At 45.1% G+C, this 239,410-nt stretch overlaps 2 protein-coding genes across 2 annotated transcripts; both read right to left on the reverse strand.

Moving 5' to 3' along the window:
• Positions 1-16,592: 16,592 nt before the first annotated feature.
• Positions 16,593-30,509, reverse strand: COPS8 (COP9 signalosome subunit 8). The gene is made up of 8 exons (XM_056856566.1): positions 30,387-30,509; positions 29,596-29,666; positions 28,321-28,369; positions 27,600-27,732; positions 24,116-24,223; positions 22,610-22,672; positions 20,291-20,332; positions 16,593-16,683 (listed from the first exon to the last, which is right to left on the reverse strand). Exons 1-8 carry the CDS (start codon positions 30,468-30,470, stop codon positions 16,604-16,606), a joined length of 630 nt encoding a protein of 209 aa, XP_056712544.1. The 5' UTR covers positions 30,471-30,509; the 3' UTR covers positions 16,593-16,603.
• A 447-nt stretch (positions 30,510-30,956) lies between these two features.
• On the reverse strand, positions 30,957-187,423 carry ACKR3 (atypical chemokine receptor 3). The gene is made up of 2 exons (XM_056856311.1): positions 186,282-187,423; positions 30,957-30,969 (listed from the first exon to the last, which is right to left on the reverse strand). Exon 1 carries the CDS (start codon positions 187,374-187,376, stop codon positions 186,288-186,290), a length of 1,089 nt encoding a protein of 362 aa, XP_056712289.1. The 5' UTR covers positions 187,377-187,423; the 3' UTR covers positions 30,957-30,969; positions 186,282-186,287.
• Positions 187,424-239,410: the final 51,987 nt, after the last annotated feature.

Raw genomic sequence — 239,410 nt, forward strand, 5'->3', positions numbered from 1 at the left:
AGAGTTTCCAATGCCAACGCCGCTTCTATGACTCAGTGAGAATGAGAAAGGTGCCGTTATAGACCAACCCAACCACACAGTTTGGATTTCATGCCCAAGTTTCTTTGAATAGCAGGAATTTCCTGTCTCTTTGCCAAAGTAAAATCTGCCTCCGCAACCGAATAGCCACATAAAGTTTTATTCACGTCTTCCTCATCAGATCTTAAGGGACAAACCACATGTTCTGCAGATCTATTTGTAGGTGGTAAAAATAAAACAGCTATCCCCACTAATTTCAACTTCATCATGGAGGGAACTGCAATCAAGTCACAGCTGACTTATGGTGATCCCACAGGTAAGGTTGCCAACCTCCAGGTAGTGGCTGGAGATCACCTGCTATTACAACTGATCTCCAGCCGATAGAGATCAGTCCACCTGGAGAAAATAGCCACTTTGGCAATTGGACTCCATGGCATTGAAGTCCCTCCCCAAACCCCGCCCTCCTCAGGCTCTGCCCTAAAAACCTCCCACAGGTGACAAAGAGAGACCTGTGTCAACCCTACCCATAGGGTTCTCAAGGCAAGAGACAAAAAGAAGTGGTTTGTCATTGCCTGCCTCTGCATGGCGACCCTGAACTTCCTTCGAAGTCTCCAATCCAAGTACAAATCTGGGCCGACCCAGCTTAGCTTCCAAGATCTCATAAGACTGGGCTAGCCTGGGCCATCCAGGTCAGGGCACAACTCCATCATGCCTGATAAAAAATCAGTGCTCAATTTATTACTTTATTTACTTCACTTATATCCTGCCTTTCTCCCCAAATGGGAACCCAAAGCAGCTTGCATCATTCTCCTCTCCTTTTTATCCTCACAACAACCCTTTGAGGTCGGTTAGGCTGACTGGCCAAAGTTTCCCCCCCCTAAGCTTTTCACGGCAAAGTGGGGATTCGAACCCAGGTCTCACGGATCCTAGTCTGACACTCTTCCAGCTGCTCCAGGTGTAACACCAGGACTAGGCGGAGCCTTCCACAAGGTAGACAGAACCCAGAAACCCTATACAGAAGAACCGGGCTGCCCACACTGAGAGAGCTTTCTAGCCTCAGACGGAAGGTTTCCAAACTACTCCTCCAAAGAATAATAAGCCACCACAATCCGTGGAACTACTTTTTGACTGGAAATGCATCGGCATTACTCAGCCAGTTGCAGTTGTGTTACCACGATCCTATAGTGAACTTAATGCGACTGAAGAAGCTGAAATAGGTTATTGGATCCTCCCTATCTCGCATTTTTCATCTTCATTTTTACCATTTTGGACCTTGGGTTGTACGCCCAAGCCGCATTCAGTGGTTACGTTTTTGCAAGCTCTGCTCCTTTAAAATCTGGGAAGTTGCAGCAACAACACATTGCATTCCCAGACAGAACTACTTCATGATATATCAATGGACATTGAACTAAACTGTCTTCATAAAGATGCCAAGCAGTGTCTCATCTTTGTGTTCCAGTCTTATGCACAAGAGAATATACTTATATATGCATGTTTTGTAATAGTTTCATAGTTATGGTAGATTATAGATAGATAGTTGATAGGTTTTGTATGCATTTTAGTGTGTTAAATAGCTTCACAATATGTAGGTTTAGCATCCAGGACCTTGTGTGAGATACCTATTTCATGTATCATTGGGTCATAGTGTGGTTTCTTTTTGTTATAGTACCTGGAGGTTGGCAACCCTACTGTCTGGTATGTTCTTCATTCCCCCCCCCCCCGCCCCCCAGCTTTTCATTGTCCATTCTGGACTAATATTAGTGGGAACGAGCTCCTCCAAGTCAGTTTGAGGATGATATTCTTTATTTCCTTTGGCAAAAAATTAAAATAATCCTCAGGTTCCTGTGTCATCACGACCACCACTCTTCTCTCTTGTTGGTTTTCATTAACAGATCCCATAATAACAGGCTAGTAGTTGCGGTTTGCAAATATTCTCTTCCAGTGGGTCATTTGATGGCATCTTTGGCAGGAGACGGTAATAATCCTTCCCACGCTGCTTTCTGCTTCAAATCAATATAATGAAAACTGTCCCTCTGCCAGAGGTGGACGGGAGTCTCCCTCCTCTCCCCTTTTATGGGAAACCTCTGTTTGCCATTTGTAGGAGACGTCGTTTGATCTGGGGAGAAGGGAAATATTCCTAAACAGCAGCCGGCATCGTTGACTTTCTAAGGCTGCTTCGGACAGTTTTAATACTCTGATGGTCCGAGGAAACAACGGATGTAAAAAGAAACCTTTTTAGACAACATTCTTGCTGGAAGCCTTCAGGTTAGGAGAGCTTGTAATTGAGCTGATGGGAAAGGTTTAGGTAGCCCGTTCTCGGGGAAGTTTAAACCAGAATGTTTCGGCGCATTCACCCCTCCCCCTCTACTTTGTGGAGTCTACAGAGGGGTGTAAGAGCAGTTTTAGCAGAGAATAATAGTGACATCTAGTGAATATAACAGGGAAGTCCAATAGCTGTTCTCCGGGCCCAGTGCCAGAGCGATCCTGGTATTGGGGATATGTACTTAATATAATACTCCTGGCCTAGATTAGCTTTATCCAGTCAGATCTCAGAGGCTAAGCAAGGTAAGCTAGGATTGCCAACCTCCAGGTAATTTGGCAAACTAAGGTTAGCATGCTGTAAGTTAATTAGTAAAAAAAGACAGCAGTATAGTGCATATAACAACAGTGGTATTTATATCTTAACCACTCAAAATAAATGAATGCAACAAATTATATACAGTGTATAAGGCAATACGCAATTTAGGCATACAAGTCCAATTAGGACACAATTGCTGAAATGTATGTACAATGACAACATGAATAAAATTAATTCATATTAATTCAGCATCTTGTGGTTCCGGTCTTTTCCAGAGGTGTACTTCTTTACAGAGTTCCAGGTAAATCTCTGTTTCGGCTTAGAAGCCTTCCTCAGGGACCAACGCTAGCGTTGGTCCCTGAGGAAGGCTTCTAAGCCGAAACAGAGATTTACCTGGAACTCTGTAAAGAAGTACACCTCTAGAAAAGACCGGAACCACAAGATGCTGAATTAATATGAATTAATTTTATTCATGTTGTCATTGTACATACATTTCAGCAACTGTGTCCTAATTGGACTTGTATGCCTAAATTGCGTATTGCCTTATACACTGTATATAATTTGTTGCATTCATTTATTTTGAGTGGTTAAGATATAAATACCACTGTTGATATATGCACTATACTGCTGTCTTTTTTCACTAACCTCCAGGTAATAGCAGAAGATCTCCTGCAATTACAACTGATCTCCAGCCGACAGAGATCAGTTCATCTGGAGAAAATGGCCACTTTGACAGTTGGACTCTATGGCATTAAATTCCCTCCCCTCCCCAAACCCTGCTCTCCTCAGGCTCCACCCCAAAAACCTCCCACCAATGGCAAAGAGGGACCTGGCAACCCTAGGGTCAGCCGTAATTAGCACTTGGATGGGAGACCACCCAGGAAGTCACATGAACACATTAACATATGAAGCTGCCTCCTACTGAATCAGACCCTTGGTCCATCAAAGTCAGTATTGTCTACTCAGACTGGCAGTGGCTCTCCAGGGTCTCAGGCAGAGGTCTTTCACATCACCTACTTGCCTGGTCCCTTGAACTGGAGATGCCGGGGATTGAACCTGGGACCTTCTGCATGCCAAGCAGATGCTCTACAAACTAAGCCACAGCCCCTCCACACAATGTGCCATGCAGAACTTCAGATAAGGAAAAACTTCCTACTCTGTCTACTGGCAAAAGGCAAGCAAAAGGAAATCCTAGCATTTTTCTTCTAGCACATTTCCCATATACAATACATTCTCCTATTTTCCTGTACCACGATCCCCTTTCCTTCTGCTGTGAAATGAGCCACTAGCAAGACAGGGGCCCGAAGGTGTGCCATGAGCCAATGAACCGCTGGTCATAGCAGGGACACAGCAGCTGTTTTTGATTGTGCTTATGTTGGTTTTGTTTTGTAAAGAAAAAAAATAAAGAAACAGAAAAAGCTTGCCTAATCCTTTTAACTGGAGATGCCGGGGATTGAACCTGGGACCTTCTGCTTGGGGAGGGGAAGGACATCCATGGTGTATAATGCCAGGGAGTCAGTCTTCCAAAGCAGCCCTTTTCTCCAGGGGAACTGATCTCTGTCGCCTGGAGATCAGTGGTAATAGGGGGAGATTTCCAGCCACCACCGGGAGCCTGGCAACCCTACTTTGGGCATGGGTCTATCCTTTCACCACCGATGCCGGGGGGGAAGGGGAAGAAGAGCTCCTGGGGCTGCTGGGCCATGCGCCTGTACTGGATCAGGGCCTCACAGCAAAAAAAGGTTGGTGTGTTCTTTCTAACACCACCGTTTTATAATGTCTGCAGCTCTAAACTGGAGATGGCCCCTAATTTTTCCAGTTAAGGTCAGTTAAACAAGCATCTGGTTTCCATTTGAGGAAGTGCCACATGTCTTGACAATCACGCATTTCCCAAAGGACTCCTTTAGCTTCTTCCCACATGCCCCGCAGTGTCTCTGGAAGCCAGAAGTAGTCACAGACGAGGTCCAACATCTCTTTTACTGCAGTGGTAACCATGGAGGGACACAGTGCTGCACACTCAACACAAACACACAGCTTCTGTTCAAAGCTGCCTCCTTCCAGGGCGGGTGACTAAGATGTTCTGCACCGACTGTACTGGCACATGTGCGCCGATCTGCACAGAACGTCCATCTTCACTTCATATGACCTCACAGTTAACTGAGTAAGCAAGACTCCTGTTTATGCGCTGTCCAGCTCCGGGACAACTTGTCAAACAAAACGGAATCAACTGGAAACACCCCGGGGAGCTTCCATGAGTGGCAAAGGCCCAACAGAGAGATTGCTCACTTTAAATATTTATGTAGATGTATACACTCCAAACAGCGTACCCCTCTTAGTACTGTGACACTGAACGCTCTTCAAGGGAAGTCCCTGCATAAAGCGCATTACAGTAGTCTAGCAGAATCCTCCCAGTCCCCAATGTACCTTTCAACTAGAGTTGCCGGTCTGAGGGTCTGACCTGCAGTTTCAGAGGGGTTTACATGCACTCACAATACGCCTATGTTTTCTCTACCACTAGGTTCACCTCTCTTCTCTTCCGCTACTTCAGCTACCTGCACATGAACTCTGTTCCAAGGAGGAGAGAAGAGGGAAGAAGCATTTAGCCTAGCAGTCTAGCTGAGCTGAGATCCCAGACGCTAGCAGTTATTTATTTAGACATATTTTTTTCCTCTGAGCAGAATTGCCAACCTCCAGGTGATGGCTGGAGATCTCCTGTTATTACAACTAGTCTCCGAGCAACGGACATCAGTTCACCTGGAGAAAAGGGCCGTTCTGGAAGGTGGACTCTATGGCATTATACCCCATTGAAGTCCTTTCCCTCCCCAAACCTCACACTCCTCAGGCTCCACCCCTAAATCTCCAGGCATTTCCCAACCTAGAGCTGGCACCCCTACCAAGTTTAGGCTGACAGTATGTGACTGGACCAAGGTCACCCTATTACAATTTGCAATAGGATTTCATAGGAGTGCAGTTCATTCTTCAAAGGATCCACCTAAACATACAAATGATTTTAATTGGGGATGTTTGTTATACCTAGGGGTGCCAACCTCCAGGTACTAACTGGAGATCTCCTGCTATTACAGCTAATCTCCAGCCAATAGAGATCAGATCGCCTGGAGAAAATGGCCACTTTGGCAATTAGACTCTATGGCATTGAAGTCCCTCCCCTCCCCAAACCCCACAATTAGACTCTATGGCAGTGGTTCCCAAACATTTTGGGCCACTGCCTCCTTGGTTCAACAAACTCAATCCCAGCATCCCCTACCCTATCCTATAAAAAGCATTATTCAAAATAGGGGGTTGCATGACTCACTAAAGAAGATAATAACAATACAATTTCAAAGCAGTAACAATTAATTGCACATCTATTAAAAAAAATCAACAAAACTGATGAGCTTGATCCAGTGGTACCAGCTCTTCAAAGTCTGAAAAATATTTTGATAGTTTCAACCAAATTTTCCAGCATGGTGCCATAGCTTGATCTATTGTAAATTAGTGAACAACACAGTTGAAGGGGCCCACCTCTAGCGCCCCCTTGCTGCCCCCTTGCCTCTTAGTGCCCCCTAGGTAATCCCACCCCCCCCAAGGGGTGGTAATGCCCACTTTGGAAACCTCTGCTCTATGGCATAGAAGTCCCTCCCCCTCCCCAAACCCTGCCCTCCTTAGGCTCTGCCCCAAAAACCTCCCAGTGGCGAAGAGGGACCTGCCAGCCCTAGTTATACCCATTTACGCTGCCTACTAACTACCCAGGCAGCACTAGTTCAAAAGAGCAGCTTAACTTCCCGCGCTTGCTTGTTAATGGTAGCCAAATTAAGCCATGTACAATTTATTTTCTGAGCAAATTAAGACCTGACATGTGGAGGATGAATGCAAGTGAGAAGCATATGTACACTTGGATGTTTATAAAGTCTCCCAAAATAGCCCTATGTTCCAGCCAAAGTGAATGTAGCTGGATTTTCCATGCAAGACTTCAGACTGAAAAGGGAGGTGGAGTTCAGTGCCCACATCTGTACAGCTGCGGGTGCTGCTGCCCTCTGGTGGCATTTTGGAGCAATGGCAGGTCCCTGGGTTTTTATTTGCCCTTTCAGTCTGAGTTCATATGCATAAATCCCTAATATTTAGATTACCCCCTCTTGTCTTAGTGCGCAAACCAGCTCTCTCACACTAGCTCAGAAATCTTTGCAACAACCCAATAAGGTTATCCAAAATAATTTTCCCTAAGTGATCTGGCTAACATCACCTACACACTTTTCAAAAATTGTACCTGCAATTTTCAGCTTTATAACTCATCTGACTGAGGTATCAGCATTCAGTTTTTTTCCAGACAGAATGTCAGACTCCTTGTTTTAAAAAATCATGATTTTTAGTAGTCTATAATATGGACTCTGTGACCACACAAGTCATTATTCCAGTGCTTAAGCAGTCTGAATGTCATCTGCTGCAAACTTCCATAAATTAAAATCTACGTGGAGGTTCGCTTTAGTCACTAGGGGTATCTAAAGGGAACTGCCACGTTCAGGTTTAAAACAAGACCCAGGCACTGACGTCGCCGATGTAATGACGTCACTTCCAGAAGCAACATCATCACTCTGGCGACATCGAGAGACACTCTGGTATTGGGGCAAAAACTCTATGGTAGAAGCTGTTTGTACCATACAGTTTTGCCCAAATATCAGAGCAACTCCCTCAGTGTCACTGAAGTGATGATGTCGGTTCCAGAAGTGATGTCATCGTGCCAGCAACGTTGAGACTAGGATTGCCAGCTCCCTCTTCGCCACCGGCAGGAGGTTTTTGGGGTGGAGCCTGAGGAGGGCGGGGTTTGAAAAGGGGAGGGACTTCAATGCCACAGAGTCCAATGGCCAAAGTGGCCATTTTCTCCAGGTGAACTGATCTTTATTGGCTGGAGATCAGTTGTAATAGCAGGAGATCTCCAGCTAGTACCTGGAGGTTGGCAACCCTACTCTCCCTCCCTCCTTAGTGGAGGCAGGGCCCTTTTACAAGGTCATTATTTCCCTCCCGGTCTGCATACACCCCTGCCAGTAGGATGGATGGGGGTACCTTGTTTAAGGGCTCGTAGAATTGGACCTCCGGTCCAATTTACTTGAAACCTGGTCTTTAGTAGACAGGCAGCACTCACACCTCTGCGGTTTTGGTGTCATTTGGTTGAAAAACTGCCACTCTGAACCCTCTGAAAAGGTCTCCTGTAGGAAATAATGGAATCCAAATAATTCCAGAATCCTGGAAGAATCCACAGCCAAATCCTGAAATGGTACTAGGGGACCTGAATACTACTGAATACCAGTATTTTGCACTTTCCAAAATCTGAATCCAGAAAATACTGTCAGAGAAAACAAAGCCCCTGTATAGCAAGCTCTGGAAATTCTTCCTAAATGCACAGCTTACATTGTGAAAAATACTCCAACCTCTCATCTCAAAATGAAACAGAGCAGCATCCGTTTTGGATGCCCGGTTTCACCTGGCATGAACGCCCCCCCCTTCCCTTAGGTTTATAGTAAATGGGTGAGTTGCTTCTTTGCTGCTACCACAGTTGTACACTTCGCTTAGTGGAAGAAGTAGAGCAAGGGGAGAATGACATTGAGTTAATATTATGAAAGATGAAACCAATTAGGAAACTGGGCATGGCGCATGGAAACTGGGTGACCGCTCTGCCATGGAATTTGGAAATTATGCTTTGGGGACAGAAGATTCCACCACCTCCAGTTTGAAGAAGCTGGCTGGGAAAAAATTGTCTTGTTCCAAATGACATTATCGCCTTGACCCAGAGTTAGAGAAGATCATTCCCTTCTATTCACTGGGCTACACATCCCTACGTGAGGAAGGAGTTAGATACGAAGATGGTGCGTTTCATACCGGGGTTGAGGGGGGAGGTCCCTTCACCTCATGGACAGCTGGATAGAACCAAGGAGGAGCTCCCAATTGGCTGGAAGAGGGGGAGGACCATACTTTTATAAAACAAACCAAACACGTCGTCCTGCTGTTTCCCAAACCACAATTGCAAAAAAAATCCCTGCACAAACGCATTGTTTTTCTCAAGTTGCTGGAGCAGAATATAATGTGTTTCAATCCACTAGAACAGGGGTGTCAAACATATGGCCTGTGGGCCAGATCTAGCCCCCTGAGAGCTCTTATCTGGCCCGTGAGCCAGCTGAGGCAGCCACCCACCCACCTTGAGTCCCGATCTGGGCTGGCGAGGCCTGGCCTGGCCTAACCAAGGGACATTTATGTCATATCTGGCCCTCATAACAAATGTGTGTGACACCCCTGCACTAGACATTTGCATCTTAGGGGTGGGGCCAGTTTTCAGCTGCCCTGGGCATTCAACTCTTAGCAGAACTGGGAATGGGGAATTATAATAAATAGCTGAACAAGAACAAAAGGACCCGTCAGGAATTGTGCGAAAATTCACTTCCAAGGCAAGTCAGAACAGAGCGAGGGCCCTGAACCGTTGAGATCCAGAGCGTCTTCAGGAATTTAATATCAGCCACATCTCTTGTAAACACAATTCCGAGAACATGGGAAATACCAACCGTGTCCAATAGAAATGGGCCAGTGTGCCTATTGAACAAATAAACTTTTATTGTCCTTTAAAGTAAGGGATACAAAATCTCTTAACAGGAAAAAAATAATCACATTGCGTTCTGTCCTCATAAACTCTGAGCTACAGGCATGTGTGATACAGATGTTCAAAGTTTCAGATTTAATATATCTGTCCTGCTATTCACATTTAGCTTTCTGCATGTGCCATCCTGGATGGGGTCTGATTAAGCGAGTCAGTCAACTGCACCAATATTATAGCCTACATGGAAGAGTTTTTCACACAAACAGTAAGACCGATTGCAGAAAATGAAGCTGGCTCAAAATCACTGTAACATATCTGAATCGGCTTGCTCCTGCTGAAAGATGAGCTGGCGTATTCTGTGCTAGCTGAATTTTCTGAGTTCACCATCGCTAAGGGCAGCCCCACGTAGAGCACATTGAAGAAGTCACGTCGTGATGTAAAACTGCGATTTTAAATTTCGTTTTCAGGTATTCTGTTTTATGTTATTTGATTTATATCATAAGCTGCCTTGAACTCCATAAGGAAGAAATGCTGCTAATAAACGTTTAAAATAAATAAATGAATTAGTAAATAAAATATATATTAAGATAAGTTTTTATAACAATAAAGAAAAGAAAATGCTTGAAGGATCGATCCCAAGAACATCTGTGGTTTCTGAGAACCAACATGGCAAAACCACCTTTAACTATGGTTGAGTTATTAGCCAGACAACTTTTTCTTTATGGGTATAGTGAGTCACCCTTACATTGCATTCCCTACCTCCTTGTAATATAAAGTTGCAGCCGTTGAGAATCCTTCTTTGTACACTGGAATGCAAAAGCAGTTAGTGGTTTCCAAACTTTTCCACTAATACGGTTCCCAAATCTAAATCATGTGGGTAAGACTTCCTGCCCTTTGCAAGCTCTGGTGATATAGAGAATTCCAGAAACGTAATCCGAAAATTCCTCTTGGCTCCTTACCAGCCACCCATGACGAATAAGCCAAATGAAAAGGTACTAACACCATTTCAGATTTGGAACGGGCAGTCAGAGACCTTGCCATTCCAGGCCTCGCTTGAAGAACAGCCATGTTGACTTAACTCCATTTCTGTTGCCCCAGAACGTTATTTTCTGTTGTTTTCTGTTGCCCCAGAAGGTCAGACCAGAACCAATGGGTTGAAATTAAATCAAAAGAGTTTCCGTCTTGACATTAGGAAGAATTTTCTAACAGAGTGGTTCCTCAGTGGAACAGGCTTCCTCGGGAGGTGGTAAGCTCTCCTTCCCTGGAGGTTTTTAAGAAAAGGTTAGATGGCCATCTGTCAGCAATGCTGATTCTAGGCAGATCATGAGAGGGAAGGCATCTTGGCCATCTTCTGGGCATGGAGTATGGGTCACTGGAGGTGTGGGGGGGAGGTAGTTGTGAATATCCTGTATTGTGCAGGGGGTTGGACTAGATGACCCTGGTGGTCCCTTCCAACTCTATGCTTCTCCTACTATTATCAGACCAGGGAATATAAGCTGCTTGAAGGCCGGATTGAAAGCTCTAGCAATAAGGCAGATATTGGCTCCAACTTTCACAAACGGTTCCTTAAGCTTTCCTAATGAGGATCTGTTTACAACAGATTGAAAGTTCAGCAATTCCCCCTCACACACGTTACACCACCTCTCTCAGCCACCTTGGACTATCAAATACAAAATCTGAAAATACTTTTTGTGTTGTCCCCGACAGGTGCAATTCTGAGCTTCAAAATATCTGCGGCATTCCTATTGACATAACTGGAACACTACAAAGTTTCTGAAAACCTCTTCACCCTTTTCCTGGCTATAGTGTGGTGACAGGCAGAATAAAAGATAGGGAAGATGCAGGGGGCTTCTACAGAATATATTCTAAGATTCCTACAAGAGATCAGATCCCTTCTCTGAGGCACTCAGGATCTAAAACGCTCTTCTCACTTTCTCACCTGGCATGGCATCAGGTGAAAACCTACTTGGTGAAGGATGTTTTCTGTTCTCAGTTAATTCTACCAGGCTTGCTTTAGTTGTGTGGCTCTGCTGTCTTCAACGGGATGCTGGGTTGCTTCTAACTGCTCTTTGTTTGCTATAGCTTTGATATTTATTTTTTCTTTGTGGGTTTTTGGGGGAGCCTCCCATAGAACCTCTGGGTTGAGGGGTGGGATCGAAATTTTCGAATAAATAAGAGATTCCCCCCCCCCCCCAAAAAAGACTGATGCAATATGGAGAGGGGGCCAAACAGAAAGTGTGGGCTTTCATTTTAGAAACGTGGGCTTCGGCTTCGCTTCGGCAGGGGAAGGGATTGTAACCAAACCCTTCAAGAAAAGACAGGTTCTGAGGAGGGATTAAGAACATAAGAAAGGCCCTGCTGGATCAGACCAAAGTCCATCAGGTCCAGCAGTCTGTTCACACAGTGGCCAACCAGGTGCCTCTAGGAAGCCCACAAACAAGACTTTGACTGCAGCAGCATTGTCCTGCCTGGGTTCCACAGCACCTAATATAACAGGCACGCTCCTCTGATCCTGGAGAGAATATGTATGCATCATGACTAGTATCCATTTTGACTAGCAGCCATGGATAGCCCTCTCCTCCATGAACATGTCCACATCCCCTCTTAAAGCCTTCCCTGCTTGATGGTCTTACCCCCACAACTTCGATCTTCCCAAGGTGCACCTCACTTCAAAAGAATCCAAAATGGTGGAGAAACACCTAGAATTATCACTCCTGCAAAGAGAGGTGGTTGGGGGTAGTGGTGGATTTCTTGCCACATTTGGTCCTGTCAACTTTGCAATGAATGCCTGCAGGTATTTGGGCAATGCCAGAGGTCAAAGAGGGGAGAAAAGAGGAGGCGCTGCTGGCCAAGTCAGGCCTATAGAATGATGATGGGGGGGGGGGCTGCATTTTCGTTTTATGTACTGGCTGAGAAAAATCTTCTGAATCTATTGCCTGTTGGTCCACCAAGCCCAGCATCGGCAGCAGCCGGTCCCTCAGATCCATAGCCCTGGGGATACCGAGGACCGCACCTGGGATCCAATACAGGTATGACCCTTCCTACAACACCTTGAGTTCCACAGAAAAAAGGCAGGCTTATATCTATAATATGTCCTCCTGAGACAAGCCCCTTCCTCCCTAAGCTAGATTCAACAGTGCATATGCAAAGTTATCCTTTTAGTGTTCAGTTTCAAAGGGTAGCCATGTTGGTCGGCAGTAGAAGAGCTAGATTTTAGTCTAGCAGCACCTTACAGTCTAGCAGCACCTTTTCGGGGTACAAGCTTTCGAGAATCAAAACTCCCTTCGCCAGATACAAGCGTTCACAGGTAGCTGCTTATCTTCTCTGTCAAACCTTTGTCGAAGTGTCCGCCATCTGTTATAAACTAGGAATTTCTTCACAAACTCCGCATCCCAGTCTGTTCATCATTGGAATAAACGTTCAGTTGTTAAAACGTGACTGAGATTCCCGTGTTTCAAGGTGGTTTTTCCAATGCCGTTTGCAGTCAGGGAAATGTTAACGTTTTTTAGATTGTTCTACTGCTCCCACCCCTTCCTGTCAAGCCAGACGCAAGACAGCCGAAAGTAAATCACACCCAGCAGGCATGACATCACAATAAAAGCAGGCAGAAAAATCCAGGCCAAACTCATTCTGTGTCAGCCAAGGCAGTTCATACAAACCAACTGTAAATGCTGCATTCAGAAGAATAGTTGGTTTTTATATGCCGATTTTCTCTACCTTTTAAGGAGAATAAAACCAGCTTGCATTCTCCTTCCCTTCCTTCTCCCCACAACAGACACCTTGTGAGGTAGGTGGACCTGAGAGAGCTGTCAGTGGTCTGTTTTGTGGTCTGTATTTTTATGCCAGGCTGGGTTTCTAAAGCTGGATTTTAATCAATAAATTTTAACGTTATGTATTATTTTTTTCCAAGGCACCTCAGGTAGGTTCCTGGAGAGGTGACATATTTTTCCCAAAATAAATGAGTAATAAAGACATAAATCACAGTGGGTAGCCGTGTTAGTCTGTTTGCAATAGTCAAAAAGGGCAAGAGTCCAGTAGCACCTTAAAGACTTAAAGTCCAGTAGCACCTTTAAGGTGCTACTGGACTCTTGCCCTTTTTGACTAAAGACATAAATGTACACAATGCTTTTGTCCACTAGCCCAAGGTCACCCATCAGGCTTCATGTGGAGAAGTGGGGAATCAAACCCGGTTCTCCAGATTAGAGTCTGCCGCTCTTAACCACTACACCACGCTGGCTGCATCAAGAGAAAGCAAACTGGAGTAATGTAGAAAAAGAGAGTGCGACAACTTCAGACCGCCCCTTGAAACAGGTGTGCTGCAGCACAGATTAGGAAAAGCTCACCAAGGCCCAAGGACAACTCTCAACAAACGGGCTGTGTCCTGGGATTTGTATCCTTACGATGATAGGGGTGATATGTTTCCTGACTAAACAGCTGCCTGAGGAACCTCTTGTTCCTCATAGCACTGCCAGGTCATCCAACGCAAAGCAAGGACTGCAGACCAAAGTAGGAGTGGCAGAAAAATGCCAGGGAGCAGACATTGTCCCACAGCGCTGCAGAACAGAATGTCGCATACTCAGGGTCTGCCTGAGACCCTAGAGAGCCGCTGCTGGTCTGAGTAGACAATACTGACTTTGATGGACCAAGGATCTGATTCAATATAAGGCAGCTTGGTGAGTTCATGTGTTTATTATTTTTCTGGAGGGGTTGTGGCTCAGTGATAGAGCATCAGCTTGATATGTAGAAGGTCCCAGGTTCAATCCCCGGCATCTCCAGTTAAAGGAACCAGGCAAGTAGGTGATGTGAAAGACCCTCTGCCTGAGAGCCGCTGCCGGTCTAAGTAGACAATACTGACTTTGATGGACCAAGGTCTGATTCAGTGTAAGGCAGCTTCATGTGTTCATGTGACAGAAGCTAGATTCGCCAGCTCTCTCGAATCGAGGGAGGGCATCCAGCTCGTGGCAAAGGTCCAACCAAAGACTCTGACCTTGTTTTGTAAGAGGGAACCATCATTCTAAGAGGCAAAGGGTATTGAAGCCTCAGGACTTGGCCAAGAAACCCTGGATTAATAACAAACCAACAACAAAAGGATGGCGGTGAGAGAACAGTGAAACGTTTTTATTACAGCAAGCTCCACAGCTCTCCCCTCCCCTTTCAACTCCTACTGTATGACAGACCCATAACCATATACAGCTATAAATTTCCTCAAGGCACGTTTATACTGTATATGGGCAACTGCTTTAGAACACGTAATAACCCGTAAAGCAAGCGGGACACCCCAGTACAATCAAAACACTTGTACAAAACAGTACAATCAAAACACTTGTAAGATGAACCATAAAGATTAGCAAGGGCTTACAAGACATTTTCTCTTCTTTCTTGGCCCCTACTCTCTGTATGTTCCTTGGCATACTGTCACTCTCAGCTCCATTTTTCTTTCAGTTGCCGCCATGGCTTTTTGCACACAATTCTACACTAGAGTTACCACAGGTCTCTTCCTTGTGAAACCCAATCCCCTCTGTAGTTTAAAAATCCCTCCTCAAGGAACTGACACTTCCTGCACCCTACCAGCTGGTGACAGAAAGTGATGGCAAACGACAGCCAATTGATGGCAACCCCATAGGTTTTCAAGGTAAGAGGCATTCAGGTGTGGTTTGCCATTTCCTGCCTCCACGTAGCAACCCTGGACTTCCTTAATGGTCTCCCATCAGCATGGTGTAATAATTAAGAGAGAAGGACTCTGATCTGGAGAACCGGGTTTGATTCCCCACTCCTCCACATGAGCGGCGGACTCTAATCTGGTGAACCAGGTTGATTTCCCCGCTCCTACACATGAAGCCTGATGGGTGACCTCGGGACAGTCAGTTCTCTCAGGACTCACACAGCCCCACCTACCTCACAAGGCGCCTGTTGTGAGGGGGGAAGGGAAGGTGATTGTAAGCCGCTTTGAGACTCAAGGTAGAGAAAATCAGGGTATAAAAACCAAATCTTCTTCTTCTACTAGGTTACAGTAGGAACGGCTAAGTTTTGTGCAGCGGCCTGTAGAATCCGCCAGACGCTGCTGAGAACACCGGTGTGTCAGTAATTTTAATGGGTAGTTTATACAGTTTGCAAAGAGTCCAAACAACTTTTTTTACTATTTGTATTAACCTGTGGGTAGAGCATAACACTAAGGGTTTTAATGGTAAATTGTGAAGAGCTGAGCTGGTCTATGACTGTTTTTAATAAAGATATTAATAAAGACTGTTTTTAATAGATATTAATAAAGACCTCTTTGGAGGTCTTTAAGCAGAGGCTAGATGGCCATCTGTCGGGAGTGCTTTGATTGTGGGATTCTGCATGGCGGGGGGAGGGTTGGGGTCACTGGGGATGTGAGGGGAGGTAGTTGTTAATTTCCTGCATTGTGCAGGGGGTTGGACTAGATGACCCTGGTGGTCACTTCCAACTTTATGATTCTATGATATTTAAATCTTCTTCTGCTAACCAAAGCTGACCCTGCTTAGCTTCAGATCGGGCTATCCTAGGCCATCCAGATCAGGGACTCTACCAGCTGCCCTCCTCCTAAATTTTTCCTGCTGCCCATTAAACTGCAATACTAGTGAAGCTTCCTTGGCAATACCCTCTCAATGAAGCAATGTGATTGATGTCCTAGTACAGTGGTCTGCAAAGCGCGGCTCCCGAGCCGCGTGCGGCTCTTTGGCCCCTTGAGTGGGGCTCTGCCACAAATGACCAAGATGCCTGTCGCGCTCATTGTTTTCGAAGCATCCATCGGACGATCCTGGCGAGGAGGAATATCCGCCCGAAGCCTGCGGCAAAAGAGCCTTTCTGGCGAGCGGGGCTGGAGCAGCAACAGATAGTTGCTGGGCGGGGAGGGGCACGGAAATCCCCCAGGATCCCCAGGAGGAATATCCGCCCGAAGCCTGCCTGGGCGGAAGAGCCTTTCTGGCGAGTGGGGCCGGAGCAGCAACAGATAGTTGCTGGGCGGGGAGGGGCATGGAAATCCCCCCAGGATCCCCTTAGCCGAGGCTGCTACAGAAGGCTGAGGGAGCCTCCGTCGCCTGGACTGGGGCGCTCAGGAACGCGGACAGAGGGAAGCGGTGTTGTGAGGGGGCAGGTACCTGGCTCTCAAAAGAAATCTCAATCATTGTACTGTTGATATTTGGCTCTTTTGACTAATGAGTTTGCCGACCACTGTCCTAGTAAACGCAGTCATTCTCGGTTGCCCCAAACAGGAGCCATTTGGCAGTGAGCGCCACGCACAACGCACCGCTGTTGCTACAGTACACAAACGTCTGGTTTGGCACATCAATTAACAAACACAAGATCTCCTAAAAACCAACAAGCTTTGACCACTGTACTTTTTGAAGAAAAGAAGACACCTAAGACAGCGTAAACGAAACTTTAATGCATGGCGGGACGACTGGAAATTATCAGTTTTCGAGGAAAGCCACGTAGTCGGTTAACCGGGCCAACTGCTGTTCGTTAGGGATGGGCGGCACCAGGGCAGGCTCTGGAAAGAAGGCACAAAACATGGGAGAGAATCAGGCAGACTCCAAACCAGGGTGGGTGGGAGAGAGAATCCAAGCAGCACTTAACTCTCTCATCGTTTAAAAAAAAAAAAAAGCACACGCAGAGGCTGCATTTTGGGTGGTCCAATCCATGTGTTATTATTGGACGCCGCTTTCCAACCCATTAGGTCATCAAATGCCATCAGTGGATGTTCCTAAAACACATGCTATTTCAAGCCACTTATCTAGCACGCCAGCCAGCTTTGCAAAGCTCAGAAAATTAGTAAATTTTTCATTTGCAAAAAAAAGTGTCTGCGCTTGCTCAGGGTCTGAATCTATCAACCCTTTAGCTCAGGAGTGTTGAACTCATTTGTTACGAGGGCTGGATATGATATGTCACTTGATTGGACCGGGCCATGCCTCGCCGGCCCAGATTGAGAGTGTGTGTCGGGGGGTGGCTGCCTCTCGGGCCGGATAAGAGCTCTCAAGGGGCCAGATCCGGCCCACGGGTCATATGTCTGACACCCCTGCTTTAGCTGGTGTATAGAGATATATACTCTGTCCTAGAATTTGTATTGATATTATTATCTCTACGAACCCTTACGTACAACACAGTTCTAAATGGAGATATACATCCTTTCAATTCTGAAGTCTGAGAACACATCTGGCTGGATCTGCCTAGGAAAGGTGTGAAACAGGGCCTCCGTCGGAAGGCAAGGGTTGGCTGTGCTACTGTGCACCCAGGCTGAGGGCTGGCTTGGGAAAGGAAGGCTGGAAGAGGATTCCATGGAGTCTTGAGGAGGGGACGTGCCCCCCCCCCCATATACACGGGCAATGGACAGCACTTCCAGTCCTTATATCCCTTTCTGCATCTGAGCGATTTCTGATGTCTTGAAGGAAGCCTGTGTTTAAAGTGGATTCTAACACAGCCACCTCCACACTTAAGAAGGCTGGCTTTTTCAGAATTTGGCTGCTAAAAAAAAAGGAAGCATGCGAGACGCTGCTAAACATTTGGGAAGCCGTCCCTCCCCTATTCCTACTGGCATAACTAACAAACAGCTCTAAGAGGGCCAAGTCCACAATTCCCAGACTTCCTTTGATTTTCTGAAAAGTCAAGTCACTGTTTAAAAAACCTGCTTAAGAGGAAAGTTAAGGGGGACAAAATGTTGACTCACGTACCAAAGCTGCTCTGAATCATCTTAGCATTCAGATACACTACTCCTAACCATGCAAGCTCCATTTAACTATCAGGGTGGATTTACAGTGAGGGAAAAAAGTATTTGATCCCCTGCTTAATTTGCCCGTTTGCCCTCTGACGAAGAAATGACCAGTCCATAATTTTAATGGTAGGTTTATTGTAGCTGTGAGAGACAGAATAACAACAGGAAAAACCCCAGAAACCCAGAAGACAAAAGTCAGAGATTGATGTGCGTTATAATGAGTGAAATAAGTATTTGATCCCTTTGCAAAAGATGACTTAGTACTTGGTGGCAAAACCCTTGTTGGCAATTACAGAGGTCAGACGTTTCTTGTAGGTGGCCACCAGGTTTGCACACATCTCAGGAGGTATTTTGTCCCACTCCTCTTTGCAGATCCTCTCCAAGTCAGTAAGATTTCGAGGCTGATGTGTAGCTACTCGAACCTTCAGCTCCCTCCACAGATTTTCGATGGGATTAAGGTCTGAAGACTGGCTAGGCCACTCCAGGACCTTAATGTGCTTCTTCTTGAGCCACTCCTTTGTTGCCTTGGCCACGTGTTTTGGGCCATTGTCATGCTGGAATACCCATCCTCGACCCATTTTCAATGCCCTGGCTGAGGGAAGGAGGTGCTCACCCAAGATTTGACGATACATTGTCCCGTCCATTGTCCCTTCGATGCGGTGAAGGTGTCCTGTCTCCTTAGCAGAAAAACACCCCCAAAGCATAATATGTCCCCCTCCATGTTTGACGGTGGGGATGGTGTTCTTGGGGTCGTAGGCAGCATTCCTCCTCCTCCAAACACGGCGAGTTGAGTTGATGCCAAAGAGCTCGATTTTGGTCTCATCTGACCACAACACTTTCACCCAGTTCTCCTCTGGGTCATTCAGATGTGCATTGGCAAACTGCAGATGGGCCTGTACATGTGCTGTCTTGAGCAAGGGGACCTTGCGGGCTCTGCAAGATCTCAGTCCTTCACGGTGTAGTGTGTTACCAACTGTTTTCATGGTGACTATGGTCCCAGCTGCCCTGAGATCATTGACAAGTTCCCCCCGGGTAGTTCTGGGCTGCTTCATCACCGTTCTCATGATCATTGCAACTCCACGAGATGAGATCTTGCATGGAACCTCAGACAGAGGGAGGTTGACAGTTAGGGTTAGGGTTGTCACCTTCTCACCAAGCTGCTTGGCAATAGTCTTGTAGCCCAGTCCAGCCTTGTGCAGGTCTACAATCTTGACCCTGACATCCTTGGACAGCTCTTTGGTCTTGGTCAAGGTGGCTAGTTTGGAATCTGATGGACTGATTGCTTCTATCGACAGCAGAACCCTAACCCTAATATGGCTGGTTGATAGGGGATCAAATACTTATTTCACTCATTATAATGCACATCAATCTCTGACTTTTGTCTTTTGGGTTTCTGGGGTTTTTCCTGTTGTTATTCTGTCTCTCACAGCTACAATAAACCTACCATTAAAATTATGGACTGGTCATTTCTTCGTCAGAGGGCAAACGGGCAAATTTAGCAGGGGATCAAATACTTTTTTCCCTCACTGTATCAGAAAGCCAACACACATTCAAAAGCAGCCAGCTATTGTAAAACAGTGTCCCTTAATATTAAGAAACGTTTGTGAAAAGGACAGGCTTTTGCCTGCCGTGCGCAGCGTCACAGCGATAGCACCAGGCAAATTTCCCCCGAGGAAGGCGCTCCAGAGTTGGGATGCCAGAATAAAGGCCTTCCCTTCAGTAGCCACTCACAGGGCCTCTCCAGCTAGTACCTGGCGGTTGGCAACCCTAGATATAACTAGCAGATGCATCTCTTCTGGTTCAGACTGCAAATTTTAAATCAGTTTCTTGATTTCCATATTAAGAAGTGGTTTTTTTCTAAAATGTAGTTTGTCTATGAATACATTATGAAAATGGAGCGTTTCATGTTCTAAAACAGTTTACGGGCAAATTGTATCCTTAGCTCCTAGACGTTGGAGGAAGCAGTTCTCTGTTTAAAGAGGTCAGATTTGATGGACAAGTACAATTGGAAAGCTGGAAAAAGTGCCCTGGCAAAATAGACTTCTTGCCCTAGGAGCAGAGCCTCAGAAGAGCAACATTCACAGACAGGGTCATGTGGGAGAAGCTGGCCCTTTAGATAACTTTACATTCAGTACCTCTAATTAGACTGGAACTTTATATTGGAATGCTGCGATCACTTTGACAAGCCTCGATCAATAGCCCAGCCACTACGTTTGGGACCCAACAAGGCAAGCTGTTTGCGGCCTTATACATTTAAGTCAGGCGTTTAAGCTTACAAGTTCCATGTTTTCTTTTGCGTGAATCAATTTCTGTTTATAAACCTCAGCTTTTCTCTCAAACTGATCTGGTTTTGGGCCCAGAATACACACAAACGGAAAAAAAAACATACCTGATAATGGGTGAAATCTGTTAAACGCAGGCTCTTGAGGACCTGAAAACCACACACACAAAAAGCCGTTGGTGACCTGTTCAAGTATACCCCATTGCACGGTTTCTAGATGTCAGCGTATCGACTGGTACCCAACCTCCGATGTGAAATTGTTTCCAACACTCACAATAGTGTATTCAACAATGTATTAGTATATACATACATATACATTTAATACTGGTTGCAAATTAATGGTATATTTTACATTTGTAATACAATTCTTACAAATAAACACCTTCTAATACAAAATAAATGGAAACTCTACTGCTTTTTTCTCTTTCATGAAACACTTCTCCATGTATCACAAGCAGCAAATTGCCTCCTTCGTATAGCAGCTTAACTTCCAGCGCTTTCCTGAGCCTCGATGGCAAAACCCCTTAGGAGGCCAGGAAGGTGCTGTACCAGCGTTCGGGCCCCCTGCGCTGGCACCCGGGCTACTTATGACGGCGTAGTAGCCCAAGGGTCAGTGTGGAGGCTTGGTTGCTGGGTGCCGCTGGGGCAGTGCCGCCCCAGAACATTCCAACAGTGTTCCCAGGGGGAGGAGCTGGTGGGTATGCCAGTGGCAAGAAGAGCGAGCTTTTCTCTATGGGGTGAAAAGGCCCCGTTTCACTCAAAAAAAGCCTCTAAAAGGCTTTTTGTTTTGTTTTTCGGCATGCAGGGAATGGCAGAAGCACCTCCTCCCCACCGTCCATAAGAACATAAGGTGCTGCTGTGTTCATGCACACAGCAGCACCTCCTCCCTGCTGTCCATGCACGCCGCATCTCAGGAACACACTGTTAGTGTTTCAGTTAACAACCTCCTAGGTTGCGCTTGTTTCATGGAGGTTAACTTCTTCAGAACATTCTTTCTACCAAGAATGTTTATGTATATACTAATAAATTTTTGAATACGCTACTGTGAGTGTTGGAAACAAGTTCATATCAGAGGCTGGGTACCAGCTAATACACGTGTCAGTTCTGCACATTTGCTACCTGACTCTCCCCATTATTGTCATTCAGTTTCTAGATGTAAGCAACAATCCTCGCCGTCAACGAGTGCTTACGGGCACCCCCAGATTTTTGCTTCCTTTTGCACTGCCAATTCTATATTCAGAGAGTAAATTTCAAATGTTGCCTTAATCACAAAAGTATTCCTGTGCCCGAACTCAAGGACGGCAATCGTCACAACCGCCCTGATGGCAGGAGAGTCAAATCAAAGGGAGGAATTCTGGAAAGATGAGAAAAATCTCCGGCGCCGTCTCACCCACGTGTTTGAAGTATTAATTTAGCACTATACAGCACCAGAGCCTAAGAAACGGAAGATATTTGTTCTGTGGTTCCCAGCTGTTAGGGCTCATTCACTGTGCGCCTCGGCCTCTTTTAAGGTGCACATCAAAAGCAGACATTTGCCACTCTTTTTATAATAATTTTGAAAGCAGAAATGAACACCAAAACTGGCATTCCTTTCGATCAAGAGCTATGTTAAGGAGTACAGACTTGCGCACACACCCAAAGCATTTTGCCCTCTGCCTCCTTTAATGCAATCTTTTCAGGACACCAAACTGTAATTTCTACCGTAGAACTGCCGTGCTTTTAACACCACACCAAACGGTTACAGGTTCCTTTGTTCCAGCACGAGGTTCACCAAAAGAAAACCCTGCTGATGATAAAAGTAGCTGAGACCAAAGGAAAATGCAGAAACAGCAGCACGCTGTACAAGAACAACGTCTCGTCTAGGATTACCCCTCTGTGCCAAAGAATAAATTGCCACCCAAACGTCAGAGTTGGCTGGAAGAAGACACCCCCACCTTTCCCAGGGCATTTGAGTTGGTCTGGCGGCACATGGGTTGTAGCATGCAGCCAAGCCACGGTCAGTTCTGAACCCCAGGAGAGGGGGAATGCTAATTTTGACGGCTGCAAAAAAATCACTGAACCTAGCTCCAGTCCGGGGGCATCTCAAAACAGCAACCACAATAGGTTCTGAGTACACTTTATTCAATTCAGGCATGCCGTTTAAGGTCACCGAAAAACATGTTCGGAGGAGCCTTCGCTGCCAAGAAGGGAGAGGTTAAAGCACATCCTGTTTACTTTTCGCCTAAAAGCTCGCATTCTCAACGGCCAGCTTAATTAAAGCTGCCTGTGCCCACAATGGAGAAGCACCGGCCCATGACTCCGACATTCTTGCTTTATGAGCTCCCCCTACCGTTTTTCAAAGCTGGAATGAAGCAAACACTAGAGAGAGGGGAGACACAACAAGAAGTCTCCAAAGCCCACCAGAAGAAAAGCAAGAGCACTCCCTACCTGGCTTCTTAGGCATAACCATGCGAGTCGAGGAGTCCGCTTGCCATCCCTGTTCAAGAACGCCTAAAACAATATAATAGGGCTGATTAGGAAAGAGAATAAAACACATGAACACATGAAGCTGCATTATACTGAATCAGACCCTTGGTCCATCAAAATCAGTATTGCCTACTCGGACCGGCAGTGGCTCTCCAGGGTCTCAGGCAGAGGTCTTTCACATCACCTACTTGTCTAGTCCCTTTTAACTGGAGATGCTGGGGATTGAACCTGGGACCTTCTGCATGCCGAGCAGATGCTCTACAAACTGAGCCACAGCCCCTCCACACAATGTGCCATGCAGAACTTCAGATAAGGAAAAGCTTCAATTCTTTAGGCTTTCATTTAAATGCTTTTAATCAGACAAGATAACATTAAATGTCGGTCTGAAATTTTTCTTTCTAAGCCCTTTGAGCATTTGGTATAAAGGCCCAAAGACAGATTACAGGTTGAGTATCCCTTATCCGGACTGCTTGGGACCGGAAGTGGTCTGTATTTTGGATCTTTTCTGTATATTTGAAAATTTTGGATTTTTTGCACATACATAACGAGATATCTAGGAGATGGGCCCCAAATTCATTTATGTTTTATATACACTTTACACACATTGCCTGAATGTAACTTTAAACAAAAATTTTAATAATTTTGTGTACACTGAACCATCAGACAGCAAAGGTGTAGCTATCTCACCAGAATATCTGTATCAGCTGTTAAACAAGAACAACAACAAAATAACAACGGCAGGCTTTCAGTCTCCACCTACAGTGCAGGGTACACTGTTATTTTATTTATTTTGTATTAGGTGAGAGGAAACATTAAAAAGCAGGTGGCACAGATCTGCCTGCATGCCAGCTCGAAGGGTCTTTCGGATCAGTCTGGATATGGGATGTCCGGATAAGGGATACTCTACCTGTACTAGGTTCTGAACCTGTGAAGTGAAAAAACTCCTCCCAAAATCTGAATTCCTCTGAGGGCATAAGAACACCCCCAAAGAAAGCGACATAAAAATAAGAAAATAATGATAGAGGCACACAGGCATGTGTACTCATATACCCGGATAAAATACTTGGGAAGCACAAATTAGAACTGTGCACAAAGAATGGATCGGACTTTGTTTTACGCTTCTACTAGCACATGAAGTGCCAGTCCACCGCACAGCCCAAACAACCATTCTACTGAGATACACTCAAAACCAATCTGGCTACTGAATGCTGTTGGCAAAATTCAGGCTGCTGCAATTCTACTACTTGGCCAGGATCATTTCCAGCCACATCTGCAAAACCACGGACATGAAGCTGAAGGGGAGGGGAGGGGAGGGACTCTTGGATCGCAGCCGCCAAAGATGTCATGGGTCCTACCGGGAAGGGCATCTCATGACAACTGGAAAATCTGAGCTACCCGGTGTCTCTAACGGGGCACTAGGTCAAACAAGACTCCACCAGCCTCCCTTTTGAGCATCGTTCACAGTACCTTTCACAGCTTCTTCCACAGGAAGCCCGACAAAGGCTGCGAAGTCATCTGCGCTTATGGAAGTGTAGGCCTGAGAGACCAGTCCGAATGCTCGCCGCCTGGTTGCGTCTGGTGAATTATGAAAAAAAAGGAGCAAAGGGCACATAAGATAACGATGTGTTGACACGCGGCAGGAGTCAAATCCTCAGAAGCTTAGAAGCATGTGACAAACACAGGGCCTTGCCCCGCTATGCCACAAAAGAGCATGTCAGAAAGCATGCTGGTTTAGGGGTCTACATCCCCAAACCTCTCAACCATCTTTCTCAGCACAGGACCCTGCCGGGTTCTCCCACCATCAGAAAGGGCTAAAGCCCTTGATGTGAAAGGCGTGCAGAAATGGTTTCATTATTAGGCAGGTTGTCACAGGGAGGGCAGGGAGGGATGAGTCAGTGCTCGGCTCTTGTGGCCTTCTTACACAACCAGGGTAATGCCAATCGCCACTTTGGGGTGAGGAAGGAATTCAATTCCAGGCCAGATTGGCTGGGGCTCCTGGAGGTTTTTTTGCCATCCTCCGGGCAAAAAGCAGGGGTCACTGGGGAAGTGGGGGGGGGGGAGTTGTTGTGAATTTCTTGTGTTGTACAGCGGGTTGGACTAGATGACCATTGAGGTCCCTTCAAGCGCAATGTTTCTATGTTCTGTATTTCTATAGTAGCGATGTTGTTTGATATTGTAATACAAAGACAGTGCATCCAAGAATCCAAATGACAAGCACAAAAGTATTATCCTGAAATAACATTTTCCCAAGATCAAGTAGCAGACAGTGACAGAAACCAATTGGTGGAGAAACAAAACAGTAAATGACTTTCACATGCCAAGTATGGGGGAGGGCAGTGGTGGAAGCAGAGATATAAGTCAGAGGGACTGATGAGACTGGCTAGAAGACTTTTATTGTTCTTTCTTGTCTGACTGGACACAAAGAGTTTCCATCAGAAGAGCGGAATCAGCGTGGTGGGCTGCATCCTGTGGCACTCCTCAGGGGTCCATTCTGTCACCCTGGCCCTTCACTATTTATCAGGCCACTGAATGAGAATTGCCTGGAGCTTTAGGGTTGGATATCATTGATGTGTAGTGACACTTAGCTCTGAATTTCGTTATCTAAGCCTCCAGGTGCATCCATCTTTGCTCAGAACCAATGCTTTAAGTCTGAGGTCACGTGGCTAAAACTGAACAAGTTGGCTTTTGCAGAGCAGGTTAAGAGAATGGGGGTGCTTAGGGCCCCAGCCTGGCTATTTGAAAAGCTGGTTGGTGGAGTGGCCAAGATAGCTTTCTATCAGACGTGTTTGGTTCACCAATCCTCTCATTTCTTAAGACTCAGGCCAACATATTTTGGTAGCCTTGTGGCTGGATTATTGTAATGCTTTCTACATTGGGCTGCCCTTGAAGACAATAAAGAAACTGGAGCAGGTCCAGAATACCACAGACAAGGTGTGGTCATGGGCTAGCCAATAGGAACCTATCTTGCCTGTATTAAAACAGCTACGCTGGCTGCCAGTTTGCTTCTGAGCTCAATACAGTGCGCTTGTTACGGCCTTTAAAGCTTCACAGCCTGAGGCCTATAGCTCCAGTATGGTGTAGTGGTTAAGAGCAGTGGTCTCTAATCTGGAGAACCGGGTTTGATTCTCCACTTCTGCACATGAAGCCTGCTGGGTCACATTGGGCTACTTAGAGATCTCTCTGAACTCTCTCCTCCCCACCTACCTTCCACATGCCCCAGTGTGCCAACTACAGTCCTCAGGCTGCCACCTACTGGCTGTTCCCTCAAATAGGGCAGCCCACCCAGCATCAACAAGCGCACATGCTTCTTCCAGCGTAGCTCCCACCCTAAGGAATAGGCTCCCGAGGTGATAAGAGGTGTTTAGGAACTGCCTCTAGGGGTGTTTAGGAAGTGCTGCAAGTCTACTCTACTTGCTAGGGCTTTTTATAGGGTGCAGGAATGTTGTTTGGTCACATCATGAGATGACAAGAGTCACTGGAAAAGACAGTCATGCTAGGAAAAGTTGAGGGCAGCAGGAAAAGAGGAAGACCCAACAAGAGATGGATTGACTCAATAAAGGAAGCCACAGCCTTCAATTTGCAAGATCTGAGCAAGGCTGTCAAAGACAGGACATTTTGGAGGACTTTCATTCATAGGGTCACCATGAGTCAGAAGCGACTTGACGGCACTTAACACACACACACAGGAATGTTGTTGCTTTTTTGCCATCAAGTTGCAGCTAACTCATGACGACCTCATGGGTTTTGAAGGCAAGAGACTAACAGAGGTGGTTCGCCATTGCCTTCCTCTGCAAAGCAACCCTGGTTTTCCTCGGTGGTCTCCCATCCAAATATTAACCAGGGCTGACCCTGCTTAGCTTTTGAGATCCGATGAGATCAGGCTAGCCTGGGCCACCCAGGTCAGGAAGTAGGCATGTTTTGGGTGGGGGGTTATTTGGGGTATTATTGTATTTTGTTTTACATTGTGATTTGTACGCTGCCTTGAGCCACAAGCAAAAGCAGAATATAAATATTTTAATAAATAAATAAATCTAATTCAGTGCTGCCGGACAGACCATCTGCAACCCAGAGTGCTGCCCGTCTATAAGGCTGTGATGCAACATGGGTGCCAGTTTGCCAGGCAAAGACAGACGCACCAAACAGTTATGGCAAAACCGCAGCCTCGACAACTGCCCTTCCTCCCCCTGCCCACTACCTCGGATGCAGCGCTCACCAGACCCCTCCATCACAGCCGGCCTTGAAATGTACCACCCCCAAACAGTGTCTCTGTGTGTGTTAAGTGCCATCAAGTTGCTTCCGACTCATGGCGACCCTATGAATCAATGTCCTCCAAAATGTCCTATCTTTGACAGCCTTGCTCAGATCTTGCAAACTGAGGGCCGTGGCTTCCTTTATAGAATCAATCCATCTCTTGTTGGGTCTTCTTCCTGCTGCCCTCAGTTTTCCTAGCATGACTGTCTTTTCCAGTGACTCTTGTCTTCTCATAATGTGACAAAATACCATAATTATGTCAGAGACCGTGACAGTCAGTTCAGGCTTGATTTGATCTAGAACCTACTGATTTGTTTTTCTGACAGTCCACGGTATCCGTAACACTCTCCTCCAACACCATATTTCAAAGGAGTCTACTTTCTTCCTACCCCACCATGAAATGCTGCCAGATCATCTACTGACTCTTATCCAACTCTATGCACGATGACTAGGAAAATGAGCTCAAAGTAACATTAACAGGTAAGAAGAGGAGCAGTAAATGTTTATTGCACGTTGCCAAAGACCATTACACAAACATTACACACTTATATAAATATTCTGCCTGGAACATCTCTCTACGACATCAAAGCAACTTCACCTCAACAATGTTGTTGTACTTGAGTGTGGTGGTCAGCAAACCCCCTCCCCATTTGTTGCCACAGAAAAGAATGTGACCGGAGCTCTGGGAAGACAGCGGTACCTCTCAATGCCTCCATGATTGGCTGAATCGTCTCAGACCACTGATGTGCACCAATTGTTGTATAAATCCCAGGGAAGTCTCTCTGCCAGATCCTCTGCCCTACAGACCAAATTGCGCCAAGTTCCGGATTTGCCTACAAAGGGGGAAAAAGAAGGGGGGGGGGAGAAGGGGAAAAAATCACAGCAGAGCTATGTACTCCTTTGTGGAAAATCAGAAAGATGAGATACAAAAGTGTAAAATAGGATCGAAAAGGAAACAACACATCCTAATCCTTACAAACCAATTCAAAAGGGACAATTTTTGGAAATACTACAAGTCTCCTATAAATAGGAGGAGCATTGAGGAGAAAACCTGAGCGCTAGTAAATGAACCCTGCATTCCGCAAACATAAAATTACCTCGAAGTTGCCCCTTCAGCTGTCCCCTTCCCTAATCCAAGGCTTAATCATCTATATGCTCTTTCAGAAATCATGAAGCACCAGTAATTTCCAAGTTCTCGGGAAAAAGTTCATTTAACTAAAAGTTCACCTAACAGAAATCCTTCTGGTGGCAATGAATTTCAGGGAGGTCCAAACCAGTATTGTATCCTAAGTAACCTTAGCAGCAAGGAAACTTCTGTTTAGACACCAGCTAATGCTTTTAAAGAGGAGGAAGAGTTTAGGTAGCAACTCTGGATAAGGATGGCGTCTTCCCCCCCACCCCCATTTTTACACTGTACTTACAGACTTAATAGCAGCAGGGATTCTTTTCCAGAGGTATCGTGCATTATTCCTAATAAAAAAGAAAATATCAATTTGAAACATTTTGAGAAATGACTGAACCAAACACTTACTACTGGAAGCCTATCAGGGTAGAAAGAGAGAGAGAGAACATCTGGTTAAAGAGGAAAACTCATCCTTACAGAAGAGCAATACTTTTATATGAACAGCAGATAGTTCAGCAACAGAATCAGGAAAGCTTTCTACCATAAAGATTTTCATAAGAAAATCAGTATTTGTTATCCAGTATGAGGCAGAAACAATATAAAGTCACAGTAAATTAACATAGATTTCTAAATATTGTCGCTTTCATAATCCAATACAATTATTTGGCAGACTTCCTCTGTGTTCCTAACGCAAATTCTCAGCCAGTGAACTGTGCCAAGCCCTTCAAGAAATCTATGTGTATTACAGGTGGTGGTGGAACCCCCACCCCCGGTACAGATTAGCTAAGAAGGAATGACAGCACAGAATGTTCACTTGTTCAGGTATCTAAACAGCATGTAATCCAGGTTTTATGAGGGAGGGAAAAGTTGTCCAGTTGGCTAGAACTTAAAGCTCCCATAGAGGATGGCTGAAGACAGAGCAGCTGTAACAGACAATGTCATACTGCCCCATCAACAAAAGTTGGGAGGGGAGGGCTTCAGAACTTTGGGAAGCAAAGGGGGACATTTTATACAACCCCTTCCCCACTTGCACTGGCTTCTGACAGAAAAACAGTTATCTTCCCACATGTCCTGAGGATACAATTCCTGATGCTCAAACTATCCCCCAGGAGGCACAGCAACCAGGAGTCAAACTAACATTAAGTAGTTGTCTCGCTGAATGTATGGCTGATATCTGTTTAGCATATGCATAAATATACACCATAAAGGTGTCTTGTCTGGAGTTGCTGTTTCAATGTCCTCACTTTTCATGGAGAGGCATTCGATGATAATGTTGCAGTCTTGGTGGACGGTAGTAGTTTAAAGCTAAAGGATTGGTGCTCTAAGTGTTTAACTGTAGAGGTGGTGTGTACCAACTCGATGGTTAAACCCTTTAAAGTACAAGATTCATTTTGTTCAACCCGCTACTGTCCAGCACGTCACCCAGGCAGCCTTTACGCATCTGTAGAATCTTCCGATTTCACACACATTACTTGAGTCACCACCATTTGTGATGGGATGATACTAAAAAAAAAAAAGAGCTAGCAAGCATGTTTCCTTATTTACAGGCATATCAAAAGGAACCCTTACTTACATGTCATTATGTAAAAGGTACAATGCCAGGAGCTGGGCATAGACGGGTGGCGTTGCTATCCCTCCTGGAGCCTGGGGTGGGATGAAATCAAGGGGGTTTGTTTATATTCTGATTCCATACAGAACCAAGAATCACATACATGAACACATAAAGCTGCCTTACGCTGAATCAGACCCTTGGTCCATCAAAGTCAGTATTGTCTACTTAGACCCGCAGCAGGTCTCCAGGGTCTCAGAGGTCTTTCACATCACCTACTTGCCTAGTCCCTTTAACTGGAGATGCCAAGGACTGAACCTGGGACCTTCTGCATGCCAAGCAGATGCTCTACCACTGAGCCAAGACCCCTTCCCGTAAGAAGCTGCCTTATACTGCATCAGAGCCTGGGTCCAGCAAAGTCAGTATTGTCTACTCAGACCGGCAGGGGCTCTCCAGGGTCTCAGGCAGGGGTCTCTCACATCACCTACCTGCCTAGTCCCTTTAACTGGAGATGGCGGGGATAGGACCTGGGACCTTCTGCATGTCAGGCAGATGTTCTGCCACACAGCCACGGCCCCTCCCCACTGACCCCCCCCCAATCGACGCACGCAAAGCCTGGTTCCCCCAAACTCCCCATTCTCTCATTTGGGCGGCTTATGTCTCGCCCAGCTGGCTGAACTTCAGGAGGGTGGCCTGGGTAGAGGAGCCCCGAAGGAGAGCAGCCCTTGCGGGACAGAGACACGGGTCTGGCCCATGCACACGAGACGGCCACGCGTCTGCCTCCCCCTTCCCCTCCCCTCGACCCCTGCCGGGACCTCCAGCTCCTGCGTCTCGCACTGCTCCAGCAGCTTCCGGTGTGCGAGGGCGCTGCTCCCCGCCGCCATCACGGCCACCGGCATCTTCGCCCCGCTCTCGCCTCCCCGGACCGGGCGGAGGGCTCCGGCGCAGGCTGCGGCGCGCGCGGTGACGCGCTTCCGGCGCCCGGCCGGGCCATAGAGAGGGACGCTCCCAGAGGGGTGCTTACGGACTGCGTTGGAGGCAGCGTCGCCCCGGCCGGGCCATAGAGAGGGACGCTCCCAGAGGGGTGCTGGCGGACTGCGTTGGAGGCAGCGTCGCCCCGGCCGGGCCATAGAGAGGGACGCTCCCAGAGGGGTGCTGGCGGACTGCGTTGGAGGCAGCAGGTTCCCTTTGCTGCCCCCAGCCCTGCAGTGTGGTCCAGGACAGTATCCTGAACCTCTGAGAAGTTCAGCCCCGATGCCTCCTCCCCTGGCTCGTCCTCTCTCCCTCCCTTCATGTATAAAATGCAAAACAACACCAGACTATTGCTGGTTACGTCCATACTGCACAATTTTAGGATGCATTCCTGGAGGTGGGATGCGATCAGGGCTTTGGGGGAAAGTAAAAGCACCGTCTTGACGGATCCTCTACCCCCCCACCCCCATTCATCATCAAATCACCAATCAATTCGTCCTGAAAATCAAGGATCCAATTCTGAGGGTTGCACTAAGAAATTTTGGGAGATGATATATAACGAAATAAGGTTGATTTTACAACAAAATAACCCTAAAACACCTGAAATGATGCAATTAAGTATGATGCCGGATACCATTTTTACTCACAGAACTTTTCTGATTTATGCCACCACGGCTGCACGATTGATATATGCAGCTAAATGGAAGACAGTCAAGGTGCCAGACAAAAAAAGACTGGATAAAAAAGATGCTGGAACTGACCGAGATGGCGAAGCTTACAGCTTTGATAAACCGGAATAATAATGTACAATTTTGGGGGGAATGGGAGGTGTGGAGAATCTACTGTGAAAATCAATTTTTAATGGGACCATTTAAAGGATACTCTTTGATCTAATCCTTTATTTATACTTTGTATTAATTTTATATTAGATTTTGATTTAACAATGTTGGATAAGATAAGAACAGGTTAATTAAAATAATATTGGGATTAGTTCTGTTAGCAAAGGTTTATACAATTTATTTTTAGATGGAAGAGGGAGAGGGGGAAGTCATTTTATTGTTAAATTAGTGATACTACTTGTTTTTTCTTTTTATTATTACTGGATATTGTTAATAATGTTAAATGAAGAAAATAAAAAAAATATTATAAAAAAACAATTCTGAGGGTTGCCAACCTCCAGGCATTAGCAGGAGATCTCCTACTATTACGACTGATCTCCAACCAATAGAGATCCGTTCACCTGGAGAAAATGGCCGCTTTGGCCATTGGACCCTATGGCATTGAAGTCCCTCCCCTCCCTAAATCCTGCCCTCCTCAGGCTCCGCCCCAAAAATCTCCTCCTCCCCTCCTCCGGTGGCGAAGAGGGTCCTGGCGACCCTTCCAATTCTCCATATTGTTGTTGTGTACTGCACCTATAAAAACAGGGATCCAGTGATAGGGTTGCGAACTCTGAGTTGGGAAATTCCTGGGGATTTGGGGGCGGAGCCTGGGGGATTTGGGGAGGGAACTCAGCAGGGATGTGATGCCATAGAATCCACCCTCTGAAGCTGCTGTTTTTTCCAGGGAAACTGATCTCTGTGGTTTGGAGATCAGTTGTAAGTTGGGGAAACAAAACTGAGAAGCACTCATACTGGATGGGGGATACATTTCTGGGTAGCAATGTGTGTGAACAAGATCTTCAGGTACAGGTGGACTGTAAGCTAAATATGAGCAGCCAGTGTGATGCAAGGTGTATCAACAAAGGTACAACATCCAGATTGCAAGATGTCATACACCTGCTGTCCACTTCCTTGGTCAGGCCAGCTGCACCTGCAATACCGTGTTCAGTTCTGGAGGCCTCACTTCAAAAAGGATGTGGACAGAATCGAGCGGGTGCAGAGGAGAGCGACGAGGATGATCAGGGGCCTGGAGACCAAGCCCTACGAGGAGAGGCTGAGAGAGCTGGGAATGTTTCGTCTGGAGAAGAGGAGGCTTAGGGGGGACATGATTGCTCTCTTTAAGTATTTGCAGGGCTGTCACTTAGAGGAGGGCAGGGAGATGTTCCTGTTGACAGCAGATAGGACTTGCGATAATGAGTTTAATGAGTCTTCTTCTTCTTCTATTAATACCTTTTTGCACTGCTGGAGCAATGCTTTTTCACACTCCGCTTAAAGCAGAATTAAATGGTGGTTGCACCTGATTTCAGTGCTATGTTCCACTGAAACGTTTCACACTGTCTATTCCCACAGGCAAGAGCTCACAACATATTTACTCAGAAGTAAGTCCCATTCAGCAAAAGTCCTCTTTGTATCTGCCATTGTCCCTTTCATTTCCTCTTTGCTCATTAAGAGGCTTCTGATTTCTGCCTTTAATTCCTGTTAACTGAATTGGCCAGTACATTCCTGAATTTATCCTCAATACCTGTTTCCTGTACAAGGGTGGGAATAGGTAGTTTTCATTCCATCATCTATTGTCTATATTATATTGTCTTATGGTGTTCTCCGCTTTTGTAATCCCATCACAGCCCATCACTGCATGTGACTTTATATTGCCGGGGGGAACCACTCTTCAATTCTGGCTGCCATGAGTTGCTGAGTATCTTCTCTTCCAAGACACCAATTTCCAACTTCATTGAAAGTCTGAAGTGAAACAAACAAACACCCCCCTGAGATAATAGCTGGTGTGTGGTCAGTGTAAAACATCAGTTTTATGGTTATGAACAGTAGTTTGGATATAAATGGTGGTGATACACAAAAAAACAGTATTTGAATAAAATTTGTGTGGTGAGGAATAAAAGGCAAGGTCCTTAATATATAGATTCAACATTATCCAAACTTCTAAAAATTGAGATAACAGCTTTTGCACTGAGATCTCAAATCTAGGACTCATGACCCCATTAAAACCTGTGCCTAATATCACATGTTACTCTGCATAACTATCAATGCTATCAAAGAAATCCCTATACAATAGTGCCTGTAACTTATGTGGCCCATATAAATAAATACCTGTATAGACTTCCTTTGTAATTAAACGCTTCAAAATAATCTCCCTTCCCTACTTTGTTCTGCTCCAGTGACAACTTCTTGTGCGGTCTGCAAATTATAATAGGGACATCTTGCTTTTTCATTAAACTAGATGCTGTAAAAACCCTTCCTAATCTCATATTTTCCTGAAATACTTTATCATGTCATTTGATAAGAGTTTGTTTATTTTACAAAAAATAACATCAACCAATCCTTGTTTAAGAAGTCTAGAAAACATTTTCTTTTATTAAGAGAGTTCAAACCCTTTACCTTCAATGTTACACCCTTGAAAAAGACACACCATCCCCACAAGGAAAGCCTGGAGAGTTTGGTTCTGTTTTAGTTTAGATTTTAAACAAATGGCTGGAGAAAGGACATGATACAGGCTTATAAAATTATGCATTGCATTTTGTAAAATAAATCTCCTTCATTAAAAAATGTACTTGTTGTACAGTATTTGAGCTTGTGTAAAAACAATTCATTTGTTGAAAAGAAAAATTAAGACTTTTAAAAAGCAAGCTATTCAAAGTTACAAAATTAATCACAGTTGTATAAGTAAAATTCATGTGTTCCTTACTTTAGAAGAGACTGTAGATTGCAAGCATAAAAGATAGTGGGTTCAATTCTTTTAAGATTAAAACTTCCTTTTATTAATAAAGTTAGCATAACATCTGATTATTGTTACAAGTAATGATGTGGTGGGATTGGTCTTGGCAGCTGGCTAGTAGAAAAGAAAAAGTGACTACCGAATCCAACAACAATTTGTGGATGCATGGGAATAACAAATATGGCACCATGCCACAATGTATACTTAACAGACTATAAAACGTAATGGCCATTTATGCAGGGGTATTTACTTCGCAGTCCCTGCTGGACTGCTTCGAGGCTTCTTTTGCATTATTCATGATTTTATCGAACTTCAGACGTGACTTCACTCTGGCCTCATTGTTCCCCCAAAGTTCTAGGATCCTGCGTTAGGACAAATTTAAATACTGCTTCGAGGCAAGAGCAATGCAAATTCCCCCTATTTCCATGCATACCTCGTAACTTCGGGTTTCTCTCCCCACACCCATTTTGGCTTCTCCCTCCCCCGTGTCTCTCCCTCCCATCCAACCCCTTCCCTCAAAGCAAAGCACAAAAGAGGGAGTTAAACCTTCATGAAATGTGCAGGAAGACATTGAAGAAGGCTGCAAAGGTTGGAAGGCAGCTCCCGGCAAAAAGAAAGTTGGGGAGGAATACCCAGCAAAAGCACACACATTCCCTTTAAAAGCTGACCTGCCCCTCCAAGTTAAGTGCAACAAGGCTGCGTTTTCAGGGGGAGGGACTCAAAAGCTCCGTGATTCACTGAGGATGCCTAATTAAACACAAGGTACTCCTAAAATTGGGCGGGGGGAATCCCTCATGCATATGATGTTTGAGAATTTGGAGCAGAAAACTGTACAGCAAACCAAATGCAAATTTCCCCTGTATAAATTACCAATGTGTAGATACGATTATAGTATGTTATTATTAGAGCAGGACTCTGGAGAAGTGGCATGTTAATCCCCTAAATAAACAAAATAAATAAGTAGTGGATTGTGAACTATTAATAAACATTAAGCCCCTCCCTAGAGGGTGAGCCCCCCCGCTCCAAGTTGCCAGCCTCATGCTGGCAAAGCTAAAGACCACCCTTCCTAAATATACATAGACCTTCAGCTGAAAGAAAATCTGAATTCCTGACAAATTTCTTGTCGTTTCCTACAAGAGAATCTGGGAACTTTTCTCACTCCTGCTTTTCCCCTTCCCTCCAGGCGATGGGGCTATTGCATTGCCAACGGTGGCCAACCGACTTCAGGAACTCTGGAAGCTTCTCTGTGTTCAAGGTGTCTTCCAGTGTTCTAAGAATATAAATCCAGAAAATTCTGTTTCTCACGAAACCGAAACAGTGGCTGTTACCGCACTAGGTATTCCCAGCGATGTATCAAGAGTTTGGAAATGTTATAAAAAACATCGCTTTAAAAGGGTTTTTGGATACTACGGCTAAAAAATGGTTGGAAGGGGCCAAACAAAGTGCGAACAGTATTTTTTATAACAGTTTCAAACTCTTAATACATCGGTGGTAATACATAGAAAGTGCGAACAGTGGGGGTTACCGCACTTTGTATTCCCAGCGATGTATTAAGAGTTTGAAAATGTTGTAAAAAACATCGCTTTAACAGGGTTTTTGGAAACCACGGCTTATAAATGGTTGGAAGACATCTTCACAACTAAAGGGGCCAAACAAAGTGCGAACAGTATTTTTTATAACAGTTTCAAACTCTTAATACATTGGTGGGAATACATAGAAAGTGCGAACAGTATTTTTTAAAACATTTTTAAACACTTAATACATTGCTGGGAATAGCTAGTGCGGTAACAGCCAGTATTTTTTATAACGTTTTCAAACTCTTATTACATTGCTGGGAATACCTAGTGCGGTAACAGCCACTTTGTCCTGTCTGTGAGAAATTTTGCGATGAGGATCTCCTCTGTGAGAGCTTCAGTCTGGTTAAATTTCAAAGAAATGACAATGGCATGGACCAGTGAAACCAATAGGGGTGTGGGGGGATATGATTAAATGGGTGTGTGAGAGAAGTGGGAATGCACATGAGTTGTGGAAGAGAGGTGTGGCGTGCGAGAAAGAAAGGGTGTGCTTGCTGTGAGAGCACTGTGTGCCTGTGACACAATGAGGGGGTGCAGCTGTGTGCGTTATGAGACATGCCACACCTTTCCATATACAAGGAGAGCTGCACATAAATTTTAACAGTAGAGTTGCCATGTCCCTCTTCTCAACCGGCGGGAGATTTTGGAAGCAGAGCCTAAAGAGGGCGGGGTTTGGGGAGGGCAGGGACTTCAATGTCATAGAGTTCAATTGCCAAAGTGGCCATTTTTCTCCAGGTGATCTGATCTCTATCGGCTGGAGATCAGTTGAATTAGCAGGAGATCTCCTGCTACTACTTGGCAGTTGGCAACCCTATTTAACAGCCATGGATGGGTTGGCCCGACTGTATAGCCAAACCAGGCAGTCACCTAGAGCACAAACTTTAAAGGGTGCCAAATTAGATGAAAGTGAAAGTCCTTTCTCCCCAGCAGTTGGAAAGAGCAACAATCCAGTAGCACACCTAATTCAATCACGCCTGCTAATGTCATTTACTTGCTTTTGACATTTACATTGCCATTGTGTGACTAATTCACTTCCTCTCTCTACATAAGGACAGATGGAGTCACATTCTAGCTGTATCTGAAGAAGTGAGCTGCGGCTCATGAAAGCTCATACCCTGCCAGAAATGTTGTTAGTCTTTAAGGTGCTGCTGGACTCTTGCTCTTTTCTACTGCTATTGACAGACTAACATAGCTACCCATCATGGTATTTTCTCTGTAACATACATATCTATATCTATGTGTGTGTTACATGCCATCAAGTTGCTTCTGACTCATGATGACCCTATGAATCAATGTCCTCCAAAACTTCCTATGTTAACGGCTTTGCTCAGGTCTTGCAAACTGATTTATATCTATATCCAAATCTGTCTGTCTGTCTGTCTATCTATCTAATCTCTTCAAACCAAAGTAAAACACTGTGTCATTGCCATGTTAGAAGCAGAGTTTTTTCACATTGAGGATCATGGCTGTGTATGCAAATACAGTTAAAATTTTATCATCACAATATATCTTTGTTGTAGACTTCTCACATTTCTCTGTTTTGAAGGAGTGGGGCTCCAAATTCATAGTTCAGCTAGAGCACTGAAAACCCTTGGGTCAATCCAGTTAACAGAGGTCTAAATATACCTGGGTTGTTGTCCTAGAAGACAAGGGTGTGTGTATGTCCAAAGGCTTTAAGAGTATTTTTTCAGATAAAGCTGAACACCCAGCAAGCATTAGACAGATCACGACAGAGTTTCTAAATAAGTCTGTAAGTAGCATGTTAAAACAGCACCGCTTTGCCACCAATAACAAAGTCAAAGCAGGGTGGGATCAGGGGCATACTAGGGAGCCTTTCCAGAAAAGGGGGATCTGAGATCATGAAGCCCAATGTAAAATCTGTGGCCCTAAATATCTCTAAAAGATGTATTGGGGCAGGTTTCTCAAGCTACTCTGAATATCTTCTACCCAGGTACCCTGGTTGCTGGACCACACCCATCCATCCCTATGCCTTATATTAATTTCTCTTGACTCGGGGCAACAAGGTATGAGTACCATTTTGCATTACTTATGTATTTGTGTTATTTAAAGTTTGTCTTGCAAAAACCATCCTACAAAAAAAAAACCCATGAAATTTCAATGATTCAGAACTGCTGTGTTTATTAATAGCATCTGTTTAACATTTATTAAAACTGTATGAAAGCCTGGATTTAGATGTGAGGAGAGCAAATATTCTAGTTTGGGGGGAAAGAACCTGAAATCTCCTCTTCCATTTACATACCCATAGAATCACAGGAGAAACTGATGGCCTAGTCAGAAGAGTTGATTGAAAAGGCCATACCCTCCCACCACAAGGTGCCATTGTATACAAGAAAATCAATGAAAGGTTTAATAATAATAAGTATCTTCGTATAGTAATTTGTCGGTCGAAATAGTTTTATAGATAAAAATAAACTACACAAATAGGTAAGGTTGCCAACCTCCAGGCTAGGGTTGCCAACCTCCAGGTGGTGGCTGGAGATCTCCTGCTATTATAACTGATGTCCAGCTGATAGGGATCAGTTCACCTGAAGAAAATGGCCGCTTTGGCAATTGGACTCTATGGCATTGAAGTCCCTCCCCTCCCCAAAGCCCGCCTTCCTCAGGCTCCATCCCAAAAACCTCCCACCGGTGGCAAAGAGGGACCTGGCAACCCTATCCATTTTCCACCCATATGACTATTAGCAAGAGCAGGGAAGACAATGTTCTCAAGTCTGTCTATAAGCCACCTTGGGGGATTTTCTGGTGAAAAGTGTGACGTGTCGATATTATACATTTAAAAAAAACCCTTAGTACATCCATTTGTGCTTCCTCTTGCAGGCCATGTTCTCTGTTCTGAGACATCAGACATTTAAAATATGGAGTCTTTTTCTCACGTATAAACTCCTTAAAAGCATTATGTGAGGGGGAGAAGCCATGCCGGAAAACCAAAATTAAATACCATCTACAACAATGGGGAAATTTAATTCAATGCACAAAGTAAACAGAGTATTGACACAAAGCCAAAGAAAAGATTCCTCACACCCTGCCATATCTCCCGAGAATCTGGCTTTTACATGGCTTGTGCCTGCTTTCAGGCAAGACATATCAATGATTTCCTTTCTGAAAATCAAAGTTCATTTTCTATAAGCCAGCTGAACTGTTCCAGCTTCTCCCAGGCAAGCCTTTTGTGCTCTAAAAGAAGCCACGAGACTTTCGCAAATGCTCTGAGGAGGGGGCTAAGCAGATCTGATTGCTCTGGGATCTCGTGTCCACGATGGAGCACAATTAATTGGATTCAGTATGAATCCCAAAGAAATAAATTATTCTCACATTTTCCCCTCCAGTGTAGGAAATAAGATATGATGAAATGTTACTGGCTCCCCTGTGCCGGGAACATTAAAGAAAACCCCTAGGCTTGCTCCAGAAATTAAGTAGTCAAGATGACACCGGGGCCTAACATATTGGCGGGTGAAAGAAGATTCTGGGAGGCCGCTGCTGTGCGATCGGAAGGGAGGCATTCATGTGCTCTATTTTGGCATGAGCAGCTTTCCGTGTGAGGTAAAAAAGCAGAGTGACACAACTTATGGGGCAATAGAATCAGAAAAAACACCCAAAAAAGGGGGGGAACCTGATGGAACTCAGCCAAAATGCTGATTATAAACCAAAGAGGTTGAGCTGAAAAATGCTAAAATTACAAATATATAAATTTTAATAAGGTGCACATATAGATTAAAAGCATAAAACTCCTAGTACAGACAAAAACTTACACATTCAATAAATACAAACATGAACAACTGCGATGTACATTCTTTCATTGACCAATATGAGATCCAAAAAGGACCAGACGCGTCCTCAGCGATCAGTATAAAATTCTAGCTCATCACACATCCTAATAATATAATCCTATCATAATGGGCAGTAAGAAATATCTAAAAGCCCGTCTAGTACAGTGAAGCTCCTTGTAAATTTCTTTACTTCTTATATGTTAAAACCTGGCTTCACTGTCTCACCTTCTGTTGTATGCCGGGCTCTTAAGGATGTGGATACATCAAGCAGTGTATTAGGTCAAAAAATCTATACGTGCACCTTATTAAAATGTATATATTTGTAATTTTAGCATTTTTCAGCTCAACCTCTTTGGTTTGCAATCAGAATCAGAGCAGTGGGGGATGCTCTAATACTCGTGGGGGGGACTCTATGGGAACATAACAGAACAAGCAATGAGGAAGCCAGACTCACTCACAGAAAATTCAGTTCCTGGCCTTATGGCAATACAGAAGTGGCTCATATACCCAACGAATACAGCTGAACTCTCATATTATGGCTCATCATGGAATTATGTGAGGGACCGTGGTTTCTCTCTGAAAATTGCTAATGGAATTTTGATGAAATAATGTAAAGGGACATTAATGTTCACTGAAGTGGTATGAAGGAGGATTACTCTTTGTAAGTGGCTTCAGTATGATCCCATCTCTCTCAAATTCTCTAGTACCTCGGGGACTTTGTCCTTTATACTGCCTCCAGTGAAGAGCTATTGCCTTTTTCCATTCAGGATTGTTTCACCAAGTCATGCTTTATTTTCCCATTTGTTGTGGAGCTGAGTCTTATTTAAGGGCAGACTGAATGTGAGAATTTGCTGCTAATGAATAAAAGTACACCAGTGTGGTGCACAGCTAGGTCTAGGTGCATAATCTCCTGCAGAGATTAACAATCATGGTACCCATCACTTGCCTCTTGGCATCAATTTACTTCTTTAACATGGCATCTACTACCGGAGGAGGAGGAGGAGGAGGAGGAGGAGGAGGAGGAGGAGGAGGAGGAGAAAGAGAAGAAGAAGAGGAGGAGTTGATTTTTATATGCCGACTTTCTCTGCCACTTAAGGCAGAATCAAACCGGCTTATAATCACCTTCCCTTCCCCTCCCCACAACAGACACCCTGTGAGGTAGGTGGGGCTGAGAGAGCATGACTTGCCCAAGGTGACCCAGCTGGCTTCGTGTGTAGGAGTGGGGAAATAAATCCAGTTCACCAGATTAGCCTCCGCCGCTCATGTGGAGGAGTGGGGAATCAAACCCAGTTCTCCAGCTCAAACTCCACCGCTCTTAACCACTACACCACGCTGGCTCTTCAGCATGGAAGAATCAAACCAGCTTACAGTCACCTTCCCTTTCCCTCCCCACAACAGACACCCTGTGAGGTAGGAGAGTCTGAGAGAGCTCTAAGAGAGCTGTGACTAGCCCAAGGTCATCCAGCTGGCTTCATGTGTAGGAGTGGGGAAACCAACCCGGTTCACCATATTAGCATCCACCGCTCATGTGGAGAAGTGGGGAATCAAACCCGGTTCTCCATCCTCCGCTCTTAAGCACTACACCACACTGGCTCTCTACACTACACTTCCCAATATTTTGTGACTGACCTCAGCCCCGTGGCAGCCATTTTATAGTGGTTCTTGACTCTGTGGGCATTCTCTGCATGGGTAACAATAGCCATATTTCACATGGAGAGTTCAGCATGAGTTGATCTACAAAATAAAATCTTCTGAATCTCTGAGCTAGACAGCTAATGTCGTGTATAGGGTTGCCAACCTCCAGGTGGTAGCTGGAGATCTCCCGCTATTACAACTGATCTCCAGACACCAGAGATCAGTTCACCTGGAAAAAAATCGCCACTTGGGAAGGTGGACTTTATGTAGGGTTTCCAGGTCCCTCTTCACCACCGGTGGGAGGTTTTGGTGGCAGAGCCTGAGGAGGGCAGGGTTTGGGGAGAGAAGGGACTTTAATGCCATAGAGTCCAATTGCCAAAGCGGCCATTTTCTCCAGTGGAACTGATCTCTATCGGCTGGAGATCAGTTGTAATTGCAAAAGATCTCCCGCTAGTACCTGGAGGTTGGCAACCCTATCTCTATGGGATTATAACCCATTGAGGTCCCTCCCCTCTCCAAACCGCACCTTCCTCAGGCTCCACCCCCAAAATCTCCAGGTATTTCTCAGCCTGGAGCTGGCAACCCTAATTCATGCCCTTTCCCAATTGATTAGAATGTCTTATGATATGCAAATTGCCCCAGCTCCCTCCAGTCTGAGGAGTGAAGATGCATTACTAGAGATTTATCTCCTAACAATTCTGAGTCATCAACATAATAAAATATTGTTTGATCATAGAACTAGAGGTGGGGGTGGTTATGGGGGGAAAAACCCTGAAAAATAAGTGTCCGTATTGACGAACTTACAGACTGTTCCGAATAACTGTAAAAGTATGTAGGATATGGCATGGGTGGGACTGCACCTGAAAAGGGGGATGGGCAGAGCAAGTGAAGTGCTTTACCCGATTCAGAGGGAGTTTTGATCAAGTCCATCATCTGTATGGATGTGCCGTCAAGTCACAGCCAACGTATGGCGACCCCAGCAAAGGGCTTTCAAGGCAAGTGAGAAGCAGAGGTGGTACTCCCATCCAAGTACTGACCTTGCTTAGCATGCAAGATCTGATGAGATCAGGCTATTCCATACCATTCTACATCCCAACCCCATCACAGACTTTGCTAAATTAGCATTTGATTCTAAGGCCAAAATCCAATGCAGATAGGGTTGCCAGGTCCCTTTTTGAAACCGGCAGGAGGTTTTTTGGGTGGAACCTGAGGAGGGCGGGGTTTGGGGAGGGGAGGGACTTCAATGCCATAGAGTCCAATTGCCAAAGCAGCCATTTTCTCCAGGGGAACTGATCTCTATCGGCTGGAGATCAGTTGTAATAGCGGGAGATCTCCAGCTACTGCCTGGAGGTTGGCAACTCTAAATGCAGAGTATCTTTGGGAACATATGAAGCCAATGTTTGGAGCATCCAGAAAGGATTGCCATCACTCAAGAGCACAGCCTTTAGACTGATCTGAAACAATAAAGAAAAGGCAGCGGTTAAAAAGAAACCCCATTAATCTGAACAAAAGGAGTGAGTTCAAATACAAAGGGGACACTGCTAGTGTTTGTGTTTCTGAGAGACCAGTCACTGAAGTCCTGTCACTGCCAAGACAGAAGTCCTCAAAGTAATGAATGCCAAACACAGCCGCTTAAAATGCTGAATGAGCAAAGAAAGCTTTCTATACAAAAACTTCAAAAAAGGGGGAGGGGAGTTTTACAAGACGCAAGATAGCCATGTCTACTGAAAGCTTTAATGAAAACAAAACTGTTTCCTTTAGCCGCTGAACAGACTGCAGAGACAACCACCAAGTTAAGCATGGCTGCTTTCACACATGTTGGATAATTGCGCCCTCAGTGCACTTTAGCAATCATTTACAACTGGATTTTCCTGCATGAAACAGGAAAATCCAGTTGCAGACAAGGTGGGTCTTTTGCATGTATTGCTGGTTGATTTCCCAGACTTGAATGAAGAAGACACAGGGCTTTCCCGCATTCTCGGTTTTCTTGCTTCTAAGTTCCTGTTTTTGTTGAGGCAGGGGGAGGTCAGTTCTGCATGTGTTTCGCTCCCTCTAAATGTCGATTCAACATAAAACAGCTTTAAATGCAGCATAAAGGCCTGGAGTTTATATCTGCAGGAAGATACCCTGCATTTAAAACTGTTTTATGGCAAATCGACCACTAGAGGGAGCAAATTATGTGCAGAGCTGACCCCTCCCCCCTCCATGCTGTAGAAACAGGAACTTAGAAGCAAGGAAACTGAAAATGCAGAAAAGCCCATAGCTACTCATAGGCCTGGATGTCACTCTGGCACAAGACCTAGAGTTGCCAACCTCCAGATGGGTCCTGGTGTCCTCCTGGAAATACAAGTGATCTCCAGACTACAGCTGTGTCTTTCACACAGGGATGAGATTTTGTGGTTTCCCCGTTGCTGGTGTGGCTGCAGATAAAATGCAGCAGTAACAGGGCTTCTAAGTGGCAGGTTTCCCCACCATTTCACTGCCCCAATCACCCATAAGTGGCCATCCCCCCAAAGGCCACTAAGGCTTTTGCCGTTTAAAAAATTGGCTAGAGACTTTATAAAAAAATGAAGCATGAGAATCCAGAGAACCTGCTATACCTATTGGTACAACAGTATATCAGTATAACAATATTGCAGTGCCAATTAAAAATAACAATAAGCCCTGTGATGAGATGAGACCGTGTGTGTGTGTGTGTGTGTGTGCAGAGATGCTGTGACAGTTGTGGTGATGGAAAGGGGGCCAGGCAGCTTTGTGGTTGGGAAGAAGAGGAGATGGAGAGCCAGTGTGGTGCAGTGGTTAAGAGCGGTGGTTGGGAGCAGTGGACTCTAATCTGTAGAACCAGGTTTGATTCCCCACTCCTCCACATGAAACCAGCTGGGTGACCTTGGGGCTAGTTACAGTTCTCTTAGAGTTCTCTCAGCTCCACCTACCTCACAGGGTGTCTGTTGTGGGGAGGGAAAGGGAAGGTGATTGTAAGCCGGTTTGATTCTTCCTTAAGTGGTATAAAAATTCAGCATATAAAAAACAACTGTTCTTCTTTTCCTGGATAGAGAGCATCCTTTTCCAACTGAGAGGGAAAACATGGAAACCACTGAGTTACAGTGGTAAAGTATCTGGATACATTGTATCTCTATGGAGGCGCAGGGTGAACTTTCCCACCGTTTAAAGCTCGTCTCCTCCATTGAGATACATTGCGAAGATCACACTAAAGAATCTGAACACAGCCACTTTGCCAATGCTTTTTAATGGAGGAGGATGGGGCGACCCCTTCCAGACCCCATAACCTTGGACCCCCTGACCCAATCTTTACCAAACTTGGGGGTTCTTGCAAGGAGAGTCCCTTCTAGCTATCCTGAAAATTTGGGACCTCTACCTGCAAAAATGCCTCCCAGGAGACACGTAAAGCCCTATAGGCTTTATTAGACCCGAATTTTTCGGGAAACCCAGAAAAAAGCCAAATTCCCATATTTACCAGTATGGGAAATTCAACTTTCCAGGTTCCCCCCCCCCCAAAATTGGGACCAATAAACCCGAACCGGAATGAGCTCATTATATTGGAATGACAGGGGTGAGGGGGCAATGATCAAGTTGGTCCAAGGGTGGAAACCTCTTCTTCAGCCCCATCTCCAAGTTCAAGTAGCTGTAACCAAGTCTCCTGCTAAAGCACACACTTTGCTTTTTAAGGGATAACCCCCAAGTTTACAAGATTCTGAAACAGCACAGCCTGCTAGTTTCTAACAAAAGGGAAGAACCCAAATCATTTTGGAATACAGGGCATGAGAAAACCATACTCTTGCAAGGGTGTGGAAAATTAACCTCAAGAGTCTCTTCCATCTTTCAGGGGAAAAGGCTCTTAAGCAGACAGCACTGCCAAAGGAAGTGTGGCACGTCTGGTTAATTGTCAGATAAGTGCCCGGTTAAGGTGGGTTCTAGAAAGGAAGCGCAGTGGACATAAAGCACGAGAAACGGGGACTACAGCTCTTTCATCCATCAGACGCCCCATATGGAAATAAAAACGCTATCTAGCTGTCAGGTCTACCCTCTGCCTGTGGCAAACACACCCTCACAATTCATTTTTCAGATTTCGCCTCCTATCTCTTGATCGCTTCCTCTGGACGGAAGCGTTTGTGTCATAAACAGAACGGGATCCTGACAAGCAATGCTTCATGGGCCGACCTTGGTGAAAGAGTGCCTTTTCCAAAGGGGAAAGGTTCAGCATTCCAGAGGAAACACCTTACCGTGGCTGGCTTGGACTCAATTCTCCACACGGAAGCTTTTTTCTGAAGCATGAAATTGCCACATCCCTTCATGAGTGTTGCCTCTTGCAGTGGGGTTAAAATAATACCACTTGAGATTCCACCTGTATGAAATGGGACCGGGGTAGGGGGGACCTCCTAAGAGCATATTTTACACCCTGCACTAGAAGAAGAAGAGTTGGTTTTTATATGCCGATTTCCTCTACTTTTAAGAAGTCTCAAAGCAGCTTACAATCATCTTCCTCTCCCCTCCCCACAACAGGCACCTTGTGAGGTGGGTGGGGCAGAGAGAGTTCAGAGAGAACTGTGACTGGCCCAAGGTCACCCAGCAGGCTGCATGTGTAGGAGTGGGAAACCAACCTGGTTCTCCAGAGTAGAGTCCGCTGCTCATGTGGAGGAGTGGGGAATCAAACCCGATTCTCTAGAATCCACTGCCTTAACCACTACACCACACTGGCTCTCTGGTGTAGCAGCCAAGGTTTCTTGAGAACTGAGCAATGAAGTGGCCATTTGAACACAAGGGTTTGTTCTCATGCTAACTCTGCCCTGTTGTGCATTTGTTTATATATTTTTTCAAAATGGAAAGTTCTGTACTACTACTAAGACACTGACAATATTTCACCCAGTGACTAAATGCCTTTGAGTCGAGACAGATCTGTTCCAATTATTGTTTTTCAAAATATTTCTTTAAATAGTAAAAGAAAAATCTATGCATGAGCACTTTCTTAGGCAAAAAGCTCAGCTCTTGTTGGGTTTCAGAAAGGTCTCACAAGCCTAGTTCTCTTCTGAAAACCTTGATTAGCTTCCATTAACCCACGCTCTCTTTTTCTCCACCCTCTTGAGAGTTGGGTCCTGACGAAAATGAAAACCCCTCCCCTTTCCTGTTCCTATGCCTATCAGGAAGGCCTGGGGTCACATCTATACCCCTCCTGGCCTCATTATGTGTATACGGGTTTGATGCGGCTTCATGAAACTTCCAGTTTCTCCCCAGCTCTTTGTGCAGGGTGAGATTTCTTTCCCCTTTCCCCCTCCTCCCGCTTTGAAACCCTATGCTAATCTTAACAGGTTTCAGACTGGCTCCTAGGCGTCGCCTTCATTTTCTTTCCGCATTTGGTTCTGCTCTACTGATGGCGCTGTTCTTGAACCAGGTTCAACATGTGCAGGAATGCAATAAAACGTTTCTTCTGGTTCCTTTCAATGTGCCCCCCCCCCGCTTTCATTCCGATGCTTGTTCAAGACTCTCACGCCAATTCCACTTAGAGGAGTGGACACGCTTCAAAGTGACATTTTTAATGGCTTACATTATATGTGAGATCCATATCTCCAAGTGCTTTTTTTATTTTCAATTAATCTCCCAAGAGGGGAACCAGAGTACTGAGGTACTGAATAAAACCTTGGGCTTTTATGGAGGACAATTTGTATGGGAACAGACTCCTCAACTCATGCAAAGACTTGGGACTGAGTGCATGAACATTTCAGTCTGTAGCCGCCACCAGTTTTTGCCAGGTTGGGCCAATGTTCATCTACACTGCCCACAGGCTGAGTAGTCATGATGTGACACCTGATGTCATGTGCTGAATTACTCAGGACAGCTTTTGGTGCTTCATGGCCTCTACTCAAAAACATTACCATTGGCTTCCTAAGCAAATCTAGTTGAGTTAGGGTTGCCAACCTCCAGGTGGTGGCTAAAGGTGTCCTGCTATTACAACTGATCTTCAGGCAACAGAGGTCAGTTCACCTGGAGAAAATGGCCGGAAGGTGGACTCCATGGCATTATACCCCATTGAAGTCCCTTCCCTCCCCAAACCCTGCCCTCTTCAGGTTCCACCCCCAAAATCTCCAGGTCTTTCCCAACCAGGAGCTGGCAACCCTAAGCTGAGAACAAAGTGCATATGTGTATTTGAAGCTGCCTTCTGTGTAGTCAGACCATTGGTCTATCAAAGACACTATTTGTCTGTTCGGATGGGCAGGGGTTCTCCAGGTTCTGAGCTCAAAGTCTTTCACATCATTGGCTATTGGATCCCTCTCCTGGAGATGCCGGAGATTGAACTGGGGACCTCCTTTGTGCAAAGAAAACGCTCCTCCACTGAGCCATGACTCCTCCATGCAGTGGTCAGCAGATGCAGAATTGCTTCATGGGCGAAAGACTTGTGAGGCTGATGAATATCTTTGGCATGGGCTCAGGTAGTTGTGTAGATAAGTTCTCAGGGCCATAAGAAAGCTGGAAGCTTTAACCTCCAGAGTGAACTATGTTGTGATCAACTTGATTACCAGTTTCTAACGGTTGATTCTAACGGTTATTCTAACGGTTGATTCTAATGGTTGAAAATGACTAAACTGAGACTATCTTACTTTGGTCACATTATGAGATGGCAAGAGTCACTGGAAAAGACAATCACGCTAGGAAAAGTTGAAGGCAGCAGGGAAAGAGGAAGACCCAGCAAGAGATGGATTGATTCTATAAAGGAAGCCACGGCCCTCAGTTTGCAAGAATTGAGCAAGGCTGTTAAAGATAGGATGTTTTGGAGGACATTGATTCATAGGGTTGCCATGAGTCAGAAGCAACTTGACAGCACTTAACACTCACATACACGCAACAGTTGTTTCACAACACCTTTTTTCTCCACATGCTGTTCTAATCTTCTCCATAACTCACACCACTGGAGAAATAAACCAGCATTCCATATGTATATATTCCTTGATGGATAGAAGATCTGGGATATTTTGGATGTAAAGGCTAAAGCCCCCACCTCGAATTAGGCTTTGAAACCTATGAGTAGACAGTGCAATCATTTCTGTAACCACGAAATTTATTTTGCCAACTAATGCCAGGTAAAATTGGTACAACATTTTTCTCCAGCTGAAGTTTCCAAATGACAGTAATGGGATCTTGGTATTCCAGCAAAGAATATTGCCGATGAATCAGGCAAAGCTGTAAGAAAGCACTTTGAGCTAGGGATGCCCTGAATTTCTTAGCAGTCAAACTTACCGTGTTCAAAACTCACGATCAGAATGTGAGCCGATCAGGGATATGTTCAGATTGTTCAGATCAAGCCAGTTGGGTATATCTGTCAAGCAACTTGAACTGCAGCTCGACAAGTCTGCAGCTGCCTGTTGGACAGAAGGCAACTCCCAGCTGATTGGGGGATCAGCTGGGAGTTGGGTTCTGAATCCACCCCTTCCCGCCATAGCAAAATAGTGACACAATGAAATTGCAAAAGGGGAGAGGAGAAAGAGTTCATTCCTCTTCCCTTCCCTCCAAGCTGGGCAAGGATAGACACAATGCTTTTGATCTCTGCCCTGCAAAAGGGTTGCCAGCTCTGGGTTGGGAAATACCTGGAGATTTTGGGGGCAGAGCCTGAGGAGGGGTTTCCACCGCTCCAAATCACCGCTCTGAAGAGAAGAGAAGAGAAGAGAAGAGAAGAGAAGAGAAGAGAAGAGAAGAGAAGAGAAGAGAAGAGAAGAGAAGAGAAGAGGAGGGTTTTTTATGTGCCGACTTTCTCTGCCACTTAAGGGAGAATCAAACCGGCTTACAATCACCTTCCCTTCCCTTCCCCTCCCCACAACAGACACCCTGTGAGGTAGGTGAGGCTGAGAGAGAGTGACTTGCCCAAGGTCACCCAGCTGGCTTTGTGTGTAGGAGTGGGGAAACCAACCCAGTTCACCAGATTACCCTCCGCCACTCATGTGGAGGAACGGGGAATCAAACCCGGTTCTCCAGATCAGACCCCACCGCTCCATACCACCGTTCTTAACCACTACACCACACTGGCTCTCAAGACCAAGAACATACCCAGAAAGATTAAACAGCTGCACCAAGGAAGCCATAAAGGGCAAGCAGACTTCCTTTAAAAAGTGGAAGGTTTGCATCTGCGATCTTTAAAAAGAGCACAAATCAATACCGGCAAGTAGAACTTTGCTTGGTTACTGTCTGTCAGAATTGTCCTTAACTGTTGCAAGCTGGAAATGGAAGACATTTGTCACACTTAAAATGGATGGGCTTTCAGTGATCACCAGAAGGCATGTAAAACTTTCATGAGAACACAGTGTCCTTGAGTGCCACACGAAACCCATGTTTTGACATATTGAGTACATTCTGTTATCATCTTCAATTCAGACCTCTTCGCTGAATTATTGCTGTGAATAATTTGTGTGACCTGTGTTAGGCACAACTAGGCAGACTAAGCAATACAGGTGAAGCAGGCGCTACTGAGGTAGGGTTGCCAGGTCCCTTTTTGACTCTGGCAGGAGGTTTTCGGGATGGAGCCTGAGGAGGGCAAGGTTTGGGGAGGGGAGGGCCATAGAGTCCAATTGCCGTAGTGGCCATTTTCTGCAGGTGAATCTCTATCGGCTGGAGATCAGTTGTAATGGTGGGAGACCTCCAGCTACTACCTGGAGGTTGGCAACCCTATACTCAGGAAGAGCAGCAGGCCAGGGCTCAGCAAAAATCATTGCTGGGGCACTTGCTAGGGTTGCCAACTCTGGGTTGCAAAATCCCTGGGGATTTTGGGGTGGAACCTAGGGAGGGTTTGGGTTTGGGAAGAGGAAGAGGAAGGACCTCAGTGGAGTATAATGCTAGAGAGTCTACCCTGCAACGTTGCCCTTTTCCTCCAGGGAAACTGATCTCTGCCGTCTGGAGATCAGTTGTAATTCCAGGAGATCTCCAGGCCCCACCTGGGGGTTGGCAACCCTAAAAGAGCACATGCATGTGCCCGCTGCAGCAAGTAAAAAAGAGAAAATGTAGATTTTGGTGGCAGGGCCGTGGCAAGAAAGAAGAGATGGCACTTGGTGCCTGCTCAGGAGTGGAAGGAGAAACAGAGGCAGGATTATAAACTTGGGTTGCCAACCTCCAAGTACTCAAAATATATATATATTAGGGGTCTCAAAGGGCTGTGCAGCAAAAAGTACTAAAAATGAATCATTTACTTATGAAACTTAACATAGTCTACCAGGTAATTTCATATACAGCTTTTGCCTGGAAAATAACAGAAAAAATACAACCAAAGTCTTAAGTTCTGTCTTCATTGATAACATCTCAATAATTCATAGACAGTGTAATGTTGACAATTTACAAGTTAATTTGGGGTTACAGACTTCTGAGACAAAAACAATTATGTTAACATCACAACTTCCGCCTACGCTTAACTCGGCGGTAACATCTCCTGGGGCTCCCCTCCGGCTTGTCCGTGGTGGTGTGACTGCCGCAATTTTTCTTTGAATCGGGATTCCAATTCCTGTGCGGTTCTTCAGTTTCATGAACATTTAGCAGCACTTAGATGCATGGTTATATTTGTGCAGTCAACAAATGAGCCTGTATTTCTGTTACATTGTGATGTTAACATAATTGTTTTTGTCTCAGAAGTCTGTAACCCCAAATTAACTTGTAAATTGTCAACATTACACTGTCTATGAATTATTGAGATGTTATCAATGAAGACAGAACTTAAGACTTTGGTTGTATTTTTTCTGTTATTTTCCAGGCAAAAGCTGTATATGAAATTACCTGGTAGACTATGTTAAGTTTCATAAGTAAATGATTCATTTTTAGTACTTTTTGCTGTACAGCCTAACCTCCAAGTACTGGCTTGAGATCTCCTGGAATTACAATTTATCTCCATGCGACAGTGATGTTCATCTGAATAAAAAGGCCACTTTGGAACATGGGCTCAATGTATGGTTGCCAGGTCCTCTTCGCCACCGGGGTTTTGGGCAGAGCCTGAGGATGGCAGGGTTTGGGGAGGGGAGGGACTTCAATGCCATAGATTCCAATCGCCAAAGCGGCCATTTCTCCAGGTGAACTGATCTCTATTGGCTGGAGATCAGATGTAATAGTGGGAGATTTCCAGCTTGTACCTGGAGGCTGGTAACCAGCCTCTATGGCATTATACCCCACTGAAGTCCCTTCCCTCACCAAACCCTGTCCTCCTCAGGCTCCAACCCCCAAATTTCCTTGTATTTCCCAACCCAAAGCTGGCAGCCTTAATTATAAATCCATAAAATGTGGAACAGCGTCTCTAGCAATGAAGAAACGTGTACAGGAGAAATATACTCAAATGTTGCAACTCCAGAGGGGCCTGACATGACATAATAGATTTCTCAGCACTTGTGCATCCCATTACACATGAATGTGGGTTGAAGAGGAGTTTGAGTGCAGCTTTAGAAATATGAGGTACTGGTCTCATGGTGATTGAATAAGTACAAACATGAGGCTGGTAAGCAAGTCCCTTAGCACTTTTCCAGGCGTAGTTCTGGGATTTACAGTGAGAAATCAAATGTGGAAAGCTAACACTTGGAAACACGGTGTTAGATGGTTGCTGAGAAAACCATCATCTATAGATGATGTTAACAATCTCCTGAGAAACTCTCAGTCTTGAGGATGAAAGCACACCACAGGTGTTGGTACAAACACCTCATATTTCTGGTTGCTGGCTGCTGAAATGGTGGAGAAACGTTTTCTGGCCTCCCCTGACCCTTCTTAAATTATCTGAGCTAAAGTTGGAGGAACCTGGTTTATAAAGCAACTGGTTCCTAATAGTTTTACAGGGAAATCTCCCTGAAGAGCAACATACAGAACGAAAAAGCTCACCTTCAAGTTATGTTTGTCCTTAAGTGGCCTTTAATACATCTATATTTGTTGGCTATGGAACTAAGGGCTTGTGTGCCTGACTGTTTACTCTGAAATCATACTCTTCTCTTCCTCTGGTCTCTGACTTGTATATGAGATCCATGAAATAATCTAAAACCAAATGTGACCTGAGAGTAAGCCAAAAGGAGGCTCTGGATTCTGAGGTCTTGGCCTGCCTGCCACTTTTAAACCTTGGGATTATGTAGGGTTGCCAAGTCCAGTTGGGAAATTCCTGGAGATTTATGGGCAGAGACTGAGGGGGGGGAGAAGACAACGATGAAGATGAAGAAGAGTTGGTTTTTATATGCTGATTTTCTCTACATTTTTTAAGGAGAAACAAACCGGCTTACAATCACCTTCCCTTTCTCTCCCCACAACAGACACCTTGTGAAGTAGGTGGGGCTGAGAGAACTTTGACTGGCCCAAGGTCACCCAGCTGGCTTCATGTGGAGGAGTGGGGAAACCAACCAGATTAGCCTCCGCCACTCATGTGGAGCAGTGGGGAATCAAACCCGGTTCTCCAGATCAGAGTCCACCGCTCCAAACCACCGCTCTTAACCACTACACCATGCTGGCTCACAATGAAGGCACCTTGTACTTCCACTGCAGTCTTTGTGTAGGTTTGACAACCAGCCTGGGGGGAATGTCCTGTCTCTTTAATAGGGGCTTAATATGGGGAAATGGGCAGCTGAAACTTTTCATGGCATGGAGGTAAATAATATCACCCAGTTAATACCAGCCTGACTAGCCCTGACTAGTATGATGTTCTTGGAAGCTAAGCAGGGTTGGCCCTGGTCAGTACTTGGATGGGACCAAGGAAGTCCAGAGTTGCCACACAGAAGCAGGCACTGACAAACCACCTCTGAATATCTCTTGCCTTGAAAACCCCATGGTCCTAGGGTAGGGTTGCCAGGTCCCTCTTCGCCACCAGCGGGAGGTTTTGGGGACAGAGTTTGGGGAGGTCAGGGTTTGGGGAGGGACTTCAATGCCATAGAGTCCAATTGACAAAGCAGCCATTTTCCCCAGGTGAACTGATCTTTATTGTCTGGAGATAAGTTGTAATAGTAGGAGATCTCCGGCCAGTACCTGGCGGTTAAGCAACAAAAAATAGGGCACCTCCGTGCCTGTACCGATAGGTTTGGAAATTAGCATGGGATTACAGTACACAAATGCACATAAACAGGTAGTAAATAACAAGTGTGTAATAAGTGCTGAAAAACAAGACAAGTGCTAATGTTCTACACTTGTCTTGTTTTTCAGCACTTATTACACACTTGTTATTTACTACCTGTTTATGTGCATTTGTGTACTATAATCCCGTGCTAAGTACCTGGAGGTTGGCACCCCTATCCTAGGGTTGCCCTATGTTGGTTGCCACATACAGTACAGTTAATAGCATCCCATTAAACCTCTATGAAAGGGTCAGGACTTTTTTTTTCTCCAGGCCAGTTGGTAACCCTATTCTTCTTTTGAGGTTTGACCTGCTCTCTTTAATTGAAAACACAGATGGCATTATGTTAAAAGGCATAACCCTTCAAGTACGCTTTATTGTTTTTTCTAATTAGGTCATTTTGTGGGTAGCCTCCATGGTGGGGGGGGGGAGGACCAACAAGAAATTCCAGACCAATAGATAGTAATCAGAACCATGCAAAGGGAGGACAGGAGCTGGGTTGTGGTTCTTGAGGAACCTGAAAAAAGCAATTTCTCACAGTCCAAATCAGGAACTTGCATGAGGCAGGTTAAGGCCTTGTGCTGATTTGCTGGGGATAGCTCAGGGTGAGGGGTGTAGGGAGCTTAATTTAAAGCACCCTTTTCTTTATTTAAAGCACCATCTAACCAGTGAGATCAGATACCACCCAAGAGCCCCCTTTGCCACCCACAAAGACGACTGGGTGGGTGTGTGGAAGCAGAGGAGGGAGGCAGCAGTGAGCTCAGTTACAGGAAGTATGGCAAGATTGGAAAGGGGAAACTGGTAGGGAGCACAAGAAAGAAATGTGTGGTAGAGCTGCATGGTCACATTTAGAGCTGAGAATTCGCTATCTTGGCATGGACAAAAAGTGAGCAAAAGGTTAAGGGGGAGAATTGCAGGAAGGGGGCAGAGGCATGAGCCAAAGGACGACAGCTAGAGGGCTCTTGGCCCTTAGCTCCTAGCCCATGACTGTGAGGCAGCCTGAATGTGGCAATCTCACGCAGGATTCCCTTTCCAGCTCAGTACAGCCGAAGGGCAAGAACTACCTTTGCCAGAGGCTATGAGGCTTCTGGCTGTCTCTGAACGTTTCCTATCTCTATTCTCCTTCTGCGTTTACAGAGGAATACCGACACCCATTTCATCACAGAGCTTGCTAAACACCTCTCCACCCAGATGTACCTGATGTGTAGTGAATTTACCTTTGCCAGTTACTGACGTGGAAGCAGGCGGATTAGCAGTTATCCAGGACACACCACCAGAACGCCTAGCTTTATAGAAAACAGTGTTGTTTAATTTACAGTGCACAGATAAAAGACAAACCGTCACATACACTTCTCTCCACCAAACTTCCCAACACAGAGTTACAGTTACATAGGCTTATATACATAACTCCACCTGAAACCAATAAGGCCACCTGCAGACCTGGCCACAGTATTACATCATCCTTACTGCTTCAAACCGGTTAGTTGCAGTTCACCCTAGAACCTGCAAGGCTATTGCTGCCTCTTGCATCATCTTAGATGCCTCTGATCTGACAGCTACCTGTCAGCTGTCTCTGTTAGATTATTATGGGCAACTTGTTACTCTGACAGTTACAATGAGAAAACTCCCTGCGGGCGTACTGGTGTTTACAAGCTTCCTTGGTGAGAATTTGGGGGAAGCCCATCTGTTTTCCCAGAATTCTCTCTCAGTTCACAATGCTTGTTTATTTAATTGATGTATGCTGCATTTCTCCCCAAAGGAACCCAAAGAAGCTCACAGAAAAGTACCAAAATGCAGTCTATCGATATAACCAAATAATTCAATCCTGGGATGGTACTGATCGACATGGCTGCCTAGGGCAGGCCACTAACTAAGAGCCCTTTGGCTTGCGTCTTTGTCTCTGCCCAGGTTTTCAATACCTTCAAGGAAAGGAGAACAAACTTAGCCCAGTTGTACCTCACCTGCTGCCAGCTTACATTAGGGTTGCCAGCTCTGGGTTGGGAAATACCTAGAGGTTTTGAGGGTGGAGCCTGAGGAGGGCAGGGTTTGGGGAACACGTGGGACTTCAATGGGGTATAATGCCATCGAGTCTACCTTCCAAAGCAGCCATTTTCTCCAGGTGAACTGATCTCTATCGCCTGGAGATCAGTTGTAACAACGGGAGATCTCCAGCCCCCATCTGGAGGTTGGCAAACTTAGCTTACATATTGGTACATGGGAGCTGATGATTCTACAGGCATGCACATGGATATTCCATTGCCCTCTGACAATTACCATTTGATGTCATTTGCCCTTAAGGGATGGTGAAGAGACCGGTGGAAATTTAACCACCCCTTTCCCAGCAAGGACATTCTGGAACAAGAGAGGGCCTTTGTTCTTACAAGGAGCGATCCAGAGGACTGATTTGACCCAAATGTTAATTCTGTATACTTCATTTATAGCTAGGCTTTTTCACTGAGACTCTAGGCAGATTATGAAGTGTGTTGCAATGCAAATTATGTTCTAGTGGCAAGATCCAAGCATTGAACACAGATTCTGGGGATGATCCAAACTAACACCTGCATATGCCTTTCTACCCACATTTTTGGAGGACATTGTTTCATAAGGTTGCCATGAGTTGGAAACGACTTGACAGCACTTAACACACACACAACCTCTTGCCTATCTGTCCTCTACAAGGGACCTAGGGTTGCCACGTCCCTCTTTGCCACCAGTGGGAGGTTTTGGGGGCAAAGCCTGAGGAGGGCAGGGTTTGGGGAGGGACTTCAATGCCATAGAGTCCAATTGCCAAAGCAGCCATTTTTTCCAGGTAAACTGATCTCTATTGGCTGGAGATCAGTTGTAATAGCAGATCTCCAGCTAGTACCTGGAGGTTGGCAACCCTAAAGGGACCGCATCACTTCCTTCCCCATTTTTGCTTCCTTTGACCCACCTGCTGCCCTCTCCTCAGGTAGCCTGAGTGTATTCTATCTGTCCAGGCCAGAAACCCTTTCTGGAATTTTCTCCTCCCCGCCCTCCCCCCAGCAAATTATACTCACCAAACAAATGGGTGCTTGGTTTGGATAGTTATGTAATTCACAGCATTCAGTGAGAGTTTTGTTGAAAGCATGGAAGCTAAGCAGGGTCAGCCATGGTTAGCACTTGGATGGGAGACCACCAAGGAAGACCAGGGTTGCTGTGCAGAGGAAGATAAAGGCAGAATCACCTCTGCTCATCTTTTGTCTTGAAAACTCCATGGTCCTGGGGTCGCCATGTGTCCGTCGCAACTTGATGGCACACAATAATAATAAGCTGCTACTATTAGCAAACCTCTGTGGGCTATATTTACAAAGCAGCTGGATTTGGGTACACTGTGCGCTTCTTGTGGACAGTGCCTTCCTTGGCTTTGTAATTCAGCTGTCCAAGATGGGATGGGCAAATTAATATGCTGAGCCAGCTGATTTCAAACATGGGTGATATCACATTTTGGCTATCCTCACCTCTTAGAAGGATGATGGATATAACTTGCCAAGTGGTCACTACAGCCCCATGGTAATTTGCAATCCCAATGGTTATCTCCAGGTGTCACCCTCCTTGGCCGTGCAGAAAACTGGACCTCCATGAAGAAGGGCTGAGAATACTCACAGCATTTGCAAATTCTGACAGGTAGTCGTCAAGAAAAGTCCCCCCCCCCCATTTTATAGTTGGACAGGAAGGGAGGAAACGATTACTAGGAAGTGGTTTGGGGTTTGTTTTTTTGGCAAGTGACAGATCAATGTAGGGAGATGTTGCTTGGGTCAGATGATGAACTCATCTTCATAAAGACCAATACAACGTCACGTCTCCATTTCTTACCAGATTGTTCCTTAGACATCTTAGAGAGACAGCTGCCTTTTGCGGATATTCAAACCAGACATCTAATATGCCAGAAGAGAGCGATGCTGGCTTCTCATCCTGCGGAAGCGCCTGGCCTCATGGTTTCTCATGCTTCTGCCCCATTTGCATCACCAGAAGGATTATCTGCAGGACTCTCGTTCCAGATATCTCCGCTGCCTTTCGGAATTCCTGTCGACATACATTTACACAGCCCAGATTTCTAATTGCTTTGATTCCCTCACCCTTTTAATAAAGAAACAGCTGTTGAGCCTTCACACGCACATCTTTCCCCATACACCTACAACCCAGCTTGAACCTTTCCACCTTAAACTGTTTGGACAGGCAAGGAAACGGGCCTACGGGACGAGTGAGATCATGGCTGAACCGCAAGGGAGAAAATGTGTTGGACAGAAAAGTAGTGTTCTCGGCACAGCTGAGATCTCTCCTTCTTCAGCAGGAGGATGGCCGGGGGGTTTGAACCCAAGTCTTCCGTACCACACATATCGAGCTAAAGGCACAGTTGTGATGGGAGAGGCTAGTTTAGGCCTTAAATCTGAATTTCCTGCCTAAGGTTAAGCCTGTGTTATTTTAAGGTCCTCCTATGTAAAACTTCGAAATGCAACCATTCAAATGCCATTTCTTTTCTTCTTCCGAGAAGTCAACCGCGTCTTATTACATTGTTAGGAAAATATTATGCTAACCTCTCCTATCTTTAACCTCTGAGCATTACACCAGTTCTGCATCCCCTTCTCCCGCCCCACACAGTCCCTTTCTAGGCTTCGCTGTTCTTCCTTCACATGGAGCAGATTTATTTATTTTCCTTTAGCTCATGGCAAAATTATATCAGAAGCCAGGAATGTCAGGAATTAGGGAGAAAAGGCTTTTCAAACTCACATGCCTGCAAATGACATATAAGAATCAAGGCCCACGCCCTTGTTCTGGTAAGTGAGGTGCCCTCTTGATAGATCGTCCCCACATAGATAATGCCCCCCCCCCACTGCACAAGTTAAATGAATTCAATCAGGTGCCTTATGCTGAATTCAGACTAGGGTTGCCAATCTCCAGGTGGCACCTGGCGATCTTTCACTATTATAATTGATCTCCAGACAACCAAGGTCAGTTCTCCTGGAGAAAATGGCTACACTGGAGGACTGATTCTGTGGCATTATACCCCACTGAGTCCTCGCCCCTCACCAATCGCCACCCACCCCAGGCTCCGCCTATGGTTTGCCAGCTCCGGGTTGGGAAATACCTGGAGATTTTGGGGGTGGAGCCTGAGAAAGTGGGGTTTTGGGAGAGGAGGGACTTTGGTTTATAATGCCATCGACTCCACCTTCCAAAGGCAGCCACTTTCTCCAGGGTGAACTGATCTCTGTCTCCTAGAGATCAGTTATAATCCCAAGAGAACTCCAACTACCACCTGGAGGTTAGCAACCATAGCTCCACCCCCAAAAACTCCAGAGATTTCCCAACCCAGAGCTGGCAACCCTAACTGGGACCCAGGTCTGCTAATTTGGTGGTGGATGCCTGGATTGTGCACAACCATTCTTATGACTTTTATGCATTCCTTTTTCCTTTGCCATCATCCCTCCGATAACTTTGGGTCTTTGTGTTGATTATGCATATGGTTTCCCCGCGTTTTAAAATTTGAGATAAAACAGGTCTCTGAAAACATAGGCACAACGCGGGGAAATGCAGGGGGAGAGCGATGCCACCTCTGACGGTCAGAAATGGCATGCATAATCAACACAAAGACCTGAAGTCATCGGAGGGGTGACGGCGAGGGAAACAGCCATGCACAGAAGACCTTAGTGTTCATGATGAAGACAGAAGATGGGAAGGAGTGTCACGTGCATCATCCTGGTATATGGATGGATAGGATTGAATGCCAAAGAAAGGGCCCAGACAGGCCTCTTTTCAAGTTAGGGATGCCAATTCCAGGTTGAGAAATTGCTGAAGATTTGGGGGCAGAATCTGGGGAGGGGACAGACCAGGGATGTGCATGCCATATAATGAAAAACATTAATACCACAGTGAAGCACTAACACAAAAATAAAAATAAACAAGGCACACTGCCTAGAATGCCATACACAATGAATAAAGACACTTGGTCTTAATATGCAGCAGCACCCCACCATAGGGGTTAGAGAACTCTAGAATGGAAAAGATCCAGAGGTGGGTATGCTCAGTCCATAAAGAGCCCGAAGGCAAAATCCGAGGAAGTAGAAGCTTGAGAACGTGTGGCTAGTCTTACATCCACGTTTCAAAGGGCTTCATCAGCTCAATATCTAACTGGCAGCAACTGAAGACGAATTGTAACAATGTTGCTGATATGGGACCGTCAGGCTGAAGTTAATGCTCGTTAATCCCAGTTACAATTACTGGGTGTTGTATAATTTTTTATCAATTGGTTCATTTCTGTTCTACTGTTGGCATGAAGTTAATGCTTTAAATTACATGGCATGAAGTTAATGCTTGTTAACAAACTGTTTAATATATCATTCCTCTTTATTGTTCCTGAGCCCTCGTGCTGCCAATTTCTTCAAGTGATCTTAACTCAGGCACAGGTGCATCGCATTTGTTGTAACACTACCTGGCAGTTGGCAACCCTAGTGTGGTGCGTCAGCCTAGTCCTCAACAAAAGCTTAGATTTATCAGCATCGTCTAGCCCAGGACAGCTCAGAAAGACACACTCTTCTTGTTTGCAATAGGTCTGCATATAAAGTGAAGTAAAATTTTCCTCAAAAAAGAGAAACTACGAATCAGCCTCTTGTGATCTTTTATATTCTGGCAAAGAGATTCCAGGCCAGAGCCTTCAGTCTGCCACATTATACGTGAATGTTCAGCGAAGCATTATGAAGCATTTCTGACTAACCATGGCCTACTTTTTAACTGTTGCGGAACTGTCCATTCCAAACCCCTAATGATTTCCCTGCGCCATTAAATTTTGGTTCTCGTCTGACCCCCAAATTCTAGGGCATACTCAAGACGACTATATCTTGCAAAGTATCACTGCTTCATAGCCTTCCTTCCCACACTACCAGAAAGCGAAACCCATTGTTAAAATTAAAGCGAAACGAGTTTTTAATATTAACAAGTATAACCTGTAAGATATGGAAGCGTTTCCTTGTGATAATGAACATATACCTTTAAACCCCAATGTCTGGAAATATATATATATATATCTACGGTTCATTTTTTTTCTTTATGGAACACAGGAATTTCCCTTTTGTATTCTTTCTCTTCCCCTGTCAGCGAGTTTTCATTTCCACACTGAAATATGCGCAAATGTATTTATTTATTTTATTTGCTTCATTTATACCTAGTGTTGCCAATCTGCAGGAGATCTTCTGCTATTATCTGGAGGTTGGCAACCATACGCAAGCAGCTTACATCGTTCTCCTCTCCTCCATTTTATCCTCACAATAACCCTGTGAGGTAGGTTATGTTGAGCATGTATGACTGGCCCAAGGCCACCCAGCAGGGTAGATATTAGAATCTGCGTCTCCCAGATTAGAATCTGCGTCTCCCAGATCCTAGTCCAACAAACGAAGGTTTACAAAATGAGTCCCATTCGTTTCGTGCCTCTTAACCATGCCCGCTGTACTCTTGGTGAGAGCTTCGTTTTTTCCTAACATTTGCCCATTCCTTTTTAAAAGGATGACCTTCTCAAAACCCTTCTAAGCAAAACCATGAAAACTCATGACATACGATGACATGAAGGATTAACTGGGGTGGATCAAATAAGGTGAAGAGAATCTGCATCAGGGAGACAGGGGTGACCTCAGCATACTTTCCCCATTCACTGCTGCTCAGGAAGGACAACTACAACTGCTTTTCTTCATCAAAAAGACCCCCTAATTTGACATTATTTACAGTTGTCTAGACAGCAGACCAGGCCCTTGTTTCATGTCACATAATCCATTCCCCATTTTCTTCAGCTCGGGGAGACATTTCCCAAGATTAGATAGAAGCTGGCAGGCCAAAACCTAGGTAGTGCCGATGCTCTCTGAAGAAAAAGAAGAGTTTTTATATGCCAGTTTTCTCTACCTTTTAAGGAGAATCACACCGGCTTACAATCTCCTTCCCTTCCTCTCCCCACAACAGACATCTTGTGAGGTAGGTGAGGCTTAGAGAGTTCAGAGAACTGTGACTAGCCCAAGGTCACCCAGCTGGCTTCATGTGTAGGAGTGAGGAAACCAACCCAGTTCACCAGATTAGAGTCCGCCGCCGCTCTTAACCATTACACCACGCTCGCCTCTACCTTTCTTTGTCCATCGGTTGGTCTCCTTGGTTGTTCCTGCCATCCCCTCCTTTTCCTCGCCCCACCTTCAGAAGCAGTTCTTTCCCCCTGTAGCAGGTAAAGGCTTAATTATGTTCTACTCAGGTGAGACAAAATGAAGATTTTCCTGAGATGAATGCTGGCTCATTATAGTGATCAGCAAGTATTATTTTGAGGGCCAGCATGGTATAGTTGTTAAGGTGTTGGACTAGGATCTGGGAAACCCATGTTCAAATCTCCACTCTGCCATGGAAACTTGCTGGTTGACCTTGGACCAGTCCCATACTCTCAGCCTCGACCCTGGCAAGTATTTGGATGAGAGACCTCCAAGGAATACCAGGGCGTGACATGGAGGCAGGCAATGGCAAACCACCTCTGAATGTCTCTTGCCTTGAAAACCCCACCAGGGGTCGCCATAAGTCAGCTGTGACTTGACTAGGGTTGCCAACCTCCAGGTACTAGCTGGAGATCTCTTGCTATTACAACTGTTCTCCAGCCGATAGAGATCAGTTCCCCTGGAGAAAATGGCTGCTTTGGCAATTGAACTCTATGGCATTGAAGTCCCTCCCCTCCCCAAACCCCGCCCTCCTCTGGCTCCAACCCAAAAATCTCCCACTGGTGTCGAAGAGGGTCCTGGCAGCCCTAGACTTGACGGACGGCAAAAAAAATGACCTTATAGGCCTGCAACAGTGTGAAATCAGTGTTCTTAGAAGGGTGTAATTCTACTTAGGACTACACTGTGTCTCGTTTTCTTCCCTTGAGGAGAATATGTAAGAAGGAGCATTTCCCTCCTCCTCATGTGATGGCTTCATGTAATAACATCACACAAGATGGGAAGGATGCCTGGATGTCTGGTTTCCATCCTTGCTCAACCAGGAGGGAATGAGCAATCCATTGGCTCCCAACCTGAGAAGGTTCTGGAGCTGACATTGATTATAAAATGTGTGACTTATTTTTTGGTAACACTTGACAGCCTTTTAATTTGGCATTTTGAAAGCAGTTCATGCAGCAAGCCAACAAATGTTTCTTTCTGCAGCCCCGTGCCCTTGGAAAAATGGGGCTCAAACAAGTAGAAGGAACGCATTTCCTGTTCAGCTCCAGTTGCTCCAGGTCTTTAAACTCGCACACCTACCTATACACATGTTATGAGCTATAGGCCTCCCATAGCTATATGGGAGGGAAGGGCTGTGGCTCAGTGGTAGAGCATCTACTTGGCATGTAGAAAGTCCCAGGTTCAATCCCTGGCATCTCCAGTTAAAGGGACTAGGCAAGTAGGTGATGTGAAAGACCTCTGCCTAAGACCCTGGAGAGCTGCTACCGGTCTGAGTGGACAATACTGACTTTGATGGACCAAGGGTCTGATTCAGTATAAGGCGGCTTCATGTGTTCATGTGATGGCCACTGTGGGTACAGCAAACTTGCCGGGAAGTCTTTCCTGTATTTCATTAACCTGTTTTCCTCGCTGTCCTTTCCTCATAATTTTATTATTTATTTACAAAATTTATATCCTGCCTTTCTGCCCTTAAAATTCTATTGCCAACATCCAGGTACTAGCTGGAGATCTCCTGCTATTACAACCAATCTCCAGCCAATAGAGATCAATTCACCTGGAGAAAATGGCCACATTGGCAATTGGACTCTATGGCATTGAAGTCCCTCCCCAAACCCCACCCTCCTCAGGCTCCGCTCCAAAAACCTCCCACTGGAGGTGAAGATGGACCTGGCAACCCTACTTTAAAAGGGCTGCCAAGGTGACCAACAAGTTAAAACATAGATGATAAAATTACATTATAAAACCAGTAAAATAACCCCCCTCTCAGACATACCTCATTAAACCAATTTTTAAAAGAGTTAAAAACAGAGTTAAAGTACATATAAAATAATTAAAATACATACGAAAACATAAAACATTGGTTGGGAAGGAGGGATCATTGAGAGAATGCCAAATGAAACAAAAAAGTCTTCACCCCTGGTGGAAGATGGCAACAGAAGAGGACAGATGAATCTCCCTGGGGAGAGAGTTCCAGAGCTTTGGTGCCATGACCAAGAAGGCCCTCTCCCAGTTTGCCACCCATCTAAACTCAGAAGGCAGGGGCACCCAAAATGTAGGGTTACCAACCTTCGGATACTAGCTGGAGATCTGGTATTACAACTGATCTCCAGCCAATAAACATCAGTTCACCTAGAGAAAATGGCCGCTTGGGCAATTGGACTCTATGGCACTGAAGCCCCTCCCTTTCCCAAACCCCTCCCTCCTCAGGCACCACCCCAAAAACCTCTCGCTGGTGGCAAAGAGGGACCTGGCAACCCTACCAAAGCAGGGCCTCCAAAGATGGTTGTAATGATTGGGCGAATTCATAAGGGATTAGGCAGTTTTTCAGGTATGTTGGTTCCAATCCATGCAGGCTTTGAAGGTCAAGACCAGCTCCTTAATTTGGGGAGGGGCTGTGGCTCAGTGGTAGAGCATCTGCTTGGCATGCAGGAGGTCCCAGGTTCAGTCCCTGGCATCTCCAGTTAAAGGGACCAGGCAAGTAGGTGATGTGAAAGACCTCTGCCTGAGACCCTGGAGAGCCGTTGCTGGTCTGAGTAGACAATACTGACTTGGATGGTCCTATTACAACTGATCTCCAGCCGATAGAGATCAGTTCACCTGGAGAAAACAGCCGCTTTGGCAATTGGACTCTATGGCAGTGAAGTCCCTCCCCTCCCCAAACCCCACCCTCCTCAGGTTGGACTAGATGGTCTGTATGCCCCCTTCCAACTCTGGTTCTATGATTCTATTATTAGGGTTGCCAGGTCCCTCTTCGCTACCAGCAGGAGGTTTTTGGGTTGGAGCCTAAGGAGGGTGGGGTTTGTGGAGGGGAGGGACTTCAATCCCATAGAGTCCAATGGCCAAAGCGGCCATTTTCTCCAGGTGAACTGATCTCTATTGGCTGGAGATCAATTGTAATAGCAGGACATCGCCAGTTAGTTCCTGCAGGTTGGTAGCCCTATGTATGATTCTGTATCTCATCCTACTCCTTATGCATCTGCTCTTGATTTAAGGGAACAGCCTCAAAGGGTTATCTGCTGGGTTTTGTTTTTTTTTTTTAAAAAAAAAAACTGGTTAAATGTTTCCTTTCTAAGCAACAGAGTTCAGTGTGTGGTGCCAATCCAAGACTGACCTCTCTTCTGTCCCATGTTTCTAAAGAAGAAGCTGTAGAAAAATTAATGGGATCCCCTCTATGGCAGATAGAAAGGGTTCAAAGGCATCATGGTGCGGCCCAAAGCAATTCTGAAGTTTCTTAAAGGCATAGTTACCTAGCAGATCCGCTGCAGGGTGTATTGCGAGGCTGAACGCCATCCCTTTCTCACACGGAGGAATCACGACTGTGAGATCCGGAGAAAAGCAAAGAGGCAAGGGCAAATGTTGAGCAAACACAGAAGAGCGAACATAGGTCCTTCCCTCTCCTGGGCCTACTTCTGTGTTTCCTTAGATTACGCTTGGAGCTATTATCTCTGGCTGGCCTCATTCCTCTCTCTGTCCTATATCTTCGCTCTCCATTTCAGCTGTGCAGGGGCAGGTTCGTCAAAAGTGGAATTGTACTTCTCGGCGTGACCCAGTTTTCCGCCAACGATCGCTTGAGGTTCATCCTTTCCCTTGACCCGACGGGGACCCGTTTCTCAGTTCTTTCTGCCCCTGCTCCCCCACCCCTGCTCGCCCTGGGTCTGACTCAGCAACATGGCCTTCTCTCCATACCACGCTGCAAAGAACAGTTGAGAAATTATTTCTAGTGCTTGGCTTTGACAGATGAAAAAACTGATGTGAGCTGTAGGAAAGCACTGGAAAAGAAATTCTGTCGGCTGCAAAGTCGTATAGAGCTGTATAGAGAAATGCCTCCTTTGAGACTCCTCCTTGCGGCCTGTATGCTTTATCCCACATATGTTTCTTCCAAACAGGTGTGGCAGGTTTTTCTCAAGCCTGGGTGGACATCATGAGAATAATTTGGGCCTAGATCACAAATACTTTGTTCAAGTATTTCCTGCATTTGCTTGTCTCCACCCACAATCTATCTGGCTGATGCACCTGACAGAGAAAACATGAAATATATTCAGTATTTTTAAATAAGGGGGGGGGTGCATTAGGCTTGCCAACCTCCAAGTAATAGCTGGATATCACCTGCTATTACAGCTGGGGAGGGGCTGTGGCTCAGTGGTAGAGCATCTGCTTGGCATGCAGAAGGTCCCAAGTTCAATCCCTGGCATTTCCAGTTAAAGGGACTAGGCAAGTAGGTGATGGGAAAGACCTCTGCCTGAGACCCCAGAGAGCCGCTGCCGGTCTGAGTAGACAATACGGACTTCGATGGGTCTGATTCAGTATAAAGCAGCTTCATGTGTTTATGTGTTCAACTGATCTCCAGCCAATAGAGATTAGTTCACCTGGAGAAAATGGACGCTTTGGCCATTGGACTCTATGGCACTGAAGTCCCTCCCCTCCCCAAATCCCCAACACAGCTACCCTCTGAAACTATCTCCAAAGCCAAAAGTTTTCCTTTTTATTTAATTGGATTCATACTGACTCTGCTGCCTGGGAACTGTCGTTCAACCAAGTGACGAATGCCACTAACTAATGAATGCCACCAGCTGCACACGGACAAAGGCAGCGCATACCTTCCAACGTCACTGATTTAAAAATACTGCCCCCTGGGAACTATTGTGTGGCACACTACGTTCTGTGCATGTGTCAGTTTGATTATTGCTGGCATGTTTTTATCTAGTTCTCCCTCCAAGGACCTCGAGGCTCAGAGACAACGACTAGCCCAGTAAGTTTCATGAGAAGTGGGGATTTGAATCGTCGGCTCTCCAGTGCTCTGATCACTGCACAACACTGCAGTGTGACTGCACAGGTTCAAAATCAGCTTATACACTGTGGTGGGGGAAAGTGCCATCCAGTTGCAGACAACTGTGGGTGACCCAAGTTTCATGCCCAAGTTTATTTGAAGAATAGGAATTTCCTAACTCTTGGCCAGAGTAACATCTGATTTCCTAAATGAACAGCCAGACAAAGTTTTGTTCACATAGAATCATAGAGTTGGAAGGGACCACCAGGGTCATCTAGTCCAACCCCCTGCACAATGCAGGAAATTCACAACTACCTCCCGACCCCACACCCCCAGTGATCCCTACTCCATGCCCAGAAGATGGCTAAGATGCCCTCCCTCTCATAGAATCAGCATTGCTAACAGATGGCCATCTAGCCTTTGCTTAAAAACCTCCAGGGAAGGAGGGCTCACCACCTCTCGGGGAAGTCTGTTCCACTGAGGAATCGCTCTAACTGTTAGAAAATTCTTCCTGATGTCTAGATGGAAACTGTTTTGATTTAATTTCAATCAGTTGGTTCTGGTCCGACCTTCTCAGGCGACAGGAAACAACTCGGCACCATCCTCTATATGACAGCCCTTCAAGTACTTGAAGATGGTTATCTTCCTCATCTTCCTCAGCAGATCTTAAGTGATGATTGACATATTCTGTGGACCTATTTGAAATTGGTGGGTTTTTTAAAAAAAAGCAACCACTGCTGATTGCAGCTTCATCATGGTGGAAAGTGCTGTCAAGTTGCAGCCGACTTATGGTGACCCCTCATGGAGTTTTCGAGGCAAGAGACATTCAGAGGTGTTTTTTTTGCCATTGCCTGCCTCTGCGTAGTGACTCTGGGTTTCCTTGGTGGTCTCCCATCCAAATAACTAGGGCTGGCCCTGCTTAGCAGCTGAGATCTGATGAGATCAGGCTAGCCTGGGCCATCCATGTCAGGAGTTATACACTATAATGTAGCTTATTTGAGATGGTTCATGCCCTAGCACATCATATTTTTGAGCTTATGTCAACCAAGCAGGCCACTAAATTCCAAGCATGTGTCCACAGAACGTGTCTGAGTAAGCCACTCAAATCCAAGCATGTGTCCAGAGCATGTGTCCGTGCAAGCCACTCAGTTCTGAGCATGTGTCAACAGCATGTGTCTGAGCATGTGACCACAGCATGCGTCTGAGCAAGCCACTCAGTTCCGAGCATGTGACCACAGCATGCATCTGAGCAAGCCACTCAGTTCCGAGCATGTATCCACAGCATGTGTTTGAGCAAGCCACTCAGTTCCGAGCATGTATCCACAGCATGTGTTTGAGCAAGCCACTCAGTTCCGAGCATGTATCCACAGCATGTGTTTGAGCAAGCCACTCAGTTCCGAGCATGTGTCAACAGCATGCGTCTGAGCAAGCCACTCAGTTCCAAGCATGTATCCACAGCATGTGTCTGAGCAAGCCACTCAGTTCCGAGCATGTGTCAACAGCATGCGTCTGAGCAAGCCACTCAGTTCCGAGCATGTATCCACAGCACCCATCCAAGGAAGCCTCTCAGTTCCGAGCATGTGTTCACAGCATGTGTCCGAGCAAGCCACTCAGTTCCGAGCATGTGTCCACAGCAGCTACTTGGCCCAATGCTATGCTGAATGCCACCGCTGTATGGATGCAGAGGTTGCTCAAATTCTGTTCATTCTGCATTGCAAGCAATCGGGGGGAGGATTAGATCACTGGGTAGGATGTGGAAGTCCAGGACTCCCAAGGCAGCATTTTCAGAAGTGCTGCCCAGCCCATGTTCCGGGTTTGCTGGTCAGGAAGACTTAAGAGGTCTTAATGCCTGGATCAATACTGCTGACACAAGGAAACGTTTAAGTTTGTTTAGCAATGAGAAACATTTTGGTTCCATGGAACTAAAATGTAACCAGAATACAGAATAGCTTTTCAACTAGGGGGGAAAAAAATCCAACAGGGCTCTGGAGCATCCAGTTCAACTCCTCATTCCTGTGGTATGAAGGGATAAATGGTCCAAGTCTTCTAAATGGGAACTGAGTAGAACTTAATAGTGAACACATGAAAGGAAATGACAGCTATTTAAGGAATCCTTGCAGGGAGGGGCTGTGGCTCAGTGGTACAGTAACTACTTTGCATGCAGAAGGTCCCAGGTTCGATCACCAGCATCTCCAGTTGAAAGGACCAAGTAATAGGTAAGAAAGACCTCTGCCTGAGACCCTGGAGAGCTGCTGCCAGTCTGAATAGACAATGCTGACCTTGATGGACCCATGGTCTGATTCGGTTTAAGGAAGCTTCACACATGTTCAAAGTACACATGCCGCAGAATTTCAGCCAGTCAAAAACCTGTTGAATGGAGATCATCAGTAGGGTCTGGTTTCCCTGAATATCAAGGACATTTAAAAGGATATGTAGGGTTGTTTTGTTTTCCAAAGAGGGCACAGAGAGCAATGAACAAGAGATTTAAGTGGCATCAAACCCACAGAATTTGTATGGGTGGAAATGCCAGACCTGAAAATGAAGTGAATATCAGGGACATGTTAGCACTTCTCTGATCAAAACAGGAAGCGATCCTGAGTGGAAGAAACCAATCAGGGAGACAGCTAAAGGAGAAGCTTTGTAGTAATGTGTGGCTTTACCTGCTCTCACACTGACTGGGTAAATTTCGTAGCCAAGCTGACCACATTGGTCCATGCTTCTGTACCTTCATGGTTAGATTACTGTAACACATTCTACATTGGGCTACCCTTGAAGACAACCCAGGAAGAAGAAGAAGAAGAAGAGTTGGTTTTTATACGCCGACTTTCTCTACCACTCAAGGGAGAATCAAACTGTCCTTCAATCACCTTCCCTCCCCCTCCCCACAACAGACACCCTGTGAGGTAGGTGGGGGCTGAGAGAATGTGACTAGCCCAAGGCCACCCAGCTGGCTTCATGTGTAGGAGTGGGGAAACCAACCCGGTTCACCAGATTAGCATCCACCACTCATGTGGAGGAGTGGGGAATCAAACCCGTTCTCCAGATCAGAGTCCACCTCTCCAAACCACCGCTTTTAACCACTACACCACCCTGGCTCTCATCACGCTGGAACCTCACCTGGTCCAGAATGCGGCAGCCCGAATATTATCAGGGACTAGCCGATGGGAAGAACTGTTGCTCATTTTGAAACAGCTACTTTGGTTGCCATTTTGTTTCCAAGTTCAGTTCCTGGTTATGACCTGAGAGCCCTTCACACCATGGGGCCCACGTATCTCAAGGACCATCTCCTTTCATATGTCCCTGTGTGCTGTTCCTGCTGCCTGCTGCTCCAGTTAGGGTGGCCTGCCTGGCATCATCCAGAGCCCAGGCCTTTTCCGTTGTGGCCCCCCACATTGTGGAATGTGAGGGGAGGAGAGACCCCTTGGTGGAGATCTTAAGGAAGCACTGTGAGGCTTGCCTGTTTACCAGGGCTTTGGATGGGCTACGAACAGCAGGCGTCTTTTGGAGGTGGAGAGAGAGATTTGGCCAGTTTGATATATTGTCTTGGTTTTAACTGGTAATGTTTTAATTCTATAAGCAAGAGGAAAGGGTGTGTGCGTGTAAAGAGTTAAGTAAATAAATAAGAATAGGCATCCTAAGTTTTTGAAAAAGAGATGGCATTTCTAGATGTCATAAATATCCATGCCGCAGTTAGCCATGCTAGAGGGAAGGTATCCTGGACTTTATCCTGACTGGTGACCAGGTTCAGATGTGACATGTGACATGTTGTGCACTCATGTTGTGCTGTTTGATTCAGTGTGCCTTTAAGTGGAAAGCTGATCTCAAAATAAGAAACCTTTCACAAGCTGCTCCAGTGTGAGATTCCTCTCAAAAATTCATCAAACTCTTCAAGATGTGGACCGTTTTGGAGCACATCTGGGTGTCCCGGGTCTAACCCAATGAGCAGCGTGCTGAAAGCCGCCATCTTCAGCTTTCCTCTCCCAAAAGCATGAAGGTGGGAGGGAAGGCAGCATGGTATAGTCTGATCTCGACAGATCGCAGAAGCTAAGCAGGGTCGATACTTGGAAGGGAGACTACTAAGGAAGACTCTGCAGAGGAAGGCAATGGCAAACCACCTCTGCTTCACTGGCCTTGAAAGCTCCTTGCTGGGGTTGCCATGTCGGCTGTGAGTTGACGGCACTTTACACACACGGTCCCTTCCTTTCAAACTCATTACTGAGGATAAGCATCTGCAGCCACCGGCAATATATCAGACCTCTGAATTTATTTCAAAACACACAGTTTTTTTCCTCCTTCTGCTGAGGGAATTAGCTCTCGCTTCATAAATCAACATCCTGCTGTCTTGTTTGTTCTGCAACCACACAATTTGACTTGAGACACTGAGCCAAAGGCAGGCGCTTCCTCTGTTAATCTTCATGGAAAAGTTCTCACTACAAAGCTGTGTTCTGCCTATTCAACGATATTTCTCCTACCCTGCTTTGGACAGGCAGGAATTCTCTGGATCATGTCTCACAACGTTGAAAAGAGTTTCCCAGTTGTACCCTACAGTGTAAAGCAGGGGTGGGGAACGTCAGGCCCAGGGGCCGTGTAAGGCAGTTGAAATCATTTGGTCTGGTCCTTCATGGGTCCTGGAAGATCTCTAGCTCAGAAGGATGCTGCCCTGTCTGAATCTCTTGGGCCCAGCTGGGGACGGCAGAGCTCAAAAGCGAGTCGCTCTACATGGCAGACACTCAGAGCCATCTCCAGTCATGCCTCTTGGCTAAATGTTTGACCAAATGTAGCAGGCTAATTTTTAAGTCGATAATTTTGTATGGCCCGCGAATGATGTTAGAAATATCCAAATGGCCCTTGGCAGAAAAAAGGTTCCCCACCCCTGGTGTAAAGCAAACCATAAAAGCATAGTCCTGGTTATCATATGGGGATATCTATATATCGTTGGTCTTGCAATGTCTCATTAGTCTTACAAAATAGGAGATTTAAATATCAGTGAAGGGCTAGCATTTAGTGCAAGGTCCATCAATACTTTTTCTGGCACTCGTCAACTGTTTTTAGAACGTGGGCGGGGTCAACCCTAACCCTAACCCTAGCAAGGCTTCTGATCGGCCACTGGAGATTTGATTGGCTGTGCAGATTTTTAAAAACAATGTGTTGGCAGCAAATGTCACCGCAGCACAAGGATCTTCGTTGTGTGACTGCAAGTAAGCCCCAGCAGCCATTTTGTGGCTGGCTCTGCCTCTTGCGGCAGCCATTTTGTGAATGTGCTAGGGTTGCCAGGTCCCTCTTTGCCACCAATGGAAGGTTTTTGGGGTGAAGCCTGAGGAGGGCAGGGTCTGGGGTGGGGAGGGGCTTCAATGCCATAGTGCCCAATGGCCAAAGCGGCCATTTTCTCCAGGTGATCGGATCTCTATCGGCTGGAGATCGGTTGTAATCGCAGGAGATCTCCAGCTAGTACCTGGGGGCAACCCTAGGGCTGTGCCCACCATGCTGTGCCACAATTCCAAAGGTGCCCATGGGCTCAAAAAGGTTGTGGACCCCTGATTTAGTGGAACCTCTTCCACTGAGTGGGGCACTATGCAAACATTTTGATTTACACAGAACTCTTCAGTAGAATTTGCACTCTGGATTGGACCCTTATTTAGGTTGGGAAATACCTGGAGATTTGGGGGTGGGGCCTGAGGAAAGCAGGGTTTGGAGAGGGGAGGGGCTTCAAGTCCAATTGCTAAAGTGGGCATTTTCTCCAGGGGAACTAATCTCTGTCGCCTAGAGATCGATTGTAATAGCAAGACATCTCCAGCCACCACCTGGAGGTTGGCAACCCTACCCTTAGTCAGTGTAAGCACAAGGTACTTCCAGAGATGGATCTTCCCAAGCCAATCTCCTGGGACTCCTTAGAAGGTGATACCAGAGGATGGAGGATTTTCATAGGTCAAACACCATGCAGCAGGGCAGGGGGTTACGGCAAGAGTGAAACTGAGAGAAGATCGCCTCCCTCTTCCCCCAATAGAGTTTCCTCTGCCAGATTCCTCTGTTGGTAGAAGGAGTGAATGGGCAATTTTGCCAGTTTCCCCCTCCTTAGTAACACCCCCATGTTACATGGTGTCCTGTCCACGAGGGTCCCCCATTCCTCAGCAAGACTTTTTCCAGGAGTGCCAAGTGGCTCTTGGGGAAAGAGGGAAGCTGAGGAGGAACCAACCTTCTGTTCACATATTCTCTGGTTCTTAGAACTAACAGAAGCGTCTCAATAAAAAGCAGTAATTTAGGTAATTTGTGTCTGTTAGAATAAAACATGCTCCTCTTTAAAAGTTAAACACCTTCTTAGATAGATCAGGGTCGAAAGAGAGTACAGGTCATATTTCACCTAGATTTTCTGACTGGCTATGTAGGTCTCGGACAGATAATAATAATAGTGTTGCTTACATTGCATAGCATACTTTACATTGAGTATTCCAGATGTTTCTTATTTGCATTCCTTAGCGATACCTCTATAAAGTCTAGCAAACACATGAAGAGCCTCGGCATCGGTACCTTTTATTCAGCTTTCTGCAAAATGCCCACAAGGTTTATGGGAAAGAAGTCTCTCTAGAATTTGCCAGGATTATATGCTGACCTGGCCAGAAACTAGAGCCACCCACACTACAACTGAAACACCGTGTCACAGTGCTTCTCCATTCAAATCAATGGGAGTCTTGCCTCAGAAAACGCTGGGATGGATTTTATCCCACGTAATCTCATCCAACACAGAATAAACAGAGGAGATGTGCTGAAAGATATTCAATGATTTATTCACTGGTGCCAGAAGACAGAAAGATGTTTTGAGCATCGAAACCAAAGAGAGATAGTGAGAAGAACAGAGAAACTGGGCCCCTTGTGACCTTTTCCCTAAGTGGTCATGAAGAATTCTACTGGGACATCGACAGTGCTACTACTAACTGTGAGTATTAACTCCCCCTCCCCACACACACACACACACACAAACACAAGCACTTCTCTACACATTTGTCTGGGATGCAGCTTATTGGGTTGTGATCTTTGGATATTCTCCAGGCCCCACCTGGAGGCTGGCAACCCTACATATAATGGGAAAATAGAACAGTAACAAGGTAAGAGCCCCGTGGCGCAGAGTGGTAAGCTGCAGTGCTGCAGTCCAAGCTCTGCTCACGACCTGAGTTCGATCCCGACGGAAGTCAGTTTCAGGTAGCCGGCTCAAGGTCGACTCAGCCTTCCATCCTTCCAAGGTCTGTCAAATGAGTACTCAGCTTGCTGGGGGGAAAGGGAAGATGACTGGGGAAGGCAGTGGCAAACCACCCCGTAAACACAGTCTGCCTAGTAAACGTCGGGATGTGACATCACCCCATGGGTCAGAAATGACCCGGTGCTTGCACAGGGGACCTTTACCTTTACCTTTTAACAAGATAATTGTTCAGTTTTAAGGCAAAGGAATTAGGAGAGGAGCTGTGGCTCAGTGGTAGAGCATCTGCTTGACATGCAGAAGGTGCCAGGTTGAATCCCCAGCATCTCCAGTTAAAAGGACCAGGCAGTAGGTCCTTTTATGTGATGTGAAAGACCTGACACCCTGTAGAGCTGTTGACCTTGATGGACCAATGGTCTGATTAAGTATAAGTAGGGTTGGCAGGTTCCTCTTCACCACCGGCGGAAGGTTGGTGCAGAGCATGAGGAGTCAGGGTTTGGGGAGGAGAGGGACTTCAATGCCAAAGCGGCCATTTTCTCCAGATGAACTGATCTCTATCAGCTGGAGATCGGTAGTAATTGCAGGAGATCTTCAGCTACTACCTGGAGGTTGTGAAATCCCTAAGGAAATTAATCTCAGTACACAGCCACTAACCTTTTCAAAATTATACAACTTTTTAGTTATGTTACAGTATGAACATCATGCATAACACTCTCTTCAGTCATAAGTTCTGAACAACAAAAAAAACTAAATGCGTTGGTAATATAAGGCTTCACAATTCAAGGTTCATACTTTAACATAACTAAAAAGTTGTATAATTTTGAAACGGTTAGTGGCTGTGTACTGAGATTAATTTCCTTAGGGATTTCACTACCGTACATCAGTAGGTTGGCAACCCTAAGTATAAGGCAGCTTAATGTGCAACCATGTGTGAATTTGCTGCACTGTTGGTTTAGTTTGCGGCCTTATTTTACTTGCATTTTCAGTGGAGACTTTTCTGTGCCTTTAGAAGCCACCTCTCAACCGTGTTTAGCTGCTTGTTCTTGATTCCTTCTCTCCCCTGATATCACCAGATTTGGGCCTTCCAAGAGTTGGCAACCCTTACACATAAGCTTTGCACGCTATTATCAAATCCCAACATATAATTTAATTATTCAGTGCTATTCCATTTCCATCTTGCTTAACTGAGTCAACGTTAAGGCAGTTTTTAGGGACAATCCTTTGTTGTGTTCATCAGAAATAAAGAACTGATCAAAAAGTAAGCAGCCGTGTCAAAAAACAGAAACAAACCATGTCTCTTCCGCTGCACATCTGGATACAAACTTGCTGCCATCCTGGAGTGATGAAATCCTTATGGTGTACGAAGTGAGATTTCTGAAACAGGATTTCATTATATCAAGTTTATAGCTAGATATAAACTTCATTATACAAAGTTTATATCTAGAGTTACAGTTGGTACAGAATGCCGCAACCAGAGTGTTGATTGGAGTGAGTCATAGGGACCATATTACTTAGGGTTGCCAACTCCAGGTTTGGAAATATCTGGAGATTTGAGGGTGGAGCATGAGAGAGCAGGGTTTAGGGAGGGGAAGGAACTTAGTAGAGTATAATGCCATGTAGTCTACCCTCCAAAGCAGTCATTTTCTCCAGGAAAAGTAGAATAAATATTTTAATTAATTAATACCTGATTTATGTAATGTGGAGATCAGTTGTAATTCCACGAGATCTCCAGCCCCGACCTGGAGGTTGGTAACCCTAATATCACTCCTGTCTTGTTTCATGTACTCTGGCTTCCAATTGGCTTCTGGGCTCAATTCAAGGTGCTGCTGGCACCGACCTTTAAAGCAGTGTATGCCATGGGACCAACATAGCTTAAGGACCGCCTTCTCCAATATGAACCTATCTGTACACTCTGGTCACCAGCGTGGTGTAGTGGTTAAGAGCTGTGGTTTGGAGCGGTGGACTCTGATCTGGAGAACCGGGTTTGATTCCCCACTCCTCCACATGAGCGGCGGAGTCTAATCTGATGATCTGGATTTGTATCCTCACTTCTACACACAAAGCCAGCTGGGTGACCTTGGGCTAGTCACAGCTCTCTTATTGCTCCCTCAGCCTCACCTACTTCACAGGGTGTCTGTTGTGGGGAGGGGAAGGGAAGGTGATTGTAAGCCAGTTTGATTCTCCCTTAAGTGGCAGAGAAAGTCGGCATATAAAAACCAACTCTTCTTCTTCTTCTTCTACCTTTGGAGGCCCTGCTTCGGTTGCTCCCACCATCTGAGGCTGGATGGATGGCGATCCAAGAAAGGACTTTCTTGGCTGTGGGACCAAAACTTTGGAACTCCCTCCCCAAGGAGGTTCATCTGTCTCCCTCTATCGTTATCTTCTGCCATCAGGTGAAGACTTTTTTGTTTGGTTTGGCATACCCCGATAACAATTACTGGTAGGGTTGCCAACCTCCAGGTACTAGCTGGAGATCTCCTGCTATTACAACTGATCTCCAGCTGATAGAGATCAGTTCTCCTGGAGAAAATGGTTTGGCAATTGGACTCTATGGCATTTAAGTTTGGCAATTGGACTCTATGGCATTTAAGTCCCTCCCCTCCCCAACCCCCCCCCCTCCACAGGCTCTGCCCCAAAAACCTGGCAACCCTAGTTACTGGCCCTCCTTTCTGATTCTGGTGTTGTTTGTTTATGTGTTTTTATTATTTCATAATTTTAAATGCATTTTAATCGTTCAGATGTTTTAATGTCTTTTTTATGTTTGCCAGGTTGAGGACCCTGATTGGGTGGAAAGGTGGCATAAAAATGTTTTAAATAAATAATCTCCTGTGATGTATTGGTTTTATGTTCAAGACCTTTGGTTATGTGAGCTTAATAATAAAAGGAAAGTCTTTAAATAAATAAATAATATAACCACAAGTGTTTTAATGAAGATATTGGCTTGGACCGCATGGGTTCATTCCTTTAATGATTCAAGACTCTTACATTAGGAGAAGCATCCATGCCCTGGCAGGGAGAAGATGCTGACAGAATGAGAACAAACCTGTGGTATCCAGTCTATTATTTGCATGTTTTCAGCGACACCAACATCACACATTTCAAAAATCCCATTTTGTCTGCATATATTCTTTTAGTGCCTCTTTCAGGCAAGAGACAAGGTACCTGCATACTCTCACGAGTGCTTCTTAAACTAAAAAATAGCCACATCAATGGGCAGGGCATTAAAATATCAATATACTGCTGGAGTATTGTGACAATAGGCTTAGGGGGGTTCTCTGAATTCCCAGCTTTCATTTTTAAAACGAGTGAGTCTCTAGCTCCTTCCATCACGGAGAATTGCCTTTTTCCTTATATCTGAGAAGACACTTCCTTTTTTCAAATGAAAGCTGGGAATTCAGAGAACCCCCTAAGCCTATCGTTATGATGATCCAGCAATATATTTTAGTGCCTTAATGAAAAGAAATCTCTCATCTTCAAGGTGAGGAGGAGGAGAGAGAGTGGTTTAACCACTCCAATCCAGTTATCAACCAGTGAGCTAGAGGGGGCCGGATGGGGGCGGGACAAATAAAACCAACATAAACTTTATGGACACGGAAAAAGCTGACTCAAAATCAGCTTCTAGAAAAACACTGGAGTAACAGTGGTCTCAAGAGAACTGGGGGGACGGGACGAGGAAAACCCAAAAAACCCAAAGTGAAAACCCAAGGCACAAAATGCATGCAGAAATCAGGGGATAAAGCAAAGCAGTATGGGGCCAGAGCCAACGGGGGGAAACCCATACGGAAAAACCCTTAGTGTCAGTTAAAGGGAAACGTGATGAGAGGAAAAACAATCCTGCCAGAGCCCTTGAATGTTTGGTGGAGCCTGGAGTGGGAAGGAGAGTTAGGGTGGGATTTCCAGATTGTTCATCCATCCATCTGCAGTTCTTCACGGCAACTAAACAGATGACGAGAGATTCATGGCAGAGATCAGGAAAGCACATCAGTCTTTGTGCGCGTTATCTTCCAAAGCACTCTCGCAAGAGCGAAATCACTCGACATCCTGTTTATTCACTTGTTATAAGTGAGTAAGACATACTACAAACTTCTGTTTCATTTGTATTATGTTCGAGACTCCACTTTCCCTGCTGCCTGGCGCTAACTCATTTGTCTTCCAGGGAACCTTCTGACTCCTGACCTCCCGGCGTGTCTCTCCCTTTTAATAAACAGACTTTTTTGCTTTTGGTTCAGCATGTCCAGCGAGGGCTTGCGGTATTAGTGAAGATGCTTCAACACTCACAGAAACTGGAGCTGGCCAGAGCCAAGGGCTGCCAAATATTCCTTTGGAGATTGAGGAGGTATCAATAATTGCTTATGGCAATGCAATCCATGTCTTCTACTGATCGACTGATTCTGTTTTCCTTAAACTCTATGTAGTGGATGTGCCCTTTAACCACAAAAGGCCCACAGCTCCCAAGTGTTATTATAGTCCCTGTGTTTTCACTACAAATTTCTTGGGAGAGCCAGTGTGGTGTAGTGGTTAAGAGCAGTGGTTAGGAGCAGTGGACTCTGATCTGGAGAACCGGGTTTGATTCCCCCACTCCTTCACATGTGCGGCGGAGGCTAATCTGGTGAACCGGGTTGGTTTCCCCACTCCTACATATGAAGCCAGCTGGGTGACCTTGGGCTAGTCAAAGTTCTCTTAGAGCTCTCTGTCCCCCTACCTCATCCCCACCACCTACCTGTTGTGGGGAGGGGAAGGGAAGGTGATTGTAAGCTGGTTTGATTCTTCCTTAAGTGGTAAAGTCAGCATATAAAAACCAACTCGTCGTCATCATCTTCTTCTTCTTCCATATAAAAATATGCCACTTATCATCATCATCGTCATTCCCCAGAGTTTATAATCCCACTATTATTTTATGCATACTCCTATCCAGCTGTGGCAAGGAAGTCCCATCGTAACTGCTGACTTGTCTCTTGAATGTGAAGACCACAATTAGGGACTTTAGCCCTGCATTGCTAAGTGTGTAAACAGACTAGAGTTTGTTTCCTCAGCTATTGCGGGGGTAACCCTGGGTTAAGCCAATTACCATGTTCAAAAACTGATTTGTTGTGCATGGGACAGCACCATCCCAATTTATTTTTTAAAAGGACATACATACTAAATGGGAAAAAAAAGTTTATTGCCTTTCAGGGGTGAAAGGTGCAGCCAAACAAAGGGTTTGCTTTATCCTAAGTTCTCACAGCAAGATTTGCAAGAGTCAATATTTGCGAAGAACTTCTGTAACCTTTTCCCATCTCAGGCAATAGGGCTGCCAACTTCAGGTTGGGAAATTGCTTGAGATTTGGGGGTAAAGCCTGAGAGTGGTGGACTTTGGGGAGGAGGGACCTCAGTGGAGTATAATGCCATCAAGCCCACCCGCCAAAGTGGCCGTTTTCTCCAAGGGAACTGATCTGTGTCATCTGGAGATCAGTTGTAATTCTGGACAGTCTCCAGGCCCCACCTGGAGGTTGGCACCCCAATCAGGCACTGTAATGAGAAGCCAAGCCTATATATTTGAAATGGAACTGAGAGCACCCAAAGGGCGGTAGGGCAAGCGGCTAACATTGACCACTAAAAGGGGAGCAGAGGAGGAGGGAAGAGAATATAATATTTCATATTGTCTGAAGGAGCTCTGTGGAACTTTTTCCATTTTCTTTGCCAGATGGGGAAAATACTAGTGGTTAATACTGGAGAAACTATACATTTCTGTGCTTATTGTCTTAAAATGTCTTTGGCGGTTTTAGGGTAGAAGGCTATATTGCACTCTTGATTGCGTTTGCTTCTTTACAAGTTCCTGTTTTATAATGGCTTTTCTTTTGTTCCCAACTAAGCTTCACAGCAATGTATTTGCTAGCCTAAAACAGCAGTTTTTGGTATGCATTCAGTAAAAAGCCTGTACAGGGGCTGTGCTTTGAATGACTCCTTAAGAGTGTGGTGTGCAGATATTGCTAGAATCCATCGGCAGGATCACTCTGCAGGCGTGTGGAATGAGCTTCACACGTATGCAGACCTCTGCATCGCTGGGGCATGTTCTCCGTAAGATTTGGCCGGGCGAGAAATGTGTCATCAAAGACTACACAGCTTCTGTTGAACGCTTTCCCTCGTGCCTTGCTTCCCTACAATTTTTACCTACTATTTGTCTGATAAAAATGGCACGAAACATGCTCTTCTGACCTCAAAAGGTTAGACTTTGAGGATGATCCCATTCCAAGTCTGCAATACCAACACCCTTGGATAAAGGGAAATGAAATCAGGCCAGTCTGTTATAACAAAATGCAGTTTCCATTTTCCTCCAGTTGCTTCCTAATTCCCTCTGCTTGCTCCATCCAAAAGGCAAACAAATCAGCAAGTGGAAAGTAAAACAAAGCTAAAGCGTATATGTGAATAAGTGCCAGGCCTTTAATCTTCTTAGGGTGGAAAATTCTGGTACATCCTCCTCTCAGACACTGAAGTTCCCTTTAAGTGAATGAGCATCTCCAGTAATTCCCCAAACAAATCTTCCTGAGGGTGTGACCCCAGTGAGGTATTCGCTGCCATTCTCGGAAGCCAAACTGCAGCCAGCCAGATTCCACTAGTTCTTTGGAAACGTCGCTCGCCTCGTGACATCAACCACACCCGCTGAAGTCTGGAATACCATAAAAAGCATATTGATGAGGACTTTAGGGACCACATCAGTAAGATAAGTTATAAGCATTTCTACTCTGTTATTGTGCCCGGTCCTGTTCTGTTGCCCCCTAAGAAATCAAACTTTTTGCTTCAGTTCCATATTCTGTGCAGTGCGTAGCACAAAGGGTTGTTGTTGCTGCTAAATGTGTCCTAAGTCTTTTATGCATGGCTGTTTCACTCACCGTCACCCCTCCGATGACTTCGAGTCTTTGTGTTGATTATGCATGCTGTTTCTGACCATCAGAGGCCGCCTTGCTCTCCCCCTGCGTTTCCCCGCATTTTGCTCGCGTTTTCAGAGACCTGTTTTATCTCAAATTTGAAAATGCAGGCAAAAAGCAGGGAAATGCAGGGGGAGAGCGAGGCGACCTCTGACGGTCAGAAACAGCATGGATAATCAACACAAAGGCCCAAAGTCGTCAAAGGGGTGATGGGAACTGAAATAGCCGTGCATAAAAGACCTTAGACTGCATTAGCCTATTAGCACATGAAAATGCTCTTGCAAATTATTCCTGCAAGCTATCAGGCATTCCATGTCAAATCAACAAGCAGGAGTTGCGCCATAGTACCTGGTTTTGTTTAAAGTTTGCAGAGTCACTTTGAATTGTATCGACAGCCACAATTAAAAAAAAAAACTATCCACACTCTTCCAAAAATTTGTTCAAGGTCATGTTTCCCCTAAGCCATATGCTTATTCCTGTTGTCATTAAATGATGTACACTTTACCTACAAAAGTCATTAAGGTCTCATTTTGGAGCTCAAAATCTCTTTCAAATGTAGGGACTGGCGTGCCAAATGGATCAGAGATGCCACAGTAATCGATGGCTAAACTCGTGGGACATGTTTAGAAACCTCTGCAGTCCTTATCTGCTGAGTGGATCCAGGAATGGTTTAGGAGACATAAATGCATCAGCACATTTCCTAATGATACTTTCATGCGCATTGTGGGGCCACCACATTTTTGAAAGATGAAAACAAATCCTCATTCCCCACCCCAAATATCTTTGCAGGATACCATACCATTCAAAGCCCTGACCTGGGTGACCCAGGCTAGCATCTCATCAGCTCTTGGAAGCTAAACAGGGTCAGCACTGGTTAGTACTTGGACGGGAGCTCAGGGTGGAGGTCCGGTGCACATTTTTGTTAGGAGATCAACACATTTGAGTTCCTTAGGGGCATCCAGGCCTAGTAACCTTTTCATTTTTAATTTATCCACGAGACCTGGAACATTGATTCCCATCGCCTCATTTGGAGTCAGTTCTTCAGACACACTTCCTGAAACAGCAACTCTGGTGTGGGTTGCTGGCAGGGGGGGAATCAAAGAGGAGGAGAAAAATGGCAGTCTCCATGATGCTTGCTAACTGTTACTTCCTCCCGGTTAGGGTTGTCAGCTCTGGGTTGGGAAATACCTGGAGATTTTTTGGGGGGTGGGGCCTGGAGAAGGTGGGGTTTGGGGAGGGGAGGTTCCTCAGCAGGGTATAGTGCCATAGAGTTCACCCTCCAAAGCAGCCATTTTCTCCAGGGGAACTGAACTTGGTCATTTGGAGATCAATTGTAATTAGGATCGCCAACCCCCAGGTAGTAGCTGGAGATCTCCTGCTATTACAATGGATCTCCAGCCGATAGAAATCAGTTCACCTGGAGAAAATGGCCGCGTTTGCAATTGGACTCTATGGCACTGAAGTCCCTCCCCAAACCCCGCCCTCAGGCTCCTCCCCAAAAACCTCCCGCCGGTGCCGAAGAGGGACCTGGCAACGCTAATTGTAATGGTGGGAGATCTTCAGGTGTTCCCCTGAAGGTTGGCAACCCTACCCCAGTCTCATTCCTCCCTCCCTGGGCCACTCGTTTCTTCTCTCCGCTCAGACAGACCAGCATCCTTCCGCCTACCTGCTGCATGTTTAGATCCCAGAATCCAGGGTGTCCTCACCCAGACTTCAGCCACGCAACCGCTTCCGTGCCCATTTCTCACCACACGTTTTAATCTCGTAGGCAAAATATGCATAATGTCTGGGCCATCTATTATTTTCCCATTTTCCCTTTCCTGGTTTTCCCCCCCTCTTCTTCCTTCCCCCCACTAGCCCCTGCCACCATCATTTAAAGAAAATGAATACAAATAAATCACTCTCTACTGCTTGGTGTGCTTTTAATCAAAGGGTTTCAGCATGGGAGACGTCGTTTGCAACCTCTCACCTTCATAAAAGGCGTTACCTTTTTAATCATTGCCGGGCTTAATGTCAATATAATGTGTTCCGTGTGTAGATCTAAGGCTCGCCTTTTTTGATACAAGTTTTATTTTGGCTGGAATAAAAAAAAAGTATCGCTTGACAGAAAGGATTTAGAGAAATCTGCAGGAGAGTATTTGTCAAAGAAGGAACTGCCTATTGGAGATTAGAGTCTAATGAAATTTGTCTTTGTTGCGCTCGGGGCTGTTTCTTTTTCACTTTTTGTACAAAGTCAGGCTTATTAAAATTCACGGTGAGCCCAACACAAAAGCTGTATCTTCGGATCCAAAGGCCTGCTTATTAATGCAGAATGTTTGATTCAAAATTGTACCGAGCATGTCTGTTTCAGAAGAGTCTCCTTTTTGTTTGGGGGGGAGAAAAAAAGAAAGACATGCTGATCATTGTCTTTCCCGGTTCTATAAGCAGGAGCCGAAGCAGGCAGATGCTGTGATTCGGAGGCAAATTCTAAAAGAGGCTTGGGTGGAGAAGGAACGGCAGAAGTAAGAGCCGGCCCTGGTTGGAGCATAACTATGATTAGTCACCATGTCATTGCAGAGGGAGGGGGGGGCTCCTAAATTCCACTGGCCCACAATTTCCGCTCCAAAACTCCCAATCCATGTTTGTTTTTCCCTGTTATTTTCCTCCCCATTTTTTGTTTCCTCTTACTGAATTTTTTCATATTAACTTTACACAACTGATAATGTTTTGGAGCCAGCTGCTTATAAATGGCATTGAAAATGCCATGAACGAAACAAGCAGGTTGCAAACACAAATATATGAAAAGAAAAGACTCCCAAAGCCAGCATTAAAAAAACAACACCAAAAGAAAAATAAGAAAGGGGATTTCTATAAATCCTTTGTTATACTGCAGTAGCAGCCCAAAGATAATAACTACAGGTTTTATAGTCCGGAAATTTCAGGCTGTTTGGACCACCCTTTAAGAACAATCCTAAAAACAATGTTGGGTGTGTGCCCATGCTCCAAGATGGATCAATGCCGGTCACAAGTTGGGTTGCCAGCTCTGGGTTGGGAAATACTTGGAGATTTTGGGGTTGGAACCAGAGGAGGGCGGGATTTGGGGAGAGGAGGGACTTCATTGCGGTTTAATACCATAGAGTCCACTCTCCAACGCAGCCATTTCTTCAAGGGAACTGATCTCTGAAGTCTGGGGATCAGTTGTAATTCTTGGCAATCTCCAGGCCCTACCTGGAAGTTGGCAACCCTACTCCCCGTGGATATTCTTTTGCCATTGTTATCCACTGGGGGAGAAGAATTTGTATCATCTGGCGTTCCCTCGATGATCCCTTCCTTCCTGCCTTATGTTTTAATTACTGGGTTATTATTTTTTTGTGCTTTTAAATGTGTACTTGAGTTTTGGCTTTAATTGTTTTTAGGATGTGTGTTTATAATGCTTGTGTTACGGTTTAGCCACCTTGGTGGCCCTGATGAAGCAGAAAAGCAGGGGGCAATTTTTGTAAATAAATAAATGAATCTCTGTAAGAGTGAAGAAAGGCCGTTTATCTTCTAATTAAAAAATTCTGTACTTTTCAGGCTTCGAGGCTTTGCACGGTCTACTTCCCTTGAGCCACCATGCCAAGACTCTGCTTCCAACTTTAGCACCCTGTGTGGGCAGCAGCCTTAAAATTACCTAACTGGAACCTGTAAGGCTCCTGAATACAATTGGGTGTGTGTGTGTTTTTTTAATGCGGCAACCTTTTAATGAAGCATCTTGATATCTAATTCTGAACATACTCCCATGGAGGAGATTAAAAAAAAACACAAAATGGGGCCCCGTACAGGCAGGGGGGCTTTTTCTACAAATGTGGGAGAATCCACAGATTTGAAGAAAAATCCCAAAAAAAATTCAAAACAAGAGAGTGATTTTTTAAAAACACACACTACAATTGCAAGTTAAAGAAATAAACAAGATCTCACTATGCTATGTTACGAGATCTCAGTGACCATTTTGGGAGTTGTTTAGCAGCTAGGATTGCCAGTTCCGGGTTGAAAAATACATGGAGTCTACTGGTCGCTTCTGTTCTACTATTCAGTCTAACATCGGATAGTGGAGGATTTTCCATCACCAGGCGTCTACTGTTCACGCAGTGGTTACAGGCTACCACTGCTCCTTTCGGAAGTCCTGTTCTTCACTTACCTGCTGTGGTCCATGACTGCTCCATGGTTTGGGGATGGTTGGACTTTTTGAACACCGATTGTGTTCATTGCTATTGTGTATCATATGACTTAGTGTGTATCATATGACTTATTGTGATATTGGTTGTTCACGTATTGTATTGATGGACTTAGAATTATAATAGTGATAGGCATTATTGTTTTCTTGTATATTGGTTGTTAGTAAACATATATAGAATAGCTGATTGTACTTTGAGCATTGGTGCTGTTATTTGTATCAACCTCCAGGTGGTGGCTGGAGATCTCCTGCTATTGCAACTGTCCTCCAAGCAAAAGAGGTCATGTCCCCTGGAGAAAATGGCCACCTTGGCAATTGGACTCTGTGGCATTGAAGTCTCTCCCCTCTCCAAACCCCACCCTCCTCAGGCTCCTCCCCCAAAATCTCCAGGTATTTCCCAACCCAAAGCTGGCAACCCCATTTGCCACCATTTGGGGGCAAACTGAAATGTTCCACAACATTTTGTCACCATTCCCTACTTTGTGTGTCATCCATTCCCTGCTTGTCAGATCCTGTTCCACATTAGTGCTAGGCTGCTGTGATCCATTCTGGCCACTTTCCCAGAAAGCAAAGTTTGAAAGGCACGTCACACATGCGGCACAAATGTGCAAAAATCTAGCCCTTTTAAGTCCTGTTAACTTCAATGGCAGAGTTGTGCATGCTTAAATCCCCCCCGCTAGAGTCAATGCATCATCAGAGTGCTTGCATTTGGCTGTAAACTGCTCACAACCTGAGATCAAAATAGTAACTATGGCTAGTGTTCAGCCAAGCGAAAGCTCTTTTAAATCACATTGCTTTCAGCAGAGGAGGAGGAGGAGGAGGAGAAGAAGAAGAAGAGTGGTTTTTATACAGCGCCTTTCTCTACCACTTAAGGGAGACCCAAACCGTCCTTCAATCACCTTCCCTTCCCCTCCCCACAACAGATACCGTGAGGTAGGTGGGGCTGAGAGAGCTCTAACAGAGCTGTGACTTGCCCAAGGTCACCCAGCTGGCTTCGTGTGTAGGAGTGGGGAAACAAATCCAGTTCACCAGATTAGCCCCCCCCCGCTCATGTGGAGGAGTGGGGACTCAAACCCGGTTCTCCAGATCAGAGTCCACCGCTCCAAACCACCCCTCTTAACCACTACATCACGCTGGCCTCATTCTCCTACCAAAAATCAGTGGTTCTAATGTGTACTTGAATGTGGTTGGATTGTGCCCTGTGAGAATGAGTCCACTCATTGTTCTAACTATAGAAAGCAGCTAAAGCAGCCTCCTTATTGACAAAATAGAAGACTACACAGTGGGCGAAAACGCACGGTCGCTTGAGCCTCCTTTCTTCCCTGTTCCAGCCAGGATTCAGCCAGGATCGAACGTCCGTGCGTTCGATCCTGGCTGAATCCTGGCTGGAACAGGGAAGAAAGGAGGCTCAAGCGACCATGCGTTTTCGCCCAGTATCTTTCTATTCCAGTAGATGGTGCTCTTTGTATTAACTATCAGAAAGCAATACAAGAGATAAAATTATTGTATGGAAATAATGCACACGCTGATTGGGGGGGGGGGCATCGTCAAGGCTAGGAGATCATTACTGTGATGCTCCAGTCCTTGTTGCTAGAGCTATATTAGTAGATCTATATTGGTCTGTATATCTTGCTGTTTGGTAGGCTGAAATGAATTTGCATTATGCACCAGGAATTTGGGGTTTTCAGCATTTCATCTTTTGAGCTTTGTTAAATAGTTCTGCCATAAAAATCAAATTCTAGAAGTAACAAAAGGGGGAATATAGGTTTGTGTTTTCTTTAGATAGTGCAGCATAACACTTGCCATTCTGGCTCTAAATTGAGCCAAAGGAACTTCACCCCATCACAGGACAGGTGACTTCTTTGAAAGCAAGAGGCCCTTTTGGAAAGGAATTGCAGCCCCCTACCTCTTGTTATGGGTCCCTTAGCTATTGTTGAGGAAAGCTCTGGGGCTTCCGGACACCATAAAACTGGACCCCCTGACCCAATCTTCACCAAACGTCCGTGTTCATGCAAGGAGAGTCCCTAGAAGCTACCCTGAAAATTTGGGAACTCTACCGCCAAAAATGCCACCACAGGAGCTTTTGGGGGAAATTCCATAGACTATAATGGACCCATTTTTTTTTTGGTGGGGGGAACCCGGAAATAAGCTGAATACCCATATTTACCGTTACGTTTGTTAATCAAACTGAAATTTCCCCTCCAGGATGGAGTACTAGCTACATGTTATGCAGGATCTGTGATCAGATCTCCCGGTGCATTTTTTTTAAAAGTGTGCATGCGGCCAACTATGTATTACAGCTGCAGCACTGAGGCTGGGGGGTTGGTGGGTTGGTGCAATCCCCCCCCCCGTGCCATTTTCAGATAAAAATCCTCTCCGTCTATTACCTCTAATGAGGAAAATGGCCAGCATCCGTATTGCGCCAGTCTTTCGTTCCCATCCAGGTTATCAGGAAACAGCTCCCTCCTCCGCTTTATTAATTAATTTTTAAAATCCCCTAGATCTCTAGATCCACCAGTCCCCAATTCCAATTGCGCTGCTAAGCAGCATGAATTAAACCAGAGTGCAAAAAGGAGGCCTGGTCTGTACATAGATTAAATCACAGAGGAAGAAAGGAATCTTAAATTAATGTGATCTTTTTTGTTGTTGTTCATAGACTTTTCCTTTTGCGTTGATTTAATCGGGCCGATATCTGCAAGGGATTAAAAAAAAAATCATCTTGAACAGTGTGGCAAACTGTGCATGTGGCCAGTTTTGAAATTAATCTTAGAAACCGCACAAGTAAAAGCAGGACGAGCAGAATGGCCAGCAGAATAAATTCCCAAAATAACAACAGTGGAACAGAATGGGAGGAAACTGGCTCCTTGTCAGAGCTATGGGCTACCTTACAAGCAGGACTCTCTCAGTAGGGTTGCCAGCCTCCACGTAGTAGCTGGAGATCTCCTGCTATTACAACTAATCTCCAGTCAATAGAGATCAGTTCACCTGAAGAAAATGGCTGCTTTGGCAATTGGACTCTATGGCATTGAAGTCCCTCCCCAAACCCCGCCCTCCTCTGGCTCTGCCCCAAAAACCTCCCGCTGGTGGCAAGGAGGGACCTGGCAACCCTATCTCTCAGGCCTTCACACTTATGTATTCAATGCAGATTCATCTTTTGCTAGGGTTGCCAAGTCCCTCTTCACCACTGGAGGGAGGTTTTTTGGGCAGGCCTGAGGAGGGCAAGGTTTGGGGAGGGGAGGGGAGGGGAGGGACTTCAATGCCATAGAGTCCAATTGCCAAAGCGGCCATTTTCTCCTGGTGATCTGATCTCTATCAGCTGGAGAGCAGGAGATCTCCAGCTAGTGCTTGGAGGTTGGCAACCCTATCTTTCGCTGAGAATTTTTGCTTGGGATTTGTAGATATCTGAAGCTATGACTCCCACATTTTGGTTGATGAATTACTATGGCATGAGCATATCTTTCCTTGGCGCATGCGGTCTCTGGCAGCAAACGGGAACCTTTCCAAAAATCACAATGAGAACTGGAGGAAAATTAATGGCACATATGCTCGGGTTATGCTTAAGCCGTTTATTTACAAGCGAGGGTGGACTGAGGTCCAGAAATCAGCCTTTGCCATGGTGGCCAGTAGGAGCCAATCTTGGTGGAGACGCAACGCTCTTCTCGTAGGGCTTTGTGTTGCTCCTTTGCTCGCTGGCTCTTAATGCTTCCCTCAGTCATAAATCTGACACAGCTGAAAGGGAAGGAACTGCTTTATAGAGAACACACCAAAAAAAAAGTTTATAAGCTTGAACCTATTTTCCGTTTTAGGATCTTAATAGTCACAGGGAAAAAATCCTGGAGACCATCCAAAATGAAAACCATTATTTGTATTAAAAGATGGAGCCAAACTAAACCACACATTGAATGCTGAGTGGGGAGTTCGCCTTTGAACAGCTGCACCTACATTTCAGTGATTTTACTGCTAAGCTGGGCCCAAAGAAATATCTTCTCACTAGTTACGATGGGGCATCTCAGAAACATCCTCCTCTTCCTCCCTTTGTTACAGATAATAAATTCCCTTGTGTTGATGGTGGAGTTGAGCAAGAGGGGTATGTGTGGGGTTGCCAGCCTCCAGGTGGTGGCTGGAGCTATCCTGCTATTACAACTGATCTCCAGGCAACAGAAATCAGTTCACCTGGAGAAAATGGCCGCTTTGGCAATTGGACGCTATGGCATTGAAGTCCCTCCCCTCTCCAAACCCCGCCCTCTCAGGCTCCACCTTCAAAATCTCCAGGTATTTCCCAACTTGGAGCTGGCAACCCTAGGTATGTGGGTGCCATTTCCTCCTACTCTTGCTGCACTTAATGCTGCCAAGGTGGCAAAGGCACATTTTTGCACCCCCATCTGGAAGCAGCCTTTTAGTCTGGGGATGGGGCGGGCAGGGGGGAGAGCTTGTCTACTAACATAGTTTCTCCAAAGTGTTGTGTTGTGTTCTCCAACTGTTGAGTGGTGATTATACTGTTGACTGGTTAAACCTGGTTGTGTTGTGAGCCACTGTTTGGGTTTGCTAATGTCTAACTTTTATTACCTTCAGCGAAGTAATCAACCACATGCCAACCTAGGGTTGCCAGTCCTGACCCGGCAACCCATGAGAGAGCTGGGGGCTGGGGACCTGGAGGGCTGTTGGCCAATAGTGTGATGTAGTTTCTGGAGAAGGTCCCAGGTTCAATCATTGGCATCTCCAGTTAAAGGGACTAGGCGAGTAGGTGATGTGAAAGACCTCTGCCTGAGACCCTAGAGAGCCACTGCTGGTCTGAGTAGACAGTACTTTGATGAACAAAGGGTCTAATTCAGTATAAGACAGCTTCATGTGTTCAACCTTAATAGATTGGGATTTAAAGTTGGGTGTAGTGAAAGGGATAGCAGGAAATATTTCAGGAATGGATCTGTTACTTCTCACTCCTTGAAGTCAACCATGCTGGCCTTTAACAGAAAGCATATGCAGAAATACTTTGTTTTCTGGGGGAAAGAAGTTGGCGTTTTGTTTGTTAGTTAAGTAAGAAAACCAATAATTTCATAAAATATGTTGCTTTTGTATTCCTGAAAATTTGCACAGTGTTTTGAGCTGGCCCCACAATGAGTGGTGATAGAACATGGCACCTCAATGGAACAGAGAATCCGTGAAGGAAAACAGGGCTGGAAAAGCCAATATTATACAATATGAGAGCCAGCGTGGTGTAGTGGTTAAGAGCGGTGGTTTGGAGCGGTGGAGTCTGTTCTGGAGAACTGGGTTCGATTCCCCACTCCTCCACATGAGCGGTGGAGGCTAATCTGGTGAACTGGAATTGTTTCCGCACTCTTACACACGAAGCCAGCTGGGTGAACTTGGGCAAGTCACACTCTCTCAGCCCCACCCACCTCACTGGGTGTCTGTTGTGGCAAGGGGAAGGGAAGGTGATTGAAGGACGGTTTGAGTCTCCCTTAAGTGGCAGAGAAAGTCGGCATAGAAAAACCAACTCTTCTTCATCATCTTTCTGTGGGTAGAAAGAACCTTAATATTTCAGTACAATTGTTGTGTGTTGGGGGATATTACAGAAAGGGCTCATAGTTGGTGTATCTGGGAATGAACAGGCCACTGATTGAACATTTCACCTCAGATGGCCTGGTCTCTGTCAGACAGCATATCAAACCCTGCACAGGCATTTGCGCTGGAATGTAATCATGTCTCTCAAATGAAATCCAATTAATTTCTCTCACATTTTCCTATTACTTCAGTTTCATGACTATCCGTTCCTGATAAAGTACAAATACATTTGTGGGTAAGTGGGAGAACAGCAATTTGCTAGGGCAGAGAGATAAGTCTGGACAAATGGAATGATTTTCTTTCTGTGGTAGATTAATTGACCTGTTTGAAAGATGGACACCTGGAATGGATTCCTGAGTAATATATCACTGTGTACAACTACAACAGTATGCAGGGCAGAGTAGCTGACAAACCCCATAAAACATGTCAAATTAAATAAATAATCTTCATACTTTGCTAAAGAATCCAAAACCCAGCAGTCAGAATACATTATGCAGATTAATAAAGTATGCCCTGACCTGGATGGCCCAGGCTAGCTTGATCCCACCAAATCTTGGAGGCGTGGGAGGGGTCACTAAAAGGGATCTGAAAGAGTCCCCCTGACGAAGCTGCACGTGAAACGCGTAGGGGGTTGCAAAAATTATTAAAGAATTCATTTCCCTTTGCACTGTTAGTTTCCTTGCACATCATGAGCAGACAAGGGTCACTGGAAAAGACAGTAATGTTAGGAAAAGTTGCAGGCAGCAGGAAAAGAGGAAGACCCAACATGAGATGGATTGACTCTATAAAGGAAGCCACGGCCCTCAGTCTGCAAGGCCTGAGCAAGGCTGTCAATGATAGGATGTTTTGGATGTAATTAATTAATAGGATTGGCATAAGTCAAAAGTGATTTGACAGCGCATCACACACACGTATCACAGACCCAGACTGTAGCTGAATATGCCATCATTTCACCTAGTTTTCAGAAGGCATGCTGAGGGGATTCTCATAGCCTGGTGCCACGTTGGAACTTTGGCATAACATATTCACCATGAGCCACCTACAATCTGAATATAAATAGGAGTCCCATTACATCTTTAGCAGTCATTTAGATCACAGAAGCTAAGCAGGGTCAGCCCTATATAGTACTTGGATGGGAGACCACCAAGGAAATCCAGGGATACTACACAGAGGCAGGCAATGGCAAACCACCTCCGAATGACCCTTGAAACCACTATGGGGTCACCACCATAAGTTGGCTGTGACTTGTCAGTACATACCACCACCAAACTGTGTAAAGTGCTGTCAAGTCGCAGCTGACTAATAGCAACCCAGTAGGGTTTTCAAGGCAAGAGACTAACAGAGGTGGTTTGCCATTGCCTTCCTCTGCATAATGACTCTGATATTCCTTGGTGGTCTCCCATCCAAGTACTAGCCAGGGCCAACCCTGCTTAGCTTGAGATCTGACAAGATCAGCCTAGCATGGGCTATCCAGGCCAAGGCACCACCAAATTAGAGGGGGGGGGAAATAACCGCAGTTAAATTAGGGTTGCCAACCTCCAGATAGTAGCTGGAGATCTCCCACTATTACAACTGATCTCCAGCTGATAGAGATCAGTTCCCCTGGAGAAAATGGCTGCTTTGGCAACTGGACTCTGGCAGTGAAGTCCCTCCCCTCCCAAACCCTGCCCTCCTCAGGCTAAGCCCCAAAAATCTCCAGGTATTTCCCAACCCAGAGCTGGCAACCCTAAGAGAAACAGCCAAAGTAGGAAATCATGAAAGCAGAGGGCACTAAGAGTGGGCTTCGCAACGGAGAAAACGTCAAATCTGGCATGCGTTTTTCCAGCACGAGCAATTATTGCATTTGCAATGGATATGTATTGCGCTGTGTACCAAAATAGTGATTCATATCTGGATCTGCAGAGAGTGAAGGAGGCATTCTCCAACGGCCTGATCTGCTTTGGCTGTGCATTAGCCTTCCGGCGGTTTCCCAATCACAAGAACCATTTGCATAATATAGCCGCACTTAATCCAGCACTGAGTAATTGTAACCATAGATCACAGGGATTCATTCTGACGGCACAGCTTGAGAACAGATAAAGAAATCATTTTCAGCTGGCAAATTGAAATTTCCCGTATTGATATTGAGTGTAATGGTGGTGAAAAATATGTTTATGAACATTCGAATGCACCGCAGATGGATTCTACGGCAACATGATTGCTCCACAGTATAGCACAATAAACCCAAGATGGAAAACATTCCTCTGGCAGTCAGGAATATTGTTGAGCATCACTCCCTGGGGTGATTCTACAGAATAACGCCCTTACCTAGTCATGGCGCTGCATTTCAAATGAGTACTGAAGAAATGGTTCCTTTTGGGGTTGTTGTTTTTTGTGTGTGTGTGAGAGGTTATTATTTTTGGCACCATCCTGAAGCTAGGGAGATATTTCAGCTTTGGAAGGAAGAAGTATATTTACCGTAAACGTTATGCAAATTTTGCAAGATAGAAATAGGAAAATACAAGGAAGAAGAAGAGCTGGTTTTTTATGCCAACTTTCTCTACCACTTAAGGGAGACTCAAGCCGGCTTATAATCACCTTCCCTTCCTCTCCCCACAACAGACACCCTATGAGGTAGGTGGGGCTGAGAGAGCTCTAACAGAGCTGAGGTGACTAGCCCAAGGTCACCCAGCTGGCTTCGCGTATAGGAGTGGGGAAACAAATCCAGTTCACCAGATTAGCCTCCGCCACTCATGGGGAGGAGTGGGGAATTGAAAATGGAAGAAGACTGAAAGTGCAATATTTATTTAACATCTTATGGTTTGTTTTCCATCCCTACAGCTAATTAGTAAAACAAAGGCAATCTGGCCTCATTTGGACAGAAACCAAACTCCTACAGAATTACTTATTTCACATCCTGTAGTTAGGGTTGCCAGCTCCGGGTTGGGAAATACCTGGAGATTTTGGGGTGGAGCCTGAGGAGGGCGGCGTTTGGGGAGGGCCTTCAATGCCATAGAGTGCAATTGCCAAAGCAGCCATTTTCTCCAGGGGAACAAATATCTATTGGCTGGAGATCTCCTGTAATAGCAGGAGATCTCCAGTTGGCAACCCTACCTGTAGTTGAAAGTGTGCACCTGAGTGGCACTTACTAGCCTGATCTCATCGGATCTCAGAAGCTAAGCAGGGTTGGCCTTGGTTAGTACTTGGATGGGGGACCACCAAGGAATACCAGGGTCTCTGTGCAGAGGAAGGCAATGGCAAACCACCTCTGTTAAGTCTCATGCCTTGAAGACTCTATTGGGTCACCAGAAGTTTGCTTGGACTTGCCAGCACTTTACACACACATATATAGTTGAAAGTGTGAGAAAACAAGGGGAAGGTGCCCCAGTGTTAGAGCTACACTAAAAAGACGTCCGTTTTCAAGCAGAGACGCAGTTTCACAGGGACACATTGTTCCCCCCAACACAGAGACTGTGCAAATCTTCGCCTTTTCCAAAGTCTCATTCCTCCCCCCATTGTTTCCCGCACCAGTACCCTTTATCCCCTCCTGAATGCTGTTTCTTTTCCATTCTTACCAAATGCATGGCTCATCCCACCCTATTAGGGATCACGGCAACTCGAATGACAGCCCGATGCTATTTTGCCAGTCAAAGTGGGTGCACAGTGATGTTTCAGCTAGTTAGGGTTAGCAATACAGCCATTTTGGGAAAGGAAAACAGAGTCCTTTTTTTGGCCGCCATTGAAAACGTTCACCAGAAACAGTGGGATGATTCAGTCCCTCTCTAAGTACACAACGTGTTCCTAGTTGCAGCTGGTGTTGCCTGTTCGAAATGAAGTTAAATGTCCGCTACAAAGTACTTTCTTTGCAAACCTTGTCCCAGCTTGTGGAAACAGTAGGGCTTCCAGCTCTGAGTTGGGAAATACCCGGAGATTTGGGGGGGCAGAGCCTGAGGAGGGCAGGGTTTGGAGAGGGGAGGGACCTGAGTGGGACATAATGCCATAGAGTCCACTGTCCAAAGCGGCCATTTGCTCCAGGTAAACTGATCTCTGTCACCTGGAGATCACTTGTAATAGCGGTAGGGTTGCCAGGTCCCCCTATCCTCCGGCAGGAGGTTTCGGGGGCAGACCTGGGGTGAGGATTGCGCGTGCACAGCTGCACCAACAGGATTACGTCACTTCTGGTTTATACTTGGAAGCGCCACATCACGTTTTGTGGGTTTGAGTGGTAAAGTGGCCCTTCACGACGCGGTGCTTCCGGGTGTAAACCGGGAATGACGTGATGGCAGCTGCACAGCCGTGCACGATCCCCACCCCTGAGCCAGCTGATGGCTATGCAGGGCCACAAAAGGTGCCTGCTAATTAGGGTCGCCAGCGTTGAGGTGGGGGTTGGAGATCTCCCGCTATTTAGGGTTGCCAGGTCAATTGCTATTTAGGGTTGCCAGGGCAATTGCCCGCCAATCCCAGTGACCTGGCAACCCTAAATAGCGGGCGATCTCCAACCCCCACCTCAAGGCTGGCGACCCTAATTGGCAGGCACCTTTTGTGGCCCTGCAGAGCAGAGCGAGGGAGAGGGTCAGCAGACAGGACTTTGGCATCACGGGCCCTTGAGGAGCTAGTCCTTTCTGAGGCACAGTACACAGCACAGGGCGTCCCACATTTGCAGCAGGATTAGTCCTCTTCAGGCTTCTGCCAGAGCAACACCCCGCCCCTGAGCCAGTCCCTGGCCCTAACAGTCCTTCTTGCCTGCAGACAGCCTGATTTCTCTTCTGAACAGCTCTCAACGTACCAAGCCCGCAGGAGCATTTTTCAGTCCTCATCAGGCTATTTGTTAAAAAAAAAAAAACCTTTTTAGTGAATTTTCAAAATCTTATTTTTCTCAATACCTGGAAAATCCCATGAGCATGTAGAGACCCATCCTTTTTCTATGGATGGCCTGGTTTTGTGGCTTTTGTTATCCACATAGGAGCTGCCAGTTTGCTATTAAGCGGATCGATGGTTCAAATTTCCTTCGGAAGAGGTCGGAAGCAGCTTATTGAAGTATCGTAGAATTGTCTACCCCCAAGTTCCTTAGAATGTCTGCTACCTTTTTTCCGCACCTGTTTTTTCATATCTTATTCTCCCTTCGGAACTGCCAAATACATCCCCAGGCCCACTTTAAGGCTATTGTAAATTGCAGAGTCAAGCTTTTAAAAAATTTTAAAATCGCGCCTCTTTTCCACCCCCATCTCTTTTGCTCAACATCCAGTAGGATGAAGAGTTCTGATAAACTTGAAAGCCTGCACACTTTTAGACGGCGCTTTATGGGATACCTTGACTGTCACCTGTGAACTCTGACATGGAATCAGTTCAGTAAACACAATAAGGTTTGCCGCAGCCTTTGTGTAAGCGAGCAAGATTGCCAGCTAAATTAAAGCTTTGGGGATTTTTTCCCCCAAGGAACCAATATGGCTGCCTAGAAACATGCGGTAATGGTTTGCTTGGAATTCTTTTTTTCTAAGACGACTACACCGCAACGATTGTATACCAAAGATCTTTTTTAAATCAAATGTTCCTTGTACCTTCACTTCTCCCATGGAACTTTGCTATGTCATTTCTATGGAAACAGAGGTTAGCTCACATACACAAGGCAGACCTTAAAAACCTATATTTCTTTAGTCACTTGGAGGGAAAGTGCTGCAAAAACGCCGAGCAAACCTTAGAAGCAAGTGCCAGCCTTAGTTTAAGGGAAGATCCTGCAGAGGTGTAGGGTCTGTTCTTAATTAGTTAAGCAAACTACTCAGGACTGGTTAGCAAAACAGAATCAGCAAAGAAGGGGTTTGCATCTGGGATTTTCAGATTTACATACCTGTTGTGAAATGTCTCTGCTTTGCAGCTGTGCTGTTTTTAAACTAATGAAGTCCTGATGTTACATATTTCCTTCTTGCAAGGTAAGGCATTTCCCTACAGGTGCACTTAGAGAAAGGAAGGCCTTCTTTTCCAAATATAATGTAAGTTTTCTTCGTTGATTTTTAAGTTCAGAGCTGACAGGTGAGAGATAGTAAAGGTGCACTGGTCGGCCGCCCCCTTAAAAGTCAGACAATGTTTTATGAGAACGGTTTTGTTGGCATATGAGAAAAACAACAAAGACCAATGAAATGTATGACAGATAGTGTTGCTGTCCTCCAGGTGAGGTCTGTAAATCCCTTGGAATTACAACTGATCTTCAGATGACAGCGATCATTTTCCCTGGAGAAAATAGCTGCTTGGAAGGTGGAATATGGCATATGACCTCAGCGAACTGAGGTCCCTCCTCTCCCCAAAACCTGCCCTCTCCAGGTTCCACCCCCAAATCTCCGGGAATTTCCCAACCCAGAGCTGGCAACCCTATCAGATGTAAGCAAGCTACAGACTAGGGTTGCCAGCCTCCAGGTTGTGGCTGGAGATTTCCCACTATTACAACTGGCCTCCAGCTAATAGAGATTAGTTCACCTGGAGAAAATGGCTACTTTGGCAATTGGACTCTATGGCATTGAAGTCCCTCCCCTCTCCAAACCCCGCCCTCCTCAGGCTCCACCCCAAAAATCTCCAGGTATTTCCCAACCCGGAGCTGGCAATCCTACTATAGACACCGTGCTTAGGCCATTTCCTAAAGATATCATTTATGTGCATAAACATATCATTTATGATATTGTCGAAGGCTTTCACGGTCAGAGTTCATTGGTTCTTGTAGGTTATCCGGGCTGTGTAACTGTGGTCTTGGTATTTTCTTTCCTGACGTTTCGCCAGCAGCTGTGGCAGGCATCTTCAGAGGAGTAACACTGAAGGACAGTGTCTCTCAGTGTCAAGTGTGTAGGAAGAGTAATATATAGTCAGAAAGGGGTTTGAGCTGAATCATTGTCCTGCAAAAAGTAACAAAGGTAATGTGCCAATCATTGTCCTGTAAGTATCAAGATAATGTGCTAATGAAGGTGCGGTATGTTAATATGGAACCATTGTATCCTGAAGTGATCTGTTAATGTGTGAAATCCAAAGCTAATCTGCATGGCTATTGTTGACTGTAGTCTTTGTTAGTCCGGAGGTTTTCAAGACAGGAAGCCAAGCCTTATTCATTCTTCAACTCTCTTCTTTTCTGTTAAAGTTGTGCTGATGTTTATGAATTTCAATGGCTTCTCTGTGCAATCTGACAAAATAGTTGGTAGAATTGTCCAGTCTTTCTGTGTCTTGGAATAAGACCCTGTGTCCTGCTTGTGTCAGTCCATGTTCAGCCACTGCTGATTTCATATTATTTATGTTTTGCATACAGAATCCAATTTTCAAGAGAAAGTCCCACATGGTGAAATAAAGTTGCCAACCTCCAGATGGGGCCTGGAGATTTCCCAGGATTGCAGCTGCTGTCCAGGCAACTCAGATCAGTTCTGCTGGAGAAAATGGCTGCTTTGAAGGGTGGATTTTATGGCATTATATTAAGGTTGTCAGCTCCAGGTTGGGAAAAACCTGGAGATCTTGTGGGTGGATACTGAGGAGGGCGGGAATTGGGGAAGGGAAGGGACTTCAAAGCTACCATTTTCTCCAGGAGAACTTATCTCTATTGCCTGGAGATCAGTTGTAACCTTGGGAGAAACCCAGCCACCACCTGGAGGTTGGCACTTCTACATTATAATATGCTGATTTCCCTCCCTTCCTCAAGTCCCACCTTCCCCAGGTTCCACCTGCAAAATGTCCAGGAATTTCCCAGCCCAGAGTTGGCAACCCTATGTTGAAGGGACGTAAGGGGGTGGGGTCACCCTTCATTTGCTGACCCTTCTCTGGTTGCATCTCTGGATCCAAGCGAGGAAGGCCCTTGCAGATCCTTTTAAGAACATAAGAAGGGCCATGCTGGATCAGACCAAGGCCCATCAAGTCCAGCAGTCTGTTTACACAGTGGCCAACCAGGTGCCTCTAGGAAGCCCACAGACTGCAGCAGCACCATCCTGCCTGTGTTCCACAGCACCTAATATATTCGACATGCTCCTCTGATCCTGGAATGAATATGTATGCAACATGACTAGTATCCATTTTAACTAGTAGCCATGAATAGCCCTCTCCTCCATGAACATGTCCACTCCACTCTTAAAGCCTTCCAAGTTGGCAGCCATCGCCACATCTTGGGCAGAGAGTTCCACAATTTAACTATGCGTTGTGTAAAAAAATATTTCCTTTTATCTGTTTTGAATCTCGCACCCTCCAGCTTCAACAGATGACCCCAAGAGGAAGAAAAGCTTCTCCCTGTCCACTGTCTCCAAACCATGCATAATTTTATAGACCTCTATCATGTCTCCCCTCAACCGCCTTCTTTCCAGGCTAAACAGCCCTAAGCATTTTAACCGCTCCTCGTAGGGCAGTTGCTCTAGCCACCTGATCATTTTGGTTGCTCTTTTCTGCACCTTTTTAGGTGCAGAAAATAGTTTTAGGTGCAGAAATAGTGTTAGAAAAACTATTTTTAAAACTATCATGTTGGGGATCTTGGAAGCATGGGGGTAAGAGAGGCTCTCTCCAGGCCCCTTTCAAGCTGAAACCGCCTTTAAAGAACATTGAAGTCAAATGTGGATTTGCTTTCTCTGGGGATGGTGCAGAAACTATTCTTAACCATGGCTTTAAAGAGTTATCCTGTTTGCATTCAAAGCAATGGAGAACCTATCCATTGCAGTCAGTATTTCAGAAGAATAATCAAGGGAATTGGATACTTTGCTGGAAAAGTGATGGTGGGGGGAGCCCCTCCAGGTGGTATCAGATTTGGAGTTTGCATACTCCAGTTCACCGGGAGGGGAGTAGGTCTTTCAGCCCTCTTTTAATGAATGCATTTTGGAAAATCAACACCGACATGTCCTGAATGTAATTAGGATCACACTGCCCTGTGAGTGTAGCTGCTGCTCCTTCTGGAAGATAAATCTTCGCTCGCTTGCAAGTCTGGGGCCTTGGGAACACAGGGATAATACCAGCTCTCTCCAGGCTCCTCTTCGAGCCGAACCTGCCTTTAAAGGGACGTTGAAGACGACGTGAATTGGCTTCCTCCAGGGATGGTGCAGAAACTCTTCTTGATCCGTGCCTTTAAAGAGTTGCGTTTGACGCAAACCTTTTTTGAGCACACCGTTTGCTTCATGTATCCTTTCCAGCGGGATTCAGATCGCTGGCAGTTCTGCAGCTCTGGAAGTGGTTCCTGGCCTTGGGATCATTGAAATTCCACCCTATGCTTATGCACCGCTGACACAGGCACAATGAGCCTTCTGTGAGCTTCAGTCACACGAACTGAAGGGGGCTGTTTTCCCTAATGAGCACATCTGGCCTTTATCAAACACTGACTGGTGGATCCGCGCTCCGATCGTTGGCTGTGCCATTACAAAGCTCCAGTCTGGATTTGGTCTGTATCTGATTTCCAAATTACCCTCTCCACCAAAGTGAATGAAACAACTTGGCCTGAAGAAGCTTTATAAAACTCAATGCCAAAAGTTATATACCAATAACAAATATAAACTTTTTAGAAGAAGAAGGAGAAGGAGAAGATGACTTCAGCCTCCAAAGCAGCCATTTTCTCCAGGGAAACTGTTGCCTGGAGAGCTATAGTTCCAGATTTCCAGGCCACACCTGGAGGTTGGCAGCCCTTGCACCAATCCAAACCATGGCACAACTTGCCTTTTACAGGTTGATGGAGACCTAAAATTTTCACCATGACAGAATTCTCCCAGGGAATACAAATTGTCTCAAACCCAGTTGCTGGGTTTGTCAGGTCCCTCTTCTCAACCTGCGGGAGATTTTGGGAGGCGGAGCCTGAAGAGGGTGGCTTTGGGGAGGTTTGAGGAGGGGAGGGACTTCAATGCCATAAAGTTCAATTGCCAAAGAGACCATTTTTCTCCAGGTGATCTGATCTCTATCGGCTGGAGATCAGTTGAATTATCAGGAGATCTCCTGCTACTACCTGGCAGTTGGCAGCCCTACCAGTTGCAAATATTCTGCAGGCCTTACATGGTGCAGGTTTAATTTAAATCATGAATGCGCTGACCACTGAGTATGTTTATTTCCTTCAGTGGTATCTGATAACAAAAGAAGAAGAAGAGTTGGTTTTTATATGCAGACTCTCTCTGCCACTTAAGGGAGAATCAAACCGGCTTACAATCACAACCCTCCCCACAACAGACACCCTGTGAGGTAGGTGGGGCTGAGAGAGTTGTGACTAGCCCAAGGTCACCAAGCTGGCTTTGTGTGTAGGAGCAGGGAAACAAATCCAGGAGCAGGGAAACAAATCCAGTTCACCAGATTAGCCTCCACTGCTCATGTGGAGGAGTGGAGAATCAAGCCCAGTTCTCCAGATCAGACTCCACTGCTCCAAAAGCACACAGAGACACCCTGTGTTAGTTCTCTCTTGGCATTCTGTTGTAGTGTTCCAGGGTAAATCACTTCTTAGCATGTCAGAAAGTGCTGCCAACAGTTGCTGCTTGGCCGGAGAAAGCATGAAGGCTGGGTGTGCCCAGAGTAACACCTGAGGATGGGTTTTGTGTTCTGTGGCTCTGGCTGGATTGTTTGTTACCCTGTTCCTCCCATTACTACAGCACAGGGCTACCAGTTCCCCCCGCTATTCCCGCAGCTGATGGGAGACAAATAATTGGGGTGGGGGGGTTAATGCCATCAGTGACAGTGTGAAGTAGAGTTGCCAACCTCCAGGTACTGGGAGAAGAAAAAAGACACCTCTGTACAAATATCTAGAGGATAGGAAAATCAGTACAGGAGCGAATATAATTGAAAATGCATTGCAACTATGCACAAAATGTACAAAAGTAGTCACATGACCATCAATGTACAAAAAGCAACTTCTATCCAACGTAAAGATACGTTGGATATAAGTTGCTTTTTGTACATTGATGGTCGTGACTACTTTTGTATATTTTGTGCATAGTTGCAATACATTTTCAATTATATTCGCTCCTGTACTGATTTTCTTAACCTCCAGGTACTAGCTGGAGATTTCCTGCTATTACTGATCTCCAGCAGATAGAGAAAATTGCCGCTTTGGCAATTGGACTCTGTGGCATTGAAATCCCTCCCCAACCCCCCCTCCTCAGGCTTCGCACCAAAAACCTCCCGCCAGTGGTGAAGAGGGACCTGGCAACCCTAGAGTGAAGTCACTTCCAGGGAAAACCTAGAAGTGATGTCAGGCCTCTCTAGGAATCGGCAGGAACTCTAAAGTTTTACCATAGAAGTTCCTGCAATTCCTAGGGAGGCCTGACATCACTTCCATGTTTTTCCCAGAAGAGATGTCATGCCATTGCTGTTGTCGCCTCCTATGTCCCCACCCACCCTAGATTCCCACCAGCTGGCAGCAGTTCTACCACAGCAGCCATCCCAAGTGCCTTCTGTTCATGCAAATCATCAAAACCAAAAAGGTTTTTTCATCCAACAAAACCCTGGTTGGATCCAGCCCAATGGCAAATGGATAATCATCTGTTGAAGCTATTTCCCCTCCCTCAATCTGGACATTTAGGGCTCAGATAAACTGACTGAAACTCAGATACCCAACTCTGACTGTCTCTCAAGCGAAGGCAAGAAGCCGTCATTCTTCCATCCCATCTCTGTTGATCTAGCATCCATGAATAATAATGAAATCAGAAAAACTGCTCCTTATTTTGAATTTTAATTACAGTTCCCCAGAGCAATTCATTAGAGAAGCACCTTGATATCCATTTTAACATGACAATGGGCGGCCCCCCTTCCACGTGCGCTATGCCCGACATCCTTTCAAAATGCCCCCTCTAAGCCTCCCTTTCATCCGGAGCCTAATGAGCAGCTGTAAAATGGGGGTGGGGGGTTGTGAAGAGGCTTTAATTTTTAGATCAAAACCGACTCGAATACAGTAGCTTTTCCCCAAAGACACAAGGGAAATCGGACGGGATTAAAGGGAGAAGAACAGCTGGATCGTTAGATGGCAAAGACTGAACAGATGGCACGAGGATGCCAGGCGGGCGAGAGCTTGTTTAACAACAAGAAATCAGCAGGGGGGGGTGTGGGAGGCGAAGCCAAAGCACCTGATGGCTCCAACATGGGCACGGCGAATGTGCATCTCTGGCCAGAGAGACCTGCGGGAAACAGATCGAAGGACTGCAAAAAGCGTGGAGGAGCTATAAACTTTGCTTTCTTGGCCTGTGCCACCAGGCTTTGCTTCCACTTAACATTTTTCCCCAGAGTAATTGCAGGCTTTTCAGCGCCAACCTCTCCTGTATCTGTTTTATTTCTGTTTTGCCCCACACAATTTAATTGGAGTGGCCGGATGCAGAGGAGGATTGCACTCCTGTGGCTTTAACAGACACAGTCACGAGGGGGTATAGGCAGGTGATCCTTGATTTACAGAGAGGAGAAAAACTGCCCACGTTGGGAATTCTCTCTTCTACACTCTGGATGGCGCAGGCTAGCCCGATCTTGGAAGCTAAGCAGGGTTGGCCCTGGTTAGCACTAGGATGAGAGACCGCCAAGGAAGTCCAGGGTTGCTACGCCGAGGCCAGCTATGAAAACCCTTGCCTTGGAAACCTCCCACTCCTTGCGTGTTTCTGTGCATTTTGCTCGCTTTTTCTGAATCCCTCTTTGCCACCAGCAAGAGGTTTTTGGGGCAGAGACCGGGGTGCGGCTGCGAACGAACACCTGAACAATTTGCACTTCTTCTAGTGTCATCCATAGCAACACAACCTCCCTATTCCAAACAGAAGTCTGTTCTAAAATATGGTAGCCAGCTTCCAGGTGGGGCCTGGAGATCTCCTGGAATTATAACTGGTCTCCACACTACAGAGGTAGGGTTGCCAGGTCCTTCTTTGCCACCGGCGGGAGGTTTTTGGGGCGGAGCCTGCAGAGGGCAGGTTTTGGGGAGGGGAGGGACTTCAGTGCCATAGAGTCCAATTGCCAAAGCGACCATGTTCTCCAGGGGAACTGATCTCTATCAGCTGGAGATCAGTTGTAATAGCAGGAGATCTCCAGCTAGTACCTGGAGATTGAAGGAAAATAACAAGCACTGATGGCTACTGGAAACATCAATAAGACTTTTTATAATTCAGTCATAAAAATCAAACCTTATACAGTGAAACAGAAGCAAACAAAGTCCCGTGGTGAAAATAATTTTCGCCAGGTGAGGTCTCCCGGTTGCCAAGTTCCAGGTAAAAGCTGGAGATCCGTTCACTGGGGCGGCACTAGCGGCATGCCAAGCCGCAAATGAAACAGGTACCGCAGGCAAAGGTAGTTGCAGATCGATATTGGCTGTATGTAGCCGAAGAATTTTGAGCCAAAACTTGATTTTAAAGTAAATTGTAACAAAAATTGGGGCTGAATTGCCCTTTACTTTGAGGAGAATTTCCTTAGAATATTTTAAGCCCGAAATAGGATTCCGGTATTTTCCTATTTCGCTGATGCTTTGTCCATCGGGCTTAAGGTGGCTTGAGCTAGTATATTTGACTCTATATAAGAAAAATAATACAAAAATGCGAGACTTGAATATGCTATACAATCTTAAGAATACTAATATTGCTAATATAATTATACAGAGGAGTCTTAACACATACATACCAAATGCCAGTGAATAATATCACATCTGTCATGAGGAAAGCTTGTAGCATTCTTAACAATGAGTACTCATAGCAATGCTTAAATGTGCTATATTGCCAACAGGTGCAACTAGCATTAAAGAAACAGTACATTTTAGAAACAAGAGAAGGCCTTGTGCCAATTACATGTTCAAAGCTACCAGGTCATTTTACAAAAAACAGGAATAATCATAGGCTGTGTTCAATCCATAAGGAGACATTGTGTTAAACATAAAAATAAAGCGATTTTCTTGTTGAGACAGAAGTCTGTCTATATTTTGTTTTGTGTGAGGTTTGGGTGCATATTGCCAGATCACAAAGAACTGAATGTCAGTGTCAGCATGTCTCATTTCATTGTAATGTGAAACTAAAGGGGCCTCTACCACATTATTGCGAATACGTGACCTGTGTTCACCCACACGTAATTTAATGGGTCTAGTTGTCTTTCCTACATAAAGTAGACCACATGGACATCTCAATAAATAAATAACATTTTTGCTATTACAGTTTGAGAAATGTTTTAATTTAAAACAAAAATTAGTAACAGGGTTGGTAAATTCTTTTACTGGCAAAGAAAATGGGCACATGTTACATTGTCCACATCTATAATGACCCAATGGGATAGTAGAAGATTTTTTAAGTAAGGCATCTGTATGAATTAATTGATCCCTTAAAGAGGAAGTCTTTCTATAGCCAAATCTGGGCTTTATAGTACAACCAGGAATTTCCTGTACTAGATGCCAATGCTTATATATGATATTTTGAATATCCCTGGTATGGGTAGAAAATTGTAAAGATGAGGTAATCCCTTGAAACACACTTTGCCTTCTTTGGTCACTAATTAATGTAGAACGATCCATGTTATCCACTTTAGCTCTAGCTTGAGAAATCACTTCATGTGGATAACCTCTAGAGAGAAGTACTTTGGTCAAATCATCAGCTGCTTGATTGTAAATAGCTTGTTCTGTAGCATTCCTACGAAGCCTGAGGAATTGACCATAGGGTAGGTTTTGCTTTAAATGTTTTGGGTGAAAAGAGTTGTAATGAAGGAGTGCTCCTTTGTCTGTGATTTTTTTAAATGGTTGCACTGATAAAGTTAAATCCGAGGTAACAGCCACAGTTAAGTCCAAAAAATTAATTTTGTTTTTGTGCATCTGTCCTGTCCACTGAATATGTGGATTTTTTGAATTAAGCCAGACTATTAATTCATCATAGTGTTGCTTATTATTTAGGACCATGAAAGCATCATCCAAAAAACGAAAATAAACCAAAATATTAGAAATAAAAGGACAATTACTGTACAAAAAGGATTTTTCATAATCTGCCATATATATATTGGCCAGAGAAGGTGCACACGAGCACCCCATTGCTACTCCCTTGACTTGTAAAAAAATATCATCCTGGAAACGAAAAAAATTATTCTCCAGTACTAAGTCAAGGAGATCCAACAAAAAATGAGAAGGAGGAATTTTTTCCATACGTGCCTCCAGCAAATCAGAGACAATAGCCCTAATATGATCTAAAGGAATATTTGTATAAAGGGCTATAACATCCAAAGTAACCAAAATTGAGTCCTTAGGGATGGAAATGCCTTCAATTTTATTTATAAAATCCTTACTGTCCTGTATGTAAGATGGGGTATTTTTTGAAAAATCCATTAAATAAAACTGCAAAAATTGAGCTAAAGGTTCAGTGATACTTTGATTCCCAGAAACTATAGGTCGGCCTGGTGGCTTGGAAAGATTTTTATGTATTTTAGGCAAGGAATAAAAAATAGCCATACGAGGATGTTGATTTAAAAGAAATTCAGCTTCCTTGCGTGTAATATAATCCATGGCTAAGCCTTCCTGAATTACTGTTCTGATAGATAACATTACTCTTGAGGTGGGATCATGATTTAATTGTTGATAATAATTAAGATTGCTGAGCTGGCTGCGATTTTCCTGAATATAATCCCGAGAGTTGAGTAGGACGATGGCCCCGCCCTTGTCAGCTTCCTTAATGGTTAAATCGGGATTATTGGCCAATTTAATTAAAGCCTCACGTTCATCTTTGGAAAAATTATTTCCTTGGAACCTGCGTCTTTTTTCCAGTTTAGTAAGGTCTTTAAGAACCTGATGGTGGAATGTCGTTATTAAATGACTGCAAGAGGAGGGAGTGTAAGTAGAACGTGGTCGAAATGTCCGAATTGGGGCGGCAGATTCGCCAAAATGTTCCCTTAATTTAATTAGTCGGACCAACTTAAATATGTCAATGCGGGTTTGAAAAGCTGAGTAGGTGGGTTTGGGAACGTACCCCAAACCCAAATTTAAAACCTGTTGTTCTGTAGGAGATAATACATAATCAGATATATTGACTATGAGATTGCTCTGCGCCGGCCGCGCCTGGGAAAATAATTATATCCCCGGCCTCTCCTGGGTCTTAAAGAGTATTCCCTGAATGAGGAGCGGCTGGAAAGGCTAGAGGAATCACTCTCAGTTTGATTTTGACGGGTATATCTTCTGCCTGTATTTTGAGGTTCTGTCCCTCCTTCCTGAATATTAAACCAAGGATAAACAGCATTTTTTGAATAATCCATTGTGTCCCTTTCAAATTTTTTAATTTTATAGGACCTTATGTTGTCAGTATAGGATTTCAAATCAGACTCCAATTTCTTAATTAAGCTAGCCAGTTCAGAAGTATCCAATTCATCTTTTAATTTGTCTTTCATCTCTTCAGTTTCTTTTTTAATTTTTATATTCTCAGCATTTGCCTGTTGTACAATAAGCAACATTAAATCATAAGAACATTTATTGAGGATTGCCATCCAACGTTTTTTGAAATCCTCATCCTGTCGGAATAAAGTTGGTGCCTTGCTTATTCTTAAACCTCTAGGTATCATTTTATTTTTTAAATAGTCAGCTAACGAAGAGGCATGCATATCGTTACGTACTCCTCGTTTAGATAGATTCAATAATTGCTCATAAGAATCTTTTCTAATAGAAACCTTTTCCTGTAATGGTGGAACAACACTGAGAACCCGTTCATGTTCTTCAGTGGTATAAGCAAAAGAGTCTGACCAATATGCCATGACTGGTTATACAATTCAAAAATCGTCCCTCGTGCTATAATAACAGAGTTGAAGGAAAATAACAAGCACTGATGGCTACTGGAAACATCAATAAGACTTTTTATAATTCAGTCATAAAAATCAAACCTTATACAGTGAAACAGAAGCAAACAAAGTCCCGTGGTGAAAATAATTTTCGCCAGGTGAGGTCTCCCGGTTGCCAAGTTCCAGGTAAAAGCTGGAGATCCGTTCACTGGGGCGGCACTAGCGGCATGCCAAGCCGCAAATGAAACAGGTACCGCAGGCAAAGGTAGTTGCAGATCGATATTGGCTGTATGTAGCCGAAGAATTTTGAGCCAAAACTTGATTTTAAAGTAAATTGTAACAAAAATTGGGGCTGAATTGCCCTTTACTTTGAGGAGAATTTCCTTAGAATATTTTAAGCCCGAAATAGGATTCCGGTATTTTCCTATTTCGCTGATGCTTTGTCCATCGGGCTTAAGGTGGCTTGAGCTAGTATATTTGACTCTATATAAGAAAAATAATACAAAAATGCGAGACTTGAATATGCTATACAATCTTAAGAATACTAATATTGCTAATATAATTATACAGAGGAGTCTTAACACATACATACCAAATGCCAGTGAATAATATCACATCTGTCATGAGGAAGGCTTGTAGCATTCTTAACAATGAGTACTCATAGCAATGCTTAAATGTGCTATATTGCCAACAGGTGCAACTAGCATTAAAGAAACAGTACATTTTAGAAACAAGAGAAGGCCTTGTGCCAATTACATGTTCAAAGCTACCAGGTCATTTTACAAAAAACAGGAATAATCATAGGCTGTGTTCAATCCATAAGGAGACATTGTGTTAAACATAAAAATAAAGCGATTTTCTTGTTGAGACAGAAGTCTGTCTATATTTTGTTTTGTGTGAGGTTTGGGTGCATATTGCCAGATCACAAAGAACTGAATGTCAGTGTCAGCATGTCTCATTTCATTGTAATGTGAAACTAAAGGGGCCTCTACCATGTTATTGCGAATACGTGACCTGTGTTCACCCACACGTAATTTAATGGGTCTAGTTGTCTTTCCTACATAAAGTAGACCACATGGACATCTCAATAAATAAATAACATTTTTGCTATTACAGTTTGAGAAATGTTTTAATTTAAAACAAAAATTAGTAACAGGGTTGGTAAATTCTTTTACTGGCAAAGAAAATGGGCACATGTTACATTGTCCACATCTATAATGACCCAATGGGATAGTAGAAGATTTTTTAAGTAAGGCATCTGTATGAATTAATTGATCCCTTAAAGAGGAAGTCTTTCTATAGCCAAATCTGGGCTTTATAGTACAACCAGGAATTTCCTGTACTAGATGCCAATGCTTATATATGATATTTTGAATATCCCTGGTATGGGTAGAAAATTGTAAAGATGAGGTAATCCCTTGAAACACACTTTGCCTTCTTTGGTCACTAATTAATGTAGAACGATCCATGTTATCCACTTTAGCTCTAGCTTGAGAAATCACTTCATGTGGATAACCTCTAGAGAGAAGTACTTTGGTCAAATCATCAGCTGCTTGATTGTAAATAGCTTGTTCTGTAGCATTCCTACGAAGCCTGAGGAATTGACCATAGGGTAGGTTTTGCTTTAAATGTTTTGGGTGAAAAGAGTTGTAATGAAGGAGTGCTCCTTTGTCTGTGATTTTTTTAAATGGTTGCACTGATAAAGTTAAATCCGAGGTAACAGCCACAGTTAAGTCCAAAAAATTAATTTTGTTTTTGTGCATCTGTCCTGTCCACTGAATATGTGGATTTTTTGAATTAAGCCAGACTATTAATTCATCATAGTGTTGCTTATTATTTAGGACCATGAAAGCATCATCCAAAAAACGAAAATAAACCAAAATATTAGAAATAAAAGGACAATTACTGTACAAAAAGGATTTTTCATAATCTGCCATATATATATTGGCCAGAGAAGGTGCACACGAGCACCCCATTGCTACTCCCTTGACTTGTAAAAAAATATCATCCTGGAAACGAAAAAAATTATTCTCCAGTACTAAGTCAAGGAGATCCAACAAAAAATGAGAAGGAGGAATTTTTTCCATACGTGCCTCCAGCAAATCAGAGACAATAGCCCTAATATGATCTAAAGGAATATTTGTATAAAGGGCTATAACATCCAAAGTAACCAAAATTGAGTCCTTAGGGATGGAAATGCCTTCAATTTTATTTATAAAATCCTTACTGTCCTGTATGTAAGATGGGGTATTTTTTGAAAAATCCATTAAATAAAACTGCAAAAATTGAGCTAAAGGTTCAGTGATACTTTGATTCCCAGAAACTATAGGTCGGCCTGGTGGCTTGGAAAGATTTTTATGTATTTTAGGCAAGGAATAAAAAATAGCCATACGAGGATGTTGATTTAAAAGAAATTCAGCTTCCTTGCGTGTAATATAATCCATGGCTAAGCCTTCCTGAATTACTGTTCTGATAGATAACATTACTCTTGAGGTGGGATCATGATTTAATTGTTGATAATAATTAAGATTGCTGAGCTGGCTGCGATTTTCCTGAATATAATCCCGAGAGTTGAGTAGGACGATGGCCCCGCCCTTGTCAGCTTCCTTAATGGTTAAATCGGGATTATTGGCCAATTTAATTAAAGCCTCACGTTCATCTTTGGAAAAATTATTTCCTTGGAACCTGCGTCTTTTTTCCAGTTTAGTAAGGTCTTTAAGAACCTGATGGTGGAATGTCGTTATTAAATGACTGCAAGAGGAGGGAGTGTAAGTAGAACGTGGTCGAAATGTCCGAATTGGGGCGGCAGATTCGCCAAAATGTTCCCTTAATTTAATTAGTCGGACCAACTTAAATATGTCAATGCGGGTTTGAAAAGCTGAGTAGGTGGGTTTGGGAACGTACCCCAAACCCAAATTTAAAACCTGTTGTTCTGTAGGAGATAATACATAATCAGATATATTGACTATGAGATTGCTCTGCGCCGGCCGCGCCTGGGAAAATAATTATATCCCCGGCCTCTCCTGGGTCTTAAAGAGTATTCCCTGAATGAGGAGCGGCTGGAAAGGCTAGAGGAATCACTCTCAGTTTGATTTTGACGGGTATATCTTCTGCCTGTATTTTGAGGTTCTGTCCCTCCTTCCTGAATATTAAACCAAGGATAAACAGCATTTTTTGAATAATCCATTGTGTCCCTTTCAAATTTGTGTCCCTTAAAAAATCTTCTACTATCCCATTGGGTCATTATAGATGTGGACAATGTAACATGTGCCCATTTTCTTTGCCAGTAAAAGAATTTACCAACCCTGTTACTAATTTTTGTTTTAAATTAAAACATTTCTCAAACTGTAATAGCAAAAATGTTATTTATTTATTGAGATGTCCATGTGGTCTACTTTATGTAGGAAAGACAACTAGACCCATTAAATTACGTGTGGGTGAACACAGGTCACGTATTCGCAATAATGTGGTAGAGGCCCCTTTAGTTTCACATTACAATGAAATGAGACATGCTGACACTGACATTCAGTTCTTTGTGATCTGGCAATATGCACCCAAACCTCACACAAAACAAAATATAGACAGACTTCTGTCTCAACAAGAAAATCGCTTTATTTTTATGTTTAACACAATGTCTCCTTATGGATTGAACACAGCCTATGATTATTCCTGTTTTTTGTAAAATGACCTGGTAGCTTTGAACATGTAATTGGCACAAGGCCTTCTCTTGTTTCTAAAATGTACTGTTTCTTTAATGCTAGTTGCACCTGTTGGCAATATAGCACATTTAAGCATTGCTATGAGTACTCATTGTTAAGAATGCTACAAGCCTTCCTCATGACAGATGTGATATTATTCACTGGCATTTGGTATGTATGTGTTAAGACTCCTCTGTATAATTATATTAGCAATATTAGTATTCTTAAGATTGTATAGCATATTCAAGTCTCGCATTTTTGTATTATTTTTCTTATATAGAGTCAAATATACTAGCTCAAGCCACCTTAAGCCCGATGGACAAAGCATCAGCGAAATAGGAAAATACCGGAATCCTATTTCGGGCTTAAAATATTCTAAGGAAATTCTCCTCAAAGTAAAGGGCAATTCAGCCCCAATTTTTGTTACAATTTACTTTAAAATCAAGTTTTGGCTCAAAATTCTTCGGCTACATACAGCCAATATCGATCTGCAACTACCTTTGACTGCGGTACCTGTTTCATTTGCGGCTTGGCATGCCGCTAGTGCCGCCCCAGTGAACGGATCTCCAGCTTTTACCTGGAACTTGGCAACCGGGAGACCTCACCTGGCGAAAATTATTTTCACCACAGGACTTTGTTTGCTTCTGTTTCACTGTATAAGGTTTGATTTTTATGACTGAATTATAAAAAGTCTTATTGATGTTTCCAGTAGCCATCAGTGCTTGTTATTTTCCTTCAACTCTGTTATTATAGCACGAGGGACGATTTTTGAATTGTAGTACCTGGAGATTGGCAACTCTACCAATCAGAAGGAACAAGATGAGCTTGCATGTCCATTACTTCATAGTAGGTTCCGATGGGGTAAGAGAAGGCTGGGAAAGTATGAATAGTTTTTAAACAGTATAACTTTTCACACTCCTCTAGTTTAAACTTATTTAAACATTGTGCTAATATATATTAGACTCTACACGCCTGGAACAGATTAATTTAAACTATACCTTGTCTGAAAATGTACATTTCCTTATATAGTACTTTTTAGTAAATACAGCGTAAATTTTGGCAAGCGTAGCTATGTCCTGGCTGCTACTGGAGATCCTTCTCTCCCAGTCCAGGGATTTCCATAGTCAGGGGACTGCCTTGGTTTCACATATACTTTCCCCCATAGTTGCTGCAAATTCTTCTCCCCAAATCTGGGGCTACTGGAAATCCCACAGGAAACACGTGTCAGGAGAATCCACACTTGCCAGCATTCTGTCCAAGTGTGACTTCGCTTGATCACTAGGGAAACTTTATGACAGCTGTTTTGGAAGTCAGACATAAAAAGCACCATTTTCTGGCTTTCTGAATAATAGGGGGAGATGAATGCAAAAAGAATGCATGCAGAAGAGTTGCAAGCTTGCAGAAAAAAGCTCACACGTGCTCAGGCCGTGTAAGAATATATTCAGTAAAGCACCATGTTCTATATATAGGGTTGTCAGCTCCCAGTTGGGAGATTTTGGGGTGGAGCCTGAGAAGGGCAGGGTTTGTGGAGGGGAGGGACTTCAATGCCATAGAGTCCAATTGCCAAAGTGGCCATTTTCTCCAGGTGAACTGAACTCTTTTGGCAGGAGATTAGTTGTAATAGCAGGAGATCTCCAGCTACTACCTAGAGGTAGGCAACCCCATTTGGGGAGGGGACGGACCTCAGTATGGTATAATGCCATATAGTTCACACTCTGAAGCAGCCTCCTTCTCCAGGGAAATGACCTCTGTATAGGCTTGCCAACCTCCCGGTACTAGCTGGAGATCTCCCGCTATTAGAACTGATCTCCAGCCGACAGAAATCAGTTCCCCTGAAGAAAATGGCCGCTTTGGCAATTGGACTTTATGGCACTGAAGTCCCTCCCCTCCCCAAACCCTGCCCTCCTCAGGATCCGCCCCAAAAACCTCCCGTGGTGGCAAAGAGGGACCTGGCAACCCTACCTCTGTAGTGTGGAGACCAGTTATAATTCCAGGAGATCTCCAGGCCCCACCTGGGAGCTGGCTACCCTATTTTAGAACAGACTTCTGTTTGGAATAGGGAGGTTGTGTTGCTATGGATGACACTGGAAGAAGTGTTGGACGCACCCCTTGCAAATTGTTCAGGCATTCGTTCGCAGCAGCATCCCGGTCTCCTGTGCTTCTTTCTCTTGGGTGTCAGTCCTGTAGACACTCAAATGGAGACCGTGTCCTGAAGTTAATTTGAATAATGCCACGAAGCAGATGTGTTCTGCGGTGCGCAGACAACTTTTAATTTCAATCCCAGCCCCGCCGGTGCCGCATCAGATCAGATCTTATTAATTACGTGGAGGGAGCTGACGCGGCATAACAAGGGTCTAACACAATCGTACATCACGGCAGTCACGGTCGTAACTTGCATCATGTTGCGAAGGGCAATCCTGCCACTCTTCATATGGAATCAGCTTTGATAGGGAGCAGAGGCTGTCGTCTTGACAGTCAAAAGTATTCTTGCGAGATTGCTGCAGTGCAGAAAGGCCAACGCAGTGCAGAACAGAGGCTGGCTGGCTCTTCATAGGGTGGCCAGGTCCCTCTTCACCACCGGCAGGACGTTTTTGGGGTGGAGCCTGAGGAGGGCGGGGTTTGGGGAGGGGAGGGACTTCAATGCCATAGAGTCCAATTGCCAATGCGGCCATTTCCTCCAGGGGAACTGATCTGGCAAAGAGGTACCTGGCAACCCTAGCTCAGTGGCACCTGGAAGACTAACAAAAGGTATTGCAATATAGGCTTTCATAAGTCAGACCTAAGGTTACCAGCTCAAGGATGGGAAATACCTGGAGATTTTTGGGGTGGAGCCTGAGGAGGGTGGAGTTTGGGGAAGGGAGGGACTTCAATGCCATAGAGTCCAATGGCCAAAGCTGCCATTTTCTCCAAGTGAACTGATCTCTATCAGCTGGAGATCAGTTGTAATAGCAGGGGATCTCAAGCTAGTACCTGAAGGTTGGCAACCCTAGCTCTTCAGCTAGCTGCACTGCAGGAGGTTAGGGCCAGGGTCATATGGGGAGTCAAACATCCTCTGCAGCAGTGGTAGCTTTGCAAGGGTCGCTCGGTAGGGTTGCCAGGTCCCCCCTGGCCACTGACTACAGTTGCTAGGTCTCTCTTCACTACCGGCAAGAGGTTTTGGGGGCGGAGCCTGAAAAGCATGGGGTCTGGGGAAGGGAGGGACTTCAGTGCCATAGAGTCCAATTGCCAAAGCAGTAAGAGTTGTTTGACAGTGGAATCGGCTACCTAGGGAGGTTGTGAGCTCCCTCTCACTGGCAGTCTTTAAGCAGAGGCTGGGCAATCACTTGTCAGGGATGCTCTAGGCTGATCCTGCATTGAGCAGGGGGTTGAATTAGACGGCCTGTTTGGCCCCTTCCAACTCTATGATTCTAGGAGATACCCAGGTTCGAATCCCCACTCGGCCATGCAAGCTTGCTGGCAACCCTATGCTGGCAACCCTCTTCCTGCCCCCTCCATTCCTAGTTCTGAAACGTTCACTCCTCTTCTACTGTGACACTTTCCTTTGTTGTGTTGCCTTCATACAAACAGATTGTTTCACCTGATGACAAATTTGCATTCCACAGTGTACTTTTTTGTTTGTTGTATATCTTCAATAGCATATACAGCAGAAAAGGGGAGAGGGACGTTAAAACTCCAAAGGATCTGGTGACAGGTTGAACGACTTCCAAAACAGTATAAAGCATGGAAAGGAAAAAAATAAATATGGGGAAAGGGCATATAATAATGAAGCTAAGGACAGGGCCCAGACAAACCCTGGAGTCAAAGTTAAGATCCGAGGTGAACAGTTGCTTATGAAATGAAGAGGTCTATAGGGATCAAGGCTGAGAGAATGTGTGGCTTTGGGATTGGTGTTTATTTGAGGGGGAAGCAATTTGGAAATATGCTACAGGGTAGCTTAGTCCTGCTTTTCCTGACGTGGAGGTGAACTGATGTCATAAAACACTCCTGGGATGCCAGATGTCCACACAGCATCAAGCAGCAGGAGATCCAGACGGGCCGCCTCATGAAATCATCCCAGGAATCTCGGGCCAAGCTGCGTCCTTTGAGCAAGCAAGGACGGACCTCAGTTCTTGAACGCCTGGGTCCTAAATTTCCCTAGTAGGCCAACGCTGACCAGCGAGGAACTCAGGCAGCCTCATTTGTTGATCAAAATAGATGGACGTGATTTACGAAGCATAACGTGTACGGCCAAGCAGTTTCAGCAACACCGATGCAATAAACCCTTCAAACCAACAAAAGATACAAAAAAGCACATAAAACAGAGTCAGGGGAAGAATGTATGTAATAGCCTAACCTCTCAATTAACTTCAGGCCATTCAGGGGAAAGCTAAGCTAAAGAGAAGATGAAACCAAAGAGAACAAAAGAAAAGAGGGCCGCGCCAAACCAAACGGAGACCAAAAAAAACAGTAATTGGTGCAAGAGAAAAATATTTAATAACTAAATTGCCCTACGCGTTTCGCTTACACTTCCTCGGGGGTGTGTGTCTAATGAATAAAACTTACAATAAAATGTGAACATGCGTATCCATATAAGTTTAAAACACATCTATAAAATATCTAACTCAGTAATATTAATATAGATCAGTTACCTTAACAAAATATATGTTGCTTATGCATTAAAAAAACAAAGAGAAGCAAGCGATAAGACAATACAGCAATGGGGGGAAGAAGGGGGAGAGAATAGGACTAAATTTGAGTCAGAACACAGCTTTAGAGCTTCAGAGAGAAAAGTCTGATTATTGGGTCTTCTTTTATATGCTTTTTCATTGATCAGTAGGGTTGCCAGGTCCCTCTTCGCCACCAGCGGGAGGTTTTTGGGGCAGAGCCTGAGGAGGGTGGGGTTGGGGGAGGAGAGAGACTTCAATGCCATATAGTTCAATTGCCAATGCAGCCATTTTCTCCAGGGGAACTGATCTGGCAAAGAGGTACCTGACAACCCTAGCTCAGTGGCACCTGGAAGACTAACAAAAGGTATTGCAATATAAGCTTTCATAAGTCAGACCTAAGGTTACCAGCTCCAGGATGGGAAATACCTGGAGATTTTTGGGGCAGAGCCTGAGGAGGGCAGGGTTTGGGGAAGGGAGGGACTTCAATGCCATAGAGTCAGATTGCCAAAGCGGACATTTTCCCCAGGTGAACTGATCTCTATCAGCTGGAGATAGTTGTAATAGCGTGAGATCTCAAGCTAGTACCTGGAGGTTGGCAACCCTAGTTAAACCTCACTTCTTCAGCTGCTTCTGGAGAGCACAATCATTTTACAAGCATCTTTAAAAGAAAAAGTTTGAAGGGGGAAGAGGGAGAAGTAGTTGAGGGAGTGGTTGTAGAGCATTCAGGTGTGAGTCCCTGTGAAAGGGACTGGAATGGATGCAGTTGGTGCTCATAACGCACCAGGAGAGAGGTCAGAGGTTATGACCTGTCATGGGGTACAGATACAGAAGGATCCAATCATAACAGTAGTAGGCTTGCCAACCTCCAGGTGGGGGCTGGAGATCACCTGTGATTACAACTGCTCTTGAGATGACAGAGATCAGTTCCCATGAAGAAAATGGCTGCTTTGTAGGGTGGGCTCTATGGAATTATACCCTGCTGAGGTCTCTTCCCCCACCCCAAACCTCACCATTCCAAGGCTCCACCCCCAAATATCCAGGAATTTCCCATCCTGGAGCTGGCAACCCTAAACAGTAGTAAAATCCATCCAGAGTGGGTGTAGAAAATGGGCAAACAAAAGACTAATCAAGGATGGCGAAGCGTAAAGCATAAGAAAAGCTAAACTTCTCTCAAGGACTACATGATGATGCCACAGCTAATATGGTTACAGCATGATAAGAAGAACCAATGAACCTCTCTTAAAAGGTGGGTCCTGCTGAGCTACTAATAACACTAGTGAGTGAGGAAATCCATGTCTCTGTTTAGGCCACGGAGAAAGATCAATAGATTGAATGCTCTCTCTTTAATCTTGAAAGCCCTGCAGGGCCTTAGTACGTCAAAGCAGGGAATGACTCCTACTATAGGAACCTCTTTGACTTCTAAGTTATTCTGATAGCCCCCAACCCTGCTATGCTCTTTTCTGAAAGCTCCACTCTGAGCCTAGGGAGGAAGGGAGTTGCCAGATTTATGGAACTCACTTCCTCAGGAAATGTGTTTGGCTTCCTCTGTGTTTTCTTTTCAAAAGTGAGTGGTTTTTTTTTTATTCCATGTTCATTTTGAATTTAATGGGCCTTAAATTATTTTGTTAGCTCGAAAGAGGTTTATACCGCTTAAGCGAGTGGCTTTTTATTGAAAAGCAGAGTGACGAAATGATTGCTCATCCCACAGGAAATATTTATAAATTTCACAGTTTGGTTGTGAAAATGCCTAAATTGTAGTCTACTTATGTGTAAAGTGGATGAAAACAAGCTCTTGCAGATGGAGCTGTGGCTGGGAACCAGCTGCCTAACAAGGAAAGATGTCAATTCCTCCAATTTGGGGACACAAAGGGGTATCCCTGAGAGATGGCAAAGAGTTCTGTAGACAGTGAGAACCGAGACAAAAGGCCTTGGAATTTACTGGAGTCGCCCAGAAAATTCTGGCAAGCAGAGAGGATGGGGTGGATAAAGAGTAACCTTTCTCCTTATATTGGAGAAAGAAGCAGAATGTTTTTGCTGAGGTCAGGGAGGCTAGACATGGGAGAGAGGTCATTAAAGAGCTTCTCAGGAAGGAGAAGCATTCCTCTCCATTGCAGGATGAGTTTAAAAGGCAGAATCTAGAACTCAAAGTCTGCTGCCTACTTCTTATCTTCTCATCTTTAGGAGTAAATTAATCCTTATAGGGGAACAATGCGTTTATTGTTTCTTTTATTTATTTATTTACTTACTTACTTATTTTTATATGAAGCTATGCCATAGCCATGAAGGCATGGTGGTTACTCAAATTGGGATGCCCAATGCTCAAAGCTTCCCCTTTGAGAGTCAGGCCAAATATGTCTCTGGGGCTGAACTGTCCAGTCTATCCCTGTGTCCCAACTAGGGCTGTTGAAAAAAAAAAACGGTTCGATTTGGATTCGGCTGAATTCAGCCCATTTTTATTCAGGAACTGCTGAATTCCGAACTCCCCCTATTCGGATTCAGAGAATTTGGCTTGAAATTCGGCGTTCACGAATAAATTCAGCCATTTAAAGCCATTAAAAACACATTCGCACCTTTCCGCGGCTCTGGGGAAGGCATTTTGGAGGTAGAGGTCCCAAACTTTCAGGGTAGCTTGGAGGGACCCTACTTGCAAGAACCCCCAAGTTTGGTCAGGGGGTCCCGAATTCATATCATATCATATCAAAACCTTTATTGGCATAAAATAAATAAATACATATTAGGATAAAAGGAGGTTTTAAAACTTGAGTAAGACTCTTCCTTAGAATCATATACGTGGTTTAGAGTAGTTTAAAAATAAGTCCCAGGAAGTTGGCAATTCCTGCAGTAACCTGAGAGTGACTATCACTTAGGAGAGATCTGACTAGCTCCTTATCGGTGCCGCCAAGGCAATCTTTCAGGAGGAGGGTCCCGAATTATGGGGTCTGGAAGGGCTCCCCCCCATCCACCCATTGGAATGAATAGGAGCCAGCAATCCTTAATGTACATCTAGAGAGTGGCAAATCCAAGGCAAAACCTCATTGTTTCTCGTTGGCTATTTATGCATGGGAGGTTTTGCTTTGGATTTGCTGCTCTCTATATGCACATTTTCCCCATCTGAATCCTCAAAACTCTGAAGGGGGGCTTATTGTTGAGATTTGGAAATTTGGCTGGGGGAAATGTGCATCTAGAGAGCAGCAAATCCAAGGCAAAACCTTTCATTGTTGCCAGAGGATCAGGACTGCCCGTCCTTTCCTCTACATTTTGCTTCCTCCTGTCACCGCTTCCTCAGCCCCGGGGATACCCAAAAACAAAGAAGACCCAGGGGGGCTGAGGGAGGAGACAACGTGGCTGAGCTGTTACTGTCAGGGGAAAGGAGAAATCCTGAGCAAGGACACCCGTGGGGGGCCGGGGAGGGGAGGAATAAGCAGGATGCTGCATTGTACGGCACACGACACCACTGGCGCATACACATATGCACGCCCACACGCCATTCCCTCCCCCCCCCCCAAGAAGGCAAAAGCTCAGATTCTACGGACACGGCCCACAGAGGCAATCAACCCCCCCCCAGAACAGCCCCCCCCCCTGCAACAAGAAGACACAAATTCCAAATGAAGGATAACAACGGGGCAGCCAGAGAGAGAGACTCGCCAACCCACATAGACCTCCAGGCAAAGGTGGCAACCAGTGAAAACAGCAAAAAAAACAAAACACTAGCGCAGAGGCAATCAACCGCCACCCCCAGCAGAACAGCCCCCCCTTTGGCTTCCCCCTCACACACACACAGAATCTCCCACACACACACACACACAGGAAAAAAGTTTTAGAGAAAAGCCCCAAAATGGGTCAAACTGTGGATGTCTTCTCTTGCAGCAGAAGCAGGGCTCAGGAGGAGTAATCCAATCTGATTCCAGCAACCAGCAGCAGGTCAGCTCAGCTCAGAATCTCTCACGATCGGCACAGGAGCAGCACAGGAACAGCAGCAATGGAAGGAATACAGACTCACACACAGAGACTCTCTGGCCATTTATGCAAGGGAGGTTTTGCCTTGGATTTGCCACTCTTTTTACATGCAATAGATATTTCACCGTTTTTAATCTGGTTTCTCAAATACGGCTTCTCTAGGGCAGGAAAAGATTTTTCTACTGTCCTCTTCTGAGGCTGAGATGGCTTCAGCCAAACATAGAGTGGAGCAGAGTTGTATTCAAGAGTCAAGAACATTTCTTCTGGGGAAGAAAGGTGGAGAATTTTTTGCCTTAGCCTGTGGTCAAGGTAGCCGTTGAGTCATCTGTGCTGGTGCCTTTAAAGAGGTGAACTTTACTTGAATATCTGGGTGAAGAGGATTTGAATTCAGCCTTTATATTTCCTTTTTCCAGTTCCATGTTTCAATGAACAAGCTCCTAACGGTCAGCAAATGTTCTTCAGAAACCATTTCTTTATTCTCCATGACTTGAATCAAATTTGAGAAAAGCTTTTAAAATCTGCATTGGGGGCCAATTCAGAAAAGAGAAATGCAAAGCAATTTGGTTTTTTTAAAAAAATGAAAATCACCCGGATGCCAGTCTGAAGGGCCCATCCAATTAGCATTTAAAAGCATTTTAATTTGCAGCCATTCTGGTTCTTCCTTAGTGCTGGGACATCTAATTTATGGCGTAACATTCCTTTAAGGTTGGCATTAAACCACACAAGTAACAACTGAAGGTTAAAAAGGTTAGGCATTATGTCCAGATTAGTTTTATCAGATGACCTGCAGCAGAGGTTATATAAAAATGCCTTTAAGTGCCTTAATTAAAACAGAGGCCAGAACCAGGCTAAAATCTCAACCTCCAGTTATATTTGCTAATTAGACGACCACATGCCAAATGAAATGACAAACGATTTTTATCAGCAGTATAACACTACGTGAAAAGAGAATCTTGTCTGTGCCTCTCTTAATACTCTGCCCGAGGAATGTGAACACGTCCAGCAGGATTTCAGCATTTTCTCCAGAGCTTTAATCTATTTCTAATTATTCTTGAAAATTAACACACTGGGGGCATTAGAGTGAGCTTGTCCTGACTAATAAAAATCCACACTCCCTTTTCCAGACGTTGCTTTACTGCTTTCAAAGGGTGATATTTTTCCAGTGTAGGGTTGCCAACCTCCAGGTAATAGCAGAAGATCTCCTGCTATTACAACTGATCTGAAATAAATCGGTTCACCTGGAGAAATGGCCGCTTTGGCAATTGGACTCCATGGCATTAAAGTCCCTCCCCTCCCCAAACCCTGCCCTCCTCATTCTCCGCCCCAAAAATCTCCCGCTGGTGGCGAAGAGGGGCCTGGCACCCTAACAAAAGTGTATATTTTCTAGACCATCTAGTTTAAATCTTGAAGAATAAATTTGTATTGTACTGCAATTTTTAGAATCCAGTTTCTATAACAGAATTCTGAGACTTTGGTCTTTTTGTGTCTTGTTTTTAAAAACAACATTTTAGGACCTGTGATTGCAGAGAATACCCCTTAAGATAAGGAGAGTTCTATTTTCTTATAGGCAATGATGTCCCCACCCCCAAAAAGTGTGAAATTCTAGGTAAGATGCTATATTATAATAATTTCCTAACCTGCCATTATTGCTCATCTACACAGTGAAAAGGAATAGGCTTCACAATCTATTCAGCCATGAGTATTTGTAGGGTTGCCAGGTCCCTCTTTGCCACCAGCGGGAGGTTTTTGGGGCAGAGCCTGAGGAGGGCGGGGTTTGGGGAGGGGAGGGACTTCAATGCCATAGAGTCCAATGGCCAAAGCGGCCATTTTCTCCAGGGGAACTGATTTCTATCGGCTGGAGATCAGTTGTAAAAGCAGGAGATCTCCAGCTAGTACCTGGAGGTTGGCAACCCTAAGTAATTTGTAATGCAACTTACTTGACTTTGACTACCCTGCAGATGGATTTAAAATATTTGTACTGTGCAGTCTCTGCTTAGAAAACTCCCAACAGGAAAACCATACGAATAAGATCTAACAAGCAGCTGCACACAAGGGACCTTCTTGTAGGATGGCTGACAACTGTTGGGGTTAGAGAGCAGAAAGTCCATTTGGACATTTATGCATGGGAGGTTTTGCCTTGGATTTGCCACTCTTTAGATGCATATTTTCCCATTCCTTATTCTCAAAACTCAACAATAAGCCCCCATGCAGAGTTTTGAGAATTCAGATGGGGAAAATGTGCATCTAGAGTGGCAAATCCAAGGCAAAACCTCCCATGCATACATGGCCTTCCTTGGTGGTCTCCCATCCAAGTACTGATCCTGCTTAGCTTCTGAGATATGATAAGATCAGGCTATACTATGCCATCTTCCCTCCTGAAACAATACAAAAGAAGCCTATAAAACTGACTGCTCTTTATGGGGGGCCATGATCCTTCTTTAAAAAAGCTTTCCCCTCTTTGAAGAAACTGTGGGCTTTTTCTGTGCTCTGGACTCCAATTCAGCATTGTTGTTGGGCATCATCCAGAAATATGCTTAAATGTTGTTTCCCGGCCGGGAGGCCCAGATCCATTTAAGGACCCCCCTGAAGGTGCGCAGGGGGGCTTGGAATAGATCTGTGCCTCCCGGCCGGGAGGCCCAGATCTGTTCCACCTCCCCCCCGTGCGCCTTCCGGGGCTCCCCTGAAGGCTCGCGGGGGGCCCTTTAAACAGATCTGCGCCTCCCAGCTGGAGGGGCCCTTTAAACAGATCTGCGCCTCCCATTTAAAGGGCCCCCTGCGCGCCTTCAGGGAAGCCCCCTGAAGGCGCGCAGGGGGCGAATTTCCCCCCGAACTCTGGATCTCGCCCGAATTTCTGGGATCCGAAGCAGGGGAGTTCGAATCAAAACGGGCCGAATTTTGCCGAATCTGAATTTTACCGATTTTTTTTCAACAGCCCTAGATCTTATTCAGAGGACCGAAATGCTCTCCAAGTCCAGTCCCTAGCCTTGTCTACACTGATGTCATGTGGTCCCTTCTGCAATTGTGAAAAGTTATTGCCAGGATTTGTTGCACTTCATAACAAGATATCGGGAAGGGCACAGCTGTACCCTCTCAGAGCTTAAGAAACACCATTTTTCCAGGCTCCTTTGGAATGGAATGTGATTCTCCTTCCAGGATGAGCAGAGGTTAACTGCTGGAGCCTCCGCTGATGCCAGACCAGAGCTAAAGTTCGAATTAGCAGCCTGGTACAAAAGAATGAAGCAAATGCACGCCTGCTGACCCTCTGCGGCGCTTTATTTTTATCCTTTTGTTAATACATGACTTGAGGCTAAATTGCCTTTTACAATTTACATTCCATTCGTTTGTGAACTTCGCCCATGGATTCCTATAATCTGGCGGATAGACTTTGCTGCTACAGAGCTAGCACGATTGGTTTCTCCTAGAGTAATTCACCAACAGTGGAATCCTATGCAGAATTTTTCCAGTTTAAGCCCCCTGAAATCAATGGGTTTAGATTGCCATAGACATAAGCCAATGGGTTGAAGTACTTAACATTGACCTTAGAATATGCTCTAATACCCATTTCATATGGCCTCAAAATGTCCCTGTAATTGGTCAAATTTCAAAATTTTCTTGGGGGCTTGCAGCGCCCAGCTGCATGGGCTCGCCGAGCTCGCCAGAATCTATTCATAGCCTGCATTTGGGCAGCTGAATACTCAAATCCTTCGTTGTTGCATGGCTTAATAGTTCTGTAGCTCAGCCCTTAGGCTAGAGCCAATCGAAACCATAAAAAGACATCTGAATTCTCAATTCAGGCTGAACTTGTCTCCCTTGTGCATTTTAACACCAAAAATCAGATTTTCACCTGTTTATCCTAACAAGCCCCCTCTGATGACCTTCTGCCTTTCTATTAGAGAATGAACCAATACATCTGCCATAGAACAACCCCACTGAAGAAGATAACAGCGGTTACCCAGACCTCGGTGCTGGTGGGAAGGGGTTCACTGTGTGGCCCATTTTCCAGGACTCCACCCCACCACCCTGTTCTCCGCCATTTGGGCCTCAAGGTCCTTACAAGGGCAACAAGGCCCTTTTGGACTTTGTTGGATGTTGCCCTATTGTTGTTGGTTGCGAAGGGGCCCCCATAACAGTTCAAGCTTCAGGGTCCCAAAAATGTAGGTCCACCACTAGTAGGGTCTGTGCTTTGCTCCGGGAAAGTCCATGGTCCCTCCCAACAGTGCTGAGACTATTGCTTGGGATCCAGTACAGCAAATATTACAGAGATACCATGCTCTCCCATCCAAAGGAAATCTAATCCTGTAGCCATGCTAATGGATACTTACATGGTTGAAGTCCGAGGAGGATTTATCCACTCACCACATTTTCTAGAGATCATCTGCAAACACTTACTAAGATATAAGATCTTGCACCACTCCAAAGTAGAATCATCTTGTCATTCTTCAAAGAGTTATAGATTGCTATTGAGGAGCACATAGAAAGGATTCTTTCCAAGACAAGAAAGATGACTCTTAGCATGTAGGCTGATTTATTCTTGCAGGTGCAACAAAATATTTCCTGTCTAAGAGGAGAAGGCAGTAAATGATTGTGATTTACAATAATCCAAGAGCTGTTTCAAGGTCAGAACCAAAGACTTTTTAAATTCTAGTTGAAGGTACTTTCTGAAGAGCCTTTTTTCAGGAAAAGTCCCACAAAACTGGTCTATCTGTAACGTTGATTGCCTGTTGATTCAGGAGCCATGGCTCAGTGGTAGAGCATTTGCTTGGTATGCAGAAGGTCCCAGGTTCAATCCCTGGCACCTCCAGTTAAAGGGAATAGGCAAGTAGGTGATGTGAAAGACCTCTACCTGAGACCCTGGAGATCCGCTGCTGGTCTGATTAGACAATGCTGACTTTGATGGACCAAGGATCTGATTCAGTATAAGGCAGCTTCATGTGTTCATGTGTACTTTGAGGAAGAAATAACCCAGTCAGAGATTAGAATCATAGAATTGTAGAGTTGGAAGGGGCCACACAGGTCATCCAGTCCAACCCCCTGCTCAATGCAGCATCAGCCTACAGCATCCCTGACAAGTGTTCTTCCAGCCGCTGCTTGAAGACTACCAGTGGGGGGAGCTCACCACTTCCCTAGGCATCCAATTCCACTGCTGAACTACTCTTACTGTAAAAAAGTTTCCTAATATCCAGCCTATACCTTTTCGCCCATAATTTAAACTAATTATTTGCAAGGCCTCTTGAACTGCACACAGTACTCCATGTGCAGATTGACCAACGTGATCTGTAGCTGGACTATGATATCTTGTGATTTGGATGTTATGTCTCTGCTGATACACCCCAAGGCCGCATTAGCCTTGTTTGCTGTTGCATCACACTGACTGTTCATATTTATCTTACCATCCATCCTTACCCCAAGATCTTGTTCACACACTTCTACCCAGAAGGGTATCACTGATCCAGTATGCGTCCTTCTCGTTTTTGTTACCCAGATGTAGAACTCTGCACTTATCCTTGTTGAATTGCATCCTGTTCCCATCCACCCCATTTCAGTGTGTTCAGATATCGTTGAATTCTATCTCTATCTTTCAGTGTGTTCGCTATTGCTCCCAATTTGGTGTCATCTGCAAATTTAATGCGTAGCCCCTCCACCCCTTCATCCAGATTATTTATAAAACTACCGGGGCCAGAACCAAGCTCTATGGCACCTCACTGGACACCTCTTTCCGATCAGATGAAATGCCATTGACAACTACTCTTTGAGTGTGTTTCTACAAATGTTATCCACCTAACTATCCTAGAGTCCAGTCCACAGTCCTCCAGTTTACCCATCAGAACATTGTGGGGAACCCTGTCGAAAGCTCTACTGAAATCCAGGTAAACAACATTGATGGCATTTCCACGATCTGGCAAGCCCGTCTCTCAATCAGAGAAGGAAACAAGTTTGTTCTGGCAGGACCTGTTATGGACAAATCTGAGCTGATGACCCCAGATCACCAAGTTGTCCTTCGCAGATTGACCCCTATAAAATCTGCTCCAGTATCTTTCCTGGGACAGAGATCAGACTGACTGGCCTGTTGTTTCCTTGGTCATCCTTCTCTCTTTTTTGAAGATTGGGATAACATTCACTCTTCTCCAGTCTTGTGGCACATCTCCCATCCTCCAAGAGGTCTTAAAGATGATGGACAAAGGCTCTGCAAGCTCTGAGCACGCTTGGGAGCACACCATCTGGCCTGAGGGATTTGTACTCATCCAGTGCATCCAGGTTCCTCTCAACATCCTCTCTGTCCGTGTCAACCAGCAGTCTGGACACCATGCCTTGCCGACTACCATCTCTAGATAGGCCTGTTCTCTTTAGGGGAAAAACTGAGGCAAAATAGGCACTGAGCCTTTCTGCTTTCTCTCTGTCAGAATTTATCCATTTTCATCCAACAGTGGGCCTATCACCTCTTTTTCCTTTGCTCCTCACATATCTGAAGAAGCTTTTCTTGTTGTAACATGCCTCCCTCACCAGCCTCAGCAAACTGTGAGTTTTGGCCTCTCTGATGTGCATACAGTGCCTAGCAACCCACAGATATTCTTCATTAGAGTCATGTCCTTTCCTCCATTTCTTGAACATTTCCTTTTTTTCTTCCTTAGCTTATCATGGAGTTCTCTATTCATCCACACTGGCCTCTTGGGTCCCCTACCATGTTTCCATCTTGCGGGAGTAGTGATGTCTTGAACTTGCAAGAGCTCTTGTTTTAAGAGAACCCACCCAGCACTTGCTTCTTTCCCTTCCAGCATTCTTGCCCATGGAATGACTCTCATCATGCTTCTGAGTTAATTAAAGTCTGCTCTACTAAAATCTAACATACACATCTGGCTATGAACTACATTGACTCCTCACAGCAATAGGAATTTTAGGAGGACATGGTCACTTCTCCCTATGGTCCTCACCACCTTCACCCCATCTACCAACTCTTGTCTGTTGGTTAATATTGAGTATGGCCAAGCCCCTCATAGCTTCCTCCATCATTTGAAAAAGGAAGATGTCAGCCAGGCAGGTCAGGAAGTTGCATGACTCCGGATGCTTTGCAAAGTTTGTATGCCAGCATGCAGTAGAGGCGCTGAAGTAACCCATAACTACAAGGTCATGTTGCTTGGATACACTGTCAAGCTGCTCAAGGAGGGCATCATCCACTTTCTCACCCTGGTCAGGCAGTCCAACCACAATACTGTTTGTCCTTTATCCTCACGCAGATAGTTTCCACTGGGCTGTCACCCACCTCCTCCAGTATTTCCTGATAAGCAAACCCTCTCCTCACATACAGCACTACTCTGCCTCCTCTTTGACCCTTTCAGTTTTACTTGAACAACTCATATCCATCCACTACTACATTCCAGTCATGGGAATCATCCCACCAAGTATCTGTAATGCCTACTATATCATATCCTTCTGACTGCATTAGAATCTCAAGCTCTTCCTTCTTATTGCCAAGCTTGGGCATTGCTACATAGACACCTGAAGCCCTGCACCTTCATCTCCTTTAGACCCAGCCCTCCCAGGTGGGCCTCTGCTGCTTGCTCTCCTTCATTTAAATCCCTATGTTGGTTGTCTCCTTCCCCTTGTGGTATTATTTTAAAGCCCTCCTGATTAATCTTTCCAGGTTTCTTCCAAAAACAATCTTCCCGAACCTTGAAAGGTGGATTCATCGTGTGCTAGTAGGTCTTCATCCAGAAAACCTAGCCCATGGATCCAGAATCCAAATCGCTCCTGCCAGCACTACCAACTCAGTCAGTGGTTCACCTCCCTTATGTTCCCATTGCATTCCCCATCCTCTGTCAGAAAAGACTGAAGAGAACACCACCTGTGCCCCATTCCATTCAGCTTCCTCCCGAGAGCTTCATAGTCATTCTTAATGTTTTTGATGGTGTTCATGGCCGTGTCGTTGGTTCCCACATGGACCATCACAAATGGGTAATGATCTTTAGGTTTGACCAGATTTGGTATCTGGTCTACAATATCTTTAATTTTTGCCCATAGAAAGCAACACAACTCTCGGGCCATGAGGTCAGGCATGGACACATGACGTTCCATACCCCTCAGCAGGAAGTCACCTACAACCAACACTTTCCTTTTCCTTCCATTGCCGTTTCTTCGTGTTCCCCTGTCCTCTTCCCTCTGTCTTCCTTGTGTTTGTGTTTCTTCCGCTGACATTATCTTCTGTTCCTGTCAGTTCTTTCATATCCTTTCCTCTACTTCTCCTCTTGCCGCTTATTGCAGTACAGTGAGAAAATAGACTGAGCTATGCTGCATTTGTTTGAATGCAGGGTCCATGGTTGGCTTTTCAATAAACATGTTTATGCCAGAGATGATAGACCATTTCTTAGTTTGGCTCCTTTGGAACTTGCTCAAAGAATAATAATTAGCAGTTCTTGGAAGGATCTGGTTTTAATTGTCTCAAACAATTTATGTGCTGTGAGTAGTTTTTCGGTGTCCGTTTCCTATCTTAAACCTACGGAAAAGAAAGACAAACATGTTGCAGGATTGATATAACTTACTTTCACAGCATACCCTCAGTCATGATAGTTATCTTGCTGGATTGGGTCAAATGCCTCCATTGTAAAACCACTTTGCTTCCCCTCTGAATACCTTGCAAGCTGCCAATCAGATAAGGATAATGAAAGGAAATAACGTAATAAGATTATTCTCCAAAGTCATCAACGAGAAATGCTAGAAGTTTCAAATAAACAAGTTTGATGGGGTAAGCCATGATTTCATTTAAAATATTATGCAGAGAATAATCGATCCTTGAATCAAGTAGGTTCTTCAGGATGGGGGAGAATAGCCTCGATTTCTCATTTAATTAGCAGGCATCCTTACACATGGAGAAGCAATCCTGTTCAGGAACTGGCAGCTAAAATGTTGGAGACAATCTGTCTTTGCTGGTGGCCATAATTCTGAGCAGTGAAGTCAATGGGTGTAAGCACACTTACCTCAGGTTGGAAAGCTGCCACCTGGAATAAACTCTCAAGACTAACTTTGGGAGAAAGTGGAATAGATGATATAATCACCATTTAACTTTAGTGGCTACTCCTTTCAATATATTTCCCTTAATGGTGCTTTACGATAAGAGCAGTTTAAAACAGAAGGTATGTATAACCAGTTTAAAAAAAGTAATTTTTTTACCGGAGAAAATAGCTAAACAACTGCATTTGAAAACTGCTGGTTTGCTATCGGTTTAGGGACAACCCAAATGCGTTCCTGTTGACAAACTGTGACGGTGTACCCTGTACAAGTAAACTTTTTTGGAAGCAAGTCTCTAAAATGTCGTGTCAACCAACTTTTCTTTGCCTTAACACCCATTCGTCACCTTAAGAAGGTATTGGTTCGCTGTGATATCAGGCTGGTTTTTCTGCTGTTCTTCCACTGCACAGGGGGTTTCTGCCTTCTCCTAAATAGTAGGAAGTTTGGCACATGAACATAAGAACATAAGAAAAGCCCTGCTGGATCAGACCAAGGCCCATCAAGTCCAACAGTCTGTTCACTTAGTGGCCAACCAGGTGCCTCTAGGAAGCCCACAAACAAGACGACTGCAGCAGCACCAACCTGCCTGTGCTCCACAGCACCTAAGATAATAGGCACGCTCCTCTGATCCTGGAGAGAATAGGTATGCAACATGACTAATATCCATTTTAACTAGTAGCCATGAATAGCCCTCTCCTCCATGAACATGTCCACTCCCTTCTTAAAGCCTTCCAAGCTGGCAGCCATCACCACATTTTGGGGCAGGGAGTTCCACAATTTAACTATATGTTGTGTGAAAAAAATACTTCCTTTTATCTGTTTTGAATCTCTCACCCTCCAGCTTCAGCAGATGACCCCGCATTCTAGTATTATGGGGGAGGGAGAAAAACTTCTCCCTTGCCATTCTCTCCAAACCATGCATAATTTTATAGACCTCTATCATGTCTCCCCTCAGCCGCCTTCTTTCTAAGATAAACAGCCCTTCAAAGAAATTGTAAGAGGTCTACTCCCTGCCACATTCATGCCTAGAGTACAGCTTTAAATACAACTGAGTGATTGGTACACAGTCTGTACTATTAGGAAACCCTAAGAAGCAAGGCTTGTTTTCCAGATCATCCTCTTGAGGAAAAGAAGCAGGAAGCTCTGAGGTGAGAGGTATTTGCAAACTCCTGGAGGATAAATAGCCAGAACTCATGCCAAGGAGTTCATCACAGATAAAGAATGCCATTACATTTTTCTTGCTTTTTGGAATCATCACAAAAGCCATATGGCTTGGAAGAAAGGAGGGCAAAGATTCTTCTTCTTCTTCTTTTTGGCACATGTTCACAGAAAACAGCTGTTATTTGATTTCCCCCCTCCAACTTTGCTGAGAACTCACCTGTATCAAGGTGGAGGCCAATGTTATATAATGGTTGGATCAGTTAGGGTGTTGGTCTAGCACTAAGGTCAAAGGATCACATCCTCCCTCAGCCATGAAGCTCATTGGATGACTTTGGGTGAATCTCTCAACCTATCCGCGCTGGTCCTCGTGAGGATAAAAAGGAGGCGGAAAATACCACATAAATTGTCCTGAGCTTCTTCAAGGAAGGGCAGGGTAAAAGTGTGATAGATATAAATATAACATCAGCAGCAACTAGGGTTGAAATCTGTGGCTTGTGAAGGGAGAGCTGGATATACAAGGGCTAGTCACAGGTCTGTTAGAGCTCTCTCAGCCCCACCTACCTCACAGGGTGTCTGTTTGGGGAGGGGAAAGGGAAGGTGATTGTAAGCCAGTTTGATTCTTCCTCAAGTGATAGAGAAAGTCAATATATAAAAACCAACTCTTCTTTTTCTTCTTCTTCCAAGATCTGATGAGATTGGTCTAAAATCATGCCACCTTCCCTTCCTGGTCTAAACCATGTCACCTTCCCTTCCCAGCAGGGCTTTTTCCCCCCTGGTCAAGTCAGAGCCGACTTATGGTGATCCCATAGGCTTTTAAAGACAAGAGACATTTAGAGATGGTTTGCCATTATCTGCCTCTTCATCTCAACCCTGGACTTCCTTGGTGGTCTCCCATCCAAGTACTAACCAGGGCTGACCCTTCTTAGCTTCCGAGGTCTGATGAGATTGGGCTAGCCTGGGCCATCCAGATCTCATTAAATGAAGTGGCAGAACTCATTAAATGACATGAATAGTCAAAGTCCCATCCCAATTAATATCTCCAGAATGATTAATGGAAGAGTGGCATTGACTTCAATGGACTTCGAAGGAAGTAATGATGAGCATCACAGTCATGTGATCAGTTTTATGCCCAACACATTTGACTTCCTCATGGCAATACATCTTGAGACCATCTGGAGCCATGATGAAGAAACGTCGGACAAAATGAGGCCTCCTGCAATCTCTAGGAATGTGGTTTAGTGCCCTTGGCTTGGCTGCCATTCTCCCTACACAGCTGAATTATATTGTTCCAAAATAAACATACATGTTTTATTGCTGGTGTTGTGGTTAAAATCCATAATGAAGTTTTGAGGTTTGGAGCAGATTTGTAAGAAAAGAATAAAGGAGAAAAGAAGTACACTGGAATGCAATACACAACACACACACACACGTTTAAAACCTGGTTTGGATCACTAATATAAAGTACAGAAACACCCAAGTATTTCCAAAAATGGGCATTCCTCCTATTTAAAGAGACCCAGTCAGAAACCATGGCTTAAGTTAAATACCCTCTGCATTGGGCGGAGTTTTTTTCCCCATAGAAGAAGGTGACTGCCAAAAGCAGAACTATCTATACACAGTGCACTTTCACACATACTGAATAATGTACTTGCAAGTTTGCAAGTGGATTTTGCTGTTTCACACACTAAAATCCATCTGCAAAGTGCATTGAAAGTGAATTAAAAGTGCAATATTCGGTATCTGTGAAAGCGCCCATACACGGGGAGAGAGAAATGATTTAAATTAATGTGAATTAGCATAAGCAACTGGCAAATATACATAATATCTAATTCTTCTATTATTTTTTCATATTATGGAAAGATTCCAAATTCCATACCTGCCTTTCCATGGTAATTTCTGCACTAATTATATGTAATAATTTAATAAAACGTCTTATTTGTGTTCGCACTATTTTTCCTCCGTTTGGTCGCAGAAACATTTGCCAATAGTTAGTTTCCATTTCTTCGACAAACGCTTATATGATGCTGTATGTACTTACTCCATTTCAAAGAAGACGATCACCTGCCTACCTCTTAATCCATCACCATAGGGGGCAACGTTTTGACCAAGCAGGAGAAGACTGGTGGTGGTATTATTCATTTTTCCCTCCCTTTGCTTAGTAGTAGAAGGATATCTTTTATTTGGCTACACTCTTTTCCTTTTTTATGGTCAATGACTGCAAATGGTGCTGTGTAGCTTTGCCAGCCTATTAAGTTAAATCTTGGGAACACTTTGCTGCTGTTTCAGTTTGTTACACTCTCTTTCCAAGAGACTCCATTTCTATTGTTTGTGCCAGACCAATACTCTTCTCACAGGTATATATAATGGAAAAAAATATGTGAAATCTTTTAAAAATATTTTTTGAAGAAAAAATGCTGTTGGCTCTCTTTGTAATCTACTTCATCGCCCTGCAACATATCCACAGAAAAGAAAGCCACGTGCTTCCATCTTGGCTATGGGGATGGTTCATATTATTCAAACCCTAGAGTCATAATCCTCTATAAATTATTTCTTTCATTTCTAGTTTGCAGAGCTGGGTTTCATGCTGATACAAATCAGCCTCGAAAATTTGAGCTAGTTTACACAGCTGAGTTTCTGTTCTTCTGACCCATTTTGGAAAATAAGAAAACCCCTCTAGGAAATTATACACTTTAGAGACAGCCCTGCCGTTTCTGTTTAACAAATGACTGGGAAAAGAAGAGTCTAGAATTTTTTTTCCCTGTAGCATATCCTACGGTTTTAAGAAGAGTGGTCTTTTGTACCCAGACTGGTGTAAGCTGCTCTATAGAAAGATCAATACTAGAACAACCTTTGCAGAGCAGAGCCATTTGCCATAAACTAAAGCATGAAGATGCAGACGTGTGTAGATTACAGCCAGCAATTATAATGCACGAACATCTTAAGAACATAAGGAAAGCCCTGCTGGATCAGACCAAGTCCAGTAGTCTGTTCACACAGTGGCCAACCAGGTGCCTCTAAAAAGCCCCCAAGCAAGACAACTGCAGCAGCCTTATTAGGGTTGCTAACCTCTAGATACTAGCTGGAGATCTCCTGCTATTACAACTGATCTCCAGCCAATAGAGATCAGTTCACCTGGAGAAAATGGCCACTTTGGCAATTGGACTCTTCTAATTGGACTTTTTGGCAACTGGACTCTTCTAGAGGAGGCATACAGACAGCGAAATTGTCCTGTGTCTCCATAACATTTCCAAGCCCCTGAATTGTTTTCATTCCGATTTTTCAGCTTTTCCTGCTGAGATAAATGCATTCAATCTATTCACCTTTCATATGCTCTTCCGGCTTTTGGCACAAGAAAAATGTCTGAGAAGTTTACGAGGTCTGCTTTTCTTAAAACAGCAGCATTTCAGTCAGGATAAATCTTTTGCCAGCACATGCCTCTTGATACCTTGTTACCAAGGAGTGTTAATGGGAATGATTGTAATGCTTCCTTGGGAAATGATAGCTTACATTTTCCATGCAAATAATAAATCTAGGTAGATGGTACCTCACAGGCTTTCCAGTGATTGGTTGGGATGTGAAATGTAACGCCTCAGTCTTGAGAAAGTGTGCATATGGACACTTTCTCCGAACTGAAGCCATTCCTCATTTTATTCTTAGGTCCACTTTGTCGTTCTCTATGGCATATCAATTTTGTTTTCACACCATTTCAAACTAGTCCAGCATCTCAGCTTGCATTCCTGTGACCTGCCTTGTGCATTTTCCCACCCTTTTCATAATCTCTGAATTAAATTATTTGGGGTAGATCTGGTGTGTACAAACATGGGAGGATTGTGGTGGGGGAGGTTTGTGGTGCCCCGTTTTCTCAGGGTTTGGATTTTGATACTCAAAGGGCATTGGGGTAGGAGTTACCCCAAAGCCACAACCACAAATCCCACCTTTTGGAACCAGTTCACTGCTTTTTGCAACCCCAATGGGTGCTGTTTGTTGTTGTTTTGTGTTGTGTTGTTTTTAAACAGCCTTCTTCCTCCAAAAAACAGTGAGGTTGTTGGTCGTTTATGCATGGGAGTTTTACCTGAGGTTCATTGCTCGCTGGACCCACACTTTCCTGTTGGGAATCTCTGAACCAGCGGTCTCCAGGCTCAAATCAAGACCCGCCCCTTTAAATGCTGCTTTGTAATTGGCTTACTTTGTAGAGCTTACTGTGAGAAAAAACCCATCCCCCCAAAAACCCAATTTTTGCATACAAAAGCATTCTAAGAACAAAAAATGGAGCAATCTGAAAGGCGGGGGGGGGGGCGGGTTGAAATCCAAGCCTCGGTTTTAAAAAGCCTTTCTTTGGCTCAGAAAGAGCTCTGAGGAAGCAGGAAGCTTTTGAATCCCCGCCTCTTTACACGCTGCTTTGCAATTGGCTGTGAGAGAAACCAAACTTATGTGTCCTGTGCTTTGCATTATGCATGGGGATTTCACCTGGGCTGAGCTCAAGGGAGATGGAAGAACTGGGTTAACAGAGGAACGGGAAGTCCCGGGATTTGTGAGGGCTGGCAGTGAGGTCATCTCTAATGGATAGAAAACTCATGCATAACTCCAAGGAACAACCGAGACAGACTGGGGGCAAACGTGAGTGAAAGTACCCATGGCACTACCCATAAGCATCATCTGCCCCAACCCATCCCAGTGATATTGTCCTCAATCAGAATCCAACTGGGTCCGGGATAACCTCACTCCTGTTTCTAGGATGGAAGCTGGTTTTATTTTTTAATGTAGCAACAAAACAGCAATCAAAAGGCACAGGGGAGTGAGTGCTGGAGGAGGGGGTATTCCTGGGGATGACTGGGGATGAGTTGCCAACTTTAGGTTGGGAATTTCCTGGAGATTTGGAGGTGGAGCCTGGGGAGGGCTGGGTTTGGGAAGGAGAGGGACCTCAGTGGGGCATAATACCACAACATCCACCCTCCAAAACCACCTGTAGTCTAGAGATCAGTTGTAATTCTGGGAGATCTCCAGGCCCTACCTGAAGGTTGGCAGCCCTATACAAGAGGTTTTTTGTGTGAGAGGGGGTATAATTCTTTCTTCCATTTTGTAAGTCCTCCTACAAATTCAAGGAAACTGGGTGGGGGGAGCTGCATTTTGTGGGGGAGAAAATATTTTGCAAAATGCTCCTCCATGTATGTACATCCTCGAGTATCCTGGTTGTAAAAGCATAGATACTGGCAACAGAGACTCAGTAGGTGGTGCATGATTTATTTCCCTTCTCATTTGCTGTGAAGGCCCGCTAACTTCTCAGAGTTTCATGCACAGATGAATTCACAGACTGTCATGCACACTGGGCACATTAGCTCCACTAGCACACCATGTGGGCACATTAGCTATGCTAGCACACCATGATCAGTGATACACAGATATTGGGGGAAGAAATCTGAATATGTGCCATTACCTCACATATGCTTGAGCAGTTGTGGGATGGGATGGCCAGTAGATATGCACAAGGATTTCAAGAGGGACTTTGACCCTACAATCATAGCTGACCTGTCCCTTCCCTACCCTCACGTCTTGATCAAATGGGATGCAATACAGGCAATTTTGCCAAGGAAACTCAGGTCTCATGGAAGTAGTGGGTAGTAGTACCATGCTAATTCCTAGCGTGAAGAAAGTTTCTGCTCTGAAAGCTCAAATCAAGTTTCCCTGTGCGGCATTTGTGTCAAATATTCTGTATCCCCCTCACACTCTTCTTTGACACATCGCTGCATTCTTTCTCCTCAGGAGGATTGGGCACGCAGCCACAACGGACAGGAAAGTCTATGATCGTTCTCCAACTATGAACTCTTGTCTTCACTGAGGTGTCTCCTCCTTTTCACCATGTGGCAACTTCCAAAGCCAGTGAATTAAGAGCTCACGAGCGATCAAACAATACGATACCATTTAAACATTTACCCTGACACCAAGACTATTGACACAGGAGGTTTTCAAAATACTTTTTCAAGACTGAATACATTTGGAAACACCAGTTATCTCAACAGTATAGGCTTTTATTCTTCCCTGGATTCTCTACACACAGTGCCACTTCTGCTCTTGGACAGATAAACACATTATTATTTAAAGTGTTTCTAACAGTTTGCAAAAATGGTTTACAGTGACTGTTTCAAATAAGCCTTTGGGAATTTCTTGTAATGCTCCCCTTTTTCAACATGAGGAACTGAGGCTGAGAGACAAAATGATTAATGCAGCATCTTCAAGATTTAAATTTACTTCCAACTGCTCATCCCTTATGCTCATTCACAGCTATGAGGGAGACAGGGGATTACCCCAGTCCATTCTAGCCAGCTAAGAGTTGAACCCAGAGCTTCCTGATTGGTTCAGTCTCTTAGCCAATCAGCATACCAAGAGATGTCCATCCAATTGTCTTACCTGATTCCACCATTTCTTAGGGCCACTTGTTTCATTTTGCAGTTGCATTCATTCTGGGAGCATTTCTCATGATCCAAGCTCAATGAGCATTGCCACACCTTGTCTTTCACTCCATGTTGAGACTATTCACATTTCTTTATGGGATATTCCTTCCAAGGGCTATTGTAGATGTCCCTCTTTTTTTAAAAAAACCTGAAGGCTATTTTGGACAGAAAACAGATGTGAATTTGCCACAGCCCATTTCAGAAGCTGGGTATATAAGAAAAGCAATCCAATATTGATTGTTTTTAATGGGGAATGGATTTACAGTTGTAATTTCCCCCTCTCTCATCTGGGATGAAATCCTTTGGAACTGCACAGCCAAGGAATCCTCTCTCTGGAACTGTGTGCAAAGAGGAAAATGCAATTATCTTTCTTTCTTTCTTTCTTTCTTTCTTTCTTTCTTTCTTTCTTTCTTTCTTTCTTTCTTTCTTTCTTTCTTTCTCTCTCTCTCTCTCTGTCTCTCTGTCTTTCTGACAAGTTGCAGCCGACTTATGGCGACCTCGTAGGGTTTTCAAGGCAAGAGACGTTCGGAGGTGGTTTGTCAGTGCCTGCCTCCGCATGGGCTGAGAGAGTTCTGAGAAAACTGTGACTGGCCCAAGGTCACCCAGCAGGCTTCATGTGGAGGAGTGGAGAATCGAACCCGGTTCCCCAGATTAGAATCCCACCACTCCTAACCACACTGGGTAGGGGAGGTAAAGTATCTCCTCTGTGACTCTTTTGCAACGCTCTGATTTAGGACTGGGCAATTCATCAGGAACTTCCCCGTGGGAGATTTTTCAAGCTCTTCTTGTTTCTGTTACAAAATCACCTAAAAACAACTGTAAAAATAAAATCTGTTGTTTTCAAAGGAGGCGTTTTGCAAGCACAGGTGCAGCCAGGCAAAAAAGTACCCACAAACTAGCATATAATCCAAGTGTGATTAAAAGCAGGCAATCTTGGCCATGAAAACATTTGACAAGGAGACTCGATGGCAGCTACAGCTTTGGCCCACCCCAGTTAAGTAACATTAGTAATCCCAATTAGTAATAAAAGACACACACACACACACACACACACACAAAAGCCTCATCCGTGAGAGTCATGCAGATGAAAACTTCTGGCCACAATCCAGACCAAAGGCCTAGCAGCAGATGAGGTGATAAACCTCTCTGTGACCTGTAGCATTTCGAAATGCTGCAGCTGGAGCCTCCCATGACAGAATGCTCATCCATACAAAAAAGGGGCCTCTGTACCCACAATACTGTGATGAAAGTAGTCTGACTTTCTGTGGGGAAACATATAGTCTTGTCAGCCTCCGCCTGCAGTCTCAGGACCTACAACCCAGACAAAGTTTAGTGAGCTCTGTCTTCCTAGTCGTTTCTGTACTCTGCCCTACTCATCACCATTTCGTGTTCCTGTCCCAGCGGCTTCTGCTCCGATCGCCTAGGCAGAGGCTCTATTGCCTTGGTTGCCAGGCAGCCTCTCTGTAGTGACTGTCATCTTGTGATATTTTGCAAGTTCTCAGTTGGCTCTGTCCAGAGTGGTGCAGTGACTAAGAGCGGTGGTTTGGAGCGTGGACTCTGATCTGGAGAACCGGGTTTGATTCCCCACTCCACCACATGAGCGGTGGACGCTAATCTTGTGAACTGGATTTGTTTCCCCACTCCTCCACATGAAGCCATCTGGGTGACCTTGGGCTAGTCACAGCTCTCTCAGCCTCACAGGGTGTCTGTGGTGGGGAGGAGAAGGGAAGGTGACTGTAAGCCGGTTTGATTCTTCCTCAAGTGGTAGAGAAAGTTGGCATATAAAATGTAACTCTTCTTCTTTTTCTTCAATGTGGGTAATATTCAACCACCACCACCTTTAAAAAAAACATTTTTTTTTATTTTTCTGCAAACCCCCAGCTCTGTAGCAACATGTTCCTTCTCTGTCCATGGCATAATTATGTGGATTTTTGTATCTGCATTTTCAGCTGGGTTCAGAATTAGATACAACTTTAGTTTTCTCTTTGGGAAAATTACTTTTAAAGATATTCTTCATATCACTTATATTCCAAATTTCAAATCAAACTTGGAGGAGTGAAAGGAACTTAAATTGCTTACTCTTCCTGCCCCTCTCAGGAGACTCATGTCCACATATATTGGCTCAAAGGACTTGCAGTAGATCAAGTTGTCATATGTCAAGCCAAGTGACGTGATTGGCTGCTTTCCAGTGCTTAAAATTGTATGACCAATTATGTAATCACAATGTTTTGAAATCTTTCCGTTTGGGGTACCCTTTCCCTTCCGATTTCTCCCTCTCTAGGGCACACTTTTAGAAACAAACAGAGCCTCCAGCTTGTGTTTGCAAGCTGCTCAGAAATGTCTCAGAGATCCCACTTGTCCCCTTACACACTATGTTGCACGCAACCCTGTTTCAGAGGTTGAAACAAATTAGCTGTATTTATTTTCTGGGTTATACAAAATCGGCCTCAACTGCATGTTCTCATCATTCATACCATCCTGCTCAGAACTCAACATATATCATACATATACAGCCAGATAAAAATCGTATTCTGCTGTGGTTAGTCTGCAGCAGGAATTACCATAGGAGTCAGTTAGTGCACTATTAGTAGTATATAATTATGCCACCACAGAATGAGAGCAAAAGAAGGGGTTCACCCCACACTTTCTGGCCATTTATGCATAGCTGTTTCTTCGCAGTCCCCCTGCTGACTACTTTGATTATGTTTGCATTTTCCGACCGTTATAGGTCGCCTCGCTCTCCCCACATGTTTTCCCTGCGTTTTCTGGATTCGTGTTTAGCCAGCATCCAGAAAACATGGGGAAAACACATGGAAATGTGCAGGGAGAGTGAGAGGACCTCTGATGGTCGGAAAATGCAAGCATAATCAAAGCAAAGCCCCAAAGTAGTCGGTGGGGTAACCGTGAGGAAATAGCCAGGCATAAATGGCCTCTCTTTTTTTCCTGTCCCTCCTCTTGTCTTATCCCTGTTTCACAAAACAACTTGTACTGGATAGGGCTGTAGTCCACTCACCCACTCCAATGGACCAAAGTGACACTTTGTGCATGCTCTGGAATCTGCCTGTTTTGAGCAAGGTTTGAGAGAAACTTTAGTAGCCTGAATAGCCCAACTTAGCCCAGGCTTGTCAGAGCTTACAAGCTAAGCAGGAGTTGACTGGCCACAGTCAGTACTTGGATCAAGAGAGTCCAGGATTCCTATGCAGAGGAAGGCAATGGCAAACCATCTCAGTTAGTCTCTTGCCTTGAAAACCCCGTGGTCCTGGCATCGCCGTTAGTTGGTTGCAACTTGAAGGCACACAGTTACTTATTATTTAGAGAAGCTGATGGCCAAGCAGCTCTTGGTATTTCTGAAGGAACTGACTATCTTGATCCCTTTCAATCTGGCTTTTGCCCAGGTCATGGCACAAAATCCTTGAGCCTGGATGCCCAGACATAGTGGTAGCCAGGACTACATTTTTCCAACTTAGGCTGGTTAGTCACCTGCAGCTCTTTCGGGAAGGCAAAGAGTAGCAAAATGTGGAGCAGGCCAGAGTCCAACTGGGACGCAAGCAATTTTTCTGCAGAAGTAACAAGCCTCATACAATTTGGAATAGCATTGGGGTCGACACAGCATTGCTGGTGGCAGAGGAGTGAGCCTTCTTTGCTGCCATGGCTACCACAACATAGATCCTAACATTGTTCTTACTTTTGCTTGGTTCAATTTGGCTCAGGTCTTCAGCTGCTGTCGCTATATTCATCAGCCCAGTTGCTTCACAGTACCAAGATCTGTTGGGACTGGGGCGCTTGATGATCCCAAGGGAGAGGTAGCTTAGAAGCAATTGTCTCTGCAGACTCCAAGGCACCCTGATTATCTTTTCTTACCCAGAAGACCCACTCTGTGTCCTGCTATGTGCATTGGACTCAGCGTGGTATAGTGGTTAAGAGCAGTGGTTTGGAGTGGTGGACTCTATAGAGAACCAGGTTTGATTCCCCACTCCTCCACATGAGGGGCGGAGGCTAATCCAGTGATCTGGATTTGTTTCCCCACTCCTACACATGAAGCCAGCTGGGTGACCTTGGACTAGTCACAGTTCTCTTAGAGCTCTCTCAGCCCCACCTACCTCACAGAGTGTCTGTTGTGGGGAGGGAAGGTGATTGTAAGCCGGTTTGATTCTTCCTTAAGTGATAGAAAAAGTCGGCAAATAAAAAACAACTCTTCTTCTTCTCAGTGTCAACTGAGACAGACTGTGGTTCTCACGGCAGCCATGAAATCCTGTGTTGCTCCAAGCAAGCAAGGTCTTACCCCCGACGCTGAAGTCCCGCAAGACCAGCAGTCTGGGGAATTCCAACACCGAGACCAGCTCAGTCAAATCAGGCAAGGAGACTACTAGGCAGAGGAGTGAGCAATACACCAACAGATTCCCCATTCTGCTTTGGAAGCCCAGCACCAGGAAGAGACAATGAAAATTCAATGAGCTTGGTAAAGGCTATGTGCAATCAAAATAGACCGAGGAAACACCTCCCTTGACCTCCACAGCATGTCTGCTGTTGTGGAGGGGCCGTGGCTTGGGGAGGGACCATGGCTCAGTGGTAGAGCATCTGTTTGGCATCCCAGGTACAATCCCCAGAATCTTCAGCTAAAAGGATCAGGAGGTAGGTGATGTGAAAGAACTCTATTTGAGACCCTGAAAAGCTACTGCCAGTCTGAGTAGACAATACTGACCTTGATGGACCAATGATCTGGTTCAGTATAAGGCAGCTTCATGCGTGTACCAAGAAGAACCCTAGCAGGCACAACTGGACTATTCCCATACCCACTTGTTTATACAACCACATGTTGGAAATACAGTATGGTCATCCAAGACTTTGATTGATGTCTTATTATTTACTGACTTGGCATTCTATGGCAGGACGGTTGGCACTGAAGGCCCACTGCTATGTCATTCCAGGTGGCCGGGAAGGGGACCTGAAGGGGGCACAGCGCCCAAATGTATGAACTTCTTTCTCCTCCTCTGGCCCATCTTCTCACCACCACACTTCTCTCGACCCATCATGCTCATAATGTTGCTAGAAACAGCTCTCCATTTATCACCCTGTCCCTGCATTCCTCGATAAACATTACAGAACCTGTTATCCAGCACACCTGCACTCAATCAACGAGCGGCAAAACTGGCCAGAAAGAATCAAACCAATCAATCATCTGTGTTCTTCCTACAAACCTATTCATTCCCATTTACCCACTAACTCCTGAATTCTCTGGTGGGTTTGGAATCTAGCTATGATATCATATCTATGACCCTTACATAGAAAACTAAGCCAGATGTGTTTGCCATACCTAGCCCAGAAATTCTCAACGACTATGCCCATGCAAAACAGAGAAAGTGGAAATAATAGAACATGTTCTGCTCCGATGCCCCTTCTACGACATAAGATCGCAGTACATTCTCCCCGTATTGTCATCCTTTCCTGGGAGATCGGAAGAAGCCAAAGTTTCCGTTATCTTAGGAGACTCCTCTCGGGAGATAACCATTCAAGTAGCCAAATTCTGCCTCCGGTCTAGTGGGATTCGTAAATGGCTAATTGAAAACCTTTCCCCGTAGAAGATCTTTCCTCCTCTTCTCCAAATCATCCCTCCCAGAATCATCAACTTTTATTATTTTATTTTATTTTATTATTTTAAGCTAACTTTGATTTTTATCCAGAGCTGATTCTGTATTGAAATAAAACTTGATTGATTGATACTTACTCAGATGTTTGTCATCTCACTGTCCTTTAAGAGAGAAGATGTACCCGCTGTTCTAGTTCTTCCCATACGTAATCACCAGCAAAAGGTTTTCTTTCGATACAAATAAACACAGAATTAGACCTCAGCATCAGTTTGTATAACCAGTTTTTCTTAAAAACTCTTTTCAAGTAATTAGTAATTCCATAAATGCCTTATTTCATGTCTACATCATGTCTAAAATTACCTTTTCCAAATATTTAGCTTTGTGTTTTTGGGGAAAAGGGCATATTTTTACTGTCAGAATTCATAATTATCAAGAGGCAAAATTTCCTTTGATGATATGAACTAGCCTATTTCTTAAAGATTAATCATAGCTCCAGTTTAAAAAATGATCATTCCGGTACTTTCTGTCAGCTATCAAAAGACCCCCAGGCTCTCATAATGCCAGACATTCTTGCCATGAGCTATGAGGTGATTTTGACGCTTGAATGAAGGCATATAAAGCACAGGCTAGAAAGATTATGGGAGCATATGAAGAAACACCAAAATCTCCATACTGATGATGCATGAATAGGAGAATAGTGATAGCGAAAAAATTACCAAAGGGAAGATAAATCATAATATATTGCTAGATTTAAGGGATAAAAATTAACCTGCCACAAATATGTTTCAGCCTCTGACTTCCGTGCAGGATGGGTTACTGGAGAAATATCATGCAAAGATTCATCCTTCAGAGAGCTAATAACAAGCACCTTGCTGGAACAGAACGTCGGAGGTCAAGTCACATTTTTCAAACATCAAAAGGGGATGGCGTGACTCAGAGGATTAATAATAGGCTAGGAAGCTTACAGCTGGTAGGTTTGAGTTGAGACTTGCTTTCACCTCCAGCCCTGTTCAGCCAGGGTCAGAGTAACTCAGCCTGCAACCCAATATGAAGAAGAAGAGTTGGTTTTTATACCCCACTTTCCTCTACCACAAGGAGTCTCAAAGCGGCTTACAATCGCCTTGCCTCCTCCACAACAGACACCTTGTGAGGTAGGTGGGTCTGAGAGAGTTCTGAGAGAACTGTGACTAGCCCAAGATCACCCAGCTGGCTTCATGTGGAGGTAGGATTGCCAGGTCCCTCTATGCCACCGGTTTTTGGGGCGGAGCCTGAGGAGGGCGGGGTTTGGGGAGGGGAGGGACTTCAGTGCCATGGAGTCCAATTGCCAAAGCGGCCATGTTCTCCAGATGAACTGATTTCTATCAGCTGGAGATCAGTTGTAATAGCAGGAGATCTCCAGCAAGTACCTGGAGGTTGGCAACCCTAGTCTCAAAGTGGTTTACAATCGTCTCCCCCCCCCCACAACAGACACCTTGTGAGGTAGGTGGGGCTGAGAGTAGGGTTGCCAGGTCCCTCTTTGCCACCGGCGGGAGGTTTTTTGGGTGGAGCCTGAGGAGGGCGGGGTTTGGGGAGGGGAGGGACTTCAATGCCAAAGAGTCCAAATGCCAAAGTGGCCCTTTTCTCCTGTTGAACTGATCTCTATCGGCTAGAGATCAGTTGTAATAGCAGGAGATCTCCTGCTAGTACCTGGAGGTTGGCAACCCTAGCTGAGAGAGTTCTGAGAGAACTGTGACTAGGCCAAGGTCACCCAGCTGGCTTCATGTGGAAGAGTGGGGAAACCAACCCAGTTCTCCAGATTAGAGTCTGCCATTCTTAACCAGTACACCATGCAAAATGTGAGGAGTCTTTTACACACTCTTTGTGCAGCGTATTAATCCACCGTTCTCAATAGTAGCGGCTAAGTCTGAGTCATTCTGGGTGGGCCAGAGGGGAACGTGATCTGGATTAGTAACATTGCATCTGGTTGCAAGGGTCATGCCTGTAATCCTCCCCCAACACACATATACACTTCGGATTGCCAGCCTCCGAGTGGGGCCTGGAGTTCTCCCATAATTGCAACTGAACTCCAGACTACAGAGATCAGTTCCCTAATAGCAGCTTTACAGGGCAGACTATGGCATCACATCCCCACTGAACTCCCTCCCCTCCCTAAACTCCACCTTTCCCAGGCTCTACCCCCCAAACCCCAGGAATTTTCAAAGAAAGAGCTGGCATCCCTACTATTATATAGCGTGGGCGATAATACGAACACGCAGCTCAGGAGCCTGGAAAAACTCCAAGCTCTGTATAGATGCTGCTTTCCACTGCATACGTGTGTGTGTGTTAAGTGCCATCAAGTCCCCTCCGACTCATGGCGATCCTATGAATGAAAGTCCTCCAAAATGTCCTGACTTTGACAGCCTTGCTCAGATCTTGCAAATTGAAGGCTGTGGCTTCCTTTATTGAGTCAATCCATCTCTTGTTGGGTCTTCCTCTTTTCCTGCTGCCCTCAACTTTTCCTAGCATGACTGTCTTTTCCAGTGACTCTTGTCGTCTCATGACGTGACCAAAATACGACAGCCTCAGTTTAGTTTTTTTAGTTTCTAGGGTCAGTTCAGGCTTGAACTGCATACATAACACCTATGATATACCCCAGCATTTTGCTGGAGATGATGTAACTTGACTCAAGTTTAAAAAGGTGATTTAAAAAGCCCAAACTCCAAAAGGATGCTATTAAGGTTAAGTAGAGATGTCAGAGCCTCCAGGTGGGACCTGGGGTTCCCCCGAATTACAGCTCATCTCCAGACTGCAGAGATCAGTTCCCCTGGAGAAATTGGATGCTTTGGAGGGTGGACTCTGTGGCACTTTATTCCACTGAGGTCCCTGTCTTCCCTAGGCCCCATCCCCAAATATCCAGGAGTTTCCCAACCTGGATCTGGCAACCCTACCCCCTATCCCCCACCGATGGCCAGGGGGAACCTGGCAACCCTAGATTTCCACCTTCAGGAAGATGAAACAGGGGCAGAAAGGGGGTGGGTGGGTTTCCAGCTTTGGGTTGGGAAATACCTGGAGATTTTGGGGGTGGAGCCTGGGGAGGGTGGAGTTTGAGGAGGGGAGGGACCTCAGCGGATTATAATGCCGTAGAGTTTACCCCCCCCCCAAACCAGCCATTTTCTTTAGGGGAACTGAACTTGATCGCTTGGAGATCAATTGTAATAGCGGGAGATCTCCAGGTGCCACCTGGAGGTTGGCAACCCTGGGTGTGCATCAAAGGGGTTCATGGCAAGTAGATTATAAATGGAAGAAAAAAAGAAGGGGAATAAAACCCCAAAATTTGGATTCGCTCAGAAATAGAGCTGCATTTATTGTGAGCCCTGTTAGAAGTTTGGGATGCTGCATAAGAGGTCACAAGGTGTTCTTAACTGCTGCCTTTCTCTCCGCAACCACACTTGCTTCTGCTACTGAGACATGACTACTCTTGGTGGTGCAGGCTGGCTGAGGGAGGATAAAGAAATTCCATGCCTGCCCATTAGGGTTGCCAGGTCCCTCTTCGCAACTGGCGGGAGGTTTTGGGGGTGGAGCCTGAGGAGGGCGGGGTTTGGGTAGGGAAGGGACTTAAATGCCACACAGTCCAATGGCCAAAGTGGCCATTTTCTCCAGGTGAACTGATCTATGTCACCTGGGGATCAGTTGTAATAGCAGGAGATCTCCAGCTAGTACCTGGAGGTTGGCAACCCTACTGCCCATCCACTGAGAGGGAGGGCTACAAGAGAAGCCACAGTTAGTGTTCCTGAGGGGAAGCAATAGGGGGGCTCTACTCTAGTTTGCAGATACAATCTGAGGCAAAGCAAAAATGGAGAGCATTGCCCAATGCAGGGAATGTCTGGCCAGCACCTTAGCCTAGATCTGTCATTTCAGCTTCTTTTTTTCATGCATGTGGTACAACATGTAGTACCTGATGCTATTTTCTTTGAGCATAAGGGCTGATTTCCACAGCATGGAGAACACAGGTTGAATCCAGGAGTCCTCACCCTGTATCTTGTGTAAAAATGCCACACATGAGTTCCTCAATTCTCACACGTACAGTGCCCGATACAGATCACAACTGTGGTGTGATTGGAGAAGGGACTTCAGCCTCCCTCCCCGCACCATCTTCCTAACCTGACATTTGAGGGGGGGAAATCTCTTGTCTGGACTAGGAAATTATCAGATGAGGCAGCAGCCTTGAACCAGATACTCAAGGAAATCAAACAGGCATGCAGACTAATCAGATACATTTCTATTTTGGGAACACTTAAACATAAGGCAAAAATAAAATGTACAGGTTTCATGAACGTACATACAAAAGCATCAGGTCTAAAATGAATATTCAGGATCCCCAAGTCTGTTTTTCTGGTTTCAATAGAGGAATTTATTTATTTTGTTTATTTGCTTCACTTATACCTCACTTTTCTCCCCAAAGGGAACCCAAAGTGGCTTACAACATTCTCCCCTTCTCCATTTTATCCTCACTAAGACACTGAGGTTAGTAGGGTTGCCAACCTCCAGGTACTAGCTGGCGATCTCCTGCTATTACAACTGATCTCCAGCCGATAGAGATCAGTTCACCTGGAGAAAATGTCCGCTTTGGCAATTGGACTCTATGGCTTTGAAGTCCCTCCCCTCTCCAAACCCCGCCCTCCTCGGGCTCCGCCCCAAAAACCTCCCGCCAGTGGCAAAAAAGGACCTGCCAACCCTAGAGGTTAGGCTGAAAGTGCGTGACCAGCCCAAAATCCCTCAGTGAGCTTCCACTGCAAAATGGGGGTTCAGACCTGGCTCTCCACCACTTTACTGGGCTGGCTCTCACTGGAATCCAGTGCTAAATTTCAGATTGACGTAAATATTGGGTTGCTGGGGGTTATTCTTTCGGGAATTGAATAAAAAGCCAATTCATTTAGAATTTTTGAAGTAAAAGAACATGATTAATATATGAACACTGGAAGGAATTGTCCTCAGATCCTCACTACCGCAACGTTAATTTTAAACATCCCTGACACACATTCATATTGATGTTTTGTCTCAAATTTGGTTGTAAGCATTACGTATGGTATTAGGAAAATAGTAACAACAGAGTATGGGAATTCAGTGACACAAATAGGTACTTCTTGACTCCTCTCGCAGCGTCTGTCTTTAACACTCTGTGTGATTTTTGTTGTAAAATTCTTGAAAACCATTTTTTCAGATGTTCGGATACATGACAGGGGAAAAAAATAGCAAATGCCTGTCAAGGGGCGACAAAGGGAGAGATGAAAAGGAAACAGCCAGTTATGGACCACCACGGGTGGACCCTTGAATAGGGGCCCTGTGCTTGACACAGCAGTGAATTGGAACAAAACTCAAGTCAAACGGCTATTTGTCAAGTGTAAAAATGCACAAAAGTTGTGAGAACGTGGGCCTTTCTGAAAAAATGTGCCAGTGACATTTCTGTAGCATTGGTTTCGGACCCCTGATGGATTGTTGTACTGTGAGAGCTGCATTGTACATCGTAATAAAGAGACATCTGGCCCACTCTCTTTCTAAAAGAATGGTCTGAGTCAAATTAAATCAGTTGATCAGTCCTGTGTAGCTTTTACAGATTGGCTTCTTGCCACAAGATTTGGAGTACTGTCTTTCTGCTCCTGGATTTATCAGTGGTAAATAGCATACACCTGCCTTTGCCCTCCAAACAAAATAACCCGTGCTTCCTGTCTCCCTCGGAAACTCCTGTTCCTGATATGCATTTTACTGAGGAATTGTTAACAAATGCCCAATTCATACACATTAAATGACTCAGAGTGGACCGGTCCCATGACCAGAGCTACTTGAAGGAAATACATACATACATACAGCAACAGGAACACAGTTCTCCCTGCCACAAACATGGCACTTATTTGCCCATTCTACTTGCACAAATTTCCTTGCAGGCATCAATGGTTTAAATTTATCAAGCTGACCAGATTAACTTTGTTTTAATCAGCAGTGACTCACAGGCTGGGATATTTCTGTATCATATCTGAACTATACAATGACAGCTCAAAAACAAAGCAGGATATTTTATGTTTGTAAGCCAGTTTGATTCTTCCTTAAGTGGTAGATAAAAGGTAAAGGTCCCCTGTGCAAGCACCGGGTCATTCCTGACCCGTGGGGTGATGTCACATCCCGACGTTTACTAGGCAGACTTTGCTTATGGGGTGGTTTGCCAGTGCCTTCCCCAGTCATCTTCCCTTTACCCCCCAGTAATCTGGGTAGATAAAAGCAGGGTATAAAAACCAACTCTTCTTCTTCTCCACCTGAAGGCCAGCAACCCTACTTAAACCTTATTAAGAAAAAAAATATTTTTTTTGCTTTATAAAGCTATTTGCTACAGTATGTAACAACCCACTCTAAACAAAATGTTGCAAATCAAACTGAAGAATCTGAGCATTTCTTTTATATCCCCACTCTTTTTGATGCTGTGTCTATGGTTCTACTTTATACAAGGGTTTTCACATCCGTTTTCTGAAGCCTTTTGCTGAAGATCTTATTCCTGCTTCTGTTGAGATCTGGTTATGACCTTTTTCAAACACTCATCAGACTATGACTTTATATTATAAAATCAAAATGCAATAATTTGGCCAATCTGCTTCAACATTTTGATTCCTGCTCCAATAGAGTCACCAAGAAAATAGTTCACTAACTTCGAAAGTCAGAGGTCTTTCTTTTCTTTTTTTAATATAAGAACTTTGATATTTGAGATTGTAATAAATGAGATATATGGATACTCCTCCAAGTTTGTATTATGTATTTTGTAATTTTTGTTACTTATTTTTTTTGTTATTGTTGTTACATGTATTGTTTTTTTGTTTGATATTTTTTTATTGTTAAAAAAATCTTAATAAAAATTTATTTAAAAAAAAAAAACGAAAGTCAGAGGTCTCCACGAAATGTAGAAGAACCAAGAACATAAAGAAACTGTCCAGATGTACAACAATCTCATATGCAGCTTTAATTTGTACCATCTATCGAACATTTGCCAAAGATTCCACAACTATACTGCATGGAAAGAAATCTTGCAGCATAAACAGCTGTACCCATTCACAAAAAAGGAGACCAGTAAACATCATTATGTTGGAATTTGCCTATATCTTTAGGGTATGATGACATATGACTCATTAGAAACTATTAATGCCATCTGTAAAAAAAGAAAATGTTCAAATATTGTGCACCTCATGGGCTCAAACTGATTACTTCTTCACAATTTGAAGCAAGCAGAAGTTTGAGTGATTTGTGTCTGTCAGCCATGGTCATTTTAAGCTGCACTGTTTGATACATTTGACTGACATTTGATTTTATTTTTGACTTGGTTATATTTTTATTAAGAAATTGTGGATTGTAGAAGAAGAAGAAGAAGAAGAAGAAGAAGAAGAAGAAGAAGAAGAAGAAGAAGAAGAAGAAGAAGAAGAAGAAGAAGAAGAAGAAGGTTTTATATCCCACTTTTCTCTACCTTTAAGGAGTCTCAAAGCAGCTTACAATCACCTTCCCTTCCTCTCCCCACAATAGGCACCTTGTGAGGTAGGTGGGGCTGAGCGAGTTCTGAGCGAGTTCTGTAATCCTGAAAAGTTCTGTAGTCCTGAAAAGGGGATGAGCATGGTTATCACGAGCTGCACAGGTCTGCTGAGGGGGAGCATTTGGTGTTCCCTATGACTTATTGGTCACTAAGGGATGTCTGGTATCATCATCTTCATCTTCTCCCTCAGCCCACTCTTCCGCCTTCAATTTAAAACAGAGGTTTGCCCCTATGCCTGGAATGACACAATGGTTGGGGAGGGCCACCGGGTGAGAGAAAAGTGGCTCAGGGGGCCCGCAAAGCTCATGTCCATTGTTGCCAACCTCCAGGTGCTAGCTGGAGCTCTCCTGGTATTAGAACTGATCTCCAGCCAATAGAGATCTGTTCACCTGGAGAAAATGGCCGCTTTGGCAATTGGACTCTATGGCACTGAAGTCCCTCCCCTCCTCAAACCCTACCCGCCTCAGGCTCCGCCCTAAAAATCTCCAGGTATTTCCCAACCTGGAGCTGGCAACCCTATCCATGTATCTGGTTCCACTCACCCTTGGGGCATTCACTTTTTTCACAGAGATTCCAAGACCCGTGTAATAAATAATTAAACACACGAGGCACAGCTTGTAGGCAGATTGTAACCATATTCTTCTGCTGGTACTCCATGAACCATCACCCCCCCCCATAAGAGCATTTTTTCACCTCGTGTATTTCTGCAGTCTGTCAGTCTCAAGCACATCCCTTCCTCACAGGCTTCCACTTGAGCAACTCCAGAGCTTCAGACTCAAGACTGACTTATCTCACTGGAGATGTATGTAAATGATACCCTTTGCACTTGTAAAAATTTCTGAAGACGCTTCAGGCTTCTCACAAACATACCTAGTCAGTACAGATTGTTATCCAGCCCTACTGTTATTTTATTCTATTTTGTGAGCCCACGCCTCCTTGAGACAGTGCAGAAATATTCCATTTATGGCCTCTTGCCCCAGTTTCTACATTAGCAATTGGAATGTCAAGCCCTCTTTGCTTAATTCATTACTAAAGCAACAGTTTAGCATCTCGTAAACCTCCATACGAAGAAAGGAAAGAAAGGTAGTAGATTAGAAACTTCATAGGATTTGGTAGGTTTTTAAAAATCAAATAAGCCATCATATCACCCTTGATGCTGACCCCTGCCTGATGCCAACTGCCTCATCTAAAGTCATGCTCACTCACTAGCCTAATATGATTCCCCATGCTCTCTAAACTTTTCCTTGCCATGGCCAGTCAGTTTAAGGATGCTGGTACTCATATTTAAGGGACTGGGTCTCATTACCCCCTCCCCAAACCCTACTTCCATTTTCCTTGTGCTTTGTTTGGCTTCTTGCTCTCTTCTCACTCTCCTTCCCATCAGTTCCTCTGCCCACACCCACATTCTCCCACTGCCGTATCTTTAGGGAGGGAAAGGATCAGTAGTGGAGGCAGTAATGATCCCAGGAACTGTGTTCATTGGAACACAACAGCCAACTAACCTCCAGGTACTAGCTGGAGATCTCCCGCTATTACAACTGACCTCCAGTCGATAGAGATCAGTTCCCCTGAAGAAAATGGCTGCTTTGGCGATTGGACTCTATGGCATTGAAGTCCCTCCCCTACTGAAATCACACCCTCCTCAGGCTCCACCCCAAAAACCTTCCACCAGTGGCAAAGAGGGACCTGGCCACCCTAGGTGGCCAGGTGGCCAGGTTCCTCCCCTGGCCACCAGCAGGGGATGGGGGAGTAGGGTAGCCAGATCCAGGTTGGGAAACTCCTGGAGCTTTGGGGATGGAGCCTGGGGAGGACAGGGGCCTCAGCGGAGTAGAATTCCATAGAGTCCACCCTCCAACGTGTCCATTTTCTCCAGGGGAACTGACTTTGCAGTCTGGAGATGAGTTGTAATTCCAGGGGATCCCCAGGTCCCACCTGGAGGCTGGCATCCCAACCAACAGAACAGGCCACAACTTGGCCATTAGGGTTGCCAGGTCCCCCTTCCCAATTGGCAGGAGGTTTTAGGGGGCGGGGCTGGAGTGGCTGCAGGCACATGCAGGCATGCGCACGAGATAACAGCACTTCCTAGGGTTGTCAGGTCCCTCTTCACCACTGGTGGGAGGTTTTTGGGGCAGAGCCTGAGGAGGGTGGGGTTTGGGGAGGAGAGGGACTTCAATGCCATAGAGCCCAATTGCCAAGGTGGCCATTTTCTCCAGGTGAGCTGGTCTCTATTGGCTGGAGATCAGTTGTAATAGCAGGCGATCTCCAGCTAGTACCTGGAAGTTGGCAACCCTAGCAATTCTGGTTTTAGTTCCAGAAGCGCTGCAGCTCCGTGGCCAATTTAACCCTCAACCTCCCACATCACCATGGCTCCAGAGCAGCTGGGTGGATTGGCAGGCACTTGCCCACCAATGCCACCCACCTGGCAACCCTCCTCCAGTTATGGTCACGAGACCTGAGCCTCTCCTTTCTAGAAAGCCTCTGGGAGTTGTTCTTAAAGCAACAGTATCACTATACCACATCCACCACACCCACTTCCCTTTTAGAGCAGTCTTCACCTCCCACAAGCCTCCTCCTTCTTCTCGGTAGAATCGGCAAAACGTTTCAGGAACCACTACAACCTCTAACCATTTTTAAGGCACTGCCTGTGATAAATTCATCATCCATGCCCACACGCTCACCAGTCTGCCCGTTAAATATCACTCCTCTGTCAAGCTTTCTATCTCACCCTTCACCTTGATCTTCTCCTTCGTATTTCAAGTTTCACAAACCTTGCTGAGAATTAGCATGATATCATGTCAATATTCCTCTTTAATATGGAAGCTTTGTGCTTTCCAAGCCGAGAAAAATTCCTTGGCGGGAGCAGCCTTGGAATAAAAGGCCAATAAAAAATTATAGAATCATAGAATCACACAGTTGGAAGGGACCACCAGGGTCATCTAGTCCAACCCCCTGCACAATGCAGGAAATTCACAACTACCTCTCTCTCACACACACAGTGACCCCTACTCCATGCTCAGAAGATGGCCAAGATGCCCTTCCTCTCATGAGCTGCTTAAGGAGTCAGCATTGCTGACAGATGACCATCTAACCTCTTCTTAAGAACCTCCAGGGAAGGAGAGCTTACCACCTCCAGAGGAAGCCTGTTCCACTAAGGAACCACTCTAATGGTTAGAAAATGCTCCCTATGTTATGTTTTGTTTCCTTTCCTGCTATACCCCCAGAAGCAGTAGCTGCTGAAACAATTCACTCTTTCAGTACTAACTAAGGGAATACTGAAAGTAGCCTTGCTGTGTGTGGCAACTGGCAGGAGGTTTGGGGCTGGGGACATGGGCATGACATCCTGGGTGTGTCGTTACATCACTTCCAGGGGAAATCCAGATATTACATAGGGTAGCTCTAGGGATTGCTGGAAACTCTAGGGTAATTGCCTAGATTCCTAAGGCTATGTTCTATTGCATGTACAGTTGGCAGGAGATCTCCCGCTATTACAACTGATCTCCAGGCGATATAAATCAGTTCCCCTGGAGAAAATGGCCGCTTTGGCGATTGGACTCTATGGCATTGAAGTCCCTCCCCTCCCCAAACCCCGCCCTCCTCAGGCTCTGCCCCCAACATCTCCCGGTATTTCCCAACCCGGAGCTGGAAACCCTAATTGCTCAGCACACATAACGTCACTGTGGTTTTTTTTCCTGCTGCTGTCACTTGGAGTGGCGACAGGCAATAGGATCTGGATGGTTTATGTATATTTGTGCTGAAATACGCAGAGCAGAAATTCACCCCAATCACTACCAGCCTTGGTTAGGCCGTGGTTTAAACTTTACACCGCACTTAGGGCTACATATACGTTTTTTTGTTTTTTGTTTTAAAGGCTATTGGCAGCTCTAAACAGGGATGAAAAACCCCTTGGCAACACAATGAAGAGAGATTCATGAAAATGACTCATTGCAATATTTTCAACTTGTCTTCACTTTAATCAATTGGGGCCACAGCCAAGGAATGGTAACGTTGATCCTGTCCTTCAAGGAAGCCAGAGCAAAATGGAGAGGGAAGAGGTAGAAGTTCACGAATAATGAAGTGCTGGTTTGCTGAACCGTGACTTATTTCACAGTTCTCTTGAAATGAGCATGTTTTACTTCAGTTCTTTAAGACTGTTGTGAATGGCTGGGGCCAGGAAAGACGTGAAATGGCAACGCTATATAGTATCTGCTTTCAAGTCTGTGAGGATCAGAATGAAAGCCAGTGTATATGTTTAAGGCAGCATTTTGCATTCCATAACTCTGCCTCTGTGCCTGTTTTTAAAGGGAAGAGCAAATATTTAAAACGCAAAGCGATAAAATTGTCTGTCCCCAGACAATTGTGTCAGAAGGAAAGCACATTCAAGGCAACATTCTCCATTTACAGGGTGCGCCGTGCGGTTGACCTCTGCACCTGCCTTCAAGGGAGCCAGTAAATGTATACAAAGAAGAAGGAGGAGGAGAAGGAGGAGTTGGTTTTTCTATGCCAACTTTCTCTACCACTTAAGGAAGAATCAAACCGGCTTACAATCTCATGCCCTTCCTCTCCCCACAACAGACACACTGTAAAGTAAGTGGGGCTGAGAGGGCCCTAAGAGGGCCCAAGGTCACCCAGCTGTCTTCATGTGGAAGAGTGGGGAATCCAACCCGGTTCACCAGATTGGCGTCATCCGCTCAAGTGAAGGAGTGGGGAATCAAACCCAGTTATCCAGATCAGAGTCCACCACTCCAAACCGCCACTCTTAACCACTACCCCATGCTAGCATACAGTTATTTGACCCTGGAAGACAGAGATATTTCACATTCAAGACATGTTGATATGCATTATGCTCACAGCCAAACTCCTTGCCTGCATCTGTGTTCAAGAGGGCCCAGAATTAGTAATGCCTCTGAGAGGCAGGGACCAGAAGTGGGTCATTGCAAGAGGGCAGCTGTGCCATTAGAAGGCTACCAAACAACAATTCCCCACCCCCTAGGACTGGGGTGGTGGTGGTGGTATACAGTTGCATTCATTTATTTCAAATATTTTAAAGCCCATCTTTCTCCCAACAAAGCTGGGATCCAAGTAGAGTTTGCAAGCAAGAGGATTGGGAGCAGGGACACGGGGGGAGGGGTTCAACATCGGCTGCATCCCTACATCACTTTAGGAAAAACGCAGATGTAGGGTAGCTCTAGGAATTGACAGAAGCTCTGTGGTTTTACCATAGAGTTTCCAGAGATCCCAAGAGCTGCCCTATATCATTTTCCTTTCCCCCCAGAAAAAAGTCTGAATCCTAGAGCATGACATCACTTGTAGGATTATCTGAATCCTAGAGCATCACATTGGCAATGTGACATTACTTCCAGTTATTGCTTTTCCAGCAATTTTCCACCTGTCACCTGACTGAATGACACTGGGCAGCAAAGAAGGCGGCTAGAAGATCTGCTGGCCCCAACCTAAACTGTGCTGGGCATTGAGTAAACTTCCCCTCCTCTTCCTTTTCTCTACTTCCCTCCTATAGAGCTTTTACCAATGTGGTGTAGTAGTTAAGAGTGGTGGTTTGGAGCGGTAGACCCTGATCTGGAGAACCAGGTTTGATTCCCCACTCCTCCACATGAGCGGCGGAGGCTAATTTGGTGAACTAGGTTGGTTTCTTCACTTCTGCACATGAAGCCAGCTGGGTGACCTTGGGCCAATCACACTCTCTCAGCCCCACCTATCTCACAGGGTGTTTGTTGTGGGGAGGGGAAGGGAAGGGGATTATAAACTGATTTGATTCTTCCTTAAGTGGTAGAGAAAGTCAGCATATAAAAGCCAACTTGGTCCCAAGAATCAGGGACTTTGTGGAATGTACTGGCTGATATTATGGAATCTCTCCTTTTTAGATACCCCAACTTCCAACTGATCCTAGAAAGTGACTTTAATGTGAGAATAGGTTTGAGTGTTATTGATGCAAGAGCAAATATGAAGGCGCAAATCACCACCTATGCTACCCTATTGGAACGATCATCTAAGGATAGGGTAATTAATAAGTTTGGGCTTAAATTGCTGGAACTGCTCTCCCAGTCTAACTTACATGTTTTAAATGGCTCTACCCTGGACAGTACTGGGGGTACCTTCACTTCATAATATCTGCTTCTTCTTCTTCTTCTTCCTTTTCCTCTTCCTCCTCCTCCTTCTTCTGTTGCACAGCTTGTGAGTTCACACAAGATATCTTTGCAAGTGGCTTGCAGACTGGGTTGGGTCTCTTGGAGAGCCAGCGTGGTGTAGTGGTTAAGAGCGGTGGACTCTAATCTGAAGAACCAGGTTTGATTCCCCACTCCTCCACATGAGCGGCGGACGCTAATCTGGTGAAGCGGATTGCTTTCCCCACTCCTACGTGTGAAGCCAGCTGGGTGACCTTGGGCCAGTCACAGCGCTCTTAGAGCTCTCTCAGCCCCACCTCCCTCACAGGGTGTCTGTTGTGGGGAGGGGAAGGGAAGAGGATTGTAAGCTGGTTTGATTCTCCCTTAAGTGGTAGAGAAAGTCGGCATAGAAAAACCAACTCTTCTTCTGCTTCTTCTTCTTACTGGAGACCTTTCTGCGAGGTGATGTTCCTGCTGCCTGAATACTTTGAGGAACAAAAGGAAGCAGGCCTTGTTCAACTTTAGAGAGGTCTCTTCCCAACAGGGGCTCTAGCTGACAGCAACTATAATCCTTCATCCATGACCGTAACAGCTCGGGGCTCATTCCACAGTAATGGTATCAGCATTCATCAGTTTCCTCTCTTGTCTAACTGGCATTGGCGGAGAGCCAAACATTATCCATCTTTTCTTTTCTTTTCTTTTTTGTAATTTTAACTCCCTACATCTGATTGAAAATCTATCCAAAGTCCCCCAGGACTTTACACAGGCCTTTTAATATTGCTTTAAACACCTAAACTTACGTTTGTGCCAAGTTTCATTCTTCAGCCCCCAGGGTGGATTTCATTTAAATCAAATCGATTTAAATCACAATTTAAATCACAATTTAAATCACTAGTCAGTAAGATTAGATTTAAATCGTGGTTTTCCTCACTCTTTTATGGCCTACTGCCATTATAGGCTTTCTCCTCCAGGGAGAGAATAATACGATAAACTTCAGGCTATACACACAAAGATCCCAAGACTTGTGGAGAATTCTGCTCAAAAGGTTACTGCTTGCCCCTCCCTCCTCACAAGCTAGGGTTGCCAACCTCCAGGTGGTGATGGAAGATCTTCTGCTATTACAACTGATCTCCAGCCGATAGAGATCAGTTCTCCTGGAGAAAATGGCTGCTTTGGCCATTGAACTCTATGGCATTGAAGTCTCTCCCCTCTAGGGATGCCAGGTCTGGGAGATTTTGGGGGCGGAGCCTGAGGAGGGTGGGGTCTGGGTAAGGGAGGGACTTCAATGCCATAGAGTCCAATGGCCAATGCTAACCAATGCTAAGACTCTAGTGTGCTGGTTAGCATTGGGAGCAATGACACACACCTGGGTTTTCATGATTTAGTTGGATTGACTTTTCAACCTTGTATGCTGCATTATGTGATGTACTTTCCTGACATCTTTTTGTAACCAGATTCATGCTTAACCTACGTGGGATGGTATCAAGTTTGTGTATGACAGCACACTTTTTGGAAGCAATATTTGTAAGTATATAATCTTGTATTTTTGTTATTGTGAATAGCTTTAATCTTTAATAGTATAATTGAGATGTACATTTTAACTAATAGGAAGGACTGAAGAAGGATTCCATATCATTGTGAATCTGAAACAGCCGTATCCTATGGAAGATTGTGGCTTCTTATGAAATTTTGTACACAGAAACTGGATTGCTACTGTTACTCTGCTGAGACTCTTGGAAAATCATTGTGGGTCCTTGCTATATATATTGTACATATTGATTGTTAGTTTGTTGCGTGGTTACCTTGTTGAGTACAATATTGTACATGTTTTCACTTCAGTAGCTTATATAAATTGCCCCTGTTTGTACATGACTGTTGCCCCTGTACTGTTTCATTACCTGGAGGTTGGCAACCCTACTCCCCTCCCCAAACCCCAGCCTCCTCAGGCACCGCCCCCAAAATCTCTTGCCGGTGGTGAAGAGGGACCTGGCAACCCTACACTTCGCTCCTTGTGTAGATCTATTCCACTCCAAACAATCTTCTATTCATTGAACATCTTGAAACCTAGCACTTAAGAGGTAAGGGGTTCATTCTGTGTACACAGATTTGCAAAGGAACAATGGGATTAAGGTATCTCAACTCTGTATACTTTATAACGTTTTTTCTATGAAGAAGAGGCACGTTATCTCTGCAGACACACATTTACAGTTCTGAGAACTGCAAAACCAAGCATCTGTGATAGTATCCTCTAGACAGAAATTTCCCCCCCAAAATAATCTTACAGAAACCTCTGGAAGAACATGACATTGTGAACAGATTAATGGAATTCGTTTACCCGAAAAAATTGAACATTGCATGAATATATAGCCACTTGCTACATAATTAAAACTAATTCTTATTTCATGATGAATAACCATTGCACTATCATGTATCTTAAATAGAAAACTATCTTTAGATAGATTTTTCCTCAAAAAGCGTTTTTTTAAAAAATTATTTAAATTTTAAAAATCTATTTTTTTATTTTTTTTAAATCATTTATTTTTATCCACCTTATCAGCCCAGTTATCAAGGGGAAAGGGGTGTCCCTCTTCACCACCAGTGGGAGGTTTTTGGGGCGGAGCCTGAGGAGGGTGGGGTTTGGGGAGGGACTTCAATGCCATAGAGTCCAATTGCCAAAGTGGCCATTTTCTCCATGTGAACTGATCTCTATCGGCTGGAGATCAGTTGTAATAGCAGGAGATCTTCTGCCACCACCTGGAGGTTGGCAACCCTAATCATAGTGCCTTGACAGCATACTGAGAAGGTGAGGCAGGCTTCCTTCTTATGAATCACCTGAGCCAAAGACTTTCACCTTTTCTCTTATGTCTCCATAAGTAAATCAACTAGAGACTATCTCTCTTCTCCCCCCCGCACCCGCCCCAGATGACAACTGAATATTTAGGGAAGAGGAGGATTTCCAGTTTACATGTGGGGTCTGTAGATCTCCCAGAATTATAACTGATCTCCAGACTATAAAGATCATTTCCTCTGGAGAAAAAGGCAGCTTTGGAAGGTGGACTCTATGGCATTATATCCCACTGAGATCCTTCCCCTCTCCAAATTCTACCCTCCCCAGCCTCTACCCCCAAATCTCCAAGAATTTCCCAACCTGGAATTGGGAACCATAGGGAAGAGGCCTTAAAAGTTTACATTTATGGGATTTCTTTGGAATTAGCATCTCAGCTAGAGAATAGTCTAAATAAAAAATGTTAGAAAATCATGCTTTAAAACAAAAAGTATTTGGTGGAGCAAAGGTGAATGTGTGAGTGGTGGGAGAAGGAGAAGAAGAAGAAGAAGCCCTTCCCCACAACAGACACCCTGTGAGGTAGGTGGGGCTGAGTGTGACTAGCCCAAGGTCACCCAACTGGCTTCGTGTGTAGGAGTAGGGAAACAAAACCAGTTCACCAGATTAGCCTCCGCCGCTCATGTGGAGGAGTGGGGAATCAAACCCGGTTCTCCAGATCAGAGTCCACCGCTCCAAACCACCGCTCTTAACCACTACACCATACTGGTATAGAATTTTACACAGATTGTATTTTGAAATTAAGTACCTTGTGTATCTTTAAACTAATCAGAATAAGAAGCCACTTGGCCTGTGCCAAAGAAATAGAGTTATCACTATATTTAAGGTTTGCACACATTGCTATGGCCTGCCGTTCACACCGTCTCACATCCAGTGCCAGACTCTGCTTCCTTCTACATTAAAACTGAATTAATCACGGCGAACCAGAAAACAGCCCCACAGCAGTTCTACAGGGCCCAGGAGAATTCAACACAAGCATAGTTAAACAATAATTAAACTCCAAATTCTCTGGGCATATCAAAGCTCTCTTTTTAGCAAGGAAAAAAAAATCTGTAGCATGGGATGGCTGAGCCAAGGGTATTAGAATAAGCAACCAGCCCAGGTTCCCTGCAGACTGATATTTGGTCTGGTCTTTGAAGAAAACAGAAAGAAAGCGGGCGACCGAGATAAGGCAGAGTGCTGAGTGTTAAACCAAGGCCCACCCAGACAAAATCCCCTGTTTATAAAGAAGGGATTAAACTCTACCCGAGTATGTCAGCATCTGAACAAATGGCCTCCTTTCTCAGTGACTAGTTTCTGCAGGCGTCAGGCAAATCTCTCTGCGCGGAGGCCCCAGCGTTAATGGGTTGTCACTCGGACACCTCCCCGGCAATTGGCGATCAGTAAAGTCTCTGTGACAACCGCGGTAGTTACTCGTGTGGAAAATTAATACCGGGACAGTGATGAATCTATTTCATCTTTCCTTTCACTTTTGCAGTTCGAAAGGGAAAACAAGAAACAGAAACAGCATGTAATTATGTATTGTCCACAGCTTGTGTGGCTGCTGGTACGGCGTCCAAAGTGTGAGAGAGGGATTCTGACAAAGCGATGCTTTCCAGGCATTGGGCCAGGGCCTTCCAAATTATTTGAGACCCCCTTGTGAATGAGTTGGCAGGATCCTGGCCAAGACTATATGGGGAACAACGCAGCACAGGAGGATTTGGTTGAGGAGCTTAGAATCCGGTAGTGGGGTTGGGGCCTTTTCTACCCAGGATGGTTACAACTGTAGATCTGTGGTTCGACCAGCCAGTCAGTGGCTAGGGTTGCCAACCTTCAGGTGGTGGCTGGAGAACTCCCGCTGTTACAACTGATCTCCAGGCAACAGAGATCAGTTCACCTGGAGAAAATGGCCGCTTTGGAAGGTGACATGGCTTATATGGCATTATACCTCATTAAAGTCCCTCCCCTATCCACACCCCACCCTCCTCAGGCTCCAGGTATTTGCCTGGTGGAGCTACAGCAGCATCTTGCCTGGTTTAGAACATAGCTGAATCAGACCAGGGGTCCATCTAGTCCAGCATACTGGTTCACACAGTAGCCAACCAGTCACCCTGGACAACCAAACAAACAGGCCGTAGAGGCCAAGGCCCTTCCTTGATGCTGCCTCCTAGCATTCAGAGGTATTCAGAAGTTTCTTGCATTTACATCTGGAGGTTCCCTTTAGTCACCATAGCTGGTAGCCATTGATGGATCTCCTATGAATCTATCTAACCCCCTTCTACACATTTTACAGATCTCATCAAAACCACTCGCTTACACAATGCCCAAGACAGAACACTCCTCACCTTACAAACCTAGATGCTGTTTTCTAATCACCATCTGAATGCCATATTGATCCCTATGTATAACACTTGATGCCATCTCTCTTTCCTTCTTGTGCCTAGGGTTGACAGCTCCAGGTTGGGAAATACCTGGAGATTTTGGAGGTGGAGCCTGAGGATGGGGGCTTGGGGAGGGGAGGGACTTCCATGGGGCACCATGCCATAGCACCCATTGTCCAAGGCGGCCATTTTCTCCAGGTGAACTGATCTCTGTTGCATGGAGATCAGTTGTAATCCTAGGAGATCTTCAGCCACCCCCTGGAGATTGATACAAATAAAACAGTAGTAGGCAAAAGTAATAAAGCAATAGGCAAAAGATAGCGAGCAGCACAAATCGCCTTTGCTACTTCTTCGCTTTGTAACCTTGGTTGCCTAGCTTGGTTTGCCTATTTATGTTTATTGCAATACAGTGACAGCTTTGCTGTTTGTGCTGCTTGCTATCTTTTGCCTATTGCTTTATTACTTTTGCCTACTACTGTTTTATTTGTATCAACACTACTTACAGTAGAGTGAGTTATTTGTACACCCCCTGGAGATTGGCAACCTTGTGTCCCCTCACTGCCACCCCTTGTCACTCACAATGCCAGTCTCCATACATTCAAATTTCTGTCTTCTTGCATTTTAAGGAGCCAATGACCCAGCACTAAGACATCAGCATGGACCAGCGACAGTACAGATATAGCACTGAGAGGTGTCTGATAAAAATCAGCCCAGTTGATGTAGTGAGCTAACACTAAGGAATTTACCAGTTTTTGCCAGTTTTTTTTCTCAAGACAGCAAGATTCACGTGGGGAAAACAATGAATTGTGATCTTTAAAAGGGTTTCCCAGTGCCTTTTCATTTTGTCAAATATGTTAATTTTATTCAAACTTCAAACCATGCCAAAACGTGAGAAACTGCTTTGCCTCAATTCCACGGTGGCTGGCGGCCAACAGGCCTTCAATGTATAGAGTAAACACTGCAGCCTTCCATGTGAATATGCAAATTCATTGTCCAAGCGCTGTGTCTCCCTCCAAGCACTTTCAAAAACCTGACAATTTTCAGCGGCCGCTGAATGTGATTCCAGATGACGTTGCTTGTGACTATTGCATCACTCCAATGGTTATTTGGTCAAGGCCAAAATAAAATTTGTGTTTGCTTCCTTTGTCTGGAAAACGTTCTTTTAAAAAAACCATATATGAATCGTAATCTGGACATTTCTAGCAAAATAAATGGAGCAAACGCTAAACATTGCTATATTTCCTCACGTGAAGTTCCAGGAATGCGCAGACACAGAAGGAAGCTGTACTCTCTACTGACTATTGCATCCGTTCCTCCCGCCACAAAAATTCAATCACTGAAATCCCCTCACTGTATGCCTGTTGGTAACCAGTCGGCCTGTCATGGCAGATAAGGAAATGATACTTCAAAAACAAAGAAGCCATAGAGGTACGTGGTTGGAGAGAGGTGAGGGGGGTCCATCTCTTTCAAAGAGGCTGCAGCTCAGAGCACCTGACTGCACGCAGGGGTCCCCAGTTCATGCCCCAGCATTTCCAGTTAGGGTAGATTTCATGTAGCAGGAAAAGATGCTCTCCCCCTCAGAGAGAGAAAGGGAAGACTTTTTTCTGCCAGAGAGCTTGCAGAACTATGCCCATAGATGCATTGACCCAACTGGATTAATGATTTGTCTAGTTGGGTTACCAGGGGGGACCTCCCACCGACAGTCCCCCAGCTCCCGCAGCAAAAATTGATGTCGCTGCTCTAAGATTCAGTGGAAACTCTAAACCACAGAGTTTCCACTGAATCCTTGAGCAGTGTGACGTCACTTCTGGGTTTGCCCTAGAAATGGCATCAAATGGCTCTCAGCCACTACACCAGTGTGGTGTAGTGGTTACAAGAGGTGGTTTGGAGCGGTGGACTCCAGTCTGGAGAACCGGGTTTGATTCCCCACTCCTACACACGAAGCCTACACACAAATGGCTCTCAACCACTACACCAGTGTGGTGTAGTGGTTAGAAGAGGTGGTTTGGAGCGGTGGACTCCAGTCTGGAGAACCGGGTTTGATTCCCCACTCCTCCACATGAATGGCGGACGCTAATCTGGTGAACCGGGTTGGTTTCCCCACTCCTACACACGAAGCCAGCTGCGTGACCTTGGACTAGTCCAGTGATGGCGAACCTTTTAGAGACCGAGTGCCCAAACTGCAGCCGAAAACCCACTTATTTATCGCAGAGTGCCAATGCGGCAATTTAACCTGAATACCACCCCCAGAAAGGGCCCAGAGGGAGAGGCTAGGGTTGCCAAGTTCCTCTTCGCCATGAGTGGGAGGTTTTTGGGGTGGCGCCTGAGGAGGGCAGGGTTTGGGGAAGGACTTCAGTGCCATAGAATCCAATTGCCAAAGTGGTAATTTTTTCCAGGGGAACTGATCTCTATTGGTTGGAGATCACCCGGGGCAGGGCAGAGCCGGAAAGGCCAGTGGCTTGGAGGAACCGCGTGTGCCGGCAGAGAGGGCTACGCGTGCCGGAAGTGGCACACGTGCCATAGGTTCGCCAACACGGGACTAGTCACACTCTCTCAGCCTCACTTCACAGGGTGTCTGTCCAGCGGGCCGGCATCCCTCTGAAGTAGGGTTGCCAACCTCCAGGTACTAGCTGGAGATCTCCTGCTACTACAACTGATCTGCAGCTGATCGAGATCAGTTCACCGGGAGAAAATGGCCGCTCTGGCAATTGGACTCTATGGCATTTAAGTCTCTCCCCTCCCAAACCCCACCCTCCTCAGGCTCTGCCCCAAACACCTTCCGCTGGTGGTAAAGAGGGAGCTGGCAACCCTACCCTGAAGTGAGGTGGGGCACAGGAAAACATGGAAAGGGCATAGACTATTGATTGGTCAACACTGGATTATGGGGGATTGTTCCTCCCCCCCCCCCAAGATCCCCTCCCCTTCTCCATTGAGGAAACCAGCCAAATTCACAGCATGTGGCTAAAAGGTGGGCCTTTTTCCAAGCTCACTCGTTGGGAATAACTGCATACTGTTAACATCCTTAATTCTTAGGGAACACGAAAATATCCCAGTCGTTTAGTTTAAGGCATTTGGAATTAATTTTTCCATTACTCTCGCTTGTACGTTTATCCTTTTTACAAGAGGTGTTTATTTAATGAACTTCTTCCCTTGCAGAGTTCTGAACTTAAAAACAGTGTTTTGTTTTTGTTACGCGTATATGTTTCTGAAATGAACTGTTCATAGAAGCTGAATCGACAATAACACTTGGGCTTGGTGACGGCTTGTCTATGAAGAAATCACTGCGGGGTTTTCAGTTATAATTCCAGGAGAACTCTGGGCCTCACCTGGAACCTGGCAGCCCGATTCAGAGGAGCTGAGCAAGGCATGGGACTGTTTTTTAGGGATGTTCTGAGGGTGGCGGGCTCTCCTTCTTTGTAAGTTTTAAGCAGAGGCTAGATAGCCATCTGACAGCAACGCTGATTCTGTGAACTTAGGCAGATCATGAGAGGGAGGGCAGGAAACAGGGTTGCCAGGTCCTTCTTCGCCACCAGCAGGAGGTTTTTGGGGAGGGGTTTGGGGAGGGGAGGGACTTCAATGCCATAGAGTCCAATTGCCAAAGCGCCCATTTTCTCCAGGTGAACTCATCTCTATCGGCTGGAGATCAGTTGTAATAACAGGAGATCTCCAGCTAGTACCTGGAGGTTGGTAACCCTAGCAGGAAGGGTTGTGTCAGTGCTTGGCTCCCGTGGCCCCTTCTTACATGCCCAGGGTAGTGCCGATTGCCACTTTGGGGTCAGGAAGCAATTTTCCTCTGGGCCATATTGGCCAGGGATCTTGGAGGGTTTTTTCCCCATATCTTCTGGGCATGGAGTAGGGGTCACTGGGGGTGTGGGGGTGAAGTAGTTGTGAATTTCCTGCATTGTGCAGGGGGTTGGACTAGATGACCCTGGAGGTCTCTTCCAACTCTATGATTCTATGGTTCTATGTGTACTCCTCCCCATCAGTATTGATGTTTGTCTTCAATGGGTGCAATTAAGTTTGGGGAAAGTGTTTGGGGAGAGTTGTTCACTCCCCCTTTTCCCCCAGCCTCTTGGCAAATCTTTCTGTGACAGCTTTTGAGCTTTTAAAAAATACGCAGGAGACCTAACCATTCCCTTTACACCATCTTGACTCCTCTGGTATCCAGACATCCCTTAGACTTTTCATATGCTCTCACCCTCTGATATATAAATGAAGACTATCCGCACTTGTTTGACAGAGACTAACATTTGTTTTATACCTTTCTTTAAAAACAAGGTGCTGCTTAAGAAGGGCAGGAAAAAATTGCTTTCTTACCCCCACCCATGTTTCAGACGCCACATGTTTATCTCTGAAAAAGACATAAGAACATAAGAAAGGCCCTGCTGGATCAGACCAAGGCCCATCAAGTCCAGCAGACGGTTCACACAGTGGCCAACCAGGTGCCTCTAGGAAGCCACAAACAAGATGACTGCAGCAGCACCATCCTGGCTGTGTTCCACCGCACCCAAAATAATAGGCATGCTCCTCTGATACTAGAGAGAATAGGTATACAGCATGACTAGTATCCATTCTAACTAATAGCCATGAATACCCCTCTCCTCCATGAACATGTCCACTCCCCTCTTAAAGCCCTCCAAGCTGGCAGCCATCACCACATCCTGGGGCAGGGAGTTCCACAATTTAACTATGCGTTGTGTGAAAAAATACTTCCTTTTATCTGTTCTGAATCTCTCGCCCTCCACCTTTAGCAGATGACCCCGTGTTCTAGTATTATGGGAGAGGGAAAAAAGCTTCTCCCTGTCCACTCTCTCCAAACCATGCAAAATTTTATAGACCTCTATCATGTCTCCCCTTAGCCGCCTTCTTTCCAAGCTAAACAGCCCTAAGCTTCCTAACCGCTCCCCATAGGACAGTTGCTCTAGTCCCCTAATCATTTTGGTTGCTCTTTTCTGTACCTTCTCAAGCTCTGTAATATCCTTTTTTAGGTGTGGTGACCAGAACTGTACACAGTATTCCAAGTGTGGTCTCACCATAGATTTGTACAAGGGCAGTAAGGCATTTATTTCTGACTATTATGAGCTGGCTCTGACCTGGGTAGCCCGTGCCGGATTTACGTATAAACTAAACAAGCTATAGCTTAGGGCCCCACTCTTTTGGGGCCCCCAAAAAAATTTAAAGGAAAAAAAAAAGTACATTTTAAAGGAAATGGATGTACATTTCCAAAATATAAGATAAAAAAACATAAAATGAAACCTACATACAGCAACAGTGTTTTGTGTTGTGTAGGCTCCTATGATGTAAGTAATGGGCCTCGCCTGCTAGCCTGCTCCCTAAAATATCACTGGTTTGCTCATTTCTATATATAAATTACCATATAGCATATATTCAACACAAAAAACAGTGACAATTTGTTGTTGACAAAGGACAGCTGGACATATAAAGGGCCCCATTACCTTCAATAGCTTAGGGCCTCATCAAACCTAAATCCGGCCCTGTGGGTAGCCCAAGCTAGCCTGATCTCCTCACATATTGGAAGCTAAGCAGATTTGGCCCTGGTTAGTACTTGGATGGGAGATAGGGTTGCCAGGTCCCTCTTTGCCACCGGTGGGAGGTATTTTGGGCAGAGCCTGAGGAGGGCAGGGTTTGGGGAGGGGAGGATACCTCAATGCCATAGAGTTAAATTGCCAAAGCGGCCATCTTTCTCCAGGGGAACAGATCTCTATTGGCTGGAGATCAGTTGTAATAGCAGGAGATCTCCAGCTAGAACCTGGAGGTTGGCAACCCTAATGGGAGACCACCAACCAAGACCAGGGTTTGCTACTCAGAGGAAGGCAATGGCAAACCTCCACCTCTCTTCATCTCTTGCCTTGAAAACCCCAGGAAGGGTCACCACAAGTCGGTTGCGACTTGACAGCACTTCCTACCACCATTATGAGTTCAGCCAATCATGGCAAATACTCCTCAAACACATTGGTTGAATGGAGCACGTCTTTGATTCTCACCACGATCCTTTGCTGCCCCTAGTTGGAAAATTGCATCGTAAGTTTCGAATGACTCCTGAATCTAGCAGCTCCTGTCCGTTACTGTGTGGGGGGGGTGCGTCTGTACAAATAATTACTTTAATATCTTACTTCTCTCGAAGTTAGTTCCATTGATTTCAATGGAACTTACTTCTGTCTAAAGTCTGTAGCACACTGTAACCTTTCGCGGGATTCCTGCCCTTAGATACACATGCAAGATTGCCGCCTTTGTTTGGATAAGCCCGCTGTCTGCCCTTCCAAATTGTGAAGAGCTCAGAATGAATGCTATACCTGTGTCCTGACCTATGAATCTGAGACGTGGAGATTTTTATTGTATAAAATGTTGTAATTAAATACCTGTTTACATTTCAGGCTGAACGTGTAGCTTCTGTCCCCTGAGGGACCTTGAGGAAATGAACCGGGGCATTTCATGAACTTCCCTGCAATGGAAAGTAAATAAAGAACATATTGTAGGGGCATTACAAATGGCCCCCACGTACAAAAATACATTTTTGCTCCTTGATAAAGTCAAGGAGCTGAAAAAGTTTCATTAGTAAAATGATATTAGCTTAGGAAGGACCAAATGTTTTTAAATGAAGTGGTCGCATTTGTACAAATATATAAAGTAACTCACAGGAAGGCATTAGATGGATTTTAATCCAGTTCTTTTCAGGTAATATTAATACCATTTTAGGATAAACTATTAAGATGGCAGAGGTTAGTGTTTCTATGTTCACTGGATAAAATAAGGCAGCCAGCGTGGTATATTGATTAAGAGCGGTGGTTTGGAGCGGTGGACTCTGATCTGGAGAAACGAGTTTGATTCCCCACTTCTCCACATGAAGCCAGCTGGGTGACCTTGGGCTACTCACAGCTCTCACAGCCCCACCTAGCTCACAGGGTGTCTGTTGTGGGGAGGGGAAGGTGACTGTAAGCCGGTTTGAGACTTCCTTAAGTGGTAGAAAAAAGTCTTCTCCTCCTCCTCCTCCTCCTATTCAGCTTTTCAGAGAGAAGGCGGCATGGTACAGCCCAATCTTGTCAGATCTCAGAAGCTAAGCAGGGCTGGCACTTGGAAGGGAGACCACCAAGGAAGGCTCTGCAGAGGACGCCAATGCCAAACCACCTCTGCTTCACACTTGCCTTGAAATCCCCTGCTGGGGATAACCACAAGTCAATTACGATTTGACAGCACTTGACACACACACAACCAGCTTTTCTCCACGCAAGGTGTACTCAAAGTGGCTTACAAAATAACAACCTAATAGAACAAGCAGCACTCACAGAGATGGCTCGCCAGGAAAGCAACAGCAGTGCATTTAGAGGAGGGACTTGAGAGCCGTAAGAAATCCAAGCAAGTGAAAGTCACATACAAGATAGAATGATGTCTCAGTGGCCAGCCCGGGAGGCAGTCATGGAAGGGTGAGTGACATTCACTCCATCTTGAAGGGCAGGTGGGAGAAATCTCACCACTGGCAGTTTGAGCATACTGAAGAATAGCTACTCTGTAGGGTTGCCAGACTCCAGGTGGGGCCTGGAGATCTCTCCGCATCACCACTGATCTCCAGACTACAAAGATAAGTTCCCTTGGAGAAAATGGCTGCTTGGGAAGGTGGACTCTGTGGCATTGTACCCCACCCCCCGTGGTCCCTCCCCTCCCCTGGCTCCAGGAATATCCTAATCCACGGAATTGGCAACCAGGTGCCAGTCTTGAATGCTCCGGGTTCATGAACCACACTGGCCAAGCTGTGTTACAACTGGCTTTCCTGTACCCAGTAAGTCAAACCTGAAGGCGAGCTCAAGGGGCTCAGCCAGATAGGATCACCTGGGTCTCAGCCCTGTCCAGCTTGCCTGGTTTGGGTACAGGCTGTGCTCCCAACCACTGGCCCAGTCTGGTAGCCCAGCAGCAACAGCTAGGAAAGCCATGGTACTGCTGCATGGCCTCTTCTTCCTCCACTGAAGAAGAAGAGTTGGTTTTTATATACTGACTTTGGTCGTTTATGCATGGGAGTTTTACCTGAGGTTCGTTGTTCGCTGGACCCACACTTTCCTGTTGGGAGTCTATGCACCAGGAGTTTCCAAGCTCAAATCAAGTCCCCACCCCTTTAAATGCTGCTTTGTAATTGGCTTACTTGTAGAGCTTACTGTGAGAGAAAATCCCCCCAACCCAATTGCCACATAAAAAAGCATTTTAAGAACAACCAAAAAAAAAAGAGCAATCTGAAAGGAAGGGGGGGAAAGAGAGAAATCCAAGCCTTCGTTCTAAAAAGCTTTTCTTCTGCTCAGAAAGAGCTCTGAGGAAGCAGGAAGCAGAAAGTATTTGAATCCATGCCTCTGGACATGCTGCTTTGTAATTGGCTGTGAAAGAAACCAAACGTGCGTGTCCTCCACTTTGTCTTATGCATGGGGATTTCACCCAGGGTTTGCTCAGGGAAGATGGAAGAGTTTGGTTAACAGAGGAATGGGAAGACCTGGACATTGCGAGGGCTGGGCACGAGGTCATCTCTAATGGAGGGAAAACTCATGCATAACTCCAAGGTACAACCGATTCAGACAGGGGGTGAATGTGAGTGAAAGTACCCATGCTTACAATCGCCTTCCCTTTCTCTCCCCACCACAGACACCTTGTGAGATAGGTGGGGTTGAGAGAATTCGGAGAGAGCTGTGACTGGCCCAAGGTCACCCAGCAGGCTTCATGTGTAGGAGGGGGGAAACCAACCTGGTTCTCCAGATTAGAGATTAGAGTACACTGCTCTTAACCACTACACCATGCTGGCACTGTATTTATTTATGCCAGATACAGTCTGCCTTTCTCAATGAGACTCAAGGCGGATTACAGAATTAACTGTGCCTTGGGTACCTTCTTCCTCAGTTGATCCTTCTGTTAACTGGGAGCGAGAAAGAATTCTGCCACACACCCTTTCACATATTGAAGTCTCCCAAACATCAGAACAGAATGAAGAATCTTAACAGGTATAATAACTATAGCTAAGAAAATGTTTAGAGAGCCAGTGTTGGATTCCCCACTCTTCCATATGAAGCCTGCTGGGTGACCTTGGGCCAGTCACAGTTATCTCAGAACTCTCTCAGCCCACATGGAGGCAGGCAGTGGCAAACCACCTCCAAATGTCTCTTGCCTTGAAAATCCTATGAGGTCGCCATAAATCAGCTGTGACTTGATAGCACTTTCCACCACCAAAGACATCCTCAGTCCATTTTAGTCTGTTAACTCTCCGTCTGTTATTTATTTAATCCATTTATACCCCACTTTTCCCTACAATGTGGACCCATGCTGGCTATATAATTCACCTCTCCTCCATTTTATCCTCGCAGCAACCCTGTGAGTTAGGTTATGCTGAGAGTGTGTGGCTGGCCCAGGGTCACCCAGCAAGCTTCTATGGCAGCGTGGGGATTCGAACCTAGTCCTACCAGACCCTAATCCAACATTCTAACCACTATACCACGCTGGGCTCTGGATTCTGACTCAGGACCTCACCTCTGCTCCTGGGCCTGATGTAAAATAAAGTTAGCACAGGAGGCCATCAGCGTATAAATGGCTCTGAATTCCAAATCCTCAGACGATCTCTAGCAAAATAATAAATCTTTTCTCGATGCTGTTACAAGCATTTCACCATATGTGAGTATTTTCTCCCATCTCCTGACCCATCTGCAGCAACAATTATTCCTTGACACCACAGAAGTGGTGGGTGATGATAGACAGAAGAGGAAGAAGGGAAGTTGCTCTTTGGATAAATCCATACCCCCACCCCAACACTATTTCCACCACTAACTTCCAACACCATTATGACTGTACTTTGAGGGAAGGGTTTAACGATTTCATTCCTGCTCCTAAGAGCAGCCATTAATTACAGAAAATAAGAGGCCTGGAGTCTGGACTGACTTTAATACATTATATTACCAATGCCAAAAAATGTATTCTCTCCATCAAGTTCCAAAATTTGTTTGCAAGGATAAGAAATCCGAACAGAAAATAAAACCCAGCTTTGAGAACTTTCCAGCTTCCACTCAATGGAAGTGCCGCTGGTCAATTGCAATCAGGCGCTGGAAAGTCCTTGGATAGGGTTTCAATTGGGCTTTTTGCAGGAGTGGACCACACGTACTAAAGATGAGGAGAGAACATATGTAGGGATCATGGACGTCTTGGAGCAAGTAAATGACTGCGAGCTGAAAATCCTTTGATTCTGAGATAGCCAGATGGCCACCCATGTGTTTCCAATTATAAAATTAAACAGGAATCATAAAAATGGGGTTTCCATTGCATTCCCTTTTTCCATTCTCAACACCTAACTATAAGCCACAGTTGGTTCTTGGAGGGAAACACCCGCCCCCATAAAATATGTTTATGAAGCACCTATAGCCCCCTTCCATCCTGGAATGGCTGGGAATACAGAAAGACGGTTCATTACAACGTCGCCGCCAATAGGGCAGCCCGATGTCGTAGCGGAGAAAGAATTTCGAATCTGCTTGGCTCTGAAGTTTCTCATTTAATCCTTAAAGCCTGCGAGCAAACATCCCGTTCTGTTTAATTGAGGGGGGGAAAGACCCTTTCATACTGAAGCAGAACAGTTGAGTCTTAAATCTGAGTTTAAATGCTAGCTGAACCGCGGAATCACTGGCTAAGTCGTAACTAAATCAATGACAGATCAATGACACTCAAGTTAGCCTTAATTTGCAGTTGCCATGCTAAGCAGAGCTTGTCTTCTAAGAGCATTGACTTCAGTGGAATTAGAAGTGAACGACTCTGCTTAGTATCCCACTGTTAAGTCCCATTCCGTGGTTTTCAGTGGGAAAATGTGTACAGACTAACTAAATATTTGCATTGGAAAATTGCAGAAGTTTGCTTTAATCCCACACTACAATTGACAGTGTCTACAGCATAATGCAAATGTATGCTTCCTGGTTACTAGTGATTCTGGGTTGGTTGAAACAAAATTTGAGTCCAGTAGCAACTCAGAGATCAACAAAATCTGGCAGGATATAAGCTTTTGCGGATCAAAGCTCACTTCATCAGATACAAATGAGAACGAAGAACCACCAACCCTTATATCCAGGTGAGACGTTGGGAGGGGTGTTACACACAAGGGACGGTTGGAGTCAGGATGCAGAGATACAATGCAAAGCATAATCAGCTTGATTAGGGCAAGGAGATATGCATAGAGATGGGAAGGGCAGAAAGTTAGCATCTATAGCAAGATAAGGAACCTGTTCAGCCCTGGGGCGTCCAGTATCCTGAAGTTGGGTTGGTTGGGTTGGCTAAATGAGCCAGGATAGAAAATGTGTACAGAATCATCCCTGGAGTTATAACAACACAGTACATTTTATATTTTACCTGTAAACTCCCTCAAGCAGTGTCTGAGAGCCTGCGTGGTGTAATGGTTCAGAGCGGTGGCTTGGAGCATTGGACTCTAATCTGGAGAACTGTGTTCAATTCTCCACTCCTCCACATGAGTGGCGGTTGCTAATCTGGTGAACTGGGTTGATTTCCCCCGCTCCTACACATGAAGCCAGTTGGGTGACCTTGGGCTAGTCTCATCTCTCTTAGAGCTGTCTCAGCCCCACCTACCTCACAGGGTGTCTGTTGTGGGGAGGGGAAGGGAAGGTGATTGATTGTATGCCAGTTTGATTCTTCCTTAAGTGGTAGAGAAAGTCGGCATATAAAAACCAGGTCATCTTCTTCTTCTAAATAGAATGAATGAATAAATAAATAAATATTATTACTGAACTTTTCTTATCACCTTCACTATTTTACTGAATGTGAATACTGAACCCAATTAAGTTCTGGACTTATTTTTCTAAGAAATAGCCACTCTTAAAAAGCTCTTATGACACTGTATACAATACAAGCAGAAAATCTACAAAGAGCACAGGTGGCATCAAAGGGCATGCCGTCAGTTTGGCAGGCATACAGAATAAGAAACCCATGGGACTGACATCCCTGCTATGCCTGCCTGTGTTTTCAGATTTTTCTGAAAACATTGGGGGTGCCCCATAATTAGTGTCTCTACATGGCCCCAATCTGCAGATTTAAGAATCCTTAGATAGGGCTGTGTTAAAATTAGATATATTGATATGTCTACAGTATACCCAGGAATTATCATTATATAAAGGAAGCCATAACTCTCAGTTTGCAAGTCCTGAGCAAGACTGTTAATGCCAGTACATTTTGGAGGACACTGATTCATAGGGTTGCCATAAGTCAGAAGCGACTTGCCGGCACTTAACACACACAGGTTGTCATGTAAAAATCTTCATACTACCCATTCCGAGTAGGTAAACCCTTGTATTAAAGACCATTTCTTCACTTCGAAAAAGAAATATTTCATAGGATTTTTCCAGTGTCCCTCCCCTCGCCAACATTTCCACTTTTACTAGCTGATGAAACAGGCCAAAATCTAAATTTTGAAAAATCACAAGACCCAACTGGAGTGAGAACCTGTTCCTGAAGCAGTGAAAACAAAGCAAAGAAAGGGTTGGGGAAGTACAGTGGAAATTCCTCTGCACATTCTTCCTTTCCAACTGATTGGCAAGCCAGAAGAAATATTCCTCTCAAAGGAATCTCTCGATTCTTTTCCTCCCAGCTCTTTTCCTCCCATCACCATTTGTGGCTGGAAATATTCATTGGGGCCTGGGAAACATCACTGCTGAACAAGGTCCCAGGTCCCATTTCCAGAAATGATACCAAGAAGTTTATATCAGTTCACAAGTTAATCCCACTGAAATCAGTGAGACATATAAATAAAGGAATGCTGCAGCCTCCAACCCAAAGACAAGGGCCCACGGATCTGTTGGAAAACTCTTTTATTTCTCTGCAGTTCTGCATAACTGGAATCCCATGTGGGTTCCAGGATCTGGTGCAGCATTGGAATTACAAGAGTCTGTGCAGTTTATTTTACCAAAGCAAGTTTTTAAGACTCTCAGTTTCAGGAAGAATAGATTCAAATAATGAACATACTCCAACTGCAAGAGACAAAGGCTATTTATGCTTGTTAATTAGCAGCGTGTTCCAGGCTGAAGGGCCCTGCATTTTTTTTGAGTTCTTCATGCTGAACCATCATTCCAGAAGTCCCTGCGAAGCCGGCATATACCGGCTTCGCATTTCTTAAGAGTCCCTTTAACACGACCTTTTTTATCTGCTCTGTCCCCACCTCGAAGTATCCACTCAAGGAAGCATGAAGAATCACAGTCGCAGGTTAGCTATGCAAACAACGATTGCTAATGGCTATGCAAACGAAGGAACGCAGGAGCAGGCTAGTGGGGGTGGAATTTGTTTGACTTTCTCCTCTTGCATCAGGACCATGACTAGGCATTTTAAAGGTCGGATTTAAAAAAGGAGCTTTGAGCAAGCGTCAAAATCAACCCTGCATAAATGGCCAAAGAGAGTTCAGAGATGTTCAGGTTTTTATTCCCACTTGGTCCACTAAGGAATGGCACAAGAGCAATACTTGCGTGATCGGCAGCCTACTCTCTGCTCCAGGATGCTCGTATCCAAAAACAAACCTCACTCTATATGGCAGTGATAAACAGGTTGATTTTTTTTTTTTTAAAGTGGAAACCATAAGGCCCGCTCTGTGGAGTTTTATGGGATAAGGCATGTTTTGGCAACACACCACATGTGTTATGAAAAAAGGGGATAGCCTTTAGAATAAAGAAGCTAAAAATCCTACGTAAAAGGAGACATTCCAGCTTCATCATGCACACTCTGTGGTTTGAACACATTCTGAATCAACCCACTTTGGTAGGACAGATTGGCAAAGGTCTGCCTGAAACTGGAGAAGACTGAAGGATACCATTCTTCTCCAGCTTAAAATGTGGAATACTGGCATGCAGCAGCCCCATTAAAATAAGAATGTAAGCAGTTACCACCACAGAGAAGCACAAGCCAATGCATTGTTCCCTCTCTGCCTCCCAACCCATTTACTACAAGGCCAAGTATGAACTTCAGAGAGAGCACTGCGAGGATAGGAGGTAGTTTCCACACATCACCATTTTAATATTTCGGTAACTCCTGTGCGGAGCAGGATCTTAGCTGCCCAACTGAGACTATCGTACTTTGGTCACATTATGAGAAGAGTCAACAGAAAAGACAATAACGCTAGGAAAAGATGAAGACCGCAGGAAAAGAGGAAGACCCAACATGAGGTGGTTTGACTCAATCAAGGAAGCCACGGCCCTCAGTTTACAAGACCTGAGTAAGGCTTTTAATGATACGACATTTTAGAGGTCATTATTTCATAGGGTCATCATAAGTCACAAGCAATTTGATGGCACCTAACACGCACACCTTGAGCCAATCTCTGGAAAGTCAGCATACACATTTTGTAATTAAATATTTTTTATATAAAAACAGCTGTTTCACATCGGGGTGTGTGTGGAATGTAACTTTTTTTTAATGTGAGAAGACAGCTGTGAATGGTTTAAGCTTTCTAAAGCCACTAAAACGAATGGGCCCTGGTCTGTAGATTCCCTATGCCCAATGAAACACTCTGTTGGCCAACAAGGAAGTCTGAGCACCTGATGGGGAGAAAGAAGATCCTGAACTAATTTCCAATAGATGATGAAACTATCGAAACTGAAAGTGAAAGCTAGGGTCGCCAAGTCCCCCACTAGTCATCGGTGGGGGATGGAGATGTAGGGTTGCCAGATCTAGGTTGGGAAACCCCTGGAGATTTGGAGATTGAGCCTGGGGAGGACAGAGACCTCAGCTTATTTATTTATTTGTTTGTTTTAATTTAATACCCTGCTCTCCCCGGCCGAGACCAGGCTCAGAGCGGCTTACAGGGGAATAATAACCCACTTAATCAATAAAACCATTTAAAACAGCATTTTAAAATAGCCCTAAAATTCTAAAATCAGTCCTAAAACTACTTAGGCGCCTCTAAATGTAAAAAAGTTGGGTACAATGCCGTAAAGTCCACCCTCCATTTTCTCCAGGGAAACTGATCTCTGTAGTTTGGAGATGTGCTGTAATTCTGGGGGATCCCCAGGTCCCACCTGGAGGTTGGCATCCCTACACTGCTGTCTGCTTGGCACTGTGCGCAAGGCCCAATATGGTAACTCAAACCGCACCAATAGCCTCAGATGCCACATGTGCTGATAAAGCAATCAAAATCATGCTTGTCATGTTCTTTGTTTTCAGCACAGGTTGCAATCCAGATGCAGAGGCGTGGACTGTTCATTCAGGAGTCTTCGAATAGCGCCTGTACTATGGCAACGTTTATATTGATTACTTGCTTGCAATAACGTAGACCTGTTCAAGAACTTAAAACAGTATGCTTCTTTCAATGGCAAAAGAAAGCACATTTTAAGATTAAATTAAATTGTGTTGTTTTTTTTGCAAGATTCCTCAAAAGCACAAACATAGTTACAAATATTACCAACACATAACAAAATCTGACCAGGCGGCGTTTTACAGGCCTTCCTAGAGTTGCCAACTTCCAGGTACTAGCTGGAGACCTCCTGCTATTACAACTGATCTCCAGCCGATAGAGAAGAGTTCGCATGGAGAAAATGGCCGCTTTGGCAATTGGACTCTATGGCATTGAAGTTCCTCCCCTCCCCAAACCCCGCCCTCCTCAGGCTCCACCCACCAAAATCTCCCACCGATGGCGAAGAGGAACCTGGCAACCCTAGTAAACGGCCTAAACGCATCTGGTTAGATTTTGGTTATTTTATGTACCAACATCAACTGTTATGTGTTGGTAATATTTGTAACTATGTTTGTGCTTTTAAGGAAGCCTGTGTTTTAGGCCTTGTGTTTTTAAATACAATTGTGCACAATATATAATAAAAATAGATTTATCGGTTGTTATATTAAATAGGGTTTAGCTCAACCCCTTTGGTTTCCCCTGACTTTTAGGTGGAGTTTCTTTGTTCCCCTTTTTTTCCCCAGTTGTTTTTGCAAGCCTCACAATTGAAAAAAACGTTTTAAAGTAATTTCAGCAATGCAGACAGACACTAAAATTGCACATTTTTTTAAAAAAATGCAAGAAGTAGCGAAGAAGTAATAGGAAAGGGAGGCATACAATAAACTGCGGAAAATAAGCAAAGAGATTCCAGTTATTATTTTATTATCCAGATGAATGAAATGAATGAAGGCATTATCTTCTGGAACAAAAGAGAGGTATTACTTTTTTATCCAATTCACTGATGAAAAAGATATAAATCTTAATGTGCAACCAATGCACCGAAACAAAAAACTTCAGGATCTTGATGTACTTACTAAGAACACTTAAAGGCAACAGTAGTCTGTGATCCAGAAAATTTGCCGAATTGATGTTTTTCATTGAGTGCCTTTCTAACTTACTTGTAGCTGAAAGTATCTCATTCTCGGCTGATTTTTAGAATCCTGAAAATAGGGATAAAGGCAGAATCAACATTCCAGGCATCTTCAGGATTTGTTACCATGATTTAAAGGATGGGAAAGGAGACATTTCACAAGCAGCTGGTTTTCTGGCATGAAACTGCGACTCTGAAAGCCGCTATGGCTTGCACAAGGCAGGCCTTGTGGGGGGGCCGACTACGGTGCCCATTTTGAATGCAAGGGCTTGCCCCTAAATCATAAGAGTGCCAGGATTTCGCCCTAATAGATTAGCAGAGTGCTCAAGGGCAGAGACGCACATCGGGGAGAAAGGTGGGTATAAATCACTGGTTCCCAACCAGGGGTTCGTGGACCCCCAAGGGGTCCGCGAGAACTAAATTAAGGTCCGCGAAACAAAGTTATAAACCCATAATAAATTAATATTTTCAATTAAAAGTTCTCTTATAAAAATATATATTCAAATATTATTCTAAGTTTAATGTTTAACAGTTATGATTAAAGTTTATTTTCAAATTCTCAGAATTTTTATTTTGAACCTTGGGGTCCCTGCACCGAACAAAAAAGTCCTAGTGGTCCCTGGTCAAAAAAAGGTTGGGAACCACTGGTATAAATGAAGGAAATAAATAAATAAATGTGTACTTTAATTTTCCAGGTTCCAAAAGTCCTCGAGCAGCCCATTTCAAAGTGGCTGCGTCTACACACAATGGGTAGCCGGGTTAGTTTGTCACCAGCAGTGGAAAAGAGCAAGAGACCAGAATCTGAAAAAGTGAGCTGTGGCTCACGAAAGCTCATGCCCTGATAGAAATTTTGTTAGTCTTTAAGGTGCTACTGGACTCTTGCTCTTTTCTACTACATCTACACAGTCTCTGGAGCAGCACCAGTGCAGCCGGCTGAATGTATCCAAAATAGGACACAGGATAGGCAGAAGAGAAGAAGTAGGAAAGAAAGCTCTTAACCCTGTCCTTTGGGGGGCAGCCCATTAGGATTGGGCAAAATTTGGCAAAAATGGATTTTACAGTAATAATTAACGAGTTATAGAAACTAGTTTTAGTAATATTATATTTTTGTGCTATTAAGTATAATAAATCTCGTTTAGACACTTCTTCGGAAGTCGGGTGAAGGGTCACTTTTTTAGGTGGGTGGAGGGGGAAGGGGTATCTTTTTTGAATTTTACAATCAAGCAATCATGAATGTAATAATTAAGATATATAGATATCCTTCTGTATTTTACTTTTGCTTTTTGTATTTTTTATGTTAATTTCATTTTATTTGTTTTTTATGTTTTGTTATAAAAATGAATAAAAATTTATAAAAAAAAAAAAGGATTGGGCAAAAGAGTTTCCCTGCAATCGCCCCGGGGATATAAATGAATCCACATTTTACAAAATAACACCACTTGTGACAGAATAATTATAGCTGGGAACGGCATGAAAGACATCATATACCAAAGCAGGGAAGACATCATATACCGAAGTCCTCCTCCGCTTGGTAACAGGCTTATTAGCATCTGAATAAAGAAATCAGGAGAGCTGTTTTGCGTTGCCAAGTTGACATATCGAATTCAAAAGCAATGATGCACCTATAACCAAGCGCCCAAAATGGAGTTCAGGCACCACAAAACGGCAGCTGATCATGTCAAACAGGACCCTGCAAGTCAAGCAAAAATACCCAAATACTCAGGGCCAGTCCAGAATCCCTGTACCAGATGTGGACTTAGCATCTGTGCCTCGCGAAAACCATTTGCTGATTAGGTAGCAATTCAAAATGCCGGTTCGTCAAGCCCAGTCGAAACATAGCAAGAATATTGAATGAAGGCCATGACTTCCAGACATAGTCAGTGCAGACTAACAGATAAACAACAGTAGTTTTCTTCGTCCTTGTATGCGGAAGTACACCGATGAAGGTCATTTCCTAGGTAGGCGCGAACTCGTCTTTAACAATTTAAGAGTGGGAAAGGGACAAAGAAAGAGGGGCGGGGGAGACAGAGAAATGCCATTATTGCGCAAACATTATATCTGCTTGGATGGCTCAGAATATAAGTTGGCAAGGCAACATATCTCGGCTTGAACAATAAACCTGTTATGTCAGTAGCTCTGCCATGTATGAAAGAAACAGGTTTCAATATATCATGCTGAATTTACTTCCTTTCAGCCTTTCATGGCCCAGCATTTGATGTTAATCCTTTCACTGCTGCAATCGATACGGTGACCTTACTTAAAAAGTCCCCTGACCTTTCGTGTTACCGGTGTTGTGCTTTTAAAGTGTAATTTAATGCTTTTTCTTTATTCTGAAAATAGTACAGTACCAGGGCATCAATGTGTTTTTTGTGGCCTGAAAGGTAAAAGAAAACTTACCAGTCATCAAGTTTTTTTTTTTCTTTAAAGGACTGGATTGAAACGTTCAGTGGGGGGAAAACATTTGCAGGTCATGGGGGCACGTTCTCAGCTGTTGTGAATCATCCTTGCTCCATTAATTGTATTGTTTTCTTCAGAAAAAGACCCAGCCAGCTCACCGAATCCAGCCTATTTGAACTTATAAGAAACTCTGAATCTTGAACTTAGGGTTTGTTCACACATTTATCAACATCACATTTATTTATTTATATACAATTATGCCCCCTCCTTTCTCTCCAATGAGTACTCAGAGTGGCTTAGATCATTCTCCTCTCTATTTTATGCTCACAACAACCCTGTGAAGTAGATCAGGCCGCGAGAGACAGTGACTGGCCCAAGATCATCCAGAGAACTTCCAAGGCAGAGTGGGGATTTGAACCTGGGTCTCCCAGATCCTAATCCAACACTCTTAACTAACCACTACAACTCACTGACTGTCATATGTGAAATGGCCTTCACCCATAATAATTATAATTGCACCATCAAGACACAACCAACTCATGACAACCCCAGGACACATGAACACATGAAGCTGCCTTATACTGAATTAGACCCTTATACTGAATCAGACCCTTGGTCCATCTAAGTCATTATTGTCTACTCAGACCGGCACCAGTTCTCCAGGGTGTCAGGTAGAGGTCTTTCACATCACCTGCTTGCCTAGTCCCTTTAACTGGAGATGCCGGGGATTGAACGTGGGACCTTCTGCATGCCAAGCAGATGCTCTACCACTGAGCCACAGCCCCTCCATGGGGTTTTCAAGGCAAGAGATGAGCAGAAGTGGTTTGCCATTGCCTTCCTCTGCACAGCAGACCATTTTTGTTGGTGGTCTCCCATCCAAGTACTAACCATGGTTGACCCTGCTAAGCTTCTGAGATCTGATAGGATTGGGCTGGGCTATTAATAGAAATGGGACAAAAAGGCCAATTCACACACTTCATTCATCACAGTACTTTCTGCTCCTCCTTCCTGGTTTGTTTTATTTATGTGTGCTGTTTATAACATTGGTGTTTTTTTTAACGTGGAGGGCCTTAACTGGGTGGAAAGGCAGGATAAAGCTATTTTAAACCAACAAACAAATGAAATATGGAGCCAGTGTGGTGTAGTGTAGTAGTGTAGTGTAAACGTCGGGATGTGACATCACCACATGGGTCAGGAATGACCCGGTGCTTGCACAGGGGACCTTTACCTTTTTACACATGAGGCCAGCTGGGTGACCTTGGGCTAGTCACAGTTCTCTTCAAACTCTGTCAGCCTCACCTACCTTCCGAGGTGTCTGTTGTAGGGAGAGGAAGGGAAGGAGATTGTAAGCCGGTTTGATTCTCCTTAAAGGGTAGAGAAAATCGGCATATAAAAACCAACTCTTCTTCTTCTCCATTGTTCAGGTATGTGTCCATCAGCCCTGGGACATCACTTCGTTTCTTTGCACTTGACTGTACACTGGGTGGTAGGTAGCAGAATACTTGGACTGCACTGGAAAGCATTGTGTGTAGTGATATGAAAGTTCTCACGTGTGACTTAAGATCTGTAGTGGTGTCACGCATGCATGCCATGCCAGTCACAATCAAGTTGCTGTTCTCAGGGGAGGGGCAGGCATATGTGAACTAGCACACGCATGATAGCATGATAGACTTTGGCATGAAGTCTAATATCTTAATTCTCCGTTTCTACAGTGTTACTTCTGGTTACATTGCAACATGACAAAATGAACCCAGTACACTAAAAGGGATGTTGGTCTCAAAAAAAAAAGTTGCAGAATAGTGTTCACTGCATTCAGTCTGTGATACAACCTTTAACAATGATAGGGAAATAAATGTTTGTTATTTTTATTCTGTGAACATACAAACCACAATTAAATGCTATGACTTACACACACAAAGGGAAATATAAAGGCTCATAAAGTCATAACATCCTCTCCCTACAGAGATAAAACTATCGAAACAATAACTAATTAGCTAATCTAAAAATTAAACACATTCAAATCCTTCTTGATATTATCCAGTGGGTTGTAGATGCCAGATTTTTTACCCAGATTAGGTTCTTGCATATTTGTTGTAGATCCAAATTTTTCTTGTCCAAATATATTTATAGATTGTGATCTTATTCACAAACATTAAGTGCCACTTTCTATGTTGAGGTTAGTCAAAAAGAGCAATCACTATGGCTATTTACAAAAACCAATGAGACCAATGTTGAGCCTGACCTGGTCTGGGGGGTAAAGGTAAAGGTAGTCCCCAGTGTAAGCACTGGGTCATAAGCACCCATGGTGTAAGCACCCATGGGTGTAAGCACTCATGGTGTAAGCATGGTGTAAGCACCCATGGGTGTAAGCACTCATGGTGTAAGCATGGTGTAAGCACCCATGGGTGTAAGCACCCATGGGGTGACATCACATTCCGACGTTTACTAGGCAGACTGTTTATGGGGTGGTTTGCCATTGCTTTCCCCAGTCATCTACACTTTACCCCCAGCAAGCTGGGTACTCATTTTATCAACCTTGGAAGGATGGAAGGCTGAGTCAACCTTGAGCAGGCTACCGACTTCCGTCGGGGTCAAGCTCAGGTCTTGAGCAGAGCTTTTGACTGCAGTACTGCAGCTTATCACTCTGCATCACAGGGCTGCTCAGGGAAGGCAGCCTAAAAATCTAATGAAATAAATCAATCTCTCCCCCCGCCCCCGGATTATTTGCTGTTTCCAAATGAGGCATCACATGCACAGGAATTATTGAGAACCTACAATGCACGTTTGACTGGTACCCAGGACACAAGGTGGGGGACTCCTAATCCAACCTGTGTGCACTCTGTATTGTATGAACAGGCTGATTGGTCTGCACATTTTTTTAAATTAAATTTTTATTTCATAACTATAAAAATACAAACAACCATAAAACACATAAAAAGAAACACGGACAACACAATACACGCACAACATCTAAAGTATACAAAAACAAAATTTGACGAGTGAACATATCGTTTTGTTACCCTCGTTAGTTTTCCCTATGATACTCTATTATTGCTTTATACAATTGAATTTGCTACTTTTTATTCAATCTTTCAGGGCTCATTCCTGAGGCTGGGGTGCAATTAGACTTAGGAGGCGGTGTGACCCCACTGCCAGCGTAAGTGCCTCTTATTCCAGGCACTTACGCTGGCGGCGGGGGCAGTTCCGTTGGTGCCTGAGTGCCGCGGAGCTACACACTACTCCCCCAGTGCCGCAGTCTCTCCAGGATGTAAATCCCGGAAGAGACATGCACCACCGCCATGGGGGGGGGGGCATTCCCGGGGGTGGAGCTGACATTACCACAGCCACTCCAGGCCAGGAATGCCCCCTCTAGGAGCAGCGTTGCTGCACTAGGTTTTTCCTGGCGCAGCCTCACTGTTCACAATGGGGGGAAATGCCCGTTTTTTTCTTTTTAAAAATTTAATAAGGCTTTTTGAAGCCTTTCGGAGGTAGGGGGACCTCTTTGGAGGCGCCGTGGCACCTCAGCCATGCTGTCCCCAGCCACTGAAAGACTCAAGAATGGGCTGCCTGTCTCATAGTATAAGTACTTTAAACTTGCATAATAAACTGACTATTATTAAATCTTTGTTGCTGCTATATAATCTTATATGAACTTGTTCATATTCGCTAGATTCTGTTATATGCTTTTCCAACATAGCATTATAGCTAAACGTTTTCATTTATAATTATACATCATTTATGAGACATACGCATAATATAGTTTCCAATTTTTTTAGAACTCTTCACTGGATCTTTTATTTACAAAGTTTTTCTACTTGTTGTCTGAAAACTTTGAGGTTCCTCTGGATTTATGCTGTGGCTGGTCCTATTAAGCAGATTTCCCTGACCAAACAAAGGCTCGTCCCTGGCTATTAGAGATGAGATGGGTGGGTCATAAGGACAAGGGATGCTCCAACACCTGCCTATATGGCTCATATTCTGCTCACCAGTTGCAAGCATGGGCCAGTTTTTCATCCAGCTGCTTGGCAGCAGCATGAGCCTCTTTGATCAGTTGCTTTCTTCAAATTCAAATGGAACAGCAGAGTGTTATGAGCAGCTTTCTTCACTCGCACACTCTCACATATCCTCATGGGTGTCCTAGAGTCAAAATGGATGTTACAGCAGCCATGGGTCCAACGCATGGCCATTAACACCATATTAGAGAAGCTTTTGGCTATTTAAAGAAATGTCATGAGGGCCCAGGCTGGAAAAGTCCTGGCTCTTGTCAAGGATAGCCACACACTCCTGTGGCCAGGGACCACCAACAAGTTATTATCCTTAGATCGTAATGTCCTTTGGGGGTATACCAAGTGCTGACTGACTCTTATGCCAGTGTAAGAGCCAGGGCTCTATGCTGGCGTTGTTGATACGATGACCTAAAATACAGACACACGCATCCTATTAAATCTTGGAATATAGCAATGTCTTGCATTCAGAACATTGAGCCAGTGCGGTGTAGTGGTTAAGAGAGGTGGATTCTAATCTAGAGAACCAGATTTGATTTCCCACTCTTCCACATGAAGCCTGCTGGGTGACCTTGGGCCAGTCGCAGTCCTCTCAGAACTCTCTCAGCCCCGTCTACCTCACAAGGTGTCTGTTGTTGGGGAGGGGAAAGGAAGGCGATTGTAAGCCGCTTTGAGACTCCTTAGAGAAAAGTGGGGTATAAAAACCAACTCTTCTTCTTCAAAGGATGAGGTACTTATCAGAGAACTAAGAGCTTCATTATAATTATGAAGAGAGATGCAGGGAAGAGGGGGGAAAGGCCAAAAGGAAGGCAGTAAATCTTTCGACATTCCCTGAATCCCCCGCCAGCACATCTAAGAGGCCCAGTTAACATGTGGCATTGATTGTGAGTGGGCTACAGCACCACTCTGTTTCTGTCAGGGTTCGCTGAGCAACAGGATCCCAAGGGGTTAATAAGGTCAGAGTCCCGAGGTCAGCGGCGAGCAGCCAGGGAGGCAAGCGGCTCAGTCTGGAGGTCAGCATTCAGTGGTGGAGCGCGAGGCAGGGGGAAGACCGGAGGGCTCAGTCCAGCAGCTCCTTCAGCCGGGGAGGCCAGTCGGGCTGAAGAGCAGGCCCTGGCTCTGAAGCTCGGCAGAGCTGCAAGGGACCCAACGTCAGCTAGTGGGCCTCGTCATATCACCTAAGGGGCACAGCTCTAGTTAGCCCAGTTCAACCTGCACCACATTCTGCAGCCTGGCTAGCACAAGAAATACGGCACCAGGACCCACCTCGCCCATACCTTCCAACCTTCTGGTCTAGTTATGGTCAATGCAAAAAAGGGGACTAGGACACCTTGGGGCCCTGTGGCACAGAGTGGTAAACTGCAGTACTGCAGTCCAAGCTCTGCTCACGACCGGAGTTCGATCCCAACAGAAGTTGGTTTCAGGTAGCCGGCTCAAGGTTGTCTCAGCCTTCCATCCTTCCCAGGTTGGTCAAATGAGTACCCAGCTTGCTGGGGGTAAAGGGAAGATGACTGGGGAAGGCACTGGCAAACCACGCCATAAAAAAGTCTGCCTAGGAAACGTCGGGATGTGACATCACCCCATGGGTCAGGAATGACCCGGTACTTGCACAGGGGACCTTTACCTCTAGGACACCTTGGAGCGTGACTCATCTCTCTCTCTCTTGCAGCTTCAGGGATCTCTTTTTAGGAGTGTTTTAAATATAAGCATACTTAAGGTTTTCCCGTGGCATTTCATTGCTGAGCTAAGGCATACTGTGGAAATGACCTTCTATGACCTTAGGCTGACCATGAGAGGGAGGGCATCTTGTGGAAATGACCTTCTATGACCTTAGGCAGACCATGAGAGGGAGGGCATCTTGGCCATCTTCTGGGCATGGAGTAGGGGTCACTGAGGATGTGGGGGTGGGGAGGTAGTTGTGAATGTCCTGCATTGTGCAGGGGGTTGGACTAGATGACCCTGGTGGTCCCTTCTAACGCTATGATTTTATGAAATGGCAAAACAACAACAAAGTTCTTGTAAAAATTCTCAGTGGCTTTTCTGCTATGAACAAACAGCAGCTTCCACCTGTTCAAGCGGTTTGGGATTCAAGAACATAACCTCAAGAGCTGATTCATGTCCACTGAATCCAGCATTTTGTTTCCCATCACACCTGACCAGGTACCCTCAAGGAAGCTTGCTGCCAAGAGGCCATTTGAATGAGCTTCCCTCCATGCTTTTTGGCACCCAGCATCTGGCTTCTGCCACTGACCCTCTGAAAAGAATATCCGACTAGTCCTGCCCTACAAGAGAAAACTATTAAAGGTAAAGTGTGCTGCTGATTCACGGCAACCCCATGAAGTTCCACCTCTTGCTTCTGTCAGATAAGGTCCGACAAGAAAAAAATAGATCAGAAGAGAAATGTAGCAAGCCGGAGAAGAAAAAAGGTATATCTGAGAGATGGAGGACTATAGGAATAGAAGTAGAAAAAAAAAATAAAGGGTAAGTTTCATAAGAGAAGACCTAACACAGCAGAGAGCTGCACAGAAGCTGATCTCCCTTTGCGAGGCAATGAACTGGGGAAGGGGCGATTCCAGCCCAAGAGACAGGAAGTTGAAATTTGATCCTGCCTCCCTGAGCAACTAGTGGAAATCACTCAGTGTTGCAAGATGCCCTCCTCAGAGCGAGAACAGCAGAGGTGGTTTGCCATTGACTTCTTCTGCATACCAGCCCCAGTCTTCCTTGGTGGTCTTCCATCCAGCTACTGACCATGGTAAATGCTGCTTAGTTTCCAAGCTCAGATAAGACCGGGCTAGTCTGGGCTAATAGGGCTGCTACGTATCTATCGCAACAGCACTTAAAAAAAGTAAACAGTATTTTGCTCCTGCTTTGATTTCAAAAACTTTTATTTTCAAAAATAACTTACAAATAAAGAGGCGATGAGACCCTCTGAAGGAAATGCATAAGACAGGATTATGTTTCACATCATAACATACTGACATTATAATAAAACTATATCGCAACTATTTTGTCATAGGATTTCAGCCAAGACCAACTCTGAAGAACATAAAATTCTCATGTAGCAAATTAACAGTTCTACTCTTACAGAATCACACTGAATGGAAATCTAATATTAAAACTACGGTATTATATATCCACCAACAATATGCTTCCCATATATGATAAAAATATATTTAACTTTCCAATACCAATGCAAAAAAGGTACAGCAATAAAATAGAGTTCTGGCATCTTTAAATACACACTGTAAAAAGTATACAGCGACACCAATACGTCCAGCTAGGATGGGCTGTCCTAAGCCAGGGCAGAATGCAATGAAAAATTATCAATATCAGTAATACAAGATCCTTTGTTTACATGCATTTTCTCTACTAGCATAGCTGGAAAAAGTAGGGATTAGCTGGCAGTAAATAACACCAGAAAACATTCAAAACGCAACATTTTTGATAGTATATGTTTTGCTCTGCATTTCGGAATTGATTGTTTCATTGGTATTTTATTAAGCCAAATTTATTGTCCAAAGACGGAACACGAAAGAAAGTGCTTTGGGAAGCTGCAATCATTTTGCATTTTGCTCCAGCGCAGAGTACTCCGTTTCTGACACCCTGGAAGTGTCAATCAGTTTCGTAAGGCCGGTTTTAGCCGAATATTTAAAGATGAAGGCCTTCATAAGTTCGTACTTGTAGTTTCGGTTGATGAAGCTGTACAGTATGGGGTTGACGCAGCAGTGAACTAAAGATAAGCACTGCGTCACGTGAAGAGCTGCGAAAAGGAAGTTCTCCATTTGGCAGCTGAAGGATATGAAATGGAGGGCCGCGAAGATGTCAAGCAGGACAGTCACATGGTACGGCAGCCAGCAGATGAGGAATACCATGACGTAGGAGAAGATTATTCTCCCGTTGCTCTTCTTCTCTTGGTCACTAGAAGCACAGATGGTCCTTGATAGAAGGCAATAGAAAACGGCAATGACAGGAAAGGGAATGACAAAGCCTAGAACAACCGAGCTCAGCTCCATTCCCACCAGCCATTCTTTGGCGTTCTCCTCTGGATAGAGGGGGCGGCAGTAGGTTTCACCATTGGAAGAAACTGTCTTAAGGTAATAGGCGTCAGGAAGAGACACAAAAAAGGCAAAAAGCCACACAAAGACGCAGATGCAACGGCGGATTGTTTTCTTTTTAGTGTTGTTGGAGGCAGTGAAGTAGACAACCGAGAGATAGCGATCTACACTCATGCATGCCAGGAAAAAGATGCTCCCGTACAAATTTATGGAGAACACAAGGAGGGTGATCTTGCACATGACTTCCCCCATGTGCCACTGGCCATGGTGCACAAGGGAGATGACCCAGACGGGCACGGTGATGATCACACACAGGTCAGCAATGGCTAGGTTGAAGATGTAGAGGTGAGTTTCATAGCCGGTTGTTTTGGCTTGGAAGTTCATCCAGACAACGACAAAATTGGCCACCAGCCCTATCATGAATATAAAGATGTAGAAAACAGCAAGGGTGTAGAGCAGAGCGCTCTTGTTGAGTGTGTTCGAGCACGATACTGAATCCACGGTGATACAGTCTCCATGGCAGGTCAAGTTGGATTCAGTAAGGTTCCCCACGTCCACATCAAATATCGAATGCAAATCAATGCCACTCATAGCTGGCCAATACAGAACAGAACGAGTCTAAAAGAGAAGAGGAAGGAAGCAGAAACATCAGAGTTAGAGATCATCCATTATGACAGAACTGCTTTGGTTCCAAATCACCTTATCACCACTTCAAGAACATTTTGGTCAGGAAACAGTTTACACAGCGAAGATAATGCACAATAAAATATTTCAAACTTGATGGAAGGAAAAAAACACATTAGATCTATGAAAAAAAGAAAATAATAACCAGCAGAGTCATAAAATTAATCTAGTGTACAATGGAGAGACAACATCTAGTTTCTGCACAGTTTTCAGAAGTAACAAATCTTCCCGGACGTTTTGCTGGCTGTGGTTCCTGGCTGTGAAATCCACAAAGTCATCAGGTCAAAACAACTGTTGGGTTGCTGTCTGCTATCGATTAAACCGAGCAGCTGTCCCCACAATCAAGGGAATCTTGTCCCCCTGCCCACATTTCAAAATTACAATTCTAGGCTAAAGGGTTAGTCTAAAAGCCCCTTATACAGCAAAAGCTTTTACTGGCACCCGCAGGGAATTTGAGGTTGCCAGTTAATCAAATATGCCGGATAACAAACCTTTTTACCCAGCTGCAGCTGAACAGGTTGTGCGGCTCCCACCCAAGTCGCTTAGCATGCCACTTAACCACGTTTTCCAGTTATCTGGGTGCCCGATAAACCTTTGACTGCATTTGAGATTTGCACATGCATAACTCTTCTGTAGCAAGAAATTGCAGACAAACACTCTCATCCCTTTGGTTAAGAAGCACCGGTATAAACTCTCATTAGAGTTTGTTTCAAGGTTTTTAAAAAAACATCTGTTGTTTCAAGGTTTTTAAAAAAAAATCACTGGGGCAACCAAAGCTGACCAAGAGCACAGCAATTGATCAGTGCAAGGCAGGCGCCAGGCGAGTCTCAAAGGGGAGGGCATTCCAATCCGTCATGGACTGCCCAGAAGCATTTTGGAGAGAAAGGCAGCTGCTGGAGTCACTGGGGGGTGATTGGCAAATTTGGGGGGGGGGGCACTGAAAACAACCCAGAATTTTTTTTCATTGTAACGAGTGAAATGTTTCCACTCAAAGCGTACTGCATGAAAAAGTCTACGGATTTCCCCGCCCCCCCAATTTTTCTATTCAAAAACCTGGGACATTCAGGAATAAAACTTCTATGAAATTGATTTTTTCTCTTTTTTTAATGTCTGAAATGTGCTAAGACAGCATAGGATGCTGCAGTTTGCAACTCTCTCACTTTGATGTATTTGTAATTTTGTCTGTAGAACACCAAGGCATTTATATACTTTCAAATTCCATAAATATGCCAATTAATACAATTTTGTATGCTAAGTTTTAAGTGATGTATTTTAAAGAAGCAAAATATGTCCAGGTTTGATAGGAATGTATTACATATATTTCCATTATCCCCCCCCTCCCCCCAAAAAAAACCCCAGAGAAAGACTGTTTTTCCACAGCTTCAAAATTTCTGGAAAGTTTACATCTCTAGATAATGTTAATTATTAATTTAGTCTTCTTGCTTCCGTTGCCTAAAAAGATTGGCAAAATGGTGTTTCTAGGACAAATGTGAAATGCATAGTTCTCTCTTCTCCAAAATATATGACAGGTAGGTAACACTTTCAGGTGAAATGGAAAAAAAATGTAAGAATTCCAGGATGGATTATTCATCAGGTTCTGCCCCCTTTCTGAGTATGCCCAAAGGTGATAAACAGAAGGTGATGATAGTCACCTTCCCTACCATTTGTTCTTGGTTTTTAGAGGTACAGTGCCTTTGTAGCTGGAGGTTCCATTCACAGATATTGTGGCTAAAAGCTATTAATAAAATCCACATGAGCTTTAAAACAAAAACTATTTATACCAGCACATATCACAGCTTGTTTTGGCAGTTCATTCTGTAGGTGAATTATGCATTCAGTGGAAAAAAAATAGGTCCTTCTAATCAATATCACTGCATGACTCAGAGTGCAAATGCTCTGAGATGTAATAATTAAATTAAAGCAAATACAGTTCTACATGTGGTTTAAGTGTTCCACAGTCTAAACAAAATCTCCCTTTTCCTTACATCTTTTGAGTCAGAACTAAAAATGGAAAATGTCCAGAAATTTTGAGGGGGAGGTGAGGAATTCCCAATTTTTAATGTTGTTAAATCAGTAAGTTCAGGTTTGATAGGAAAGTAAATATTATATATATTTTAATTCCCCACCCCCACCCCAATTTCTGTTGTTTTTCCCTCCCTGGGGAAAAACTTACTTAATTTTCCTCCAGAAAATAAAATTATATTTATAACTTTCCTTTCAAACCTAAACTTCTTTTACTGATTTAACATAAAATGGATCATTTATAAAGTTGGCATATAAAACTGTACTATTTGGCATATTTATGGAATCATAAGTATAAAGTCTTCATTTCTTGACCCATGGAGTGATGTCACATCCCGACATTTTCTAGGCAGACTTTGTTTACGGGGTGGTTTGTTATAGCATGATAAAATTTGTTTGAGGATTTCTTCAATTTCCCAATGGAAAGCTTGGGAAATTTTAAGGAGTACTAAAAAAAACCCATCTTGTATTTTTTTACCCTTTGAGAATGAATAACATTATTCCAAATGTATAGTACAAAAATTTTCATCTAAGACAATCTACAGCATTAGAAAACAACGGTTCCTACGTATACTGTAGACATGTACAACACTTTCAAGAATGTTTTTGTTTAAATGTAAATAATTTTGGCAACAATTAATATGTTAATGTGTTTGATGGTAATACATTATTTAAGAGTTCTGCAGGCAGAGGACGCACTTCGGAATTAGATATATAGATATGCCACGTCTCTTGATACCTGCTCAAGGTGGCTTACATGTGAAAACGTGGTGGTGGAAAATGCCATAAAGTAGTAGCCAACTTATGGTGAAAATACCATGAAGTAATATATCTATATCTATAAATACTATGAAGTAATTAAAAAGAACACAAATTATCAATATTAAAAACAAGCCAGGGGCACAAAATTAGCATAAACCAAACACTGAACAGCATTTTAAAAAATCTATGAACAATTCTTGGCTAGAAACGGATAAAACAAATTGAAAAATATAAAACCCTTTAGTTAAAACCCTGGGTAAAAAGAAGTGCTTGGGCCTGGCACCTAAAGGACCGCACCAGGCAAGACTCAAGCAGTAGAGCATTCAAGAGTAATCTCAGTTTAGATGTAACATGAAGTCATGGTTTATTTTAAATACGGTTTGTTTCGAAACCAGGACTCTGACCCTGATTTGCCTTGACACACGCTGGTTTTATCACCTTCGCTCTGGTCCAGCATCTCCATAGTGAAGTGTGCAACAGTTTCAATGGAGTTAAGCCAAGATGTCAGTATTTCTAACACCATACAAAACCGTAGTAAAAACATGGCTAATAAACCAACTTCAAACCACAGTTTCACAACCTGGCTTGTGAAGTCCTAATTAACAACAATGAGCAGAATAAGCTGCATTCAAACACCCATACTGTTCGCGTTACTTTTTTAACTTGTTCTTTCTGCTAGCAAACATAAGCACGCCCACCTCATCTGGATACTTTTAATGCAAACATTTTCCCCTTGAGGGTATACCAACTTCCCAACACCCCATCCCTATGACAGGACTGTTGCCAGGCACGGCTTATGCAAATCTCGCCTTATGAAACTAGCTAAAACTCCGTTTGCTCTTGCCTTAGGGTCGATGTTAACTTTATTTAGAAAACGGGTACTTTTCTAAGCCAAAAAAGTACTTATCCGCCAGCCTGTATTTATGAACATCTCTGAACTCCCTCTTTCCCCATTAAGCATCAGCCATCATGATGGAAAATTGTGCAAGATTGCAGAGGACTTATTTTGTAAGCACTTGAAGCGCTGCAGCACTAGATAAAACATTTCACACTTGAGAGACTGTGTACGGACCAAAACTCCTACCATTATGAGAGCTTTTGAGGAATGCACAGAACAGCAGGATCTACTAGTCCTTTGAGGAATGCACAGAACAGCAGGATCTACTAGACAAAATGGGGTATTCTATGCTTTTTCTGTTTCTTGCTTCCAGATGACTTACGTTTGCAGATTTTGGAGAGGCAAAGCCCACAGAGACTACTTTTTAATTTTCTGCTGCAATTTGGAAAGTAATAAGGAAAAACGAAATGCATGTTTATAGCCTATGGCAGAAGCTGATGGTCAATTGGCTACCCTGCCTTTGGAACTCCTGCCACCTTCCTCCTGGGGATGACCCAACTTCACTACCATCCTCCTCAATAAGGATTCGGCTGTGGCTGCCACAACAGAGAAAATAAAAGGGATCACCCTCAATGAATACAAAAATGAAGGACATGAGTACACAAGAAAGTGTATCCAAAATAGGAGTGCATTGTCGACAACAAACTGGAAAACCACCTGATCCTACAATATGAAAAGATGTGTCTGAGAGACTTTTCCCTTTCGGTTTCAGAATACTTAAATGTGTTGGGGGGGTTGTCTTTTTTTTTTTTTAATGGAAATTGAGCATGTGATTGAGGGGAGAGAAACCCCAAGGGGCGGGGCCGTGGTTCAGTGGTAGAGCATCTGCTTGGCATGCAGAATGTCCCAGGTTCAATCCCCAGCATCTCCAGTTAAAGGGACCAGGCAAGTAGGTGATGTGAAAGACCCCTGCCTGAGACCCTGGAGAGCCGCTGCTGGTCTGAGTAGGCAATGCTGACTTTGATGGACCAAGGGTCTGTTCAGTAAAAGGCAGCTTCATGTGTACCTTACTCCCAACCATTCTTTCCATATTTTTCTCAACCCAGCTACAAAATAGGGGCGGGGGGCAGGATTAGCTCTCCTAGCCTGCATCTACCTGTCCTGTTTTTAAAAGATCCCCCGCCCGCTTGGTACATGAACCAGAGGACTCTGACATATTTGGGTACGCTCAGGGCTGCTGAGCTTTTTAAATGCAAGAAAGATATCGCAGAAACCTCCGTTCATGAATCAGAAGTTCTGTTTCTGTTAGAGAGAATCTGATCCCATGTTCTCACTGATGTCTCTTGTTATCTAGTTTTGTGTGAATGTGGGTTTTCACACTCAGGTGTTTGCTCTTTACGGCTGGAGGAAGGACGTTTCCATCTACTGCTTTTCTCTGTTCACCTCCCCTGTTCCGCAAGGCGGGGCCGGCTGCAGACAGCAAAAGTCTGAGCCTCCGGATTCTGTTTTCCTCCCATCTCTGAGGCTGCAAGCTTAGCAGTTGCCTCTCCTCCTACTCTTGTTTTTCTGTCAAGTCACAGCTTGACTGGAGAGCAAGCCCTGCGAGGAAAAGTCCGAGAGAGGTGGGAATGTTCATTCCCCAGAAGAGGAGGTTGAGGGGGGACAAGATTGCTCTCTTTAAATATTTGAAAGGCTGTCACTTAGAGGGTAAGGAGCTGTTCCAAATGGCAGCAGAGGACAGGACTCACAATAATGGGTTTAAATTACGGGTGGAAAGGTATCAGCTGGGTATGGGGGGATTTACAGTAAGAATAGTTCAGCAGTGAAAGCAGCTGCCTAGGGAGGTGGTGAGCTCCCCCTCACTAGCAGTCTTCAAGCAGCGGCTGGACGAACACTTGTCAGGGATGTTTTAGGCCAGGGGTGTCAAACTCAATTGTTAGGAGGGCTGGCATGACATAAATGTCACTTGGTTGGGCCAGGCCAGGCCTCGCCAGCCCAGATTGAGAGTGGGGTGGTGGTGGCTGCCTCAGCGGCCGGATTAAGAGCTCTCAAGGGGCCGAATGCGGCCCCTGGGCCTTGTGTTTGACATTCCTGCTTTAGGATGACCCTGCATTGAGCAGAGAATTGGATTAGATGGCATATATGGCCCTTTCCAATTCTATGAATCTATGATGATACCAAGGGATTTTCAAGGCGTCACTGTTCCCCAAAGTGGACTGCAACATTGGGTGTTATTTTAGCTGGGAGAAAAGCAGTTAATTTTACCTAGGAGAAAAGGGAAGGGATGTAAAAAGGAATGGGGTGTGTATGTGAGTGTGTGGGGGGGTGCTTCACATTCATTCCCCCCCTGCCATGACCCTCTTTTGTTAAGACCACCCGCCTCACTCACACATACACACTTCTGGTTTCTATATGACTGCAGGAGAAACACACCAAGTTATGTCGCCATCCTATCCAGTTTTAACCAATCCTCCCATGCCCAGGTCTGCGGCGAGAGGGGCAACTGACCTCCCAGCATCCCGGCTCACTCAGTACCCTGGACAGATACCACAGAGTTCTTGCAACATTGTTGATAATTAATACATCCAGTTCTCTCAGTTAGGTAACTCTTTGTATGTTCATGTCATCCACACACATTCTAATGTTTCAAGACTGCTCTCCCTAGCGACCTTTGCTCTGTTTCTCAAGGAGTGTAAATTATGGGTGTGCAAACATAACTCGAGATTCTCCAATGCAAGAAATTATCTTTGCATCATCCGAGCCCAGAGGTTTTGATCATACGTCACAGAGGCACACTGCCCTCTGCTGAAACATATCAGGAATTAGCAGGGTTGTTGTTTTTAAGTTAGCAGATATCAGCAATAAACTCAGAAGCAGCCAAGAACTCCTTCCTCCAAAGGCTAAACACACTTTGGTTGTAATGTGCCTGTATCACGTTAGCCTGAGGAAGCCTCAAATTCAAACAGAATAGTTTAGGTAGCAATATACATCTTGGAGAGTAAAAAAGAGAGCCAATGGTGAAAACCACGAGAATATTTGTATCAGCTCTGCGGCAGAGCATCTAAGTGCTTCCAAGCAGAAAGTAAAATATTAATGTTCACACTGCTTTGCTGATCCGTGGGATTCAGAAAGGGATGCTTTGATTTGCATTAATCCATTCACTGCAGCTGACAGGACTGGCTTGAAGCCACCATAGAAACTGGGGCTGAAAAAAGAATCTCAGCTTCAGCAGGCCCATTAAAACTTCGCTGGGTTTAATGTTGTGGAATCAACATCTCATTACAACTTTAACTGTCTTGCGAAAAAGCATATTATTCCTCGCTAATGTGATTAGACTTTCCAGTGTGAATTTTAAGCTGATGTATTCCAAAGGAGCGGGAGCACAACGACGAAATCAACAACCCAGTGAGTTACGATTCCCTGGCAAAATACACCCCCCTCCTCTCGCCAATGGGATAGAATAACATCCAGTGAAAGAAAAGGACTTAAGCGGAGGGTGGGCTTTGCGGCCCCCTGCCAGCGCTTGCCCCAGAAGACCAAGGGAGTCGAGTCCAGCACGCTGGCTTAAGCAGAAAACAATACGATCGGTTAATGAACAACTTGGGAATGGGAGTTCTTTCCACAGGGTGGTAAGACTCATCCCAGGACAGGCTTGGAAATCCTGGAAAACCAGCCACCTTTATTCCGCAATCACCTTCCTATTGGCAAACGTCAATTCATGACTGTGCAGCAGCAGCAAAGTGGAGACGCAGCCAGGAAAGTGATAGGCTCAACTCTCCCTGGGGATGAGCTGTTGATACAGAAGATCGGGGACAGCCTCAGGCAGCGATTAGTCCACTGAAAGGCCAGACTGGCTATTGTTAGAGACTGCCTGTATAACCAGAACTTCACACCCAGATTAAGGGGAGGGGGATATTAACCTCCCCCCCCAACCAGTAAAGACGACAGCCGATGAAGTCGGCCTTTACATGCCCTCCTTTGGTGACAGACACAGCAGGCTTGATTGTACTCTAGGAACAACCTGAGGCTTCAGTGACCAAGAAATCAGGCCGCTGAAATGAGTCAGATCTCGGAATCATCCAGCTGCCATTACTGCATGCCGTCAGTTTCGTTTGAAGCCCGGCTCACAAAAATCACACAAGGTTGGAAGAGACCACAAGGGCCATCCAGTCCAACCCCCTGCCATGCAGGATCCCACAATCAAAGCGCTCCTGACAGATGGCCATCCAACGTCGGCTTAAAGACCTCCAAAGACGGGGACTCCCCCTCCCCTTGTGACAGAGCATTCCACCGTCGAACCGCCCTCACCATCAGAAAGTTCTTCCTAATGTTTAGGTGGGATCGCTTTTCTCTTAGTTTAAATCCATTACTCCATGTCCTAGTCTCTGAAGCAACCGAGAATAAGCTAGTTCCCTCATCAATGGCATCCCTTCAAATATTTAAACATGGCTATCATGTCACCCCTTAACCTTCTCTTCTCCAGACTAAACAAACCCAACTCCCTAAATCTCTCCTCATAGGGCATGGAATTCCAGACCTTTGACCATTCTGGTCGCTCTCCTTTGGACACGCTCCAACTTGTCAACATCCGTCTCAAATTGTGGAGCCCAAAACTGGACACACTATTCCAAGTGAGGTCTGACCAATGCAGAATACAGTGGTAGTATTACTTCCCTTGGTCTAGACACAATGCTCCTATTGATGCAGCCCAGAATTGCATTGGCCTTCTTAGCCGCCATATCACATTGTTGACTCATGTTCAGTTTGTGGCTCCTGAAGTTGTCTCTCAAGTTCCAAAACAAAGAACTTAATCCTGCAAACTCAGAGCTATTCTGCACCTTGCCTGCAGAACTCTGGATCCCCAAACCCACTTCAGAGGTAAAAGGCCACATTTTTAAATCTTCAACTAACAGAACATCAAGGGGAGAGTGAGAGCCCCTTACTCTTCATCTCTTGATGGGGATGTTTCATACATACAAAACACATGAAGCTGCCTTATACTGAACCAGACCCTTGGTCCATCAAAGTCAGAATTGTCTACTCAGACTGGCAGCGGCTCTCCAGGGTCTCAGGCAGAGGTCTTGCACATCACCTACTTCCCTAGTCCCTGTAACTGGAGAAGCCGGGGATTGAACCTGGGACCTTCTGCATGCCAAGCAGATGCTCTGTCACTGAGCCACAGCTCCTCCTCCAATTTCTTAATGGTAACTTCCCATCCAGAATGAAAAGATACAGTCCAGAATCCTGGCATCCACTAATAGGACTCTCAGTATACCGAAAATCAATTTATGCTCAAGAGCCTGCCATGGTCCCCCCAAAAAACATTTCTTAGGGAAGATGCCAGATGCGACGTCATTTGTTATAGTTCATTATTGCCATATGTAAAACATCGCTAAAATGACATGTTTCCCTGGGACAACTCGTGGCAGGCCAAAGAATAAAAAGTGCGCACACAATTAATGGGAAGAATAAAGGGCTAACTCTACTTATCACAATAACCAATATCTGCGAGAACAATAGTTCCTCCAATGATGTTCTACTCCACAGTAGGCTTTCATAAGAGCTTAGCCTCCTGTCTAGGCTCAGAGCTACGAACAGCCAAATGCATGCACTGTCCAGGCACCGTGGTCGAAGACCGGCTTGGCATGCAGAAGGTCCTAGGTTCAATCCCTGGTATCTGCAGCTTTAAAAAAAGACCAGGCGATAGGTGATGTGAAAGACTTCCTGCCTGAGACCCGGGAGAGGCGCTGCCAGTCTGAGTAAGAGCAACTGCCCTATGAGGAGCGGTTAAAATGCTTAGGGCTGTTTAGCTTGGAAAGAAGGCGGTTAAGGGGAGACATGACAGAAGTCTATAAAATTATGCATAGTATGGAGAGAGTGGACAGGGAGGAGCATTTCTACCTCTCCCATACTACTAGAACGCGGGGTTATCTGCTGAAGCTGGAGGGTGAGAGATTCAAAACAGATAAAAGGAAGTATTTCTTCACACAACGCATAGTTAAATTGTGGAACTCCCTGCCCCAGGATGTGGCAATGGCTGCCAACTTGGAAGGCTTTAAGAGGGGAGTGGACATGTTCATGGAGGAGAAGGCTATTCATGGCTACTAGTCAAAATGGATACTAGTCATGATGCAGACCTCTTCTCTCCAGGATCAGAGGAGCATGCCTATTACATTAGGTGCTGTGCAACACAGGCAGGATGGTGCTGCTGCAGTCGTCTTGTTTGTGGACTTCCTAGAGGCACCCAGTTGGCCACTGTGTGAACAGACTGCTGGACTGGATGGGCCTTGGTCTGATCCATTGTGGCCTTTCTTATGTTCTTATGAGTAGACAATACTGACTGTGATGGACCAAGGGTCTCATTCAGTAGAAGGCAGCTTCAATATGTACATATGCTTAAAGGGAGGTGTGCCATATCTCTCCTCCTCAGCCAGGAAGTGTTTGAGAGAAGGACAATGGCTCTCCCAAGGTGGTCCCTGTCTCAGTTCCTCAAAGCCACAGTAGCCCTAAGGTCCTGGTCCAAGACATTCCTTCCTCATTCAGTTGATGCCTCAGGACGATCACCTCAAATTTCTGCGTACAAATTAAATTGCTCCCCCCACCCCGATATCACCAGCTAGCATTTATTAAGTCGTTACCTTGTTCTCCCCCCAACAGGGACCCAAAGCACCTTACAAAAACACCTAACGATCGATTGATCGATAGTATATTTGCGGCACTTGGCCAGATAAAACAAGATACATGGACTAAAGTGGTCTTACCGACAAAGGTTTACAGTCCGAGTCTTAAATCACTTTAAAAATAAAAATAAAATAAATAACATCTAAGTTACATTTGCCATTTGGACTAAGAGATTACCCTGTGGCAACGAATTTTCATTGCAGCCATACACAATTTTGCAACCTGAGAGGTGATTGAGGGATTATCTCCTTGTAGGAGCTTTTCTGTCTTTTCTCTTTCCCTGGTCCCATTCTCACCTAGCTTCAGTTTGAATCAAGGAAAAGATAAATAAAACTGCCTTTGAGTCCAGCAGTCAGCTCATTCCACATCCACAGGCCACGAACTCCGACACAGCTACGACCCATGACACCTAAGCAAAGCAGCCAAACCAAGAAGCCCTCAGAGTGCTACAGGGGCAGGAGAACTGGAAAAGTACACATTTCCTCCCAAGCCCACAACAGTGACCAGTTCATGCCTGCTCTGAATCACTGAGAGAGAATGCCACAACTTCCAAAAGAAACAGAGGCCAGGGCAGCACTACAGTACCTGAAGGAGGATGCTCGCCCCTCCTACACCCCACCCTTGACCCCTCTGAGCACCAGCATTTTGCACCCTGCCAACATCATGAACATAACAACATAAGAAAAGCCTTCCTGGATCAGATCAAGGCCCATCAAGCCCAGCAGTCTGTTCACACAGTGGCCAACCAGGTGCCTCTAGGAAGCCCCCAAACTGCAGCAGCATTATCCTGCCTGTGTTCCAAAGCACCTAATATAATAGGCCTGCTCCTCTGATCCTGCAGAGAATAGGTATGCATCATGACTAGCATCTATTTTGACTAGTAGCCATTAATAGCCCTCTCCTCCATGAACAAATGCTGCTCTCTTCCAAGGGGCAAAGCCCTCCCCCTTTCCCAACCCATTCAGGGAGGGCAGGAGCGGCATTTGGTGAGCCTAAGAAGAGTATGCGACTTCTGAAGTTACCCAGAACTTTTTCCACTGGCAGAAAGGAAAGAGAACACAAGACAAAAATACAGCGAACTAGTCATTTTAGGCAGCAGCTTACTCACAAAAGGGTATCATCGTGTCACTGTTGAGCACTCAAGAGCCAGCGTGGTGTAGTGGTTAAGAGCGGTGGACTCTAATCTAGAGAAACGGGTTTCATTCCCCACTCCTCCACATGGGCGGCGGACGTTAATCTGGTGAACCAGGATTGCTTTCCCCACTCCTACACATAAGGCCAACTGGAGGACCTTGGGCTAGTCACAGCTCTCTTAGAGCCCTCTCAGTCTCACCTACCTCACAGGGAGTCTATTGTGGGGAGGGGAAGGGAAGGTGATTGTAAGCTGGTTTGATTCTCCCTTAAGTGGCAGAGAAAATCTGTTTATTTACTTACTTCATTTATATCCTGCCTTTTTCCTCAGCAGGGACCAAAAATGGCTTACATCGCTCTCCCTACATCCATTATACCCTCACAACAACCCTGTGAGGTAGGCTAGGCTAAGAGTGTGTGACTGGCCCAAGGTCCTCCAGCAAGCTTCCATGGCAGAGTAGGGTTCTGAACCTGGGTCACCCACATCCAACCCCGCCCATGCTCTAACCACTATACCACACTGATCTTCCAAGAAGGGATCCTGCCATGATCCCAGAAAGCCAAAGAGCTTGAGATCTGCCCAGGACAGAGATTAACTTTTAGCAAAGAGAACGAAGAATAACTATGGGGGTCTGGTGCCATCAAGCAAAGTCTTGCGTGTGGTTTGGAGCAATCCTTGGGGATTTTATGCACCAATAGAAGCAGTTTACTAGTAGGGTCTGATCCAAAATTTGCCCATTGCATTCCAACTCATGCAGCAAAGGATCTCAGCTAGCTACAACACTCCAAAGCTGCTGTTCTCTGCAACTATCCTCACTCATCTTCCCCAAAACAGCTGGGCAACAGCATTGAACTTTTTTTGCTTGCCTGACTGGGAACAGAAGAACCAAATTGGGACTGTGCCAACTTCGGTCTATTTTACACCTTAAAAAAAAAAAAACCCAGACAGACAATACTATTTTGCACCTTAAAAAAGAACAGACAGACATTTCGAGGCAGTGCCACTAGCTATTAATAGAAGACATTCGGCATGCTCAAATAATACCAGGGTTTCTTTCCTCTGGATATTCCCCAGGGCTCATATGCCCTTAGTTTGAAACCACAGGTTGCTGTGTCCAAGGAAGAGGATACATTGCTTCTCTCCAAGAGGGCATTCCCCCCTACTCCCAGCCCAGTTAGAAGGTTGTCACTTGGTGGGGCTGGGCCATGCCTCACCAGCCCAGATTGAGAGTGGGGAGGAGGTGCCTGCCTCAGCTGGCTCACGGGCTGGATAAGAGCTCTCAAGGGGCCAGATCTGGGCCATGGGCCGTATGTTTAACATCCCTGCTCTACAGCAAACTGTAGATGAGCATGCCCACTATATTAGGTGGAACACAGGCAGGGTTATGTTGCTGCAGTTGTTTTGTTTGTGGGCTTCCTAGAGGTTCCTGGTTGGCCACTGTGTGAACAGACTGCTGGACTTGATGGGCCTTGGTCTGATCCAGCATGGCCTTTCTTATGTTCTTATGTTCTAAACTCTGGGCGCTCTCACACATGCCGAGAATTGCGCTTTCGTTCCACTTTCAACGCACTTTAACGATCGTTTGCAAGCGGATTTTGCCATTTCACAGTAAAATCCAGCTGCAAAGTGCGTTGAAAGTGGATTGAAAGTGCATTATTCGGTATGCGTGAAGGCGCCCTCCGATGGGCCAGCTAAAGAAAGAGCCCCTCCCTGCCCCCCACCGGCTTCCCTCCGCCAGTGGAAAGTGCAGAGCCGCCCCGCTGCACAACTTTCTTCCCTGCACAAAGTCAGAGACGCTCAGCGGCAACCGAGGGAAGCCTTAACTCTTTGCACGTTTTTTTTTTAAAAAAACCCTCAAACTTTTGCAAAGGAAAGTCCCCAGATCCTCTCAAAAGGTCATAAAGCCCCTAATGAGGTCTTTGCAAAGGCCTCTCTGCTTTCTGCTTTTAGCGACCCGTTTACAACCCCCCAGCACGCCTCCACGGTCCTCGGCGACTGTTTTATTGCCCCAGTCGGGGAGAAGGAGGAGGCGGCGGCGGCTCCCCGGGACGGCGGCCTGGCCCCAGGGAAGGACCAGAGCAAATAAGGTCTCGTCTGTCGCCGAGGTGGATTCGCTTCATATAAACAGGGAAGCTTCAGCTCGGAGGTAAAAAGGGGAGGTGGGGGGCAGAAAGCGTGACAGGTTGGGCGAAACCCGCGCCGCATCCTGAGCCTCTGCTTTTTGCGCTCTGCGGGAAACAATAGGCCATTTATGCATGGGAGGCTTTGCGCTCTTAGGTGCACGTTTTCCCCATCCAAATTCTCAAAACCAAGCCCCCAGGCAGAGTTTTGAGCATTAGGATGGGGAAACGGTGCATCTAAGCAGCAGCAAATCCAAGGCCAACCCTTCCATGCACAAATGGCCAAAGATCTCCGTGCGTTTTGCTAGGGACGGGGGAATTGCGAGCCGCGACGTGCTTTCTCCGCATTGCTAAATAATAGCCCGCCAGGGACTCGACTCGAACGGAGGGTCAAACGCAAGAACGGGCGAGGGAGGAGGCCGCGTTCCTGGAGGCTTTCCCGCCGGAGCCCCCGGATTGCAAACGCACGCAGAGCCGCCCGCGATCAGTCAAGGGAGTCACCTGCAAAAAAACCCCGACGGGACCGACTCGCGGGTGTGCGTGCGTGCGATCACGGCTGCAACCAGGCAGCCTACGCACGCTTACTCAATCGGAGGTTCAGGGGACCTTTCCTCCCAGGTAAAGCATGCACAGGGTTGCATTCACAGCCCAATCAACCAAGCTCCTAGGTTGCAAACCTAGGGCCATTGATGCCTGGGAGGTTTTGCCTCGGATTTGCCGCTCTCTAGATGCACACTGTCCCCATCCAGGTTCTCAAAACTCACCAGTAAGCCCCCATGCAGAGTTTTGAATGGGGAAAACGCGCGTCTGGAGAGCGGCAAATCCAAGGCAAAACCTCCCGTGCGGAAATGGCCCTACACACAGGAGCTTTCTTCGCAGTAAAGGCGCCCCCAGAGCGCACGTCCGGATCCAAGGAGCACCAAGTTGTCTAGCGAGTCGCAAACCGCTCTTCCTTACGGAGGAAACAAACCCACCCAATCTTGCATCGCCCTGCCCGCAACCCAAGGTCTTGCATTGGATTTGCCGCTTTCCAGGTGCACATTTCCCCCATCTGAATTCTCAAGACTCTGCACGGCGGCTTTATGGTTGAGTTTTGAGAAGATGGATGGGGGGGGGGGAAGAGCATCTAGAGAGCGGCACATCCCACGCAAAACCTTCCATGAATACATGGCCACAAGCGCCGATCCCAGCGCGTCTCCTCGGGAGAGCGCTCGGGGGCTTGCCAAGCCCGGGCGCGTGTCCGGTCCCCCCCTTCCCCCCGGGCTGCGGAGGCGCTTCTGTCCCCGCGCCCAGCCGGAGAGGAGCTCCGGCCCCGCAACAAAGAGACGCCGAGCCTGGAGAGGGGCGAGCAGGACAAAGGCGCGCGCGGGGGAGGGGGGGGCGCCCCGCACCGACCCCGCACCCTTTCCCCCAGGCGTCGGGGCTTTAGCCTTACCGCAGCCTCGCCGGGTCCTGCCTCCTGCGCGCGGGGAGCCGTGTCGTGGCGAGCCCGGGGTCCGGCGAGAGACTGGCGGGGCTGGCCGGCTGGCGCGGCGCTTTAAGGAGGCTGCCGGGAGGAGCGGCGCCTCTAGAGGGCGGCTCCGCCCTCCGGCCCCGAGAACCAGCCGCCCCCCCCCCCCGCCGCCGCCCCCCAGCCAGCCGCGTGCGGCGCTCTCGCCCGGCCCGGGCAGCTGTCCGGTGGGAGGGCGCGCCCGGCCGAGGATGGGTGCCGCGGGGCAGGCAGAGCCGCGCTTGGGCAGCTGCTGCTTGGGCAGGGCGGCGCCTTCCAAGCTGGCGGCCCCTTCCGAGCCCCCTCCACCGTCCAGGCTGGTTGCTCCCGGTCGGAGATGCCCTGGGCTGGGCGCCCCCCTCTGCCCGGGCTTGCCGGCGCCCGGCCGACACCGCCTGTTTGATCGTCTGAAGCTTTGCCGTGCGGGGCGGGCCCTGTGCCAGATCATGCACTTTCATGGGTTCTGGTAGGTTATCCGGGCTGCGTGACCGTGGTCTTGGTCTTTTCTTTCCTGACGTTTCGCCGGCAGCTGTGGCTGGCAGGCAGCTTCGGAACTCTGACCGTGAAAGCCTTCAACAATATAATGCACTTTCAGTCCACTTTCAATGCGCTTTGCAGCTGTGTTCTGCATTGACCGAAGGTCGTTTATGCATGGGGGCCATTTATGCATGGGTGGTTTGGCCTTGGATTTGCCGCTTTCTAGGTGCACATTCCCCCCCTCTGAATTCTCGAAACTCTGCGTGGGGGTTTATTTTTGAGTTTTGAGAATTCAGAGGGGGAAAATATCCATCTATAGAGCAGCAAATCCCAGGCAAAACCTCCCATGTATAAACGGCTTGGGAGTTTTTGCCTTGCTCTCTAGATGCACACATTCCCTATCCGAATTCTCAAAATTCTGCATGGGCTTTTTTGGTTTTTTTGAGTTCTGAAAATTTGGATGGGGAAAATGTGCATCTAGAAAGGGGCAAATCCAAGGCAAAACCTGCCATGTTCCTAGACTGTGAAATGGCAAAATCCACTTGTAAACCATAATGAAAGTACCCCGTCTTCAGAATTTCGTCTTCCAAGTGAAGTTACAGTGCTCTCTAAGCAGGTCTACTCAGAATCCTACACAGGTCTATTCAATGGAGATTACTTCCAGGGAAGTAGGCTAGGGTGGCCAGGTGCCCCTTCGCCACCAGTGGGAGATTTTTGAGGTGGAGCCTGAGGAGGGTGGGGTTTGGGGAGGGGAGGGACTTCAGTGCCATAGAGTCCAATAGCCAAAGCAGCCATGTTCTCCAGGTGAACTGATCTCTTATCGCCTGGCGATCCGTTGTAATAGCAGGAGATCTCCAGCTAGTACCTGGAGATTGGCAACCCTATCTTAGGATCACACTGTTTTTTGAACTGATACTATTCCACCTGCCCATATATGATGTGGCATCAGGATTGAAGCGTTTACCAGCCAGATTTGCGGATTACACTTAATTCTTTAGGTCAGCTGAATTCCAATAAGACGGAAGGGGCTTCAAAAAGATCCCTCCATGTTATACGACTGAACTGCAAAACAACTGATAAGACACATGAGGCTGGAGATCAATAAAAAAAGACACCAGTTGAGGAGATCTACATATGGCTGGGGTCACAGTTGTGGTTGAGAGGACATGTCTATCTAGATACAGGTCAGTGGGAATGGACCTGTTTCTATTATTATTTAATTATGTCCATGTTGCTTGCTCATGGCGAATTACAAGGTAGAACACAACCAAAACAGGAAACGCCATAAAAGTCATTAAAAGTTAATACATCATTCAAAACCCAGCAAGAGCTGTAAAATTACTTAAAATGTTCAGCAGCTTTGAATAAGTCCCTAGCAACTACAAGCCAGCTGAAATCTTGGCCAGGTGGCAATGCCAAAAGATATTCAGTGATGGTGCCACTCACAGGGAGATGGGAAGGCATTGGAGAGCTATAGGGGGCTGTATAATGTTGTGTAGTGGTTAGAGCATGGGGGCTAGCATCTGGTGACCCAGCTTCAAATCCCCACTCTGCAGGTTGACAGCCTCCAGGTACTAGCTGGAGATCTCCCGTTGTTACAACTGATCTCCAGGCGATAGAGATCAGTTCCTCTGGAGAAAATGGCCGCTTTGGCAATTGGACTCTATGGCATTGAAGTCCCTCCCCTCTCTAAACGCTGCCCTCCTCAGACTCCTCCCCCAAAATCTCCCAGTGTTTCCCAACCTGGAGCTGGCAACCCTAGCCATCCAGGTCAGGGCTGGACAATAAAGAAGGAGGCAGTCCTTCAAGTACCCCAAGCCAATATGGACCCAAACGCCAATTATTTTGTTTATTTGTTTATTTTATTTCAATCCCACCTTTCTTTCCAATGGGGACTCAAAGTGGCTTACATCATTCTCCTCTCCTCCGTTTTATCCTCATGACAACCCTATGAGGTAGGTCAGGCTGAGAGTGTGTGACTGGCCCAAGCTCACCCAACAAATTTCCATGGCAGAGTAAGGATTCAGACCTGAGTTTCCCAGATCCTAGTCTGACATTTGAACTACTACACCACACTACATTACACATTAGGCAGTCTGAGCATAAGGAAGACCACTTTCTCACTACAGCCACGCATTCCTGGGAGCTGCTGGCTTTGGTTTTACACCTGGCGTAAGGGAGCAGGCCCAATTTGAGAAATGGCACTCACAAGCGGAAACAAAGGGTTGCTGACAAGGAGACAAATTAGTTTGTGCACGTTTGGAGTGAAAGCAAAGTTAAGTTGATTGAATAGCTCTTAACCTCTATTGGCTGCAGAGGATAGGACTTGCAATAATGGGTTTAAATTGCGGGCGGAAAGGTACCAGCTGGATATTAGGAAAACATTTTTTACAGTAAGAGTTGTTCGACAGTGGAATCAGCTACCTAGGGCAGGGGTCGACAAACTCATTAGTCAGAAGAGCCAAATATCAACAGTACAACGATTGAGATTTCTTTTTGAGAGCCAAATTTCTTTAACTTTAACTATATAGGTAGGTACACTGTTTATTAACTTAATAAACTTTAATTAAAGTTTTAAGTCTTAATTAAACTATAGGTACACTAAATAAAACTTGATATCATACTTAATAGTGATCTTATTTATTGATAAAAATTAAATTGTAAGTCCCTGCCATTTCCCCGTCCGGAGTCCTCGTCTGGAGGCCTGGTCTACCGCCATAAAAGCCTATTGGTAGACCTGGCCTCCGGCTGAGTCCCATTGGGAGGCCAGGTCTTTCTTGGCAGTAGACCTGGCCTCCAGAGGCCCATAGAAGCCAATTGGTAGACCTGGCCTCTGAAAGGGGACTTTTCCGCCTCCTCGGAGTCCAGGTCTACCGCCAAGAAAGCCAGTGGGTAGACATGGCCTCCCAATAGGACTCAGCCGGAGGCCAGGTCTACCAAAGGAAGCCCGCCCTGCCCAACAGCTGATAGGCGGGGGGGCAGGAACCGCCGAGCCGCCCACCCAGCAATCGCGCGGCTAGAGGGGAGGGGAGGCTTTAGCCTCCCAACCATTGAGGGCAAGGGAAAGGGGGACCCGGCCATTCTCCATGGCGGGGGTGGGAGGGGAGAGACAGCACGCCCGCTCTCAGGCACGCTGGCTCCGCAGCCCAGCTGCCAGCGCGAGCGGGTGCAAGAGCAGGGGCTCCGAAGTTCGCAGAGCCGCACTCAACACGCCAAAGAGCCGCATGCGGCTCTGGAGCCGCAGTTTTGAGACCCCTGACCTAGGGAGGTGGTGAGAGCTCCCCCTCACTGGCAGTCTTCAAGCAGCGGCTGGACAAGCACTTTTAGGGATGCCCCAGGCTGATCCTGCATTGAGCAGGGGGTTGGATTAGGTGGCCTGTATGGCCCCTTCCAACTCTATGATTCTATTATTCCCCTGATGTGACAGATTTCTTTCTTTCTTTCTTTCTTTCTTTCTTTCTTTCTTTCTTTCTTTCTTTCTTTCTTTCTTTCTTTCTTTCTTTCTTTCTTTCTTTCTTTCTTTCTTTCTTTCTGGGGGTGTTTCATTTTGCAAGCATTGCTCAGTAATCTAAAGCAGTACAGCTTCACTTCAATCAGAACTTGGTCTAGAAACTGTAACTCCCCCCCCAACTGAAATAAAGGAAAATGTATTTTTTTTAAAAAACTGGGAAGGGAGGGAGGAGAAAGGACAGAGAGCACAAAAGAGAAACGCATCTTCATTTGATTTGTTTTTCACTTTTTAAATGCTGAAGTACACAAACCCCTTACTCTCCGAGGGATGAAACGTCTCCAGATGCACGTTGGAATATATTCCATGCCTTCCAATTCCAAAGATGAAAATATTCATTCACCGCTGATACAGAGAGAAAGGCATTTAGTGCCAAATTCATGGCCCTGCCCCCAAACCAGGAAGCACCCCACGAGGAGGGCTTGTGTGTTTTGCAAATAGCATTGGGGATCACTTAACCCAATTTGTAGTCATGATAGCAAGAAGGATCAGTAAATAACAGCTAGTGTTTCCTGGCAGTCTTATTTGCAACAAGAGAAGTTTCCATTAGTGTAACTAATTCCTTCAGAATTTGACTATGCCTTATATATAGCCAGTCCTTCTTACCACCTTTCAGGGTAGAAGAAGGGTTGCCAAAAAGCTTGAAGTTGTTAGTTCCAGACCAATGAAGTCATCCGTTCCTCAAAATCACATGATAAATTATGCAATTTGAAAAAAAACTTACATTTGGGATTGTAAGCATTTCAAATGCATCACATTCACACTTTTAGTTTTACCAGATGCATAAATTAGATTATAGCTTATCACCAACGTATTTAAAATTGAGGGCCAAACTAGACATGATGGTGCTGAATCTGATTCTATGACCTTAAGCAGATGATGAGAGGGAGGGCATCTTGGCTATCTTCTGGGCATGGAGTAGGGATCTCTGGGGGTGTGGGGGGGAGGTAGTTGTGAACGTCCTGCATTTTGCAGGGGGTTGGGCTAGATGACCCTGGTGGTCCCTTCCAAATCTATGATTCCTTGAGTACTGTGGTATGACCACAGCGATCCCAGGTGTTGCCCCCTCCAGGCTTGACTACTGTAATGCACTCTTCAAGGGGGCTGCCCTTGAAGAATAGCCCAGAATGCAAAAGCAAGACTGCTAGCCCAGGTGATCATCAGGCAGTCTGCAACACCTATGCTTAAGATCTCTCCTGGCTGCCTGCTTGTTTTTGGTTCCAGTTCAAGGTACTGGAAGTGGGGCACCTAGACACAGCAGTCTCCATCTCAGGCTGTTCTTTCCATTCTCCCACCTTCAGAAGTGAAGTGAGGGGCCACAAGGGAAAAGGCCACCTCAGTGTCTACTCCCCACCCCCCGACAGCTCTGCAATGCCTTCCCACCTCCCTGTGTGTGGCCCCATCCCTGAATATCTTTTGGCACTAGGCCAGGACTGTTCAGTTTCAGCTGGCTTGTAGTTAAATTTTGATTTACAGTTTCTCCCCTTCATAGCTGTATTTTCTGTCTTGTTAGTTTTACTGTTTGCCTTAAGTAGCTGTTCCTGTTTTAGCTGGGGATGGGGGAGTGTTGTTTTCAGTTGCTTTCATATTATTGATGGCAGCTTTGTACTACTTTCATTGCTTTTTATTGTTTTATTGTGGACGACTGCTTTGAAATATTTGAAAACAACTGAGATTATTTTTTTTTAATGTGATGTATTATTTTCTGTGGAAAGTTTTTTAAAAAAATGAGATTTCCACCCTACGAATATGCAGTGGCTCTCCTTAACCCTGAGAATTCAGTGAGACTTTGGTGAGTCTAATACATGCTTTGAGGTCCACATTTATTATATCTGCCCCGGGTGGAGAATTAACACAGACATACAATGACTTGCTCAAACCAAGTGGGATATTAAAGCCAGCGCTCACACATCAATCACCCTTTTTCATTAAGACGACACTCTGTGCGTATTTACTTAGAAGCAAGGCCCAACAGGTTCAGTAGGATTTATTTCGTAGTAGGTGTTCTTGGGGATTATAGCCTTTAAAACATTAACTTGCTCAAAGTGGAGGCCTCACCTCTTGATTCCAACTAACATTCTGCAGGATTTTTGAAACGGTCGTCTAGTCTATTTGAGTCATTTGAACTTTCTGTCGTAATGCCTCACCGTTCTACATTACCTTTCAAGTTCTAAAATATATTCACCTTTGAATGAATGGGCACACCCGTCTTTTCACACCTCCGAGGAAGGTAATGCCACAGGACGGATGGCTCAGTCTAAAATGGAGAGAAGGCTTCTGTCGTAAGAGACCAACAATAGAAAGGAAAATAGGATTATCATCAAGGGGGAAGAAACATTTTCCCCAGTGCCAGAAACCTGTGAACTGATTCTCTTATAGAAGACAGTAAATATACCTGTTCTCTTGAAAGAAAAGGCAATAAATAAGAATTGCCACTTGTGTTCAGTTCAATACTCTTCTTCCTATTAAAGAAATGAAACAAGAGCTTTAAAATGTCCTGTTTGACAACAAAGAATTTGCAACGGTACCAGTGTATTTTTAAAACACCAGTGTTTTGCTTCTTAGGCAATCGAAAAAAATATTTAACGATATTTTTCCTTCTAGGAAATGGGAATGCCACCAAAACAGTGTTCCCTTTAGTCACAATATAAATTGAGTGTCTGACAAACAAATATATGAGGTGTGGGGAGTGGGGTTTAAAACCTCCAGATGACAGACACCAGTTCCCCTCTCCAAACCTTGCTGTCCTCAGGCTCTGCCCCAAAAATCTCCAGGTATTTTCCAACCTGTAGCTGGCAACCTTGGATATAAGAAACAAGGTTGAATAGCTGGTAGACACAGAAACTGCCTGAATAGATGACTAACTTAGGATAAAGTATGGCATATTTGGTAATATGATATGTTGTGTTATGTTAAGTGTTATTTAGGTAGGTGTTATGTCTTAGTCTGTTTGAATGTATTTGTAAGTGTAAGTTTAGGGCTGTCGATTCGGTTCTATCCAAACTGAAAAACAGCCGAATTTAGCCCGATTCGGCGATTTCTAGTTCGGATAGAACCAAAGTCAAAAAAGGCAGGAAAAAGACGAGCCAAACTCGGTGAGTTTGGGCGGACGTCGGATAAATTCGTACAAATTCGGCAACCCCAAATCAGCATTCTCCCGCTGCCAATAGGTGGCCAAGCTGGGTCTTCTTCTGGCCAATCAGTGTATGGGGGGGAGCCAAAAGGGGGGCTGTTCTTCTGGGGGGGTTGACTGCCTCTGCGCTAATGTTTTTTTGGCTGTTTTCACTGGTTGCCACCTTCTCCTGGAGGTCAGTGTGGGTTGGTGAGTCTCTCTCTCTCTCTCTCTCTGGCTGCTCCGTTCTCCTCCGTTTGAAATTTGTGTCTTCTTGTTGCGGGGGGGGGGCTGTTCTGCTTGGGGGGGGGGTTGATTGTCTCTGTGGGCCGTGTCCATAGAATCCGAGTTTTTGCCTTCTTTTGCGCGATGGGGGGAGGGAATGGCATGTAGCGGGTGTGCATGGGGAAAATGTGCATTTTGTAATGCCTAGTGCACTATTATATTGGGTCTATATTGACCAGTTTGTAAATTTTCTATTTTCTTCTCAACTGCAATTGTGTTTGTGAGATTTCAACCTGTAATATATTTTTCTAAACAGCGATATTGCATTACAGTAGCTTACTTTGGGTTCACCTTTGCTTGTGCTCTGCCCTTGAATCCAGAACTCCCGAGTAGCACTTGTAGCCGTTTTTGACTACAACCTTCAGGTGGTGGCTGAAGATCTCCTGGGGTTCCAACTGATCTCTAGGAAACAGAGATCAGTTCTCCTGGGGGAAATGACCGCTTTGGAAAGAACTCTATGGCATTCTACCCCATGGAAGCCCCTCCCCTCCCCCAAATCCCATCCTCCTCAGGCTCCTCCCCTAAACTCTCCAGGTATTTCCCAACTCAGAGCTGGCAACCCTAGTTGACACCAGGAATAGTGGCTAAAAAGAGTTGAGAGTCCAGTAGACACCCACGGGTAATAGATACAGCCTCCCTTAGCTTTGCCAGGCCTCAAAAGATTTCCAGATTGACCTTTGACAGACTAAATTTCAGCCTACAGCTCAATTCAGCCTGGTGAACTATGACTGCAGCTTTTGAAGAACAGATCTCTGTGTAATGTGTAGGTCTAGGATGCCCTTTTTGTGAGAACTGACCTTGCAGCTCTAAATTGTTTTGCCAGTTCAGAAGACACAACACATTTTGCTCTTACTTAGAGCAGACTGTTTTTCAGAGGGAGACAGAAATTATGCCAAAGAGACTGCGCTACTTTTTAATCCATGCCTGTTCCTTAATCTGCTATCTATTCTTTTATATATTCCTTTATAATTAAAAAAAACACACAGAAAGAATGCAATGCTTCAGATCCTCATTATTATTCTGTAGGAGAATAATTCTATTTATGGATTCCCCCCCTTTTCTGGTAGACCAAGACTGGCAGGCTAAGGTGACTGGATAGATTTGATGGCTTCCTAGATCCTTAGGGTTGCCAATCTCCAGTTATTAGCTGGAGATCTCCTGCTATTACAACTGATCTCCAGGTGATAAGAGATCAGTTCACCTGGAGAAAATGGCCACTTTGGCAATTGGACTCTATGGCATTGAAGTCCCTCCCCTCTACAAACCTCGCCCTCCACAAGCTCCGCCCCAAAAACCTCCAGGTGGGGCTTGGAGATCTCCCAGAATTACAACTGATCTTCGGTTCCCTTGGAGAAAATTGATGCTTTGGAGGGTGGACTCTATGGCATTATACCCTGCCGAGGTCTGTCTCCTCCCCAAATGCTGCCCTCTCCAGGCTTCACCCCAAAAATATTCAGGAATTTCCCAGCCCGGAGTTGGCAACCTTAGGCCCCTTCAATCTTGACTGCACTTCTTGAAAAGGGAGAAAGGACAGAAATGGACAAACCGTTTTCCTTAACTGTTAAGCCTTTTGCACAGTTACAAATCGTCTCTGTGTAACTAATGGCTGCCCATGACCCCACTTGGCAATCCATCCTTACCATCTAACCCTTTGCCCTCTAAATAAAAGTGGCCTTCTACAGATGTCACTGGATGGGTCAAAATCTGCTGTCACTACATAATTTACTTGATGAAGGCAGCGGGCTGTGACAGCGGAGAATGAAGGAGGAAACCTAGTGAGCGTGGAATTCTGTCATCAGCACTTATTACACTTAGCTAAGAAAACCGTTAGGGCAACCGGTCTGATTATGATCATTACTTCTAAAAGGTTTCACTGCCACTCAAAATTACCTTAGAAAGAGGCTAAATGAGCAGCAGAAAATGAAAGAAGGGATCCACTGGATCAACTGGCCCAAAACCCTGGGACAGAATCATGCCCATGTAAAAAGAGTGCCGGAGGAAACATCCCAGGGCATAACAAAAGTTTTTAACAGAGGAGAGAGCAGCAAGCAAAAAATGGAGAAGTATGTTAGAAAAGCATGGAAATGCAACAGTCTCCAGAAGCAGCATTTCCTTCCTTCCTTCTTTCCTAGCCAGCGTGGTGTAGTGGTTAAGAGCGGTGGTTTGGAGCGGTGGACTCTGATCTGGAGAACTGGGTTTGATTTCCCCACTCCTCCACATGAGCGGCGGAGGCTAATCTGGTGAACTGGAATTGTTTCCCCGCTCCTACACATGAAGCCAGTTGGGTGACCTTGGGCTAGTCACAGCTCTCAGAACACTCTCAGCCCCACCTACCTCACAAGGTGTCTGTTGTTGGGAGCGGAAGGGAAGGTGATTGTAAGCTGGTTTGAGTCTCCCTTAAGTGGTAGAGAAAGTCGGCAGATAAAAACTAACAACTGGAAGGGCAGATGTTCCAAAAGGGTGCATTGATTTCCCTTCGAAGAGTGCATTGGTTTTTCTTCAAAGAGAAATTAAAGAGAAAAGAAAGAGAAATCCCTCCTTTGAAAGAGAAAAAAGAGAATAAGAGGAATCAATGGACATATCTAAAAAGTGAATTCAAGAAAAAGAAATTTCCCTCCATATGGCAACATTACTGTTGGGTCAGATAAAATGACTGGGACTCATGTAATTACTTTGCTTTAAATCAGTGGATGTTATTATCATATTGGGGTGGATCCAAGCATCCTCTAAGTAGCAGTCCTCCAACTTAAGAGGCTCTTCCTCCAATGAAAGAGCCACTTAAGAAGGAGGAAGACTTCGTGAGCCAAAAGGAAAGGTGGGGTATAAATATTTCAATAAATAGGATAGGGGTAGGGATACTCCAGTATTAGTCTGTTAAAAGTGTAACCAATTTTTTCAATAAAAGGATAAAATAGAGGGACAGTCCTCTCATAATATTTTTACTTGTGCACTGTACCCAAAACAGATAGATACAGAAATGGAGAAAACTTTAGATTGGGGTACCCAGCATCATGTACATGGGTACCATGGCACCCACTGACACCTTTTCTGGGCCCCACCAAGTGTTTCTAGGAAGTGGGTGGGGTCAGGTAAGGCTTTTCCCGAGCAAGGCTTCTAATTGATTTGTCAAGTTTTGATTGGCTGCGGCACAGATTTTTTTCCAATGTTGCCTTGGCAGCAGTTACCACTGCAGCACAAGGATCTGCACTGTGTTACTGAAGTTAAGCTGTGGCCATCACTTTGTGGCTGGCTCCGCCTTAGGGTTGCCAGCCTCCAGGAACTAGCTGGAGATCTCTTGCTATTACAACTGATCTCCAGCCGATAGAGATCGGTTCACCTGGAGAAAATGGCCGCTTTGGCAATTGGACTCTGTGGCATTGAAGTCCCTCCCCTCTCCAAACCCTGCCCTCCTCAGGCTCCGCCCCAAAATCCTCCTGCCGGTGGTGAAGAAGGACCTGGCAACCCCACTCCGTCTCCTGTGGCAGCCATTTTGTTGCTGTGCCCACCACACCATGTCAGAAATCCAAATGTGCCCACAGGCTCAAAAAGGTTGGGGACCCCTGCCTTAAACCAATACGCAAAACCACTTTTACAAACAAAAATGTCGGGTATCAAACAACCTAAATCATTGTTGTGTATGGCTGATGCATCACCTGCCTGGCAGTGAGACATAGCACTACGGGGCTATTATGCATTAAGTCCATAATCTCTACACAGCACTAAAGAGTAGGGTTGCCAACCTCTGGGTAGTAGCTGGAGATCTCCTGCTATTACAACTGATCTCCAGCTGATAGAGATAAGTTCACCTGGAGAAAATGGCCGCTTTGTCAATGTGACTTTATGCATTGAAGTCCGTCCCCTCCTTAAACCCCGCCCTCCTCAGGCTCAGCTCCAAAAAGCTCCCACCAGTGGCGAAGAGGGACCTGGCAACGCTACTAAAGAGGCAGGCTTTATGCTCAGCTGAGGACATAAAGGGTTAATCACCAGCTGCAATCTTATCCATTGCTCAGAGTGGGAGTGGAGCCGTTTCATTTCAAATCTGGTCAGACTCAGTCTAGCCTGTGGTTCGTTCACCATCTTTAGGAATGTAAATGCTGTGCTAACAAGCTTAAATTACATAGACACGCTTGCATTACAATCCGTTATCAATTTTTCCTAAGTGTACAGTTACTATAAAAAAAGGCAAAAGCCATCAATGAATGTAGCTTAAGATCAGATATGGCATACCTTCAAAAAGTTTCTTGTTGTTTAATTGCGCTGCAAAAGGCCTATTTCCATCTTCAAACTTTGTCCAGACAAGAGCTGTGCAGCTGGGAAAGCAGGGTTGCCAGCTCAGAGTTGGGAAATTCCTGGAGATTTGGGGCTGCAGCCAGAAGAGGCCACAGTTTATGGGAAGGGAGGGACCTCAGTGGGGTACAATACCATAGAGTCTACCTACCAAACCCACCATTTTCTCCAGGTGAACTGATCTTTGTAATATGGAGATCAGTTGTCATTCTGGGAGATCTCCAGAACACACCTGGAAGTGGCTACCTGAAAGACAGGCAAGAGTTTGGAGAGGCCATTTATGGAGATTTCGCTTTGGGGGGGGAGAAGGAAGTTGTCTCTCCATCCTTGCCTCTGCCATGCCTGCCTCTCCCAGGCCAAGCATCTTAAACAGCTCTGTTTTAGGCAAATCTTAACAGAACAGGACATACCCAGAGATAGTGTCTTTCTCTGAAGCTCCAGAGCTTGTTTCCAGCTGCTGTTGCCCAGACAAATGAGAGAAGGCTGCCAACCTCCCGGTAGTAGCTGGAGATCTCCCGCTATTACAACTGATCTCCAGCCGATAGAGATCAGTTCCCCTGAAAAAAATGGCTGCTTTGGCCATTGGACTCTATGGCATTGAAGTCCCTCCCCTCACCAAACTCCACCCTCCTCAGGCTCCGCCCCCAAAACCTGGCAAAGAGGGACCTGGCAACCCTAAGGTGAGAGCATGAAGTATTTCTGAGCGACTTGTTGCTATGCTTGTGTTCCATCCCAGAATAGTTTCCATCCATTCAGGAAAAAAGTGGGATGGTTTTTGGTCCATCTGAAAAGAAGCTGGACAGCATCCCATCCCACTTCAAGAACTGGTCTTGTGCATGTGTAAAGTGCCGTCAAGTCACAGCCAACTTATAGAGAGCCCTGATGGGGTTTTCAAGGTAGGTCATTAAGCAGAGGTGGTTTGCCATTGCCTTCCTTAGTGGTCTCCCTTCCAAGTACCAACCCTGCTTAGCTTCCGAGATCTGATGGAATCGGGCTATACCATGCCACCTTCCCTCCTAAGAACTGGTCTTATCAGTAGTTAAAAGAAAGGCCCAAGTGAAGTACTTAGGCCAGCAGATTCAGACACATTTAAAAAGTTAACAAGGAGGAAGGTTCTGTATTCCAAAGCCAGGCCATGATCTTTTGTTCAGTGGTTGTAGGCAGGCAAATTAAGAAGCTGATTCATGGCTGCTTCACGAAATGCTGAAGGTCACGCTTCACTTTGTTAATTAAAGTATTTAATATTCATAGTCATATTAATCAAGCAGCAAAACTCCAAAGGCCAAAATGTCATTTTGGTGCTGATCTTCCGTTGGGAAGTGATGGGAACGAGGGGATATATTTCCAACCTCCCTTTTTAAAAATACCCACAATCCCCCTGATCAAAGTAGATCCATATGCATAAGTAGGCTTTGGGCTGCATCAGGAGCCATTTCCACAAATCTAACAACATATGAAAGGCTCTGCTGGATCAGACCAAGGCCCTTCAAGTCCACCAGTCTGTTCACACAATCAAGTGCCTCTAGGAAGCCCACAAACAAGACCACTACAGCAGCATTGTCCTGCCTATGTTCCACAGCACCTAATATAATAGGCATGCTCCTCTGATCCTGGAGATAATAGGTATGCATCATGACTAGTATCCATTTTTACTAGTAGCCATGAATACCCCTCTCCTCCATGAACATGTCCACTCCCCTCTTAAAGCCTTCCAACTTGGCAGCCATCACCACCTCCTGGGGCAGGGAGTTCCGCAATTTAACTATGGGTTGTGTAAAGAAATACTTCCTTTTGTCTGTTTTGAATTTCTCACCCTCCAGTTTCAGCAGATGACCCCGCGTTCTAGTATTATGAGAGAGGGAGAAAATCTTCTCCCTGTCCACTCTATGCATAATTTTATAGTCCTCTATCATGTCTCCCCTTAACCGCCTTCTTTCCAAACCTGCCACTCAATCTCAGACAACAGAATAAAGAATTGACATAGAAGAGGCACGTTCATTAAGCATTCAAAATTGTGTTGAGGTGTGCTATGGCCTCCCCCCCGCCCGCCCCCGCCCCCCGCGGCAAGTTTCAGCCTCACACTAATCCTTGCATCTGTTTCTAACTTTAGACATTCAATTCAGGCTCCATGTAAAAGGCAAGTTAATGTCTGAAGTATACAACTTTAAACACTCAGCAGTACTACAAACTGTGCAACTTTATAATACAATGTGAAGTTTTTAAAATGTCCAGACTGAGTTATGAAACAAACCAAACACACCAAACCATTTGGAAAACTTCTCACTCAATAATGTTTGAAGTAAACATTCGATCCAACCTAAATTTTAAACATATCTGCGTATTTCGCAGTGCTCAGACTTGACAACTGAACATGTCGAATCATAGAGTTGCAAGGGGCCATACAGGCCATCTTGTCCAGGGGTTAAACATAAGGCCCGCGGGCAGGATCCGGCCCCTTGAGAGCTCTTATCCGGCCCGCGAGCCAGCTGAGGCAGCCCTCGCCCCCCGCACTCTCAGTCTGGGCTGGCAAGGCATGGCCCAGCCCGACCAAGTGACACTTGTGTCATATCTGGCCCTCGTAACAATTGAGTTTGACACCCCTGTTCTAGTCCAACCCCCTGCTCAATGCAGGATCAGCCTAAAGCATTCCTGTCAAGCATTCGTCCAGCTGCTGCTTGAAGACTGACTGTCAGGGGGAATCTCACACCCTCTCTGGGCAGCCAATTCCACTGCTGAACTACTCTTCCTGGGGGGGGGGGGATTCCTAATGTCCAGCCAGTACCTTTCCACCCATGATTTATACCTATTACTGCTAGTCGTATCCTCTGCTGCCAACAGAAACAGCTCCCTGCCCTCCTCGAAGTGACAGCCTTCCAAATACTTCAAGAGAGCAATCATGTCCCACCTCAACCTCCTCTTCTCCAGACTGAACATTCCCAAGTCCCTCGGCCTTTCCTCGTAGGGCTTGGCCTCCAGGCAACATGCAGTTGCCTTACACCAGCTCATCAGGACAAAGCAGCCTGATTAGACACCTTTCATGGGCCGACATTGCACATTTTAAGCACTTGGCATCCGGAAAGGATGCCTACTCTTGCTTTAACGTCGGGATGCCTTGAACACAGCAATGTGTTCCAAGCATAGGGTTGCCAGGTCCCTCTTTGCCACCAGCAGGAGGTTTTGAGGTGCAGCCTGAGAAGGGCAGGGTTTGGGGAAGAGAGGGACTTCAATGCCATAGAGTCCAATTGCCAAAGCGGAAATTTTCTCCAGGTGAACTGATCTCTATTGGCTGGAGATCAGTTGTAATAGCAGGAGATTTCCAGCTAGCACCTGGAGGTTGGCAACCCTATCCAAGCAGTTAGAAGTGTAGGTTGGTAATGGAAGCAGCCCTAAATGACAGATTGCATGATGGTGGGGGCGAGGAGTTTCTCAGTTAAACTGAATTTAAGTTGAACTTTCTTGCTTACTAGCATTCTTTATATCTTTGTGCATTGTTTGTTTTGCACAAAATAAGCCTTTCAGAATGTTCCAAACTCCTTTCAGGCAGAGCTTGGCATTTTCCTGGAAGTACAACTGATCACCATGCTTCAGAGATTAGTTCCTCTGAAGAAAATGGCAGCTCTGGAAGGTAGACTCTGTGGAATCACACCCCTGATGAGCTCCCTCCCCAGGCTGTGGAGAAGGGTCTGTGGTCTTCAGCTTGGCATGCAGAAGGTCCCAGGTTCAATCCCTGGCATCTCCAGTTAAAGGACCATGTGATGTGAAAGACCTCAAGTCCCTGGAGAGCTGCTGCCAGTCAGAGTAGACAATACTGACCTTGATGGACCAAGGGTCTGATTCAGTATAAGGCAGCTTCATGTGTTCATGTGTTCAGGCTCCGACACCCCAAAACTCCAGGCATATTCCAAACTGGAAGAAACCTGGGGTCTTCGAAATCTCCATTGTGTGTGTGAAGTGCCTTCAAGTCACAGCTGACGTATGGCGACCCCTTTTGGGGGGTTTTCATGGCAAGAGACTAACAGAGGTGGTTTGCCAGTGCCTTCCTGTGCACAGCAACCCTGGTATTCCTTGGTGGTCTCCTATCCAAATACTAACCAGGGCCGACCCTGCTTAGCTTCTGAGATGTGACCAGATCAGGCTAACCTGGGCCATCCAGATCAGGGCTCGAAATCTCCATTGCCATTGTGAAAATGCAGACTCTCCATGCCTCTGTTTCTATCTCTCTTCAAATGTTATTCCCATGCAACAATTTTCCTTCTGGCATATAAGTAAAATTAATCAAAACAAAGAGGAATTTTTCCTGGTATCTCACGGAAACAGAAATGGAATTCCTTGGTAAGATTGACACCTAAGATCTTTCCATCATAGTTGGACCCCATCTTCCTCCAAGAATTTAGTCCCATGGGCTCTCCAGTTCAAGGCCAGAATTTTCACCACTTTGCCCTGCTGACTTGTTCTATGGTAAGGGCAGCGAGGTCATCTCTAATGGAGGGAAAATTCATGCATAACTCCAAGGAACAACCGAGACGGGGGGTGGGGGCAGTGAACATGAGTGAAAGTACCCATGCATAAATGACTTTGGTCATCCAAGCCTTTCACATTTTCCCTTGGTGATGTCTCAGTCTGAGAGATCTACTGGTAGAAAAGTGGGTTTGGGTCAAAAGGCAAAGGCAAAAAAACAACAACCCTGAAAGAACTCCGCAGGGATAGCAGGTAGGGTTGCCAAGTCCCTCCTTGCTACTGGCGGGAGGTTTTGGAGTGGAGCCTCAGGAGGCCAGGGTTTGGGGAGGGGCTTCAATGCCATAGAGTCCATTTGCCAAAGCAGCCATTTTCTCCAGGTGAACTGATCTCTATCGGCTGTAGTTCAGTTGTAATAGCGGGAGATTTCTAGCTAGTACCTGGAGGTTGGCAACCCTAAAAGCAGGTGATAAAGGCAAGCAAGAGCCAGGAATGAAAGCTGCTAGGGAAACAAACACAGCTTTAAAAAAGAAATAAATCCTCTTCGCTTCACAGGGATCATCATTTTCTTCAAGAGTTAGGGCTAAACTTTTATTGGCATCAATGTGCGCTTAACTTGCAGAGATAGTCTTAAGATGACGGCTGCTCTTGAGGGTCGCCTAAACATCTGGAGTGAATAAATGCTCAGGTTCCTTTCAAACACAGTGATGTGGTTTGAAAGGCCCTGGGACATGGCTTCCAGCTCTCATCCAAAGCATGGCTTCGTCTGTTTATGCAGAGGAAAAGCCACCGCTCACCGTGTTTATACTGTATCTCGGGAATGAGATGCACACTCCGTAATGTATTTTGATTTCTTGCAAGTTCAAGACAGGTCAACGTGTCATAAACGATAACCTCCAGATGGAGCTAATATTTCCTTGGTGCCATCCAGAATGTAACTTTGGCTAAGGGAGCATAAACAGGCTGCAGTGTGCTGATGAATTGAAGCTAGGATTGCCAGGTCCCCCCTCTCCTCCCATGGGAGGTTTTTGAGGTGAGGCAATGATCGCGTGCGTGCGGCCATACTGACACGATCGCATCACTTCTGGTTTACACATGGAAGTGACGCATCGCAAGGGGCCTTTTACCACTCAAACTGGTAAAAGGCCCGTTGTGATGCGGGGCTTCCAGGTGTAAACCGGAAGTGACGTGGCGTGGTGGGCAGGCACACATGCGCATCCTTGCCTGCCGACCCTCAGCTGCCCGCTGACCCTAACTGAAGCCCCAGCAAGATGATCTGTCAAAAGGGCAGTGCTTTGGTATTTATTTATTTTTAATTGCAGAGGTAGGATAGCAAGAGCACTGCAGTAGAAGTTTGGCGGAGGGGCTGCAGGGTGTGGAGGCAGGGCGTGTCTGCCTTGTATTCTCCTGGGCTTTTGATTATGCATGCCTTTCCCACCCATCAGAGGTCGCCTCGCTCTCCCTGTGCATTTTGCCCATGTTTTCCAGATGCTGTTTGAGCCAGAATCCGGGAAATGAACTCAAGGTTGACTCAGCCTTCTATCCTTCCGAGGTCGGTTAAATGAATACCCAGCTTGCTGGGGGTAAAGGGAAGATGACTGGGGAAGGCAATGGCAAACCACCCCATATACATGGTCTGCCTAGTAAACGTGGGGATGTGGTGTCAGTCACATGGGTCAGTAATGACCTGGTGCTTTACCTTTAAGAAAAAAACAGGAGTTGGAGGAATGGCTAGGTACTCAAGCACAAGTACTCTTAAGTGTTACTTATAGAAAGGTAGATGAAGGGAGATGGCTCGAGAGAACTTTCCCAGGAAGCTGTGAGGTGACTCAGATGGGGTTGGCTGTCCCTAATTTGCAGCTTTGAAGATGTTAGCTGGACACTTGGCTCTGATAAGGGAGTTTTCCCAGGCTTATCAACTGCAGGGAAAAATGACTTTAACAAGTGTCGATGAACTCAGGATCCTTCCATTGTCCTTTGGAAGGCACCTAGCATGAGCCTGGGGGAAAACGATTAGACATGCTTGGGCTTGCCTAATCAGCTTCCAGAGCTCTCCAAAAATGGGTGCCAGCATTTTCCCATTTTGTTCCTGGCAGCACAGCAGAGCCCTGCTATAGTGTCGTCACTCTGGTCCTGCTCACCTCACCAAGGTGTGCCAGGGAGCCTAGGGCTGGCAGGTGTCCCCAACAATTGTGCCTTAAACAAATTATTTGTTAAATTATGTTTTCATCCCACTCCTTACCTAAAAAGCCCAGGGCTATGCCCATGGCCATTTATTTTATCCTCACAACAACCCAGTGAGTAGGCTGAGAGATGTTAACTGGCCCGACGTCACTGAGTGAGTGAGCTTCATGGCGCAACAGGATCTCAAATCCCAGCTTCCACGATCCATTCCCAGCACTCTTCCCACTGCAATACTCTGGCTCACAGGCATATGGTGTCAAGTGGCCAATACAACTTGTGTGGATTTTGGGTTGCCAACTCAGAGAGAGATCAGCCGAGAGAGATCAGTTCACCTGAAGAAAATGACCTCTTTGGCAATTGGACTCTATGGCATTGAAGTCCCTCCCCAAACCCTGCCCTCCTCAGGCTCCGCCCCCAAAACCTCCCGCTAGTGGCGAAGAGGGACCTGGCAACCCTAATCTGGAAGTCAGTTGTAATTCCAAGGAATCTCCTGGCCCCACCTTGGTAGGCAACCCTATATGGGTTTGTTTCCCAAAGCCACATCATTTGTAAACTCTGCTTTCTCCATCCTGACTACTGATGTATTGCACAGCATGCAGTGACGGACAGCCTCTGGTTCCGCCCTCCAGGCATTCCAGCAAATCCCTGCCTTCAGGGAGATGCAGATACTAAGCAGCATGAGCCAGTGCAAGACTATGGAACATTTGGGGAACGGGGAGTAGAATAAAGTGGAGGGAAAGTCGGTTATAGGGTTTGGGGAAGCAACAGAGAGGGGGAAATACCAGGAGAATAGTTAGTAGGTAGGCTTCGCCTGGTGAAGAAAAAGATCTCAACAGGGTTGCCAGCTCCAGGTAGGAAAATACCTGGAGAATCTGGGGGTGGAGCCTGAGGATGGCAGGGTTTGGGGAGGGGAGGGACTTCAATGGGGTATAATGCCATAGGGTCCACCTTCCAAAGCGGCCATTTTCTCCAGGTGAACTGATCTCGGTCGCCTCAGTTGTAATAGTGGGAGATCTCCAGTCACCACCTGGAGGTTGGCAACCCTAGATCTCAAACATCTACCATATAGTTTCAGTATATAGAGCTCCAGGGCCTGTTGAGAGGCAGGAACAGAGCAGATATCCTGTGTTGTGTGTGTAAAGTGTGGTCAAGTCGCAGCCAACTTACGTCAACCCAGTAGGGCTTTCAAGGCAAGAGACTAACAGAGGTGGTTTGCCATTGCCTTCCTCTGCATAGCAGGCCTGGTATTCCTTGGTGGTCTCCCATCCAAATACTAACCAGGGCTCACCCTGCTTCGCTTCTGAGCTCTGACGAGATTAGGCTAGCCTGGGCCATCCAGATCAGGATATCCTGTGTTACCTTTGGGAAATACCTTTGTTAGTGACTAGTGATGGGATTGAGGGAAACATCCCAAGAAACAAGCTAACACTGTGTCAAGATTCTGGGATTCTTGGGTTTAGTAGGAAGTTTTTATCTCTCTCTCCATCACTGGAACAGCCTGTCATTAATGTAAAGCATGTGTGTGGAACTGTAACTTTTCTAGAGCAGAACAACTGCTCACCCTTATCATAAATAGCGGATACCTTATTACACCCCTTGATTTCTCCATTAAGTCACTAAGCATAAGCCCTTCTAAAGAAGAGACAATAAAGTTATTTTTTGTGTGTGTTGTGAAAAGAAGGTGTTGGTGTGAATCACTCCTGGAGAAGGGAAAGGGGAAAGCAATGGAAATTTCTTCAGGTTCCTATTTTGTCTCCCAAGTCTTCTTCTGGAATAGCAGCACATAGTCCAGCACAGGTATATGTTAACATTGCCTTATTGACCACTCACAGTTAGGGTTGCCAGCCCTGGGTTGGAAAATACCTGGAGATTTTTGGGGTGGAGCCTGAGGAGGGCAAGGTTTGGGGAAGGGAGGGACTTCGATGGGTATAATACCATAGAGTCCACCTTCCAAAGTGGCTATTTTCTCCAGGTGACCTGTTCTTTGTCACCTGGGGGTTGGCAACCCTACTCACAGTCCAGGCCATAACTAAAAACAATTGGTCATTGCTATGGGAAGGTATGACAGGAGAAGCTGGGGAACTGAGGAAAATGCCTGGCCTTCACACATGCCCACTCCGCTGATGCAAAAGAAAGCTTCCAACCCAGCAGCCTGTTTCCTCCGTCTTTTAGCTAATCCTCGCTTACTGTATGTTGAGCTGCAGAGGTCTCATGTACTGTTGCTGGCTGAGGTGAGGATGAAGCTAGCTTAAAAAAAAAAAAATCCGGGCCGCATCCTGTGGGTATTGACATTTGTTGGGACGCATGTGCGGGGACGTTTACAAATGTGTTCACGGTGCTATTTAAACAGAAGTAGTAGTAAATTATGGACCTTCTAAAGTGGTTCTCCACTCCCCTGGTGCACTTAAAAGGGTTTACAAGAATAATGTAGAGCTATTTTAATAAATCTCCAGAACCTTTAAAGAAAAATGCTTTTTTCTTTTTCCCAGAGAAATGCGAGCAAATATAAATCAACATAAGAGGATTGTTACATGCAGTAATAGGTGTCTGGAGAACTAAAGCCTGTGAAACACACTTTTATCAGTTGGAAGGCATTTTTTTTTAGCTCTAGTTGTTTGTATATGAATGCAGCTGAAAGCAGAGGGCGGCATGTAAAGATTTGAATCTCACAGAGGATTCCCACTGATGGAAAGGGGTGGGTTTTTTCCGATGAGGTGAGAAAGTCTTGCTCCACTGATGGAAATATGCATTAGGATCCAAGCCAAAGTTAGAGCCAGGTATGCAGTTCTACAAAGCTGTCCCACCTCTAGCACCCACACAAGAAACAGAAGTCTTTGTAGTCTCTAATTCTTGCCGCTTTCTGTGACAGTGAGCTACTAGAAGTAGGAAACCAATTATCTTTTCAAATTGTCATACATGAACTCATTATTGGTAGCGCTTAAACGTTCAGCCACGATGCCCTCATCAATTAATGCCATAAATGAAGAAATAAATGAAATGTGAAAGCGGGGAGGGATTGTCTGTTCCATTTGTCACCTAAGCAGGAAAGTATGAAAATGGAAAAGGAGGACAAAGAGTGAACATAAGAACATAAGAAAAGCCATGCTGGATCAGACCAAGGCCCATCAAGTCCAGCAGTCTGTTCACACTGGCCTACCAGGTGCCTCTAGGAAGCCCACAAACAAGACAACTGCAGCAGCACCATCCTGCCTGTGTTTTACATCACCTAATATATTTGGCATGCTCCTCTGATCCTGGAGAGAATAGGTATGCATCATGACTAGTATCCATTTTTACTAGTAGCCATGAATACTCCTCTCTTCCATGAACATGTCTACTTCCCTCTTAAAGCCTTCCAGGTTGGCAGCCATCGCCACATCCTGGGGCAGGGAGTTCCACAATTTAACTATGGGGATTACCGCATTATGTATTCCCACCAATGAATTAAGAGTTTGAAACTTATAAAAAATACTGTTTGCACTTTGTTTGGCCCCTTTAGCTGTGAAGACGTCTTCCAACCATTTTTTAGCCGTGGCATCCAAAAACCCTTTTAAAGCGATGTTTTGTATAACATTTTCAAACTCTTAATACATCACTGGGAATACATAATGCGGTAACCTATGTGTTGTGTAAAGAAACATTTCCTTTAATCAGTTTTGAATCTTTCACTCTCCAGCTTCAGCAGATGACCCCGCGTTCTAGTATTATGAGAGAGGGAGAAAATCTTCTCCCTGTCCACTCTCTCCAAACTGTGCATAATTTTATAGACTTCTATCATGTCTCCCCTTAATTGCCTTCTTTCCAGGCTAAACAGCCCTAAGCATTTTAACTGGTCCTCATAGAGCAGTTGCTTTAATCCCCTGATCATTTTGGTTGCTCTTTTCTGCACCTTCTCAAGCTCTGCAATATCCTTTTTTAGGTGTGGTGACCAGAACTGTACACAGTATTCCTAGTGTGGTCGCACCATAGATTTGTACAAGGGCAGTATGACTCCCGGTTGTTACTCTTTTCGTAAGATACATGTAGTACCAGTACATGTAGAGAGGCCTACCGTTAAGTTTGTCTTCCCGCTGCCACCACTCCCACCAAGGCCTTCTCAACTCCATCCGGGCACACCTTGTGAGAATGCTACATTTTGTACCTTGGTTACACGGACGTGATCCAGAAGCCATTCGCCATAATCTTGGCAATGCTTCAGTCACGGAATAGGCTGTACTACAGAAGAGAGAACACTAAGCGTAGTCCAGTTCAAAGAGAACTGTGACTAGCCCAAGGTCACACAGCTGGCTTCATGTGGAGGAATGGGGAAACCAACCCGGGTCAACAGATTAGAGTCTGCTGCTCTTAACCACTACACCATGCTGGTCTATTCAATGGGACTTATTCTCAGGAAAGCCTTTTTACGGATTGCCCTGTCAGTAATGTTTAAGTGTGCTAATTTTAACCGAGTTTAGGTATCAGTACAGTTATACTAAGTAAAGAAAAGGCATCCCACCCAGGGGGAGTGTTATTTTCATCACAGATTTCCACTATTAATAATCGGACTAATCATCACTAAGTGGGGCCTGCCGGACAGCTGTGGTACGCAATGTTGGAGAGATTTAAGTTGATCTTCTTTGGTGGGTCCTTCCAGAGGGTAATCTTTGCCCCCTCTGTCAAAGCTGGGTTGGCTTCTTGACGGATGTGTGGCCGGGGTAATCCTTGAAGTGGCTCTTCAGTTCTGAAGACCTGTCGGGGAGCCAGCCCCATGTTATATTCACGTAACGTTTTGCACGTGTTGGCGTGACTGAATATTTTTTTCAGACCGCAAGTCAGCTCGAGGTGTTTATTCTCCTTTTATTTTTGTTGTGAGAATGGAATGACCTTGCGACTGAAAGACACCCAGCAATGCACGTCAGACCAGGTCACAGGTTCAAATCCTGATGATAGCAGAGAGAACAAATGATGACGGTTCACGGGACATTATTTAGTCACAAATGTAGTCAGGGTGTCGACCGTGGAAACAGGCAGTGCGGCAACGTGGATCCCAACTGTAGTGCTAGATTTGGATGCTAATTTGTGGAAAGCAGAATATGATCCAAAACATGTTTTGTCAATACTTACTTTCATATTAGGAGCCCCATGGCACAGAGTGTTAAGCTGCAGTACTGCAGTCAAAAGCTCTGCTCACGACCTGAGTTCGATCCCAACGGAAGTCGGTTTCAGGTAGCTGGCTCAAGGTTGACTCAGCCTTCCATCCTTCTGAGGTCGGTCAAATGAGTACCCAGCTTGCTGGGGGTAAAGGGAAGATGACTGGGGATGGCACTGGCAAACCACCCTGCAAACAAAGTCTGCCTAGAAAACGTTGGGATGTGACGTCACCCCATCAGTCAGGAATGACCCGGTGCTTGCACAGGGGACCTTTACCTTTATACTTTCATATTAATTCAAATTAATCATAATTAAAATATGGTTTATTCTTTATTAAAATATTTATACCCCATAGGGTTGCCAAGTCCCTCTTTTCTATCGGCGGGAGGTTTTGGGGGCGGAGCCTGAGGAGGGCGGGGTTTAGGGAGGGACTTCAATGCTATAGGGTCCAATGGCTAAAGCGGCCATTCTCTCCAGGTGAGCTGATCTCTATCAGCTGGAGATCAGTTGTAATAGCAGGAGATCTCCAGCTACTACCTGGAGATTGGCAATCCTAATACCCCACCTTTCCTCATAGCTCAAGGGAGCAATTATGCGGTAACTGTTCCCCACAAGATATCAAGACTGAGTATTGAATGTGCCATTTGCTGTCAGGCTGGTTTCTGAATATCACTGGAAATTACCGTCCTCCCCTACGAAGCAGGATTGCTTAAATGATACATGGGAGTTATTCATGTTAGTTAAACTATTGGCCTATTAAAGATTTAAGAATGTAAAAATGTTGAATGAAATTTGGTCCGTCCTACAGAGCGAATGAATTGTCCGTTTTTTCTGGTAGTTTCATTTAAGGATATTTAAGTAACATGTAGATGGTGATAAGAGTGTCGGAATAGCAACTGGAAGGTTCAGATCCTCACACTGTCATTAAGCTTGCTGGGTAACCATAACCATGACCCAGTTACTCTCTCTTGGCCTAACCTACCTGGCAGGTTTGTTGTGAGGATGAAATGGAGGAGGAGAGAATAAAATATACCACCCTGAATTCTTCGGAGGAAAGAACCTGCTGTCAAGTCGTAACTGACTCATGCAAATCCTATTCACAGGGAGTTCCAGGCAAGAAGAAGAAGAGTTGGAGGAAAGCAAGGGGAAAGTTTTTACAAGTATTTTTCAGTTACTTTATTTAACTTGTAAAGTATATCTAAAGCCAATAATAATTGTAATAAAATATACAATTATATTTTATTATACAATAAAATATACAATTATACTCTTAGCATGTATTAATTGTTTAGAGAGTATTCCAATCAATGGCAATATTTTACCTTGTAATATTTAATCTTGTAATCCTCACGATAACCCTGCAAGGTAGGTCCCAATTACCACCATGGAGGAGGGAGCTGACTTTCCTAAGGCTTCCTGTTGATTTGAAGACAGACATTAAATTCAAACAAGGACTTCCATGATTTTTTTTAGTTCTGTCACTTAACCACTATAAGAAGGAGGAGGAGGAGTTGGTTTTTATATGCTGACTTTCTCTACCACTTAAGGAAGAATCAAACCAGCTTGCAATCACCTTCCCTTCCCCTCCCCACAACAGACACCCTGTGAGGTAGGTGGGGCTGAGAGAGCTGTGACTAGCCCAAGGTCACCCAGCTGACTTAATGTGGAGGAGTGGGGAAACAAATCCAGTTCACCAGATTATGTCTGCCACTCATGTAGAGGAGTGGGGAATCAAATCCGGTTCTCCAGATCAAAGTCCACCACTCCAAACCAACACTTCTTCTACATCCTGATCTCGTCAGATCTTGGAAGCTAAACAGGATCAGTACTTGGAAGGGAGACCACCAAGGAAGTCTCTGCAGAGGAAAGCAATGGCAAACCACCTCTGCTTCATCACTTGCCTTGAAAGCCCCTTGCTAGGGTTGCCGTAAGTCAGCTGTGACTAAACATGTAGGTATTATTTTTTTTCCTCAGCCCAGTCCAGTTAGGCTGAAGCAGTACTTGGAAGTAAGTTGCTTGAAATCCATTTAACTTCACAGTGTATGTGTGTGTGTGTGTATATATCTATATACATCTATATATATCTATATCTATAGATAGATAGATAGATAGATAGATAGATAGATAGATAGATAGATAGATAGATAGATAGATAGATAGATACAGAGAGAGAGAGAGAGAGAGAGAGAAGGACTGAAGTGCAAATATCCTTGGGATCATAGCCAAATTCCCACTGAAGGCAATATAAGAAGAGGCTTAAATCCTAGTACTTTGAAGGCGTGCTGTGAATCCAATTGCCTACCTCTGAAAGAGGTTTATTACTGCTGATTAGTCCTTGCAATTTTCTGACATGCAAAGTGCAAGAGGATGCCTAAAAAGAGAGGAGACAAACGTACAAAAGGCACGCTTGGCAGGAATACGCTTTAGGCAGCTGTGAGAACAATAGTGTCGGAAGAGGATAATTACCATTAGCGTCAGAACCGTGCAAAGTAAAACTGAGGTGGGATTCCAATCGAATGCATTCTAAGGACGGTCTGGGTTCCTGGCTCTTCTGGGCCTCTTCCATTCCCAAACGGAATCATGTTGTCACCCTTCGAGTCTTTAGACACAAGAATGCAACACTTGGCTCCAGCTGGTGCTATCACGGTGGAAGGGCATAAATTAAGGTCTTAACAGGGGCCTACAGTCTGAAGCCAGATGCTTTTGTTTAAGTATTAGTGTCATCTTTTCCTTCGTTAGTGTTTAAATCACATGGATGCAAAGATTAGAAGGAATATACACAAAAGTGCTCGGCCATCTCCAGTGGGAGTTGTCTGCTCCCTCCTCCCCCGCAGCAGCCAGCCGATCCTTCTCATCGCAGACCTTTCTGCCTCTTCATGTAAGTGCTGGGGATGGACGCTGGTAATAACTGGACCAGCACGAAGTCACTACTCTGTAATGTTACATTTGGAACACGCTGGGGAGGGGCCGTGGCTCAGTGGTAAAGAACATCTGCTTGGCATGCAGAAGGTCCCAGGTTCAATCCCTGGCATCTCCAGTTAACAGGACCAGGCAGTAGGTGATGTGAAAGACCTTAGCCTGAGACCCCGGAGAGCTGCCACCAGTCTGAGCCAAGGTTGCCAGGTCCCCCCTGGCCACAGGCAGGGACTTGGGGGGTAGGATTACCAGATCCAGGTTGGGAAACTCCTGGAGCTTTGGGGATGGAGCTTGGGGAGGACAGGGACCTCCGTGGGGTAGAATTCCATAGCGTTCACCCTCCAAAGCATCCATTTTCTCCTGGGGAACTGATCTCTGTAGTCTGGAGATGAGCTGTAATTCCAGAGGATTCCCAGGTCCCGCCTGGTGGCTGGCATCCCTAATAGGGCGATGCCAGTGAAAGTGAGGTGCCTCTCACAAGTCCTTGGACTGGCAGCAGGCCCCGCACAACTGGGCCACAGTTCTCTCAGGGCTGTAGCTGACAGCGATGTTTATGATGGGTTCCCCATCACACAGCCGGGCCGGGGGGCCTACACCATACAACAGGGCCAAAGTTTTCCTGGGTAGAAGCTGCTAGGAGGAGGGTTGGAGGAAAAACTGAAGGATGGGGGAGGACAGGTAAGCTGGGTTGGCTGTTGGGTGAGAAGAAGAGAAGGATGCAGGAAAAGGAAAGAATCATAGAGTTGGAAGGGACCATCAGGTTCATCTAGTCCAACCCCCTGCACAATGCAAGAAACTCACAACTACCTCCCCACACACACAAACCCAGTGACCCCTACTCCACGCCCAGAAGATGGCCAAGATGCCCTCCCTCTCATCATCTTAAGGTCATAGAATCAGCATTGCTGACAGATGGCCATCCAGCCTCTGCTTGAAAACTTCCAGGGAAGGAGAGCTTACCACCTCCAGAGGAAGCCTGTTCCACTGAGGAACCCCTCTAACTGTTAGAAAATTCTTCCTAATCTCTAGACGGAAACTCTTTTGATTTAATTTCAACCCGTTGGTTCTGGTCCGACCTGAGGCAACAGAAAACAACTCAGCACCATTCTCTACTTGAAGATGGTTATCATATACCCTCTCAGTCTTCTCCTCTTCAGGCTAAACATACCCAGCTCCTTCAACCTTTCCTCATAGGACTTGGTCTCCAGACCCCTCACCATCTTTGTTTCCCTCCTCTGGACCCGTTCCAGCTTGTCTACATCCTTCTTAAATTGCAGTGCCCAAAACTGAACACAGTGCTCCAGGTGAGGTCTAACCAGAAAGAGGCTATGGGGGCTTTTAGGGAAAAGAAAGAGGAAATAATGGGGGAGGGAAAATTAGATGCCACCTCCGGGTCCCCCACTTGTCAAAACATCAAACATTAAAACTGTCCAAGCATTAACAAGCCTTTCAAATACAAACATGTAGAAAATATTTAAAACCGTTAAATGAAACACAGAAACACATAAATTGCAAGTTGACAGCTCTCCCTTGGCATTGCAGAGATACTTGTCACATACTGTCAACTGTCAAGGTCACAGTGCCAGCGGCATTTCATTTCCAAGGCAGGACATGCGCCCCTCACCTCCATCTTTTTCTGGCCGCTGAAATGGAAAGAAGGATCTTCAAATGATTTTTTAAAATAGAAGAAGAGGAGGAGGAGGAGAGTTGGTTTTTATATGCCGACTTTCTACCACTTAAGGCAGAATCAAACCGGCTTACAATCACCTTCCCCTTCCCACAACAGACCCCTGTGAGGTAGGTGGGGCTTAAAGAGTGTGACTAGACCAAGGTCACCCAGCTGGCTTCATGTGGAAGAGCGGGGAAACAAATCCAGTTCACCAGATTAGCCTCCACTGCTCATGTGGAGGAGTGGGGAATCAAACCCGGTTCTCCAGATCAGACTCCACCGCTCCAAACCACCGCTCTTAACCACTACACCACACTGGCTATGCTATTGATTTATCAGTATTAGAATGAGTGAGCTAGTCTTATGAGAAAGCCTTGCAATTGTGTGTGTGTGTAAGGGGGAAGGTTAGAAAAAAAGTTTCTATAAAATTTGCTGATCTTCTCTGTATCATGCAAATTTTAGTATATGTGCTGCTGAAGCCAGCACATCATTTCTATAAAATTTGTCATCTCCTTATAGGAAAAAAAAGTGTTAGGTTCAGCATCTTTCGTTCCTCTGTCGCTTCCAAAGGGAACGCTTCGGAAACATTGGCTGGTCGACAGCAATACGTCATTTTGTCTACAAAGCGCTGAAGAAAAATAGATCCCGATCACAAACACGGGTAAACACATGTACGTCCTGTAGGCTCGTGAGATGTTTTGGACTGGGGCCTTAAGACTTACACAGAGCGTATTTATAGATTTTACTATGTGGCTTTTATTCGGTGTAATCTATTACAGTGTTTACATAGATGATACAGATGGTGAATTAATGGATTCGTTTTGCTTATGATAATGCCTGTATCTTCTGGGAGGTTTTCGCTTTTGAGGAAAAGGAGAGGGAGGAGGGAAGACAAGCACGCAGACTGTAACATTACAAGTAGGAAAAGAGTTGGCCCTTTGGTACTGCTTCGACTTCATATTAATCACTTCCTGTTGCTGTATTCCAATCCAGGAACGAGTTAGGCAGCCAATGGCCATAACCCAAATGTTTCCACTCAATAGGGTTGCCAGGTCCCTCTTCGCAACCAGCGGGAAATTTTGGGGGCGGAGCCTGATGAGGGCGGGGTTTGGGGAGGGGAGGGACTGCAATGCCATAGAGTTCAATGGCCAAAGCGGTCATTTTTTTCTCCAGGTGATCTGATCTCTATCGGCTGGAGATCAGTTGAATTAGCAGGAGATCTCTTGCTACTACCCGGCAGTTGGCAACCCTACCACTCAAGTCCCGAGGATTGGCTTTGCATCATTTGTAGAAATAACTGAATTGCCCCACAAGTACACATCCTCATGGTTAGCAAGGAACCTGCTGTAAATTTCTGTCTTCCAAGAGAAGCTGCTAAGCCGCTTTGCCTCTTTTGTGCAATCTGGCATGGAAAATTGAAGATAGTTCAAGGAGAAACACACACCAAGCCAAATTTCAAGGTACTCCAGAAACTAACCCCTATCTTTGCTCAGTTTCCGCACAGAGTTTCAGCAATGTGTATTTGTGTGTTTTTGGAATGTGCTGTGAGTTATTAGAAGGAACATTTGCATGGAAGTTTCTCCCAATTCCGTGCTTTAACATTAAACTAGAAGCCCCTTCCAAATAAAGAACAACATGGGTGAGTTGACATTTTGCTTTGCATCCTGTACTTTTTTCTTTTTCTTTTTTTTTGAATTTTTTAATTGTTTTTAATAATATGTACTTTTTTCATCCTGCTATTACAACTGATCTCCAGTCGATAGAGATCAGTTCACCTGGAGAAAATGGCCACTTTGGCAATTGGACTCTATGGCATTGAAGTCCCTCCCCTCTCCAAACCCCGCCCTTCTCAAGCTCCACCCCAAAAACCGCTGGTGGCGAAGAGGGACCTGGCAACCCTAGGGAACAGCCTGGGGGACATGGGCCCTGCCTAGTTCCATTAAAGCACAGGGGTAGCGTACAGTGCAGTCTGAAAATAAAACGGCTAATATGGTAATGCCCTTGTATAGAGCTATGTTGTGGCCTCCTTTGGATACTGCGTGAAGTTCTGTTCACTGTGTCTCAAAACGGATATAGTACAGCTGGAAACAGTATAGAAGAGGGCAACCAAGATTTTTCCTGTGAGGAAAGGTTGAAAAGTGTGGGACTTTTCAGTCTAGAAAAAAGGCAACGGGGGAGGACAAGATAGAGATTTGCTGTGGTCTCATTCGATGTATGTAACCTTGTGGTCCTGTCGATTCCCCCTTATTTCCTTGGGGTACAGCTACAGATGTCCGGTTATCGCCCTGTTTCGACCCAATCGGTCTTCCTCAGAAGCCAGTTAGCTGTTAAGTAACATGCTCTTGTGCATGTTACTTAATAGGTTCAGGACAGACCCCCCAGCCAGTGCAAGAGCATGGTACTTAACAGGACTTCCAATGAACTGGGAATGCTACTCAATATGCCATTATTGCATAGCTCTTAAATACACGTTCTTGTTTTGATTTCTTTAATACTGGAGCATTTTCAGGCCAACTCAGATTCCAGCTTTCATTTCCTTTATAAATACAGCTATTTAAAAAAAACAATCCAATATTGTACCTTTTTTCTTACACTCAGCCACTTTGGACATTGAAACTATTGTTCTGTATAATTATTATAAGGGAGGAAATCTCCTTCCAATAAAATATAAGGAAAACCTGACAGGTGCTAGCTTCTCAATGGTTTTACCAAATTACCCGCCAGGGGTGTTCTGCGGGATACATTTCGGAGTCTGTGTTTTGTCAATGACTTATGGAAACGGTGTCCAAGTTAAAGGGCAGCAGGTGTTAGAACAATGAGTGGCCGCCTCCTTTACATCTGGGCTACAAAACCTGCCTCAGTGTTTACAAGAAATAACATCATAAAAAACATCCTGCCACTAGAACACACACAGTTGTTATTCTTTTTTTTTTCTCACACTGTACGTTTTATTTATAGCCTGTAAATAGAAGAAAAGCTGTTTGGAAAGGGGGGAAACCATATTCACTTCCAGGTGGAAGTGACGCAAAAGCAACCCAAAGGGAACTTGTGTTCTTTTTTTCATTGTCCAGTCAGCTCAAGTTAATTGTTAACCCTTTGACAGTTCATATGAGTCCTGGGGCACGATCCAAACCCCAAGTAGGCAGTTTTGAGCCCCATTAATTTCCAAGCGGAAGTTCAGCCTGTGCTTAGGGTTGTCAGGTCCCTCTTCATCACTGGCGGGAGGTCTTGGGGGCAGAGCCTGAGAAGGGAGGGGTTTGGGGAGGGGAGGGACTTTAATGCCATAGTGTCCAATTGTGAAAGTGGCCATTTTCTCCAGGTGAACTGATCTCTATTGGCTGGAGATAAGTTGTAATACAAGATCTCCAGCTAATACCTGGAGGTTGGCAACCCTACATGTGATTAAATCTCCCACTGAGAATCTAGAGGGTTTTCAACAGGGCAGGATCTACATTATTTTTTGAAGGGGGACAAAAGTACAAAACCATGCCTCCATATGTTATATACATATTTTTCTTTATATATACGTATATAATCAAAGTATGTAATATACATATAAAAATAACTCTTTTAAACGATAGAACAAATTGTGTTGACTTCTATGTTTTATTTCTTTTAGTGTAAATAATTAGTGCATAATTAAGATATATTAATGGTCTGTCAAGAACATATACACACACAAGTCCCCCCCCCCCCCACAATCCCACATAGAAATTAGGGGAGCAAAACATGTGAATGCATTAACATGTTAAGTTTGTGGCAGGATTCTGCCCCACCTCATTCCTTCTGTGAATGAATGGCTTGCAGAAAGGAAGGGGATACGCAACATCTCAGTCTCCTGGGCATCTAGCAGCAATTGCATGTGTAGGGTTGCCAACCTCCAGGTGGTGGCAAGAGATCTCCTGCTATTACAACTGATCTCTAGCTGATAGAGATCAGTTCACCTGAAGAAAATGGCCTCTGTCGCAATTGGACTCTATGGCATTAAAGTCCCTCCCCTCCCCAAACCCCGCCCTCCTCAGGCTCCACCCCAAAACCTCCCACCGGTTGCGAAGAGGGACCTGGCAACCCTATGTATTTTACATTTCACATATGCCTAATTTTGATTACGGAAATGGCATGAGAAAAAGACAAAACAGCTACCCAGTACCAAGGCTCCAGCCCATTCTGGACCCCACCCCCAGCTGTATAAGACAAAAAGACCAGGTGATCCAATCAAATAACATGTATTGACCCTTTAGGGGTACAACTTCTTCCATATGGAAGCTTTCCGCCTAGGATTAAAGAAGTTTGCTTGCTTTGTGCTTGCCATACTGAGGCTCTCACAATTTGTAAGAGACTCCTAGACAATTAAAAGCTGTATTTGACAGCCCCATTAGGCCGCTATTGGAGAATAAGAGAATCCTGATTTCATAAGCAGGCGCAAGAGTAATAGTGCCTGTATCACAGGCTGATCCTTTAAAAATAAATAAATAGACTAACCACTCTGTTCCTAACTGTTATAGAGATAATACCAACATTGACTGCTCCCTGAAACTGAAAAACCGAGAACCATGAAACTTAACGGATGACCTTGGGCCAATAATCCACGCCCCCCCCCCCAGCCTAACATCTCTCTAGAGTTGCCAACCTCCAGGTACTAGCTGGAGATCTCCTGCTATTACAACTGATCTCCAGCCGATAGAGATCAGTCCCCCCGGAGAAAATGGTCGCTTTGGCAATTGGACTCTCTGGCATTGAAGTCCCTCGCCTCCCCAAACCACGGCCTTCTCAGGCTCCGCCCCAAAAACCTCCTTCCGGTGGTGAAGAGGGACGTGGCAACCCTATCTCTCTCTCAGTGGTGCTACCAGGATAAAATGGAGGAGGGAAGACCCATGAATGTTTCTCCGGGAACCCCTTCCAGGATGGGAGGGATAAAAATGCACTAGAACAAATAAATAAATTATGCTGCAGCATTGTATAGTGGTTAGAACACTTTACTTAAACCAGAGGGATGGAAGCTTACAGGATGACCTTGGACTACCCATAACAGTGAGCCTAAATTACTCTTCAAGGCTCTTGTAAGAAAAAACCTTGCATGGAACAACAGAATAATTAAACAAAATAGATGCATAATTTAGAGGGAAAGCAAACGCAGCCTGTGCTTCCCGGGAGCTTCTCTCCCCCACATCCCATTGCTTCTCCCACATTTTAAATTAAAATAAATTTCCTTTCCTGTCATACTGATATTACCTCCACACACCCCAAGGCCCTGCACGCAGGAACCCCCAAATTCAGCCTCTGCCTCCAAACCTTGAGGAAGGCTATGGCAGCCAACATCTTAGAACACTCATGGATAGGGTTGCCAACCTCCAGGTACTAGCTGGAGATCTCCCACTATTACAAGTGATCGCCAGCTGATAGAGATCAGCTCACCTGGAGAAAATGGCCACTTTGGCAATTGGACTCTATGGCACTGAAGTCCCTCTCCTCCCCAAACCCTGCCCTCCTCAGGCTCCACCTTAAAAACCTCCCACCGGTGGTGAAGAGGGACCTGGCAACCCTATTTATGGAACAAACAGCACCCCTCTCTAAGCCACGAGATTGGGCCTGCAGGGAAGCAATCCCAAATAGCTTTCTAGGGCTTCCCACATCATTAAGGTTGCCAGGTCCCTCTTTGCCACCGGCCACTGCTCCAACAACTGCATTGGCTTCAGCTGGAATATTGGATCAGGTTCAAGGTGCATTTAACCTGCTTGAACAATATTTGCATGGCACACAAACTGAGTGAAAGAAGCACAGAAGTACTGTTGTTGTTTTTAAATGTCTTGTGAAGATGATGTAAATAAGGGTCCAACACTATTTAAGTTAAGGTCCCTCTTCGCTACTGGCGGGAGGTTTTTTGGGCGGAGCCTGAAAAGGGCGGGGTTTGTGGGGGGACTTCAATGCTATAGGTTGGCAACCCTAATGTAAGTGATAGGTAGGAGCAGAAACTGCAGCGTCATGCATCCCACCAGTCTCTCTCTGCTGCTATCCTCAATGTTCAGGTTATATCCACTAAATGAGAATTCACATTTTCTATGTGACTGAGTGGGTTCTGGCCCAGAAAAGCAAATGGATCTACTCCCTGCTCCCCTCAAGTTATTCCACTATTCCAGTGAAATGTCTAATGGCCTTATCATCACTATTGTTTGTATGAAAATCTGGCCATCACTAGGTTCTCGCTGTCCGGTGCCTACCACACACTATGCTTCCCATGCTTTCTAAACAGCTGTGGGACAGAAGTTTTCATGCACCACCTACACAGAAAGTGGTCCTTTGTTTCCATTCTGGATTCGGCACATGCAGGAAACCAGGCAGGCAAACATCCTTTGGCCGTGTTTTAACCCTATTTACAGCAAAGAGGCAGTTATACCTCCATTTCTATTCAACAGCATTAAAACTTGACAGACTGCAGGTCCCAAAAAATATTAAACATTGCACATGTTAGAGCTATCGCTGTTTAGTTTCTAATTTCCTGATATTCGTATTTTACTACGCTGCAGAAATGACCCCTAACCTCCAAACTGATTAAACTTTGACACTGTTCTGGTGTTGATTTATTGTGAATATATACACTGACCCTTGGCAAAATGTTAAGCCAAATAGTTTTCTAAATCATCTGCTAATAAATGGCTTGGCAAATACCCAGAGGTCGGGGTTCAGTATTTGTTTCTTGCTCCAAACAGCTGGTACATGTTAATAGCAATTTGCGTAGATTATAAGATTAATGACATTATCTGTTTGTGCAGTGACATTTTATATAAATATACAGGTGGCAAAAGCAATGAAGAAAGCTGACACTTTCCCCACAGAGATATTTTCAAATGCAGCCTACAATTCAAGGCTCAGTTAGATTTTTAAAACAACCCAAACCCCCTTCGTTCTACTGAAACAAATGCGTTGGGAAAGATCATGGTTTGGTTTGGTTTTTTAAAAAACTTTTTAACAAAATGAAGTGGCTTGTGGCATGCTATTAAATATCCAGCTGCATTAAAAAAACATGCCTCTTATGATGCATGACATCTAACACTTATTATTATTATCATTATCATCATTATTATTAACATGTCACTAAAAACACCAATCCAATAGCAGCATAACAAAACTATATCCTTGAAGGTTCATAGTAGAGGCAGAGAAGACTGGGGCGGGGATAGACCAGCTAGATGGAATACCATCCCTGTCCTCAACCATATGCCTGGTTGCCACCCCGGGAAGACTTTCTCCACATTTAGGTGCAGAATGGAATTTTTCAACTTAAATTTGAACTTTCATGTCTTGTAACTTTCCTCCAGGCTTGTTGCTGGGCCTGATGAACATGCTGCTATTGTATCACAATCACACTGACAAACCAGCACTTGGACTGAGCATCAGGGCAACCCCCCCCCCACACCATCCAGACAACAGTAGCCTACAGATTCATTACAAGACAACATGAACTTGTCAGCACAAAGCGGTTGCCTCAGAGTAACAGGGTAGTCAGGAACCCTAAATCAAAACATGTGTGTATGCTGCACAACGGATTTAAGTGTCAGTCCTATAATTCCAGGTGGAGAGGCGTGTCTTTTGCAACAAAACCACACAAGGTCTTTTGGGACTTTCAAAACAAACAGATTTATTGCGGGGTAAGCTTCTGAGGTCGGTGAAATGAGTTCCCAGCTTGCTGGGGGTAAAGGGAAGATGACTGGGGAAGGCACTGGCAAACCACCCTGCAAACAAAGTCTGCCTTGGAAACTTCGGGATGTGACGTCACCCCATGGGTCAGGAATGACCTGGTGCTTGCACAGAGGAGGAAGCTTCTGAGGCTTGAAGCTCACTTCATGCTCAAAGAGGTGTGCCACAATAAATTAAATTAAGTGGTTGGCCGCTGTGTGAAACAGGCAAACAGGATGCTGGACTAGATAGACCACTTGTCTGATCCAGCTGGGCTCTTATGTTCTTAAGGAGCACCCCCCAATCCTGTAGTTTTAATCATGTAAGTGGGGTTTGAACTATTTTTTTTTCAAATTCTGCTCCAAGGACATTCTGTTTTCAAAATAACTTATATGACAAAGAAATCTGCATAGTTTAGGATGAAGACTAACTATACTCTTAAGTAGTTTGACAGAGTCTCTGCTCTGAAAACTACTTTCTTGGAATGAATGGAGCATTGTTTACTCACCGTGAATGCTCCTTCTCTCCTGAGGCGAAGGCGTCTTGATTTGTGGGTTATTTCCTTCCATCATCGGGTAGGCAGGACCAATTCTTTTGACTTCCTGTCTCCCCCTGGTGGGAAATAGCCTGCAAAACCTCAGTTACAGTCTTGCCTAGCTATCAACAGGAATGAAGCTCCTTGATAAAAAACATGTAAACATAACTGACGACAACAACCACAGTAATAAGACCAAGGAGGACTGAACTGGTTGAAAACGGTCATCTCTGGAACCTAACTCGAAAAATTTCCCAGAACCTTGACCTTAACGTTTCCGCCTTAACTAAGAATTCTAACCTGTGCCGGGTGGGCAAGACGCCTTCGCCTCAGGAGAGAAGGAGCATTCACGGTGAGTAAACAATGCTCCATTCTCCTACTGAGGCTCCAGCGTCTTGATTTGTGGGACCTCCAAGAGCTCCCAACTGGGTGGGTAGAGCACCCTATTCCACCACGTGCTGAAGAACTCTACGGCCAAAGGCCGCTTGAGCCGATGCCCACGTGTTAACCCTATAATGTTTAACGAAGGTAGAAATAGATGCCCCGGTAGCGGCTTTGCAAATTTCTTCAACCGGGGCCTGTCTATCGAAGGCCGCTGATGAGGCCGCACTATGCAGGGAGTGAGTAGTTATTCCCTGTGGTGCTATAACTCCCTAGGCCTTATA

Source organism: Euleptes europaea, chromosome 10, assembly GCF_029931775.1.
Source record: "Euleptes europaea isolate rEulEur1 chromosome 10, rEulEur1.hap1, whole genome shotgun sequence".
NCBI classification, from domain to species: domain Eukaryota; kingdom Metazoa; phylum Chordata; class Lepidosauria; order Squamata; family Sphaerodactylidae; genus Euleptes; species Euleptes europaea.

Bases quoted from the DNA above. Each gene is read 5' to 3' on its own strand.
- COPS8 (XM_056856566.1), bottom strand. From the start codon at position 30,470: ATGCCGGTGGCCGTGATGGCGGCGGGGAGCAGCGCCCTCGCACACCGG. The intron at 27,733-28,320 runs GTAAGTACAGTG...CCCCCTTTGTAG, and splicing joins TCCCTGCTGCTATTAAGTCT to GCAAATCCGGAACTTGGCGC. The intron at 22,673-24,115 runs GTACTGTGAACG...ATATTGTTTTAG, and splicing joins TGTGGAAGAAGCTGTGAAAG to GCGTTCTTGAACAGGGATGG.
- ACKR3 (XM_056856311.1), bottom strand. From the start codon at position 187,376: ATGAGTGGCATTGATTTGCATTCGATATTTGATGTGGACGTGGGGAAC.